General features: G+C 39.4%; 8 protein-coding genes and 1 long non-coding RNA gene across 12 annotated transcripts in view; 3 read left to right on the top strand and 6 right to left on the bottom strand.

Moving 5' to 3' along the window:
* Positions 1 to 23,664: 23,664 nt before the first annotated feature.
* Positions 23,665 to 37,326, bottom strand: LOC108882667 (Krueppel-like factor 15). Its single transcript, XM_018675326.2, has 3 exons — positions 37,084 to 37,326; positions 33,697 to 35,294; positions 23,665 to 26,723 (listed from the first exon to the last, which is right to left on the bottom strand). Exons 2-3 carry the CDS (start codon positions 35,214 to 35,216, stop codon positions 26,555 to 26,557), a joined length of 1,689 nt encoding a protein of 562 aa, XP_018530842.1. The 5' UTR covers positions 35,217 to 35,294; positions 37,084 to 37,326; the 3' UTR covers positions 23,665 to 26,554.
* Positions 37,327 to 49,819: 12,493 nt separating this feature from the next.
* LOC108882668 (copine-9) lies at positions 49,820 to 120,245 on the bottom strand. Of its 2 annotated transcripts, XM_051071045.1 has the most exons (20): positions 119,855 to 120,245; positions 117,299 to 117,339; positions 100,203 to 100,249; positions 96,231 to 96,334; positions 94,400 to 94,438; positions 92,838 to 92,918; positions 73,844 to 73,907; positions 72,361 to 72,464; positions 71,164 to 71,268; positions 68,598 to 68,639; positions 68,250 to 68,325; positions 67,128 to 67,181; positions 66,757 to 66,818; positions 66,248 to 66,294; positions 63,956 to 64,137; positions 63,108 to 63,235; positions 59,923 to 60,025; positions 58,905 to 58,962; positions 56,201 to 56,274; positions 49,820 to 52,576 (listed from the first exon to the last, which is right to left on the bottom strand). In XM_051071045.1, exons 1-20 carry the CDS (start codon positions 119,932 to 119,934, stop codon positions 52,394 to 52,396), a joined length of 1,674 nt encoding a protein of 557 aa, XP_050927002.1. In that variant the 5' UTR covers positions 119,935 to 120,245; the 3' UTR covers positions 49,820 to 52,393. The 2 variants fall into 2 exon arrangements, with proteins under 2 accessions (XP_050927002.1, XP_050927003.1); XM_051071046.1 differs by lacking the exons at positions 94,400 to 94,438; positions 96,231 to 96,334; positions 100,203 to 100,249; positions 117,299 to 117,339; positions 119,855 to 120,245 and adding an exon at positions 93,895 to 93,944 and having other exon boundaries at positions 92,838 to 92,914.
* An 11,331-nt stretch (positions 120,246 to 131,576) lies between these two features.
* Positions 131,577 to 161,852, top strand: lhfpl4a (LHFPL tetraspan subfamily member 4a). The gene is made up of 4 exons (XM_018675329.1): positions 131,577 to 132,938; positions 152,334 to 152,570; positions 155,067 to 155,083; positions 156,010 to 161,852. The coding sequence occupies exons 1-4, from the start codon at positions 132,530 to 132,532 to the stop codon at positions 156,061 to 156,063; spliced, it is 717 nt and encodes a 238-aa protein (XP_018530845.1). The 5' UTR covers positions 131,577 to 132,529; the 3' UTR covers positions 156,064 to 161,852.
* Positions 161,853 to 169,442: 7,590 nt separating this feature from the next.
* On the bottom strand, positions 169,443 to 177,382 carry si:ch211-220i18.4 (SRSF protein kinase 3). 3 transcript variants are annotated; one of them, XM_051071043.1, is made up of 13 exons: positions 177,053 to 177,381; positions 176,850 to 176,915; positions 175,822 to 175,925; positions 174,836 to 174,944; positions 174,505 to 174,595; positions 174,110 to 174,197; positions 173,759 to 173,865; positions 172,804 to 172,966; positions 172,351 to 172,427; positions 171,504 to 171,611; positions 170,530 to 170,599; positions 170,278 to 170,370; positions 169,443 to 170,152 (listed from the first exon to the last, which is right to left on the bottom strand). In XM_051071043.1, exons 2-13 carry the CDS (start codon positions 176,891 to 176,893, stop codon positions 169,968 to 169,970), a joined length of 1,239 nt encoding a protein of 412 aa, XP_050927000.1. In that variant the 5' UTR covers positions 176,894 to 176,915; positions 177,053 to 177,381; the 3' UTR covers positions 169,443 to 169,967. The 3 variants fall into 3 exon arrangements, with proteins under 3 accessions (XP_050927000.1, XP_018530846.1, XP_050927001.1); XM_018675330.2 differs by having other exon boundaries at positions 174,505 to 174,592; positions 177,053 to 177,379; XM_051071044.1 differs by having other exon boundaries at positions 176,850 to 177,382.
* Positions 177,383 to 180,644: 3,262 nt separating this feature from the next.
* On the bottom strand, positions 180,645 to 241,655 carry plxnb1a (plexin b1a). Its single transcript, XM_018675331.2, has 39 exons — positions 241,377 to 241,655; positions 212,906 to 213,000; positions 211,172 to 212,045; positions 210,740 to 210,982; positions 209,441 to 209,623; positions 206,743 to 206,871; positions 204,593 to 204,693; positions 204,321 to 204,453; positions 203,948 to 204,104; positions 203,625 to 203,733; positions 203,010 to 203,118; positions 201,841 to 202,602; positions 200,205 to 200,303; positions 199,751 to 199,873; positions 198,996 to 199,089; positions 198,663 to 198,832; positions 197,806 to 197,957; positions 197,610 to 197,715; positions 196,104 to 196,240; positions 195,822 to 195,995; positions 194,415 to 194,652; positions 194,081 to 194,323; positions 192,958 to 193,134; positions 192,586 to 192,734; positions 192,377 to 192,477; positions 192,051 to 192,268; positions 191,759 to 191,937; positions 191,590 to 191,656; positions 191,012 to 191,158; positions 190,543 to 190,717; positions 190,350 to 190,453; positions 190,145 to 190,229; positions 188,555 to 188,727; positions 187,252 to 187,412; positions 186,231 to 186,378; positions 185,741 to 185,805; positions 184,223 to 184,298; positions 183,938 to 184,012; positions 180,645 to 183,309 (listed from the first exon to the last, which is right to left on the bottom strand). Exons 3-39 carry the CDS (start codon positions 212,033 to 212,035, stop codon positions 183,205 to 183,207), a joined length of 6,531 nt encoding a protein of 2,176 aa, XP_018530847.1. The 5' UTR covers positions 212,036 to 212,045; positions 212,906 to 213,000; positions 241,377 to 241,655; the 3' UTR covers positions 180,645 to 183,204.
* Positions 241,656 to 243,929: 2,274 nt separating this feature from the next.
* zgc:171775 (STKc_p38 domain-containing protein) lies at positions 243,930 to 251,654 on the top strand. Its single transcript, XM_018675333.2, has 12 exons — positions 243,930 to 244,188; positions 245,454 to 245,583; positions 246,524 to 246,582; positions 246,805 to 246,916; positions 248,870 to 248,899; positions 249,711 to 249,758; positions 249,881 to 249,995; positions 250,129 to 250,200; positions 250,568 to 250,647; positions 250,868 to 250,946; positions 251,074 to 251,247; positions 251,480 to 251,654. The coding sequence occupies exons 1-12, from the start codon at positions 244,055 to 244,057 to the stop codon at positions 251,539 to 251,541; spliced, it is 1,095 nt and encodes a 364-aa protein (XP_018530849.1). The 5' UTR covers positions 243,930 to 244,054; the 3' UTR covers positions 251,542 to 251,654.
* Positions 251,655 to 255,269: 3,615 nt separating this feature from the next.
* LOC108882673 (intermediate filament protein ON3) lies at positions 255,270 to 260,787 on the bottom strand. Its single transcript, XM_051071041.1, has 9 exons — positions 260,145 to 260,787; positions 258,047 to 258,255; positions 257,868 to 257,928; positions 257,647 to 257,742; positions 257,289 to 257,453; positions 257,060 to 257,185; positions 256,664 to 256,884; positions 256,494 to 256,549; positions 255,270 to 256,311 (listed from the first exon to the last, which is right to left on the bottom strand). Exons 1-9 carry the CDS (start codon positions 260,655 to 260,657, stop codon positions 256,097 to 256,099), a joined length of 1,662 nt encoding a protein of 553 aa, XP_050926998.1. The 5' UTR covers positions 260,658 to 260,787; the 3' UTR covers positions 255,270 to 256,096.
* Positions 260,788 to 279,724: 18,937 nt separating this feature from the next.
* On the bottom strand, positions 279,725 to 285,308 carry LOC108882674 (keratin, type II cytoskeletal 8). The gene is made up of 8 exons (XM_018675335.2): positions 284,776 to 285,308; positions 282,702 to 282,910; positions 281,931 to 281,991; positions 281,702 to 281,797; positions 281,307 to 281,471; positions 281,066 to 281,191; positions 280,699 to 280,963; positions 279,725 to 280,574 (listed from the first exon to the last, which is right to left on the bottom strand). Exons 1-8 carry the CDS (start codon positions 285,172 to 285,174, stop codon positions 280,342 to 280,344), a joined length of 1,554 nt encoding a protein of 517 aa, XP_018530851.1. The 5' UTR covers positions 285,175 to 285,308; the 3' UTR covers positions 279,725 to 280,341.
* Positions 285,309 to 285,401: 93 nt separating this feature from the next.
* LOC108882676 (uncharacterized) overlaps positions 285,402 to 288,358 on the top strand; it is a 20,729-nt gene continuing 17,772 nt past the window's right edge. Inside the window, exon 1 of the long non-coding RNA XR_001960822.2 lies at positions 285,402 to 285,540. This is a non-coding gene — a long non-coding RNA (uncharacterized LOC108882676). The remainder of the gene's footprint in view (positions 285,541 to 288,358) is intronic.

The raw sequence follows: 288,358 nt of genomic DNA, 5'->3' as shown, positions 1-288,358 counted from the left end.
TCTGCAGTTCTAAACTCAAATGCGAGGATAGCATGTTCAGTCCATAATGTGTTAGGTGGAGACTTATTCACAGTCTAATATCTGATCCTGACAACAGTCAGTTCTTCAATAGTGTCTGTCTAGAGTAGCTACAGCAATGAAGTAGTACACCTTCAAATGTGTGTTCATGAATTTATGTGTGTGTATAATAACCCGTCTGTTAAACTGTAACAGATACTGGTAAGTGCTGAAATCAGCCAGACTGCCCTCATAATCTAAGACTTGCCAGAGGGAATCATCTGTTGGACTGTGATCTTGTTTCCCTGCTTCCTCTGGAACACAGTTTAGGGAAAATGACCTTAGTTGGGTATGTAATATGGTGAAGTTACATAACACACAAGATTATTCATTTGTGTGTGTAAATCAGTCTCATGTTTTTCTTTGTTTGCTTTACTTCTTATATTTGCTCTATGGCCTTGAAATACAGTATGCTTGTGCATTTGAGTGTGTGTGTGTTTAAGGCAGGGGCAACGCAGCATGGTTCAGCAGATGGAGACAGAAAATCTGAGAAATCCAATAATGAAAGTATCTTTTGTTCTCTGCTGAATTAAGTATCCACAGTTTCCTCTGCTTTTTCTTCTTCTCTGTGGTGGATGCCAACTGAGGATAGAGGCATTACAGTGTTGTCATTCTGCTTTTGCTCTCTCTCATACACACACACTCAACCAAACACACACACACACACACACACACACACACATACACTTCTATGTAGAGGTTTGAACAGAAACCATAGAAAGACACACACAAAGGCAGAAAAAGCTTGGCTGACAAGAACCACAATCACCATCTATTCCACACAACACAAATAGAAACCAGATGCTGAATGTATATGGTACAATAATGGCAGGATCTCTGTATGAAAAAGAGAAAAAAATGAGTGCAGCAATTATGGCAGCCATACAGGATGTAATTTACTGTTGCTTTATTTTAATGAGTGGAATAGCTGGGCTTGTGTGCTGCTGTAGTTGAGCCCAAACTGTGTTTAGAACAAGGAGGTGATGACTTTCTAATAAGTCCCAGTCAGCACTTCGACTCAAGTTGGATGTGTAGTTGTTGCCTGGATGTTTATATAGAGATTCAGTTCAATGTTCCGCAATGTTCCTAAGTTCCAACAATGTGGAACAAACAGCTTGTTGGCAATTTTTGCTAAAAATGTAGTTTTGTGGTCATGGGGTTTAAAAAATCAAAAGGATTAACAAATGTTTTGGCAATCTGCCTCCTAGATTACTTTAGTTTGAGGATGGCACAAGAGGAGAGCTCAAAAGTTGAGACAGGTCATGGTGAGAGGAGCGTGACTGCGCTCAGTGAGTTTCATGGCAGTCTCCCCACTTGATTTTGAAATTTCTTGTATGCAAGTGGGAATTTTGACTGGTGACAGCACTGGGGGAAATGTCAAGGGTGACCAGAAATTCCAGGATTGAGCAGCAACCCATGCTGACATCAAGCAAGCATTTTTGTATTTTAAAAAAAGGGCGACATTCTATAGTATAAAAATGACTGACATGAATGTCAGTGGTCTGAATTGGACTGTCTCTGTAATGGTGACTTTTTGGCTGACATATACATCGATACAGATATTTCTGCAATAAGCTAATATCATCTTAGCTTAGTGTGAAAGTTTTACCATTCTGCATAATGAGTACCTTTACCTTTGATTCTTTAGGTATTTGGATGCAGGACTTGTGGGTTTAGATTGTGGTACTGCTACTTTTATCTGTACGTGGTAAGAGATCTCAGTACGTTCACTACTGAAAAAATGTATGTAATCCAAAATGTAACTATAGCTTTGACAATGAGCAGTCCAGATGTTATTAATGCAAATTCAGTGGATGAAATAATAAAATTGAGGCAGTCAGTAAACTGTAATGAGCTGCATGTGGAAAAGCACCACCTAATGGCAACAATCACACCGTCAACCAAAAAACTGCACATCTGTCCTCAGGCCATCACATGTGTTATGGACATTTTAGCACCTTAGAGTACAGGGTGGAGCTGTTTGGCCAAATGTCAAATTCAGTCTAATAAATTCAACCTGGGAGGCCCTCTGCTGTAAACCAAAAAAGTCAACTATTAACCTGAAGCAGAGAACAGAGTCCAAATCCTGTTTGGGGATTTATGGGACACAGCCGGACACTGGCGACACACTCTACGAGAGGTGGACCTTTACATGGAGGCAAATGATACAGCCATATCCCTGTACGCACACACACACACACACACACACACACACACACACAGACACACACATACACAGAATGTCAGGACTGCTTGTGTGTTGCAAGGGTTTGGGTCCACTGTTGGAGGTGTACTGTGTATAGTGTGTAGTGTGTGTGTGTGCATAAAAATACAGCCAAATGACTACACCGCAGTGGAGTAGATTGTGGCGCCAACGTTGCTGGACAGCTTCCACTGTTTTCTATCCAGGCATGTTGATGCATAATGCTACGTTGAGCAAAAAAACTATGAATCAAGATAATGTGTGTCAGCTGCAAAGTACATATTTTATGTAAAAAAAAAAACATTTAAGTAGAATTTTAAACAATATAGTTCCCCAGAATTATTTTGACAAAATACTTTTGACCAGTGCTTGTCTTTACAGTGTACCACTTTCAAAAAAAAACCTTGACACTAATCATAAATGAGTGTGTCTCTGAGTTTTACAGTAGACCCTAGAATCTCCCCCAACTGTAATAAAAGCTATGATAATGGACCAAAAGCCACAGAGCCTTCGAGTAAAACGTTCCTTAGTGCTGCTGCCTATTTACAGTCTCATTCATCTTAACCTACTGTGCGATGTTCACATATTTAGCGCTCTCAGGGGCCCTCGTGCTGAGGCCATATCATCCTCAGAAGCATTCTTTCATGAGGATTCTACACTTTTGTGCACACACATTAGTTACCCAACTGTCTCAGTTAAATAATGTTCTTAAACTAGAACAGTAAATACAGTGAGGCTCACAGTTAGTCAGACCCTTATTTGAAGACTGCACACAGTAAATAGGGGTGGGACATTAACCCCACATACTAAAGAAGAATAATTACACACATATCCAAAATTCAGAGAGGCCAATAGTAATAACTCAGTTATATCCCAGGAAAACTATTTCCACAAGCTTGAGCCCCGGAAACATGTCCAAGTCCATTACAGTATGTGATTGTTGGGGTGGTCGTTTTGCCAGTAGGCTAGTTTGATTGAAAAAGTGTGCACAGCTACTTTGCACAGATCGGTTTATTCATCACTGCTATTCACTCTGTTGTAGTTCTTTAAGACCATGGCAGAAATGAAGCCTAATTAGTCCAAAATATTAGTTTATTAGCTGTTTGGCACTCACAAACATAAACAGTCACTGAACAGTGTGCTTCTGTTGTGCTGTGTTTTCTGTTTGGATGTGATGGACACAGTAATATGAATATATGGGTTCAGTCACCAGACAGTTGTTGCTGTGATGTGTAGTTGAATTTGCAAGGAGGTACATGTCAGGCTATGATTTAAGGTATGCGGCTACATTGTATCAGTGCTGTTGATTCCACTCAGAATCTGGCCTTAAAGCATGAGCCTTCTCCTTATTCCCAGAGGTGAAGAGTGATCATCAAGCTATGTGTGTGTGTGTGTGTGTGTGTGTGTGTGTGTGTGTGTGTGTGTGCGATCCAGGTATTGCTGATGTTATGGTGACCTAAATCTGTTTACAAGGTCAAATTATGTAGACTTGTGTTCCTTATGGGGACAAAAAGTGAGTCCCCATGACACAGCTTTGTGTGCGTGTGTGTATGTGTGTGTGAGTGTGTGTGTGTGTCAGCCAGGTGATGATGACCTGACAGAGTACTGGCCAAGATACTGGCAGTCATTTGATTAAACATGATCTGTTTGTATTCATGTGTATGTCTGTGAGAGAGAGAGCAAGAGAGTGTGCATGTGGATTGTGCACACACTTGTATCCTTGTACTACATGTGTTTATATATGTGTGTGTGTGTGTGTGTGTATGTGTGTGTGCATGCATGTGTGGTCCGGCTGGCAGGCTCAACAGTGTTTCCACCAGGTCAGTGACACTGTCATCCAGCCAGGAACAGAGCGGGACTTGGGCCAAACCAGGGGAGATAGAGCCAATTACTGAGGAAACAAAGAAAACTCATTCCCATTTCCATATAAAATGCCTGCCAATACACACAGTGAACATATTAATCATATTCAAATAGGGTACAGGAAATTTCACGTTGTATTAATGTGCATGTTCTTTCATCACTTTTAATACCACAGCCAGCCTTATCTCAGTTAATCTAATCTTGTCTTACTGTAGCTTTGAATACATTTATGTTTACATCACTTTATCTCACTTGATTTCATTGTATCTTAATTATTTCAATATATACCACACGCAAACCTGGTAAATCTCATAACATTTCCTCTCCCCTCAGCATTTCACTAAATTCAATTTAATTGTCACACTTCTGTTTGTTTGTTTGTTTTACCTTACTATATTTAACTGTCTGATAAAATATCATCTAACTTAAAACAGTGACATAGAAACCCCACCACCAAATAGCATTTTGGTGGTGTTACTGCAGAGCATTACTGAAGTTTAGACAGGGAAGTATGAACCAAGCTTTAAGCTCCATATTTTGGGCTGTTAATTAAAAATCAATAATTTCATGATCAAAATTTGATGGGGTACTTCACTTTATGGGCTTTTCAGTACCATCCCAAACACAAATCAAACTCATGTATACGCCAATACGGTTGCCGAATTGTAAACAAGTTTTTATTTATGGCTTTCTCATGAGAACAGAAATAATGTAAGACTGCACTGAAGCCAATAAATTCCAGTAGTGAGATTCATAAAAGCAGTTTTAAATCATCTGGTTTGTCCTTCAAAAACACCCTTTGACTGTGACATGTTTTCAACAACCATATGGTGTCGCCAAGTTGACCGCAGCTTACAGGATCACATCTACTAGAGAGAGGAAGGAATGTTGTGCTTCATTTATTGAGCTACTGAAGGCCGCTGATTCTGAAATATTTCAGTCTGTCACTTTCTGCCAGATCTAGCCTGCAATTAGCCTTGACACCAGACACTTTAGGAGTCTTCTGCTCTATTAGTTTAAAGGTGCATCTATTTTCTACCAACTTAATATCATTCAGTTCTGTTCTTTTTAACAGTGTACACTCTGTTGCTGATGGTCTTGCTATACATACAGTACATGTGGAAAAATGAAAGATACTATTCATTTGGAGTCATGATTTGAACTGTCCATATGGACTTGGATGATTTACAGCTGTAGTGTTGCAGTAAAGCATTTGTGATTAGGGTCAGTTCTTCCAAGCCTGAGTTCAACAGTCTCATGGAGAGGAGTCTCAAGGAATCTCAAGTTCAGATGTTGAGTTAGACTGACACATGGTGCAACTTTTTATTGGAGTATTGTAGTAAAGCATGAGATAAGCCTGAAAGTGAAGTTCTTGATTTACTACCCAGTCTGGGTTCCAGTTCTGAGCTATTATCATAAAATCTGGGTAGTGGAGGAAAGAATTAGATAGCATAGGGCCTTGCAATGCGATTGGGGCCTCATTTTAAGCGCATATGCAGCACAATCAGGTACAATCATGTGCACCATAGTGTCACCAGAAAGGCCCCCACGCTATCACTAGAGATGCCAGCATGTACCAAGTCAAATCAGCTGAGTGAGTTTGAGAGGAGAGGACAGGAGACATTGATTGACATCTGACCAATAACTGATTGGAGCAGGGCACTGCTGCAGGAGAAGAGATGTCGTCTAAGACTCATAAGGCTCGTAAGAAAGTTTTGTGTAGGGTCCGAATTCGACCAGGGGTGGTACTGACTATCCACCCATTCAACTAACCATCTTTAAACTTTGAATTATGTCCAAATCATGAAGGTAAGAGTCTAAAAAGGGTAGTCCAGGTATTCTTCTCCCTAGTTTAGTCCACCAGCTCCTCTTGGGGAATAAGATGTTGCCAGACCAGATGGGATATGCAATTTCTGTGCTCTGGGTCTGCCACAGGGCCTGGTCGTGCCCCGAAAAACCTGCAAAGGGAAGCATCCAGGTGTCATCCTTATCACCCAAACCACCTTGACTGACTCCGCTTGATGCAAAGCAGTGGTTCTACTCTGAGCTTCTCTTGGGAGATCACCCTATCTGAACAAAGGCCATTCATTTGGCTTCTTGTATCTGTGATCTCACTGTTTCAGTCACTAAGGGTTTGCTTATCCATGTGATCTAAGAATGCCTCATGACCCTGCTTGAACCTGCTGCCACAGCAATGTAGAGGCTGACAAATGCTCAAAAATAGACACATGGATGGCTGGATGGGCGGAAGTCCTGAACAAGAATACCCTGATCTTACACCAACTAATTGCTCAAGGAAATGTGGCTCTGAGTAATGTTAATGATTCCATTGGGGATGACAAGTACAAGGGTGGGGTGAGGGGTAGGAATTAAGTCAAGTCCCTTAGGTGACTGACTTCTCTGAAAACTCTTTGCCGCCCCATTATAATAGTAGTGTTTATTTACCTACCACAGTCACAGTGTGCTTTTGTGTGAGAGTGTATGGATGTGCATGACTTACACATATACTGTACCTCCTCCGTATATTTAGGTTACTACTGTATGTATATATGTTCAGCCAGAAAGTGGTTCCCTGATGGGAATATGAGAACTGACTGAATCTGATATCCAAATAATGATCTTGTAATTTCAAATAATTCTCCTCCATTTTGGTCCAAATGACTACCAATAAACATCTCAATTATAGCCTGTCCACCCATGGGGCACAGCCAACCGCAAGAGTCTCCAGGCAAATCTGTCTTTGGTTCTGTGGGTGTGGTCGAGCACTTAGCTTTGACAGACTGTCCAATTTTTTACTTGTATGAGAGGGTGGCATCCCAGGTGCAACTTATTTTGGAAAAACAAGTGTTGCATTTTTAGTGAAGTGTCTGCATAATCTCCATAAAAAAAAAAGATTAAATAAGGAATCATTTATTGTGGCTACAATTATTATTTCTATAGTGAGAATGGAACACATGACTCATTGCTCATCAGACCGCAAATATTTATCATCAGACTCTTCACTTCCCATCAGCTCTACAGCTCTTTACAGTGTCTCTCAGCTCACAACTTTACTGTTTTGATTCACTCTTTCCTTGCTCTCATCAGTGTTGGGTTGGGTTGCATCTGGCACAATGGAACATTTAGTAGCTAAAGAGTGAGATTCTCTCAGCACTTGGTGGAGACCAAAAATTGAGCTAAAAGGAAAGGAAATAGCATCAGGTAGCTGGCAATATGACTCTGTATGAACGCTAATGTTTCTTTGTATCAGGTGGATGTGTAAAATAGGCAAATGTTTGCTAACATCAGTTACTGCAGCTTTAATACTTTTCTTTTTTGACTAATTTAAGGAAGTGTGTTTCAGCCTATACCAAGGTGTTCTAAAACACCATCTGGTTGGTCTTTCCTGGTTTTGTCTCTGCAAAAATCAGCCGTTAGTGATATCCATCCAAGATCCACCTACAGAAACTCAAATTCAATCAACAGATGACATGTGAACATTAAGATTGACAAGTAATCTCAGGGATGTGCAGCAATGAGAATGTGAGAGATCAGAAACAATATGTGTTTAAAAAGCCAAGAAATGGAGCCTGTTCCAGAGGGGACAGCAAAGACAGATTGAAAAAAGATAACAGCACAAGCAATTTAAAGTATAAAAGAGGCTTTCAAAGATCCCATGTCTTTGATGTTGGTTTGATGAGAATGAGATGTTAGTGTGTGTTTGGTCAGAAGCAGCTTGTCACTGCTCATCAGTATGACTCGCTCATCACATGTTGTGGTTGCCTTGGGCTGTCTTATTTTTACAAAAAGTGAGCTAACTTTAATAAATATTAATTATGTGTGAGTGTGTATAATATCACATAAATCAATTTGTTTTTTTTTTTTCTGCTTTGGCAGCATACTCTGTATGTTTCCTCTGCCATGCTGGTTATGAATATTCTGACTCTTGAGCAAAAACAAATCTGAAATGTCAACTTAATCAGGAACTACAAAACATCAGCACTTGTTCTCAATCCACAGAGAGGCATGTAATCCCTCCTTTAAAGTTACAACATGAAAATCACCAGAACTGGTTTTCTAGTGTTTTCACTGAGAAAGAGGAAGAGAGAGTATCAGTGATGTAAGACAGTCCTCATTAAAATGTTCAATTATCCTCATGCTGTTACCCACAGGCATTATTTGGAGCCAGATCATTACATTACATTACATAGCAGCGAACCATTTAGCAGAGTTTCCATTTCTTTTATCTCACAGTGCTTTGCTGAATTTGGCATACTGCAAGGATTCACTGTAAGCAGCAGCTCCTATGTATTAAGTAATCCAGCAAAACTGGAGTCATATACTGTAGAATTAGCCAATAACATTTTTTGCTCTCATATCTTCTACACACACTGAGTGTTACAATGGCTGAGTAGTCTAAAGTCCCAGTTTTTCTGGCGTCTAAATAGAGACATGGGGGAAAGTCTCTTCTTGACATTTCTGACATCCTGGAGAACCACATTGTTCAGTAAACCTGGGCTAAATCTCAATGTAACTCCACTGGGTTAAAATAAATGACTGGAAGATAATTTGAGTAGCATAAAAAGTCAACCAGATGAGATTTATTAGGTAAGGTTCCTTTTACCCCCCACAAGCGTGAGTGTGTATAAATATACTGCATTCTGCCTACTGAGAATTTTACCCACCACCACACATGCATGAAGACACATCTCACTCTCTTTGTCCCACACACACACGCACACACATGCACACACAGGAAAAGTAAACTTCCCAAGGTGTTTTATGAAAGAGGCTTGTGTTTTGACTTTATTTTCCACCACACTCGGACTCTGAACGCAAGCCAGCACTCGACTTGGAAACAAGTACAGGGAAAATCAGCCCCAAAACCTGTTTTTGCAATACTTTATTAGTCCCTGTAGGATAATTATCTTCTCTCTTGTCCCCCTCCAGAAGGACATCAGAGGTCAGCCACAGAAGAGGAGCATTGGCACTGGTGGGGGTAAAGTGCCCTTTGGCGAGACTAACCACACCAATCTTCTAATCTGCATTAGGTCTCATGAAAGTAGAAGTTGAATAATCAACATTATACATCTTGGTGCAGCATCACTGCCAGTGTATAGGAAGTTTTCTCAGGGTAGATTTGTTTCAAGCTTGGGTTCATGTCATTCCACTGTAAACAAGTGAGAAACTGTAAAACTCATCCACTGACTGTGTGTCAGTAAAGTCAGTGTCTAATCTGCCATCAGGTCAGTCTGGTGGATCTAGTGGTAAAATGATTGATTGGGGGAGAAATCTGGTATTAAAATTCAGACTCAGGGTCTTCTACTCTTTTTTCTTTAATGTGAAGTGAATTACAACATTTTACAAGTCAGGTGAGGTGGAAAAATTATTGATGAAAAATGGCTTGGCAACAATTCAGTTTTTCAGTTACTGACTGGCTCATGAACTGTAAATACTTTTTTATACAGACTATGGTCTGGCCTCTGAAATGTGAGGATTTGTTGTTCTTTGGGATTTGGACAGACTGAAAAACCTGACAGGCTGGTATGAACTAAGATTAGTAAGAAGTAGAAAGTCCATTGACTTCACTGCGTAGTCAACCAAGTCTTATCAATCTGTGTACAAATAACTTTAAAAATTATGATTGTTAGATTAGATTAGATTATTAGAATAATTATCATTTGAATAAAGTCTCGTTAAGAATTCAAGATGTCAGAAGACTTATTTTGTCCTGAGGAGAAGACTGTACTCCCAGTGTGTGATACATGACTGACATTAGTTTGTGTTAGGACATGCTAGAAGGAACCAGATGATGAAAGCTATTATGGGTTTACTTAAATGATCTCCTGTTGAGTGTAAGTGCGTGTGCTTCTGCATATTTGTCTATTTGTGTGCACTGTGTTTTTGTGAGCTTAAAAATTATAAGTGCTTGTGTGTCTGTGTGTGTGTGAATTTGGTTCAAAAGCCTCCTGCCGGGTGCATGTGTATGTGTGTGATTGAATGTGTGTCACACATCTCACCATCTGCACAACAGCAGACGCAGAGCAAGCAAACATGCCTTTTTTCCCTCCACCCCTCGCTGTGAATTCCTTACATTCACAAGACCTGAGGGCAACTCGGAATGAGAGCGCTCGGCACAAGTGTGTTATGTTTCCCCTGCTCTCCTTTTTACAGCACTCTCCTGTGCTCTTCAGAGGCGTGTGTGTTTGTGTGCCTCTAATTCATGGCTTCTTTTCTTAAAGTGCTGTCAGAACGAGTGTAAGTAAGTATAATGTAGCTGCAGAGCTCCTATGCAGCTGTAAATAACATGTGGTAAAAGGTGGCAAGGGTGGGAGGGCGCTGAATGTATTACTTTTTAAATGGCTCCCATGTGCACATTTTTATGTAAGCCAAGCCACATGCAAGCACACACACACACACACACACACACACACATACGTACTGCACACATACCCTGTATACATATACATGATTACATAAGAGAGAGACAGTGTGTGTAAGTGTGTGTGTGAGAGGTTAGGGGTCCTTACTCTCACTGTGGCTTTTAGCTATTTGAGACTCTGCAGGTACATGCTGACAAAATTAACTCTCATGCTCCCCCCTAACAACTTTAGTTTCCAAATTTTCCTAAACACATCTTCCTCTGTCTCTTTTTCTTTTGAGCCCCTGGTGTCGTATTTTGTGATTTGATCCTTTATGGTTCCCTACATATGGTACCTACAGGTACCAAAAGTTTTTAATGTATTTTTTAGAGTATTTGCCCCAGGCAGAGGGAATATTCCCAAAGAGGGCTGCAACTAACAACTATTTTCATTATCAGTCAATCTATTTTCTTGAAGAACTGTTCCTAGTCCAACTTTCTAAACTGTAAGATGAGGAAAAGAAGCAAATCAAAACATCTGAGATCACGTCACCATTAGCTGTTTTGAACTTGCTGGAAAAATAACACACGTCATTAATTTCTTATCATAATGTCAGTGTCAACTGGCTAATCTATTGAGTAATTGTTGCAGCTCTAGTGTACATTCCAGAAAAGAAGAAGACCAGAGTGAAACAGCACGGTCTGTATAAATATTGGATTTAAACGTTGGTTTCTGACCTGTGCAAATGTTCTGTTGCTGTTCCTCTTGACTTCACAAAAAAGAACTTCAAAGATGCAACAAGCTGCTGGATAACAGTCAAATAAGGTTTTGACTTTTCCGCTTCAGTTTGTGTGGGGAACTTTACATGACCATAGACTTTCCAGTAAATACACAGTCACCATCAGACCTGCCAAGCAAAACTTCAGAATGCTTTACACAAATCACTTCATATGAAGTATCTTCCAAAGATGTGTGTTTATAGTCTGCTGTCATAGACAAGGGTGAGACCTGTCTATACATACAAAGGGAGAACATTTTCATGCATTCATGGTGGTGCCCTACATTGTTGATACAAAAGTGACAGAAGAAGTTGTGTGAAAAAACAAAATAAGAGCTTGAGAAGAAAGTTCTAATCTTACCTGCTTTGCTTTCACCTGGCTAATCGCTGCTTTGAGGGGTTATGCTTGTTTACATGAACTGATGGAGGCAGCAGACTGACACCTCACACAGTCAGGTTAGATTTTATTTATTTATTTTGACTGTGATTAAATCACAAAAACTGCCTCTTTCTTTGTGAAGAAATCCAAAGTGAAAGGCCTTTGATAACCTCTTGCAACAAGTCCGAACTTCAACTTACATTATTCTTCAGATTCCTTTACACGCGTCATTGCTTTAATCAGGCCTCCAATCTATGGCCCTCTGGTCAAACACAGCTCCAAAACATGCTTGTTTGTTCCTTTATGAGGATTTATGAGAATGATCAGGCTTTTGTCTTTTTATGACAGTTTTAAATTACATATCAGAGGATTTCCTAGAATCTTTTGATATCCATATGACAATGGCATGATCTAAGGTGTTCCATATTTTGTTTTGCAAATGCTTAACAAATTCTGTTGCTATTACTGTCATTCCCTCCACTTTGAAGATGATTATTGATTAGAGCTTCAGAATGGATTTTTTTTTTTTTAAAGAAAAGTAATTCTAACTTGAACCACACAGAAAGGACAGGTGTTTCTATTTTTTTCAGAATTTGTTTTGTTGTAATTTGTTGTAATGACATTTGTATTTTCCTGTGTGTGATCATAAAACAATGAGAATTAAACATTTTCAAATTTTACTTTTACATTGTGTCCACTTTCTCCGTCAATAATATGTGTGCATGACAACCATGGTATGGCAAATAAACTATGATTAAGGTGTGTTCCCTGTTAGGCAACTAAAACACAAGGTTACAGAGTAATTGTAGTTATGGTTGGTGAAAATATTCAGTGTTAATAGAACTGCAATTTGTCAAAAGTAGAGCTGATTGAATAAATAAATGTTGCAGGTTGATTAACATGCTTTACTGCACTTTTCCCTTTGAAACACATAGCATACTGTGCCCTACAGGGTGTACCCCACCTCTCGCCCAGTGTCAGCTGGGATAGGTTCCAGTCCCCCCCCCCGTATATATAGATAGTAGATGGATGTAAATTGTGAGATGTGTAATGTGTATATAGACTTAATTCCTAGGTATTAGGAATAGTAAGATTCACAGGTTTGCATTGGTGCATGGGCATAAAATTTCACAAAGCAATTACCTGGAGTGTGCACCAGATACAATTTGGAATGAACTTGGGATGCATCGTTTCTAATTTCATTAGAAATGTCACCAATAATTTGCAACCAATTATCTTATATTTTGATTGATTCATAGTTGTATCTTTGTATATCTAATGTATTGGAATACTGGCAATGCATCAAGATGTGTACTGCATTTGCAAACTCCAGAATAGTCAAACGTGAATGTTGACAGCATGATGATGATGATTATTATTATTATACTTATATAACTTATTATACTTCTTTTTCCCAAAATTTCCATTTGTCCTGCATTCCACATTGACCATGAAACATTTGGAACTGATCTTTTGTGAACCACTCTGCAAGATTTAATCATTCATTTTAAGGAGGCAGTGTATGAATAAGTGGAAAAGCAATAGAGGGAAACCGTAAATAACATGCTGGATCAGAAACACATTAAAAAGTGTCAGTGTTAAGCTGCCATTTGAGGCTTAATTACTGCAAACACATATGTAATGTTTTAAAAGGGGTTCAGACGGGAGGTGAGGATTTCTGCTCTGCTGGTGACAGTGGTGCTTTGTTTAATGTTATGCAAGAACTGATAATGCTATACGCACCAGCATGTCTGTGCATGCACACATATATACATTCATGGACATGTAAAGGCTTTTGCCGACCAAAATGCACACCTAGGCAGAATTAGTGTCTTTGCTGTTACGGATAGATTAGGGTCATCATAGCCTTCCCTCTGGGGACATGACTCACTAGATAAACACATGACGAAGGCAGCACTCACATTAACACTTTATATCACAGCCTGTTAAGTGTATGCCAGCACTCACAGCACAGTACTGTGCAGTGAAGACACAGAAATTATATCAGTACTTGTGACTACTGGTGCATGGTCTTCCATAAGTCTTTTAAATGGCTCATTTACTCCCTCAGTGAATCTGGTTCTGAAACCATGTAATAAAATGATAAGTTTACAGAGTAAAATGTACTTGTATAATCTTTCCAAACAAAAGCGTCTTCTAAGAATGAATTGAAATGAAGGGTTTTTTTTGTTTTTGTTTTTTACACTTTTACAGCACCGTCTTTTCCAGATCATAAGAAAAGCTATTAATCATTTTTGACAGATCACATTCAACCAGAGAGTCTAAGAAAAACAGCAGGCTTTGTGTAAATCTCCATGATATCTACTGTGAAGGAATGACTGACAGGGAGAATTATCTTGCCCAATGAAACTTGTTTACACTATGTACACTTTCTTGGTCATACCATTCACCTACACAACTTGTAATTGTACCTGTTGTGTTACAACATGTTGCTCCACAACGATTAAATAATTTTTTCAAGGTTCTTTGCCGCTATGTCATCTTTTACAATCACAGAAAACACACTTTAGAAGGTACAGTATTATTGTTTACTTGTTAGACCTGGGTGATGTATTTCAGTTGTGTAGTTGCTTGTTCAGGGATATCTCTACTGAAACGCAACGTTTCAAATATGAAACACTCACCCCCTGTAGGCTCAAAAGGTGGCCTTTTAAAGTTTGTAGCTTGCTACTTCACAGGGGACATAGTCATAGTCCCTGCTGCTAGCTTAACACGCAGCAGGGACTATGGATTCCAATGGTGGCTTCAAAAAGTGTCAAAATGTCAGTCTCCTCAACCCACTCTTGTAGCATAATAGGTCTTTTTCACCAAAGACATTTTGGCATGTCACAGTAGGGAAAAGTACAGTTGTAAATAGCAAAATGAATAATGGCTGAATTTCATTTAGTTGTTTTAGTTTCATGGTCCTAGTATTGTGCATGCAGTGCTCACTGTCACACTGCTATGGTTTACTGGGACACTTGAATAGAACAGAGATGTGACTGATGTTACTGGTAAAGTAACAACGTCTGCTGTGATGGGGACTACTCCCATCTGCTGTCTATGTCTAGCCTATATTTAACGTATTCCAAACAGCCATATTTTTGCCAATTGTCCATTTGATAGTGTTAGCTGCTTGAGTTTGTCACCCATGCAACAAACGTGAACAGCTAGCTGCTATTGATAAACAGAAGCTATTGAGACATATTTTGTTCTCATTCATTTGTATGATTTTACACAGATGTATCATGGAACATGTGTGTTAGGATGAACAATGTTATGCTTCTGGGGTAGTTTGATACGTCTCTATGGAAGTTAACCAAGTTAACTAGCTAGTTGCTGTCTTGATCAAAGGATAAATATACAATTTGTTTTCAACAATTTATTTAAAGCGGCAGAGATGGTCCCAGGGAAAGAATTAGGGTCAGGTGTGATGCAGGCCAAGTTGCAGGCAAGGGCATGGACTTAAGTGTGCTGATCCCTGGTAGGTAAGTGTGGGAATGCTCATGAGCCACTGGCTGAACTTTGGCATGTTGGAACTCTCCTTGGAGAAAAAAAGGGTTGACTCTGCAATTTTACTGGCAGAAAGGCTCTGAAACCTGGAGGTTGGTGATTTGGGGCCACAGACTCCCTGATCTTCACCTGTATGGTCTTTTGTTTGTATGCACTTTGAGGAACTCCTAAACCTGGCCAGCATATCCTCTGAGGAGGAGGCAGGGTTCGAAGACTTGAGGGAAGCCTAGCTCAGAGGTCTCTGGGGTAGTCAAAAAGCTTCTCGGGGCAAAGGGGCCAGGGTTGGATGAAATTTACCCTGATATACTGAAGGCTCTGGAAATTTTTGGGCTGTCTTGGTTAATATGCCAAGAGATTGGGGTATCACACAGCTCAGCCTCTCTGGAAAAGCTTATGCAAAGAAGCTGGAAAGTAGGCTTTTACCTTTCCAAGGTTACTGGAGAAGGCTTATGATTGTGTCCCTCTGGGATTCTTATGGGGGCTGCACTGCAGGACAATTCGATACCAGGGCCACTACTATGAGCCATCCAGTCCTTGTATAATCACAGAGTTGTATCTGTATTGACAACAGGAAGCAAATTACTTTTCCAGTTTTTGATTTTCATCAACAGTTGCTCAAAGCGCAGCTGCGAGGAGAAGCATCAGGGCATCTCAAAATTGCTTCTGTCATTTTTGCAGGCAATGTGGTTCTGATGACTTTGTCAGATTGTAACCTCCAGCATGCACTGGGGCAGTTTGTAGCTGAGTGTGAAGCGGCTGGGATGACAGACAGCACCTCTGAGTCTGAGGCCATGGTTCTTCACCCCTCACCTATGGTCTAGAGCTTTTGGTAGTGACTGATAGAATTAGATTGTGAACACAAGCAGCTGAAGTGAGTTTCATCCGTAAGGTGGCTAGGCTTACCCTTCCAGAGGTAGCTAGGACTAGAGCCACTGCTCCTTTGTGTCGAAAGGAGCCAGTTGGGGTGGTTTGGACATCTGATCATTATGCCTCCTGGACACCTTCCACTGGAGGTTTTCCAGGGACATCCATCTGGTAGGAGACCCTAGGGTGGACTCAGAACAGGCAGGAGGAACTATATATCTCATTTGGTATCGGGGTCTTCTAGAAGGAACTGGACGTCCTGGACTGCTTTGCTTAACTTGCTGCAATCGTGACCTGACTCTGGATAAGCAGCAGAAAATGGATGGATGGATTTTACATAATTTCACACTCACAGCTGCCAAGCAGGTAAGTAGCTTTGAGCTAGCTTTCACCAGTAAAACTAGTAAAACTACAATTTATGCTCCCCAGTGATACTACTGCAGTATGTCACACCAGTTAAAAATGCTTTGAAAGTCTTTAGCCTGGGTCTGGCGGTCACGCTCCAATCCCAACCTGATGAGCGCCTGGCCTCTCTGGCCCTCTGCCCACTCACTCTTAGACAGCCAGAGGTGATTTTAATGAAGCAGAACAAACTGGCAAAGAGAGAGAGAGAGAGAAAAAAAAATAGGAAAAGAAGGAAGGAAGAAAAATGATTGATTTCTCTTCTCCACTCTGCCTTCATCACTGCTCAATGCCTGAAATGTAAAACATGTGTTACTATGAACAGATATGAGAAGGAGGAAAGAAAAATATAAAAAAGCAAGACAGATAATGGTGACAGATGTTGTTGCTGAAAATGATTTGATATTGTGTAAAGGCAGTGAGTTTGCCATGTAGTAGGTATTCTTTTGTCTGTGTGTAAGGGCCCCCCATCCTTTAAGAGCTGATAAAAGATTTATTAGTCTTTATGGGTTTTCAGATTTGTGTGACATGATGGTCTAAATACTATTTTAGAGATTTTATGCAACAAAAGAAAGACCAGAGAAAGTGAGGTATGTGTGCTTGTCTGCACGGTGAGTCAAAGGCTCAGCATGTTGCTGTAGGGAGATGAATGCTTAAAGTGACAGCCCAGTACTTTGCATACCACACTGCTTTCCGACTCCTTTGACTTTGAACTCCAGGCTTCATTGACTCTACTTCTTTGCCAGTAGGTGTTTGTCAGTCATCTCAGAGACACATTATCACTATGCTCAACTACTTAATCTAGAGTTTATGTTGGATTAGTGAGTCAAAAACTGAATTTATCTCACCAAAAATACAGGCATAATGCATACTAGAGTAATGCATTATAGTAATATTTTATGGGCCTAATACTATTGACAATTCCAAAATGTTCATATTATATCCCAAATGCTGCTGCCTGGACTGAAGAGTTCCCTCCATTAATTTTATGCCACTGATGATAGGTAATCTATTTTACTGGCCTGTTTTTGATTGAGACTAATTTGTACATAAATAAACACATACTTTGTGATAAGATGTGACCAGTTAGATGTAGAATTGACTCACTTGGACACAGGTAATGAGGAGTGGCTAGTCTGTGTGTTACCTACAAAGTCAAACTTGTTTGCATTGCAGGTTTTCTTTGGTGCAGATGATCAACACTTTTTCTAGGTGCAGGTTACAGTTAGTAAATTTCCTTTGACATCTTTGACACATGGTAAGACTATTGTGTCAGGATGATCTTTGTAAATACCTATTTTAAAGAGTATGGTCTAGAAAAGTGCCTTGAGATGACTTTTGTTGTGATTCAGTGCTATATAAATAAAACTGAATTGAATTGAATTGAATTGAATTAAATACCAACACATGCCAAGCACATTTAAGCTGTTCCCCATGAAAAGGACTGTCATGAAAGTCAGTCATGAAAATACCAATGCAAGATCCCTGCCAGCTACAGTGGTTCCATCTTCAGGAAGGTACTTTGTGTCCACCCATTGCATAGTGTCCTTTGGGAATTATGTAAGACATGTGGGCTCTCAGAAGCACATGAATAGCCAAATTGCTGGAGAGTGGACTCCATCCCCTCCTGCTGTCATAAACTTGGCTCTCACTAGGCTGGTTAGCTTCCCATTGTTGACATACAGGAGAACTCCACACTCTTCCACATGAGTGAGCCTGTGTGTCTGTGTGTGTTAGCATGTACATATGTATACACTTACCACTTACTGCCCATTTATATGCCAGGTGTGCAAAGCGTGCAAGCTGATGAGAGTGTTTTCCACGTACACGTGTATAAGTTTCCTTGAGCTTGCACTGGTGTGTGTAAAAAATTGTTAACCAATCCCATTGTTACAGTCTAATGAAATGAACTGTGCTAGCATGTCTGTGGTCTCGAGAGACAGTACCCTGTATGGTTATGTGTGTGTGTGTGTATGTGTACCACCTCAGTTTGGACCATTAGTAAACTGCCTAGCCAAGCAGAGAGAAGGAACATTATGTACCTGAGATCCAAAACTTTTTCCTGCTTTGATTTTTTGAGATTAATCAGTTGAAATAGGCAAGTGTATAAATGTGTATAAATGTTACATTTTTTATTGCTGTAGACACTACTGTGTGTTTAATGTTGCATAGCTAAAACCATGCTGTTAAACACATTCCAAGGAACTAATAATAAGGGTGAGGAGAAATAATGGGACAATGGGACAGACACTGAGTAGAATCTGTGCCAGACTGAACAGCTGTAGTAGATATAATGTTCTACATCATCATCAAGAAGCACAAACACAAACACAATAGTTCACCATGATCAAAAAATAATGAAAAGAAAATGATATTGACGTTGGACAGAGCTTTTGGAAATTCAGTGCACACACACACACGTTCCTCTCTTATTTCACTGATGTTGCAACATACTTGTTACATGTGTTTTCTTCTTTTATTAACATTTTATTCTGTTTTTTTTTTTCTCCACTCTCTCTAACACACACACATACACCCACACACAAGTTTGTGCAGCTGTCCATGTTGGGACATTGCCCTCCTTTCAATGTGAACAGCCTAACCTAAACCCTAACCCTAACGTTAACTGGGACCTCAGAAATGACATTTTGCCTCATTAGGACCGGGTTTTGGTCCCCATGATGACTACTGGTCCCGACAAGGTCGGTGTTTATACTGGAAAAAAATGTGCACTTACACACATGCACACATGCATATACATATTAACACACACACACACATACACACAGGCAAGCATTCATACACACTAGGTCTGAACTTGGCTAAGGGTTGTAAGCTGTTGCATAACAGTTATCATCTGATCCCACATGTCAAATCACCATATGGGCTGTTGTAGTTTGCTGCAGGGTAACTTGTGTCTGACCTTCAGATTTGTGTACAGTGTCCTTCTCCCTCAAACACACTCTCAGTACTCACACTCAGCAGCTTTTTCCAACTGAAAAAAATTGCCTGTTTCTCTTTTTTTCTGTATTCTCACAATATAGGTTGAAAATAAATATTAATGCATTTTACACATTCAAAAATGTGTCTATTCATTGTTATGTTAACTCTCAATAATTATAAAAACACCATTTGCTTTGAACAACTCAGAGCAACTCATAGGTGCTCTGTCTTGGTCTCCACCACGTCGAGAGAAAAACACGAGTGTTTAACTGCTCATTACTCCACCTCCATCGCCTACTTGGTAGTCATGTCAGATGGGACAGGTAGCATAACCTGGGTTAACCCATGGTATCGAACTGACACAATGTTCCTGATCTACTGCTGCAGTTAACTAAACCTGCTATTGTTTACACTAGTTGTTTCTCCAAGGCTCAACAAGGATAGGATTTTTCACACACACACATACACATTTATTTAAAACAAATGTCATTTATTACAACTGACACACAAACAATAGGGTACGTTCTCTTCCTAGCAACATCAGCTATGAAGGCAACTTATAGTTGTGCGGGTCATCACTTATGAAGGTGCTGAATGGCGCAAACTGAAAATATGATGCAGGAAAAGAAAGAAAGGTCTGAGCACCTGGGCCAGTTTTTATTGTCTGGGGGGTAAAGTAGGAGAGCTGATGAGCTTCCACTCTCCCCCGTCTGCTCAGGTTAGTCCAGACAGAGATGTCACACCATTCATAAATCTGTTTAGAAATCACACAAAAATATGCTCCTTGGATCTTTCCTCATAAAATGCAGTTTTTCCTCAGTATCCAGCTGTTTGTACATCCATGGCTACAAAACAGACAAGAATTGCTAGTATCCAATGCAGCAGCAGCAATCCATGGTGCAGATTAACCAAAATGTAAACAACTTTAAGATAAAAACACAGGGCTCCAGTGTAGTCCACACTGAACTTACTGATTCTTGCATGACAGAAACTGTACATATTTATCTCTGTTCATCTTTTGATAACTTATGTCAGTTTGAAATGGGAGACAAAAAGTTGTTGTTTCCATAGAAATTGTTCTGGTGCATGTGTACTACTGACATAAATGACTACAACTAATACTGACAAGTACAATATATAACATGGCATTCTATTACATAAGCCTGTGACTGGAAGGAGCAAAATCAGTCTAGGGTTCAAAGGGTTAATCAGAGCTTGTTTACTGCCTATTGTGGCTGATGAAAATACTACAAGTTCACTTTATTGTTGCCTGCCAGGAATTCACCTCTGGCTTTGTAAACAAACATTGTGGGAAACTAGGAAAAGCCACTATTACACTTTCACATCTCTTCTAACTGTCTCAATTTCTAGTTCATTTTTTCCTTGTCTCAGTCTGGTTCTGTATTGATTTGTTGAAGATAAAAGTGACAATTTTTTGACTCTAGACAACAAATAACATGTCTAATGTTAACTCTACAGTGTTCCTGTCAATGTGTTTTTGAAGTTGAATTAAATCAACTTGTTTTATAGGCTGGAGAAGTCAAAATATCAGTGTTTTTTTTTTGTTTTTTTTGTTTTTTTTTGACACTTTTGTTTTAACTCATGGTTTTAATATAGTGTCCTAGCTGTCAGTGTGCATATGTTAAGCTACTGGTATGGTATTAGACTGTGATTTGATTGTGCCTTTGCATGTTCATACAAGCTCAGTATGGTATTTCCTAGCAACTACTGTTTGAGTATACCTGGGTATTAAGTGTCCAGAAATATAAGTGACTTGGATTTTTTTTTCTTCTTTCAGAAAAGCTTAGACCCCCAAACATCAACTGAGAACAGAGCCTCAATGCTGAACCTGAGACGAGCAGCCAATAGAGTGCAGTTCAGATCCAGATGTGTTGAATTAAATCCTCCTGTTGCATCCCAGAATGCCTCTGAGACTGCACTAGCTCATAAATCAACGTGATCTATATCCACAACAAACACTGCACAGACAGACGTAGCTTGTTTTTTGCTGTTAGCTGCTACCTCTTTCTTAGCCACCACATCTCTACTTTTACACAATGACTCAGCAAATATGCTCAGAGCCAGAAAACATCCAGAGCCATTTTTTAAAAATGTTGTGAAGAAGGGGGAGTAAGTGGTGGGCAGAAAAAAAGAGTCTGGATGGTGGAAGAGCAGAGAATGGGGGTATAATTTCCATGCAAATTTGCCATGTGGTACAAATCTTACATTGACATTCCTTGCGTTTCCAGCTTTATGTTCCTTATGCAACTTTACGGGAAACAGTGTTTTTTTTCTTTTTTTCTCCCTGAGCTACATGTGGATAAAAAGTACAAGGACAATCTATTTGAATGAGTTACTGTTAAAAAACACATTTGAAGCCTGTTGAACTGGCATGGCACTGTATGTTTGGACTGTTAAATAATTTTACTTTCTATATGAAATTTCATTTTGAATTTTAGAATATATCCTAGAAAACATAATGAAAAAAAAAACTTGCATTTGTAGCAATGTTTCTTGACTAAAGTGCTTATGGACTTTATGGCCGTTTAGGGGCAATGGAAAAAGCTGTAAACACAACATGGCCATCTAAAATTGATATGGCTAACCTCTTAGCAAAGACAAGTTAGCATACAGTTGACTACAAAAACAAAACAAAACAAAGCAATCGTTTCACATTTTTGGGATTACACTTAATGACATTTATTTGGAGTGCTGAATGAGACGATAAAATACAACTCTCATAGCTGTCCACTGAATATGAAGCAATAGTTTAGCTACCCTGACTTTTTCCAAAGGTAGCAAAATCCACCTGCTAGCACCCCTAAAGATAAGTAACTGATACATTGTTTCTGTAATTTGTCCAAAAAACCCAAGATGTTAAAAACTACAATTTGTGGTGTTACAGTGGGTTGTGTACTTGGTTCTTCCTATTTCTTCCGTTTCTTGTCATCAGCAGTTAATTGTGTGTGTATGTCAGGTAGCATACAATTTAGCAGTGTTTTTTTTTTTTTTTTTTTTTGCTAAGAACAGCTACTGTGTGTGGAAATAAAACTGTTGAGAGTGGTGAAAACCAAAAGAGTGAAGTTACAGGTTGGGATTAAGCAAAACTACAGCTGACAGATGCAGAGATGTTTTGTAGAGCTGAGGGAAATCAAACAGTCTAGCAATAAATATCTTTGAGGACACTATTAAGCAACCCTTTAATATCTGTATGCATCTGTGTGGTTGAGTGCCATGCAGGAACACTGGTAATAGATTATTTTCTACAGTCTGATAAAGTAGCGTATTAGAGTACTAGAGTATTTGTGAGCATGTCGCATTGTACCTTGTCTAAATGTATTACCCGCATATAAGACTATAGCTCTGAAATGAAGATAAACTTTAACATGAAACAGAAATGTTCCACCAGTGGGATTGACTCTCTCCAGTACTCTTATATGTTTCTGGTTAATATATGGCTGTCATATCAGTGGTGTAGAAATGCAATCTTGACATAATAATTTCTCCATTTGAAAGGACTCATTTAAAAGTCAGTGTTCACCATATAATTACATTTGATAAAAGAGTCAATTATGAGACGAGATCCAAAATGCATCTGTCTTGCATTTTGTGCATTATAAACAACAGTAAATCTAAACTCACCCTTTCTCACTTTCTTGGAATAAGTGGTTTGTGTTGATCAGTCTTCTAATTAGCTAGCTTACTGTATTGTGACTTTTTACATTACTCTTTGTTGCATCAACTATAGCCTATTCCATATATTAAAGCAAGTGTACACAACTTTTGAGAAGCACATTCTTTCTGTAACAAATTAAAAGTTTAATTCATAAGCTACAAAACACTCCCTTGCTCAATTCAATATACTTTTGCTACTATAGCCTTTCTTAGTTTGGCATGACCAATAGCTTATAGTGGCCAATTGTAGCTAATTTTGGCAAGATTTAAACAGATATTACTGGGTCAGTTTACTGACTTTGTGACCTCTCTACTTGTGCTACTGTTATATTACATGTTACTGTTCAGTGCTTCAATAAATCTGTTTTGGTGGTCTGCTGTACTTGTGGTTTGTATTGTAACAGCAGTAACAGCAGTTATATTTCATGTAATCTTTTCTCTCAAAATATAATTAACCCTCACTATTAGTAATTTTTATTGTTCCAGATTAATTTAACAAAAACTGAATCTGACTTGTTTACTGCACCAATTTAATCACAAAATTCTTTCAACGATTGCAATGTAAAGCAGGAAATGCTGGGTGCTTCAGTAATAAACTGAAACTGAATTATTATTGGTCTTTTGAACAATAATACAAAAAGACATCTTTTGTTTTGGAATTTTTATTGTAAATGTGTTTTATGTAGTAGAACAAAAGCAAAAATATAACATTTTTAGCAACTCTTTTTGTGAGTGCCTACAGAACACATTTGAAAATGACTCATCACATGTTACATAATAGCTACACTGCTATTGGACCTGTGCAAAACAAGAAACTGTTTTAAAATGCATATCCAAGTATGTTTGTGTGTATATATATATATATATCTCCTTGGATGTACCATGAAACATTTTGTGAGCCTTTTTGATAATGTGTTACGCAAACACCTGGCAAAAACAAGTTGCTACCTGTTTTCACTATATATTTGAATTATCATGTTATGTACACTTTCTTTACATATTTTTAAAAATCTTTCACAATCGCAGAAATCACTAGAAGAATATTTTAGTTCTCCTTTCTGATGCACATACAGTATTTACATACATTCATGGGCTCACATATGACACCCATTCAGAAAAATGTTTCTTCTGATTGTATGGAAGGAATGCCTGACAGAGTTAATACAATTCCTCCATGCAGCATCAGGTGCTGTGTCATTGTAATCAAATTAACAGATTACATCTTTCCTAAAACCCTTTCAGTGCTGAATGTTGTTAACTGATCCATGACCTTATGGCACTGGAAGCCATCTCTAAACTCTGGGCAGCAGGCATTTTGTGTCCCTCCCATGACTCATTTGGTTGCATTTGACTGAGATGCAGAGCGACACAGTAATCTATACATATAAATGTAATATGACAAAGAAAAGCATAACAGTCACTGTTCCCTTACAGTACAAGACAAAGGTGTCTCATTTTATGGCAAGAGATTTGATATGTTCCAAGACCAAGGACAATTTTCTATTGACCTTTGAAGAATATGCTGCAACAAGTCCTGTTAGGATAAGACCAAAGACAAAGAAAGGGAGAGTCCCTTTGACTTAATTTGGTACTGTACTGAGTCTCAATGAATGGGTAACAAGTACAAACAATTTCAGTTAAATTTGATGTGAATAGTTTAATTTCATTTTTTTCATCTTGAAAATTTAATCTGTGTAAAGAAGTGAAAGAAAACTTGACTATTGCAAGAGAGGAGACTTGAGTGGGAGCAAACTGAGCCATATTTCACTTGATTCCCTTGATTTAAAGCAGGTGTAAAATATACCAAATATTAAGGCGAGTCTATGTAAGATGACACGGCTAATTCATTCTCTTACAAATGAAAAGTTAAATTTATAACACACCCTTTCTAAATTCAGCACACTCAGGTGTTTTGCTGTTATAGCCTCACTTGATCTTGTATGACCAGTAGCTTTTGGTGGCAAATGTTTACTAATGGGAGCATATTTGCTAACTCTATGACTCTCCTCTACGTGTGCTATAGTCATGCTATGTTTTAACATTCATTATTATTCTTTTGAATGTCTTGCTTTAATGCGTTCATTTAAAGTGAAAGTTAAGTTAAAGTGTTATCAGATTTTTTTATGAGACACAATTCTGGTCTCAAGTAAGTAAAAAAAAAAAATCCAGTTAAATTCAATGAGTAAATCTTTTCATTTGATTTAATTTAATAATATATAAAATTCATCTGTATTGAAATAACTCTGTGTGAAGAAAAGGGGAAAAAGCAATCTGATTTGGCAAGAGAGAAGACAAGAAATCTGGTGTGTTCAAGGCCAGTGTCAACCAATGACTAATACCAGAATTTCTTTGTATCTCTTAACAATGCGAATTCACCATTTTGTATTATTTTATGTATTTTTCACAGTGGTGACATGGAGTAAATAAAGTGACATAAAGTAGTACATGATATGTCATCACGTGTCAGCATAAACTAGAAAACAAATGTTGTAATTTGAGTTGAAAACAAAAAAACAGACTTCTGCTTCTGTAAATGCTTGTTTTCAACCTTGGCTTGAAATATTTAGTAGATAATCACTGGATGTAGCTGAACCCCAATCTGTTTTGACCCAGAAAGGCCAAACAAATAACAACTGTTGTGATAAACAGTTTTTTTTAACCAAGACAAAAATGTCAGACCACAATAGAACTACAGAAAATACTTGTATGGGCAAAAACCAAACATCTCATGTGCACCAGTGCAAATTACACGTTATAATGATCTTAGTTTGGTGAGTAGTAATTCAACATGAACTTTGTTCTTGTGTTTGAGGTTACTACAGTGTTTTTTCCTGTAACGAGACTTAAATGCAACAAGCTAAAGGAATGTTAGTCATTTACTCTGCCGTCTATCGAGAGAATGAAACCACCCCATAGATCCCAATGCTTCCTAACACAATGTCCAGTAAGCTCTTGTTGCTGGGCAAACAAGTTAAACAAATTAAACAAATTAAATTGAAGCCAGTTAATAATGAGTTTTTACTATATTACTGTAAAAAAAAATTGGCTCCAGGAAGGGAAAAGAAAGCTGGGGGTTTTAAATAGTAGCACACCCCAGTGTTACAACCTTTATTGATATAAGGCTTTTGACTCAAAAATTAGCAATAACACACACCTCAGAGTGTAAAAATACTCTGAATAGCAAATCTTTCTTCAAATTAGATTAGCTAAAAGATTTGAGTGAGACAAATAAACATTGTAATATACAAGAAGCTTATTCCACCTGTGAGGGTGTTATGTCAAGTAACAGTTTTCTGTTTTAGTTTAGCTTTTACACTCTTTTCCTCGCCACCTAATAAATTATCACAGTACCATGAATGTACGTCACGCGTACATATTTGAACATAAACACATACAAGCATAAAGAGTCTTGCACAGACTCCTTTAAAGGGTGTTTGGACTTTCACCCCCCATCCTCTGTCTTTCCTCTCACACGCACACATACACATACCCCCCCCAGTTGCTTAACGTCAGTCTGTCAGAATGGGTCAGGGGGGTCAGTTTGCAGATCGTCCTGTCCTGCTGCTTCGTGGAAACCGATGGACTTTGAGGTGTTTCGACAGGTGATCACTGCGGGCAAACTTCTTCTCACACACGATGCACTGGTATGGTTTCACTCCAGAGTGGGAGCGACGGTGTCGGGACAACTCGTCAGACCGCGAGAACCTGTCAGAAGGAAACCCGGGATGTAATTTATTAAATCTTTCGAATTTTGTCGGCACATTTTCAACAATGTCATACATATTTCTTCCAGTTTTTGTATTTAATTCCCTAACTGCAGTTGTCCAGCAATAGTTATCAATGTAAAACAAATAAATCTCACAAAGGAAAATACAGTTTCTCTGTTAATTTGAAATGCTCCAACTTCTCACTTGTAATATAAAAGCCATGCCAGACTGTTTTATATGAGGGTAATCTGAGAGGTGTGATGCTATACAAGTGTTTTGCCCTGTGTCTTCTCTGTGAAGTTTAAGAGCCGTCCCATATTTAGTTCAACACATGAGCACTGCAAATCCCTACCCAGTCTATTCCTGTCCTGCTCTGCTCTGGTCTCTGGGCTGCGTCCAGCTTGGATATCATGACAGTGAAGGGTTAAGTGGATGACAGATGAGTACTTCTTATATATATGTGTGTGTGTGTGTGTCTGTTTTTGTATCTGTATATATTAGTAAAGCTTTTAAAATCAGATTAATCTGTAACACAGATTGATTTCCCGGCACATTTCCAGTAGCAGCAGCAGCAGCAGGCTGAAGGCATGAAGGTGATAATTCACAGAGATGTAAAGACGTCACTCACAGTTATTTCAAACCATTTCCACTCTAGACATGGATTACACAACTGGCCTATTCATCATTTTAATGGCCCAGTAATAAAAGTAAGATAACTGCTACTGTGTATATAGCTAAGCTGTGCATTTTGAAAAGCCAAGAACTTCAAAACAAACACTCAGACTTGAGGACTCATTCGGCTGATTGTTTGGTACTGAGATTTATTTAACCTGCATCTCTACAGTGAATGTTCACTCAGCTAATAGTTAGACAGCCAGAGAATACCCATTCTGATTCTAATGAGTATTACATCCTGATTGAAACCATATCTGATTTCAATGTGTTAATTCATTGAACTCCTTTTATTGTTCTTCACCTAAACCTTCAGCGTGGTTGAGAGGAAACTTTGTTCTTCAACCTACAAAACACAGGGAGCTTTCACTCTGGAAAAAGGCACGCTTTGAAGTCTGCTGATAAACTAATGATGTTTCTTTAGTAACTTGATATAATAAGTTGAGGTAACTATCAGTGGCACATTCATTCATCATTTCCAGCCAGAGGACCTTGGAATTCTGAATTAGACTACAACTTTTGAGATGAATTGACTTAAAATCAATTTTAAAAATATTTTCTATTATTTTTGTGCTAATAAGAACAGTTTAGTTGATTCCACTAAATCCCCAGTGTAATCCCATGTTGCTAGCATGGCTAAAAGTCTTCATTAACTCAATTACATGGAGTTTAGCTATACAGTCAGCTTTCGACAATTAGGCGCTTTTACGTCTTCAGGCTCTGTGCCTCAGCACATTCAATTTGAAATAAAATAATGGAAACAACATTGAAGTGCCAAGTCTCAGCTTCACCAATAATTGGACACTTGGCTACTAAATGTTACGTGGGAGGCTGTGTGTTGTTTCAATGTTATGCACAAAAGAGCTCACACGTGGTTCAGAAGATAATGAGACTAAAAGTATTAAATCAATTAGAGAGATTTCAAAGACACTTGGTTTGTCAAAATCAACAGTTAAAAGGAAAAATTAGAAAATGGCAAATGAGCAGGCAGACTGACAAGCACAAGTCTTGTGAACAAAAAAAAAATCATTTTCATGGTGGAAAAAAGTCTCTTTATGACTGCACAGTCCAGAATGCACTCTGGGATGTAGTTCTCCTGTGAACATAACTTCAGAGGATTCACCACACGGTGCAGACCCCTGGTAAACCTCAAAAAATAGAAGGGCTTAGTTGCATTTCACAAAAAAGAAAAAGAAACCAGTATAGCACTGAAACAAAGTTGTATTGTCTAATGAAATGGAAATCAACCTTCATCAAAATGATGGAAGGAGAAAAAGTGGGAAAAGTGTGGGGAAAAAAAAAGGAACAGCTCATGGCCCAAAGTCACCACCTCATCTGTCAAACATGGTGCTGGTTCTGTTATGGCCTGCGCATGTATGGCTGTCATGGAAGCAGCACACTGACATTTATTGTTGATTTCACTGCTGACAGAAGCAACAGTATGAATGCAGAGGTACACAGGAGCATCCTGCACTGAGATTCAGCAAACTGCATCAAATCTCAGTGGATGACAGAACAATTTTACACATACGTCCAAAAGAGCTTTTCAAGATCAAGAGGTGAAATATCGTGGATTAGCCAGGTCAATCACCTGATCTCAATCTGAATGAATTGCACTTCATATAGCAGAGAGATACCACAACAAGCAAGAGCTGAAGGTGGCAGCAGTGAAGGCCTGAGAGAGCATAAAATCTATGATGTCACTTAACCTTTTCTCCAGCAATAGAAACAAATATATGGATTGTATCTGATTGCTGTTCTTACACATGTGCTATTAGTTTGTTGAAGAAAACTATTTTGTTATCATTCTAAAAAAGATGAAGGAGTGAATCTTGGATCATATGATTAACTGTTGATATTAAAGTATTGATTAGTGCAGCTTTAATATTTGAGTAAATGCTCTCTTGAGGCAACACAGACTTGTGTTGACTTGTGTTGACTTGTGTTGATTGTCTGTTGTCTGTCTGTTTAATTTTTTACATTAAAGGGATTAGCAGGGTTTCATAATCTACAACGCCAAGAGGAATGTCATCATTAAAATCAAAATCGGAAACCACATCAGTCTCTTTATATTCTACTTTATGTGAATGTACATTTGTTTCTCATGGTAATTACACCCCAAAGCTGCACTATATCAGCTTCAAGCTGGGGCATGATACAAACCATGCACAGCTATTCTTCTGACTCAAACTGGGCCTGAGCCCAACTATAACATACTGTACCAGGGGAGGATCTTTCAACAGAACGTGCATTTAGGACTTACGCAAATAGACAGCCTGATTGTTCTTTAAATCCACATTTTCTGGATAAGGTCGATCATGTGCCAGTTCTCTCACAAAGCTTCACCATCTGTCTCCCCAAACTCATGCCCTCTCTTGCTATATAGCCTCGCTTTAATTTCTTTATTCCTCCCGCTTCTGATCAAACTTGTGTAGGTCTCTCTGCTCTATATGTTCCAGGGCTGGTGGGCGGAGTCACTAAGCTCATAACTCCAAGGGTGGAGGGCACTTTTGTTGATCACTTGTGTGTGTTTTTCACATGAGGACTGTGGGTTTTGCACCTTAAGTCCTCAGGGCAGTTTGGTGTGGCTACAACACGACACATAGTGTACATATTAGTGTGGGTGCTGTGGGAAACACATAGGCAGGTTTTGTTCTAGCTTGTCTCTGTAGCCAACAGAGCATACCCAAAACAGCCTGGAAGGTGGAGCAATCGGGTTGGTTACACACCTGGAAAATTACAGTAAGAGGAATTGGCAAGCACACATACTGTACAAACTTCTGTCATCTTTATTTTGCTTGTCTCTTTTTGTTTAGTTTTTCCTGTCAGCTCAAAGCTCTCTGTGTCTCCTATGACTGTGTTTATGAGTGGCTCAATTTCAACTGTGTGTATGTTCAAAGAAAAATCACATTAATGCATGACTACACTAATCAGAGACAGAGGTTTGTCTCATACATTCAAAGCTATATACAAGCAACCATAAAAACTCATTTGAAAGGTTTTCCAAAATGGATTTTGTTTTAAACCAAAGCAACCAGATTCAGTTCCCCATTTTGCTCTTTAGCAGGACACTGGATCTGTTCTAGCTCCACAGGGGCTGTTTTGTTGATGACTCTAACTTCTCTGACCACCCCGGAGAGGTCAGAAAATGGGAAGATAGTCATTTCCCAGGAGGATCAATAACACATCATAATTTCATCATAATTTTATCTGAGTGAACAATAGGTAAGTACTCCCTCTTACTCTCCCTTTCCCTCTCAATTGGGTTGTAAGTGTCAAAGTCTGAAGTTAAATCAAACCGTGACAGCTCCGTCACCACCCAGCAACACTGTTGTTGTTCTAACGATGAATTTATCAGCTGACAAGCACAACAAGCCACTGCCCTGATGACAGACATCAAGTAAACACAGTACAGTTCACTGTTTGGGTTTGATCCCAGCCATACAATACAAATCTCCATGCAGGTCTGAGCTGAAAATACTGCATGTGCGTGTGTGTGCTGCCTGCATGTGTTCCTTTAACTGTTTACATGTGACTTTGTCTTTGCACCCAGATCTGTACATAATCTGAACATTAACATAAACTACAGTCAGAGAGAGAGAAAAGGATCAAAGGATAAAAAGTTTTTTTAAAAAAGAAAGAAATACAGTGTGGCAAATGAAGAGATATAACTTTCACTGAGTTATAAGATGGAGTTCAGCCAATGAAATACACTCCTCTCTACTTCAGAAGAGCCAACACATGGATCTGTTCTAAGGTTACAGCGGGTAAGGGGTGTCTGACTGCTCAGCTCACCTCCATTTCCTGGCCCAGAGGGAGCAAGGAGAGGGCAACTGTATAATACAGTATATTGCCACTGTCATGTAGAAGACTGTAGAGGAGAAGTTTTAAGAGCACAAGGAGTATCATGTTTTAAGGTTCCTCAGTGTCTGCAGTTCATTAAAAAAAATAAATACAACTCTTTCAAAAATACAAAAATACACCATCACATTAGCTTTAAAACAAATGTTTCTTATTGAAATACTGGAAAGAAAGAAAGAAAGAAAGACACCATACCCACATGTCTGAGTTCTAATTTCCCAACAGTTATTATCCTTATGGTTGAGATATAGCAGAGATATAGGGTTATACTGATAGTGTTTAATCCATTTGTAGCTGATCTATGGACAAATCAGCAAGAGAGGGCATTCACTGCAAGAGACATGTACATGGCGCAAACAGGAGCTGCTGTTTAACTCTGAATGCATGTAAAGTGTCAATGATGTGGTGAAAATATAAGCACTGAATTAAAAAGATAGCCAGTGAAATAAACAACTAATCAAACAGTTTCTATCTCAATTCATGTATCCTCTCAGTGTAAAACTGGTGATCTTCTGACTTTGATGAAGACACATTAGCCTCAAAATATTTAGTCTATTTACACAATTACATGCTGCAAATCAGTCAGTGTGCCCCAGTCTTTTCTCCCTGATGACTGATGTCCCTGATCTGAGATGCAACTGATTTAGCTGCATATTGCTGGAGAACACCTTACTACTTTGCTACAGGATTTCTGTGTGTAAACATATATAAATGATCAAATTTTTAATGTTTTTTTTTCTTATCAGAACATCTTAACTTTGAGCCTCAGAGTGTGTAAAGTTGCCCAGTAAAGAAAACTTTCAAGATGCAAAAATCCCACTTAAATGTGCCTATTTGCTGTCTTGCTGAGAGTTAGATAAGAAAAGCCTTAAATCAATTAGCTTAGCTAACGGGGGGAAACAGCTAGCCTGGCTCTGTCCAGATTTTAAAAATCTGCCGACCAGTATATCTAAAGCTGAAGATGAAGACAAGGCATAGGAGTTGTATCAATTATAATACAACTTTTTTTTTTATTAATTCTTATTTGTATTATATTATTTCATAGAAGCAGCTGAACTATTCCTTGAAGTGTAAATTTATCAGGTGTATACCACAAATAAATGTAACACATTAGTTAAAAGTAAATTAACCAGTACAACCTCCTCACAGACTGTGATGTTTTCACAGAGAACACTGAACTACCTGAATTACTACCACCTGGACTAAACCTACTTCTAAATTTAAAGAGTCAGTCCTGACCATGATTAAACCTCAACCACACACACACACACACACACACACACATAGATATTAAAGATATTAAAGCACCCTTGGACAATAACTGTATGTATAGAAGTGGAATCCACTGACCTACAGGTTAAAGGGTGGCAGCTGTGCTTTGGACAGAGGAGTTTAAATAAGAATTTTCTCACTTGGATGAAAACATAGATTAAAGGAGAGAAAAACGTAAGACCATTTTGCCGAGGAGTCTTTAAAAATGTATGAAAATTGACTCTGGGTGCTATGAGAGCTTGTTCAAAGTGTTAACTTTCAAATTGATTCAACAATAATCCAGTATATCTCTGTTGCATGAATGTGTGTATGTGAAGTTGCTGCAGAAAGTGAGCAAACAAGTGGAATAACTAACAGGGGACAAAGTCTGAATGCAACTTCAAAAGGCACTCTATCTAATCTAGAACTTTACCATGGTACAAAAACACACAGATAGTGGAACACACAGCCAGCATGTAGGGCAGAACAAATTGTAACCATCTTGAATAGACTTGAACATATCTTCTCTGATGACAAACTGTTCCCTCCCATCCATAAACTATCGATATGAAGTCTCCTAAATCCTCTTATTGTACATTTAACATGTATTTCTGACCCCATAAAACCTTTCTACTGTTCTCGTGTAAAACAATATCTTGGTTCTTTTAAACAAAGTGGTGGCATCAAAGACACTGTGGGAGACTTTGCACCATTTGCTGTTTCTCTAAAAAGGAAGAAAACCTTCCCACATGTTTCATGCTATTGCACCTGATGGATTAAGATCTTTACTTTGCTAGAGTGCCACAGTCTCTTCTTATCTGTAATAGCCCCATAATAAAAAGCACGGTTCTTTACATGATAAACTAAGTATATGCACATCAGGGAAAGAGCTGTGTCTATATATGCATCCACAGAGGAAGTTGATAACCCTGATTACGCTCTGTAATCTCTGCAGTACAGATACATATAGAACAGTTCACACTGCAGGTTCCTGAAGTATAACTACACTAACTCCATCAACATATCCTTTCATCAACATCCACTCATCCAAAGCTCTGGAGGGAATGAGAGTGGTACAATATAGCTCTGATTTATCTTAATTTCTCCAGATAATGACTGATTTCCCTTTAGACTCATTACTTATTTGAATCATTTGATCTAATATAAAGGCACTTGGTTCTGCTCACCTCCATCCACAGCCGGGCCATGTGCAAGCGAAGGGCTTCTCCCCTGTGTGCCTCCTCAGATGGGCTTTGAGGTGGCTGCTCTTGGTGTACATCTTATTACAACCGGGAAAAGAGCACTTGTGCATTTTAATAAGGTCTGCCACAGCACTCTTCTGGTACCTTTGACCTCCAGTGAGGACCCCTGCAGCAGAACCTCCGCCCAACCCACCTTCCCCAAGCCCAATGGGTTTAGCAGCAATGGGCACTGGTGCAATCCGGACAAATTTGGATGAAGCAGCACTTCCAGTTTTACTTGAGCTACTAATGTTTGCTGGGGAAAGTAGCTGAGGCACTAAGGCAAAGGTCTGCCCCTGGATGTTGACCAGGAGCTGGGCAATTTTGATATCCGATTGGGCCTGGGTTGGCTGGGATTGGGTTTTCTGGGGTTGGGCTTGCTGGGCGATGCCATCTGATATGGCACTGGGGTTCGGCTCTTGTTTGATCTGTATGGGCTGGATTTGTAGGATGACAGGCACACTTGAGGTGGCACTGGTACCTTCTGATGAGGTCGGAGATGAGCCACAGTCCTCCTGTTTGATCCCATCAACTCTACTACTTGAAGAACTAGAACTAGTTATACAACTAGTATCCACTGTTGATGGTGAGCTGTCCATGTCAGATGCACATGGTGAATGTTTGGTCTCTGTGTAGGAGGAGAGTGGAGAATGAGCCACGGGAACAGTCTGATCTGAGTTCTGTGACACTGATACAAGTTCTCCTGCTAATGTCCTCGAACCTTCCGCCTCAGTGTCCTCAGATGTTGGTGACATCGCCTCATCACTTGCCTCCTCTTCTTTCTCCATTGCCACCACCATGTTCTCCTCAAGGAACTCCTCAATCTCTTCCAGGGTGGGCTGAAAGAGGAGTGCCGCAGGATCCTGCAGCTCATCAAGGAAGACGGGGAACTCGTAACAGTCCTCTTTGGTCTGCTGCTGGAGAAGACTCAACCGCTGCTCCCTCTTGGACTCCCAGGCCAGGCCCATGGGCAAAAGGGGGGCAGTGAGAGTCGAGGAGGAGGAGATGGGTGAAGAGGACAGGCATAGAGAGGAAGAAGGAGAACTACTAGCATTAGAGCTTAATGAGGTGGCAAAGGATGTCTGTGAGAGCAGGAGGTCCAGCAGGCTGTCTTGACTCTCTCCTCCTGATGAGGAGCCACTGCTCCCACTGCTCCTGCTGCTCCTGCTTTCGTAGCTGGAGCCAAAAACATGGCGCGAGGTTGGCGATGAGGACTCAGGGCTGGAACAGAGGGAGGAACGAGGGCTGGAGGAGTCACTGAGGTCATCCTCAGAGAGGCGAGGCGAGGAGGAGACTGTCACCCCTTGGTAAGGGTGGTGATGGTGGTGGAAAATGCATGCATCAGTTACCATGATGCCCGCCGACACGCCACCATTGGCGTGGCGACCTAGGCAGTTGTAGTCAGACCCCGGGGATCCGGTATAATACAGGAAGGTCTCCTCACCAAGCGGCAAGTGATCCACCATTCCTGTGCGGATGGATGGCAGCTGACTCTGGTCTGCTCTGAAGATCGGCTGAATGTTAATAAAAACTTATTCTTCTTTCTGCAAAAGAAAATTATTATGTTTAGCATTTATCACAATGAAGGAAATTTATCTTTAGAATTGACAGGTTTGTGTACTGGGATGATCTTCAGTTCCAAAAATCTTGCATGACAACACAGTGACACTGTAAGTGTGACTTAAACTGAGAGGTTAATGTTTTACACAACAATTTGTCAGGTTTTTATTAAGATAAGTCAACCACCATACTAACTGAAAATTTGTATTATTTGGTCTCTTTACACTACCTGCTACTTTTGCAAAAGATCTGCAGCTGATGAAACTTCAAAAGGAAAGTCAACCACGTGTGATGGAAGTGGAATTTGAAGACTGCATGTGTGAGTGTGTGCAGACGCTGCAGCTGCTAGTTCAGTCTTCAAGCTGACCATGTGGAATCAGAGGTTCCCATTTCTCACCACTTGTAATATTAAAGCCACATGCTTCTTCGTTTCTCTATTTATTTTTCCCTTGTTGTCTTTTAAACAGTTTAATCTAAATAATAAAAGATTTGCAATAGTACAGAACTTGTAGATACATACATAGTGATATACTCTCATATCAGAATGAAGGTACATCCTAAAAACTTCCTGCAGAGTACCAAGAGGCACAGTTACCACACAAATGATACAGTCAGTCAGAATAAGATCAACAGATTTCAGTGGGATGATGAGTTAGTGTCTATTTTTATCCGTCTTTCAACCCACAAACAATGCACCGCGTCTACGTTGACATGGATTAAAAATGCTAGACATAATCAAATGGCCTTAAATGCAGTGAATGGGTTATGGCGATTAAACATGACAATATAATCCGTTTTAAAAACCATAAAAGACCACATGTGTATTGCATGAATAAGAGAGAGAGACAGAGGGAGAGAGAGAGAGAAAGAGAGAGAGAGAGAGAGAGAGAGAGAGAGAAAAAAAAAACAAGATGTTTGTGCGCCCTCTTCTGTGAAGCTGAGAAGTAGCCCTTTCCTAAGTTAAGACCGGGGACATTCATAAATTCCAGGTGGTCTCGGGAAAACTAATTGCTTAATAAGATTATTTCATTACTGACTTTGAGTCAGATTATCACAATAAAGAACGTTAAAGACGGTTGTTCTTTAGGCCTAAATGTCGGGCCACTGTTGTTTCCCACCTCTGGGGCAGTTATGTAATTACCGATCTAAAGCCAAAATTCGACTCAGATACGGTTTCTTCTGTGATAACATCACATGACATCGTACGTCTGGGAGCTGCAGCTGCTGCATTTAGGCGATAGTCTACCTCATGGAAAGAAAAAAAAAAGTTTGGAAAGAGAGTTTGAGAACACCTTGGTTTGGCCAAGTCTTAAGTCATTTGCCCTCAAGTGCCCCTGCCGCTGTGAAACATCAAAAAGTCTTTGACAGTGTGATGCGCTCCTGGTCTTCACCACGCTGCATGAATAACCAGTTACTGAGCATTACCCGGGGTGTGAGGCATGTTAAATACTGCGGGGTGTGACAGCTACTCAAATCACTGAAAAATGATATGTCGCTGTAATAGTTTTACATGATACAGATATTCATATTCATAACTCAGCAGACATGATAATCCGCCACAGTGGGGATTTTATGTGGATTTTTTACTGAGAGAGGAAGCACCATGCATACAGTATACAGTGTCGCTATAAGCTCGCATGTGTATAGATATCAAATGTCTCCCCATTCACTCAACCGACCCATGCTTCCCACTGAGGCTCCACAATGATAAATTGAAAACACAACCAGACTACTATCAGATCACACCAGCATCCCTAGTTGATATGCACCTACTTGTTTATGTGAGGAATCCAAAATCCCGCTCCTCTGCGCTGAGAGCTCCTCTCTTCAAAGTAGCTGTCAGTGTGTAATAGTGCGTAATGGCAATATAACCCCCACGACACGGTCTTTGCATAGCCGTAAGCCTCCTCTCTCTCTCTCTCTCTCTCTCTCTCTCTCTCTCTCTCTCTCTCTCTCTCTCTCTCTAAACACACACACGCACACACACTATCACTCTCTCGCCAGCGGACTGGTAGTTCGTTTAACCGTCACATGATCGGAGTTGGGTATGTTAAGCCAGTCAAATGAGGGGGTCGGCTCTTGAAGGCTCGCCTGCTCGGCAAGCCACAATTGGCTCTCGGTGAAGGGAGGCCGGCCTCAGGGTCAAGCGTCAATAGAAAGAGGGAGTGTGTGTGAGGGAAGGAGGTAGTATGTGTACTACTGAGACCTGACAATTTGATCACTTTCATACCCCTACAATAACTATAGGGGACGTGTAGTTTTATTTATATGGTGGTGATACATTTTGCAACTTGTATAATATTTCTGTCGGGGCTTCCATTGAATGTGCTGATATTCATGGTGATGCCCTATTGTACAAACGTCTATAGAAATAAATAGTTTTCATATGATATTTCGACTTAAAATTAGTACATATGTAATTGATATAGATTCATATGGTATTCAAGTTGTTAAAATGTAATAGGGTGATATTCCTGAAGAAAAATAAATTAAGAGCACAAACATCAACACTTTGGCCCATGAGAGTCCTCTCTGATACCTAGAAAGCACACTTTCTTCAAGCTTTTTGCCTGATACAGATGACCATGGCTGAATAAGTGGCTGAGTGACTGAGTGAATGAGGGAGCTATTGAGAAGGTAAGTGAGTGTGTTTACATGCTGCCTAATGACATCAGTAATAGAAGTTTTGCTTTCACTCCAGCTGAGCAGACCTCATATAAACACCTCCGCTGGGCTGAAGTAACTTTACTGGCTGCAGCCTAATTTGATTTGCCTACGTAAGTTAGATTACCTTTCAGTGTGTTTGGATAAATGATCCACTTTCAGCCTGCTTGTAAACATCAGGAGTGTCTCAGTGTGTATACAGCACAGAGTCAGTGGCTATTATGCTGTGGATACACAATGTCACACTGAAGAGACAACAACATACTACTACCACTACTGCTTTTGTTGATGATACTACTATTAGCGATAGTATTACTGCTAATACTACTTATACTACTACTTCTACTACTGCTACTGCTGCTACTATTAGTAATGCTTATACTATTGTATAGGAATACTACTATATTCCTATGATTAGACAGCTAATACTTTATGCAGCCACTAGCAGGGCTCCTATACCACAGATGCTACTACTGCTATATGTTACAGAAACAAGCACCATGGATATTAGGTACTAGACATACTAATACTACAACCACATCTGGTAAAGCTACACCAGTTACTGCTATTGTCACCACTGCTACTACTGCTAGTGTTGTGACAACTACCACAACTATTAGGCTACAAATGTCTTACTATTAATACTACCACTACTCCTATGAATACACTGTTAACACTACTACTACTAGGCCAACTATTGATGCTACTACTACAGCTACTTCTGTTGCTGTTGCTGCTGCTAACACTGCTATTACTACAACCCTTGCTGCTGTTGCTGCCATAACAACTACCATGACTAACAGACTATTACTAATACTGGTACTGCCACAATTACTACTACTACAGCTGGTATTACTTGTACTACTAGTGCTGGTGCTACTGCCATTGCTGCTGCCCAAGCTCTTATTGCTACTGTTACTGCTATACTATTACTTGTAGTATAACTATTGGTAATGCTACTAAACTACTACTGCTGCTACTAAAATTATCAATTGTTCTGACATGCAAACACGCTAATATTACTGTGACAAGTAATATTGCTACTATTATTACTGCTACTAATACTATGACTATGGTGTAGTCAGTATTGCTATTGTTGTATGTGTTTCTGTTTCTCTGAACAGGCCTTTTGCACTAAAGGAAAAGTGTGGATATATATATAATAAAATTAATGATGGCTGAATTCCATCTAGGTGCTTCAGTTTCAGGGTCCTAGTATGGCTGGCTCACTGTCACATTGTCATGGCTTACTAGGGCATGTGAATAGAATGGAGCCATTGATTAATGTTATTATTAACACCTGTGCTTTTTCTGTCAAAACTGTCTACTGTGAAAAAGGCCCATACCTGTTTGATTCCTCCTGCTGCTGCTAGAGGACATAAATACTTAACATGATTTTGTCCAAGATAACATATTCAGTTTAAATGACCGTTTTATAAATGGTTTTGCTTTCCTCACAAATGAAATGGACCATGGCTCATTTAAAAAAATCTCAGCCTCCCTCAGTTGATACTGCCCTGAAATCAGACAGTTCCTGTAAGGTTGTTTGTACCAAAGTTGTTAAGAGTAGCAGCACTGCTGCTGTTCACTGTTTCCAGTCAACACTTCTCTGTTTTCCCACACAGATTAAATCTTTGCTCATATCAATAGTCAGCTTGTTTAATATATTAGGAAGTCCTGGTATCTTGTTAGGCTAGACTTTACTGGAGTTACCTCTGTGACCACGTTTAGGTCCCAAGATATATTTTTAAGTGTAATTTGATGTTGTATTTGAGGAAATGCAGGGCTCACAGTGATTACTCACTAGCAGAGCCTCATGAAGTCCACAGAGGTTCTTTTCTTTGCCCCACAAACTAATTGGTTTCGGCTGCTCTATTCAAACTCACAAACACCTACACATATGCATATTATGTAAGCCCCAGATGGACTTAATGGATCAAATTGATTTATGTCCTCTGGCAATGCTTGCAACTTGCCAAAAGTGAAATGGAGAAAATGTGTGCTTCTTGAGTGCATTTTTCAAGGTTGTAATGATCACAGATGATATCCTTAACAAAACTCTCTCTTCTCACCAAGAAGCACTGGAAGGGAGATGTGGATAAATACTTTCTAAGCAGTAGTTTCTTATACATTTTGGGCAATCTGGTTATCAAGGTTATCACTTGACCAAAAAAGAAATGGAAAAATATGCATATAATTGTAACATGTTTGAGATTTTGGTGACAGTGGCAGTTGGATTTTTGTTGTGATTGCTGAGCAAAGATTTTAGATTTAGGTATCTTGGGCAGAGTGTTCAAACTGTAACCAGCTTTAGCCTCACTAGCTGACACAGACCCCTGCAGCTTTAAACCCTGCCATGTAAACAGGAAGCTGAAGCAGTTCACTGGGTGATTGGAGCAAGTCTGTGACTGAATTTATGCTGTCACAGCTGATTATTTCCCCTCTGCTGGTATGATACTCACCTGACTCTGACAAATCCAGTATTGACACCAATAAATCAGATTCTGTGATTCTATGATGACTGGGATATGATCAGATCTTTGCCACAAAAATGGAAAACCGGACTGCGACCTGACATGTTTTTTTTTTCTCTGCTAAAAATACTCTTCCAAGAAAAGTGTTTTTTGGGGGGAGTAAATCTATTACAGGACACTTCACCCTTTGCCTGAAGTTGCTGTTTTTGTCAAGTATGCACACAAACACATACACATTTATTTTAAGACGCTCTCCTGAGACGCACATAGTACCAACAGCAATGTGAAATATTTGTAAAAAGCCAGCTTGTTGTTGGGAACAAAGATCCCCTCTGAGAATTATGCAATGAGTTTTTAATAAAGTTGCGAAGAACCCCAACCCCCCCTCACCTCATCCCCAACCAATCACTACCACTACCACCAACACAAACACTCATAAAAACACCCCTTCTGTGTCTAATGCACTTCTTAGACAGCTTAGTTGGCTTTTAGTTACACTGGCAAGTCTCATCCTATTTGATGGATTAAGCGTCTTTGCCTTTTGCCTACATATTCTGACTCACATTCAAGGGGATAGAATCATCTATACAGAGCTAGAGTGTACAATGCAGCAAATAACTTTTATAGATTCTGTATAGTTTTGTACTTTTGTACACTGACTCTGAATCACAATGTTCACCTTTGAGCTTAAACTTAAATCTGAGGCTGACTCTCAGGCCAATTTTAACTTGTTACAGATATAACAACACTGACATACAGTATATCCATCTATTTCCTACTTATCCAGGTCTGAGCTGCAGATGCAGCAAACTAAGAAAGGTTACCCAGACATCCCTCTTGACAGCCATATCCTCCAGCTCCTCCTGGGGAATCTCAAGGTGTTTTCAGGCCACACAGGATTTAAAATCCCACCAACGTTCTGCCCTGGGGTCTCCTCCAAATAAGATGTGCCTATACCTGCAGAGGGAGGCATCCAGAAGACATCCAAATTCTTGCAGGCTAAAATGACAAGTTGTCACCAGCAGATTTTACTGGATCTAACTAAAGCCTGGCACACACTAAAAGATTTTAAAAATCTTAACTGATTTATAAGTTGCGAGACCATACACACATTACAACAAATAATGACAGATTTCACAGTTTTGTTCTTATAGTGTGTGATCTATAATGAGATGACCAACACAGCACACCACACTGCAACAGATTCCATCCACCAACAACCAGAGTCTTGACTCTCAAAAAACAACATCTTGCATGGTCAAATGCGACTTTAGAGCAAACAAACATGGCGCACGACACTTCCATCCAATGTTCCCTCTAAGCTGCGCACCTGCACAATCGCGCACTGCTCCCGCTTTCTCGGCACACAGCAAAACTATGTAGAGCATAAAATTACAGTGTGCGACAGTGTGCACGTCTGATGTTGCTCAGAGTGGTCCAAGGAATTCTCAGGGAGTTTGTGTGTATGCTCAGACACATGAAAAATTAGGGGGAGCATTGCTTCCATCTACAGTGAGCTTGCTTCCTGATCGGCTATCGTTCTTTTCCACGTGACAACAACTGAGTGCATGCTTAGCTTTCCTCTGTGTTCCCCCGACACAACAATGATGAACTGATCATAAATACTGAACATGTTTAATATTTCTTTGGGCCGCCCTGATCGTCTTTCGAGCAGATCGGGGAAGGTAAAATCACTCTTAACACACCTCACACCACAGGAAAATCTGGCAAGGTCAGGAGCCAATCCTAACTGACACTGGGGCGAGAGGCAGAGTACACCCTGGACAGATCACTAGTCTACCACAGGGCTGACGTTTAGAGACAAACAACCATTCACACTCACCTGCACACCTTAAGGCAATTTAGAGTCACAAATTAACCTAACACGAATATCTGGATTGTGGGAGGAAGCTGGAGTACCTGGAGAGAACCTGGAGAAGGCTTGGGCCCCAGAAAAGCCCCAGGCAAACCAAGGTTTGAGTCTGGAATTTTCTTGCTGTGAGGCAACACTGCTAACCACTGCACTACCATGTCACCCAACCCTCTGCCAATAAATCATTATATGATTTTAATATTGGTATTAGCCTCAAAAACCCAGTGGCAGTTGTCCTCTGTTTTTTATCAGGATCTCATTTACTGAAAGTGGCAAATATGTGCATTATTATGAGTGAACGCTACGCTACAGTGCTAATTTGTGGTTCTTGGTGTGAGATGGCAGTGGAGGTAGAGTGAAGCAACTCATGACACTTTGGTCAGAAGTGAGTCCAGTTATGTTTCAAGGTTAGAGAGTGAGACAGGACAGGTTAATGAACCATGACTTCAGACACAATGACGCACATGATATGTAACAGAGTTCACTTTTCCACACCACATGTGTTTACAAAACTGTTTCATATTCTTAACTGTTTTTGTCACTGAAGCTGATCCGCTCTTTTACTAAGATGAATTTAAGGAAAAAAAGGGAAGAAAGAAGAGAGACTGACCTAAAGTAAACACTGTCCATATATCCTGGACTTGTTTGTTCTTCTCCCCCTTTAGATTTATGTAACCTATAAAAACAAGACCAGGTCAGAGCTCATCACCTTCCTTTTAAGGTCTAGATTCTGCTGTCAACAAACATTGGGGGGCCAAGCCATTATCGGCAAATACCTGCCTACGTATGCCTACCTTTTCTGAGATATTCTGCAATTTTCATTAAAAAAATAAAAATAAATAAAATAATATATATATATATATATATATATATATATATATATATATATACACACACACACACACACACACACACACACACACACATATATGAATCTTCAATTATCATTCATCATCTAAAGCAGAGCTCTCTTCCATCAATGATTTTTTTGGGTGAATAATTGACAATGTAAAGCCAACAGTGTCCTGTGTAAATAGGTTAGTCACTATTCAACCTGAAACCTGAAACGACTGTAGCAGTGCAATCTCTCTCTGTCAGTGGGTGTTTGATAAATACCTGATGCTAATGTAGATGAGAGACAGTTCACTCAGCTCCAAACACCACCGATGGCACAGAAATATGGAAAAATCCACATAATGCCTGCTGTGAGATTAATGTCGCTGCTTTGTTGTCTCTACTAATACATTCTGCTGGCTGGTGGCCAAGTGGATCAGGTGCATAAAAGATTACCTTGTTTTCCATTCATTTGACAACATTTCTCAGTCCAAGATCTGTTACCTGAAGTGGGAAGGTGTTATAAGGTGTTATAGGTAGCAAACAAGTAGTTTAGGCAGCTTCTTAGTTTAAATAAAATAATAGAGATGTTGCATTCAATGAAAAACTCATTTAAAATTTTTGATCAAATAACTGTATGTTAAGAGTATCACTAACAGTGACAAATTACAGGTAATTATCACCTGACTCTACTGTTGCCCTCAACTCTACACACCTTTATTGAATCTTTAAATAATCTGTCATTTTGGGAGATTATTCTCTTACAACATGCTAAGATATTGATGCTATACAGAAAAGCAATAGTTACCTTAAGTAATGTCTGAACCTTGGTTGGATATAATGAAAATCTTAAGAATTACATCATGACATGACCTTTTCCTGCTGTGACCTAACTGTAAAACCAAGGAATACAGTTAACACCACTATTGTTTTCCAAAACTACTCAGGTCCCAGATACTGCTCTTTTTCCAGGACAGAGGCAGCAGTGTTAAGCACTGCTGTCATGGATATATGCTCCACAGAGAATATTATGCCTCCAAGTCCTGGATCTGTAGACCTAATCCAAACCATTTACAGACACAGAGAACAAACCTTCGCCTTTATTCAAACTCCAAAACAGGGGTATTAAATATCCTCTTCCTCCTTTGTCTGCTCTGATCTAAAAATGGTTTGCATCAGTATATACAACATGGAGGCCAACTCATGATTTAATGGCTTTAAGTTATGTCTCTGTCTATTCACAGATTCCAGTGACGGCAGTAGACAGCGATCAGGAAGAGAAGTATTGTCAGGCACTTTTGGACAGCACTGCATGCTCATACTGAGATCATCAGGTTTGAGTGGATTTAAATGAATTGACTGAAATTAGGAAATACAACATGTACGATACAATGTCATCCAAGTATGCTGTTAACATAATTGTTGTTGCACTAGTGGCAGAGCATACTGTTCATTTAATGGATGATGCAAAATACCAGCTCACATTACAGTAACTGCATGTATTTTTAGCAGGAAAGGTACAGTGTCTGTCCTCCAGTGTCATACCACAAACTGTTAACCAATGTAACTTTTTTGTAGTTAAACAATTTATCAAATTGTCTTTAAAATGTAGATGATTAAAGTAATGGTTATACATTTTGGTAAAACACTTCCTGCTTTCTTGCTGAAGGTTGGATAAGAAGACTGACATCACTCACTAAATATGAAGTTAGAACCAGCAGTTGATTAGCTTAGCCTAGCATAAAGACTGGAAACAGGCAGGAACTGCTAATAAAATCCACTTACCAGCACCTCTAAATCTCACTGATTGATATGTTACATCTTGTTTGTTTAAACTTCAGTGAAACTGTGTGTGTCTTTGCTTTTCTTTCTTTTCTATATGAGTTAAACAAATCGCGATGAGATGATTGATGACACTACCGTATTTATGCTCAGCTAAGCTAACTCGCTGCTGACTGTAGCTTCATAGAACACAGACTTAAGAATGGTATTAGTCTTGTCATTTAATTCTTGGTACGAAAGTGAATAACTGCATTTCCCAAAATATCAAACCACTCCTTTTAAAGGCTTCAACTCAGCCCCTCAGTAGAGGCATCACATGGTTTTACAGAGCATATGATTGTGCCGACATGTTTCTCTTTGGTTATAACTCCGTTCGCAGTACCTCTCAGCTGTGACAGCATAACAACAATAAAAAAGCTGTTTTATAAAGCAGCTCAGTGGTGAGGTAACTGGAAAAACAGAAAGGCTACATTGTTGTTGTTGGTAACACTACTGGTACTTTTATTGAGTCTTTAAAATTTGACACGATTATGTTTCCTTGATTATTTTCTCAGCATTAATTTGCAGTGTGTACAGCGGAATTATCTGTCACTTTAAGCACAGTCATTCTATACACTCATAACTGATCATATGGCCTTGCTGAACTACACTTAAATGTAGTTCCAGTTAATGTTTGAGGAAACCACTTTGGAACAAGCACAAAACCTTCTGTGGCCTTTGTTTGAGACCAGTAGTTAAAGCAATTTTCTTGAAAAGTATTACGCACAATCTCACAGTAGTCTGTCCAACTCTAGTAGCCCTCAAGCAGCTTGCTGCAAACTTCAAGTGTGCCTCCTTTTTCTTCCTCTTTTCAGGCTTGAAGGCTTCATTTATATTTGCCCAAAGTTTCCCTGAGCTAAGCCTCTCTGACCTATTACCCAAAGTCCCACAAAACCGGGTTTGTTCAAGTCCCTTTAAAAAACACACGTTTTTGCCAGATGTTGTTCCTTGTTTCTTTCCACATACTCATAAAAAATTATGTTTCGAACGAAAGAAAAAAGGCACGTTGTAATGACATCAGCATCTGCTTGTTGTTGTCCAGAGACTGTGGTGCTAGTGGCTAAAAGAAAATGAAATCATCTTTGGTGTATGAAAGACTATCAGTGTTTGACAGATATTCCAATATGTATAACATTTCTACAGTACAGTCCTCCACTTTCAGAGCTGCTTCTCAGTCTCTCTGAATGCACCCTCCTCTTGTTGCTCCTTGACTCCTGCCTGCTTCAAAACACCTCCGTTAGTAACATGTTTACATCCAGACAGAGCTGCTCCTCTGGCTCTTAAAGTCATTACGTTTAATGGGGCGTCACAGCGTGTCCAGGACCAACTGTTCCTGTGTGCAACTGCAGTGATCTGTGTAGTCACTTTTTCTCCACTTTGCTAGTGTCTATGTAACAGCTTACTTATATAATGATAAACAACCTGTCAAATGAATCACTATGCATAGTTAGGCTGGGACTGGGAGAACTGTGTTTGATCATGTGGTTGTTGAACATGTTTTAGTCCATCAGCTACATATATTTTTACTTACTGCATTCCATTTTAATTAGTATCCACACACTATTGGAGATATTGCTATGAAATTTTGTGCCCACATTCAAGGGAATGAATAGTAGTAATTCTGACAGTTCCCAATTTTAATCTAGTGCTATCATCAGGTCTTCATTTTTAACTTTTAAGTTATACTCGCAAAACTGATTTCTGTCAGCCCTCTGGAAGTTGCTTCATGTCCTGCCAGATCATATTCTTCATCAGTGTTTATGATCTATAATGTCATTCAGATTTTTTCTGTACTCATTACGTCCCTTGCAGGTCTGTCAGTCCTGGGTGAGAGATTGCTCCTTCATGCTATTTTTTTACTAGTGTTTTTCTGGGAAGTTTTTCCGTGTCCAATTTGAGGGTCTAAGGACAGATGGTGTTGTAATGCTGTACAGATTGTTAAGCCCACTAAAGAAAATTTGTGATATGATGTGAGCAATATAAATACAATTTGATTTGTCTTGACTCTTTAATGTTGAGATATTCCATATAATTGTATGTATGACTACTTATATGTGAAAGATTTGGCTCAAAGTGACTAATCCACAGATTTATCCCTTGATAATGCAATTCTCCTCAGCTCTATGGAGAATTTCAGTGTCATTCAGCTGTGATGTGACAAAACGTATAATATTTCACACTATTAATGACCTCTTTTCACAGCAGACATACTAACTTGTCCTTGCAGGAAAAGCAGAGGTGAAACAAAGTTAGTCAGTGATGGCTCAGTTCCATCAAGTGTCCAATTGAGCCAGCATAATAATACCAGGACTCTGGAACTAACTCCCTTAAATGGAACGCATTCTTTTTAAAATGTTATCAATTACACCTGTGCTTTACCTGATTTGACAAGCCAGACTGTCTGTTGTGAAAAGGATCTGTGGTGTGCTTCTAACTTTGGGGAAGGCCCTTCCCTATCTCAACATGACAATATCCCTTTGCAATATAAAGACACGTTCGTTTTCTCACTTTGTTGTGTAGGACTAGTGCCAGGAGGTGTTATTTTGCTTTAGTATGTAATGGATAAAAAACTCTGCATGTATTTCAAGCACTGAGTTTTGCACACCTTTCAGACCACAAAACTGCAGGGCACACTAACATGGTATGTTGTATTTGTGTGGAAATAAAACAGTATGCTTCATTATCCTCCATGTCACAGGGATGCTCTGTAACCTCTAACTTAAGACACAATGCACAGTGCTTGCCCACCTCGGTCACTTTTGCAGTCCATCTAGCCGACAAGTGACTGGGTTGTTTGGTAATTAGGACAAATTAAGGCCTGACTCCTGTTAAATATAGTTGTGTCAGAGACACACAGACACACGAGAGCTTGAAGAAAGTTTTGAATGTTTTATTTTTGTGTCTCTCACCTCTCCTCTAGACTACACTTTGGTTTGGAGGAACTGCCAAACCAGTCCCAATCCTTTTATGGTCTAGATCTTGGGAATGTGCCAAATGTGGTATAGACAAGGGGTAGGCTGAGAGATGCTGTGAGAAAATATTGATTTTGGGCGGTGTGAGTTCATGTTTACTTTTATATGCTTACTTTAATATGTTTAGTGATGTTTTTCCACCGTTAACTTGTAATTATTATTTATTGAGTAATGGATAAATAACTGCTATAAGTTAATTGGTCTAATTGTTATTTCCTGGAGTAGGAGGAGCTACTGTCTATATAAACAGGAGTTTTATCAGTCCACATCAGCCTGAGCTGTGGCTGTCTACTGCCATGGGTTGAAAATAGAATTAGGCATAGCCCAGTGCAGAGTTGCTTTCTTCTTTGTTTGTAGGGGAGTTTGTAGTTTTTTTTTGTTTTTTGTTTTTTAATTTCAGTTTTGATTTTCTTTAGTTTGGCCAAGCTGATTTGTAGCAAATATGATATACTAATCCACTGCTATACAGAAAAAGGGGAAAATAAAGAACTTGTTGAACAGAATTAACCCCTTATTGACCCCTCTTTTTGCCCTCACCACTCACCTACAGTCCCAACATTTGAAGCTGTGAAGACGTGTTTTGTATTAATATTATGTAAAAATAAAATAACCTGGAGAAAAGAAAAGTATTTAAATCAAAATGCTAGCCCATTATTGACACTAACAGGCCTGAAAATGTCTAACTTGACCACACTGCAGCATCCAATCTGCCCTAAGTCTCCAGGCAGAAAGAATCAGGGGTAACAAGCACTGACTCTCTGTATGACTCTGGTACGTGAGTGAATCTGGCAAGCTCTGAAGCTCCCACACTGGTGTTCTTCAGCTACAGTTCAGTGTGTACAGGGAGTGTTGAGGGAAGCGACTATCTGCAAGAGCAGCAGCAGCAGAGATGAGTATGCAAGTTTGTAGTCCTGAACAGCAGTGAATGCATACAGCTATACTAAGCCCAGAGAGGAACTCCTGTCACTCAGTCACCACCTGCACAGCTTAAAACCAAACACACAGTACTGAAATGAGTTTATAACACTCTCAAAGATTGGAAATGCTTTCATTTATATGGCATATAGAAGCTTTTGTCAGCATTGGAATTTGGAGTGTGGGCAAGTTCAGTTCATATTGAACTTGCAAAAATACATACACAACATTTCCAGAACAGATTAATGCTAATGGTTATGGAATGAAATGCTCAACATTCACATATGGGTGTAACATTTGGATGATTTTTTGAAATCTTGTGTATTGTTCTGTATTTTATTTGCTCGTCCTTACCTGACTGGCTTCTTAGTCATTCATCCATGGAATATTTTCAGTAAAATACGCTGATTTGAGTTGAATGACCACCTATAAGAACAGAGGAACATTACAACAAAAGCCTTACGCATATCTATAACCTATTAACTTCAACATAAATATTTTTTTTCTGTGGTAAATTCACAGTAAACATAGCAGGAAGTGGTCTGAACGTGTTGGATATTTCCATTACTTTACTGATAAAGTCCTGACTGTCTCATGAAAACAAATTATATGAGAGCCACAAACGTTTTACACCAAGACAACTTCAGTCTTGGTATTAACATTCATATTTGTATCATAACTCTCTGCCAGTTACTATACTTATTTTCAATACAAGATGGGAACAGGTATAGCAAAGAATCCATAAGTGCTATAAATCAGTTATGAAGCAACCATGTCACCATTATGGATAGCTCTGCATGTTCAAGTGCTTTAATCTGTTTCCTGAATCAGGCAGTTATGGGAGGCAGCTCAGCACTGTGTTGCACTGTAGAATTAATCATCACCAGGAATACTGTAATAGCATCGACTCGCCACCGTGAATCATCTTTCTGTGAACAAACAACAACATACAATGATGAGCTTGTGTTGCTTTATGTTTGGTAATATTGTAATGCAGTTCATCAACTTCAGGAGATATGAGTAAACACAAACGTAATCAAACCTCATATCAAAACACAATACGATATTTGTCAAAACAGTTAAGGGTTTCTAGTTCAAACTTCTACATTCTTCTTAGCTGGACATTCATAAAAACATACAATATAGATTTATTATTAGAGACACAAATTTAAAAGGCTTTTATAACTCTACTGTAAGCAAGGTAAGGAAATCATGTACTGTACTGTATATACAAAGAAACTTTATCCATCTTCACTTTTTAAATATGATACTATGATCAGTGGGCTGATTATACACATGTTCATACAGCCATAAGACAAAGATAAGAGAGACAAAAATGCTCTTGTACAAAAATCACACAACAGGCTGGCGTGCCCTCGGAATACTTACTAATATGCAGGTGTCTTGCAGAGACCTTACATGTCTGGATTCTGTGACCTTGAGAAAAGGCCACGTCATTGCAAAATATCAAAAATACATGTCTCTCAATGGGGAAATTCTCAAGCTTCAGTTACTGAATATACCAGGCTTCTGCAAGACACAAGGGAGAGCTCTAAAATCAACAAATGAAAATGTACAGTGACACAAGAAAGATGCATATTACTTTGAGATATATTTCTATCTCTCTTTTTTTTCTTTTTTGGACAATCGGTTGCAATGACAACACCAACTTGAACACTGTAACACACTTATTCCCCAACATGCAAAATTTTGACAATTAAACTAATTATTGTACAAGTTTATTTTTAAAAAATTAATACACTTACACATCACATTAAACAGCATAAACACCCCTCTAAGCCACCACCGTCACACTGACATTAACAAAACGTCTCCAAAAAGTGACACATTTCACATCATAAGAACATAGATGTGTAGTTCCTTACGATCAACATGGTTCTCTCTGTTATTTGAACTGCTGGGATGCTTGAATTTACCATGTTGTATTATGATTGTTAGGTCAGTTGCATCACGTCATGCGTCTGTACTGTGTGGGTGAATATAAGAATGTACAGTAGTCATGCATAATTAAGATACCCTGCTCTACAAAAGCATGAACACTAGATGGCAGACTTTGCCCACTTTGTACACAGCTTCAGTCTGCCTAAGAATAAAATGTCAAGTCATGGCAGGGGAGAGGGAGGGACATGCATAGGGCAAACATTACACTGGGAATCAGGTATATTGCTTTTTGGAGAATGTGCGTTTATCCTTCATTGATATTTCTCTCCCTAAAAATATGCATACAAAGACTCATCAAACTAAACTGAAGATGGCGCTCGCCTGTTGTCTTCCTCTCTGTTGCTATCTCACACTCATTCTCATCTGCCACTGTCTATTTCTCCCATTTTCTTCCCCCTCTGGCATCAAACTAATCTGTAGGTGCTTTCCTCTTCCCTGTGACCTTGTCCATCTCTGTCTCTTTCCTCCACAGTCTTTCAGGCTTGACTTATTGTCTTTCCATTTCTCCCTCACTCTCTTACACCTTCGTCTCTCTTCCATACACTCCCACCTCCACCTTCTTCCCTCCTCCCTGTCTCTTCTTTCATTCCTTCCTTCCTTCCTTCCTCCTCCTCCACCTCTCTGCAGGGCAGCCGGAGAGACTGGCATTTCTCTAACAGCGGGGGGGTGGAATCTGCACCCAGCCTCAGCCCACGCTGGGCAAAGAGAGGGTGGGTGTGGCATGGCAGACAGAGGTGTCTGTGTGTGTGTGTGTGTGTGTGTGTGTGTGTGTGTGTGTGTGACTGGTAATAATGAACATGTGACCGGAACCTCCACACTAGACCTGCCAACACTCGTCTGCTACCCTCTGTATGACGTCCACATGAGAAACCCAAAGAGTCTCCCTGAATCCTCCTTTCTGTTTCATCGGTTAGGATTAAACTAATTGCTTGGCACTCTCTTTGTCATTTTCATGAGATTGGGCACAGCTTGATGAGAATGATGACAGGAGAGTATCATGATAATGGTGACCAATTACTCCAATGAATGTAGCCAAAAAACTTCCCCAAAGCACCTGATTCAAGCTCATCAAGGGCTCTGCTTTCATTTAGGGACTAGCCTCAGTTAAATATTGTCTCTTGCACTTCCTCGGACTTGTGCCAAATGAGAGTGAAGTGTTAACACTGCTGAGGACAAGAAAACAGGTAAAAACTTTTTTTGTGCAAGAAAAGTGAGGCTCTGAATGATAATCAGTGAGGAGGAAAGGGACGGTCACGGTTCAGTCTCACTGGCCTTTCATACAGTAAATGGGAGGTGATGCTATATAACATGGTGAGTTAGAGAGGAAAAGATGAGGAAACACAGTGGGTGAGTCAGGGCTGAGCGCCCACTGCGTCGGTCTTATGTGCCTGTTTAGCTTCATCAGTGATAAGAGAGGAAGAGGGCAAGTCACGGGTTGGTCCCCCTTCTCCTTTAAAGTCTCAAATAATTGTACGGGAAGTGAGTGTAGATAAGCAGAGGGGAGGGAAGAAAGAGAGAGAGTCGGGGTGGGAGCGTCAGAGATGAGTGGCCGCGGCTGTGTTGGGGCGTCAGATATGCTGGTGAAGCCCCGGCAATGGCGAGGAGGAAAGGGCCGGTCGCGGTTCAATTCCTCGGCCTTTCATAAAAGACAGCAGCTGGTCAGGGATCTCGGCAAGGACGTCTTTGGCCAGCCGGGCCATGCTGAGGACCTGGTTGCCAGATCTGTCGATGTAGTCTCTGAATGGAACAAACTGGAAGCAGAAGGGAAATAAGATTTTTGGTGATAAACTCTATCCAGATGTGTCTGTTGTCCCTGTTTGAATAAATGTCACTAGCATCTTGTAGGACACATAATAAACTGAGGATAAAGTGTTGTCAGTTCTCTCACAGACTGTATCAGTGAGGGATTTTAAAACTTATCTTGCTGCTGAAGCCTTACTTAATGACCAGTGTGACATTCACCCTCTTCTCATAGTCAATCCCCTCATAAATTTCATCTTTTATTAGATGGTGATTTCTGCTGTGTATCTTATAATGTCCCACGGTCCCACAGATGGTAAGTCGTGACTCTTGTGTTATTCCTATTTTCTCATATGCTTTGTGTTTATTTGTGAATATTCACAGTTTCATTTCGCAGCTAGAAATAGGGATAGTTGAAGCCATATTTCTTTGCATCTTCTGCCCTGCACCATGATAGAAAGGTTTAGGGTTTGAAAAAAAAAGACTTTTCAGACTGATTTGATGTGACAGGAAGAATCTCCTCAACAACTTAAACACTGTGGGATCTTGATAATTTCTTTCCTGTCACTGCTGCCTTGGATCACATACTGTATAAAAGTTAAACTGTATAAAAGTATAGAAATTCAATACCATAAGGTACAAGCAAGTGATATATTTTTAGTATATATAGTATATACTTTTTTGAATAACAGATGATAAGTAATAAATTCTAGGGTTGTAACTAACAATTATTTTATTTTCTTGATAAATCTATTAATCATTTTGATATATAACCAGCTCTGATAAATGTCAATCCTATTCCCTAGCTGACATATTCAAATTGCTTGTTCTGTCTGACATTTAAATATGCAGGTAAAATGTTCAATTTATCACTGTAGAAAATAAAGAGAACCAGGAAACAGACAAGAGACCGGAACCAGTACATTTTTGGTATTTTAGCACTCTATAGGTTTAATGTTGTGCTCAGTATTCAATACAATATCACACTGGACAATTCTTAAAAAAGGATCAAAATCAGTGCAGCACAACCAGACACATTGTTCTTTTTTTATTCTGTGTACTTTATTTCCCTGTCAAAGCCTGACACCTACATTACCTACAATTCAACTTGTGCATCAGCAGTTCATTTCTTCTTTCTGACTCCACACCCCCATATTTTCTTACTTTTCAAACTTGTAGTCTTCAGCCCCTGACTCTGGTGATGTTCTTTGAGGACATCTGTCAACTCCCTGAAGACTTTGTGCAACTTTTGTGACATACATATGCACTAGTACTCCTTTAAGAATTCTAACTTTAAAATTGGCTATTTTCACTTTGTTTCAAGGTTTATTATAGTTGTATGTTGTGCAAAACAGATGGTTAATGTAAACTACAGTGCACTTAAGGAGACTGACTTGAACCTTGTGCTCCTTTTGATCTGATGAAAGCTTTCAATTGCTGTGTTGGGAAGTGTTGTGAGAACTATGAGTACTATGTTTGACCTGGTACGATTGTTGTCATGACTTACATAAAACTGACTATGGCGCCTAATTACACATGACACCAACATGTAATTGCTATCACATTTGTGCAATGAGCTACATGTCTGAAAGAAGCAAGTATGCATCAGTAGCAAGCAATCCAGGCCTCCTACCTAGTACCAGCCAGATGGCTGAGAATAAATCAAGATTTATTTTAAGGCAACTGCCCATCAGTTTATGGTGTTTAAGTGTAAACTGAGCAATATGACTTTAATTCATCACAGGAAGAAAATGAAGGCAGTCATCATATTGAATCAATATCAACAAGACGGCATGAAAATGCACTGATTGAACTGTTGGTTTTTTTCTGCTACAAGTGTAAACATCCTGATTAAATTATTGTCATAATAAGGTTAAAGGCAATCAAAGGATTACCGTGTGCATGCAAATGTGATTACTGCTGTTAGTGAACCATACTGGAGAGACAGGACTGTGAAAACATGATAGAAATATCAGTATAACTTTAAAATGGAAACATAAATTATCCAGCTATTAACCTGGTATGGGGGGTCAACTACATACATAATATTTGATGGATTTGATTTATTGATGATTACCTTTACTTTAAGTCATATAATACGATATCAGTGTTGAAATTAGAACTACATGTTTCTGTATTTAAATAGCCACTGGCGCATTGTTAGAATTGTAATCTTCTTATACTCACAAGCCTCCTCTTGGTGTCTAGACACTGTACATTTATCATTGTAAGCATTCATTTATCATTGTTCCTAATGCTCTGCCAGATGACTAGCCAGTCTTCTCCACAACAATATAAAAATTCAATAGTGCATTCTTATCAGAGGCCAGTGTATTTGCTTCCTCATATCTCTAAATGGTTCTTTTAAATTACAGTTTACTGTTGCCACATCTGGTTTTATCAGTTCCTGATGGGGCTACACTTTTTTTTTTTAAATTAAACTCACTGCTAAACAATTTGAAGAAAGAGCTGCTGTCCTCTGTTGAATTTAAAAATCATAATGGAAAAAATGTCTTGTGTGGAGACAGTAGGAAATGATTTTGCTTTATTCAGCCACTTTTGAAAGAGTGGCTGATATAGCTTTTTAAAAATTTTATTTTACAGGATATACATTTACTTTATAAGAGATTATTAACACATTTTTGTCTGTAAATAATCACCAAACCCTGGCTTTACCTTTAAGCGAGGATGGGGGCAACAAAGACACACAACAGAATTATTACTGATCTAAAAATAATTATTGGTGGATATTCAAGGTGACGTCTTCTAATGTCTTGTTTTTCTGACCAACTGTCCAAAACCCAACTCCAATCAGCTGACTATCATAGAAAACATCAAGAGGCCTAAAAACATTTACATTTTAAAAGCTAGACCCAGAGAATTTTGCCACTTGTCAAATGCCTGTAAATGAATTACAGCTTATCAAAATAGTTGCAGATTAATTTTCTTTCGATCAATTAATTGTCGCAGCCCTATCCACAATGCCATGACACCACAAAGAATCTGTCCTCACCACAACAGTTTCTAACTTAATTTCCTCATGCTCTTTATCTTTGGTTGGTAAATTGGAATTATGGATAATGGCAGGGTAGTGTTCTTGTTGGATTTCCCATTTGTTGAAAAAAAAAGTCAGAGGTTGCTCTCACCAGAAAAACTACCACAAAGATCATTTATTAAAATGCTGGAAGTGACCTTTTTTTTTTTCCATTTTCTCAACAAGGGTCCTCTTACATGCAAATGATAATTTGCAGCATTACTGTAAAATTCTCTAAACAAGCTTCACTTTATATAACACAATGCGGTAATGGTGAATGATGGAAATCTGGATTCAAATGAGTTCAAATTAAAGTTTTGACTAGGCTAATTTTGTATTGGATAGGTCAACATTCAAACTGTGTGGAAAAGTAAGACCAACATCATAGAATGGTATTGTACCCTTGAGCAAGACACTGCCTCTTCAAAGGCCTACTATAGATAGGCATTGTATATTGTATGAGGCAGATCCCAGTGTGTGTTTGAGTGTGTGTTATGAGAGTAAGCTGTTGTCCTCAGGGTATAACTCCCCCATGCTGTTGCTGTTGACAGAAACGTGCTCTATTCTAACCTGCGAAGTTAAACAGAATTATGATGAGTACCTGAACAATGTCTCTCTCAGCAAGACGTCCTCTGGAGGATACTCTCACCTCATCCCCATCGAGCTCCTCCATAGCTAAAAGGACAGAAAGCGAGAGAGCGCGAGTATGACTCAATACTGAAACCACCAAGGGAGAATATAAAGAAGGTACAGGATGTTCTTTTGTATTTTCATAACGTAATTGCTGAAGTGGAACACAGCATGGTAGTAACAACAGGTATTCAGTAGAGAATGGTTGGAACATTTTATGCACCAAAAATGTCATTCCTCAAGCAAAAATGATGTACGGTTACACCACAGGTCAGAAAATGAAAATAATTCTGGCCGCTCATGGGGAACGCTCAATAGCTTAAGAGTGCACCTACAGGAGCGCTTTCAGACAGCCATTTCAACTATTGCCAAATATAGGAGGAGGTGCTTGCTCCTAAATTGCGCTCTGATGGAAATTTTATTCTGAGAGGTCTTCAAAAACAGCACCTGCACAACAATGTACATTCTGCATCTGTAGTCACTCTGGCAAACACACAAAACAGCCCGGGTGTGTGGTGCTACCATGGAGAGGTGGCCAAGCACAGCATGGGGCCAATGCAGCCAACAGACTCTGACAGAGTCACAAAATATTAGGACAAACACTAGGACTGACAGTATAATACTGACAGTGACATGTTAGTAGCTTTAAAACACTCAGAAACATGTTCAGAAATGGAGTGCACAGACTCAAGAAATAGTAAATAAGAAACAGAGGCCATTAGGCCTGGCAACACACACACACACACAAACTGCCAGGTACCCAGTTTGACCTTGTGACCTCCAAATCACGCCTGAGTGCTTTCACTACCAATCCCACCATTCAATTGCTTAAACGAGTCGAAAACGATGGACCATCAAACACAATGATGAGGTGTTATGTCGTCACACTTTGGTGAGCAGTAACAGAGTGCACACACACACACACACACACACACACTCTCACACACAAACAGTCCCCACTGAAAAGTCATTCATTGATCTGTGGGCTGTAAGATGCCTGCACACTTGATTCCATTGACTTTCTACAGCAACTCTCCCAGGAAGGGGAACACCATACTATTGTATATGAAGAACCAATTACGATACAGCAGCTATAGTGATTTCCTTTTCGCTCACTAGCCATTGCTGACTCCCATCAAGTCAGCTAAAACTCAAGGTGAAATGCTTCCTTTTATATATATGTATATATATATACATTTATGTATGTATATATGTGTGTGTGTGTGTCTGTGTGTGTGTAATGTTTTAAACATATATTTTTTGTCTTTGCCATGTCAAGGTTATTGAATTTAATTAACAGTTCACATTTCAAATGTATTGAGTGCACACTTCTTGTTGCCAATCAGAGTCTGCTCAGCCACACTACCTGCCCTACTGAAAGGTTCACTGTTGAGAATTTGACCACCAGTAGTGCTATAGAGCAAATATCTTTATGAGTAGGTCCTTATATTATTTATGGGGTAGGAAAGCCACTCAGCATATTTGTAAGAATACATGCAATGTGTTTTTGGTGAAGAATATTGAAGGGAGCTTTAACTAGATAAATGTTTATTTTGGAATAAGGACAATACACGCTGATTTAAAGCTGTTTATATTAATATTTTCTGTGTAGGGCAGCACAGTGGTGCAGGTGTTAGCACTGCTGCCTGACAACAAGTAAGTTCTGGGTTGGAACCCTGGTTCAACTGAGGCTTTTCTGTGTGTGTCTGTGTGTTTGCATGCTCTCCCTGTGCCTGCGTGGGTTCTCTCTGGGTGCTCAGGCTTCCTTCTACAGTACAAAGACATACAGGTTAGGTTAACTGGTGACTGTTGTCTGTAGGTTGTTTGTCTCTATGTATCAGCCCGGCAATAGACTTGGGTGTACCCCCATGTCAGCTGGCATAGGCTTCAGCCTCTCCTGGGACCCTTAAGAATAAGCAATATACTGTAAATATATTTACGGATGGACAATGTGTAGCTAATATGAAAGGAAATTTTTTGTATTTCTCCTCATGTTGAAGTGGTGTGTATAATGCAGCAATACCCAGAATTTAAAGACTGTGGAGGATATAATTGTAATTTTTTAGCCTTTCCAAAACTAAAAACACAGTGCAAAAATGTCAGGAATTTAACAGTATGTTTATCTGCTCTATTGTAAGCAGCAGTCTGGTACCCACAGTAGTAAACAACCGTTATCTCCAAGGACACTATTAAATTTATTCTACTTGTTTGTTGGGATACTAGAAAAAAGCCCTGTTTATGCTCAGCACATCCACCATGTAGTATTTCCCCACTGTGTGGAAGCCAGTTCTGGATCCTATCAGAGCTTAATTAAGCTAACATTAGCAGCGCTGTCCTACTTTTAACTGGATTTGGGATTGAGTTTCATGCACCACCAGCCAGCTTTACCAAGGTACTGGAGAATCTTAGGTAACAACCAAGTGCAACACTATAAACGTCTTCCTGAAGAAACTGAAAATGTGCAGTGTTATTAAAGGGACCTTTCCATGTATGAATGCAGACTAATATCTGATATGTGAGGAAATCTCCTGTTTTAGTGAGTCTAACAGTGACTGTAGTGAGTCAAAAGGTTTTGTCCTCTGTAAATAAAATGATTGACTTTCTTCCTCTTCTCTGTCATGTTTACTCACTTTGAAATGAAAAAAAAAAAAAAAATAGCAAAACAGAAAACTCACCATCAAACTCAGCAGGCCCAACACCTACGATGATTATGGACAGCGGGAGTGATGCTGCCTGTACAGGAAAAGCAATGTATTCATTAGATCCTTAGAATGCATTAAGACACCTATAGGCAGCAGAACTTTCAGTCAGTCAAATTGCTCTGGTGTGTGTTGGCATTTGTAAGTGTTGATTCAAACTTATAGATTTTTATCTTATTTTAACCTGACAGGTGAGGAGACTATTAATCTGATCCAATATCCTAAGCTTACAGCCAAAGGTTGATGCAAGATCGACATTACCCTTACTTCCCAAATCTTAATTCTCGCTCTTCTCCCTTGCAAAGAAAACGAGTATGAGAATGTAAGAGAGACATGTACAGTATTTAGGAGGGAAAGAATAACAAATAAAGTATTTTCAATATTCTGGACTGTCTACCGTGACAGAAATCACTCAGAACTGATCTAATTGGATCAGACCTCTCAAACATTCATTTGACAGGTTTCTGCAACAACTACTGACCGCTCCATAAAAGTGATATCAGTCCCAATGAAAGCAAAGATTTCTTTTCCTCCCCTTGACTTAAATCATGAAAAGAACATTTGAGTTGTTTTGTGTTATTTGTTTTTTCTGAGGTGCTGCTGATCACAGAATGTTGATTGCTGTGACAACCCAAGCTGTTTTTATCCAAAAATCAAAGAAAGCATTATTCTTGAGAAACATAAGTCACAAGAGGATGCTGAGCTGCACATCAGTAGCAGGAATAACTGAGGGAAAAACACTGCTATCCATCAGTCCTGTGTGCATTTATTTACATATGTGTGTGTGTGTGTGTGTGTGTGTGTGTGTGTGTGTGCATGAGCATGTGCGTGCATGTGTGTGTGTACTTGTACTTCTATCTTGTGAGTTTTAGACATCTTGGGAAGATGGGGACATTTTGGCAGGTCCTAACAACTTTAAAGACTTGGATTTAGGGTTCAACTCAGAATTAAGTAGTGTGTGTATGTGCATGTGTGGGTGTGTTTGTTTACTCACATTAACCACTGCCTCTTTGGTCTGGACCATGTCAGATATCACTCCATCTGTGATCATCAACAGGACAAAGTACTGAGAGCCATCTGTAATCTCTGCTGCACAGCTGGGAAACGTGCACACACACACACACAAACACACATACACACAACAACACGCACATTAATATTTCGGTAGGGCTGTGCCTGCACACCTGAGTAGCATACTACTAAGGAAAACATGAAGCACACCTGCCTTTTGGTTTCAAATAATGTTGTATTGTCTTGCTCTGTGACTCCATAACTAGATGCAAAGCTGATTCAATATTGTACTGACTCCTCCCCTGAACAACAACTGTGTAATCATAAGCAGGTCTATCAACCTTGCAGTTTCACCACATGCTGAAGTACTGTGCAAGAGGATCAACAAAGCACAATAATTATCAAAAAATACATTTTTGATTTTTTTCAGTTTAACAAAACAAGAGCATAAGAGATGAAGTGTAAGGCATGGATTAAAAAGTATGTGCCCTTGCCTTACTATAGGCTGCAAATGCATGGCTAACTAGTTTACTACGCACAGGACTAACGTAGTGTTACTTCCATAGTCAAGGCACATTAGAGCTAACAACATAATTTAGTGGGATTGCAGGTCACAGTAGTGCAACAAATATATATATATATATATATCCTATGCAAATATAGCAATATATTAAATACAATTCTCCACATGCAGAATGTAGTGTGAAACATTTCTTTTTTATGAACTGCATGTCTGTGTACTTCTAGTCAACCTCATGCCAACTCTACAGCAATGTTAGCTCACCTTCACCTCCATCTTGCAGTTAGCTCAATTATGTTGTTACAGTGTTGGTGAATATTTAAGTTACATTAACGTTATTCACCTCCCTAATTTAACATACAGCTGGACACATATTTACATTACTGTAGAGTCCAGCAAATCCAGCCAAACAGCATTACCTGAAATACAGATAATAATTTCCTTATAATATGCCATAATACAGCATTTTTTCCTGAAATTTTCCTGACAGTATATTGCTGTCCCATAGTACTAGGTTTAGCTAGGTAGCCCATTCACATTCAAAACTTCACATGTGATTTCAGTGCACATGAAACCACTGCACATGCTGCAATTTCTGATTCCCCATATGAAAAAAAAGAAAAAAAGAACATTTGAGAATGGTCTGTTTGATTTGAGATACAGTATGTTGGTTAATATCTAACAGTGGGATCTCTGGTATTAGAGGACTTTAACAGAAAAACTCCATTAAAATGGCTCTGATTCCCTACCACACACCATGGCAATCTCTTTGCTTCCACACCAGACCACTGAGTTGTTTACTACCCAAAGCTACAACCTTGAGCAACAGAGGGACTCTTCACAAATAACAAGTAGCAAAAAACACTGCATGAGGAAAAAATAATGTGACCCCGCTTTTTGTTTTTCCACTTCCTCTTCAATCCCTTTTCAACATGGAGGTTTACTGAGAAAAACAAATTTACATATCCAAATCCTTGAATATCAGCCCTGGCTTGATATGATGCCAGATGACTTAGGGATAGTGTTACAACATGTAGGTGTATGTGTGCCTTTTACCTGCTGTTTGTGTATTTATTGTCAGTCGACAGAATCTAATGCCATTGATTTAGCTGCTCTAACTGGCTGCACACAGTATTGATCTGTGAGTCTATGTCTGTATGTATGTGTATGTGCATGTGTATGGGATTTTAGCCTGACACTGTGTGTGTGTGTGTGTGTGTGTGTGTGTGTATGCTGACACCTCTATCTTCTTGTGTGTTTATTTTTCAGTGGATAATGTCTATGCCACCTCTATACCTCTTGCTGCTTGACACAGTGGTGTTAAATATAGAGTGGGATAAAATAAACTCAAAACTGAAACGGTAATTCAGTGCACTGATATGTAAGATAGAATGTCCAACAGTATTCTGGTCTAATAACCAGATTAATCCATGTTCCTCACAACAAATACATTTGACAGGGTGTGGGGGAGGAAAATAAGTACCGATTTTAAATGATCATTTTCTGCCAAATAATTTATTTCTGAGACACAATATATTCTCAGTAAGTTTCTCTTTATACCTGTAAATCCAAAGTCCTAAAGATCAAAAAAGCTCTCTGTATTTGCACCTGTTCTGTCTTTAATTTTTATGAAAAATTAAGAATATAAGGAACATTCAGCCAGTGAAGATTCATTTGTATGCAGATGATACCGCTCTCGGTACACTTGCCCCTTGTCTAAATTAAGCTATTAATGACCTTAAAACTTCCTTCCATGAACTGCCTTTATCATTTTACCAATTAAAATTAACTTGGAATGTACAAACGTTCTAATTTATAGCTTTATCCAGAAATCATCCCCATTCTGTTCAAATATTAGAACGTTACTCCTTAAACAATAGCTGGAAATGAATGGGAAAATGTTTTTTGTTTTTTTTTTAATACAGATATCTTGGAGTATGGCTGAATGACAAATTAAAAGTCTATACTCACAATGATGAAGAAACTTAATCTTCCCTGATGAGGCTTTCAATTTGGCATAAGGAGTGTTCATTTTGCAGCAAGAATTATCTTGTCAGTCTACATTTTTATCTGTTCTAGATTATGGTGACTCTACTTTAACCATTCTACATGATCGAGAAAGAGAGATAATGTATCTTATTATCTATGGAGTTTGTTTTGGTCAGTTTTTGAGGATAGTCTAATCTTACATTTCCAACATGTCATAGGTGCAGATAAACATTTACAAATCATACAATATATTGTCTAAGAAAAGTTTTAAGTTGTAAAAAATGTTATACAAAAAAGTACAGTGGAAAAATATCAATGCATCCATAATGCAATCTATTTGCATCTATTACTAGATTCTAAATTTGAAATAGCCACACTTGGAAGCAGAAACAAACTGATTATTAGCTGACAGGATGTTTAATCCTGCACATGCTGATTTGCCCCCCCCCCACTGTTACTGTTTCATAAATAAAACAATTTTGTGGTGAAAAAGCTTCTCATGAGTCATGTTACTTTGGGCTTTGATCAAGTCCTATTAATACAAAAAACTCCCTGGGCATAGATAGAAGAAAACAAAATAGAATCATTTTACCCTCAGTCTAAAAGGTATAATCCCATAATCTATCCTAACTCTAACCTACATAAACTCTAAAACTTACTTTGCCACTTTGTTGATAACGGGTGCAAAATTGGTGGGTCCATACAGCTGCACCGTCCTCAGGCTTTGGAAATAGGCCTCCAAAACTCCTTCTATCCCCACACAGTTTGGATTATCATTGTCACCACTCTGCAATAAACAGCAGACAGCACACTCATGAAATGGGGGAACAAGGAACAGGGTTCATTCACACATCTAGAAACTGGTTACTATTATTACCTGTTTATCGGCAATATGTTATTGCTATGTGACTAACTTTCACATACTTTTGGCAAGTTTAGACAAACACGGTACATAGTACAAAACATATACATGTAGAGGGACTTAGAAACAGAACAAGGAGGGACTAAAGACTCAGTTATCTATCACATAAATAGAATTCAAATGTGAAGTGGACATTTTAAAGGGGCACCCTACTGATACAATATTGGATTTCCATAAAGTTACGGGACTTTGTAATGTAAAAAAAACAAAAAACAAAAAAAAACTCTACAGGGCACCTTTAACTTGTCACATTATTACTATTTACTCCATATATATTTCTATCAACACTGTGTTTTCAGTAATCTAACACATATGATAGAATAATCATGATTTTGAAAATGCAGGTACAGACTTGGCGTCACTTCATCTTAGCATCCAGTGGTTTCTAACTGGTTGCCCTCATCCTTCAGGAGGATGCTGGGAGTGTCCTGCTGGCAGGCAGATGAGCCAACTTCTCAACTTGTGTGACCAGCTGTTGTCGCAGTGACAACTCCTGGTCCAAACCACACCCTGCTATGAGTGAACTGTGCATGTGTGAATTCATATGATTGTGTGTGTGTGTGTGTGTGTGTGTGTGTGTCTTACCAGTGGGAATGCATGGGAGATTTTGCCGTCAGGGGGCAGCTTAGCTCCGAAGCCATAGGCAGGAAAGAGCTTGTCGCTGTCGTAGTCCTGGATAATCTCACCCACTGCTTTCAGGGCCATGGCATATGCATTCATCTGGTAGGGACTCATATAGTGGAGTGAGGTGGGCTGAGACGGGTTACCTTAGAAGACACGCACACACACACACACACAGAGAGACCATGGTGAAGCAAATGATAATATGTCTCCCTTCTTCTCTCTGTCTGGTTTTCACCTGTGAAATACAAGGAACACTACATCACTGGTGGAAATAGAAGATGACTGATGCCAAGAAAATACTTTATGCTCCATCTCCTTTTTTCCCACATTTCCGAAAAGAAGCAGAGCATTTACATATTAATTATAGCAGAGACAGGATATGGATGTGATGAACTATGTGAAGAACTGCATGCTCTAAAATGTTATTGCAGGAAAGGAAACAAGATACTTTTTTGAAAATCAAAGAATCATGTAAACAGGATTATTGTGGGGGGTTATCAGTTTATACAATCATGTAAATGTCTTAGAGAGTTTCTTCATTACTTTTGCAGCTGCAGAAGTATTGCAACTAGGAGAACATAGTCAAGTGTTACTGTCCTCTCCCTTTGGGAAACACTCGTCTGGACTCTCCCTTCCATTATGAAACGAGTGCTCTGCTTTTAAAAGGGATGAAAGGGAGGGGGATGATTTGATTAACCACGATAGATGCCTGCACATCCTGGTAATGTATTCCCCCAATCCCATCTAGCTTCCAACTGTGCCCCAGGTGTGCTGCACGCCTCTCGCAACAAAATATACCAAATGCATTCACCATGCCCTGTGCACCTTGCACGGCTGACTGCACTTTCCACCGTGTGAAAATAAGAGCCTAAATGTAACAATCTATTCAAGACAGCAGTGTGCCCACGATCACAAGCATGAGTGTACCTGCCATGAAAAATGAAGAAAGGTCATGTTACTTTACAGAGGGGAAAAGGGACAAGTGCTTTACTCTTTCAAGTTATTTACTCTTTCAAGTTTTATCATTTTAATAGTTTCAGATTCAGAAAAATGTGGTTATGAGACTACAGTAAGTGATATTATTGAGGGGCACAATAATTAAAGTGGAGTAAAAGTGCATTACACACTATATGGCAGTCATGTCGGAGGTCCTCCATGTCTTAAGCAACAATAATCAGTTGGAGTTCTGAATGTATGACTCCAACCTGGGAAGAAAATATTCAGTGGAATTCCTTACCTCTGTGCCATTGCATTGAGCTGGCAACTAATAAATTCCTCTGCAAGAACCAATTGCATTACATGGTCAGCCAAGTATAAAAATAAGTAAGTAAGTATAAGTAAAAAAAATAATAAAATAAACTAATTTCAGCTCAAGTGTAATATTTTTAACTGAATTATCATTTTCAGCTTGTAGTGTATATCATATTCACCAACTTAGTTTAGCATGGTGCTAATGTGCCAACATTTTCCAATTAAAAGCAAACACAAAGCACAGCTGATGAAAACCATCCAATAATTGTTGAGACATGTCACACAAAACAACAAATTTCAACCTCATGGTGGTGCTAAAAGAAAAGGATCAACAGTCACAGGTTTATTTTCTGGGGACCATCGATGGCTACATCAATTTCTCTGCCAGCCTTAGCTATTGAGACATTAAATATTGATATAAATATTTCATCAAATAAATGAAATCTTTGACCTTGGCATGAACAGAAAAGTCAAAAGATCATTAGTCAGTAGGATTCATCCTGTAGGGATCGTGAATGGCTCTACAAGATGTCATGCCAATTTACCAAATAGTTATTGATATATTTCAGTCTAAACCAAAGTGGTGGACTGATCAAATGACAGATTACAAAATTACAAAATTGCTATCTCTAGAGCCATGCTGCCATGACAGTTTGTGGCTTTTACGAGGGGTTACCTGCTCAAGGACGTACAGGCACACCCACTTTGAATAACAAATAAGCATATTTCTCTAATTGTTGAACTATTCCTTTACTCTTGGTTATGTCAGAGAAATGATTAATCACTGGCAGTTCCCATGAGTGTTCTGCAAGCTGCAAGAGCCTTGTGTTATGTGATGTATACATCACATATACACAACTGGTCTATAGGTGTTTTAATTGGTGTTTTATTGGTGTTTTAATAGGCAGTGAAGAGTTACAGCGTAATACACACATGCACACCACAATAAATACAAATATTTGCAGGTGAACATCGTGTATCCGAAATGAACCAGTGACTTACCATTTGATGCTGTGAAGTCTATAGCCACTGTGAAGTTCAGCTGAGTTCTATCACAAATAAAGTGGGAATCAAAGAGGAAAACAACAAAGCATCACACACCTCACTACACTTCAAACACACAGTATCTCTAACATTCATGCACACCAGCAGAATGAACTTCAGTACAATCATTTTACTGGTTCACTGGCTAATTAGTATGATGGGACAACATTCCCTTCACCATCTTGAAGGTTTAATTAGGTAAAACAAATGGAACAAGTAATTAAAAATGAATGATCTGAATAAATTAGTTATTTTCAAGTGAGATTTACCAATTCAAACTTCCTTAAAACTTGGCCCTTTCAAAGCCAATAAGAATTCAGTATGATGCTTACAAAGGAGCTTTTGGGAAATTCAATCTAGTATCTTCAAGTTCACACACACACACAGACACTCACAAAGACGCAAACAACCAAAATGGTGGCTATTGACACTCACTGTGAGAGGAGGCTAATTATTATTCCACTCACCCTCCTCGGATGAAATCCACAAAGGTATACTCGGACTCCACTTTGAAGGACAGCAGAGTTACCTGAACACACGCACGCACACACACACACACACACACACACACACACACACACACACACACGCACACACACACACATAATGATACACACAGACAGAGTGATAAACAAAGAGGGAGGGTGGAAGAGGGACCAGGGCCAGGTATACATGAAGGCAAAATGACAAACAGGTGGCCAGACAGTAAAACAGTCAGTAAGAGAGAGGCAGATGTAGGAGGTGATGATACCTATGTAAATATACAAAAATAAAAAAATAACATGAATACCAATACAGAGGAATGAGAGGCAGATATGGGAGAGGTGGGTGTACTCACAGTTCCAGAATTAATGTATTTCTTCTTTTTGCCTTTCTTCTTGGGATTTAAAACCTGCCAGCGATGGAAAAAATAAGTTAATGATGGAGAGGGTACTTGTAAAACCACTTCACACCCTGGAATGATGTTTAATAATGAACATGAATAATTCAGCGGATTCCTGATAATAGTGGCAGCTCATGAATTGAAACTGATATTATGTTTAACTGTGTGTATACAGAGAGCAGAAAAGATAAAGATGGACTTCGGAAGGTGAAGAGATTAAATCATCCATCCATCCATCCATCTATTGTCATTAGAAATCTGATTAGTATACTCTCTCTTCTCTATTAAAACAGATGATTAGTGACTTAAATTATGTATGTATTCATTATGCTGCAATAGTATAATGATATATACAACAAATAAGAGGTTATTGTTTCCTTTTTTGTTCTATATTGTACACAAATGTACTAGCAAAAAAATTATCTGGACTGTGGATGTTCAAAAGCATTGTGAGTCATACTGAAAGTCTTACTGAAATAATAACAATAACAATAGATATTTAGATATAGATAGATAGGTTGTGTTGATTTTTACTCATTTAGTTAGAAACTGAAGTTTATTTTTCTGCAGCGCAGGTGCCCAGTGCATTGTCTTTCTCCAGAGGGCACCCTTTTAAAATATCTGATTCTCAGACAAAAAACCTAGCTTGTACTTTCTGTTGAAAAGTGAAAAGCTTCTTTGTCAGTGTGAACTACAGACTGATCAGCACAATACGTCCTTTAAATATTAAAATCGCTAGTGGTTGATAACAGCAGGAACATGTCCTCTGTTCTATTTGTTTGTGAAACCATTCATTCAGCTGATGGTTGCATAATTTTGGTGTCAGGGTAAAGAATTACAATTACAAAAAGTGTTCAGATTTTACTTTGAGAGCACTTCTTTCTATCATCTATTGTATTACCTACATTCCAACCCTTCAGTTTAGAAAAGGTTGTCTAAGCTTTTGCAATGGCTGTAGAGTTTTCCCACTTTTTGGAGAGTCAACCAGCTGAAGTTAAAATAGCAAAATCACCTAAATTGGGGTTGCAAGGTCTTCATATGACGAAACAATAAACCACCCCCATGATCGTGTCTCACCTCATAGACATTGAATTGGTTCTGCCCCCGAGACAGCTCTCTGTAGCTGGTGGTGAACTCGCCAATGAAGTCATGGCTGCAGACAAACAACACCCACACACACAGGCAAGCATGAACATAGATTTTATAATCTGAGATAAAATGTCATGTCTGTCCACCTCTCTGACTTCATCTTTGTGCCTGTCAATCTCCCAGTTGATCTGTCTGATCACTGCATATTAAGTTTTGTAGCACCCTTTGTCAAAACTCTCAATTTTTCACCTACACAATGTACACAAAGCATTTAATTTCCTTATTACACTGCCAGACATCATTGTGAGAGAGATGAGATTATAATGATGCTTTTACCTTCCATCTCGATCCCAGTCATACACGTCTACCTTCACAGTCCTGAAATAGACAGAGAATATTTTATTTCTGAAGATCTGCTCTTTACCAGATCACCTGCTGTCAATAAAATGAGAACTTGAAGTTCTATTTAATGAAAAAAAAAAAAAAAAACCTCCCTTCACACCATCACATTGGGAAGAGAGCACTTACACATTAACTGATTCAATAGTGTCATGCTGAAGAAGATTATTGGTACAGTGAGTACAGGTTGATATGTGAACTCTGAATTAAAAGGCCTATCTATGCTCAAACTAGTTTCCAGCCAGTAAACATCAATTTCACATTTATAGGAGAGAAAAGCAAATAAAAGCTTTTAAGTTTGCATGGTGCTATGAATGTATAATACCAGCCATACTGTATATGAAGAGACATGTATACAATATGTTGGGTTATATTATATACCATTTAATTAGAATGGCACAGGTTATTTAAAGTCATTAGTAGTTGCAGTCACACAAAACTCTTGCTGCGAGGACCCACAAAGTTTGCCCCTGTTTAATTTCTGAAGGACACAAATGATTTGCTTTGCAAGGCACTGTGGGATTCAAAATGCAAATGACAGCAAAATTCACCTGGAAACCTTTGCAGTGATTTGCCAAAAAACTTAATCTTTAACCTTTACCTGCTGTGGGTACATGTCTGTGGAGAAGAAAAAAATGTTAAAAAAATTCTAACTTCTGGGATTATATTTTTTGTATGTCCCTTACCTCCAAAGATGAAAAATGAAGTGCTACTCGCCGCAAAGTCACATAAATTGTCAGAGAAAGTAGTAGGCTGCTGATGTATGCTAATGAGAAACCTGCTCACTAGTGTGCAAGTGACCAGTGAGAAGTGGCAGAGGCAGTGTTGCATGAGTTCGCTCCCAGTGGGTCCTCACTGTAAAGGTGTGTTCAGACAGGAGGTGAAGTAAATTTGGGCCTTTTGTTATTTGCTTGATTTTGACAGCTGGGCAATTTGTACATCTTGTGTTTATTTGCCAGCATCGGCCAATGTGCTGACTGTCAACACACACATCAGTTGTAAGATAGTAAGCAACATATTCACTGACCGTGAATGTGCTTGTGTTAAGCTGTGTAACTTGTTCATAAAATTCCAGATTTTTCAAGTTTCAAGTTTCAAGTTGAAACATGTTCCACTCACACAGTTGTGTTTTTGCCTCAGTTCACACTGCACTGAACAGGTTTACATTTATCTACACCTCTCCCCTCAAGTTCATCTAATTTTTCTGTCTGAACACACCTTAATAATGATTCTTCTACTCATGCTACTACCTGCATTTCTACTGCTACTAATGCATAAACCATTATTTCTTTCCTCATTACTTCTTATGAGAATGTTTTCTCTCAAGCAACAGTAAGTTAAAGTACCACTACCTTAAAGAGCTGCTGACAATATTAAACATTTTTCTTAGACCAAAAGCAACAGTGACTGAATACTTCTAAATATTGTCTGAACATCCAAAGCCAAATACACAGTTGCTCACTCCTCTGTGCCATAGATTTCTATTATTGTCCAAAAGCTGTTAAAAACACATTAGTGAGCCACATGTTGTACATACATCAAATATTCACAAGTGTACCATCTGCAGCTAGAAGTTCCTCCCTGACGACAGGACTGCTTACTCCTGTTTGAGTAACATTTGTTAAATATTACAGTGCCCAGCTGCTGTAGGAAATTATTTAAAACTGTAATTTGTGATTCATTTTTAAAGATCTATGTCTTCAGTGGAAACATGTGAACTTGGGACTAGGAGCCACAGACAGGGTAGAAAAGTACTGAGAGAAAGTACTGAGATCCAGACTAACACACTATTGTTTTTGGTCTTTTCTACTTACAAGCCAGGTGAGCTCTTTCTTCCTGCTTCCAGTTTTCATGCTAAGCTATTGTTCTTAGTATATAAATCTCTGCAAGAAGGTCAATAAGCCTTTTTCCTGAAATGTGTTCCTTTAGGATATCTAACTATTAGGAAATAAGCAAAAGATTAGTCTTCATAAAAACCTACCAAAAATTACAAGGATAAGTAGAGGATAATAGTTCCTATTACCCATTACTACAGTAAGTAGTACTGTATGTAGCATGTACCTCGCAAGTGGCTGTCACAGCTGCTCAGCAATGCATGACTTTGAATGTGCAACACAGTGCTGTGTGAAAACTGAGTCAGTCTCAATAACACCAGTGCTGGTCCCTGGGACACCATGACCGACTGCTGGCATTATTCTGACCGCCCCAGCAACAAGTGATGTCATTCACATGAAGAGTCTGCCTGCGCCTTATTGGTTCTTAAGTCTTCCCCTGCTTCATCAAATCTGATAAATTTAGGTGTGTTTTTCCAGGACAAAGAAATTCATGTTGAGCAATAAACACCAATAAAAACAGCAGTAAAAACCAGGTGACCTATCAGCAACCATGCTATGTATACCATGTTTCACCTAGAGGCTTCTTCAGTGTCTAAATAGAAATTATATTCCTTAGGATGACATTTTATTCACTCTCCATCTGAATGCATAATCAAATGTTTTCTGACCTGTCATAGTCTCCATTGCAGAGAGCTCTAACAGGGATGGTGAAGGGCTGCCACACCGGGTTCAGTGTGTTCTTGATCACCTCTGTCTTATGGCAGATGGTGAACCTGCCAGCAAAATAACAGATGTAAGGCCATAAAGAGAAAGCGCATTCATATTGATCAGATTGTGCCTATGAAGATAATCCCACATCACTTATCTCCAGCTTCCTCTGTAACTCTACAAAATACTTTGCAGGTTGTTGTGTCTTTTTATATCTGCTCAAGTATATCTGCGGGACATGACAGAATTACAGATGGAGTTTTACTGCTACAAACATCTCCCCAAGGCAGAGCATTACAAGATGTAATAATCTTAAAAGAATGAGATAAACCACAAGTGTTGTTTTTCATTTAGAAAAAAGAAAAAGAAAATCACTCCCAAGAATTGATTTGTATGGGAAGCAAGTGAGATGAGAACCAGATGAGAAATTTTATATTATTTGAGTGGATATATGTAGTTTTCATCTCCAAAGTGCTCATTAAACACTTTTCTGAACCTTTCTTTCAATACAGTGTTTATACAGAGTTTTTGATTTGCAGCAGTGTCCTATTTTACACTCATAGGAACTGCAAGTAGGATCACATCTGCTGCAGTTGCTCTCTACTGTGCAACACAAGTGGATCTACCAAGGGTTCGGTGCTAATATCAGCATTACCTCACAGTAATGGTGGCATTCTGATGTCAGTTAAATTGTGTGCTTGTGAATTTAGGACATAAAGCCTTAAAAGATGTACAGTATATACAGTTGGACTGCTAAACTACTTCTGAAGATAGGAGGACACCATGCAGAGGTATTAGACAGAAATAAAATTTGATGCTCAACTTGCAACATTTCTACTAGACTGGTAAGTGAACAGTTGTTTGTCTTTGTAGTAATGGCAAAAACTTACATATAGCGCCTTTAAATAGCATACAAGCCAGTCTAAACTGTCTAAGCTGTTTAGCTATTACTGAATATGGAAATAGATCAGAAATAGGAAAGCAGGAAATTACAAAGCAGAGTTGCATTTGGCCATATTACTGAAGGTTGAGAATACAATGGAAAGCTGTCAACATGACAATAAAATTGGTACAAAGTATATCTGAAAAACTATTTTCAAAACATATGAAAAGCTCTTTTGGTGGTTTTGTTCAAAATGACCAATGCTCAGACTCACGTTCCATCTTCGTTACTGCGGTAGAAAACCAGGAAGGGGTCTGACTTGCCAAAAAAGTCTTTCTTATCCAACTTGTTGGCACATAACTGCATAGTGGCAATATCCTGAGAGAAAGACAAGTGATTTTAGTTGAACATCAATATAATTATTCTGATGCAATTTAATTTCTAAGTCGGCAACTTGCTTGCTTCAGGAACTAATTTCTTTGCGACAAAGGCACAGGGTTCTGGGAGTGCTCGGGTGCAAAAATTTGAGAAACTAGACTCCCTCTGAATACAAAGTAACTGGCAGTGTAAAAACTCATGCATAATGGTGATGCAAATGTGGATAAGGATCCCAAATACCAGCAGTCAGAACGGCTTGATAACAAATGCATAGATTACAGTGATTGCAATCCTGTGTTTCATTTAAATTACACACTTTATTAGTGGGAGAAACTGATTTTATTATGGAATGCCTGTAATATAGTCAGAGATGCAGAGGGAATTACTTCATAAATATGTATGAATGGTTACAGCAGTTAATGAGGAGCTGTGTTATTCCTGCTCATCTGTAGGACAGACAGACAGACAGACAGACAGATAGATAGATAGATAGATAGATAGATAGATAGATAGATAGATAGACAGATAGATAGATAGATAGATAGATGCCTTTCAGTCATTACCTCCAGTGGGAAGGCATCATGGGAAACCTAAGCTTGTCATTGACAGATAGAGTTTGTCAGCCCACATACACACACACACACACACACACACACACACACACATACTCACACACTCAAATATACACAACACACTTATCAAAATTTCTGAAGAGCATTTGGATCTTGTCAGGAGCAAAACCTCCCAGAGTAACGATGGTAAACACAACCAAGATAAGCCTGTTCACATAATGGTCTCTGGAGCACACACACACACACACACACCCCTACACACACACACACACACACACACACACACACACCTACACACAGGCACGCACATACACAAATACACAGAAAAAAAAATCTGTGATGAGCCAATTTATCAAAAGTAGATCATGAAATGTAACAAATGTGCAAGAGCTTAACCTGTAAATCACTTCATCTGGGCCCCCACCCTCAGGTTTTATTTTTCCAGTTTTCAGAACTGATAAACACTTGATGTTGTGTTACCAGACCTCTCCACAGTTCTCTAAATGTGTTTAAAATTAACTGTCAAGATGCGCTCCTGCTATGAACTAAGTGATTTTCTCTTCCAATTTTCCATTCACAATGAATATATTAATACCAACTAGGCAGTCAGATACCAACAGAATTTCCTCAGTCCGTGTATGTGTGTGTGTGTGTGTGTGTGTGTGTGGTGTGGTGGGGGGATTGCAAGATGTTACAGCAACAGCATCAGGGCAAATAGAAAATGCAGACAATATGATAATATTCTAGTTATGTGCATGTTTGTTTGAGTGTGTGTGTGTGTGTGTGTGTGTGTGTGTGTGTACTGACCCTGCAGTTACTGAGCTCCTCTGCAGTTAAGATAATGACTCCACACTTCTTCCCTGGAATCCCACTGAGAGAGAGTGAGAGACAGAGAGAAAGATGGAGAAAGAGGATAATTGTAGCATGACATAAATTATACAATTGCCAAGGAGATGTCATTCATAGTTATAAGCTGTTATTGTGATAGGTGACAGCACAGCACGCAGATTGTTATATTTCCGAGAAAAAGCTCACTGCTCTTAGTTTCCATTGTACACATCATTACTGAAAATGGAAGCTTTTCTCAGTTAGCATCCACTTTCCATCTTTTAAAATATTCTATCAAAAAACAAACAAACAAACAAACAAACAAACAACAACAAACAAACAAAAAAACACATTCATCTGACTCAAGCACCTAAATCTCAGGGCTTTTAAGCCCATTTAGGACACACCATGGCTCATGCAGTGTTTTGAAAGTGTATGTTTTTGAACTGCATAATTTTAATTTAATCAATCAAGTTATTTGATAAAATGCACTGAGGAGCTTCCATTGAGCTACTAAAGGTTAAGTGACTTAGTAAAGGCCACCTTGGTGTTGGCAACAATGGAGGGACATGATCTTTCAACTGCTTGTCCAGATATATCCTAACTAGTCCAGAATATTGAAGCAAACGCTTCGATGAGAAGAGTATACTGATTAAGTAATGTCAGTAATGTCTATCTACGATTTGTTAAATTGAGAAAAAAAAAAAACCCTGAATTGAAGTTTTTGTTTGTAAGATGAGGACTGTGTTATCTCTTTGATAAAAAGTTATGTAATCTTGCTTGAAATAAAAGGTTCTTTTGTAAACACAGTAATGTTTGCAATTGTTTCTCACCAAAATGCATCAAGTGAACATGTTTTGTGCATTTCTTTTGTCATAAACCCCTCACGAAAGCCATTTTCGCTATTTTAAATCTGAAATGTTTGCATCCATATATCTTCACTTTCTTTCCTGGCATATTCCTATGTATATTAGCCCATTACAATCACATACTGTCAATCTGTCGAACAGAACTTTATTATTTTTTCACATTTTGACATGTCACAGCAGAAAAAAACAAAAAAAAAAAAAAAAAACCATTCCACATTTCACTTTATTCCACTGAGCTACTTGAGTTTCAGGGTCCTAGTATTGTGCATATTTGTTCAGTGACCAAGTTTCCCTCCAAATGTATTGCAAATATTTGATGAATTTTGAGAAAATTGGCAAAAAAGAATGTGAATTAATGTGAGTTTTCATCCACTACTGATATGGGAATATTAGGACACATGGCACATGGAGGTAACCGCTTCAGTCCAGTGCCATTTAACCATTTCATAAAAAGAACTCTTCCAACTCAGTCAAGTGTGGACCAGTGAATTTCCAGAATATACATTTCAATTTCTTATGTGCAAATTGAAAATGTGCATAAAAAATAGGTGGATTTAAATGCATTCGCTGTCACACTGTCGTGGCTTACTGGGACACTCGACAGAATGGAGCCATTGTTAATGTTGTTGGTAACACATGCTTTTTTTGCTATGACAACTTAAAATGTCTGCTGTGAAAAGAACTACTGCAATAAGTAGTGCAATATTTCTCAGGAATGTTCCTCTGTTGCCTGCCTTCTCGTGTGTGTGCTCTCGTGCATGAGATACAAACAAAATGGGATGAGCTCATAAAACCCCCATAGCGCTACTAGGGATGCACTAGTTTTATTTCTGTTGGAGATTGAATGAAGAGGCTTGTTTTAATCAAAAACAAGTGGCTTTACTGAGCAAAATGTACTCTCAGGTAATAACACTGGTGATCTAATAAAGGAACATGTTAAAGTTTGGATTCATTTAAAAGTAGCAGTTGGTGTGAATTTTCTGAATTTAGAATAACTGCTTTTAATTTTATTAGACCTTATAAGCTGAATATGTTTAGCATTAAAGGAAATGTTCCAGCTCAGAGGAGTGACACACATGAGGACAAAAAATGTGCCCAGGTGTGCAAATGTATGCATCCACTCTATCTCACTCAATCTTTTCTTTTCCGCTATTTTCAAGGTTGAAGCTCGTAAAGGTTACTTTTTCTTTTGTTTCCTCCCATTTCAGCTCACATTAAATTTGAAGTCTTAAGAAAAAACTGACTGCTTTGCAAGAACAATTCTCTAAACCACCACCAAAGAGGGAGAAATCGAACAAAAAAAAAAAAAAAACACAAAACAAACAAACAAAAAAACAACAACCTGCTGATGTCTATAGAGGAGACTCAGAGAAAAGGTAAGGGGAACCAGATTAGGAGTGAGAGTGAGAGAGGAAAAATGAGGGGTAACATTGTGACTGTCTGGGACAAAAGGGCCAAGCCTGACTGACGTTTCATTATACTTTCCTGAATCACAAGAGGTGGTTAAAAAGGAGGAGAGAGAGGGTGAGGAAATGACACAAGGATGAAAAAACTGTGTTGGGAGAAAGATCAGAGAAGGGAAAAGGAGGGAAAACAGGTTTAGACATAAGTAATGTTTACATGTAGCCAACAGTCTGTATTCTATATGTCACAATGTAAAGGGGTTTCTATAAGATGGACTAGAATGAAATTAGAAACTTACATCACTTACATCAATGTACGTCACTCCATCATAAAAGAAATATGTATATGTAGAACCTACATGCCTTGGCCGAAGATGACTATACTATGCTCAGAGTTGCATCAGGTCTTGGAGATTGACTGTGATCATTGCCATAGTGAGAAAAAAATAAAATAAATAAGGAAAAAAAACAAGCTACAGGAGTCTGCTCTGTGTGTGTTTCTGACACTTGTGATGAGGTGCTTTCATGTGCTGCTGGGAAGGTCTGACATCTGAGATCTAAGCACTCTGAGACGAGATGCATCTTAGACAAGGGAGTGATAATTACAATCATAGAGAGAGCTTCACACCCACCACTATCAATTCGTCTTAAGATTTCTTTACAAAGAAATCACCACTTTCAACAGTCTTCTTATAATTCACACATTTGTAGTATTTGTGTGCAAGGGTGGACGGGGGATAAAAATGATCCTGGGACTTTTGACTCAGGCTGGTCTACCACTCTATAATGATAACAATTACAATAATACATTTGTTCAGTTGAGAATGTTCTAATTGTTATCTACACTGGGTCAGACCACATTCTATAGTGACTGTATAACTGTAGTTTGAATTCAAATTGGACAGTACAGCAATGATCCAAACCAGACCCCAAAATCAACTGAAAACCTCAAAAATGAACTACTTCAAGAAATGGCCTCACTTAAAATCTGCGGGTGGATCTAAAACATGCTGTGTGTGCAGGGAAGTTCAGATATGAAATATCTCAGAACTTGAAGTGATCTGCAAAGAAAAGTGGGTGAAAATTCTTAAATCAAGAAAAGAAAGACTTAGCAGACTACAAAACATTTTTATTTTTACGTTCCCAAAAAAGTAACAGTGAATCCCCATTTTTCTTGTTCCACATTACCCAGTGTTATTATTACTAAATAATATATATATTAATATTAATTAATATATATGATAAAAATGCTCAGCAATTCTAGAGACACTGTGTAGTTAATTTCTAAGTCAACATTAAACACAAAGTTTCAAGGCCTTTATTCCCACTAGCCTCTTATCCCCTGTAATTACATGGTTTACATACGTTTATCTTGGTATAGAGACTTAGCATTTTATTGATATGCAGTATGTAGTAATTAAACACACAGTGTCCAGAGTAATTCCCAAATGACCTGCCTGAATAGTCGAGCAAAGACCAATTCTGTCGTCTCATGAGGACAGTCGTTAGGATTCAGTTCTGGACAAATTTATTTCTGCATATAGACTAAAAGCAGCAATGTCTCTTTTGCCTTTCAGTAAAGTAATTGAATATGATAAGCTACTAGTTCATGTCACTGAACTCTTTTGCCTTCCATCAGCACTGGCTGCATTCAGTGGGTATAATGTCTGAAGTCAAACTTGAGCTTAAAGCTCAGAGAACACTAAAAAAATGGAACCATTTGTGCTTTTGAAAAGTAAACTGAGAGACATCCATTGTTTCCACAGCTGACAGCTCCAATGACAGCTACATCACATTGTATGGCACAGTCACAATGTGTTTGGACTTTGATATCTTTAAACCCTCTTCCTTCTTAAACACACACACACGTACACATTTTCATGAAACATAAATATCTGCTATGAGCTTACGTCAGCATTGCATATTGTATCATAATGATAATGGCACTGAAGATTCCATCTGAACTTTCACTCGTAATTCAGTTCAGCTCAATTTAAAAATGTCTTGGGTATGAAAGTAAGAATGAAGAAGTCCTTGGCTTCTGCAGTTTTCATTCTCAGTAATTATTCTCTTTTATAGCTGCCCTTTATGTACTTTTCTGGGGAGTGATTTGTTACATTTTCATCTGCCGCCTTGTGCCACTTTTGTGCCCAAAATCAACTGTTTGGAAAACAGGGGCCCTGAGGCTAAGCTAGGAGGCATAGCTGCTGTCCACTAACCCTGCATATTTCAGCTGTGTCCCAGTTCAGTGTCACGATAAAGCAGAATGAGGAATAACGGCCCCATCAAAGGACCACTGACACAGATTTATTTAGCTTTGATATTAAAGAAGAAGCAGAGGGTGCACGACAGCAGACAAGAGATGAGAGAGAAAGGAAAACAAAGTGACCATGTAAGGAAAATTGATTAAAGTGCACAGAGGAAAGAGGCAGAGAGAGAAGAAAGACTGATGAAAATAAAGTAAAGTCCAATGACAGTATATATGTTAGCTACTCTCGCTTTGTTTCGCACATCCACAGCCTTCCATGACGTAGTTTCAAAGTCGATGGATTCTCTCGCTCATGCTGCCTGCCAGCTGTAGCAGGCGGCTACAGGGAGAGAATTATTTATGAATTTATCTACACAGTGTGTCCAGCTGCACACCCGCCAGCTAGCCCACTGGATACAAGTACTGCCTAGACTCTGGAGTATCTGTCCGAGCCTTGACTGCTCACTGACTACAGAATATTAATGACATGCTGTTCCTCTGTTAGATATTACAAGTATTAAGCCTATTCTCTTTCTCATCATGAGATGCCTTTGAGGTCACAGAGACTTGTTAGAGCTCTGTTTTCAAGACATCAGTGCTTTGTTTATATCACTGTAAGCTTGAATTGTATGATAGCAAAGAAACAACCCCCAGTTTATGTGTGTGGATTTTGCATTTTTGCAAAATGTTCCTCAGTACCTACACAAAATACCACCAAAGTGAGACAGCTGTGAGCCATTTCTGCTGCCATCTGCTATTAATGAAATGACAAGTATAGTCTCATGACAGAACATTGGTTAACCTTGAGGTCAGAGCTGTCAGGCATGGGTGTATTGGCCAGGTTTTTTGTTCTTGTTTTTTTTTTTTTTCCTGTGGTTCAGGCCAGGCTCTCTAACTGAGGGATTATCAAACATGGAGTGTGCATCAGTGTGCAAATTTATCGTTGTGACCAAACAAGACAACTGATCAGTCACTGATTAGTTCTACCATCATCAGAGATTATTTTCTCAGCTCATTTGATGCAGGTATGGCAGCATCCTCCTCTATGCAGTGAGTCTGCTGAAAAAACACTGGATAATTGTCCATTTCATCACAAGCATTCTTTACACTGAAGCTTCACTTTACACAGATAAGTAACCTTTGTCATTAATCTACTACTGCTACATGTGATATGTATTGTTTCTTTAAATCAGATATGTCTTTATTATTTGTGCTTGTGGTTATAATAAAATGCATGGCTGCTCTTTTACTCATATTATATGAAATGGATGAATAGTTACATTTGTCAGTGTAATAATAATAAACTTTGTTTGAATAGAACTTTTCTTAACAAAGGGTACATTCACACTACATTCACATTTGTAAATTTGTAAATGCATTTTTTTCTCTCCGTTTCAGCGCTCTGTCCAGACTAAAATGGCATTTTTCCTTTCCAAAATGGTCTCCAGAGAGTGTAAAACTGAAAACGCCGACTTTGTGTTTCAGTGTCTACTGGGAAAAGTGAGCTTTTGTAAAGCAATGATGCAGGCTGCCCAGTGAGGGGCTGTTTGGCAGTAACGTTAAGAAGGACTTTCTGTGGCCTCTAATTTACTCTGTGATTTCTCATTTTAAATGTCACTAAAGCAAAACATTGTGCAGCTGTCTTCATAAACCTACAGTGTGTTGATCTTCTCAGACCATAAAATATTGATTTTATCAGCTGGAGAGTGACTGCTGGTTAACAGCTCGTAGTTATGAGTCACAATCAAGTGTACTTTACAGCAGAAATAGAAAAAAATGGGAACAACTATACAGTCAATTCAGAAATGTATCCCAACCTACCTATACTTTTTTTTTCCTTATAAAGGAATATTTTAGTAAAGGATTAAACATGCCTATCGCCTCTCAACAGGCAGAGTCTGTAGACTCTAAAGGGAGATCCATCCTCTCCTGGTCACATAAGGATGGATCAAATTATGGATTCATAGTTTGGAGCAAGACATTGAATGCTTCAAAATTAATCAGAAAAAGTTTCAAATCACTTGTGCAAATTGAATAGTACAGGGATGATGTGTTCATATCTCTTGGTGTAATAATGTGGGCAACCTCACCGGTTGGAGCCGGAGCAGGGAGCATTGACTGATAACAGAGTACAGCAAACAAAGTATATTGCAGTAGTCCAGGTGGGAAAAAATAAAAGAATCAACAAGAGACATGACTGACATAAATGTAGACATTTTTGAGCTGAAAAGAGGCATGACTAGAGAACAAATCTGCTTAAAAAACTGTGTCAGGATTACAAGCAGTCTGCTTAATATTTCTCCAAACACAGTGACTTCTGATTTGCCATGTAGGTTTGAGCTTTGAGACACCAGGCATTTAATGTTAAAGTAAATTAACTGAGCTAGTATGCCATCGCCTTAACAGTGAAAGAGATTGCAGAGTTGTATAACATGACTAGGACAAATCATGATTATGGTAATGAATCCCTTGTCACCATTAATTACAAATCTTGATACCCAAACCTATTTATGTATAAATGGCATATAATATCGCTTTTATCAGCCTTTATAGAATTAATTTAAAATATTTAAAAAATATATGATTCACATTTCACAGTCTCCAGATAGTTCCACAATATGTTTTTACATTTTATTATACAAGATTATGTTGCTCTTGTTCACTTCCTTTGCCATCAACCCCAACTGTCTACTACTGCTAATGTTGCTTCTTATTAATGTATTATTAATGTATTATTGTATCATTATTACTAGTACTGTTACTAGGATTAACACCACCTACCATGACTTTGGCCCAGACAAGTCACAAAAAATGTGTGGATTGATTAATTTATTCTTCACTAATGAAGCTGTGGAAAAACATCAACCAGGAAGGTCAGCTCACACTGAATCTCTTTTTGTTCTCCTTTTAATCAGTGTAGTCCACAGTCTTTCTGAGTTTATCCCCTAACCACTAAAGTCATTTCTTATGCATTTTATTCAGTCAGTGTGATGCCCTCTTTCTCTATAGTAACTCCAAAATCAGTTATCCTGTCTGTTGCCCTCGTTTTCCAAGGCCAGTCTTAAACCAATTATAAACTCCCTGTCAGAGAGTATGAAGACTATATCACATTGTTTTTAAATGTGCTGCAATGCCCCCCCTCCACCTCACCACCTTCCTGTATGACCCTCCTCATAAAACATTTGTGAAGATGATTTTCATCTATTTTTATCCGTTGCTGGTCTAATGGTCTGCTACCTCACAGACTTTGTTAGAACATAGCTACCTGTCTTTGCCCTTGACCTTCATTTTCAACAAGAATTAATTATTGAAATATCTGAAGCATCAAATTATCCTGTGTCATAAATAAACTAATCTGCTTAAACTACTCAAGTAAGCCTTACAACTGTTACTACTACTACTTCTAATAATAACTGTACCTAATTATGTCCAACACATTTGAAATAAATGTCATCAGATGTGCCCATGGAGCCTGCCATTCTAGGTGTCTAGGTAAACCTTCCACCAGTCACCACACATAGATTCAGCTCCTCTGTGTTATGTGTCTGGGCATGACCAAACATATGAGCTGGGATAAGCTGTGACAGAAAAGCCAAGGGAGGGAAACATCACCTTATGTTATATCCTTGTGTTATCTTCTGCATGTCACATTGGATATCTGCTGAGACATGCGTCAGAATTTAATTTGTTGAGTACATATCTGAGATTTGATGTTTTACATCCTAACAGAGGCTTTAAATGGGACTCACTTTGCACATTAAAAATTTTGGTAAGTTCTAGTCCAGTGACTGGACAGAACTGTGGACCACTTTGGACTGTCAAACCTGTATGAATTTAGATGATGTGAGACAAGAGACTGTGTGATGGACTATGTGGTCTCCCTGGCACTCACTCTCTTTTTCAGTTTGTGCAGCTGGCACAGACACACACATATACACAACTGTGTACGCAACACTTTGTGAGGGAAAGAGAAACGACCATGTCCGAGATAGTTCTAGTGTCAAATCACAGTCACAGCATTATGTTACCTGCCTACTAGCTTGTTAAACTGTCAGCCTCTGTGGCTTCTAGACAACAATGATAAAACTAATATTAGCTTTTGTGTTGTTGTTGCCTAGCTGTGTGTTCTCATTTGTTCACTTGAACACCAAGCATACATGACTTCCCATGACGTAACCATGAGCTCACAAGTTCCATTTGAAGGCAGCATAAAAGCTCTTCTGTAGCCCCCTAGCTCCATATCTCTCTTCAGCCCTGTATCCACTCACCCAGTGTTGCCTCTGGTCTGCAGAAGTACATACTTTGGTCTTGTGCCATCATTATAGGGTGTTGCTAGATAAGATGTGTGATAGATTTAGTCAACACAAAAAGTGGTTAATTAGCCAAGTGTAACTTGCCAGCTCGTATATCGAGATTTGGAGAAAAGAAATTCCTGACAGGGAATTGAATCATCGGTCAAGCTGCCAAGAATTACCAGTGTCACAGATGACGATGACCTCAGAATAAAATAAATAAATAAACCTTCTCTCTGAGCTTCATTTGTTAGTGTTGTTTTAAATCTTCCAGGAGGTGGTAGGTGAAGTTACAGTAATGATGATGAAGAGCAGGAGGACCCTTAAGGACAGCTAGAACTAGGACTAATGACATTTCAATAGTAAAAAATGTTTAAAAAGTAGTTCTTTAGTTCATTAAAATTGACATGATTTTTAGCCTTTACTGCTACTGTTTCTACCATTATTTTTAATGTGATTTTTGATTTGACTTTTATTTTGGTTTTTATGATTTAAGTGTAGAAAGAGAAAACAGGGCAATGTAAAGAGAATAATTTGGTATTAGGAAAATGACTGTCACCACAGTCATACCAAGAGTAACAATGAAAATTAACTGAATAATATGTGGTGTAGGAGTAATCCATAATAGTAATAAAAAAAAAAAAAAAAAAAAAAAAAAAGAAGAAAAAAGAATAAATATAATTCTGGATGAAACAGTCAAAAGTATCATCAACATGTTTTTTGTAGCTTTCTTCGTAAAAACCATCTCATCACCCAATGATGATCTTATCCAAAAACTGTATCTTCCTACTGCAAATCCTTTGTTGTTTCAACAAGTGGTGTTGCTCACAGATTAGAGGTGTTGTCTGTATCCATGACTGTAACAGAAAAACATTGTCACATTATTTGCCAAGATGCTCAAAGCTGGCAAGCATGAAACTAGCTCCAAGCTAATTTCTGCTCGCTCAAACAGAGCCGTTTGCAAACATATCTTTGTTTTACAAGATAAAGTAACAACTAATTCTTGCCAGGTGGAAGAGGGACTGTTGTAAATCTGTGTTGATTCATCTGCTGTGAGGCAGATTTTTTCAATGGTAAGTTGGAACTGATAAAAACAGAGAATAGTTTTCTTTTGCACACATTTTACTTCAACATTTACACAAACAGTAAGAATCACTGGTTCATGGTGGTATTCACTAAGTGAAAAAGGTGCCATGGAAGGTTAGTAATTTGGCATGGGCAAGTATAACTATACTTCTTTCATCATATTTGCAGCAGAAGTAAGATTAAATGTCACATATTAGATTTTTGTCCTGATAAGGTTTAACATTCCCTACAGAAGAGGAAGAACAGCAGCAGCAAAGTGTTTTGTCTTTGTGCCTGTCATAGCAGAGCAGGCCAGATAAGACCTGAACCGCCACACCAGATGGCAGGTGACTGTTCTGCAGGGCACAGACCACAGGGGACAGACATGACAGACAGACACAAAGACACTGATGTGCATGTCTGTGTGTGTGTCTGTCTGTGTATGTGTGTGTGTGTGTGTGAGGGAGAGAGAGAGAGAGCAAGAGATACACAATAAGAGAGAGAAAGGGAGAATGAACATGAGTTCAAATTGGAATTGTGGCTTGAAAAACTAGTAAAAAATAGTCATTGGTCAAATTTTATTGGGTGGAGTGAAAGCTCTTGTGTCGTTAGTCATGTATCTGACAAACCTAAGGGTAACTGATAACTGATATCAACGTATTTGCAACTTACAGAATATGCAAATAAACAATGTTTCCTCTTCAACAGAAAACATAATCAGGTCATGATTACATTTCTTTACATTAAGTTATAAAATGGGACCAGGATCAGAAAACTTGGTAATCAAGTGACCGGACATGAAAATTTAGCTGGCTAACTAACTAACCTAGATAATTTAGATCATGTTAGTTATTAGGAAGATTACCAGCCTTTACAATATACAATACACTTCTTCCAGTGGACCAGCTTTTTAGCCTCTCACAGATAATCAAAGAGTCCTAGGAATAAGCTAATTCACTTTCACATTAGGTATTCTGTAGGAAGTGCTGCAAGAGTGTGGAGTGCAGAGGTTGTTGATGAAAACAATCCACTCCCTGAACCCTAGGACAAATGTTCATGCTCTGTGCATTCAGATTTTTGAGAGGGGGAGTCCCTTGTCACCTCTCCTGTTTGTGATATTCATGGACACCTGGATACCAAGAGTAAACCAAGGACTGTGTTTGGTGTCACTGCTGAGTAATCTCTGCTATTTGCATGGGAAGCTGTAATTTTGGATTAATTTGATCATGATTGTGGCTGAAGGTCGGAGTAAACTCAAAATGGAAGTAAATCTCATGATATCTGTTATGAATGGCCAATTATTCATGAGGGTAAGGTGTGGAGGAAGAGGGTTAGACACTGCCACAAGCAGTTAGTCTGAGGCACACTGATAGTCACCCGACCATCTCTCTCCTTTATAAAAAAGAAAAGTGAAGGGAGAGAAGCTGCCCAAAGAAGAATTCAGTTGTTCATGAGTGATGGTAAAAGAACTGAGACTGACCACTAGCTGCAGGTATTCACTACAGTGGTTACGTTTTATATAAGACTGTGGCGGGAAAGGGCTGAACAATGGTGCAATGTTCTTAATTTACTGGTCAGTCTTAGTTCTATTCAATCAAAGTGTTGGTTAGCATCCAGAGGAATTACATTGCAGATACAAGCAGCCAAAATGGGGGTTTCTCAGAAATATGGCTTATCTCTCTATCCACACCTTGTGAGGAAACTGAATGAGACTTTTGGCTTCCTGGTATGTCAGAATGCATCCTGATTTAACCTTTGAGAGGTGATATGTGCAAGGGCAATTCCCTCAGTTTGAATATGTCTGTTTTAGGGGTGTATTCTTTCGTAGTATATTGCTTTTGGGACATTACATGGTGAGAAGTGGAAGTTTTCTAGAACAGTGAAAATTTTTGAAATATTTCACTGGATAGGTGAAAACTTTGACTTGACTGGTAGCACTGAAAAGGAATCACTAAAGTCTGTTGGGTTTTATCAGCACCATGAATGTGCCACATTTCATGCCAATCCATCCGGTAGTTGTTGTCTAGAGTCTGTGGTGGACCAGCCAACTGACAGTCTGACTTTGTCATTGATTTGCAACCTTGTCCACAGTTGACATCATACACAGTTGAAAGCTGACATAATGTACATCATTATACTGTCCAACCCCAGATAACCCTTTAATATAATAAACTGGACATTACTCTTCAATAAAGTCATTTTGGCTACTTAAGATAACCTGGAACCTTGGTCATGGATAAATAAATCAGAAGTCACTTTCTGACAATTTATTCCTACCTGTCTGTCCATATTATAGTGAGTTGCAGCAGAACAAGACAACATCTGCAAATGCCTCCTCCACCAGCAGCAGCTCAGTAACAGTATCATAATACTGCCTGCAATCTGCCACTGCAATCTTCTCACAGAGCAGAAAATAACTTATTTTGTTTGGCTGACAATTTATTTTTTGCCAGAGGTTTGTGGTACTTTATGTATGTGTTGGTCTTTGTCTGTATGACATCAGCCACAGAGCAGAAGGCATCCCACTAACTGCCCCCAATTACACACCCTGCCCTCTGACACACGGCACTGACAGACTGACCGATGTCTCGCAGCGAAATCCAGACAGTTATAATTTCAAAACACAGGCTGGTTTGCTGTCATAAATCCACCAACATATCCATCCCTGCGGATAGCTTATTTAGTCCACTATCCACCTCATCAATCTACATCTGGGCGAACTGGCAGTGTGTGGGATTGTTAATAGATCTGCTTCATTTTTTCACATTACATTTATAAATGAGTGATTTGTCTGTTTTTTGCTTGCTTGTCAACTGTAAGTGGTGATGATACGGTAGAGTTTCAAAGTTTTAGCTCATGCTCAGCACTGGTCTGCTTCCTGTATAGATTTATTCATACATTATACTGAGTATATGAATGTACCATACTTCATGGTAATCCGTGTGTGTGTATTTGTTTAAAAATACCTCTGGTACATGGTTGTACTGTATGGGTGTATATAATACATCCTGCTGAGCTCCCATTTATTTTTTCAAAAGGATGTATTTTGGATCATTGTTATACTTTTACCGCCTCGGCTAATAGCCCTCCTCGGTTACCATAGCAACAAACAGGTAAGTGGAAAGGAGTGCTTAGTTCGCCACACAGCATGAAGCCCGTTTCTAAAACTGTTGACCTATAAAAATGTACACCCACCAACACGAGGAGGCTACCAAAACCATATAGGTTCTGGACTCTGTGTGTGTGTGTGTGTGTGTGTGTGTGCATGCGTGCGTGCGTGTGTGCTTGTGTGTGTTTGATGACAGGAAATGCAGAAGAAAAATCAATAAACCATGTACACTTAGAAGTTTTTTATATAGAGGGTCTATGTTGTCTTTATCCAAGATTTCTTTTTGTGTGTGTGTATCTGTGTGTGTGCATGTGCGCATGTAGTCTCTCATAGTTTGCTCCACAAGTGCAGTCTTCTAAATGACAGCACATACAGAGAGGATGCTGCAGTTTGGAAAGTAAACACAGATCTGTCTCTCCCTGTTTCTCACAAAAAACCTTCCTATCACACCTAATCCTCCATCTTCTCTTCTCTTCTGTCTTTTGCACCTTTTCTCCTTCATATATTTTCTTTGTTTCCTTCTTTTAGTGAATTACATTCCCTGTCTTCCTCTCCCCCCTCCATCTCTCCTTGGTCTGCTGAGCTGTCTGTCACCTTTCACATACCTCCCTTCCACTTTCTATCTCCCCTTTACCTCCTTTTCTCCCTTCATCCTCCCTTGTTTCTCCCCCTGGGATTTGCTGTGTCTGATCTATCAGGAGCTCCAGACAGCTGTCTATTCCCTGCAGGCAGCCATCAGAGACACTGACCATATGGGAGGAATAGTGATTGCGTTGTGTTGGTCTCTTATTGTCCCATTCTCCTTTTCATTTTCACCCTTATTCAAAAACACTTCCTGTTCCTTTTTGGTTCCTTTCAATTTGCTTCTCGATAAACCCTTTAGGCCATCAAGAGCCAAACTGCTCGGCTTGTGGTGGAGAGGGGAGGGAGTGTAGGTATTTTTGTGACAAAGCCACGGACACAAGGTGTATGGAGAGATCATTAGGGAATAATGTGACAGTTACGTTTCTCTGCTGTATTGCTTCACTTGTAAGGGCTGTTTTTTAAATTCAAAACATTTGTCCTTAAAGGGAATTGAGGCCACCAGGTATTTTTGTCTCAGGTATTTTAGGACTTTTGTATGCATGTTAATGAATAATTGAAATACAAAGTTATTGGTGGGATTATGGGAAATCTTCAAAGCTTCACTTGGATATTTGTCATGACAACAACAAAATGTGCCTCAGTGGATGAATATTTCTTTCTTTCTGTGCAGTTACACCTTTAAAGCTGCACTAATCAATATCTTTTAAAATAATTAAGAATCAAGTGACTATTTTTAATGTGACTCTGACACTCACAGTGATGAATTCACAAAGAATCATTACCCAACTCGACCTACATCTTCCCTCAGCTCTAGAGAGTGTTTCAACATCTTCCTGCTCACTGCTTTGGTTTAGGTTTAACTGTTTTTTAGTCTTACAGTTCTCATTAACCTTGTTTTGAGCAGGAACATAATGGAATATTTAGCAGCTCAGGAGCTGGTGGAGATCAAAAAAGAGCTACAATGAGAGTGGATTCTGAAATTACATGTGTCAGGTGGGCAGAAACACAACTATAAATGGATGCTTTTAAGTGCTTGCAAATGCCAAACAACTTTATAATAAAATATGTAATGTTGTATTTACAGCTTATTCTGCAGCTGTGTTCATTGATGTTGCACTAATGTTGCAATGCATGATGGAGTTCCAATATTTTTTTACAGTGAGTTATTTTTTTCTGTTTGGTACTGCCCAACATGTTGAATTTTCATTGAATCAGACTGGGAAAATAATGGGCTCTGCTACACAGCAATATTTGCACAAATGTGTCCCCATTTTGTTTGTTTGTTTGTATGTATGTTTGTTCTTGTGCACATGTACAATGATGCACATACATTCCTGCCAGCTGTGAAGGAACACTGCAAAGCAAGTTTAATCTTTTTTGTAACGGAAATGCATTTCACATGTTTGTTAGGCATCATACATAAAATGCATTTTGTGTAGAATATAAACAGAAATTTTGTTCCATCTCCATGAGGCTTTAATGACTCACACCTCTTGATTTCTACTCTCCTTGTGATGAGGAGGAGGTTTGAAATGATATATGACAAAGTGTGCATTGTTTGTTTGTTCATGGAGTCTGGTGCTCCGAGAAAAAAAAAATTACTTCTAGCTCTCCATATCCAACTTTGGTATCTGCTGGCAAATATTTGAATATAATAAAAAAAAATCTGTTGCCAAGAAATATAAAGAACACTGTAACACCATAAAGTTATGATTTAGCTTAGTGGCTAATATCTGATCAAAGCAACACCACTTTCCTCTATCCTTTCTGCCACAGATCTGCAAATCATTTCTGCAACAACCACTAAATATGCCTCAAATATAAGAGCAGCAGACTTTAGTGACATGCAAGACTTTCAGGGTGAAACAGCTGATTTTCCAATCACATACTTGTTGACTTCAAAGAAGATATTCAAGAGAAAAGGCAGATATGATTGAAGAAATTTGTGAATCCTGTCTGAATTAAATTTTAGGGAATTTAAATTCCAACATGCTGCAAGTGGTTTTCTACAGTCACACCTTCATTTGATGGATAGATCAGGCTGTTATCTGTACAGTGTTAGAGAATTCCCCTTGTCAGTGTCTTTAAGCTCCATTGTCCCCCATTAATCACAAAAGGAGTCATTATGAAAATCCTTCAGACAGGGGTCTTGCATGTAACCTTTCACTTATGTCACTTTTCTCATTTCTTTCCTCAAGGTGGATTCCATTAAGGGATACAGTGAAAAGATAATTAATCACATGGAACTTATGGCAGGTTTGTGATGAGTGTGAGTAATTGTCCCTGTCTTTAAAAGTCCATTTAATAATAATAATAAAAAAAAGGGGGGGGGGGGCATAAATCCATTCATCTCTTTTATGTTGCCAACATTTGTGTGTATGATAGTTTTCTTTTGAAACCTTTAGTATTAACCCTGCACACTCTAAGTTGTCACCTTTAATGGCTAGTTTTGTATTTGTGTGTGTTTTCAGATGCTGGCGTCACATTCACTTTACATTCCAATGATACCAAAATGTTAAACTCATCGTTGTATTCCCTCTCTCCACTCCCTTTTTGCTTTTCTCTTCACCCGTCGCTCACCCACCACTGTGGCATTTAGGCTGAAAGCAGACCATAGCCGGCTGATTGTTTGGTCTGTCTGAGTACGATAAGCTTTCTAAAACATGTCAATAGTGCTGCTGGCAGGGGACAGCTGCAGGGGCCGTAAACTGGCCCCTAGTTGACTGAACTCTTTGCCAAGTCCAGGGGAAGTCAGTGGCAGTGACTCATATACTGTACTACTGTTCCAGAGTGAAAGGGAGAGAGAGAGAGAGAAACACTACAAACCCAGTTAGACAAACTGCTAATGACAGGCTGGTGTATTAATTATACAAGTAAGTAAAGCTGTTGCTGCTGGTTAAGTTAAGCCTCCATGACAATGCTTAAGATGTTTTCGTTGTGCAAATTAGCTAACTAGAAAACTTGAACAGCAACTTGAAATTTTGGTGAAAATATGAATAGAATATTAAATGCAATTGGTAAAATGCTAAATGTTTTGGCATGCTGTGGTACGGCTCCAGGGCAGGCAATGTCCCCCACTTTAGTCCAAGCTGTAATATTTGAACAATAATTGGATGGATTCCCATATAAAATAAATTGTCTCAAAACTGCGTACAGTTCAACATTGGTGTGTTTGAGTGCAATGTTTCAACATGCTAAACTAAGATGGTGAACACAGTGAACATTATGCTGCTTAATATGAGCATCTTAACATTGTCATCATGAGTATGCTAGCAGGCTGATGCTAGCAGTTAGCTTAAAGCATTGCTATGCCAAGGTACAGCCTCAAAAAGCAGGTAACATGTCTGTAGTCTCCTGGTCCACGTGTTGTCAGACAGTGAACCTGGTAACATCAGGATGTAGTGTTGCTGTGACAGCACTCAGCTACCTCCAATCCTACCGTCCAGTACAACACAGGCTGCTGTGACTTTTAAGCTGATGTTGCACTCAGTACCTGTGAAATCAGCTCGCATCACCATAGTTTCTTTGCCATGGTCACATGGTGAGCAGTGGCAGCAAGTTGAAAAAGCTGAACCATAATTAACTCTGATGGCGCACAGTCACAAGAGGCCACCCAGATATTTAGACCAGCCTACACTGAAAACAATGGAGGCTGCAGCAACAACTGCTCACCTTTAGAATTCTGCAATATTTTGATTCAACTGTGATCATGACACAAGATTCAGAGCTTTCCTTGCTTTCCCTAAGATATAAGATAGAGCATCTGGTGCTAAGATGCTAACATAAATGATTTTAATAACTTTTATTTGTTTGAAGAGAGCAGAGCTGAAACAGTTAGTTGGTTAATCAATTAGCCAAAAAATGATTGGCCAGAAAATTATTGTAATTATTGATTTCTCGCTTTGAGTCACTTTTCGGGAAAGAATGTCAAACATCTGCTAGCAGAAACCAAAATGTGTTTACTTTCTGGTTGTCTCTGTTTTATGTCTTTGCAAATTGAATGTCTTTGGGTTTTGAACTGTTGGTTAGAAAAATAAACACCTTTGAGGACATCACTTTGTATTCTGGGAAACTGATGAACCCAATTTTCTGACATTTTAACAACAAAACAATTGAGAAAATAACCAGCAAAATGAATTAATATGACAATAGATGCAGCCCTAGAAGCCAGCACAATGTATCCTAACTCATAGATGGAAAAGGTCTATCTTTACCTTGTGAGCTATTTCTAGCTCAGACCAGCGTACTTGTTTAGTTACCTTGACAGATTCGGCTTTAGTTCTCCTCAGAAGTGGCACAGGTGGTGGTGACCACCTGGCGGCGCACATTTCACCACCACCTGGGACACTTCAGAGGAAGGCAGAGATACAGCTCAAACTGTCAAGGCAAACAGGCAGGTTCTCTAGCCTGTCAGTAAGAAACAGCTCAAAAACAAAATATCATCTACTTCCTCATGTTCCCCTTGCTATAAGTTCCACTGTACTTTGACTCTATTCAAAATTCTAAATCAAATTTGGTTTCTTGTTACTGGAGCACCAGTACACGATACTCATTAAAATTGTATTCCTTCCAAAAATAAGGGATCAGGAATCACTGTAAAGAGGAAGAGCACAACACAAATCATCTCTCTTTTTTCTTGTGAAAAAGTGCTGCTGTGCTGCAGTTAACACTTGTTCAGCTGATCTATACAGCTTTTGATTCATATGTTCTTCTACAATGAGTGTTACTGTGAGGACTTCAGGAGTGAAGAATTGTCTCCCTGCATGCTGTATGATGAGCTCCTTGGTGTATAGACATATAAAGGCCATACCTTGTCCTTGCAATAAAATGGGTTATCTGGCTTGTAACCTCTCTGACCTCACATCTCACTCTGTCTCCCAGCATTCCTTTCACTCCTCAGAACAGTGTGTTATCTAACACAGCACCAGTGCAATAAAAATAGGGGTTTCTGCTTATAAAGATTGTACTATATTCTCCCCTTTTTATGCAAAAATAGCATTAATTTCTGCAGTTTTCATATCACAAACCAGAAAATATACTAACACAGGCATCAGCCCCTTTTGTCTAACATAATAAAAACTCTTTAGCAACAAGAGCTCAGCATGCAGTGATGCAACAGCCTGATGTGGCCCCTCATACCCTGATCAAACAATGTAATAGATGAGGCTATTTAAACTGGGTGAGTCTATACACACTGCAGTGAGATGGCTCATATAGTGGTGTTTCCCACACAAGCCATCAATAAACATGGAACAAGAGACATAGAGGAGGACTAATTTCACTCTGCTCATCAGTAGAAATTATTTATGTGCACAATATCTCGAAAATGATTCACTGAACAAAAAATGCAGTGATTTCTCACTAATACAATAGACAGGATGTTAGGATTTTGGCAAGCTTACGAGAGGGTCCTCTCCAGCCGTCCTCCTGTGGAGCCGATGATTTCTCCAAGGGTACAGAAGGTCTGGCCCAGAAAATCCTTAGGGGGGGAAAAGATAGAAAAGAGAGAATTAATTGCATGACAGGGCCAAGAGAGAGTCCTGGTTTCAAAAGGCTCTAACAAACAGAAAAAGACTATAAATACAACCTGCAGATTCAATAATAATGCACTGCTTGATGCAGGCATTGTGCCGTTCATATTTTTTTTACACATCTCCAAGACACCACCATGTGTTCAGTGCTGACAGATTCCCATTTATTGAGGAGCCCTGATACTTTTTCCACAAGACTTAATAAGTTAGCACTGGGAGCCAACCCATTAAAATATATGAACACTAAACTAATTGCTCTACACATTTCTGGACCTCCTGTGCTTTAATAAACAGAGTTAACACTTAAGATATTAGCCTCAATAGCAATTATGAAAGACTATAAAATCAATAGGGGTACTAGTAGAGTTATTAAAGTGATTAAAGTTCCATTAAAGTTTAATCTCATTTTATTGAAGTGTCATTTTAAATTAAACATTAAATTTAAGGTTTAATTTCACACACATTAGCATGTATTGACCCAACTAGGTCAAGCTAGAAATCCTAGTGGGCCATATTACCCAGGTTCTTGTTGACCGATTGATTATTCTTAAAAGGGACATGTTGTGGGTAAGGCAAAGCTCCTCATAGAAGAAAAGAAAGAGTTTTTTCCTTCAATCAGCCTTTTCAATGAACAACAGATTTTGGATTTTACAACCAGCCCACACACTACAAACAAAAACATATGGTAACTTAAACAAGCAAGGAGATGACACGACACAATAAAACTCCTGCACAGCAACACAGGGCAGAGCGCTGTGTGCTGATGCTTGTCATGTGTGGGCGAGAACAGGTGTAGGTGTGAGTCCCACAAACCAAGTGTGTCTGTTGCTCCTGTAAATGTCCTGACATGCACAATCTGCTGTAGTATACTGTCTCAAACAGTAACAGCTGCTTTTGCTTTGAAGGCGAGTTCTGAAAGTTGCTTTACCTGAACGAATGATAAAATCCAGAACAACAACAACACTATGGTGAAAGGGTTCCAGGAGGGAGCTGTTTGTGTTTGTCCTTGATGAAACAAGATGAAAGAATGGGAGAAAAATACAATGAAAGTAAAGTGACTGAAACACAAAAACCCACAAGACTCTGTGAACACTGAAATATGCTGGAAACTAAAATGTGAAATGAATGAAGAATAATACTGGGATTCATGATGAATCTCCACATAAACTACTCACCTTCTGCTCTCCCATGTGATTTATTTTGTTAGGAAAACAACAACAAAAAGGCTTTGTCACAAGATGGATATACAGAATACTAAATACTCACTGTAATTGTTATTCATGTTGAATCATCATCAGCTGCTGCACTCATTCACTGTAAATTAGCTTTAACAGTAGGGCTATGAGTAATTCAATGTGATAGACTTGAGGCTTGATGTTAGTTGTCAGCCCTGAGTCAAAACTGTCATCTGAGTTTGACATACTGTACTTACATGTTTGGAAATGTTACAGCTTCTGGAGTCCACATTGTACCTGCCAGAAAACAAAGGGTTTTTTATTGTTTAACTGAGCAACATATTACAGTATAGTGTTTTTTCTGGTGACAAGTAATGTAAGAAATTTGAAATGTATTAATCCTAGTAATGCTATGTTACTTTGACATTTTGGGGGAATGACAATTTTACTTGATATAAACTTTGTCTTTGTGTGTATATGTTAACTTTACTCAGGGGCTGGTGGTTGGAGGAAGTAACTAATTCTCTTTTTTTATTTAGATGTTGTTACATAGCTAGCTAGCCATGATCCAGGCGACATTGTTCAGACTTTGAGGAACATGTTCACAGAATCACTGGTAGCTCTGGACTTCTACACCCCATTCTACACCTGGTATTAAAATGCAATCTGTATCCAGATACATTATCCAGGTAATAAATGATCTGATCTTGCCTTTGTGTTCATACTTGATATCATTAATGTGTTCTCTCTCCTAAGAGCAAAACCTGCAAATGGATAATTCAAGGTGCTGGCAAATCAGCTATACGCATCAAGATGTCTATTATCTATTTCTGTAGGAACTGTCCCATTTGCTTAGACAGCACTGTCACCCCCAAAAAGCCAATGAGCATCTTATTTCCTGATGCCTGCAAGTACATGAATTTTCATGTCACTATAACCGTAGCCTTACAAAGACTGGGGGTCAGTTGGGTCAGAGGTCAGAGCAGGACTGACAACGTCATGTTGGTACAGATGCTGGCACATTGTATGGGTTGTGTTTACATCTGCCTAAGACAATGCAAGCAAAACTACTTCCAGAGGTGGTCAGGCAGATCCAATGACAAAATGTTTACATCTTAAATTGCATTTTTCCTTATCCGGATAAGGTGATACAGACTGTGTTTTAATGCCACATGTAAAGGGGGTCCTAGAGTGCTATGTGGCAATGTGCAGTTATACTGTGTTTCTGTATATTGTTGACGGTTTCTATAGCCGTGACATCATAATGACAGTATTAAGAGGTGGGTTAATTCAGGTGGGACGCCAGTGAAGGTCTAGGTGTGAAATGCACGGCCCATCACTGCCTTTTCTTATTTTATTTTATTTTATTTAACAAACTGACTAAAAAGACCCAAAAATGACAGTATGTTATCTTGATGTTAGTGTAACACTGTGATAAATACAACCTCTTGCTACTGTGGTATCTGGGTTGCTTCTAATTTGGGGGTTGGTTGTAGAAAATGATCTTGCATAGCAAGAGGGATGCTCTGAAGCTGGAAATATGTACAACAGCAACATAACAGCATCATCACAATGTTCCTGTTCCATTTGCATGTTGAAAAAAAATCTTACTCACTGTATATAAGTGACTGCAGACCTTCAGACCCCACTGAACAATGAAAGTGTATTTCTGTGTCTTGATTAAACCCACAGAGGCATAAAAGTGATCTTTACCTGCTATTGATTAAGGATAACAGCTAGGTGAACTGTACAAAATAGCCAAGTGGGTATACAGATGCTAATTTAAGTCAGTGGGGCTAACAAGGGGTTGAGAGGTAAGAGGCCTTTTTAAAAAAATCTCCTTCTATGATTGGACATCTAATTTTAGTAAAGATTGGTTTGTTCATTTATTCTAATGTGGAAAAATTAGCTTTTCACCAAGCTGGAGACCTGTAGAGGGGAAATTATTCAAATGTAATCAAAGGCATGGTTCAGGCAGGTTCTCTACTTAGAATCCACATTTGAGTATGTACATAGCAGGATGTATTCAAATTTCAAATTAAATGAATTTAGATTTATTCAGAAAAAGTGAATGTGTCAGTCTACTTACACATCAAACCTCAGGTTTTGTTTCTCTTCAAAGAAGAAATCCAGGACAAACTTCCTGACGAAATCTGGATTCCGAGTGTTATCGATTACCTCTGTCCTGCCAAACTATAGACATACATAAATAAGAGAGTGATTATTGGTGGTAATAGTATCATTGATTTAAGAGTCAATATATGTTATTAAGCTTGCATTCAGAAAATACACCAGAGAGAGAAGTGAATAAAATTCATGAGATTCAGCCACTACCCTATTACCATTGTAGCATTTCACACAGAATTTGAATCCACAAATTCAAAACCCCTTGTAAAAACATCAACACATTGTATCACACAGAGCTTCTTTGTGCTTTGTGTTAAATCTTGTGTCCCCAGAGAAATCAGTCTCCCACATTAGTGCAACATTAGACCCAGCACTCCAACCTGCGAGCTCACAAGGTCCCAGTCCCAGCCTCCCTCCTGGGCCAGGCCGTCTCTCCATCTCCCTGACAATCACACCAGTAATCCCCCCGGTGGACTGCCAGCCTCGGCTCTGCGGCCTGGCCCGACAGCACCGTGTAATGAGCTATTGATCTTGGCACTGCCTCACCGCAGCCTCAATACCTCGACTCATGTCTTTAGTGCCCAGCGCACATAATCCACGCTATCAGCTGTGTCCCTAGCCTATCCATTACCAAGGCCTCTCAGGGGAGTGTATTGGACCTCAGAACCTACCTGCTGTATCGACCAGCAGGGAAAATCCCATGATATTTCCTTGTAGTGTTTCTATTTTCAGAGCTAGAGACCTTTGGTTTATAATCTCACTCGGGAGTGATTGGTTAATAGGTGCTGGGGCATTGTGGGTGAAGGGCAGGGTATTGCTTTGTTACTGGGGAAGATGTTTTTGGTTGTCCTAGGATAAGTAAAGTGATTGGAAGGACAGTTATTGGTTTCAACAGACTGTATATTTGTATAGGACTATAAAATGGGTCTATTACAAATGCCATGCATTTCTTCCAACTATCTTTCAAACTACCACTTTGAGAGAGAGGGGACATTTATTAGAATCAGAAATACACTGGTTGATAGTGGAACCCACTCAAGGCCAAAATTAAATAAATAAATAATAAAAACAGTGGTGCTTAAAAGAAGGATTGTGTTTAAAGTTTTTTGGGTTTTTTTCCGACGCAGTTGTTGTGTGTTGATTTGTAAGAGATTGTGTTTGGGTAAATGGAGTTTATACAGAATACGGTAGAATAGTTGCATTAATAGAAAGCCTTTGTGAAACCAGTTTATTGTAGAGTTGTTAACAGAGATTTGTCGCTTAGGAAATCTGCAGGTCTCAAGGTGACGACTGATTGTGTCTTATAGCTTACTTAATGGGCATTACAGTAAAAATACAGTAGTGAAGCCCAATGGTGGGTTGTCAGGGCCAGCAAGGCCTTCTCTGCTGGCCTAAACACTGTCACAATCACTGAATTATATTTTTATATGTTTTTTCCCCATTAATACTATATGTATTAAACTGTTCCCAATAGTCTGTTCTCCTCATCTCATAGCTTTCCTCTTCACTGTGCTGCTTCCAATACAGTCTGCTTATGTTAGAGCTTTCATCCAATCAGAGCCCTGTGTTGCCAAAGAAATCTGCCTTGAGGCCTTAAGAATCAACAGTGCAGGCCCCTGTAAATTAAAATAAATGGTGATGAAACTGTTGCTCCATAAATCCTAACCCATCAGATTTTGAGTTTGAACACACCAGGGAAGGCCTAGGTGTGAAATGCACTGCCTGCCACTGGTAGAGGCCCACCACAACATTTACCATGTATGGTAGTAATAGCAGTAGTATTAGTAGTACTTTGATAGCGTTCGTCAGCCTTTTTATCGTGTCAGTTTCATGTGTGTGGGTAGGTTAACTATGTTTATCTTGACATGCAGGCTGGAGTGAACTGACCCTGAACATACTTTATGTTCTACAGCATGACCAGGGGTTTAAGTGGGATTTGATGGCCAGGGGAAACCTATGACCCGTTCAGTCGATGAGGGTTGAAACGCGATTGTATACGCTAGTGAGTCCAGTCCTGTAACACCCATTCAGAATGCTGTCATGTGCACCCCGAATGACAGGTACACAGAGAGAGCCAGAAAGAACTTTATTGATTTTCTGATGGTCCACCGTCAACCGTTAATGCTACTACGGTTGGGCAATATGTTACCATTTACCAGCCACTGTCAGTCCAACAGCTGGCAGTTACATATTCGCTCAGATGTGTGTACTGTGCACTAAATAAAATGGCAAATATTTAGTAGCTAAAATATTTGTCTAATTGCCCAACCCTACGTGCTAGCCAGCCACAACATACTAACACTAGTCAGCTACAATAGCTCCCTGAACTAACTTTTTTCCTGCTCTTCTGTTTCCTTGCTCTGGCATTTTGTTCTGAGGACTGTAAATGCTTTAACTCAATAAAGAGTTTTACTGAAGAGGGAAAAATCCACAGAGGTCTCATCTGGTTATTTCCAGGTCAGTAACGTTTTACGGTCAATGCCACAAATTTGTGTGGCAGAGTTCACCTAAGTCCAACAAATTCCATTAAACTAAACTGATTTCACCACAAAATTTCACAGTTGAAAATGCTGGTGTTATTTGGTGTTTATTCTGGTTTCTGAGCAAGTAACCACATACATAGAGCAGTCCATCTGCAGTCTTCCATCAGCCACCACAGATGATTTGTGGGAGACTGTAAGTGGAGGATTATATCCATTGGCTGGGAGAGATGAAACCATTTGTGATCAGAAAACTATTTAGCGCACTGCCTGATAAAGCTGTATAGTAAATGGGCAGAAAAGAAGCACACAATAACAATAGCCTTACACAGACAACAAAAAACAGAAAAACTCAGAACAGAGGGCGGAATATGGACTAGCTGGGGACACCATATTGAACCTTCAGGATATAGTGATGTATTTAAAAAAAACACTTTTCGCCAAAAGTGATTCAAATGAACTATTCCTCCCCATGGTACAAAACTGAACTTACAAATTATACACTGAGTTCTGTCATAATGAAAAATATGATGTCAAAAGCAAACAAAGGATTTGTAAGGTTTCCATTCAAGCACAATTATCTGTTCATGGTGTCAATATGTGTACGACTGGCAGCGAGATGTTTACTCTGCTGATTGCAGCGCAATTCATGCCGTGTTTTTGATTAAGCCCTGTCACGTGGCATAAAAAGGTGTGAGGTGTCTTGAAGTGAGGGGATCAGCAGTGGCAAAGCCCTCGGTGACACATCAGTGTTGACTTTGAATTTGCAAATGTAAATACACCAGCTGAAGACAGGGTGCCACAGGCAAATTAGATAAAGGAGAATAGGTCTAAGAGATGACATGGAAATGTGTCTGTGTGCCAGAAGAGACGTAGTGAAAAAAAAAAAAGATAAAGGGAAAATCAAAGAGGCAGTAAAGAATGGAAGGCCACATGACCCTGCTTTTAAAAAAGAGTGACAGAGGGTGAGACAGCAAGAAGTCAGGGGGAACAGATGGTGCATATTTAACGGAAACCGAAAAGGAATCTCCCTCCTTCTTCTCCTAGCCCAGAGTCATGCTGTGAATTCCTTTTGTCTAACATCAGAAACCTGATATAATGAGATCCTTTTTATTTATTCATTCTTTAACCTCTATTGTTAATTCATCAGCTGGGGTCAGTTACATGGTTATATATATATCTCCTACCTTCAATTTCAGACAGTGGTTACACTTGTATGAGCGAGTGAAGGGGCTGGCACTTTCAATTTTCTAGAACAATGTTCTCAGGGGTTTGCAGTGAGTTGCCTGTGGACTTCATTCTAATACCCCCTCTCTTAGTCCTGACTGAAAGTCACTAGCATCAAGGAAGTATCTTAAAGTTAATACACATTGTTAAAAAAGACACACATATACTGACAGGTAGAGAGAAAAAATGGATATTGATGTTAGAGAACAAAAAGTTTCTTAACTCACCTCCCTCCACTCTTTGGTTCCCACAGCCTGCAAATATAGGACAACCACTGAAAGGGAAAGAGATGGAGAAGAAGTCCAAGGGGAAATATGAAGAAAAAAAGAATAGCAATTAGCTTGATGGTTTTTACATGTCGACACCTACATCACCTGACAAATATTAAAAGACTAAGGCAAGAAAATCAATATGACCAACATTCTTTTTCATTAGATCTGGTGTAGCTAGAAGCAAAGTCAGTGATTCCTTAATACAAACCATTACAACACAAAGGATTTAAGGTATATTTAATAATAATGAATACGACAGTAAGCAGATTCATGCCCAAATATGGCAAAACAGAAGTGTAGGTGAACTTTAGGACAATGAAAATATAGTGATGCAATACATCATTTTGACTTTTTCACTACTGAACCAACCCCCACTGAAATATCGCAACAAATGTTGCTTGCCATGACATTTTGTACAAACATTCGTTCCCGAGAGGATGAATCCTACTGAACCAAATTAAAGTTTCAACAACTACTGGATGAACTAACTTTCCATTAGTGCCATCAGCAGTATCAAGTGAAATATCTGTACATCTCCAAAATGAACTGAAAAAAAAAAAGAATCCTAATAACCTTAGTGCATACAAGTGCATAAAAAAACTAAGAACTGTGTTTAAAAATCTGTATATCCTTCTTATTCAAGAGCAGAAGCACATGACCTGATTAATTTATATTGCCAACAAAGCATTTGCATTTATTTGCACATTATTAGTGTTTGACCTTTTCTTTATTATTCTGACACCATCCTCTGGCAAATTGTTACAATTACTTTACAACGGCTGCTTAAGAACTTTTATCTGTCTAGAAGTTTTCTTTTTTCTTTACAATGAGCATTACAACCTTTTCAAAGCTGTTAGCATGGCTTCTGCCACAGTATTCTTAAAATAAAGTAGCTTTGGTGAGTAAGCCTAAGTTACACTCTGTCCCCTAACTAGTCATTATTCATGGTTTTCTGTTTACAAGGTCCTACTGTGGTTTGTTCACCAAACAACGCATTTGTCTTCTGAGAAGAAATTTTGCTTTGAGGACAACTGCATAAATATACAATAGAACAGAGGCAGCCCAATTATAACCTGCAAAGTTATCATGTTGTAATGTTAGGATCAAACACATACAATATGTGAATGCACAAGCAAACAAACAACACTCACTAAAAGCTCTTATGGGATGTATTAATAATTGGCCAAATGTTGCTGTTTGTGTCTAGACGGGCACATCAGCCTTTGTGTGCCTCAGTGAAGTTTGGACATTAGCTCTAATGAACTTCAGACTGTCTCGACTGGCAGACGATTAAAACCACATTTTCCCTCCTAATGAACAATTAACAGAGGGGAGATAACAGAGAAAGGGCAGCAGGCAGAGAACCTTTTGGCCATCGTGTCTTCAAACAAAAAAATTTTTTTCTTTGTCAGATTGTTAATCATACAGAAAGTATACAGCACTGCTTAAAAGGTTTTTGGAAATCTGAGTATTACAAGTTATTACAAGTCGGTTTGTGAGCAACATGTTTACCTCCAATTACATTACAGAAAAGAAAACATGGTAAATGCCCGGCAGAGATTTAATCTGTTTGTATCAAAGTCATATCTCAATGCTCTCTCTGCCCCAACAACTGAAATAATGATGTTCAAGAGTCAGAGAGTCTTTTTATCTGGATCAAAGTCATAGGGCCTTTTTCTCCAAGGTTGCAGAGTAACATTGCATCAGCCAAACAGTGGACTCAGACTAATCTGTGTTGAGGTTACATCAGTGTCGGCCATGTCCGATGACCCGGACTGATTGCCTGCTTTATGGAAAGTGACTGAGAGAGGAAAGAGCCCATCTGGTTACCCACAGAGCCACCAAATCACAAGGCAATTCGTTGTCACTCCAAGCCCTACTCCAAACTACAACTCCTGACAACAATCTGGCTACAGGGTGGGTACCCAGGTGACTTTGAACATGAATGAATTCGAATTGAGCACAAATCACATTATGTTGTCACGTGGATCCCCAACTTAGCAGTGTACAGTAAATAGAGTGCTGCAGAGGGCAGAGGAAAAAGACTGCTTTCCAGGAAACAGGGATGTACACAGACACTTTCATGGTGCAATTGCTGAATAAAAAAAGGCAGCCCTACACCACGGTATTTGGTCCCATGTTTTAATATTCGCACAGTGTATAAAAATGCTTCACACACAAATACACATTTATAAACCAGTGCTGGGTGTACTGTCTGAGCCGAAGCCCCCGAGCGATCTCCTCTGTATTCTGTATTCTCTTCTGTATCATGTGTCAAGGGCAGCAAGTATGTACGAGAGCTTGTATCAGCAGCAGTTGAGTCAAGACGAGTCAAGAAAGGTAAGCCCTAAGGAGAAAATGTGACTCAGTCACCACATGCACTGCTTACTGCTACTCGGTATTGGCCCTCAGAGTTTAAGCATATGGCATGTATACAGTATACTACAGTATGTCTGTGCCAAATGAAGCATTTATTTCCCGGAAGCAGTAAGTACCAGTGTGGACCTGGTACAAATCAAACTTCCAAATACATCAGTGAAAAGACTGTGCGGTGCATGAATCTGTACGCAAGGACACACAAGGAGATACCACCTCCATTAATATAGCAATCGCTTTTCTCTCACTTTGGCTTTAAGGAAGTCATGGGAGTTTACTGGCAGAAACACAACAAAACGCAACATGTCGATGATCTGCAGTAGAAATACAGAAAACATGCAAAAGTGGGCAGGTATAATCATTAGCTTCTCTATGACATTTTAGCAACTGCAGTTTAACAAAAAATTTCCACTTCATACACACACACACACACACACACACAGCAGGGTGCATTCAGCAGGTAGCCCACACGACTGATGTTACTGTCTTAACAATGGCATTTTATTTGGTGTAATAGTGATGATTTGGTGTAATTATCATCAGACCAAAGGCAGCACCAGAGGCAACAACTGCTGTGTAATTAATAATTGCAATAATCTGACAATATATAGTTCTGAATTTTGTTCAGAGGGACACTTTAGTCAAAGTAGGTAAAGGGGCAGCAGCTCAAACCATGTGCAGATCCCTATCAGCAAATATTTCACTGCCTTGAACTCCTTCATGTGATTTATCATTCTGACAGATTGATATGAGATGTAAAGAACACGCAATCTCCAGTATGTATGTACATGCAAGCACACTAAGAGACATCTCAATCCTTTCATTGCTGAAATTTCTGTCCCATCAGTGTGTTGAGTGTAATTGAAAAAGGCAGAGTGTATGTTTGGACTCATCCGGCTAATGCCAAGTGAGCTGACAGCAACAGTCACCTGTGTAAAGGGTTTTTTGACTGGGGATTTCTTGTTGCCCACCTCCTGGATTTGCACTGTAGGAGAATATAATCAGAGAGTAAGCAGACATACACAGGATGCCACAGGCTTACTTACAGGCTGAGGGCGCAAGCTGTTCGCTGTTCGCTGTGAGATGGTTGGGTGGTGGGAGTGTGGGATGAGTGTGTGTGTGTGTGTGTGTGGGGGGGGGGGGGGGGGGTGCTGGAGAGAGAGGACCGAGGAGCTTTAAAGAGGATGAGGGATGTAGGTAGGTGGGTGAAGAATAATAGAGAAAAGGGAAATAGATGAAGACACGGGGGCACGGCAGAAGAGGAGATGAGGGAGATGAGATGAATAGACAATTGTTTGAAAAAGAGGTGCAGAGTGGAAATCTGAGTCTAACACACTCAGGCGGTGGCAGACTTCAGCTGGGGAAGAAGGGCTAGGTCTTAAGGGCTTGACTGTCAGAAATCCCTTTCAGATACACCTCTCACACAGCAATTTCGGTGAGACACGGTGGGCACACATCCCTGATAATCTATTGATCTGCTGCCAAGAGACGGATAAGGCAAGAGAGCCCAGAACCTTTGGAGACCAATTCTTGAACCTCAGTGGAGCAGCCATGACAAAGCTGCCCAGCTGGGAGCCAACAGAGGGAGATACTCAGCACCTGACAGGGGGTTTCTGTGTCCAGCCTTCTTTGTGAGTTATGCTGCAATAGCAAAGAACACCCCATCACACTGAACTGAGATGGCACAGATTACCCTTGATTCTTATTTATGTCTAATAGAGCGGATATGTCATTAGAAATAGTGCTCATTTGCACATTAAGCAGACACAGAACAAAAACATTACCATTCATTTGGAGGCATGCCTCTGGCTGCCTGATGAATATACAACCATACACACTCCTTTTTGCCCTATTTTGTTCTCCACCAATTACTGAGAAAAATGTCTCTCTTTTGCTGACATGCCCCATTATGTATCTTCACCAGCTAGTTGAAGAGAGCCATATGTTCTTTTTTCACAGTGTCTTTGATTAACCTCACCATTGGTATTATTTGTTCACAGATTTTATTCACACTGTTTTTTTTTCTAAATACAATTCTGTTCTACACATGCACAAACTCTAATTTGTCATGCAGATGTTTAATTCATGACAAACCTTGGAGTCATTTGAGAACATCATTTAACAAGCTCAACAACAATCTTGTTGGCCCTTATTTGAGCCAATAGAGCCAAGCTAACTGGTTCTCTCTGCTTCCAGTCCTTGTGGTAAGCTAAGCTAACTGCCTTCCCAGCTCCATCTTCACACTGAAACCATTATTATGCAACTATTTTATCTTATAATAGCTCAAAATCATTTTGATCTTACAATAACTTGTAATAGGGAGAGTGGTACCTCTTTCATTCCCTCTTTGCACCCTGAACACCTGTTCTTGCTCTATGTATCTTGGGTTGAGCGGGTACAATCTCCTGTGAGAAGTGCAGCTGCATTTAGTGTTTAATGCATTGCTGCTCTATGTTACATACAGAAGCTGGCTCTGTAAGTCATTTATCAACCCCACTGATGAATTTTGTGTTTGTTAGCTGAGAGATAGGGTTTGTTTCTGGGAGTTGAATTTAATGCACATTTAATGCAACATCCCCTGCTCAGCAGTTACATACAGCTGCTTTAATGCACAGGCCTGGTATAGTGATTAACCACACAACAGTGGTTGATTTTGTTTCATACATCCAATTCATTAATTGACTTATCATTATGTGGTTGGCTTCAAAACCTACATTCCACAGCATCTGTAGCATGTTATTTTCATGTGGATATCCTCTGACCTAAAAATGATCTATTTTTTGACAAATTGCTTTTTTAAGTTGATGTATTAATGTCTTAAATCCTGTGGGTGTGGGATGGACGACCATGAAAATCAACAGTGGCTGCTCAGTCTTTCCTCAGATCTCATTAGGAGACATTGGCGGTGATTAGAGACCAGTGACCTTTATTAGATGGTATGACTCAGGCCTTACCTTTAGATGTTGAATTATAACTGACCTGCCTATAGAAGTGGAACCTCTACACCTTGCCACCATTAAAATGAATTCTTCTGTGCTGAAATACTTACAGCTGCAACCCCCCACAGAGACAAACCTGCAACAGTTCTAGAAAAATAAAAATAACTTGATTCGGAATTATGTAACAACAGCCTTAATCATATAGTTTGTATAAGTGTGTAATCATCCAGATGAGTAATTTTAAAACCACAGCAGACAGGACAACAGATTTTTAGAACAGGACAAGGAACAAACTCTCAAAACCACACCTGCTGTGCCATAACTAAACATTAACTCCTACCTGCTGATGAGTCAGAATCCACAAGCAGATACAACAAAATGAATGTACAGGAATTATCACATAGTGTGTAACATTTAATAAATGTGACTCACCAACTTCGCAAATCAGAGACTGCAAAGAATTATCATAATTGATTCAATACACATAATTGTATTTACTTTTAAATACTCCTGGACTGGTGGGGGTGGGGAGGCCGGCTTTCCCACAGATTGCAATGGAGTGTAACACCCTTGCACGAGGATGAAAACTGTCAGCACTCCACCGGCAAATGATGTTACATAAGAGAAGTGGGATGTTTCATATGGGAGCCTGATAGCAGTTTAGATGGTGGATAGAAATAAAAGAGCCAGATAAATCTTGTGTGTAGTTTCAGGAGCTGCAAAATGAGAACATGAAGCAGCTAAAAGATTACAAAGATTATGAAGTTTCAATGATACAATGTCATTGGTGATTTCTTAGTACTTAAGACTAAAATCATATCAATTTAATAGCAAATTTGAATACCATTTGGAGCTGGAAATGACACTTTTTGAAGTGCAAAAAGGGTCACTTCAGTGATAGAAAAGCTGTGCCAAAAACAGAGCAAAATACACTCGCTACTGGGAATGAGAGGAAAAATATCTCATGAATTCCATTATTTTTATCTTGAGCCAAAAGGACGTATCATACAGATGCATTCATCTCTCTGACCAAATGACAGAAGTTTTTTTTTTTTTTTTTCCAGCCCATAATCTCAAGGATTTTGATTCTTCTTAGCTGCTGCAGGAATTTCACTTGCTCGGGAAATGCATGAGCGTCGCTTGCATCTCTCCAAGGGTAACATCAGCCTGGTTAAGGTCATACATGCCTGGAATATGTTAAAATCCAATCAAGACTGGACTAAATGAGACTGTGCAAAGGGGTCACCATGAGCATGAGCAACAGCAATGCAGAAGCATCATGTTTGACAGGATCTTTGTTTCAAAATAAAACATCCATCATTTAAAAAAGTGACACCTACTCCAAAACACTGACTGACAGCATAAATTGGTACACAGCATGCATGAAGACTCTCCTAAAGGGCTTACATAACTTCAGTCCTTGGGGAACAAAATATCAGTGTAAAATCAACTGTGATTGATTGATTGATTTGATTATTGTACTACATGTTGATGACACAGCTGTTGTTAGTCAAGTCTAAGTCCAAGCAGTCTTAAGATTCAGTCAAGACTGAGACTGAGCAGATACAGGCTTTTCAACAGATGATTTTCCACTGAATATTCTACATGTGGTTGTCTAAACTTTTCTCTCTGTAAACTTTGTTTTTTTTTATCAACTCAATCACTCAGTGTAATTCTTTGGATTTAGAAAAGTTTGAATTGTGACAGGAACAGGATATAAAAACCTAAATATTGCATTATTTGCTAAAATTGTCATTGCAACTGTAAAATCATCTTGGTGCAATACAATGTTCTGTAGGGAAACCTTTGGTCCTGGCATCCATCTGGATGTACCACCCACCTAAACAATGAGCCCAACCCAACAAGGAGATGTTAACTCCCCAGATCCCAATCTGATTGAGCATCTGTGTGATAGGCCAGAACAAGCCAGATCCATGGAGACCCCACCCTACAAAACAACAGGACCCAAAGAATATCCTGCCAATGTCCCAATGCCAGACACACAGGACGCCCCCAGAGGTCCCCCGTCCATGCCCCAATGGGTCAGAGCTCTTTGGTCAACACAAGGGGGACCTACATAATATTATGCAGGTGGTTTTACTGTAATGTTGTGGATGATCAGTGTATAACTACAGTCTACAATTTGAAAACTGAGAGGGATGTCTCCCCCAGTCTCCAGTGGAAATGACACCAGTGCCTCCTGTGACAGGAAACTGATGAGAACAGTGTACTAAAACACTAAAGCTTCAGGCTGTAAAACTAAAAAAAATGGACTGAAAGAAACTCTGCACAGAACTGAGGGGAGCTGCAGAGTCAGTACTGGACTCAGTCAAGATCACATTCTGCTATAGGTGAGTTTGGTGGCCGAGAAAAAGACAAGTCTGAGACCAGCAACAGATTTGAATGCTGCAACCCCGAATACTGCATGCCTGGAAATCATTGAATTAAAAATAAAAAGACACTAACTGTCAGTGTCAACAGTAAGGGAAAAAATGACTTACAATATAGCCCATATAGCTTTGTATAAAAGCAAAAGTAGCGCGAATAAGAAAAAGTGAAAAAGACTTGAAGCTTTCTTTCATGAGATGAGGAAGAGCACTGAACTGGAAATATGTTGTCTCTTACATCTCTGCCTACTGCTCTCAGTGCTTCTATTTATTTGTGTCTATCTAAAACATCAATAACCAAATCTGTATTTGCAAGCCAGCTTCCGAGTTCTTCACTTTAGACAGAAACACACATTGATTTCAAAGTTATACATCCTCCATGTGTGGGCAGATAGAGAGGCATCAGGTAATTTGATGGCCAAGTAAGAGAAACTCAAATTAAATTTACACAATGACCAGGCAACGTGATACAACATCCCCAAGGACAAACTCTGAGTCATCAATAAATTAGATGAGAACAAGTGCATCAGAGTCTTGCTTTGGTATCCTGGCACATTCTTGTACAAAACTGCAACACACAAACGCAAGACATACACACACTTTTGGCTCAGAGCTGTTGGCAAAGGTTGATGACTAAAACTCTAAAGAGGGGAGCACAGGAGGAATGCAAAGAATTTACATCATTTCCCCCACTGTATTCTTAGAGAAAAATCAAATCAGGGCCAAGGCTCTGACTGCCTCAGGTGCAACAAAGCAGTGATTCAATACTGAACTGAGATAAGAAAGAATATAACTAACTGGATGTCTGAGTATCATATAGTATCATCTGAGATGAAGTGTAGAAGCTTTTGGGATCTGTGTCTAATTTGCTCTCTCTCTATTTTTGTATGTGTCCCAAATGTGCAGTCATGTGCTTCCATGTTCCATGGCTGTGCGGTTCTCTCTTGTGGCCCCTGTGCTGTAGATGTGTCATTGATCACTGGCTTTGATCCCTGAGAACCACACATAATAATATGCACTCTCATCATTACAGTCTCTCACAGGCTTTCTTCGCTTGCAGTATACTTCTCAGCAGCTCAAATTCTCTCTCTGCCTCTAGATATCAAACCTACAGACACAGTATTTAAAAAAAAGCTCATATTAAGAATGCAAGTTCACTCTTGACTTAGGGAACAGACGTTGCTGACATTTAGTCTTGTTTTATCTGTTGCAATGATTTAAGAATCTATTATTTTATTTTTTATTATTATTAATCAATTAATGTCAGAAAAAAGTGAAAAATAGCCATCAGATTTCCAAGAGTCCAGTGTGACATTTTCAAATGACAGTCAAAAAGCCCACTAGTATTGGATTTACAATGATATAAAACATAGATAAACAGTTGTAGTGCTGCCATGTTACATTAAAGGCAGTAAATGTCAAACTTTAGAGGGAGAAATGCACACAGCCCATATTCAGAAACTCAGCTACGCTCCCAGCACGGCTCACCCAGACCAATCAGCCAAACCTTTTTTGTCTGTCGTCTTAACTTTGTCAACACCAAAAACAAAACCATCATTCCATCAGGAAGTCAATATATTACTGCCCAGCCTTCCCAAAGATAGTCATATTAGTCCAGTAAACTTTATTTTTCTGAAACACGCGATTTAGTCTGAATTTGCATCAGCTCATTTGAGCGCTGACTGCTAAACATCTTCCTCAGTGGAGGCCATCACCATTGGCATTACCTGTGGGTGGCCTGGCTGTGTGTCACTCAGAACAGTCATCCAATCAGGAAAGGCCCATAAAATTCTCTATTCTTGGGACCTTTAATTAAACAGAGAACTGTTTGTTTATTTGTTTGCTTTTATCAATTATTAATGTCAGACAATGACAAATATCTATTATTTCTCACAGCAGGTGACATTTTCCACAACAGGGGATGATGAAGAAGAGGTGTCTAGGCAAAAAAGCGATGTTTACTTGAATGCAAGAATGTGAATTTAAGAGTGACAAAAATTCATCTTGGGAAGTTCACTCCTATTAACGCATGCTGAAACATCAAGAAAAACAACAAAAGTCTGCCACTGGCACTGAATCACCATGCCCATGCTTGGGCATGGAAGTGGTTCTCGCTCGTGGGTGGGGCAAGAGGTGGGAGACCATATAGTCAGCCTCCTGTGCCTCATATGTCAGCCTCAGCCTCTCCTGATTTAGTGCCTTCAAAGATACAATGGCATGATGCCATGTTAGAGTTGACTCGTAGACTAATGTTAACAAACATCTATAGAACAAATCTAAATCTAACAATCATATAATATCTTTCAAGTGAGTTTAAAAATGTCATGGAGAGGTGACAGATCAAAGAAATAATTGTTAATAATAATAATAATAATAATAATGACACATTAATAATGAAGGCAGTTGAAAGTATTTACATTTATGATAAAACACTGATGTATGAAACTTGGAAAAATAAACAGTGTAGCTGTTTTGACTTTAATGTGTCTTACTAATAGTCACGGTCATGAAGAGCTGGAGGAGTGTTGTTTGGTGCTGAAAGAACAGTAGCGACGCACCCACACAGTTGCTCCCCGCACTGCAAGTCTGGCTGATGCTCACCACCTCCATCATCTGGCCCAAGTGCCTCTTCCACAGGCTCAAACATGTCTCCATCTCTGAGGCAGAAGTTGTGTAAAATGGCACAGCGAGCAGTGACCTTCACTGCAATGCTTTGAAAAATATGGATTGCCACCAAAGGCCTATCTATCACACAAACAATCTATCACACATCAGGCCTCTGTGTGGTGCTTGTTGAACCTAGCAACAACTGCACTTAACACTTTCTCACTGTATGGTCCTATTACTGTTATGGGCTGTGACATATGGGGCTATATCTACCATCCTCTAGAACACAGAAGGCTTCATGTGGGCACAGTCCCTGAGCATGCAGAGGGCTATTTTTAAGAACTCTGGCATCGTGGACTAAACTGGGGCACCCAACAAATATGTCCAGAAACTGACACTGGTAGTGACACAGTCCGCACATTTAAATAGAGTGAAATGATTTCCTGTCAAGGTAAGACTGAGCATCTGCTCTTGAGAGCCTGAGTCAAACATGACAACCATCAGTGCTGCTTACAATCTCATAGAATGCCACAGATCTACCTCGATGTTCAGAGACCTCTGAACAACAACATGGTTAGAGGTTCAACTTGCCAGTCAAAACAAGAGCACAGGAGCCTCCAGATCATGACGCCAACCATTATCAAATGATGAGATGGGCTACTGTCTGTCTGAAGAGGTTCAAGTCTAGCCACATGAAGGAAGAATGAATAGGGAACTGGGAACTCTGAAAATATTTCTGCTGGTGTAGCAGAAGCAATATGTCTCTGTTGCATCTGGCAGTTATTCTATTTTTCTCCTGAGCAAAAAAATATTTAAAATGATGGCAAGGAGTTACATGGAGAAATTGAGATTGAGAGGCATCTTCTCTTCTCTTCTCCTCTTCTCTTCTTTTCTCTGCTCTCTTCTTCTCCTCTTCTCTTCTCTGGCTTTGTGTCAGTACTTTGCCTGTTTGCACAAGGCAGGTTAAATACATGGATGCATGCTGTTGACACAAAATTCTGACCCTACCATCTGTCTGTCCCAGCGGAAATCGAGAGTCATCAGAACAGTTTTTCTATTTTTCTGGTCTTCAACTGTCCAGTTTTGGTGATCCTGTGCCTGCTGCAGCCTCAGATTCCTGTTCTTGACAGGAGTGGTACCCAGTCTTCTGCTGCTGCAGCCCGTCCACCTCAAGGTTTAATGTGTTGTACATTCTGCGATGCTTTTCTGCTCACCACAGTTACCTACATTACCGTAGACTTTCTGTCAACTCCAACCAGTCTGGCCATTTGATCTCATTTGACCTTCTCCTTGACCTGTCTGCTGCTCACTGGCTTTGTTTTGTTGTGTTTCACACCATTCTGAGCAAACTCTAGAAAATCCCTTGAGATCAGCAGAATAGTCAAACCAGCTCATCTGGTACCAACAATCACATTGTTTGATGCAAACACTAACTGCATGAATATGCAAGTGCACAGGTGTTCCTAATAAATTGCTCTGTGAGTGCCGTCCTCTACATATGATTCCCTGGGAGTAGGATGTTGGACACACTGATAGTGATCAAATAATAAAAATTTGTCATCCATACTTGTTGAACCAGAAATTTAGGCATTTGAATTGCTTTGGTTGTGGTGAACACCTGCTAAATTTTAGAAACATGATATCTTCCTGCTGGATCACCTTGTTATGAAACCAGTACTCCTCACATGCCTCTGTAATACAGCCGACCCACTTACTGATTGCCACGTATTAGTTCAGACTGATATTAGAGTGATTAACTAACTAACTCTTCTTGACTTGATTGTATACTGTGTATTTTTGCTCCCTGTACTGTTTATATTTAGCATTTACACAATGAGCAGTCCTGCCATACATGTAGCTCTGATTAAGCATGTAATTAGATCATTATCAATTAGATCATTACATGAGTGGTGGAAACAGAATGTTTGACTAATTGAGTGGGTCAATCTCCTCTCTCCTGTATGGCACCCACACTGTTACTAATTACTTCCTTCCAGTCATAAACCGCAGTCACATTTACTGCCATGGCATTTGGTCCCATGTAAATGTGCTGCCAGATATCCAGCAGCTGAGACTGGACCGTCGTAAAGGCTGGACGCACACAGCAGGGAGCAGCTGCGAGCAAAAACACATCAGTTAACAGAAGATTTAAGGGGATGTGGTCCAACTTACGAAAACACCTGTGGACTAGTGTATTGAGATGCTTGTCCAAATAACACTTAAGTGGATACAACAACAGCTCTCAACATTTTATTATTATGATGCACAGTTGTTTTGTTATACTATGAGGAAGGGTTTGACAACTAATTAATTATGCCAACAGTCATTCTATCTTCTCTCTTGATGATCGTGAAGTTAACTATAAAAGTGCAACACAAAATAATCTACCAGGGATATGCACTTGCTGTATTTCATTGTCCAACACAATGTGTTGGATGACGGGGGTGCCTGACGTTGCTGAAAACAGCATTTAAAGTTAAGTATTTAGTTCATGCTGGAGAGGGTGTCTGGATCCTGACCAAACCTTGCCACCCAATAGAAAGCTCAAACCAAACACTATGTGATACTATACAAAATATCATAAGAAACTATCAGGAGAGCATGCACTGGCCATAATTGAATTTTAAAAAAGGTATGGTGGGTGACAAGGACTAAGAGAGATGGTGTGTAACCTGACGGGAAAAAAATCTCATAACAGTATAAATATAGCCTACCTCAGAACACCTGTAGGGACAGGGAGCACAGTAGCAGTCCTGGATGTTTTGGTGTCATAGGCGAACTTTACCTTCTATTAAAAACTTTTTTTTAAGGTCTAGTAATTAATGGATGTGTTACATTTGCAACAGCCTCAGTTTGGATGTTATCATGTGCTTGTTAGAGCCAAAGGTCAGATGGCCGCAGTTCACAAGGCAATGAATGACCAAAGCATAAACTGTCAGGACCCCAAGAAAGTTTAATACAGGTTTGGACACAGATTTTTATTGGCCAGACTAATTTATTGTTCTCACTCTTCTTTTAAAATTACATTTCCAACCAACAGTATCTACTGCACATCAAATACCATACTCCTGTTGCACTCCTGAGATACAGATTTATGCTAATGTTTCACCTCAAACTCAATTGCAAATCTGTATTACTGCTGCACATCAAACTTTTACTGTGTCATTTTCAGTAATTCAACTCTGATTCCTTCTTTTATCTGTTTCTGTTTTCCTGTTCTAACTTTTTTTAAAAGGTGCAGCAGATAGGACAGAAACATGAGAATTTCATTGTACTAAAACAAAAAGCTTTACATCTTGAATCTTTCCTCTTGCCTGTGTTCTCTGTGGTATTTAAGTTACAATTGTTGATGGTGTCTCTCCTAATTACATCTTCCAGCTGTGGTGCACATAGCAACAGGCAGCAAAAACTACTGTTCATCACATCTGTTAATGTTGCCCAGGCTGATGGAGATGCTCATGCACCACTTCTCCTTGTCTCTACTGGTTGGAGCCCAGTAGCTCCTCAGGCTGCCCTCACATCTGTGGCCAGTCACAGACATTATCACCAAGACCTCAAGGCCAGCCTGGGTGAGGAATTAGACAGCTGTGCTCTCCAGCTGTGATTTGTGTAACTCATTTAAAGCCCAACAATCTGGCTGATTTGGGGTATCATTTGTCTGAGAGAGCTTCTCCTTATAAGCTTTTCAAAGTACTACAGTGCTTTTCTGTTCAGAAGCTGTTGAACTTGTTTTTAAAGGTAGAAAAGCTTTTTTTGTCACAAGGACAAAAGGGATAAACACCTAAACCTTGTAATAGAGCAGTTTGGATTGCCAGGTGCACGAAAGATCACTTAAATCTTTCCAGCAATTTTCTCTAGACAGCTCTTTAGATTCGTGCAGTCTTTTCAGAGGGACAAATGCTTTCAGTCTTCTTGTCACCACGTTTCTAACTAAAACACTTCCTTGGCATTTTTGTGTAGCCTTGTCTGCCACACTTTTTGCTCTGATGACTGTGACAGCATCTCTAAACATCAGTGAACCTAAAAATGATTTATTATGGATTAAACATAGCTGGAGCTGGAAGTTTTCTTCCTTATAAAAAATTGTGAAAAGTGTGTCAGTTGATTCCTTGTAGCAGGCAGTTAAGTTTGATTAATAGTGTTTTACAGTTACATCAAATGAAAGAAACACCACACTAACATCCTCTGTCCCATTTTCATTTTCTAACTAACAATAGCCTGCTCCATGCTGCCTTTGTGTTTATTCTCTGTCATTCTCAAGATAGTTCAGTTCCAGTTCCACAACCAGACTTCTTCCAGCAGAGAGATGTTTGGCTGTCCACAATATCAGTCTGCTATTCAAAAATAAATACATAAATAAGTAAACTGGTGGTTCTCCATTTATTACCTTAATTTATAGACAGGTTTACAAATTCAGGAAAGGAAACCATAACCATAATGTCATGACAGCTTAATTATGGATACCTTCAGTACTTCAGAAATGAAGCACGTTGCTTGGAAACCAGTCAAAATACAGTTAAAAGACTGTATTACATTTTCAAACCTTTCTACCACATGCCTATCTTAGTCCTAGCCAGTTGGCTCTAACTAGCAAACATGGCACCCTGGATTCCACAGAAACAGCAGCTGGTGGTAATGATAATGCTAACTGTATACACAAAGTTAGCCTGATATTATATTAATAATGACATTGGTATTATATTGATAATGTCAGCATGTATGACAACCCTACTGTTTCCTGAAAATAGATCAGACAAAAGAATATATGCCATGTATGCAAAAACGCGTACCTGATAACTGCAGTGGAACAAACTGTGTCACTACAGGATTTAATAATGACTGCTACTCACGATCATGAAGGAAGGTGCAGCACATCTGTGAGATTTTTGTCCCCTTTAAAAATTGTAATAATTTGATGTGTTTTCCATCCAAAGCTGTCATAAAGTCCTGAAACTCCAAACACACATCAAACTGACCTCCAAAGTATTGACCATAGAGTCTGACAAACCTTTGCACAATTCATTTAAAGACAATAAACGCACAGTAACAGTCTAAACTGTCTTGCCTTAAAATTGTCTCCTCAGCTCCTGTACAGAAATATCTACCACCTTCCAGTACACTCCACCATAAAAAATCCAGGTTCTTACAAAATCACTGGAGCTAATAACTAATTCTGCACTCTCAGCTAACCTGCAGGTATTCTTCAGATATTCATCTGATAGTGAACATTTTCCACCCATGACTTCTGTGATTTGTGCAGCTCAAAGTACAAAAATAACTTTTCATGTTACTCTAGCCATCTACCCAAGCTCTCAGTCATTTCATGTTTATGCTTTCTGCTCCCACTGTGCATCTTACCAAAGACATTGCTGGGAACCTGTCTACACCATGGCCACTGTAAAATCTTGATTTCTGATTTGTCTGGTAGTTGTGCATTAACATCTAGTAGCCAGACAGTATAAGTAATGAAAGTAGTAATGAAATACAATAAACAGCCTTTCATTACAGACCAAGCAAATTTCACTTCAAATGTGTTTAATATGTGAGTGAATCTGAACATCTACATCAACTGATGGAACAGAGACTTAAATTTCAGTGAAGCTGTGGCCTGTGGGTCTGAGGGAGAGCTACAGGGTAGAGAGTGGGGAGACTGGGACCAAAACCACACAGAAAATAATGAGATGTGGAGAAGTCACACACAACATTGTGAGAGGGAAAGAAAAACGAGAGAGGAAGACAGTTTTAATAATATCGTGTGGGGTAACGCAGCTCTATTGTCTGTTGTTGTAGGCTGAATATGTTAAAGGCTTAAAGCAATCAGAGGAATCTTGTCAGGATTTTAAAATTCCTGGCTCAGCCTTGTGAAACGTAGTCTGTCCTCTTTAGCTGGATGAACACAAGTAGAAGGAATTGTGAGGGCTAAGGAATATGTTTCATCATGTTTAAATCGAGAATTGAATCTTTAAGTACATGAACAAGTGGTATTATTAATTCAATCACAGATTTAATTTTGTTGGCAAGTGGCCATGATATAAGCAGGATAATAACCTGATTGTGGTCTTAATTTATTTCCTGGGTTTTAGGTTGCAGAATTTTATTCCTTCCCTAAATACATAAAAAAAAGTTCAACCACCCTTGTGTCTTCACTGAGACAGTTAACGAGGAATAAAAGACCACAGGATGGTGGAATGGCTATACACAGTTTCAAGCTTTTTAACCCCTGCATTGTCTTCCAGCGCTGACATCCTCCTTTACTTAATTTCTTCCTTCCTACTGTCATTTTCTGCGCAACACACTGAACCTTACATCCTGACCTTTCTACAACCTTCACTTTTCAGTCCCTGCTTAGTTTTGCCCTTGTTCTTTACTGTCCCTTCCCACTCTTGTATTTTATCAGCAGTGTTGTCACCCATTGATAGCTCTGACCTTCTTCAAGTTATTTACCAGTACCAGAGGAGAGTAGAACACCATTCATTATGTCTTACTGCTTTTCTTACTGTAAGGAAGCACATCTAATACTGGTGTACAAAAATGTACAAATAAATTAAAATTAAAACAGAATATATTTCCCAGTTTTTAAAAAATGCAATAAACAAATGTAGAATTGATCTACAGTTCAATATCGAAATTGACTAGAGAATGATTTATTCTCTACAGGAATAATAATAACAACTGACAACACAATGTTCAATTACTTCCAGTATTTCAGTGCATATTCAGAGACAGGAGAGTTCATACATACCAGGATCTGACTTGGAGAATGTGTCCACATCCAGAAGACTCCTGTGGAAACAGTGCAGGTAAAAATGAATTATTTAAGCCATTTTTTTTTTCAATTGTATTGAGACAATTTATTCATTCATTAACATTTTATCTCTTTTGTTCTTTACTCTCCTGAGTGTTTCTAAAAGTGTCTGCTAACTCCAAAAAGTTAGGTCATGGGCAGATTTAAATTGTTCCTCAAATTACTGTGTGAACCATTTCAAAATATTGTGCTGCTCACCTTTCCCTAAAATGTAACCAATGGTAAGCCAACTAAAATACCAGTTACCAGTTACAGGCTGATGAAGATCTCATTTGCATTGGTGTTTCTGAATGAACTGTCATACCGTGAGATATATAATGTGTACACAACTATGTTATCGACATGAGTGTGAACAGACTTGCACTGTTAGACAGTGCAAGTCTAAGTCTAATAAACCCTTAAAACCTCATTATGAAATATCCAATAGGTGATCAGTAAGTATGTTTTAACAAAAATGTTTACATGTTTATGTGATAGCATTTGAACTCAAATACACTGCCCAATGAATGCCCCTATGCAGTACGTTGAAGTGTCCAGATTTGGTTACAAAAGCAGAGACTTTATTCATGATATCATTTATGATAATATCTATGTTAAGACACCACATTATCAAAACTTCAACTAAAACGCATTTAATCTGTATAAAAATTTCTCTAATACTTTTTTTATTCCATACTAAGAAAACTAAGCAAAATTTGAAAAAAAACTAAGAAAAATTGGACAAAATTTTAAATGGGTGGAGCCTAAACAGATATTAAGTAATTTTCTATATAGGAAAAAAGTTTAAAGATCAAGGTTTTTGACCAAAATGTGAAAATGGTTGCCATGGATCAGTCAAGTTGGGCTTTGTTGCCAGAGTTAGTTAGAGAGACTTTGTACTGTAAGTGAGGAATGGTAGATGAGGTAGATGAGAAGATTGATTGTGTATAGGGTTTAAATATAAAGCTACAAACAGTGACCAGTTAGCTTAGCTTAGCATTAGAAAACAGGGGGAAACAGTTAGCCTGGCTCTGTCAAAAGATAAAAAGAAATGAATGATCTGCCTACCAGCGCATTACAGAGAGTTATGTAGAGAGTTATGTATCTGTTATTAGATAATTTAATTTCACATGTAATCCCCTGTAAAACCACAATTTATCATTTCTTCTTTTCAGTTTCTGTGCAGATTAAACAAAAAAAGATAGCACATGTTAATTAGCTAGCTGTAAAGGTGGATTTTGATACCTTTGGACAGAGTAGACCTGCTTCCTTCTGCTTCAAGTCTATAATAAGCTAAGATAAGCAACTGTCGGCTGTAACATTTGTTATTATGTAACCAAGGATCTTAAAAAACTCAATAATTCAAGACACAAAAGGGATGAGAAAAAAACAACACACTGTTGTGCAAAAACTAGGATGTGAACTTGATAAATACTTAAGCTGTCTGAAATGTAATTTTAGCTGTTTTTAATATTTGGGTGGAAAACACAAAGAAATTCATCATCTATCCTCTTAGCTGGGCTCAGCCTCCCAGGTTCGGGCTGTCTAACCCAGGTGTCTGGCCACTTCAAGTCTGGCTAATCTCAGGAGGGACTGTACAGGAGCAACAGCCATTCATTATTCAGGAGCGGATCAGAAAGACAGTCAGCACACCGCCAGGCAGGCAAGCAGGCAGGCAGGCTGACAGTCTGCAAAAACCCTGACTGACGAGTTGTACTGCTCAGTCAGACAGTCAGACAGTCAGTAACCAGAGCAGAAAACCATTCAGCCAAGGCAGCCTGCCGCCAAACATCAAATTCAGCCACATGTACATGTATGTGCTGTTTTGTTTCAGGGTTATAAACTCAATTTAAATAATGTATTTCTGAGTATTTTTACTGCCTTCACTGGAAGCATTTCTACATCTTGTATAAAACATGAAACGCTTCATGCAATAGGTCAGCTGCAGCACAACCTGATGTGCCACACAAACAATTCACAACCATGCATGCCTGTGTGTATCAGCGGTAGTCTACTGGGCCACTGGCTTTTAAGGGCTTTAATGCATACTGGGGGCAGGTGATGGGATTAACCGTTTACCTGAGAGCAAAGGGCATCAGAGAGTAAAAGGTCAGACATGGGAGAGAAAGCAGGAGTCTGCTAACAGCACCTGCACCTAGAGCACCTGTTTGTGTGTGTCAGATAGATAGATAGATAAATAGATAGATAGATAGATAGATAGATAGATAGATGTTTTTGATGTCTTGATTTACACAAGTTCCTTGAACAGCTACCTTAAAAGCTGGTGGTTGTTCTTAGATGTTATGGAATAACCTCAGTAGAAGGTATTAGTGTTACATCACAAGCAGCAAAAATAACTCTCAATATTCACATTCACCACACGTCCAGTTCATTTGTACGACTTTGATGGTGCTTCCTTATAAATCTGAATTTCTCATCAGTGACATTTTACGTGATACAGGTGAAATGAAAGACTTCTAATGTATCTACATGAATATGAGAGTTGGATCTTACCTGCACGACACGGTAACTTCTATTTTAGTTGCAGGGACTCTGGTGTTGAGAGGGTCGAATTCCCCTATTGATGCCATCATCTCGACTCAAGACGCTAACGAGCATCCACAAAGAAGGAAAGAGCAAAGAACTGATCATTCACAATGGGATCGTGATTGCAGTAAATCCATTGTCGAGGTCTTCCTCCGGTTTTTCCCGCTTCTGAGAGCAGAGAGCAGCGGGGGAGAGGAAGAGACAGAGGAAGAGACGGACGGCAAGGGAGAGAAAGAGAGAGTGAGAGGCGGTGAAAGTTGTGAGGCAGATTTAAAGTTCATCCATCCTTCATGCGTTCACGGTGCGCTCCCCGTGTCTGTCCGGTGCCGAGGAGGAGGAGGAGGAGAGCGCAGCCAACAGGAGGCACCGGCAACAACACGGTTCTCTCTCTCTCGCTCGCTCGCTCCCTTTAGTGTGTGTGTGTGTGTGTGTGTGTGTGTTAGTGAGTGTGTCATATATTCGCATATGTGGTTACCTGTTCCTTGGGATATTAACGATATTGGTGGTGGAATATTTCTCTCGGCTTATAAATGCAACAATTATTAAAAGTCGGTCATTCCTAACGCCGAAAAGCTTTTATTGTAGGATTAACCTAGTGGTTTGCACCATTGAAGTATCATCTCTCTCAAACTAGCAAATATTCACATCCCATAAGCTGGTGGAGGTGAATATTTGATATGTCTGCTTGAAAATAACTATCAATCATAATTTTTGCCCTTTTTACTTAATCAGTCACCACATTTTATTTATTCTTTTTCACATTTCAGATCTAGAGCACTGGTTGGTTTCTGGGTGCTTGGGGAAATAAAGAAACTACCACAGTGTGGGTCAGTAGGTGCCCGACAACAAAGCTTTTTTCCCCACGGGGCACATGCTGTGCCACTATAAGCTGGTCTATTTATTACTGTGTCACTGAATGTTTGAGTTAATTGAACTGTGTCTCCAAAGTTCACTGAAAATGAAATGAAAAGCAGATGCTGTGACACTTTATAATAAGGGCATAATGTAGGATGTATACATCCTATATACAGTACATTCATGATGTATGATGAATTTACTCACCAGTGTTAAATCATCAAGTCACTGTGATTTTATGTGATTAACAAGATCATTACTTAATAGATGCTCATTTACAGTTACTTCATACATAATTGACAATTGGCATACTTTTTAAATTTTTATTTCATTTTAATTAATGTAATTATGTTGGCTTCTTGTTCTGTTTCGTATCTCCATAAAACTGGTGGCCAGATGCATATATCTCCATGTTGCTGCATGACCCCAAGGTATATTATTATTAGTATTCATTAGAGTAGTGCGGACAAGAATAATACATGAAGAGTGGGCAGATAAGCTCTAATCATCCAAAAAAACAAATGTAAACAAGGCACATGATGTGACACATGAAATAAGCAGGTTAAAATTATAACAACAAAATTAAAAAGATTTCCTAGAACTCATGCTCCACCACCAACATAGGCTATATATGTCACATACAGACCTCTGGGTAATGCAGCATGTAGGTGTTATTTTCATGGTCAGTTGTTCATGGTGAGCAACATATTTTCATCTATTGAATCATGATGAGTCATTTATTACATAAGGATTAGTTAAGTATATGGTCTGTACCTTTATTGTAATGTGCACAGGCAATGTGAGCCAGTCTTTGAATGAAGTTGATTTTGAGTGAGTAATATGAAAGAATAAGTCTCAGATAAGGTGAACACCAAGTTACCTTTTCTGGGGCTATTTCTTTTTTTTTTATTACTGCAAAGCTGCAGTAACTCACTGAAAAAAATATTAGACATGAAAAGAGGCTTGAGTGATACTGGGAATAGAAACGTCTGGGTAATAAGCTTCAGAGCTCAGTGCAAAGTCACGCTTTTACTCTGTGAGCATTATGATCACATAATGGCACATACAGTTCTTATCTTTCTTTATAACATACAATATAAAGATATATATTTAAAGTATATTTTTCAAGTACATTTGTAAGTATTCACTTTGTGCAAGAGGGCATGGTAACACAAGAAATGCATATACTGAAAATGTATGTATAGTATAGGCTATACAGTTTATTTTTCATGTCACAAAGCAAAAAATATTGTAAACTGTCTCTATTACACTGTATGTGTGTAAAATAAGGTGATTTAGTATTGCAGGTTTTTCACATGAATTTCTCTCAGACCTCACGTGACTGTTTTAACTCGTCATGAGCTTAGCGGTGAGAGAAAAGAAGCTACTCTTATGCTTTGATTCACAGCTCTTGGCTAAGATTAGGGAATGATTGTGGTCTTCATCAAATATTGAAAAAGTCAAAACCCGAGACAGGATGTGTGTACTTTGTGAATATTAAACAGACAACAACCTTAATCTTTCCATAACCTTAACCAAAGTCTAACCACATGTGGGCAAGATAAATCTGAAGTATAAGCCATGAGTTAATATTTCTATTAATTATTTTACATTCCCTCAGGAAATTTCCCTAAAGACGTGATGCTTTTCTATTTCCGTGACAAATTGGTATGACTACTCTGTGTCCATGATGCACTTTGAGTGACATTTTCTTTCACTTTCAGAAAAGGTCATTTGGTTTCCAGAGCTGCACACCAACTTTTACTGGATTTTTGGGGTTCATTAACACAAAAGTTGCATTATGTGATGCACTACACTGATTGGCTGGTAGTACTACATTTTTTATTTTCTTCATAAAATGTTCTTCATATCTGATGACTTTGAATATGTGGGCATCTGGTGAGTTTGCACCTCACAATTAACTTTGAATGCCAATATTTTTCCAGCTTAGGTATAGTGATTGGCCTCTGGACATGCAATGATGCTGCCATGTAGAGTGTTATCTGGACTCTGCACTGTACCTAATGGGAATTTGGAAGTACATATGGAATAAATAAAAAGCAGCCGATGGTAGTCAGGGGGGTGAATTGAGCCCCAGTAACAATCTGTCAGCAGCAAATTCACCTGTGGAAACCCTGAGCAGGAAACACCATCCCATCTTAATTTACACTTCCCCTCTTCTCCTCTCGAACATTCAACCCTCTACTGTACTTATTGCTCACCTTGTCAAAGCGAGAGGGACAGTTACATCATATACTGCACATATTCACTGGAGCAGGTAATCAAACAGTCAGGCTGGCACACCCATGGTAAATTAGCCCAACAGAAGGAACAAGCTGTCATCTCCTAATGAGATGTCTGCGCTTCTAAATCTGGAAGGACTACTCGGTAATTTTCTATAAATCAGCTCTCCTGAGAGCATCATGACACACTCTTTAAAGCCTCCCACTGAGACCTCGTCACCCGAATTACATTTCTAAGCTTGTGCAAAAAATAGATGTGTTTTGATATACTGTATTTTTGGAAAACAAGCTACAAAGGTCTTTGAGAATCAGACAAAAGTAAAGAGGAGTGGGTAAATGTGTGGCAAGGACAAGAGGATAAGTGGTAAAAACAAAGGACATGTTTATGTTTAGTCAGAGATTAAAAGGTGATGAAGGGGTGCAACATAAGGCTTTGAGGGGAACACACCAAAGAGACCATGGCAGCTCGATCTCCTGTAAAACATACACGTTGAATCATTATGTGTCCAAAATAGACCCATCTATGGATTGGTTCAGAGGTAATGGACAGTGAGTGTGACTGCATCAGTCCTCCTTTGGCCTTGTCACACAACAGTAATGACAAATAGATGTTACTACTAGCTATGGGTGAGTGTGTGCATGCCCGCAGATCCACTCAATTTTGCAGCTGATCAGGCAGAAATTGAAATTTTTCACGGGTAGCAAGAGAAATTGGGAGTGAGGCTGAAATGGAAGCAGAGGCGGATAGAGGGAGAATGGGAGCTAGATGAAGAAAATGTGAGACAGACAAAAAAGAACTAAATGAAAGAGGGGAGTGAGAGACGAAGAGAAAGTCTAGTTATTTACCCAATTTCCACTCTCCAGTCTCTGGATGATCTATAAGAGTATGTGTGATCGGATGATTAAGTGGACAGAGGCTTGGAGTGTGTGTTAGTGTGTATGTGTGTTGAGTGGTGGCTAATTATCCAAAGAGGAGAAATCCTGTTTAGTTTCCATTTCACTGCAGAGCACAGCAGGTGTCTGACAAACAGTGAAAGCCCCCAGCATTAATGTAAACAGGTATTTTTGGTCTTTCTGCCTGCTTCTTTTTGCATTCCTCATTGGTTTGGCTGACCCATCTGAGGTCACTGTGCTCCTCCTAAATAATGAGTATGGATAATGAAAAATAGTTTGGATCTTATTTATTAGTCTAGCAAAAGCAAAAATATCATTCATTGAGAAAAACAATGATGACAGGTTTGCTTGAGATTTTTGTTTTCCCCATCCAGTGAGGTAGATCGATTGGTTTTGGAGCATGGTGCGTACAATTCCTTCATTCATTTCATTCAGCCGCTTTTATTTAACATTCTTAATTAATAGTGCTTTTTTGTCTTTACTTTTTTTTCTGACTATTTTGCTAATACTTAATAAGTACTGTGTGTGCTAACATAACATAAAAGTTAAGTAATGCTGAAGTCACTGCAAGTTGATACTGCAAGAACAGATAAATCAACAACATCTCATAATAATCTAATGTTCCTTCAGAACGTTCCACAAATGTACTTGCTGTTGCAGTAAATATAAACAGAATTTCTAAGAACAGAGTTGCTAGTATGCTGTAGACTCAGTCTTGTCTGACATGTTGTGTAGCATCACTCTACCTTGTCTTATGTCAACACAAACTAACAGCCTGAAGTTCATGTCACACATGCACATGGGCTGCCACAATACATGCTTCATTTGGTCATCTGTTTTCAGTGCATGCCTTTACTGTTTGCGGTTAGTGTCACATATCACTCAATAATAGAAGGATAAATTGTAATGCCTGCAAGATCTAACAAAGCAAATTCATGAAACTTATTATGTACCATGTTATTAGTATCTTCTACCTCAGACAATCTAATATCCATCATTCAAGTAATATTACTTATACTAATACCAATATCAATTAAATATCAGCTTTCCTGTGGGAAAAGATGTCCATCACTGTAACTAGGTCAAGACCTAGTATATAGCTGAACCATGTCAATGCGCAATATGTGTTGTGGAAATGCTATAAACAACTACTTTCAATTGTATTTTAATACAGCTGATTTCCCAATAAAGCTGTTCTCATTTATATGTTTGTCTGTTTCTGTTGTCAGGCAATGGGACAAACATGAAACTGTGAAATGCAGCCCATTAGGACCTTGTTAACAAACAGTCAGTGTGGTACAGCCAAAAAGAGTATTCTGCAAAGTTAACATATTCCTTTAATGTTGCTAGTAAAAATGTTCATATTTTGTTATTTTTGTTATAGTGGATTTCATGTGCTTCACACATGGTTTTGTGCAATGATATGATCATTCAGACTAGATAGATAGATAGATAGATAGATAGATAGATAGATAGATAGATAGATAGATGTACTTTATTGATCCCGTGAGGGAAATTCTTGTGTATATATAGACCTGCATATAGGACTCCTGTAAATAACAGCTTGTCTCATTCCTGCTGCATTCACAACTCTCTCTGATTAGGATATGATGACAGTCTGAGTGTGGTAAATGATATGCTTCATGGTTCAAAATTACATGTACACCCACAGGTACACACAAGCACACGCTGATTATAGCAAGGCAAGCAATAAAACAAACTATATGACTGTATGACTCAGTGTAGAAAAGAGCTGAAGAGGTGATCTATATAGCTGTAAAACATGAAGAGCAATGAAAGTGCATATCTAGGAAACATGAAAGGAATCCCTCAAATGAACCATCGCAGTGCTCCTTATTTCAAAAATGTTTTTTTTATGAAAGAGTAGATGAATGAACTGGCCTCTGCTTTTGTGGTGTGTTTCTGTGTGTATGTAGCCTTGCAGAGTATGACCATTTCCAATTCTCAGCTCAAATCACAGTTTGATATGCCTTTGATGATGTGACAGCATATTTGATTTGCACGGCTTGTGTCCGAATGCCCCAAACTCAGCACAAGCGCTGCCAACATGCAGCCTGTGATGAACTGGAGCAACACTCTGCAGAAGAGACAACTGGAACAACAGATCACAACACTGGAGGTTCATTAAACCATCTGAAGCAGAGAAAGAGAAATAATGAAGCTGAGAGATAACCATCTCAGTCCAGCCACAAAGGAGGTAATGTACTCATGACTGATTCTCGCTTACTGTTTCAGGGTCACAGGTCAGGGTGTGATGTGAATTCTTATGATCTTACAACACAATTTACTTTACATGTCACTGCTCCTCAATGAAAACATGAAGCAGGAATCAAAACACCCACACAACAAATCTCTGTCACAAAGTTATGTAGTGTTTATTGGAAAATGTTCTTTGGAGCTGGATTTTCAAATGTCAAGGTTTTTCCTTTTGTTTTCAAGGACCGAGCTGTAAAAATAACATAATGTCATAGTAAAAAAAAGTAGAAAAGATCCACTGAAATAAGGAGTAGTCTGTTCCAGAACAGGTTTGATGAAATGCTCTCATCTAGTGTTCAATTCATAGCATTGCAGCTCAACTATTTTGTACAGGAATTTAAAATACACCATACATATTCATATTCATGTGCATCTTCTCATATTGGAGTATCTTATATTTGACTTTTTAAATTAATTGCTATGTTCTTGAAGAGATAGGGGGAATAACTTGTAGATGCATTCACAGTATTTATGAGGCTTAAAGCATAAATATAGCAAAGCAATCATTTATACTCAATCAGAGCAGTGAGCATGTGTAGTATTGTTCAGTCTCAAAAAATGAAAATCTAAAATGAAGTTTTTTTAACTCACATGTCTCTGCTTTTCAAGTTACTATTGTAATGAGAAGAACTTGCTTCTTTCCTATCTGCAGAGGTTTAAGAGGTAAAACATAATGATTGGGGAATTATCAGTAGGAGTCACCACAGACTACATGTTTCTGTTGACTAACTTATCATTTAGACTCTACCTTTGTCATGACCATTGAAGATCTACATGAACAAGAAGTGATGAACCATGATAAGACCAAACACTAACACAAATAAATGAAAACACATTAACAGTCCTGCAAAGACTGGGGACAATCACTTTCACTTCAGTAAAATCAAATTGTTGATTTATGTCACATTCATACACACATTTACACATGTGTTTACTGACATCTTCTTATTCCATTGTCTCAGCTGTGTAAATCTGTCATTGCCCAGACAACAGTGATGTGCAGCATTGCATGTTGATGGGGAGTTATTTGTTCCTATGGCATTGTCATTAAATTTTCATTTTACATCATTTGATAGTTTTAAAAAAGATGTGTTTGTCTATACCTTTTATATTAATCTCTTGTTTCTATTTACATATTTTTCCATTTTCATTTCAGTGATAGATAGTTAGATATACATTATTGACTGTGATAAATATCAAACATGCTGATCAAAGCTGCTCTACACCCCTCTAGGCTGTTAACATACTTTGATAAGTGCAATTTAAAGGATCTGTGCCCAACATGAGGCTTAAACCCACAACCCTGAGACTAAGAGTCTCATGCTCTACTGACTGAGCTAGCCAGGCTTTGTACCAGCTTAATTTGGTGGAATAAATGAAGGCAGTAAAGTAGCCTTTAAATTAGCTGTGTGCACTGCGCTTAATGAGAACTGGAGGTAACAGGTCAAAGACACAATAAAGAGAAGTGTGAGGTGGGGATGGGCAGTCACTAGGGGGCCAACAACCAGTTTTGCCCCAATGCTCTCTAAAGGTTATATCCACCCTTGGCCATTTCCACAGGTCTTACAAAATAAAGTTAATGTGATGACTGAATGGAATGTGGAATAGATGATGGTGCACACATTCAGGAAGCTCATAAAAACCACTATTTGATCTGAGGTTTTGTTTTTCATCATGGCAAAATCAAGCGGAAGCAAGCAGCAACAAAATCAATCAGTGTACACTAAGCTGATTTTCATGAAGAGCTGTGTGGGGCGGCTGTGGCTCAGGAGGAGTCACCCAACAATCAGAAGATTGGTGGTTTGATCCCTAGCTCCTCTAGGCTGTGTGCTGAAGTATCCCTGGGCAATATAGTGAATCCCAAAATTTCCACAGATGTGTCACTGGTGTGTGAGTGTATGTGTTAGATAGCTCTTTTTTGTAGAACAAGTGTTGTGCAAAGGGTGAATGTGACCTGTAATGTGAAGCAGTGGTTAATAGAAAAGCACTATCTATCCATGTTGATTCTATATTGTTTTGTTTGTTTCATTTTTTATTTTGTAGTCAGGGAAGTTTTATAACATGGTTCACAGACAAGTAGATTTGCCAAGTTCCTTAAATTTAAAAATAGATTTATTTTTCAGTGCTGTGGTGATATTTTATGTTTTTCTTATTGCCAACAAAATGCATGGAAAATTAAAACCATGAGTGAATCAACGTTCCTAACAAGTATTGTCTATGTAGCTAGTCTGATATATCATATTCTGTGGTGCCATAGAGCTGTATCATTGTTCTGAAACTATATTTTAAAAATATGCATCAGTGAGCTTTGCTGTTGAACATGACATATTCCCTCATTACAATGAACCTGGGCAGTGTAGTGTATTTTGACTCAGTCCCACTTACACTGCTCTGGTGCTCTAAATACTGACTAGGGGCTGAAAATAGTCCCCAGTAAATTTCTCTATTTACTCCTGTTGTAATGTTTGCTAAAAACTACACTGGCCAGCTGATTTAAGAAATTGTATGACACATGTACATATTGCCAGCCTTATCCTTGACCACAACTGTGTGCACTGACTGAAATTTTAGAGCGTGTAGGCTCTTATTTTCTAAGATGGAACACTACTGGGAAACAACTAGGGGGAAATTACACCCCCCACTTGCAGTTTACTCTTATCCCAACAGATGGCAACCTTGGACAAGATCATGTGAACAACTGTGAGCTGAGATGGAAACAGGACTGGAAATACTGTGTTAAACACACATGCTGCAAAATCTAAATGTATAATATAATGTATAATGTATAATCTAATTAACATATTGATAATAAGGGACAAATAGATGTCATACATGAAGACCATGAAGACACATACACATTAACACTTCTAACTCTCTTGGGGTGTTTCACAGCTGCGTGAGACTGACATCACATCCTGAAATCAGCACCGCCTGCCTCTGGCTATTTTAAACACATACACACATGCATGCAGACATTCACACACAAAATTCTCAAACCCTCTGTTTCCCTTTCTCTCCCTCTCTCTTTCTCTCTCAAAACACCTCATTCCTCAAGAGGCGTACCCTCGCTGTATACAAGTCTATTTTCTTCCACTGACATGTCCTCACTTCAGCAGCTACACTGCACCTTCTGCTCTCACTCTGCCAATTTTAGCACACACACGTACACACTCACACATGACACTGGCACACATAAATCCCCACACGCTCACTCATGTGCACATACGAAATGCACATACACAGAACACACACACACACACACAGATACGCAGCTTGTCAACACCCCTGCTGCTGCCTACAGATGACAGGAGGCCTCAGGATGAAGAAAGATAGTCTGAGTGCTGTGGAGGCAGAGGGCAAAAATACATGTTTGTTTAGACAGCATCCAGATGTGCTACGCATGTTCTGTGCATATAGTGTAGCCAGAAGATATGACAGAAAGACTGGACCAAGTGCATTATTAATCAGATTCTATGTGAATTGTCAAGCATGTGGAAATATCAAGGAATGTGCTTTTATTCCTCTTCGACCACTGCTGCTTGTTTATTTGTTCAAACTCACATATAACCTGCTTGAAGACTGAATTTGAGTCATATAATGATCATCAGATGCAACAGTCTTTGTCTGTTCCACCTCTACAACATAGACTCGCTCACAGACCACTGTCTTGACCTAGTTTTCCATGAATATGCTAGCTTGAGGGCAGATGCGCTTCTCCCCAGAGTGAGTAACAGAGCTTTTAATGGACAGAAAATGAAAGCTTCAATAGTTAAGGAAACATCTAGCCCTGAAGAAAACATACCTCTTGAATAGAGAACACACAGGAGGTGAGCGCTGTAATGCACTCTGCTGTTGAGCAGTAATTTTATGCTTTTTCCTGTTTACATCCTGTAGTGGTCACCCACTACTTGTTGTGTAATAATCATTAGAGTCTGCATGATCAACAAAGCTAAAAGGAACAGTGAGTTTTTTTCCATGTCAACAGCATGTTAGTGTCAGTTGGTTTGTTAGTTGGTCCATCACTTTGGTCCAGACAGAAAAATCCCAACGACTGTTTTATGCAGCAGTCATGTTCCCCAGAGGATGAATCCAAATGACTGGTGATTCCTAGACTTTTCCTCTGGCACCACGAGCAAACCACAGTTTTCACTGCATTGGCTGTTGCCAGGAATGGCAAATGTTGTTCTGCTTTAAGCAAGTATTTTAAACTAAAATAACAGCGTTAAAATCATTCTGATGGTGCACTTGGAATAGGGAGAGTGATGCCTTTCTCATGACCTCTCTGCGCTCTGAATGCCTGTTCTTGCACTATAACTTGGGTTGAGCAGGTATGATTTCCCATGAGAAGTGCCAGTGTGCTGTAGTTACCATGAGTGAACGCATACTCTGCTGTAGCGTTGCTTTAACATCAGCACGTTAACCTTTTTATTATGAGCTTGTTAGCATGCTGATGCTAACATTTCTCAGGACTCTTGCTCCTGGTTACTTAATTGCAATTTTACAAATCTTCATTGGTCATGATGGAGGACAACGTTTATCACACATGGAACACCATTTTATATGTAAAAAAAAACCCATTACAAATAAACTGGTTATTATTATAGTCATTATTTTACATGTGATTAATTAAAAAGGAAAAAGTGAGGCTGTATGCCCTCTGAAATTTCCAATCTCCCAGCATTTTAATAGTGCAGCGTTCCAGTGTGTGGACAACCTTTTCTTTTCCTTTTCCTGTTGCTGTTTTTTTGTCCTGCACCTGTACAGCTAGGAACTGGCATTGGATGTCAACATTATTCACCTCTTCAGCACATGTGATAAGTTTTACCTTACCTGACTACTACTACAGTTCTCCATTCATCTGACATATACAGTACTGTACGGACACAAGTTTCTTTACAAATGTGTGTGTGTTTTTACTTACAAAACATAGGACCGAAAAAATGATATGATTGATATGATATGAAAAATATTATTTTGTCAGTGAAAACATTAATTTCACATAGTTTTGGGGAAGAATTTAAAGGAGTCCCTCAGTTTTCATCATTGCAATATAAAAGGGCTGGAGTATTCTGATCACTGTACATGTTTGTCTATCTGCTCTTTCCATCTCAAATTGAAGTATCTTCTCACATTGGCTTCCCTGGGTCTCAGCGTTCACTAAGCAGGGGCGAGTGGACTAATGTTGGTCTGTTTGATAAGTCCTCATCATGAAAACGCTCATCGTTCATCCACACGTGAAGGAATAACTGTTGATCTAATTTCAAATTCAACGTGAACAGAGGCGGAGACGCGCTTTGATGCAAGTTTCCCCTCCGCTGTCGCTGCTGCTGCTGCTGCTGTGCTCGCGTACGTGAACGCGCTCCATCGCTGTCATCAGTACAACATCAGCATCTTCCGGGGAGCGCGCAGAGAAACGGGAGGAGGAGGACGGAGAGAGAGAGAGAGAGGGGGGGGAGAGAGGGAGAGAGAGAGAGAGAGAGAAAGAGAGGAGACATTCTGGATAAAGGCTACGAGAAAAACCATGATGATAATGGAGTCGAGGCGGAGGGGAATGTCGGATTTACGAGAAAGGACTGTTGAAATTTGACAGGGGGCTCGTGTTGAAACCTTTTCTCTATTTTTTTTCCTTTTTTAATTTCATTGTGTTTGATTTCCACATGCTGCGTGGACACTGAAGGCGAGCAGAGGAAGGGGAGCACCCCACGGATGCCTCGGAAGGTAAAAACGGGGTCCACCGCTGGCGCTACAGGCAACAAAACGCATCTCAACTCACGGATGATAATAAAGGACATCCTGAAGATAGCTCTGTACTGATGGATGAAGGATGAACAACAGCTTTAACCCCCTCCAACCGACGACTGTGAAATAAAGAAAATCCTATTTTGATGGATTGTTTTTAATCATTCATGGTGTAGCCCCGCGGAAACGAGCCTTAGACAGCAATGTTGAATCACTGGTCTTGGTAAATTATTCATTAGTGGTATAGGTAGGCTATGATTTTGTATTGCTTCAATGTAGCATTCCCCGCCATTCATTTTTACAATGTTTAGCCTTGCGAGATCACATACATATTTGCATCTTACATTTTCATCGTGTGCTTATGTAGGCCCATTTAATAGCCTTTAACAGCCACATAAGAAACAGCCAAAGCGGGGAGAATATTGGCGCAGGAAAGCTTTGACATAGAGAAGGGGAAAAAAAACAAAATCTGGATAGTGAGGGGTGTCGAGCTGTCCGGGATTTTTTTTTTTTTTTTTTTTTTTTTTTTAAGATTTACATTTACATTTCTTATAAGAGTCTAAAGGGGAGGAGGACGGGGGTGGAAAGAAAGCTATAAGGAAAGAGAGAGAGAGGAAAAGAAAAACCATCAAACATGTTGCCTTCTCAAGAAGCCTCCAAGATCTACCATGACAATTATATGCGCAACTCCCGGGCCATCGGGGTGCTGTGGGCCATCTTCACCATCTGCTTCGCCATCGTCAACGTGGTGGTGTTCATCCAGCCCTACTGGATCGGCGACAGCGTCAACACGCCGCAGGCCGGCTACTTCGGCCTCTTCCACTACTGCGTGGGCACCGGGCCGTCGCCCAGCCGGGAGCTCACCTGCGTGGGCAGCTTCTCCGACTTCAGCTCTATCCCGTCCGGAGCCTTCAAGGCGGCCTCGGTGTTCGTGCTGCTGTCCATGGTGCTGATCCTCAGCTGCATCGCCTGCATGGCGCTCTTCTTCTTCTGCAACACCTCCACCGTTTACAAAACCTGCGCCTGGATGCAGCTGCTGTGTGGTAGGCACTCTTGAAATGACATGTCATGTATAGCACCGAATATGTGTGTATATATGGGTGTATGTATATATGTATGTTTTTCTTTCCAACCTTATTGTTGTAAAGAACAAGGCCCTGGAATTAGGTAAAACCCACCCAAAACTCAACTGACCCCTCGGGTTTGTTTGCACGAATAGCCCGAATGGCCAGCTTGCAGTACCTAGGCAGGTTGGACAGAATCATATAGATCTTTAACAGAAAATCACATGTTAATGAATGCATTCTGTTTTTGATCAGTCATACAGTTTATCCACCTTTACATTTAACTGCATTGCCAGCCACAAGCATTTCGTCTTCGCCACCTAAATCCCCCCAAAATATGGTGGTCTCTGTTGTGCACATAGAATGCACTGTGGGAAAAGACAATAAACTGTTTTGATATTACACTTTGAAACGCCTGAAAAATGATAAAAGATGACACACTGTCCATGTAAAACTGTGCTTTTGAAAATTCCCACGTGCATTGTCGTGACACCATCATACATCATTACGGACTTCTGAGGTCAGTATACTGAGATACCACTGGCTCGCGCGCCTATAGAAATATCATAGGTATATCATGTGGCTTCTGGCCTGGGTAGAAATGAGGTGGAAAGTGTGCGTGTGCAGCAGTTTCATTGTCTGTTAGTCCACTGAAATCAATATGCTGTAGTGTAAAGGGTGTATAGGCCACGTCTTGTTACAGCTAATTAGGAGTGTTGTACAGATTTAGCCATTTTTGCAACAACAGCTCGGAGACAGTAGCAATACATTTTAGCCATTATCCACGCACTGAGAGCAGAAACGAACCATGTTGCCATTTACATTCTGATGATACACCACTGCATTTGTAAAGGAAGCAGCGGCTTTATGCTGATGAAATGCAAATGTCATTCATTCATCCATTTCAGCTCATCGTATACGTGCGGTGTGATCTACGGTGCAACGGACATAATATGAGCTTCTGCATGCGACTCAAGCTCCTATATCAGGCCTATTGCTATTTTGAGGGATGATTCCAGGTCGATTGGATTACTGTTTTTCAGGAAGGTGGTGTTTTGTCTCCTGCTCGTGTGGGTTGATTACAGTTTGTAGAAATGATTGGGAATAAATTGTGGCCTCCCAACACACGCAGGGCATACTGAGTCGTGCTACCCTCACGGACAACCGAATGGCTTCAGTACTGACGAAAACGGGGTCTGTACCATTTACACACAGACACTTAAATGGGTCTGTGTAGATTTGTGCAGGTACCAAAGATAAGACCCTTTTGGAGATGATGGTGTATTAAAACCGTGGAGACACTTCCGTGGCATCAAGTATGATATTATAGGGATGGTTTGCAATTAATAGCATCAGAAATTAAATAAATCTAAATTCAGGCTTCATTTGACTACTAAATGTCCATTTCAAATGTTATGTTCTCCTGCAGTGGGGTGAAACTAGCATTAATTTATATTATCAACTACCAGAGTAATCATCTGGGAAAACCCAAAGATATTCAGTTTACTATCACAGAGGACAAAGACAACCAGCACACATTCACTTTTGAAAAGTTGGAATCAGCTCTGTAGCTGCAGATTATTGTCTGTCATCAATTCATTGATCAGTAGTTTTAATAGTTTTATTCTACTTTCAGAATAAAGAGAGTGATTCACATATATTTAAAAATTCAACACTGCTGTAAGAGGAAAAGGGTAAAATATTGTTTAATCTATGGTGATTACATGTCACAAAGCCAAGCGAGTAAAATGAACATGTCAGCAAGATTTAACCTTTGAGTAGCGAGAGCACCATGGAGTGTATCTCAGAAGGTGCAAAAAATCATGATCTCTCACATGCGCACATTTCTAGCGAGCCTCCTGTGTATATCCGACTCCTTTATAAGCTGATCAATGTGATAAATAGGCCAGGCAGAATAGCGTGGGAGTCAGTTTTCTGTACAGAAACAGTCAGCATACTGAATGAGAGGGAGGGAGAGAGGAAGAGAGATACAGAAAGGGGGGGGAGAGAGAGAGAGAGAGAGAGAGAGAGAGAGAGAGATCAGCACTTTTTTTTCCTTCAGTATTGTTCTTTTCCTCATCCTCATCTGCCCACTCTGTCCTCTGTTCTGCCGAGTGTGTTGAAAGGGTTTGGTGCTCCACAATCAGCAGGAATCAGACAGAATAGCAGAGGTACAGATTTTACACTCTTTATCTAAATTTTCATGACTTAAGAGGAATTGAACCAGGCCTACAAACCATTAATCAAGTAAAATACTGGAAAAATGGTGGTGGAAAGACTATTCAGATCCTAAAAGTATTAATACTGCAGTGTAAAGAGTCTCAGTTACAAGTAAAAGTCCTGCATTTAAAACCTATTAGAGAGGTCTGTAACATTTACAAATGGTCCCTTTGATGGTTCAGTCTAGATTTGTGCTGGTGCTGAAAATAAAACCCTTTTGGAGCTGACACTGTATTAGCAATATGGAATTAGCTTTCAAAGTTAGCACTTTGAAAGCAACCAGGATGGCACAGAAGGGGATGATGTACTGTATAATTCAAGTTAAATTCAGGCTTCATGTAATCACTAGATTGGACCTTCAAGACCTTCAAATGTTATGCTTTCCTATAGAGATGAAACTAACATACTAAGAAATTAACAAACAAACTAATTGTTGGTCCATCACCAGCTCCCAGAGCCCAAGGTAAAGTTTTAAACTGACTTGCCCACAGTCCAAAACCCAAATATGTTTAGTTTCCTTCCATAGAGGACAAAGGAAACCAAAGAATATGAACCTCCATCCTATTATAAGTACAGAAGCATTATCAACAAATGGTATTTAAAAAGTTCTCATTCTCCAGAATGTGACTCCTGTGACTTAAATATTATTAACAAACTGTTAATACTGATGCATCATTGCACATGTGGCACATGTGCTGCTCGATTCTATACACAGTTAGATAGTTTAGTCAAGAGGTTCTCCAAGCTAGGGGTCAGGTCCTTCTAAAGGGTCACAAGATAAATCTGTGGTGTACTTAGCTACTCTGCAACTCTGGTGAAAAAAGGAGTATAAACTTAGAACAACTCACTGTTTCAAACCCCACTGATGAGTATGAGGATAAAAATATACACTGTGATAATAAGGATGAACCATGCGTGATGATGAATATTGCATTGATCCATAAAATCACTGTGAATGTGATGACTCTGTTGAATCACATCAAGCCCCTTTTAGCTATCAATACCCCAATGTTTCCACCATCCATCACGGTCAAAGGTTGGAGGTTGGCGTCTGCACGGCAGGGAAGCGAATGCTTGCATGGCAGATATTTTATTCATAATTCATTTTAGCTATGGATCATATAGTCTTTATTTAAATTTGATTTTATTTTAAATCAGATTATCACACTTCGATTTCCTTCACTTTCTAGATGTTTAGTTGCCTTTTGATGACATATAATTTAGTCTTACTGTCAAGGTGAGTCACAAAAAACATCTTGCATTGTTAGCCTCACAACTATGTAAGTTTATCTCATTCTCAATATGTCTTAAATAAGCTGGTTTTGTGTCGGCTCAGAGATGTAGATTTTAACAATACCAATGTTACTTCTTCATGAGTAAAGAACTAGCATATCTTCTTGAGTTAGATATTTTTGATCTGCCACACAAGTTCAGTGCTGACTATAATAAAAATCTATCAATACTTTTTATTTCTAAACTTAGTATACAAGTCCCTCCAATTTGTGAGTACATGTCAGAGTTTGTGAAACTTAAGAAGGTTTCACTGTCCTTCCAGTGGATGCATATGATGTGTGGTCGAGGTAAGTTGTCTAATAGGCTTGGCACACAGCCTAATGGTGTTCACCACCTTGGAGATGATCGTTTAATCATCCACTCTGCCCTGCTGGGTATAGCAGCGGGTCTCCTGGCACTGCACAGTGACAGAGTGTACCACAGCACATACAGTAAGGGCCAATTTGAACTGGCGGTGGCCTAGATTTAGGCCAAATGGACCAAAAGTGTCAATTAGGGAGCAGTTTGGTTCCTGATCACTGTGGTCAACTAGTGTGTGCTACAGGAACAGGAAAGTAAAACAGAAATGTGCACCCAATGAAAATTCTGTCATTATCTACTCACCCTCATTTCAGCTCAAACCACAGTAAAGTCTGAACATCCACACAGGACAGTAATTTTGTGTGAAAAGTGTAGCTTCATGTCACACTCTGGGTGAGTGGTTCTTCTAGTTAGGGTGTGCAATGATCACACCGAAAACTAATTACTGCTGTGATCTAATGCCATTTATTGGTTTAGTAAAGGTTTAATAAAAGATGAGAGGAAAATGGTACCTAGGCCAAAACAGTGGGATGCAGGCCTCTTGGCAGAGCAGAGCAGCACAGTGTGTCTTGGCATCTATAAGCTGAAAATGGGCCAAAGCTGGCCTCTTTGTATACTGAACTGACCAAATGTGAATAACGTTAATGCACTTGAAAAGGACTGTAAGATGCCACTCATAATTCCTGGCAATAAACAGTGATTGTATTTACCAACAGGCCAAAATGTAGCAGTATTGACCTGGATAAAGGTTTACCACTGATTGTAGAACTACTGGCAAAGCTGTGGGACAATAGGGAAGCAAACCCAAGCCAACAAATACGGTAGTCTGTAAAAGGAACCACCAGCAAAAATACCTCAGGATTTTACATGCATGCTGCACTGCTCCTGCATTGTTGTTTGAAATCCAAGAGGAATTGATTACAACAATCCTGCAGTGCTAAAGCAGGGGCCTGTATCATGAAGCAAGATTAGAGTGGATGGTTATCTGGTTGTCTTTGGGCTTGACTCAGATATTCCAGTATTCCTGGTTAACTTTTAATTGTCACCTTGGTAGATTAGGAGGGTTAAAGGATAGGTTCACCTTTTTCAAGTCTGTCCTAAAACAATAGCTGTACTATGTATGTTGATATTGGTCACTGTCATCATTCCTCCTCTGCATATTGGCTGTGAGGAGATTCCCTCCTAACACAATTACTTTAATATTTGGATATTATTCCTACATCACCTCTAAGATGTAGTGGTATAATTGTTTACTGTATATTTCACTTTTCTAAAAATTACATTTTGCTGTTGCAGTTTCCTGGTAGCTATCACTGTTTCATGTCATATAATGTTAAGTTCTCCACTTGATAACATTTATTTTGATTCTATCTATCTCCAGCATTAGGCCTTGTGAAGCCAGATAACTCAAAGAGAGCAAGACAAAACTGAACTTGAACATGAACCATTGAGCAGCATCAGTTTACCATAAGTGGGTTTACAAGCTGATTAATGATTGTTAAATAATGATTTAGGAAACTTAGAGACAATAAAGAGGTCAGCAGGGTAAGGTACAAAACAAAAACAGCTAAAAGTGGGTTAGGTTAGGGCCATTAGCGAATCAACAGCTGCCTGCTAATAGGCGACTTTCCTCCTTTTGTCCCCCAGTTATGTCACACTTCAATGGGAAAGTGAATAATGGGGTCATTTTACACTAAGCAGCATTTTCCCTCATAAAAAGAATGAGAGGAGGGGCTAGATTTCCCAAAAGCACCACAGGTCTGTGAGGAGCTTCAGCTGTTTGCACCTTTGCTTGGATTTAGATTCATTCAGTAGGAAATGCTCCTGGGAAAACTGGTGGAGATTTAGTTTTAATTCACCTTTTGTGAACATAGATGATTTTAGTGAGAGGACCTCTGAGGAAATCCAGGCAGGGTTTGAGTTTTCACCTTCCTACAAGAGGCTGAAAGGGTCGTTTTGTTTCTTTACGTTGCTTCCTTTTCCTCCTTACCCATCTTCCACTACTGTGTTTCTTCTCCCCCCTCCTCTCCTATCTCTCTCCAGTTCTTATCATTCTCTTCACCTCCAGCAGAATGATACACAGAAGCTCAGTAGCCATTAGCATTTCAGCTTGATGACTCCCTCTCTCCCTCCTTTTCCTTCCATCAGCTCATGCCTCCATCCCTCCTTCACGTCTGACCCTGTCTGTTGCAATATTAAACAGAACTAAGCAGGACATGGGCCGTGGCACAGGGGATGAGCTGTCCTGGGAGAGATGGCCTGTCAGTGACTGTTTGGGCTTGATGTGGGTGCGTGTGTTTAAATGAGTGTAAAAGTGAGAAGAGGAAAAAAAAATGGAAATTGTGTCTAAGTTGGAAGAATAGAGAATGTGAATGAAAAACAAGTCAAGAGATAGAATGAGATGGAGTGCAGGTATCCCTGAGGCTTGCTAGTGTGTGAGTCAACCATAGCGATGTCGTCCAGCAGCTAGTACTAACACTAAGTCTCAGTGTGTGAAGAGTAGTAGACAAGAGGTGAAATCATGTGTTGACTGACAGCCATCAGCTCCAAACCCTGACTTTGGCCTTTTGTGATTGGTTAGAAGGATGAGACTCACTCCAGAACTTTAGAGAGGACTATCTCTGCACTGCTGACAGGCTGTCCCATGAACCCCCTGACAAAATCCTTTGACAGCATCTCTCTCATCTATGGAATGGCAATGGCAATGGACATATACATATTACATATATTACATATTGCATTTTTCTCTTTGCTAAACCTGCACTAAAAGAATGTGACACCCCTTTAGACACACCCCTGCTTCTGGGGTACATTGGCTCTTTAGATGCTAAATGCTCCACTACATGCTAGGCAGGTAGTGTAAGCAAACTTTTGGGCCAGAAAATCTAAACAATGAACTAAAGGGAGCTGAAAGAGTCTGTAGAGCTTAGGTGAACTGTTGGTAGTAATTCTGTGTGGGTTTGTCAGTACAAGCAACACTTTTCATGTTGTACATGGCAATTGCAGAACTATTAATACTATAAAAAATATGGATCAGTGCAGGTTTAAGGCAGCGTTGACCAGTGGCTAAGAGTATTTTAGACAGTTTGGTTAGCTGTTACTTACATACCCAAATGGACTGTTGGATAAAGAAGTCATGAATGTAATTTTGTTCTGTTTTATAATTCCTTGTAAACCATGTACCTTCTCTATTTTTCAATTAATGGTATTTTAGAAAATCTAGAACATTTTAAAATCATACAACACTGCATGATACCAGAATTGTTCAGTATTCTACCATACTGGGCTTTTCCTCCACTTTCACAGGTCAGTTTGGTTAAAATCTTCACGATCCTTAGAAGTTATCATGGAGTGGGTAATGAACACATCAGGACCTGACTGCTAATTAATGAATCACTACTAAACAGTTTCTGAAGTATGAATCATGTGAATCAAGGATTATAGTAGAAAAAGATAAGTATTGACATATATGACATATATATATATATATATATATAGGAATCAGCACATCAACACTTTCCTGAATGTTAGTGATTTAATCACCTGCTAAATGCGTCATACTGAGCTGTTACTAGGGCCACATCATTACCTCATGATTACTTAACATTACTCACCATTTTGTGTCCACTCAAGTAGATCATCCTCCTGCCCAACTGAAGAGTAGCTGCAGTTTTACCTGGGAATCCACAATCAGTTCATGAATGACACAAGGACAAAGACAGCAGAAATAATTATCATATTCAGAGCACATTTACATTAATATTCACACCCATATGTCAGCTTATGAGCTAACATAGCCACACTACATGCTAGATGCTCAAAGAGCAGTTCCAAAGAAGAAATGCTTGCAGAGCTAAAGTGTTTATGTTGCACCCTGGATTCTTGCTTAAGCAAGTAAAATTTGGTTGAGGTTTGGATTCTGGGAGGTATGCTTACCTGATATATTGCACATGTGTACACCAATAACAATATAGCCTTAGACCCAGTTTTCACATCTCTTACTGAGTACAGTATTGGCAATGAGCATACATCAAGATGAGTTTATGGCAATTTAATCTGTCTTTAATAAGTGAAAAAATGCAAATGTTTTAAAAACTCGAATTTTCTGATTTTGCACTCATCCCCAATCCCCAACCTCCACATCCTTTTAATCTTGCTACACTGTATTGCCACTAACCATTAGCATTGTATGTAAATCATGACATGTCGGTTCATCCAATATAGATGCAAGTCTAAACTTTAGAGGATATTGGATTAGAGGATGTGGGCTTTGCAAATAATGTCCCTGTTTGACTGCTGCATGAATGACCAATGCAGTAATTTTCTGGTGAGGTTAGCCCATTTTTTTTTCTCCCTCAGTATTTTTGTAGCTCCCTTACTCTTCCCCACATGCATGCACAGAGAGAAGTGGTGCTTTTCCTTGTTGTTCATTTTTGTTCTTACAAGTAGTGTTAATGTCATAATGTAGCAACGAGGAGAGGAACAGAAAGTAACAGTGAGTGTGTTTTTGTGAAGGAGGGAGAGACAGGAGGGAGAGAGTGAAACACAGTGACTGAATGAGTTTGGGTGTGTATGCGTAGGATATGCTCCTGCTTTATGTGTGTGTGTGTGTGTGTGTGTGTGTGTGGGGCCACACATGCGTCTGTTCACGTGAGCATGTAAGACAGTGGGTAAATGTGTATATGATGGTGTGAGAGTTACATTATTAATGAGAGCGTTTTCTCTCTCTTCTCTGGAGCCAGTGTGGTGTTTTTTATTTTTTTTATTTGCTGCACTAGTAAATGTATAATGGCCATGTGCATGTGTTCGTGTATGTGCATGTGTATAGCTTCATTTGTATGGTAGTGCTAGTGTACGTATGTAGATAAATCCGCCCACGTGCATGCGTTTCCAGCAGGAGCTAAATTGACGCTGCAGTGGTCGAGTTAAATATAGAAGTACAGAGGAAGAGAGAGAGAGAGAGAAGAGTTTCCCTGGGGGATATCCCTGCCTCTCTCTCTCTGTCTGTCTCTCTCTCTCTCTCTCTCTCTCTCGCTCTTTCTCTCTATTGCTCTTTCTCTCCTTCTATCTCTCTGAGATTTCTGGCCGGCTTTCCCCAACCAAATGTACATGTTTTAATTATTAGGCGCTTAATAAATAATTCCAAAGTCACCAGGGTGTTTCTAAAAATATCCTGACAGCTGAATAATGGATTCCTTTGACCCCTCTCAGCATTGTCACTCTGTATGTGAAAGAGAAAGTCCCTGAAGCTTGTTGATAAGATGTGTAGTGTGAGGAAAATATGTCTCTACTACATCTTCCGTGCATCTCATCATTGTGTAATATAATTTACATTTATACCTCCTTTTGTTCATTCTCTTTCAGAACATATATTAGGCTTTTTAGACTGTTAGCTATATTGTTTTAATGATGCCTGATTTTATATTTTAGGTATTTTAATGACTGAGCCTACCAACAACTCTTGCCATGGTGAAACACAGAATACAGCTGGAGGTGGACACGCAGATATTAGAAACACCATTCAGTATTATGTAGCCCAGGACAACACCATCACTATAACCTCAAAGCTAAAACATAACTGAATATATATATATATATATATATATATATATATATATATATATATATATATATATATATATATATTATGGGCATAATAAAAGTAATTTTATACTACATACTGGATTATGCCAAATCTAATGCCAACAATATAAAATGTTTACTTTTTATGGTTAGATCATGGTTACAGTTGTAAAAAAGTAGAGAATAAATAAATATTTTTTTGATTTCCCACAGAAAAAACTAAATCTTCTGTCTCTTAGTACAAACCCAGAGTGACTCCATGATGCTGAGATAAGGGCTCTGTGTAGTTCAGGTTCACTTTCTCACGCTGCAAAATGACCATCAGACACCTTTCTGATGGTGTTGCATGGTGGGTAAGAATCTAAAATATTTGCCTAAAACTTTTTATATATACAGAAGCATATATAGGAGGGGCTATAATCCAACTTGTGTACACAGCAGTACACAAGACTTATGAAAAAAAATCATCCTACTGAGAAAAAAAACACATCTTATCACACAACAATAAAACTGTGTAGAATGAATATTTGACTGTGATAAAGAGTTGAAAAACCACATTAAAATCCACCATGGTAAAGTTTAGCAAAGTGTGTTTTCAGTATCAGTGCCTGGTACAGTGAGATACTCTTCCTCTAATTATGAATTAGATGGACTGCCAAGGGGGACCACTCACTGATCCCTCTGTATATCACAAAACTGTTTCACGTTGCTCAATGAAAAATGATGCTTGGACTTGTGCGATGATACATTATATGGTTATGTGCGAGCCTCTGTATGCATGCCAATCCTCTTTCCAGATTTAGGACTCATGCCAGCAACTTCCTCCACAGCTGGTGAAGGACACAGGGATGAGTGAGGAAAAGATAAAAGAAGGGGAAAAAAGAGATGAGGAAAATGGGAGGTTGGATGTGAAATCGCCAGAAAATAAGTTACGTAAAGGTATCACATTTAACATTTATGGCAAGTTCAGCAGTTTGGTAGAATGAAATAACAATAAAATAGCACAGAGAATTTACAGTAGGCTAGTCAGAGTCAAATTGTGTAAAGACAGGATGAAACAGGGGGAAAAAAAGAGGGAACGCTCCATGCCAAGTGGGCCAGTGAACCCTGGCGGCAACAACATCTTGTAAAGTGCCCCCTCAGCAATACACACACTCGCTTACATACAACAGGCTTGATCCCAACTCCAATAAGAGCTCTGTATATGAGCGAGGTGGCCGTCCATTAGATAGATGGAGGACGGCAGGCCAAGGTCTGGACACAGCAGGAGAGGGAAGGGCAGACCTGAGACAGCTTTATTAAATTATAGACTGGGCACGGTGATTTCTTAATGCAATCATGTTCACACCTTTCGACTCCGCTGCTCTGTGTTGGACCCTCAAACTGCAGGAACTCTGCTTCCATACAGAGGCCAATGGATTGAACTATCTACAACAGGTTACAGTTTGATTATAAATACAGACTTGTTGTTAGCTTTTAGACTTCCAGGATGACTTCACAAGTTGTTGCTTTTCAAAAGGGTTGGGGAACTTTCTCAAACTATAGAGAATGGTCTCTACTCTCTACTGGAAGTTATATCATGGCCACACCAAATAATCATTTCAAACTGGCTTCTGAAATCATGTAACAGGACATGTCAAACATGTAACAACAACAATTTCATTAATGTTTTAAATGACTGGATAAGGTAGGTGCAGGTACCTATAGTAATGACACCAACATCTTGATGCTACATTAGTGAGTACTCCAAATTATTGGTGAGACTTGCCTAAACATGGTTTAAAGCATGTCAAAGCAAAATCTTATTTATCTTATGTAAATAGCACATTCTTCCTCTTACAAATGAATAATTGATTTCATAAGCAATGAAATGCTCCATTGTTCAGTTCAGTACATTCAGGGGTTTTGCTGCGACAGCCTTACTTGCTCTGATATGACCAGTTGTTTGTGGTGTCTAAGATTAGCCCATGTTAGCCAACTTTGAAGTCCTCCAAACAACACAGAGAGGGATTTGCTGACCTGGCACTTCTATCAGCAACAAAAAATAATTTCTCAGTGCCTTAATTCTAAAACCATTATGAACCACTGTAAAAAAAAAAAAAAAAAAAACATTTAAAAAAAGTGTGTCCAGTGTCCAAAATCAGTCCCTTGTCCATTTATATTATATTCCCAACATAACAAACACTCAATAGGTTAATGGACTGGCACAAATGGGTCATTATCATTTTGTTTAATCACCAACAGGGGTAGTTTCAGATCTTTAGTTTTCACATCTCACAGTCACAACAGAAAGGCAAAAAGATCACACAGTCCAATTGGCAGCTTATGAAAAAATGCAATGGTGATGTCATCACCACTTTATTCTAGCCTCAGCTAACATTAGTTTTTTACACTGGCATGAGGAGAGGATCTGCTGTTGGATCCCCTCTTGTTTTTGCTGCAGCAGCAGCAGCAGCAGCAGCATTGGGACAGCAACATGGATGTGTGTCTATCTTGATTGAAGTGGGCCATTCAGACGTGCTCTGTGTATTTGCACCAATCTGCATTTAAGAGCAAGCAATGTTTCTGTGTATTAATTTTGCATGAACACTTACTACAAAATCTCAAGCATTGACTATACTATCATGAGGTAACCCAGTCAGAGCACAAGACAGTGTTGGATGGTGTCAAGCTTCTCAGGAGGAACACTGTGGAGCCTAGAGCTGCTCCCATCAAAAATACTTCACACACACTTATATATAGCACACTGATGGTATTTTTAGAGCTCTTATATAATCATTTTTGGCTGTTTGTCTAGAATGAAAAAAAGGATATGTGTGGACATGTAGATAAGAAATTCTGACAAAATTGTTATGCAATAAGTTTATAAATATCTTTAAGGTACTATAAATAAAGTGGTTCACAGTAAATTTAACTAGTTGGATCTCAAACGTGTCTTGGCAATGTATTTCCAAGTGTTTTCATTAGTTTGATATGCTTTGATGCCCTGTTTCTAACAGCTGACAGGCCATGAATGCTGCGATGAAAAGAAATGACAAGAAGTGATGAACTGAGATGAGAAAAATGACATAATAGAGTGGAGCAGCAGTAGCCATCCTGCTCTCTCTCTCCCTCTTCATTGGAGTCGTTTTTCCCTTTCCATTCCTCAGCTCTCTCCATCTCTCTTCTCTCCCTCCCATCCTCCCTCTGTGTTCGATCCCTCTGCTTGCCGCCTTTGAAGTTCCTCCCCTCTAAGTTCAGAATGCAGTGTCTTGAGACAGTGGAGGGGAGGAAGGAAGAGGGAAAAACCCCAACAACTTCAAAGGGCCTTTCGTGGGTTGTGGGAAGGTGGGGGTTATTTTTAGTCCACTGGTGAACACTTAAACACTAGAGTTTAAAATGAAGGGCTGATAGGGGAGAGATGATGTCACAGGGCCATTACTGTCATGCTGCCATGCAGAACACAAAGACATGTTTTTCCCCCCAGTATGGTACATATCCTTTTCAGAATGAATGTTTTGTTGAATTGCTCTTCTTTTAATCTCAGAGATAAAACTGTAGATCTCAATATGACTCATATGGCTGAAAATGACAGTTCTGTGAAGATAGACTTATCTGGGGATCTATGTAGAGAGGGGTGGTATGGGTAATCATAGGGCTCACATAGAAGCTGACTGGAGGTATTCAGTACATGTACAAATGTATCTTTAAAACCAAACATTCAAACTGAGGTAGCTACAATGAATCAGTAGCTTTTAGTGGTAGAGCTCCATTCACTGATGACTGTGTTTTCAGCTCAGCAGTGATTATTTTCAGGTTAAACGATTTCTAAAAGTATGATGTGAGAATTCTGTTACAAATAGTTTGCTGCTGAGCTATTGACCTAATAAACAGTGCTTGTATAAGCTTTGTTTTGTACTGTACTGAACTAAACATAACCAGTTGAACCTACTAATGAACTGAAGACAGTCTGAATCCATTAATAACATCATAGTGTTGATGCACGCACTCACTGGTATATGTCCTGCAGTGCATTTTAATGATGACCTGTCTACTTACTGATGTATATACTGAAGTATATTTGAACAAAAATCATTCATTCAGATTAGGGAAAAAGTGAACAAATTACATAGTCAGTGACAAATCTTAGAATTGAGCTGAACAAAATGATTAAAGTGATTCATGCACAACTCCCAAATATCCACAACTTAACGGTGACTTGTGGATCTAACCTCCTGTCAGGAGGTGGGTTCATAACAAAAAAGATAAAGAAACATCTCCGAAATGCCACGTAATGACTCTGGAATTGTAGTTAGGACATGATGCAGAGACAGGGGTGGTGGCTAAACATAGGGCTTGCATAGAAACCAACACACATACCTCCCAAATTGCATGAATTGCTTATTGTGATCCTGGATGGCAAACAGGCTAACTGGCTGATCTATCCTCCTGTTATAAGGCAGGTTTGCCATGAAAAAAAATATGTACATGTTCTAAAAGAGCATGAAAAACATGTCTGAATGACACTCATGCATGTTTACTTACATACAGATGGAAAAAGCATTTTATAGCCTTGAATGAAAACTACTATTGAAGCACTTGGCAACAGTGGAGAGCAAAAACCTCCTTTTAACGGGGCAAACCCACAGATAATACCTCATAGTAAGATTTAATTCCATGCTAAGAGATGGTTTAATTGACAAAATACACCATAGTAGTACCTTATGTATTTTGGGAAAGCAAACAAAATTGATGTCAGCTCCACTACACAGGATCCTTCGAGTAGCCCTATATCCACATTTTCAAAAAGCCCACACTTAATAACTCTGAATGAGTTTCATGTCAGATGGGGAAACATTCATCAAAAATCCATAAAACATGTTACCTGACACTCATTACTCAGTTAATGATTTTATCATCTCTCTTCTATGTTAATATGTTGTATAAAGGTCATAAAAGAAGCTAATAACATGATGATTTCCCACGATGATTACTTCCATGGTTTCTCTATTCTCTCATTACTTACTGTATTATTGTCATTATATTCTTTCTCATTACATTCTCTCATTATGCCTGCAATTATTTTGTCAGAGGAACGGTCATATTTTCAAATGATGAACATCTCCGCTTGAAATAAGACTCCTCATATTTGCATGGGTTCCTGCTTTACACAGAGAGGTGGTGACTAATCTCATATCCTCCCTCATCTGTTGCCATGAGTTCACCACCTACCATTTTCTCATTATGGATGGCTAGTGGGTGAAACACAGGGTCTTTGGAGGGAATCACTAATGTGACAAGGTTCAACCATATGACTAATGGACTTCACTTCAATACACTCACATACAATGCGGCATAGAGATCTGTTCTGTAAGGTCCTGTTAATATTACTATTCGTATTACCTTATTGGAAAATAAAACAAAAAGACTGGGGTGCCTAGTAAAATAATGGTTATGATGCATACCATATGACTCTAACATCCCCTAGCTAGCTACACAACACGAAGCAAGTCAGACATTTGAACCACATAAGCTATTTTAGCTATTGTTCCCTTCTTTTTAAATGTGGGCACATGTCTTTGCCTGCAATTTTGGTAAGAGAATAACACAATTGATAGTAACAGATCTGCACTGGTATATACTGCTCCCAGGCAATTCTCACAGCTTCACAGGATGACACTTAAAAAAGTTCTCACCTTCTTCTACCCACTCAACTTTTACATGTTAGTAAACTAACTGCCAACAATCGAAACCGAGTTGATCTAAAACAGAGTTCCAAACTAACTTGAGTGCCATGTACAAAAGTTTAGCTTTAAGCAGCGCAGGTGGTGACTGATACATGTTTTTCCTTGGGGCTTACCGTAGCTGTATGTGCTGCATGATGAGACTGTTCAGCCCTACAAACCCCCATGCTTGATTTGACACAAGGGTAATGAGGCAAAAACGGCTTTATTTCCACTCAGTAACAGGTCATCCTGTCAGTCCTAGTACTCTTGCAGCTTAAAATGTGAACAATACCTAATACAAGAAAACCTGAAAAATGTAAAAGTTCAAATTATTGGTGGTCCAGCCCCTCGACACTTCCCTACACTGTACTATTCCTGCAGCTCGACTTGCTGATCAAATTACAAAACAAATACCTGCTAACATCAGTTTGCAGGCCAGATAGCTATTTAGCTAATTAGCACACTAAACCACATAAAAACATGTCGGTGAATGTCGGACAGAATGTTGTTTGTCTTCAGGTTGTAAGCTCCCATTACCAGAGAGTTTGTTTATATTGTGTCTCGATGCGCCTGAAAGCTCAGCTGTCATTCAAACACAGACACAGGCCTGCCCACTCAGAGGCTTAGAGGCAAAATGGGCATTTCTGATATATTTCCCAAGATCCTTTGTCATTAATGAATGCATCAGCTAATGAAAATCTGTTTTTCTTTTCTTTTTTTTATCTCTGTATGGACACCAGTAGGTGTGATGTATCTATCAGTAGTTTGTCTAACCTCACTGTTGACTTTTGAGGCTTTGATGCTTACAAAAAAGGATTCTGCGTCATGCGTTCAGCAGATCAGCAGAATTTACTGAAAGCCCAATGCTATTGTTCTCTGCGTTACTGTACACCTCATTCCACACAGTAGCTACTATGTTTGAATGCTGCCCTGCATCCTTCACTACATACACAGCACACACAGCTCTTAAAATATTCACCATTGCACACCAATCGAGTTCTAGACATTGAATCTTTTAAACGTTTATTGGACTGAAGCATAATAATCACAGACTTAACCAAATCTATCTGACTTTTCATGTTCATCACAAGTGATGTTGCCTGTGGAAAAGACATGTCTGGTCTGGAATGAAGATTCAGTGTGATGTCTGCCATGTATGTTCCCCATCTCCCAGTGGAGCCCACTGCTTTACTTACAGCCCCTCAGGCACAGGCTGACTGCTATTTAAACAGTGCTGGTGAGCAAGAAATATGGCACAATCAGCTCCCCAGTGATGCTCACTTTGATAAACGAGCAGAGGTGTAAAGTATAGATTACCACTTTTGTTGTAGTGTCGAAATTGCATGTATGGATTTCCCCAGAGGGCTTTGTGCTATGTGTGTGTGTTGCATACAATCACTTTTGTTTGACTGTGAGCAGGTTTGTGTATGATCTGTATGTTTTAAATTCTGACCCTCACACAATTGTCTCAAGGTGAATAATGTATACAGGGTATGTTATTACATCGTTCTGTCTTACTATTAAGCCCTCTACATACAGGTGTCTAAATTCTGTTCACATCAGCAGTGTTTAAAGCTGCAGGAGACAAAGTTTTTAAAGTAAAAATACAATGATCTTATTAGCACTAATGACTAAATGAGAGTCTATAAAACCACATTATTTACATAAATTTGAGTGCTGAGTGTGGACACTGCTCTGTGCATAAAAACTGAAAGACAGAAAGTACTGAAATACAAAGTTGGACTCACTGACACTGTTTCAAAGATCCTTATCTTCTCTTGTTTGCTTGTTTTCCAGACATAATTTTCTCTGGCTTGCTGACGTTACCTCACCATTGCTTTCTATTGAGTCAAGCAGAAATTTTCCAGTATTAGCTTCCCAATACCATTTGGACATGCCATGTGAGAAGTATAGCTAGTGGCTACTTAGCCTGATAATTGTGTTTCATTTCATGGGTGGTAGGGGTGGGGGTTTGCCCTAAGCAGTGAGTAGTGAGTGATTGATCTATCTTGTCCAGTTGATGCAGAAGCTGTGGCAGTGATTACTAAGAGCAGTTAACTTGAATTTTGAAACATTTACATTTTTTAAAAGGTTACTCAAGGGTTCTTAAAAGTCACCAAATCTAATGAGAAAGTTGCTAAGTTGGCAAGTCTGTAGCTAGCTATGGAATTTTGGAAGAGGAAAAGTGCAACAATTAGAATCAGATAAAAAGAACTTTCTAAAATGGTAAAATAAATAAATAGATAAAAATAAAAACCAAGAGAATGACCATGTGCATTACAAGTAAAAAAAAAGTGTAAAATGTTTTTAGAGACAAATTCAGACTGCAAGCCCTGAGAAAGCACACTTATAAAAATGAGTCTACGAGAGGAATTTAAAAGAGGATAAGGAGCTCACCAGTCTGATCTCCTCAGTAAAGTTGTTCCAAAGAACAGGAAAACAACAGACACAACAAAATAGTCACCCTTGGTTCTCAGTCATGACTGTAGAATGACTAGCAGTGCCTTGGCTGAAGAACTCAGGTTACAACTAGGTACATATATCAGTAGATCTGAGATGTTCTTAAGGTGGTCCAGAGCAGGCCTTAAAAGTCACCAAAAAATCTTAAAATCAATTCTAAATTGAATCATAAACCAATGAAGAGAAGCTAAAATGAGGTAATGTGGTCTCTTTTGTTCATTCTGGTAAGATGTCTGGCAGCTGCATTTTGGACTAGTTGTAATTCATCTAAACTATGTTGGTTCAAACGTGTAGAGAGAGTACCAGTGGTCTAAATGAGAGATTACGGCATGTATGACAGTCTCTAGGTATCGTCTGGATAAAATTGAACTGATCTTAATAAAGCCTCCTGAGCTGATGAAAATTAGACTAGGACAAAGAGCCAGATGCTTTGAGGTTTAAGCCATAACTATGCCAGGGCCAACAGCAATAACAATAACCCCAGACTTATGTCTGTGGATGATATGCCCCAGGGGTGATATGTATAAAGAGAACAATAGAAGTCCAAGGATAGACTCTTGATGTACCCCACAGGTCATTTTCACAGATAACGATTGTGAATTACCAATGGCTACACTAAAAAAATATTTCATCCACTCAGACCAACATCATGAAACTTGTCCCACCTACTAAACTCTGATTGGTCAATGAGCACAATACCAGACCTAAATAAATCAAAGATGTGGGTGGTGATTATCATGAAGTGATTAAATAGTATAAAAATTATTTCATCTTTTGGTGCATAAACTTGTGGCAAAATGACATTAAAATGTGACTTATATGATATTGATAGTATACGGATGAAATGAAGGGTTAGAATCAGCATAGAGACAAACATTGACATAGTTTGTCTTTTTTCTTTTTTGTTACCTTAACGGATGACCTATTTGCTCTTACAGTGTGGTGTCTTGGGATTAGCATGTCTCTATTGTTGACAATAGTGAAGAAAAGATTCACATGCACACTGAGCATATATACATAAAGTATGTATGCACTCACAGAAATGCACAGTATGACCGATTAAACAGCGGGATTAAACACACACACACTCTACCACAGAATCACAGATGCAAAGAATCAGTGCTAAAGGTAGAATTCACCTTAAAATGCTTGAGTATTGTTAAGATAACTAGATGTACTTTGTATTTCTGATCCAGTTTATTGTTTACTGATCTTGCAGAAATGAGTTTCCATTAAAATCTATTGTGAAAGGGCCACAGATACTAATTTCTTCAGTAACAGTGTAGAAACACGGTGCGTTTTAGTAAAGGACACAGATCTCACATATATACACTAAAAAATAACTCCCTTATCACTATCAAAGGACATGAAGAAAAAGCTGAACTCAGGATCTTAAGCCTCTCTGCTTGGTTTTGGTATCCTTTGGTATAAAGCAGGCCGACCAACTTTGTAAACATTCACTTGCTCTTTGCAGATTACTGGTGTCATCTTACAGGACTACTGGGTCTCGAAGTTAAAATTCTTTAAAGAGTTTTCCTTTTGCTGTAATTTAAGGCCATCGGTGGGTACATGCAAGATACATTTTATTGCTGTTAGTTCATGAAAATCCAGAAAAAAAATTCTTCCCAGTCACTTCTATTTTTTTCACACCTCAACTTCTCATCATCTGTTCTTTGGAAACTCACTTGTGCTCTGTCCTCATCTTTCTTCCTCACATCTCCTTCCTCTTCCTCTCCTTGTTTCCCTCCTCTTCTAATCTCTGTATTTATACCCCACTTATCTCACCTCTCACCTTCTCTTTGTCCTGTTACAGGAGTGTGCCTGGTGCTGGGTTGCATGATCTTCCCTGATGGATGGGATGCTGAGGTGATCCGGGACATGTGCGGAGAGCATACAGGGAAATACTCCCTGGGTGATTGCTCTGTACGCTGGGCCTATATGCTGGCCATCATGGGCATCCTGGACGCCCTCATCCTCTCCTTCCTGGCCTTCGTCCTGGGTAACCGGCAGACAGACTTCTATCTTGATGATCTGCAGACAGACAACAAAGGTAAGTAAAGGGATATTGAAACACAATGCTTAAAAATTAGTCATGTCAGCAGCAAATTGATTAGCACTCAATCCTATCAACCTGCACAACACAGGCTGCTGCTGTTCACTGTCCAACTGATATAATCTCATCATGCATTTTAACAGAGTGGACTGTAGCTTAAAAAAACAATAGCAATAATTATCACAATATAATTTTATAATGCAAAATAAAATGATGATATCATTTTCCTCAAGAGAACATTTGGAATAATACATGGTTGATAAATGTTTGATTCAATTAATTTCCATGCTCAAACAGCATGCACAGAAATGAATCATGAACTGCCAGTCATGTTGTAGAAACAGAGGTGTGCATTGTGCGAGTTAGGTGCTAGATTAGTTTGGTTAGATTTTTATCAGTATAACTTTTCTACCTTGGATTTGTGTTTGTCATGTTCTGACTATAAAGAAAAAATTAAAACCACAATTAACCATTGGGTTTCTTCAACATTCACTCAAGAGCAAAAATCAGCCCTTCTCAGCCAGCACTATTAGCAATATTACTTGAATAATATAACAGGTTTTGCTAACTACTATCACAAACATTATTTATTGCCTCAGACCAGATAGTCAGACTTTCAAAGTTGAAGTTGCTCCAGTACCATTTCTCCTCATTGATCTGTCTATCCTTTGCTGATGAAGTGTGTCATTCAGTGAACTTAGATACCTTTTGAATCAGCTCCTGTATCATTTACCTGTTGTCGCTGTAGTTTCTGTGGTTGTCATGGTCACACAGCGAGCCACGGCAGCAAATTGAAAAAGTTGAACCATCATAAACTCTAAAACAAGTGCAGCGGCAGAGAGAGGAGCCCTGTGTGTTCACAAGAGCAGCAGCTGCCCTCCCTTTACCACTGCTGCTGCATTTACATTCAAAACAATGGATGCAGCAATGGCAACCGCCTCCTCCCTTCTGAAGGCACCTTTACTCTTACTATAGCCTCGTGCTTACTACTTGACAGAACACTTGCACTGGCTAAGCTATGATTAGACATCATTGTTCAGGGGTTTAATTAACCTGGATGGTGCTTTTTTCTTTGCTTGTTTGAATGGATATATGATGAAATTGAAAGCATTGGCCAAATCTGATCAATCAAAACATAATGATGTCTTGTACTATTACACAACTATTGGATGCTTTTATCCAGTCTAAATCTTTAATCTTTAATGCAACATTAGAATAAACCTGAATAAAAATATCAGGGAGGGGAAAAATCTGAGTATGGTGTATAATACAGCAATGCAGTGCCTCTAAGGTGGATTAGCCAGTCAGTTTTCCTCCAACTCTCATTTTGTAGGCCTCAACTGTGAGGCCATTAACATGAACAAGATTATCCCAGTTGAAAAATGACTACACTCCAACCTGACCTCAGTAACTCCAGCCAAATTGCTTTCAGTGCTGTATTCAAGAGTGGGAGAGTGTCCTCCGGAGGGTTTCTGACAGTTTGCATGATGTTGCATCAGGACAGTTGAATCGCATTGTTTCAGCTGTATGAAAGGAGAGGAAGAGGAGGAAAGGAATGGTAGAAAAAGGCAGAGGAGGGGCCAGGGTAATAGATACAATGAAAAACAATAAAAAGTCTCCTTCCATAAGGCTTATGTGTATGATTTGACTCCATAAACCCAATGTGCAGCAACACAGAGAGAAACAGAGAGCAAGGGTAAAAGATAGGCAGAAAGAAAAACAGAAAGATGGAGCTCTATGACATAAAGCATAGTAGACTGAGAGTGTGAGAGATATACAGACAGATAGAAAGCAAAATAGAGTAAAGGAGAGAGGAGGAGTGAGAGGAGGAGACCAAGAGATAAAGAGAGAGAATAGTGACATAAGATGTCTCGGCTCTCCGACGGTCTATCTCCATGATGGTTTCCATGGTAACTGGAGATATTCCAGAGTGTGGGCGTGTCTTTCTGTTCTTATCTGATTGACCTCACTGACAGTCTCAGTGATTTTACACATTTAATGCATCTAATGCTTCATCAGCTGTGTGAAGTTTCTTTTTTACGCACATTTCTGTTACAGATCTAAATGTCTCTTTAGGTTCTTTATATAAACTGATAGAACAAACTGTCTGACAACCCTATGGACAGTGAATAAGATCAGCTGTTCTACCTTTAAGTGATGAAGGAGAAAAAGTTTATATAGATTTTATATGGGGAAAGACTACATCAGTATTAGGCCAGTGATAAGAAAAATAATGGGGTATTATAACATATTAAGAATTTACTGCACTAGAACATTTAAGTGGAATTATTCTGTATTAACAAAAATAATTAAATAAAAATTAGACATAAGCTGGACCTAGGCTGCAAATAAATGTTTTCACCAGTGAGAGACAACCTAAATGCTCAACTCTTACTTACATAAGCATATTCATATTTTGCTCAAATATGCACTTTTTTTGGTCTTGCTTCACTGTGTATATGCCGACACTTTTGTTCTTTTCTGTCCTTGCAGATTTTGCTGTGTCAAGGGTAAGTTGACTTTTGCTTTATACATTTCATGTGCATTATGCTTGAGGAATACATAACACACGCCTGTGGAAAGCCTTGTCAGCTTTTGCATATTGTACAGCTGAAAGACAACAATACCGTCAAACACTAACAGATGTATGGTGACTAATTTTTAAAGGACAGTAATGCCTGTACCCTAAAAGACTCCACTAGTACAGTGGTTCTTAAACGTTTAGAAATCATGCCACACTTTTTAATGGCATCCATCCATTTAGAGATGAATATTGAACTAAATTATGACTAAAGTACATTAAGTGGTGAATTAAATTTTTTACTCTATCTTATATTTTAGTTATTTAAGAACAAAAAACAAACACCCCCAGATGACATTTATTCCGCATTAATCTGTTTCTCATATACGTTGCTTTCAGTATTTATTGTGTCTTTGTTACCCAAAAATAGACATTTTCTCTCCTGATGTCTCTGAAACTCTCTGTCCATATTTGTTGTAGTTTTATTTTGTAGCTTGTCCTTGGCATGGCACAGCTAGCTTACCATATCCATGAAAACATCACATTAGCAGTAATAGTTTTAAGTTTGCATTCTGATCTTAGTTCTTGACTTGCTTAAGTTCGGCTACCTCAGAATGTGGTGAGGGCAGAAATGTATGGTCATTTCTTTGAGCTCTACTTACACTTATAAATCTTTGTCATTATATCTTCCTTTTTGAAAATGTGATATGAAAAGATAACTGATTTAAGAAAAAAAGACTGAAGCAAATCTTACGACAAACATGGCCCCCACGGTGCTGTGGTGCCACTTTGGAAACCACTGTTCTATCAATGTTCTTACTTATAACCACATAAGTGTTCATTCATTGAGTTTGATGTCTATGATCGAAGTGTCTGAATAAATAAAATAAAAATCCTCTGTCTTATTTTCTTCAGATTGAGGTTCGGGACAGAAGAGAGCCACGATATGGAGTGCAGCGTCTTCACTGAGGGCACTGATGACAGTGGACAACTTCTCTTTTCTTCTCTTCTCTTCTCTTCTCTTCTCTTCTCCCTCATCCATTTCTTTTCCTCTCTTCTGTCCTCCTCTCCTACTGTCGTCCTTTCTTGTCTCCAATGATCAGGATATCACCCAATCTCAATGCAGATACCAAGTGTACAGGATTCTGTAAGATAAAAAAACAAAAACAAAAAAAAACAGAACAAAACAAAACAAAACTCACTGGGATAAACTATATTTTGAAAAAAAATTATACAAGGTTGTACAGTGCATTTAACACTAGACTTTCTCAACAAATACCTTTATGATGAAAGAAAAAAAAAAGATTTACTCTATTTAAAGTCTTGATTTGTGTGAGAAATTCAATCCTTACGATGAAGAACCATAATGTCCATCTATGATTTCACAATGATTTATTTAAAATCTTGCTATCTAATGACTTTGAGTTTGTGTGTTGTGTACATTCATAGCTTCAGAGAGCAGATTATTGATATTCCTCATACAGTGATAGAGTCAAGACTCGCAATACAGCAGCAAGTCCATTATTAAACAACATTCAAAACACTTCAGCCGGGACTTGTATGGCTCTTCATCTAAGGACTTTCAAATATGAGGAATTTAAAGGAGTACCCCATTGCAGCTTTACAGAACCTAACATCTCTGGGAGATTCTCTACTGTACATACTGAACAATGTAAATAGCATTACTGCTGACAAAAACAGCCGACAACAAAACCTCATCTGACTCTAATGCATTCGAGTATAGTACTTCTACCCTTGGTTTCAGTGTTCCTTGTGCTGGAAGAGCATCGGAGTATGTGCAAATCCATTGTGTTTATCTGACTCCTCACTACTGATTTGGTGGGATTAGACAGATGGGAATAAAATGGATATCTTCGCTGGATATTAAACAGAAAAGCAGAGCACCATAAATCAAAGTGATCATGTGTGATCACAGTTTTTTTGACAAAGAAAAAAGACGCTTCCCCTGCATCAACATGGCCTCAAATCAAGCCCCTTACTGTAGTATTTCACCCTGCAGTATACAGTAAAAATTTAAATTGCTGAACTGAATTGCAGCTGTCCAAGTCAGACTTAGAAGTCTGCGTTCCCTACTTTGTAATACCCTTTCTCCAGTGTGCAGTTTACTCCAGTTTATGGTTCCAGCATATAGTGATCAGTTTACTCTACAAATGTCTTAAGACTGTGTGAATACGGCTGTATGAGTCGGCCTTCTCTCAGAGGGAAGCCCCAAGTGCTGCATTGTCTTAAGGTGATGTCACTAATATGCCTCTTAGCTGCTTGCAGTAGTCATAGGAGTTATAAGTTCGACAAAATCACATCAAATAACCCCCCAAAATGAGGACAAAATCCTTAAAGTGCACTCACTCACTTCAAAATGTTGCAGATGTAATGTGTATTAGTCAGCAGAATATACTGTGACTTGGTGTCCTACCATATAATTCTTCAAGTCATGTTAGATACATTTTTTATGTCATTACGAGACAGGGATGTGGTCAAGTCCTCCCAAGGCACCGTCTGTGAGCCCAGTGTAAAGTGGCCAGATTTAAATATATTGGGCCTCATGCAAGAACTTTTTAAAATTGTACTTTTTCTGTAAAGTTTGAGCATAAGAGTGTTCAATATCAGATTCAGAAAAATTGTTGTAAATTACTTGTTTCATAATGATTACCTTCTCATGAGGCAGCTTGTGTTCACGAAATGTTATCATTAATATAATCAGCATCCTTTAAAATGCTACATAAGGCTACCTGTTCTGCTCCATTTGTGGGCAGGTTTCATTCATTGAAATGTGACTTAATAGTAAAAAATACAAATTTCACCTCAGAGATTCATTTTCTGTTGTTGGAAATCTGCAAACAAAAACATGATAAATTTAGCAGTTTTAGTTGTTTTATATTTTTATGATAATCATCACCAGAGCAGTGCCACACTGTGACAAAAATAAAGGAGATGTGTTGTGACATGAAATAAGATGCTAGAAAAAATCTTGCTCCTGAGGCAGCTGACAGAGTGAGCAGCTAGTTGCCATGCAAAAATTTACCAAAAGAATCATGAATCCAAAAGAAGAAGAAACTAAAGTTGTCCAGCCTCCCAGTAAATTGGCAAGCCATGATTATACATTGACAGAATATTCATCTTCATTTTAATTCATTTTGGCAACATATTTAAACTTTTTAATCTAACTAAATCAATTTCAATTGAGAAATGCAGATTAGCTTCTAGTATCTGTTCATGACTGCTATGACAGGTCTGAACCACTTGTGAACTTTAGAAGTACCTTCTAAACGAATTTAGAATTTAAAAACCAATTTTTTTCATGCTGTACTTACGATTCTTGCACGAGGCCCTTTGAGTGTAATAATCCTGGAATCAGCCTATAAAATCCCATGAGCTACAGTGATTTGTTTTCAGTGGTAGAATGGAACTCCCCAGGCTGATAAAAACCTCCAAATTCCCAGAGGAAATGCGAAGGACGTGATCTCAGTGTCCTCAGCCATAGCTACTATCCTGGTCATGGGCTCACATGTGAAAAAAAGTATTATTTCTGTAGCATTGTTATTGTGACATGCCACCAAAAACCCAGATTACTGTTGTTCCGACAACAATGTACCTTGATGTAGCACTTGAGACAACACCACTAGTGTCATTGGTTGTTATCAAAACACCTATGACATGAATTACTGCTGACATATTTATGACAATGATCATTGCTACACCAGCAACATAAATTGTTAAAAACTACAGGATGTTTCCAGCATGACAATGCAAGTTATTGGCTTGACAAACCTGGTTGGTTGCTTTGACGACTCGTGTGACAACCAGGGAGATACTGTAAATTGTGTTTCCTCTTTTTAATCATATGAACATGTGCTACTTTGAACCTAAAATTGGTACCTGCTCTGTAAATTTGAAATCTTTTTCAAATCATCTTTTACTCGGGTTGATGATGCTGCCAGTATGAGGCCTGTGACTCACCACTGTACCCATGAGCACAGTTATAACTTCTACAGGCTATAGCCACTTGATATGTCTGCATCAGTGACACTGATTGTCATGATATCAGTGACATTGCTCTAGGTATGATTCAAACATGTGACAAGTTGCAGTTGCACAGTATGATAGAGCAGGCTGCTGTAATTTAGAGCACCATGGGGCTCTTATCCCTCTCAGAGCAGCACTTCAGGCTGGCATACTGTAACTGAGCTTCCTAAAGCACCAAACCTGGGTTGAGTCTCCATGGGAATAAAATCAGCTGTGTAATAAAAGCACACAGTTAATTGTTTCATATGAGAAATTGGCATGCTTTGCCCATTTGGGGGGGAAGGCACGATCATACAGTAAACCCTGAGAAGTAATTGAATCCATTTCACTGAGCAATTCAACCACACTAGGTGATCTGCGTTCTGTGAGACAGCTGCAGACAGCAGTTTATTTAACAGGCAACATCACAAAGAATATGCAGTCCACTGAGGGACTGCTTATACTGCATTATGTTTGACTGTAATCCATGTTACACTGTGGTAGGGATGCACTGTTAACACGTTCATTATGGGCAAATCAAAGCACTAATCTTAAAATATCAAGCACCACAATTTACATTTACACCTACAAAAGATCTGAAGTATAAAGAAAATCAAGAATTAGATTTGGACGTAGGTAATGGCTCATTTCTGCCAGATATTGACTCAGAAGGTTGTCCTGGATGGGTTGATCGATGCATCCCTACACTATATACATATAATGAGCAGATAGCTAGATGTGCAGTGTGTTTTTTAGAATGGTAGCTAGCTAACTCTCAGGAAGCTGTGTACACAGTACTGTATTAAAGGCTCATTATGGAAATGATCAACAAACACACACAAGTCAGACGATGCTCTCGTGATGTGGTCATCGACAAAATGACTCATTACTCTACAGCGTACCTTGTTAGTAAAGTTTCAGTTTTGGATAAAATAGCACTACTACTACTGGTTTTCCAAGCTGGGCCTTTAAGACAATATGAAAACAGCCCTTATGCTGAATCTAATGATGCTGTCCATGCAAGCTCTGCACAGACCTTGGCCTACATCTATCAACTGTCTTAGGGTAGGAGTGCTGGGCCCTCATTCAAGAAAAGTTTGTTTCACTTAAACCTTGAAGTAACTGTGCAAGCATTTGAAAAAAAAATATGATAGAAACAACTGAAACAGTATTTACAGACCTCATCCATTTGGTATTGCAAGAAATATGTTTTTGCTTTTGATATGTACATGATCATTTGAAAAAAATCAGTGCACTTGCTGAGACATCAGCATGGTGATTTTTTATATGTAAAGTTTGCATAAAGCAGGCGGTAATGTCTCTCATACGGTATATATTGTGATTTAGACATCTCCTATAGTGTGCATCTCTCATTTGGGAATACTTTTTTGGGCCCAGGACATATTTTACAACAAATCTACGAAAAGAAACTAACAAAGGAAAAAGCCCTGAGGCCTAAGTGGCCGTGTCAGGCTACCAAGCATCATTACCTGTGTGATCATTGGTCTGGTCTCCTCTCCGGGTACTCTGTTCCTGAGGACTTGACGATGAACTGAAAAATACCTTAACAAGGAACTGACAATACCTTAACCCTGATGAGCACATATTTGTACCACTCCAGGTGCCTCTAAGAACTCTTGATTTAATTCAGATGTGGTGCAGAACCAGCAAAACAAGTAGTGACACTGTAGTTTTTTCTACTAAAGACTACATACTCTGACTGAGCTCTGAAGCTAGATGGATTTTACTGCAGGTTTGAGGTCAATTCAGTTTCAACTCAAACAACTGAAACTAAATTAACTGAGAACAGTTTCCCTCATCTATTTAACTTGATTTGGGGAAACATTTTGATATTTAGAACTGGAAAAAAACTGAGTTAATTTTCTTTTATTTTCAGTTTGTGATTGGACTCCAAATCTGAATTCACCTCAGTCTTGAATCACAGAATCATCAAAAGTTGTGAAAAAGAATGAAAAGCTAATAAAAGGACACAGAGTCAATGAGAAGTCATTTCCGGTCTTGCGCAGCAAACAAGATGTTTGTTGACAATGTAAATGTCATTGATCTGTCAATGATTTCATCATAGTTTTTATCATGCAATATCATGTATAAATACATAATGTTGGGGGTGGGACGGGTTTGGGGCAAAGATGAATAATGTCCAGTGACTTATGTTATGATAACAGTTGACTTTCTGTTAACTCCTGAAATGCAGATGTTGCCAAAATACCATCAACTATCATGTGTTAACATGAAAAAAAGAGAAATAATCAGTTTTTGTTTTGTATAACAAAAGAATGATATACTGATATTTGTCAAGTACTTCTGATGAGATCTTTGTTTTATGTGTTAACTACAGAATCTTTCCTTTCTGTTATGAATTACTTTCTATGTATTTTGGTATGATGTATGATGATTGTTGTTCTGTCACATCAGACTTAACATCTCAGAATCAATTTTGACTCACTTATGGATGACTGCTTGTTGAAATCTCAACACCCAAAAATGTATACGAGTCTATTTATAAAGTTGCTTGATCGTGGACAAGTGGACAGAGTCTGAAAGAGGCTTGTTGCTTTTCATGGATTATAATGACATGCTGATTTTGATTTGAAAATTATAATGTCTAATTAATTCCTATTTGTGAATAGTATTCCAACTCACCATGATGACAATTTCTGTTATTGAAACACATTTTGAGAAGGTCGAATAAAGATATTTTACATTCAAAAACATTCTTGACTGTGTCAGTGAATCAGTTAAAGATGTGGATTTAAAGCAAGGCAATGAATAAACACTGTTGTGGTTTATACAGTTCATACACAGTATATTATTATTTTTCTACCACAGAAGGGTCTTGATGCCTGTATCCATCATTATTCATAAAGTTGTGGTTTGAAACTGGACTATTTATGTAATTAACAGCAAAGCCAGAGCATCCATCTCTGCTGTAGCGATGAGGGTGAGTCACACCACCAAAAATATCACACAGGGCCACTGCACACAGATGCGCACTAAGAGGGTGGCATAGCCTGAGACCGCCTGTGACTTGGAATCCACAGCTTGTCACAGTAAGTACCTGTAATTCATCAGTGGGTTCATCCTCTGTGTGGTCTGCTTTTAGCAGCTACCACACTGGTCACCCAGCAGTGTTATTTATTGGGCTTTATGTTGTATCCATTTGTGAAACAGGATGAGATTTTGGACACCACAAGGCTCTACTACAGTACAATTAAAGTACTACTTTTAGAAACCTCAGAAGTTTCACTACCATTTAGGTTTGGAACTGAAATTTAAGCAAGTAAATTCTCCAACTGGGGCCCAAAACAGTCACAATCAAAGCCCTACATGCCATAGAAATATAATGCTGATCAAACCAGAACATCACTTTATAAAACTGCAGCTGATTCCAAATTGTGCAGTGTATTATTTCAGCGCTGACATCACAATGTACACACACTGTAAAGGTTGAATTGGAATAAGTTAGGTACAGAGAGTATGCCATTAGCTCCACCATGCACAACCATAACTGCTACTACTGCTAAATACTTTAGCCTGATTTGATGACATTTTGATTATTGGTTTCACATGTATGCACTGCCTGCACAGTATATTGTGCTGTATAGCCCAGGAATACAGAGAACAGAGAGTCAGGCTGGCAGCATTGTGAGGCAGTACTTTGAGTGAAAAGCTAGCATCAACAAATTAACATGCTCACAGTGACAATGCTAACATGCTGTTGCTTGGCAGGTATAAGGTTTACCCTGCTCACCATCTTAGTTTAGAATGTTAGCATGCTAACATTTGCTAACTAGCATTAAACACAAAGCACTGCTGAGGCAGATGGGAATGTGATTATATGATTATTAGGTATCTGGTTGTGTTGGACAGGTGCAATTCATCATGAGGGGGACATAATTATGTGCACAAAATTTCATGGCAAAGACAAACCAATAGAAACCATGCAACATTTGCTGATATTTCAGTCTGGACCATTGGTGTCAGAGGTACACAAGAGTGATGTGGAATGACATGCAACAAAGGTCCCCAGCCAGACACAAACAGAGGACGGAGCAGTTCTTTGAGTTGATGCTTTAGCAGCGAGGCCACCAGGGTGCCCTGTTCTATAACTTGTGAATGATGTTGGGTCCTGTTGTTCTCAGAGAGGATCATCCGAGTCCTTGACAAAAGCTAAATGGATCTATTTTTCCACAGTTTGCGGTTTCATTTTAAATGTGATATGACATTATGCGTAAAGTAAGCCTGGACTGATGAGTCTGGGTACTTCTTCCCACAGTCCAAAGACATGCAGGTTAGGTAACTGCCTGGGAGTGTGAATGATTTTGACCTCTTACACACACACACACTCCACAGTAGCATGCAGGTTTCTTCAGGTTAGAGAAGGTACTGTAAGTATGAATAGAGGCTAATAGAAAAGCTTTTGTGGATCCTTGTGGATTCACATCTTGTCAAAATGCTGTGATCATCAGTGGTCTGAATGTCTGTGTGGTCCTTTTCTGGACCTACACACTGTTACACTCCAGAAGCAGAACATATCAAAAGCAAAAACATATTTCCAACCTACCACAGTCATACAGAGTCTGCTGACTTCGACCTACCACACTGTGTGTCAGCCATTTATCAAGATATTTAACTTGTAAGTCCACTCAGTAAATAAGCTGTAAGATTTTCTGTACAAATCCTCCTGGATGTGAACCAAAGATGCTGGGGTTTCAGAGCAAAGTCAAATTACAGGATGTCTGGTGGTGAACACCACATGTGCATCTGCAACACCAAGTGGTCATGTGAAATGGGAACAAAAACTATTTATTTCCCTCATTATTGTATTTACCGAGCCAATAGGTTAATCTGATATTAAACTTATACAGTAAGACAAGAACAGTACAGTTAAGCTGTTGCAGCATGTGACTGTTATATGCATGCTGTATACTGTATGTAGGCTTCTCATGATATGTTGCATGGTTGGAAAATGTAAATATTTCGTCAATTTTATTTCATGAGAACAGAAGAGTAGATCTAATTTATCAGTAACAGGTAAACACTGATTTAATAACACACATTTTCTAAAATGGCTTCAAGTCGTGCTTATTGCTGCTGTAAACTATATAAAACCAAATGTGTATGTGAAACCAAATGTTTTATCGTACAATATGTTTCTTTACAAATCTTTGAGGATCAGGACTAGCTAGTTGGTTTGGCAAGTGTATCTCTGGTTAACTTTCCCACATCTGATATAAAACCAAGCACATCTGTCTCCTCAATCCTTTCAATGGAAAGCACCCAGAACTGTTTCCCAAACCACAGAGGAGACAGTCCCATATGGGGCCAAGGTCCTTGGTGTTGATTTATTTGTGAAAACACTGCTTGTAAGGATTAAAGCATTTTTTGCCTGTTCAAAACGAACAAACAGTGGCATCTGTTTTCTATACCTATTTATGCTGTGTCAGACCACAGAGGTCTGAAGCTTCCCCAGCACTCTGTCGCCAGACAAGATGATTGAGACTGGACAATTCTGCAACACCCAGATTTTGTCCAATACCAGCATGTTGTTATACTCTCCCTTTCTACAATATTTTCGCATGACACAGAATGGTTATGGTAACAGAAAGTTTGAGGTGATGGCAAATACACTATAATTAAGGTATGGTTAGGGTTAGGAACAAAAACACTTGGTCAAGACCAGGGGAAAGATTGTGGTTAAAATTAATGAAAAGGCCTGCGACAGGACACAAATAGTTTTGGTTCAAAATGAACAAACTAATCTTTTTACTAGTGTTTTTGTGAGTTTGAAACAATTTAAGTTTACACAGGCATGTGCTACCTTTAGGAAATAGCCATATCCTCGTTGTCTGACACTGACAAAAGTTCTCATACAGACTTGCTGCCCTCTGCACTTTCTGACATGTCAAACTGTATGCTGTCTGTATGCTGAAGAATGCTGTGGACACTCTCAGAGACTTCAGGCTCACTGGATTTGTTCATGTACCAGAGTCAGACAGTAGACAAGTGTGGTAGGCTGTTAGCTTGAGAATGTTACTCTGATTTCTGCTGCTGGACTTTGAGAGCTTGCTGCTGTGTCTGGTTAAGTTACACAACTTTTAATGCTTGTTAGTGTTATAATTGTTTTCTATTATGATTTGTATTATTACAGAGGTAAAAAAATACTTGAAGATCACTAGATGCACACCTCTTTTCTGCATGGAAGCTACATGCTAATCAACGACATCACCTGCATCCTTACTTCAGTGTTTTACTGCATGTGCACATTGGACATAATCATGTGTTATAGCATCTTCCATATGAGTGTAATTCTTAGGATGCTGGTCACAGTTAGGTTTTTGAATCTCCATTTTATACTTAATACTGTATGTGTTCCCTGCTGAAGAAAACCAGACCACCTAGAAAACTGATATCAACACACAGAACATACAAACCCCACACAGAAAAGTGTCCAGCGGCACTGGTGAAGTTCAAATCACAGGAGTTTCTTGCTGTGTGAGCCACCACTAACCACTGAGCTGCTGAACACCCTCAAAGTGTTCCTGTGTGACTAAAGGGTTGACATGGAGGCCATGGTGGTTTCTAGCTGGAGCCCCTCAGCCACCACAAGTTCCTTCCAGTCCCTTGATGTCCAGTTTGTTTTCTCTTTTGTCAGAGCATGGTGCGTTGACTGGTTACTGGCCAGAGGCTGTCAGGAAGGAAGAGACTGACCACAAACTGTCCTGCGGTCAGTCACACAGCTAGTGCCTGTGTTTGTGTGTGACAGAGACATAGAGAGGTAAAACAGACTTCTTTAGGTCTTTAGTTCTGACATTACACTGGCGACACATGTATGCACTCACAACTGGAAACTTCTTGACTTTGCCTTCAAATATCTGAGGATTTTTTCCATATGTAAAACTAAATGTGCAGCTTTATATACAGCTGTATATACAGCTTTAAAATATGTGACATACTTCCTTTCCAATATTGTGGTCTTTACTTCAGGCTCTGTGTTCTGCAGTATATGCAAACAGCTATGGGCCATGATACTCTCGTCATTTCTGTGCTCTGACTGAATATAATTTGCAAAAGTCAAATGTTGGGAAGGAGACTGACACTGTGCTTCTACAACATCCTTGTACCTCCAAAGGTTAAATTCCTCACAATAATAGAAAATAGATTTGTATGTTTATATTTTTTTGATGTTATAGATTTTGCTGGTTTGTAATCATTTGTCTTGAACCAATTTCCTTCACACAAGGGACAATGTCAGCAAGTTATATTTTGACAGTGTCAGCAGTCATAACAGTAGCTTTAGCTCTAATAGTCAGCATCTGTGTATATCAGGAGGTGGTGGTAGGGAGTGACAGAAAAAGGAGAAAGGGAAAATATTAAAGAGAAATGAAATAAAATAAAATGAGGGTTGCTGGTAAACCGGCAGTCTAAAGATACAGAATCCTGAAATCCAGCTGGTTAGAGGCCAACACTGAACCAATCAGCCGTCCTTTTAGTGCACCCACGCAGCCTTTACGCAGCAAGCAAGGCCCAAAGGTAATATTTAGGGATGCATGGGTACACAGCCAAACTCTAAACACACCTCACTCCGAAACAAAAGTTGGACGCTGGGAAGTAACCAGGGAACTAAACATGTGGACATGCTTTTTTTCTCTCTCTGCCCAGTAAAGATGTGAGACTATAAATATTAGCCACTGTCTACTGAGCAGTCACAAAGGCTTTACTGGATTTGACTGGATAGTCACATAAGATCTAAAGAAGGAAAAACACTGAATTTTTAAATTGAGAGTCAGTTTTTAAGAGACAGAAACAGTTTGGAGTCAAGAGTTAGTCACTCTTTCGTATATATATGTTTTCACAATGTTACATTCAGTAAGTAACATTCATAGATGGTCTCTGTCGCTGGTGTTTGGTTTCTGCTTGTCCCTCATCCTTCTATTGAGCAACAGATGCTCAGAAGCCTCTGTATACCACATAAAAGGTAAGAATTATTTCTGTTTCTCTGCAGAATTATTATTCAAAATCATGTTTGTACGCCCCAGCCAAGCCCCTGGGTTGCTAATTCTACCCTGGGAGCATAAATCAGCACTTGCATTGTGACTTATGGTACCTTTAGCCATTAAACCAACCCCAACTGGCTGAACGCAGACTTTGTCCTCTATACCCTGACCTTGCTTTCAGCCCCGTGGGGCTCTCACAGCAGATCAGTGTGTTCCTATTGATCCCCTTCTCAAGGTGACAGACATACCCCATGAGGATAGCTCCCGCAGCCTGCAGGAATGGGAGGAGAACTCACTGTGGACGCTAGATTTAGCCATTAATGTGCCTGACCTCTTGCAGAAGGTCTTTATGTATTCTGCTGGAAGGACAGACATTTATAACCTCTGCAAAGTTTTGATGTAACCTCCTGTAAAAATGTGCATTTTTGTATGTTGAACTGGAGAGGAAAGCTTGGAAATGAGATACTGTATGTCATTGTGGTGCTCATTTCTTCCACAGGCATCTGTTCATACAAAGACAAGTACTACAAACCAGGAGATTCTTTCCGCAGAGGCTGTGACAAGTGCTTCTGTCATGACTCTGGTTTCTACTGCTCTGCGTGAGTAGATTATTCACCTCAGGTCATATTCATTGATATAAAGCATTGCTTATGGCCATTCTGTCATTATGCCTGGTTCTAATAGCTCCATGAAAACTTTTTTTTCTTTCTTTTCTTTTCCCTGTCCTCTCCAGGCCAATGAAGCCCACCTCATGGCCTAAGAAGTGTCGTCGGGTTAGGACAGAGTGCGGTTATATGGTTGTTTACAAAGAAAACCCACTGGTGGAGTGCCGAGCCTACAGCTGGATAGGATGACATACTGAGAGATCATTTTAACATGTGGATAATGTAGGATACATGGGTTACATAGGTTTTGGATAGTGTAACCTTAACAATATTACTGCAATAAGGTTAATTGAGGACAAGTCAAATCATTATTTGATGCTTATAGTTTTAACTGGAAACAATGGAAATGAAAGAGAGGTGTTATTGTCAGCTAAACATTGAGGTGCCAGAATTTGTAGATTTTTTAGTCTGTTGCACTTGGCAATGTTTTATTCAGTTTTTTCTTCTAAGTGGTGTTTTTGTCAATAATTCAAAGGTTGACACAGTACAGTGTATCATGACAAAATATACTGGTCACAGTTCACTGGTCACTTTTTAGGTTCAATATGAATTTAGTCTGATGATGATCATTTTTATCTGATCTGAAATTCATACCCTAAAGACTTTGCTTCAGAAGAGATTAAATATATAACAACAGCATAGTTACAATTAATTTACAGAACACATACAGAATCAAAACATTTCTCATACAGAACTGCATGGTCCATGAAAGTGGAATGCAGGTGAACTCTATGAGTATTAAAGGAGTTCATGTTACCCATAGTCTGAATTCTGATGTATGATTGTTAACATTACCTGTTAGAATAGGCTAATAGGACAAAATGGATGAGAAAGCCATTATAACATGAAGTATTTAGAGGAAGCTGAACTACAATAACTTAACTACAATTAAGCCATGAAACTAAACAAGACAACAGCAGCCAAACTGAAGTTTGAGTTGGACTGAATCAAACAGCAAAATTGTCAATATACATATATATTCCTAGGTCGCTGGAACTGCAGGTTTGAGTGAAAATTCTCTGTGAGATTGTAACTACATATGACCTCTTTTACAGTACACACAGTCAGTTGATTGACTGCTTACATTAAAACTTTTGATTAATGCAGCTTTATATATTTGAAACAAACTGTAATAATTCTTCCTTGATTATATGAGCAAGAAAAACATTAGATAAAGGTTCTTTGCCTGAGAGAGTAAGAAGAGCCCAAAACAGATCAGAAAATCACTTTTACTGTTCAGTGCCATAAAATGAAAACAGAGAAATGTGCTGGGCTAGAGGACCCTCATTAGCTTCAGTCAGGTTTCATGTTTGAGCAGGAGTGTTGCTTTTACAAGCGCTGGAGGCTCTATGATAGGACAAATTTGGACCATTCTGCTTTTGTGTAATGTAAAGTGATGCTTTATTTTCTTTAAAATGAAAAAAAGAGACAATGCATATCCTATGACACCAGTTTATGGTCGGAGAGTTGTTGTTTTTTATATGTATATCTTCTTTTCTTTTTTTTCTTGTGGAAACAGACTCTAAGAATAGAGTTTGTTATATGTTGTACAGATTTCATATCCCTCCAAGGAAAATGTTTAAATATTTTTGATCTGGGTTTGTATTAATAAAATAAATTTACAACAGTCATACACTTGCACTGATATTAATTTTGCTTTATTACTGTTCATTGCCCTGTATAAAACATAAACTAAAAGGAGAGCATTTTAAAAGTACATTCACTGTGAAAGATATCAGATGTTACATTTGTGATATTGGTGATATTCAGTTCGACTGAATGATATAGTAGCTGCGCTCAAGTTTTGCTTCAAATTGATAAGTTCACACTGGCTAGCAGTGTAATTGTCATAATAGCTGCTACTTAGAGGACTCAATGGTCTGAAAATCACACTTAGCTATACTAAAAAAAACATCTGTGTAAATAGAATAAAAAACACCTTAGGAGCATAAAGTGCACAATGGGGCTTCACTGGAGAAGAGCAGCTTATTCTCTGTCTGATGCTGAATAAAGACAACACCACATTTCACAGAATTCATACTCTTTGGATTCCCTTTGTATAAAAATTCAAAGATGCCCTGAAATGATTAAGCTCTAGCTGCTTAAAGCATCTGGATGTGAGGACTACAGATGGGGATGAAGCCTACAGGGCCTTTAGAGGGCCTTATCATGACGTCAGCCAGGGGTGGCAGAGGCACTTTGCAGCAGTGGCCCTCCTCTCCGGATGATAATCCAACATGCGAAGAAGGAAGTCTGAAAATCCAGAGGCCTCCTCTAAAAGGAAATGATATTTCTCCACCAGAACATCATAAAGGTTCCAGAGCCTGACCGGACCAACACGACGCAGGTCACCTGAACACAATGAATACAATGTTTCACAAGGACGCTTGCAAGTGGCAATTGTGAAATTATTTCCAGGGGAAGAAACTAAACAAGCCAGACATTCAATCAATTAAAAGTCAAAGTTGCAGTCTTACCTCTGCGGCTAAAGTACTCTGCAGAGTATTTACCCGACAAGGCAACAGCTGGTGGGATTTTACCAAGCAGTTCCATGATCTGGGCTATGTGGTCTGAGGAGGATGGAGATAACAAATGCACTCATGGCAGCATGAGACACAAATTTACAGTACACACCAACAATTACAATGCAGCCACAGTGTAATCTCATTTAATCCTGTGTCAGTACTTGTCACGCCTCTGTTAGTGTCAGCACACTGTACGAAATGTACCTTCCTCCAGGGAAATGAATTCGCGGGCTTTGGGTTCAAACAGGGAGTCTCCAGTGACCAATTCAAAGGCCTGAGAAAATGCAAGAAAAAATCAAAGGGTGAGATGTTTGGCCAGGTAAGCGAGGACCAATACCAACCACACTGATTGGTGACTCCACCTTTTGTATAATAATGACACAAACTCTACAGCCTGTAATGATAAATGTCAACCTATAGGTTTTTAATGTCAGTCAATTATCAGTTCCACCACTTTGCTCCACACTGAAATATCACAACATGAGATGGATGGACTGGAATGGACTTTGGTATCCATGGTGACCATAGGATGAATTGTCTCTGTCTAAGGACAGAGAGTGTCCTCTCCTGTACTGAGGAAAATGTGTGATTAGTGATTGGACTGTATAAATAAAATTGACTTGACTCTGTGTTCATGATTCTCAGAGGATAAATTGTAATTAAGATGTTGAGCTGTTAAATGTTTATACCATCCTCAAATAAATAAAGATTGTAACCACTGTCACACACATATCATTACACTTCAATGCAACTTCAACATGATAATTCCAGTCATTACATTTTCCTCATCTGGACTGCTAATGATCAAAAACAAATGTGAGTGAGTGTGTAAGATTAACTGTGGGGTTCCTCAAGGCTCACTGTTAGGCCCATTATTGTTTAACTTATACATTAATATATATATTGTAGGTCATATATAATATATTACTTATGTTATTTGCAGAAGATACATATTCATTTAGTTCTGGTGAGAATCTGACACAAGAGAAATAAAACTAAAAACTAAATAGATAAAAAAAACTACATATAAATCATGTAAAGCAAGCAATACTGTATAATATTAAGGACGTCTTAAATCAAGCTTCATTATACATCATAGTGCAGCCATGAAAACATGGAGTCTTGGGTTTGAATATTAAGAACAGTGTAAACATCATACTGTACGTTTTTCTCCTCACCATGCAGGCGACACTCCAAATGTCAGCAGGTGGGCCGTACTCAGATCCCAGTAAAACCTCTAGTGAGCGATACTGTCGGGTCTGGATCTCCTCACAGAAATGTTTGTACTGGGTCAAGAAAGAGAGACAGACAAAGCAGACAGAAAAGTTTAATTTTAGTCTTTCAGTGTTAGTGCTCCAAATTTGGGTTACTATTTTTTAGAGAGTGACTATTCGTGTAGCCTAAATAAATAGCATATTCTAAAAATGTTGATAAATGCTTTTAATATGACTGAAAAATCAAGTTGCTGTGGAATCAAGTGGCATTACCTCAATCCTCAATCAACAGGCTTTTTTATGTCCTTCAGCTTCGTACTATGAGCAAAGAGCTCCTATGTGAACACAAAAACCTTCAGGCAAAGGTTCGCCAGCTTTGAATATTTCAAGAATATTTCAAGATGTCTGTGCTTCTCTCATTGGTTTTAAGTTGGTGCGGCTCAGTTGGGAAACTGAGAACACTGTCAGTCAAATCAATTTGTGAGGCAGACTGAGTTTTTAACTGTTGCTGTTGTTTGACAATAACTCTGATTATTTTTGTCCTCTTGGGGGCAGGGGAAACACGTTACGAATACAACACTGATGTATTATCACCTTTTAACTTAACATGTTGTTTCTTATATTGAAGGTTATAGAGACAAGTCTTCAGGGATTTCAAGATACACGGTATGAGACTAAATACCTTGTAAAGATGGATCCTTCTTAGGTCCACAAATAAAAAAAATCTAACAAATTCAGCAACAGGCTAATTTGAAATGTCAAAGTTAGAGCTTTAAAATGGCTTTATGTAAAGTATAGACAGAATACTGACCACCCAACAGGAGCTGCCCAGATCAGCAATCTTCACTGTAATTTCCTTTAAACTGTACGGGTTCACCTGCTCCTTCTCTGGAAGAATCAACAATAAATCATGTGTTAAACCATCTTATTCATTTCAAGAAGTAATGATTTGTGAAACATTCAAACACTGGATAATTAGTTTTCTCCATCTCTGATAGATTATTATTATGAATACATTTTTCTCTATTTTTTCAGTTTAGGTATCAGTACAACAAAGGTATTGAGCCCGAACATTTACAATATATTGATTTCCTCAGTTGTGTTTAGAACAGAGATTGTATATTAAAAGCCTGACATTAGCAGTACATTTGCTTTGTACACACATTTGATGAACCCTCATGCAACTCAGCTTTGAACTGTCCAGCTCTGAGACTTTGCTCTTATACAATCTCCAGCATTTGTAGCAATAACAAAGCAACTGTGCCTGTGGACTTGGCCTCCTTCCCAGTCAGCACAGAGGAGGAGCCGCTGCCCCCTGCTGGTACTCTGTGGGACTGCTCCTCCAAGCAGAGAAGGACATTCTCTGGTTTGATGTCTGTGTGGATGATTTTACACTGAGTGTGAAGGTAGTCCAGGCCTTGCAGGACCTAGAGAAAACACAGAACAGTAATGCACTAATACAACCAGTACTAAACTGTTCCCTTACCCCCCTACTTCAGCAGGAAAGACTGGTGACTCAAAGAGTTTAGAACGACAGCTCTAACTACATATTTATAAGCTGTCTCTGGTTTCCAGTTGCCTAAAATCTACCCATGGAGTTAGATGAAAACTGAAACCATTCTCATGTCCATACATTTAGTATGAAGCCAGAGCCCCCACCTGCTTGTTTAGCATAGCATAAGGAGTGGAAACAGGAGGAAACAGCTGGCATGGTTCTGTCCAAAGTTTTAAAAGAAAAAATGCCACCAGCATCTCTTAAGCTCACTAATTATATTTCGAAAATAGAAAATGTTCACCCCTGTTTCCAGTCTTTATGCTAAGATCAGCTAACTGCCTGCTGGCTGTAGTGTCATATTTAGCATACAGGTAAGAGAGTGGTATCAATCTTTTTATTTAAGTCTTGGCAAGAATGCAAATAAATATATTTTACATAATGTAGAACTATTCATTTAATTTATTTATGGAATTTGGACTTCCAAGATAATTAAATATTTCATTACACAATTATAGCTAAACTGGGGATACAGGGTTCTTCTGCAATTTTGAATATTAATCTGAATTTCCATCTAGAGTGCATTGTACCAAACAGACTGAGTTATTTTATTGAAATGCAGCAACCTCTAGGAGTGAGTAATTCAATTAATTTCCTGCAGGTAATTAGTGGATGAGTTCATTGAGATACATTTGTTTTTGTTGTTTACTAATTTTTTGTGTTTTACCTGAGTAAGAATTTGTTTGACCCACAGCCGTGGTAGTCCTGGTTTCCCAAAACATAGCTGCCAGCTTCTCAGGTCAGGCCCCAGCAGCTCCAGCACCAGGCACATGTCTAACCACCAGGCATTAAGGTCAGATTTACAGACCAAACCACTGTATGATATAATGTAATAGTGTATAAGGTGAGCCAACATACTGGATGCAATCTGCAGAAATATATGTTCTTCTAAGATTTATTTTATACTCAGACTACACACACATACACAAGCACACACCTCCACACATGATAGCTCCTCAGCGTTTGGTGTCAGGTTCAGAGTGGGTGCCCAAGAAATGACAGTCTGTAAAAAGGATACGGACCCCGTTGACCCCGGCCAGTTTGAACTCATCTAACAGCTGAACAATCCTTTGGCTGGAAGGATGACGGCTTGTAGGACCACTGGCCTGATGAAAGAGAGAAAAGGAGGTGGGTGATGAGAGTAAGAAGAGGAGGAGGGCAGACAACGAAGATGGACAGAAAAAAAAATGTATAGAGGGAAAGGTGGGAGGAAAATTAGAAGGAGGGAGTGAGTTACTGGCATGTGCAGAGAGAAAGGCAGAAGAGTGGTTGAGAAGGGCAGATGGGGTTAAATGGGGGTTAATAAGGACAGAGAAAGACAAGAAACTGCAAAGAAAAAAAACAAAAGAATTGGCATTGAGAAAAAGAGTGAGACGTGTTAGAGAGGAGAAACACAAACAAAAGTTCACTAACACATCGTAGGAGAGACAGTTCATCCTGTCCTGCCTGGGTGAAGCCAGCTCCACTCTTCAGCACTTTCACAGCAACGTGCTGACCTAGCCTGCTAACACAGACACCAGATCAGTGCAGTACAGTAATAGTCTGCTCTCTGCTGTATTAAAAACAGAGCCCAACATTTCAAGTTCAACTCTTTCTTTGTATCTTCAAATTATTAGAGGGGGATGTGTGATCAGGGGTGGGTTCTTTCTTTTTAATAAAAGGAACTTGAATTTTAAAACAAAATATTAGACTCAACCTCCCTCCCCACATCAGTCATTTTTGTTCAGTCCCTAATTAACCCTACCTGAGGTCCAGACACAGCCAGACAGTGGAGAAATAGCCCCAGCCGAGCTTAGACACCACCTGGTATCTTCTGTTGAAGGTGTCTCCGATCTGGACAGGGTGGTACCCACCTAATGAGAGTTTTTAAAAAAGGAGAAATCACTGGTTAAATCTATTATTTAATTAATGTGATTGAATTTACTTGAAGCCTCAATGACAGGGTTTTTCTCAACTGAAATATGGAACCTTTTCAGAGTTTAGTGAGAGAGCACGAAAATGTGGCGCTAAAGCTATTTCGGGCATTACAACTTCCTCCAAGCTGTAACATGTCTGCAATGAGTAATACATTCAAATCTGCCAGTGGGACACAGAAAAATGATGATGCATAAGCCTGTATCAGTTCTTTTTCAGCCAGCATGACATTCAGTTCTTGGACATTGTCAGAGATCTTGAAATTGAATCTCTATTTCTATTCAAATTGAGCATGATATAAGCTGCTGTACGATTTATTACTGTGTCAGGCATCTGTGGTATCACATACGCAGCGGCTTATCTTCTTTTAAGAGGTACATGCAGAGACCTGCACAGCTGGCAGGGAAGTCAGGAAAAACAGGGACCAAGGTCAAAGTGGTAAATTGGCAAAGCAGATACTGCCAGCTTAAGTGATACAAACTGGGAAAGGTGCAAAGACTGAGTGTGGGCCACATGGGTAGTGAGAGGCATTTCTTGCATTTACAGGTCACAAGCAAGATATACTGAGAATCTGAACTGTAGTTAGATTCTATAGCTGACTGTTAACAGACTGTTGTGATTTGATTTTTAGCCATGCTACAACTTGATAGGTAAAAAGAGAAACCACTAGATAGTCCGCATTTTTGGTGAAATAATCATATTTGCAACCTAGCAATGGAAGGGATGGCGAGGCCTAGTTTAAAAGAGGAGTAACACTGGCAGCAGTAAATGAATACATCTGCAGATGATGGAGTGAGTTGAGAGACTCTGCCGTACCATAACAGTATTCTCTGGGGTCCTCAGAGTCCTGGCTGTCCTTGGGATCCAGCTGCTCGTGGCATCCAAGGGCTTCAAAACTATTAGACGACCCAGCTTCACTCCTACACATACACGCAGGCGTGTCACATGAAAACATGGTTCTATAGTCTCCAGCATTACTGCCTGTACAGCATGTACAGCATGTGTGTGTGTGTGTGTGTGTGTGTGTGTGTCAGTGTTGAGTTGCTGGGGGCAGCTGGGAGAGTTGCACTACTTTTAGAGTTTCCCATAGACTCAACCTGCCATGGAAACTTGTCCCACTGCCTGGATAAGAGCGGACAAGCAGCATCGGAAGTTGCACTATTTCTGACTCAGCTGTAAATCATTTTGCAGTATGTTCAGGCAACCTGATAACTCTGCATCCCAGCTGCTTGGATGTCTACTGTAGAGATGGCTGGGAGAGTTTGGGTCACGTCATGTCTGAAAATACTGAACACAGGTCTGACTTCTGTGTTGTTGGACTCCTTTGTTTTTAGATTGACTGAACATAGTAGTATGTGCTGGTTTTGAAAATGCTCAAATATATAGACAATGTTTCCTTGAAATTTGTGAAGACTTATCGAGGTTTGACACTGCAATATTCTGTCTGACACTGTAACCATTTAGGTCACCTCCATGATGCCAAAAATAATGTCGGTGTGCTTTATTTGTGGACTGCTTTGCTAAATTTAACTGTACTAAACTGCATCGCTGTGGTCATGGAAAAAAAGTTTATGAGCTAAGCTGCATTTTGGTGAGTTCAAGCAAGAATGCAGGGTTGCATAAAAACAGAAATAAGATGCGAGACATGATGGTTCATTCAAAACTTTTTCCATCTGAACTGAAACTCATTTAAAGTCTTGTTCAAAGCTAGTAAAAAAAAGTTCAGTTTGATGTGTAGATTTAAAACACAGTCTCTCCATGGTTAAATTACCCTGTTGCTTCCAGTGTTTCAAGAAAAGTGAGAAGGTATTTCAACCTATAAATAAAGGAAGTCCTTTACTCACGTGTGCTGCTGAGCTTTATAAGCTGAGCGGGGACTCCTCTGCATTGTGTGGTTCAGCAGATGCAGCCTGCAGAGACAGCAATCAAACAGCTGGTATCTTGAATTAAAATGTGGTGGATGTCTGCTGTCTGCAGAGGTCAAATATTCATCATAAAGTAAGGAGAGACACAGATACAGTAGCAATAGTAAATGAAGCTCCAGCACCTTTAATGTTGAACCACTAGAAAACAGTTGAGCAGCTGAGAGGTAGGAGGGAGGGGTCTGGTCGATATCTCAGAAGACTGGGAACGGCAGCAGCAGTAGTCAGCAGGGTCTAAACGTGGAAACCCCCAGCAGCTTCCTAACTCACTGCCTGTCAGGCCTTTACCTGATTTATATCCTTCACTCACTCCTGGTCTGAGTAGCTGACTGTTTCTCTCTCCCTCTCTCTCTCTCCTACTGTGGGAAAGCCATAACAGAGAGCACAGGGGCTAAAAGATGAGAGGAGTGTCGTGTGAGGCAAAACAGATTGAGGGAGGTGAGGGAGGGACAGCTGCTGATTCCCCCACACACACCTCCCCACCCCCAGCCTCACAGGGAGTTTGACCTTTGGGCCACGGGGATCACAGATTGCTAAACATGGCTTGAGAATGGGATCCCCAACCTCCAACACAATATAAAGTATCACATTAAAGTCATGAGAATGAAGGTCAAATGAGGAGGGTTTGTTTTTCATGGGCATATTAGCCATTATGTTACCCATGAGAGTTCAGCAGGTGTGAATGTGTGTGTTTAGTACATTCTGAAACACTTAGCTGCTAAATAACAGCATAGATACTGTACTCACAGTATCTATCTGAAGTGTCATTCTGTGTGAAAACATGTGGTGCTATCTTGCCAAATATAGCATATATATTTATATGTTTTAACCCTCATCCCTCTTGTGTGATGTGATGTGTGTATGTGCGTGTGGGAGAAAACCGGGGTGCCCACTGTACTTGGGGGATCTGACAGGTTTGTGGTCTCCACAAGTTTAAATACTGTGTTTGAGGGTTAAGACTTGGTTTGAGGATTACAGTTAGAATTATGTTTAGGTTTAGGGTTAGGTATTCAGGTGTGATGGTTAAGGACAGGGTAAGAGGCTGGGGAATGCATTATGTTAATGATGGGTCCTCATAAACGCAAGTGTCCAAAGTGTGTGTGTGTGTGTGTGTGTGTGTGTGTGTGTGTGAGAGAGAGAGAGAGAGAGAGAGAGAGAGAGAGAGAGAGAGAGAGAGAAGAGAATGAAACAAAAAACTGATGGTGTTGGGGGAGAGTAATGACAGGTGAAAGGTATGTTTTATGTGTGTGTGCATGCGTGCGCGTTGTGGAGCCGTAAGATATCAGGGACCACTTGACCTCACGTGAATAACTGTTCTTACTCAGATGACATGTTATCACAGGGGCTTATCTGGGCCCTGTATTCTGTCCATACAGCACACTATGGCTGAGGCATATTTGAAGACACACGTTAAGACTAATAAAAGAAAGATGGTTTGAATTTCAAGCAAATTACATTTACAAACTATATAACTTTAAAAGTCACAAATGTTTATTTATGTATATAAGCAATTCCAAAGTGGACAAACATAAAACCAAAAAAATAAAAATAAAAAATAAAGTTAAAAAGCAATAAAGCACACTACATTCCCAACACCAAACAGCAAAGACACAGTTAGCAACTAGACGGTGAACATTTAGCAGTTAAACACCTTTTTCCTGCCAGGAGCCCGTACAACAAAACAAGTTCACTTAGTCTGGCTCTCTTGGGGTTATCTGGTTTCACTGAGTCCAACATTGCTGTCCTGGATGATCACTATCAGAAAGTCTGTTTTTTAAAAGCCAGATGAGGTCTGTTTGATAAAAATGTTGCATTTATAATCATAGAAATGGGGATTGTGGATTATTTTTCTAATAAAGGACCTCAAACCACATAGTTTTTACATCCATACTATCATCAAAATGTCTCCTCATGTTCTGGGCTCCATTTGTTAGAAGCTCTGTTTTAAAAGCAGAGTGGACGAAGAGAAAGCCTGGAACAGCAAAACTGTTCAACTGATCAATAAAAATATTGCTTTAATGCTTTCAACTATACATACATCCTGGAGGATGTGGTTAGTGGTGCTGTTGAACTGCATTGCATTACACGGAGATGTGTATCTGTTATTTAGCCCACTCTCATTGATATGAAACGCTTGGAGACAGCTTTGTTGCACTGCCCCCAAGTGTCATCTGTGACAATGCAGCTTGTGACAGGTCACATTCCAGTGAGTATGTTTTTCATAAAATTATAGGAATATTTTACATATACATACATACATATGCAATCAACAGATGCTACAACTGTGTTCAAAAAACTGACCAACGTCTCAAACAAAGCCGAACACTGAACACACTGTACAGTGTAAAGTACTTGCAAGGCTGTTGTATCGTATTGCATTGGCGTGTGCAGGTGTTCATTCTTTTTTTTTTTCATACCATCCTCATGTGTCCTGCTATTACTGTCTAATGTTGGTCCAGTCTTAAGCTGAAAAGCCTTTGCTGGCTGTTGCTATTTTCCATTTTCAGCAAGCTTTAGTAATAAGACACTTCCCACGGGAGCAGTAAACATTTGTGTGTGTGTGTGTATGTGTGTGTTGTGGAGAGTCATCAAAACAGCACCCGCGTGGATCTAGATCACTGGGTTAGTAGGGGATAAATATATACCTGTACATGGATACTCATAGACCATACATGCTAACACACGCACCCTCACCCCTGCAGACCACAGACTGAAACGTGGCCTGCGTTCACTTCCTATGATGCTTGCTGCTAATTTAAGAATCACGCTGATCCTGCTTGTCCTTGGTTTAGCACTTGAACATACATAATGCATATAAAATACCTTCAGGGGTGGCTCCAGCCAAAACAAACACACAGCTGTCACCTGATACACGCACAGTAGACGGCAGATGAATGTTTAGCTATTCCTCAATTTTATGCTGAGAGAGGATGTCTAGATATGTTTCTCTAACCTGGCTCACTGATGACAGGAAGTAGTTAATGTGTTGGCTGATACTGAGCTAGTGCACCCATTAGTGTCAACAAACGGGGCTAGCCTGGAATTAGTTATGATTTACTATAACAACACCAAGTGCAGGTCACTTTACTTTATGAAGTGTTCTGTAGTAACAGTTCTTTGTAATGGGCATTTTGAGACATTTTGAAATGTCCTTAGAGGAAAAGCACAGATATTACTGTTAATGTCAGTAATTCAGTATCACGGCATCAGCTCTGGGGTCCTGGTATTGTGCACGCTGGCATGGCTTACTAAGACATACTGACTTGTCAAATATAGGTGTAAATAATGAAATTAATGACTAGATTCCATTCAGGTGTATCATTTCAGGGGTCTTGATATTGTGCGTGCTGGTTCACATAGCTTGCATAGCTAACTAACAGACCTAATTGTGCTTCGTCCATGAGTACAAATACGCGTTTGTACCAAATTTTATTAATGATATCATGTAACAGTAAACTTGCAATGCATTCTCTAGGATGTGATTTCTTTTAGTCAGTAACAAATCTCAAGATAGATTCTGTTTATCAACTTGTAAAAAAACAGGTGTAACTAATAGCATAAATAAAACACTGAATTAAATTTATTTCAAGGTTTAGATATTGTATATCCTGGCTCACTGGTATATCTTACTGACAAAACTGAATGAACAAGCTAACCAAAAGGACAAGGTAAAGTATAATCAACACAGTGTAGTAGCAAAGTAATTTCAGAGATTCATTAACATTGGGACCACTTTATTGCATCACATTAAGTTGTTGTTAGGTTCATCCTATCAATTAGTTAGAGAACACTAAAGTCAGGATTACTTAAGAACAGTTTGTATCTACAGCACAGGAAACTGGTAAAACAGAACTGAGCTTTGCATACACAAATAAGCCACAAGCAACACTAATGTGCATGGCAAAGAATGGTAATAATGACTTTTCAATGTACAAGGCAATTGCTTGCAATGTTACAAATTAATTATTTTTCTCTATTGCCTCTGAAATGGATGCAACACATAAAATGAGAGACTGGAAGTGTATCAGAGTTGAATGTGAATTTGATATTGACTTATATATCCTCACACTTATCTTAAAAAAAGACTCTTGCTTTCCTTTAAAAAAAAAAAAAAAACGTGACAGCAGATTGGGAGGGACATAACCATAATCATTTTATGAGTCCAAAAATAATAATCAACAACATACACAATAAAATAAATAAACAATAAATTAAATTGAAAAAAAAAAAAAAAACTAGCAAAAGACTTTCATGTGTGGCATTACAGAGGAACAGGGAACACACTTTGTTTAGTAGCCATATTGACTGATTTAAGTCTTGAGAGAAAAGGAGTCATTTCTACACGATAAAGAGTGCAGCTTTACACTGCTGTAACACTGCTAAAATCTGGCATCCACTTTGACGCCAAAAACATGAATAGAAATCAAAGCATAAAATCAGGGCACAGCTGTTTTGACAACCATCCAGCAGTTTCCTCAATTTCCTTCACCCTGACAAAGGCCATTATAGTGAAGGGTCTTAGAAACTAAAGTCACAGGTGGAGCTGAATCAACTGCAAAATGTGACTCAGATGTAGTCAAGTGACCATGGGAAAGAGAGAATTCATGTGAGTAGTTGCTGCATGAAAAAAACCTGTGTTCTATAAAGCCAAAAACAGAATATGTATATGTATATAGACAGTTGCCAAAACATCTTAGAAATATGGAAGATCAAACCTAACTTAAATTGTAACTATGAATTTGGACAAATCAATTGAAATAAAACTATAAAATGCACATACATAAGACATAATTGTATCAATACTGTATGTAGTTTAATTCCACATATTTCTTTTCATTGTAACCTCAGGATTTACAATCCATCAAACAGAATTGTTTTTCTATGCTTGACAATTTTCATATGTAGACAAACAAATCGCACCCCCAAAAAATCTTGTGGAAGGAAAATATATTATGCAAATACAAAAGAAACCCTGCTGAAGGAAAAATAAATCCTGAAGTGGCAGTGAAAGAATGAAATAAATCAGATAATTATAGACATATTCCTCATTTCGGTTGTGTATTATTTTAGATTTGTGCATTTTTTTCCAAATAAGTTAGGCTTGGTCTTTCATGAGTGATAAGATCATCTGGATTGCTGGATTGGTAAAGGTTACTAGTGCTGTTGTTGATTTTGTCAACAATGTTAAACTTGTAGTAGATTTTACTTTCATAATTTTCTTGAGGACGGATCAGTTTACGCATAAAACTCTGCCATGCTGTCTTGGGTAAAAGATAAAAAAATTGTATCAACATTTGGGAAACATTACCTAGGAAAAAACAGTAAGTCACTATGGAAAGAGAGCAAGTTAAGAGTGTGCATGTATTAGGTCCTCAACAAAATAAAATCAACCCTAACAAAACACTGGGTTTCAGTTCAAACTACATGAGGCAGGATCTATAAATTACAGTAAAAGGTCAACTGGTGATGTGAAACCTGAAAATGAAAAAGGAAACAACTAACTGTCCAATAACTGAACTCACACGGAGTAAGACTTGGTAGAATGATTTAAGGAAGCTAAAAGCAGATTGAAAAAATGTTCTTCGGGCCTCCACAGCACTTCAGCAGTGTCATTATTTGTTTGTCCTTTATGTAAGACTTTGACATAATGTGGTAAAAATTCCACAGCTGTCGACGATAAAGTTCAAGTCCTCCTTTTCCCTTTTCGTCCTCGTTCATGCTCTCAACATCCAGCCCACCTACAGCATCCATTCCTCAGCAGCTCAGCAGAAGACTAATAAGCGTAGTTGTAAGATGTAAACTTGCAGGAATGTTCTATGCAGTTGGTCAAGAAAGTCTGACAAGATACACTGAGTTCAAGGGAAAACAAAAAAAATGACCTCTTTTCATGTCTCCCTTTAGTTTGAATTCAGTGTGGGAAATCCTTATGAGAGGTGTCATGGTTCAGAGGAAGTTGTTTTGTTTTGATGTGCTTCATTTCACATTTTCTCCCTTTTCCCTCAGAACAGTGTCATTTTACTCCCAGTGTTAGGACCTGTGGAAATTCCAAGGGAGTATTACTGTACCACCAGCACACAGGACAGGAAACATGGCCAGTGTCAGTGACCCTCTCAAGATAATTTCTCCCTTCACTAAAAAGAAGTCTGTCAAAATGACAGCCAAATCATGGTATGCACCACAATGTTCCTTTGTCCTCCTTTGCTTTTTTCCTCCAGGAGACAACCTTTTTTTCACCACCGTCCTCTTTCAAGGTTAAAAGAAGAATCCGTCCTTAGGGTCATAGGTCTGTGACTTTGTTTTCTACAGCAGCAGCAATCTGTTGGAGCCTGTAACCAAGCTGCATCTTCTGAGCTGTGGAGTCCTCTTCCAGGGCTGTGATGATCTGACAGGATGGGGGGAAAGGTGGATGAAAATCAAAACATTTTTTACTTTTTTAAATTTGCAAGGAATAATGCATAGTTATGTCAAAAGGGGTTTTCTTTTTACACTGTGAGAGTGAACAGCTGAGAGTATATGAAGAACATTTATGCAACTGTTCGCTAACCACTCCCCTGAACAATGAATGTTCAATCATAGCTAGGCAACTCTAAGATTGCTTTACATTTGCCAAACTCATCACCTAGTTCTCGTCGTCAAAGACTTTTCTCTTGTAATGTTAAAAGTAAAAAAAACAATACAGAAACAAAACTGTTAGAACTATAGGAAATTAGGTATACAAGTTTAAGTGACAGCTGTCACATCAACCTCTGTGTGAAATAAAAGACCTACTGTTGAGAAGCTAATTAGCATTTCAAATGGTAAATCTGCTATTGTTATCATTACAAATTGCATTATATACCTTGAGAAAATGGAGAGTTTTAAAAACATAGCAAAAGTAACTAATGGTGGCAGGGCCTAACACTATGTATCTACTGTGAAACCTAAGTGTTAGCATTTACTCTGATTAAATAAATGATTTGTGCATTTGTGCAGATAAACAGCCCAGCAGTCATGTTTTTTGTGGTACTCACTTGATCATAGTATTTGTTGATGTACTTATACAGCTCATGTAAAGCCACAAGGCAGTTGACCTCAGCAGCATAGTTCTGTTTCGGGGGAGTAAAAATAGAGAGGTTAAGAAACGTCGGTGGGTGGAGGCTGTTAAAATCTGCATCCTTTGCCATTTATATTTTATTTCAAACTCCTCATCTAGCTTGTTAGGCACCCATCCAGATGGAAACTTCCACGTCCTGAAATGATTTATGTGTTCAAAAAGTTATTTTTACAGAATGGGAAAACAAGAGCGAGTAACATACACGGGAGAGTTCTGCTAAAGCTGAGTTCATTTCCTGGTCACTGGCAGAGATGGTCTGACGGATGTCTGCATAATACCTGGAGAGAGACAAGGAAAGAGAGAAGGAAAGAACGACATGTAATTATTGGTGAAATCAAAGCAACATGGTGTCAGGCACTCCTTTTTTCTACTGTTTCATTGACGCCAATTGATGCCTTGAGTGTCTTGAATCCCTTCATAGTAATTTCTTAGCAGCTGTTATACCTCATCCTAACAGCAGACTACATGGAGAACATGTATACTATGTACAAACTAACAAACTGATGTGAAACTGTCAGAATGCAAACAGAATAATGGGAATGAGCAGAGCTATTTACCTCACAGCAGAGGAAGTGTTCATGAGGAGACACACTCACATATGGCACATATTTAATTTATACTTTTAATGTTGGCGGAGTGCTCACATTACATTCTCAACCCTACAAAACCCAGTTCGCTTCAACCTTCCCAATATTGTAATGATTTTTTTAACCTATTTCTTTTTCTTCTTTGTCTCTCTTTTCTTTGCCATAACTTATTAATCCCCCTCTCCCAAATATGCATATACACATACATAAATACTTCCAACCACGCACTACACTTCACATACATGCCACTATAAGATAGTGTACAGTTTCTTGATCGGAGCTTTTTTATGCTAAAAATACTTGTCTGCGTGGAAACACTGATGAGAGCCGTGAGACTGAACCAAATATTAAGGTTAGAGGAACTGCAGAGCAGGGCGACAACACTATCAACAATTACATTACACATAAGCATTGTTTCCATTGTCAATATAAAACATTAATTACAGCAGCTTTAAATATGAGGTAGACCAGCAGTTTTACGGAGTTGTTCTTACAGATGAGGTGTTGAGGCTGATGATAATAAAATATTTAATTGTATTGAGGTTAATATTTTACTTTTAAAGCTGCTCTGGACACACTTGGCAATGATAGAATTTCAGCAATACAAATCTGAAAAGTGTTATCACTCTGACACCCACCAGTGACGTCTGACCACACTTACAGTTGTTCTTTATTAAGACAGCAACCACCAGCTAGTAATATCAATAATCATGTTTACCATCCCTAAAAGATGCATGCTGTCTCTGCCATTTAATTTCATATGGGAAAATAGGATGAACATAGAGCCTATCAGCGGGCAATAATATGTGGAGAAAGAGTAATGGACAGTTTTCTGCAGCCCTTATTCTTTTTAATTTTACTAATAAGGCTTAGAAAATGAGATCTCATCTAGTGAAGCCTTAATACATCACCAGTGTAATCTGCAGGGTTTAATGTGCAGCAGACAGTAGTAAGTGTGGCAGTCTGCTCTCAGACCATCCATGCATGGAAGCCTCGCAGGCTTAGTCTACCCTCTGTCTGGCATGGACAGATTGTCCTGGGCCTCACTCTCTCCTTCCTTCTCCCCTTCCTCTCTCTCCCAGAGTGTTTTTCATGCTTGAGGTCAGTGGGGCGACTGGCTGCCATACTCTTACCTCTCCACCATCTGTTTGTAGCGCGGGATATCTCTGGCATACAGCAACTTGTTGATGGGAGAGTCCTGTGCAAGGAAGGCAAATGGAGAAATGTGTCCTGAACGTCACATAAAACAGGTAATATAAAGCTCTGTTTAACTATGCATCAGATGCAGGACAGCTCATTACAGCTGTCGACATCATATGAGATGATATTATTTGATTTCACATATTTACAAATCCCAATTTGTAGTGTCTTAAAATATTCATTGCTAGATGTTCTTTGCATTGTGATTAACTATCCCTTCACTTCCCTTATCCACCCATTTAAAGAGATTGGCATGAAGGTACTGTATATGTTCACATTAATGTACAACTGTATGGTGCAGTAATATAATTTCACCGTATAGTGTAAGCATAGTCATTTTGGACTTGTTTAAAAAAAAGCAGAGCCTCAGTGGTGTAGCTTAACACAGTTCTATAATATTGTGGCTTGATGTGGTCAACTCACCCGTCCCAGTTTGTGGTCAGCGATGGTGCAAGAATCCATAAAGGTCTGGGCAATGACAGACAGCACAGCATCCACATGATCTGAGGTCTGCACGTCAAAGATGAACTGTGGATTTTTAAGGATATTTATCCAGAACCGCAGTGGTAAACTGTTTGGAAAAACAGGAAACAGGACGCACGTATATATAGTGACCCACTGATTTCAATGTATATTAAGACAATGTATTTATATAGCATATGCAAAGACATGTTTCAGTGACACTTTAGTTCAGATTACAACCATAGGGGAACATCAGGAGGTTCTTCAAAGTAACAGTCTGAAATTTTTTGAAATATGCTTTTTGTTTTCCTGGAGACAGAAGAGTGATATCACTCCCATGTCTGTGCAGTAAGGAGCTAGCTTCAATCAATTATCTTAACTGGAAGCAGGGGGAGGCAGCAAGCCTGGCTCAGTCCAAAGAAAAAAAAAACCTCCTTCCACCACCTCTAAAGCTCACTAAGGTCATATCTTGTTTGTTTAATCTGGATGAAAAGTGTTGGCAATTGGCCATGCCTTGCTTTGCTAAGATAACTGTCTCATGGCTCTGGTGCCATATTTAATCTACAGATGTGAAAGTGGTGTCAATTTTCTCATCTAACTAAGAGCAAGAAAGCAAATCAGTGTTGTATTTGCAAAAAAAATCAGACTAGTGTTTTAAATAATTATTTGATAAAGAGTTAATATCCAGGAATCCCTGAAACTGGTCGACAAAGAAAGACTGGTATTTCAATTGCTGATTTTATGAAACACACATCAAGATATATAAAAACCATGTGATCAGCTGCTGTCCATATGTTCTGTGAGGGTTGGCTTTACTGGCACAAGATGTTTTTAAACCTTTGGCTAAAATTCCCCATGATTTGTGTTTATAACTTTTTTCATATGGCTGCCCACCAGAAGTTGGCCTGTGACCCATTTCTGGCCTCCAACTCTGTCTCATACCATCCAATCTTTTTGTAAGCGGCTGCTGCTTGCCAGTTACCTGTTGGTTTTCCAGATGTGGATGGTCTCGGGGTCCGTGATGTTGTGCTGCAGAGCCTGCTCATCCAGCAAGTCGAAAAAGTATTTGACAGCCAGAGGTACAGGACGACTGGTGCTGAGGATCGCAGTGAATAAATCATCCACAAACTTCTGCAGCGTGCCCTGAGACACAGCAGAGAAAGCGAAAGAGATAAATAAACCATGAAACATAGATAAGATGTTTTTATTAAAGGGCCACTCCAACAATTTTATGCATGAAGATCAGTTTATGTGCCATGAGAACTGTGCTGTGAAAACAGTTGTATAATATCTTGTGAGACTCTGGAGATTATATAAAAGTGAAGTATAACGCAAAGCTTATGTTACAAACCGGTGGTGTGGGATTGAAAGACATGTACATTTTACCAGGCAGGGTCTAACAAAAGACACTATCACACTGCATTATGGGAAATGGAGGATCCAGTGTTGCTGCAGCTTAACCCATACCACAGACTGAGGTCAGGATATGTCTCTGCTGTACATTTTTTTTTTTTTTGCCTCTTAAAGTCCCCAAACATTATGGAAGAGCAGTAGTACTTTGTACAGTAGCCATTTAACCCTTCTGCAACTAGGCAGTGGAGCCACATGGGAAATTCATACTCCAATATGTGAAGTTTGTTATCAAATATACTGTACATATAACTAGCCCATAGCCCACTGCAATTTTTACACAATGCAAATAAAAAATCATTACAAATGTCCTTTTTGTGCTTTCAAACAGAAAAGGTGTCTATGCAACGTGTTAGGTCAACACATGTATTAAAGATGAATATTTAATAGGTTCTAAATAATGCAGACTCACACTGGATCAAGAATGACACTCGTTTCTTTGTGAAAATACGAGCTCAAAATAGCACAAAACCAACATGTTCACACCCATTCAACCTGTGATGATAAGTGTCAGGATTCCAGAGCCTCCTCAACTGTAACTCATCTTGGTATCTGTGACATCATTGTGTACCACACCTTGAAAAGACTTTTACTTTGAAACATATTCTCATTTGTGCTGCTCAGTCCCTTCATACTGTGTTTATCTGCTATGGAGAATCTACAGCAGAATTAAACATGTTAATCCCACATGTCTACTTTGCTGTTAGGAGGAAAAACATAATTAGAATTTTGTTTCTTTGTTCACTTTTTTGGATCATTTCATAAAAACAATGTGGTCATCTACCATGTGTGCTATGTTTAAGTCTGCAAAACCTTTTAAAATATGAGAGAGTGGCATTGTTAGTCATGGACACCATTCACATAATCTCTGTTACCTTCATGGAGAGTAGTCGTGTGAGGTAGATCTCGGGGATAGCCTTGGCTCTCTCCCCGCCTCTCTCCCTCAAACTACCTCTCCTGTGCTTGGGAAGCTCAGACTCCTCGCTGGCTTTCACCAGATGCCAAAGCCTCACTCCTCCCTCCTCCCCATCATCCAGCATAGGGGTCTCTGACAGGAGGGGACAAACAGTCGAGTGAGTATATTTTTGTTGGTTTGGTCAAGTATGGTTGCAAGCTGAGAGAAATTAAACAAGGCATTTCTAAAAACTGAGGTGTTCTGAAACAATGTGAAACTACAGTTGTTTGTTTTGACTACAAACTCTCAGTTTTATAATCATTATAATAATTAGAACCTAAATAGTCCAAAGAATACAGTTACATTCAGAGGGGATGCTTATTTTTGTGCCATCTTACAGCTGCTTTTCTCTGTCACAAGCTTCACAATTCATCCCATCCAGTGTAACATATGTATACACAGTCAAACAGCGACCTCCCCTGGTTATCAAGACTCTGTTCAGCTATTCACCTAATGCATGACTGAAAGAGGATCATGTGTTAATCGACATTCACTCATGCAATAGTAACACCTGGATACAGCTGCTTATGCACGCATGAAAAAAATGTGGAGTTGTTAAAAACATCTACACTGACACATTTTGTGTGTACTAGTTGTTTCTACTGCCATTTATAGTCCTCATACATACTGTATTTGACTAAGCGTGGCTTTAATAATATTTTAACCATGTACCTATATCAAACAATAAAGCCTGAATTGTATTTGAACCCTACCTTCATAAAAGAAAAAAAGAAAAGAAAAAGAAAAATTGTAAGTCTGAATGGACTCCAAATAAAAGCTGTGTAACTGTCAACTGTGAATATGAATAGTGAAAGAAGCTGTGAGGTTTTAACACTGAGAAAATACAAGTTAGAATTGCACTAGGCCATATTGCAGCTGGAAGTTGCTTATATAAATATAGGAGGCCTGGATGAATGTAATGTTGGCCCATACATTATCTATACTGCTTATCCGTTAAGGGTCGTGGGGGGGCTGGAGCCTATCCCAGCTGACATTGGGTGAGAGGTGGGGTACACCCTGTACGGATCACCAGTCCATCACAGGGCCAACACATACAGACAAACAACCATTAACACTCACATTCACACCTACAGGCAATGTAGAGTCACCAGTTAACCTAAGCTGCATGTCTTTGGACTGTGGGAGGAAGCTGGAGTACCCAGAGAGAAACCAGGCAGGCAGAGAACATGGGAGAACATGCAAACTCCACACAGAAAAGCTCAGGGTGAACCGGAACCTTCTTGCTGTGAGGCAACAATGCTAAGTGTCTGATAAGATCTGGCATTTTATGTCTTCACCAACCAACAAAGTTGCAGGAAATATGGTCAGAATCTCATTATTTTATCATATTCAACATTTGTGTAATGTTTAGTCACAATTATCTTATGAATTCTTAAGTTATGACCAAAAACATTTTTGTGAGATCACAGTGACCTTTGACAACTGACCACCAAAATCTAATCAGTTCATCCTTGAGTCACAGTGAATGTTGACAGTGAATGAGACTTACTTTCTCCAGGCATGTAGTCATGACTGTCATGGAGGTGATGTTTGGCGTTCCTGGGGACGAGGGCGACGGTTGCTCCATCAGGGACCTGCATTACACAGTTGTACATTTCATGAGTCAAGATTCATTCAACAAACAATTTTAACAACTTTACTGTGCACATGCAATGAATGAAGTATGTGTGTGTGTGTGCTTGTGTGACTTGCACCTTGTAGTGTTGTAATGTATTAAGGCGTTTCCACAAGCCTTGTACTACTGATGTCAGGTCCTCATCTGATAAGATTAGGTGACCCGCAACACCTGCACGCCACTCTGGAAGGAAAAATGTTTATGTACCATCAAGTTCTCCACTTCCGAAGTAGGATTTGTGCAGAATAAATGTTTGATGTATGTGACCTTACCAAGATGTAATGAGTCAATGTGTGGCCTCTGGGAAAAAGAGGTTCCCTTCCAGGTTTGTTCCAGGAGTTTCTCCTTCACTTGGGTGATGGTGTCACAGTCCAGGACTTTGGCAGGTACCGTCTGGGTAGTAGTGCCTCCACTGGCTGCTGCAGCTGGCATCACAACGTTTAATGTCTGGACAGATGCATAGAAAGTTACTGAAATGTTTTGCTATAATTCTGTTGTACTGTTGTTATCTGGCACATAATGATATATTTTACATTTCTCTTTTGTTAGGGATAAACAAAAGACCTAGTAGCATTAATAATAAAACAAGGGCGTTAATTACACAAACTAACCGAAAAGAAGAATTAAAACGTGGAGAAATGTCAGGTTTTATAGTAAAGGCTATAAATCAGTATGTAGTAAGCCAGGAGACACGGACTCCTCCCCCCAAAACTGACGATGTTGTCATATGTGTGTCCTAACCAGTGTGCGGTATTCCACGTCCTCTCGTAGCAGCCGGTTGTCGTTCAGTGTGTACTTGGCTTTTCCTGTCACAGCGTCCACAGGTCCCTTGTCCACCTGGTGCTTTATTGCTCTGAACAGCATGTAGAACGACTCCCCTGCTGATTCCTGGTCGAGCAGAAAGATGGAAGGTCAACAATGTCCTAACCCGACAAAATTTTATTTAAGCAATGAGAGTCCAACCAGTCGGTCTCTCTCTTAACTTCTGAGAAGCCAGGACTGGCTGCTCTGAAAGGGGAGGACGCCACAATGATGAGCTGAATTTCATTTGTGTGGCATGTTTTTAAATATATATAGTATGTGTATCAGTATAGTATCAAATATTAACATAATACAGCTTTAAATCTTGTTAACTAGAGTAGTGGTATAGTGTTTATTCTTTCTTGAGAAACTTGAGAAACCTTTTTTAGGGCCCCTGATAATCCTTCATGAAACCATCTGAAAAGGAAAAATCTCTAGTTGTGCAGTTCTTATCCACACCAAGGCCATGACCTGTGTTGTGGGACCTCTGGTTAAGTGTGATATACCCTCAGACATACCCTCAGAAAGGTAAAAAGACAAATGGACATCCAGTTCGTCAGTAGCTTCTCAACCACAGATTCAGTTCTGGAAGAGGAAAAGAACATATATAAACAAATCATTTATGGATGAGTTCAGTTAATTACAGATGATAACGTGACAAATGGACAAACTGATTTTCTTCCTCACCTCCTGAGCATCAGTTTGGGGTTCTTGGCCACATACTGTTCCACTAGATCATTAAGCAATGTCTTCAGGATGTCTGTGAAGTACTCGAGTTTACCATGCAGGGCTACAGTCAGCAGAGAGGCTACGTAAGCTCGATCCCTGGGGGAAAATGTCCGCTGGACCTCCAGGGTGTGAATAAACTGGAGAGACAACAGGAATAAGAGCATGAGAGAAAAAAGGTGCCATGTCTGTCTGTAAGTTTCACACTTCAAATACTCCCTGTATCTAATAAAATAGAACCCTATCCGCTGACCTTGGTCAGAAAGAGTTTACTGTTGAGCAGATTGGACAGCTGAACCAGCCCTTGCTCCACAGTCTGCCTTCGACTCTCGGGAACGTCCAGATCTCGCCTCAGTGGCGACTCCTGGTGGCCCGGGAAGAAAATGCGCTCTGCATATGCCCGGTAATCCAGGAAGGGAATCCCTGAGCCCACCAAATCACTGGACATGTCCATCATCTCTGTCATCAGGTCTGAGGGAGGGGAAGGGAATGAAGGTAGTGTGTCAAAATGCCTGGGTTTTTGTATTTTCCTTATGTTAATTGATTTTCTAAAAGTTAGTAAGAGAGTTTGGATAATACCTGTGAACTCTTTCTTACAGCGGTCTCTCACACTGGTCTCCAGGTTCTCCAGTTGTATCTGTACCTTCTTATAGTCCCTCATGGCCTGTTTGCTCTTTCTCCTGACAAACAACAACGATGCACAGACAACGTTTAGGTGAAGAAATAAGAGGAAAAATTGAAATTTAGGACAATATAGAAAAGGCAGAGGAATTAACATAAGTGTTTACCTGTATATGAGCACTATGATGAGCACAATGAGAGCCACTATGGAGGCGCCAACTCCGACTCCCACCTGGGCTTCCAGAGGAAATGTGGACTGGGCCTGGCTGTCGTACTGCACTCTGCCCAGGGAGAAGTTCAGGTTCCCCATCTTCACCTGGAAAGCACAGAGACAGGACTCAGTAAAAGAGTTTAAAACAAGAAAATTGTTCATGAAAATTAGTTGAGATAGTCTAGTACACAAACACATACTGTTGTTCCACTGTACGGCTATCCCTTTTTATCCATCCACTCTTATTAACCAGGGTTCCAGGCTGCAGTACGGTCATACAGAAAATAAATGTGAACTGAATTTGAATTTCTCAGTGACATTTACTCACAGTGAACTCAGGCAGACTGTCCATGCCATCCTGTTTCTTGCTGGCTGTCACTGATGGCTGCTGGGCTGGTGGTTCGCAGTACAAGTGGTTGTGAGTCAGGGTCTTAACTGAACACACCCCCTCCCCTATCCGAGCCTCCACCTCATGCTTGTAGATGGCTAGATCCAGGTTCTCTCCCTGGAAGAAAGAGATCCAAAATGACTCAGAGGTGTGGACAACATTCTCAACATTCAGGATGTAATTGTTTTTTTATCTGATGTCATGACAAACCTCTTACATTAGCTATAATTAATTAACCTTAATAGTTTAAGTTGCTAAAAGGGCCCAACTGAAACTTCTGGCTGTTATCTGGTTAATATGTGCTCTGCCAGCTGGTGTCTGTATTCAGCCAAAGATCAATTTTCAGGTAAAAGAAACATCACTCTGTAAAATCACTCTAATACTGTGGTGTGAACGACGTGTTTTTTTTAGTTCAAAAACCACAAAAAGTGTGGGAAGATTTAGCTGCTTCATATCAGTTTGAGTTGTAAGAATCTCTCAGTTAAACTTTCATTTATATTCAAGAAGACCGAGCAGCTTGTGAGAGATAAGGTGTAGGCTGTGTATATTATTTCAGTGTCAGATACATATTCAGTCAGATTTTAATCTCCTCTGTTGTCATCTCATTTTTAGTTTGTATGTATGAGCTGTAATCGAATATTACATCGGCACTCATTACTACAATGTTCCTGCAGTTTTGGGGGAAAATAAAGTGTAGATCCTAATTAAATCTATAAGTCCTATTTACATTTAACTGAGGTTACAAATATTGAGGGCTTAAGACAAAATGGACTAAAGAAAGATTTTTAAAAAATTAAATACAAAAAACTGTTTAAGACTTGAAACGAGACTTTTTGACTTGGGACCTGACTCTGGACTTCAGGTCGTCTCCACTATTTATTGTGTGTTAAGGACATTTCAGTGTTGATAACTGCAACAATGATATTGTAATTGTGTTTTTTTTTTTTTAAAGCTGTCCTTAAGAATGGAGACTGGTTCATAGACTGGAACATTTTTACACATATATGGAAGTAAAAGGAAGAAAGTCTAAGCTGTGGATATATAAATGGGTACTGGCACCCACCTCGACAGAGATGATGCTGCCAGGTTTGTGGTGGTATGGTTTGCTGGGGTCATTCTGGTTCAGTGGGTAGAGCTTCGGGTTGGACTCATAGCTGAAGGCTTCATTCCCCACAGTGCTGAAGTCAAAATGGAGGCTGTCTAGCAGGAAATGAACTTTGACCCTGGCTCTCCTGGCCTCTGCACCCACCGCCGGAGTCGGACACAAGATGAGAGAGGAGCTGTTCACTGTGCAACGAGACTCGTACTGGAAGAGAGTACAGCAACAATTAAAATGATAAAAACATGTAATAAGGTGGTGAGTGCATTTATCTGTGAGTGTAATTATATATCCACACCTGTTTGACATGACAGAGTGCTCCCTCAGGGCAGTCTGTGTCTGGGACGATCCTCCTCCATCTCTTCAGTGGCCCCTGGTGATCGTGTCCTCTGTTCAGGCTTCCTGCTTCCTTCCTCCTATTGATGCTCCTTCTCCTCCTGGGAGGGAGAGTATCAGGAGGACTGAGGGTGACCCTCATTTTTGGCTCTTGGACCACATCCAGGTTCTGACCAGAAACTCTGATGATTCTTCCTCCACTACAGGGCAAAATGATGGAAAGTTTCATGTTAAGTTAAAGGCTTAAAAATAATGTATAAGACTAACTCTACTCACTATAACACACAGTGTACGCTCAAGTGTTAATATGGCACAACGCAGCTTACAAAAGACACTGTGGGTATATTAAGGATTGACTGACACCATATATATATATATTTCATTGTGACCACACAACAACAGTAACTTCATTCATTATTTAAATTGTGTGATGTGACATTGTGACACTTAAAGAGTCTTCTTGAACTAAATGTTTTTCTGCACAGCCAATAAGTTCCAAGTTTATACAGTGAAATCAAAAGCTCAGGATGAGTCCAGCACCATCAAAGCTGTCTTTACAGTTTTACTTTTAGCAATCCAAGTCCAAATGTGGTTTCCTCTGCAAAGTCACAACATTTTTAGTAGTGCATCAAGTAGATTATTACAGAGAATTTACAGTTTTGCTGTTTAAATGCAATGCAATAGTATGTGAAGTTGCATTTGCAGTACTGCAGTTTTCCATATCTAATTACTTATGTCAATTAAAAAAATAAGGTGACAGATAGTGGAAAACCATAAATTCAATGCCAATAAATAAAGAAATAAATAGTCTGCCACCACCAGTGTATTTGGGTGCAGGCCTATATATTTTGGCTATTATATTATTGTTTGGGACTTCAGAGTGTTTCACAGAGGCTTTTTTCTCTCAATTTCAATTAGCGGGTTAATGAACCAGTTAATGAATTAAATATCACTAATGTTTAGCATCTGGCCATTTCAGTAGTTAGATTCAGCTTGAGATATCTGTTTCTGAAATTTCTCCACTACAATGGAGGTGGGTGGAATTTAGATAGTTTAGTTAAGTTCAGTATTAAAAACATGATATTTAGAAAATTCAGTGGCAACATTTCCATTGTCACTCTGGACACTTGACATCCACAGAACACAAGTCTACAGTTGGACAGTAATGTTTTACAGTCACTGGAACTACCTCAGAAATAGTCCTTTTAAAAACTGTTGACCATGCAGGTATGTGGAAACCACCCACTGAGTATTTCCCTCTGTAAAGTAGTGAACTAAGAATAAAGAAGCACAAAGTGGAAGAACTTTGGCAAGAACTTAAATAAAATACAAATACTTTACTTGAGAAAGTTATATTCCATCACCACACCTGAGAAAACTTTTGGATGGAGCTGCCGTTGTGATGTTGGGGTTGGGGGTGTAATGATACACCAAACCCTGCAGGTGGCGCTCTGCTCCCCCAAACCGCACAGTGATTCCATGTTCTCCTGTTCTGTTGCTGCCTTTGGTCAGACAGCTGATCTGATCCTCCTGGATGTTCAGCCTGAGGGAGACATTTTACATTTTTATTCAATTTCTGGACTTTTTAGCCCACAAACTATCAAAAAACTACATATTTTTTACAAATTCATGGTTAATTAGAGGCACTTACACCATACATGGGACTCCTCCAATTAGGACGCTGACTTCACTTGGGTGTCCAGTCCTCAGTCTCCGCCCTCTGATGGTAAGAGATGAGCCCCCCGCCTTGGGCCCTCTTTGGGGGAAGATGCTGCTTAGTACAGGATCCTGATGATGGAGAGACACACAAGAGACAGAAAAAAAAGTATAATCAATAATCTGATACTAAGCGGGTGATTTATTGGCAAGATAAATAAGACACCAGGGCATTCTGGGAAACACTAGAGGGCTGCCTCACAGCCAGCTAGTATAACAATTAATCTGCTTGTCACTTGGGGCAATTAATTAAGGTTGCTATCAAACCTACAGTCCTTTCACTGTAATGTAAATAATGAGATGAGTTGTTGCTCTACTGCATCACAGTGGTTCACTCACATTTCACAAGGCACGATTTCAAGTGAAGCCTAATTAACAAAAGCCATGTTGGAGCTGTCATTTCCTTGAGCCCTCTTTTTTTTGCTTGGACAAACAAACATGGACAATAAACAGCTACATTTAAGGATTGTGAAAACCATTCATTCTCAATGCTTCTTGAAGTTTTATGTGATCGCTGACAAATCACATTTGTATCAAATTCTCCCAATGCGGCCTTTCAGAATTAGTTTTGAAAAATACCCCAATGGACTCCCATCTGAGCAAGGTCTTGGTCTGTCTGTTTTGGTCCACGCCCAAGAGCAATTACAGTGTACAGTATGTATCTGACTAACCAAACTCAGAGGAAAACAGGCCAGGAATCAAAACAAACTGCTGCCTGTGAACTGGGTGTAAAAATACCCTGGAGATGTCTTTGTTTTTAAAACACTTGTTTAATTGCTTCTGCATTGTTATACAATCCTGCAGGATCAAGACTGGCTTGCTGATAGGGGTAGTTTTTGTAAATAATCACTGAATTAAATACAGTTAAGTAACAGGTTGCAGTCGGCGTCACTGATGTAACCTGATTTCACATCACATACACAAAAAACACATTCTTCATAATTGTGGTAGGGAAGTAGAGAGACCTGATTTCCCCTGCTGGATTTCAGACATGACAGAGTCTGAGTCAAGAGTCTGACCAAAAGTGAAACTGATGCACAGCTGCCTCTGGGAGTCTACATAAGTCAGTCCAGTTTAACATTTAATTGTTATCATATTGAAACTGTAAGGAAAAGTGTTTTCACTACACAGACTGTCTGATTGCATTATCAGGCCCTCTGTGAAAGACAGACACAAAGACAAATAAATGAACAAATATTAGGAGCAGCATACTGTATCTAACTATAACTATGGTATATATTTGCAAAATAGGGTTGGTAGAGCAGAGCTGTGGAGCAGATAATTGACCTATTGCACGTATAAGTAGATTTACAGTAACCAGGTTACTACAGTGCATGTAAAGGTAAGGTGTGATTTCCAGTGCAACCTGATTTCTCTGAGTAACCTAGTTTCCCCAAGTGTCAGTGTAAACACACTGACAGACTGACTGTATTGCCTTTACCTGGAAGCTGAAGGTCTGAGCCGACAGTCCCAGTCCTCCTCCCCTCACCCTGACGGAGGCATGGCCACTCTTCTCTCTTCCACTGCTTGTAGTCTCACACACTATCCTATAAGATAAAGATATGAGATTGTCACATTTAAAAAAGATGGGGAAACATTTTACAAGCAGTCTATGTTCAGGTGTACCGTTGACTTGCCTTGAGGAGACTTCATATCTGCTGTGGATGACGCTGCAGGGGACCCCAGCTACTGTGACTGAGTTCTGAATGTCTTCTGCTCTCTGGCCAAGGTTAGAGCCTGAAATAGTCACTACTGTCCCTCCCTCCACAGGACCAGATACTGGGTCCAACTGAAACACAAGAGGAGCTAAAGTGTGATATATATCCTGCATTGTGCACTTCAGTTATTGCATTTGTGAGATCATAGTCTACATGTGATCAGTCAGACTGCACCAAGGTGACATAATACCTCAGGTAGTGTGACATGAGGATGGGAGTCTAGTAGGGATGTGATGATACAGTCATGGGGTTTATGCTTAGATGCAGTCACAGTATTAAGAATCCGATTGACCTCATCTATTTGCCACTAACTCTCTCTCTCTCTCTATATATGTATATATATATATATATATATATATATATATACACACACACGTGTGTGTGTGTAACAGTATATACAGTAAAAAAAAAAATTCAAAATGGGAAAAATTTCTCTAAGTTCACTTCGAATCAGAGTTTGACACAGACCTAGTAGCAAGATTTTGTTTATTAGTGTTAGTGGCAGCGTTATTGCTATTAATGTTTCACTGCTCTGTCAATATTATTTTATTTATATTATTTCTATTTTATCTTCTAGCTATTATCATTATTATTACTACTAACATTTTGACGTAGACTGTGTATTTGCAATGTTGTCTTTCTCTTACCCCACCCCCCCACCCCCCTCTCTCTGTCCAAACCCAACACAGATCAATACACAGAAATAAATTGTTGTGTTGTGTGTCTCTCATTCCTCCAACTTTTTCTCTGTTCAGAACTGGGTAAGAAAATCTTACAAAGTGAATGACAGGTGCAGGGCAGGTGTGTTTGATCTCATCAGTGCAGGAGTCCTGATACACACAGCGAGAGCTAGCAGCGCCACCACACCAAACACAGCCATACTTGGGGTGAGCAGTGCGACATCGGCTGCAGTCTGACCGCCCCACTGAACAATTGAACAAAGTCACTGAAACGAGGAAGAGACAGGGCAGTCTGTCAGAATATTACATTACTTTTACATCAAATACATACACAATATGTACCCATTACAGCGTGTAAACACATGAATGTGATTTCTCACACACAGGGACACACACAAGAAAGATATACACACTATAAACAGTCCCCACCATACAGATCCTCAGCGCTGTCGATGAGGAAGTTGTTTTTTCTCCTCACGTTGATGGTGGCTGGGTATTCCTCCATCAAGACAGAATAGGCATACTGAAACACAGCCATACACAGTATAAGCACTGTATGTGATATAGTATATGAGTTGATGTTATGCACAGCCATGTGTAAGGCAGTTAAAGTATCTGTCAAATTACCATTACCAATAATGAAACACACTCATGCACACACAAACATATATAATCAAGAGACAACAGTTCACTGATTTTTGTTAACATAGCCAGCCTCTGGTTCATTGGTGTAATATGGGATTGGATGTGACATGTCGCTTTGTTGATCTGTAGTGATTTACAGTCATTATGAATGCTACCAGTAGGATAGCGGTCAGATTAGCTGCCTTTCAGTTTATGAAAGTATATTCTTGTATTGCTGCTGGACAGTGTTGACTCAAACTATGTACAGACTCATGAAAAATGGTCCATTTGCCAGCACAATGGGAGTAATGAATTTAAAATAAATGGAAGACAATCTGGGTAGCTGGCATGGAACTAATCGCCACAGTGGTTAAAAAGACAAAGAAAGGAGTGCCATTACCCACTGAAAATCAGAGAACAATGATGGTGAACTACTGGGCACACCACTTTGAAATTGCAATTTAAAAATGTGCATATATGGAAAAACTAAACACACTATTCATACTATTCACTCATTATTTCCACTTGAGGAGTTAAATCACATTCATTCATTTTCTGACCTGGTACGGTTGGCAGGTGATAAAGAAGACTGATGGCTTTTTGGGATCCGACTCCACAGAGGCCTGTACCACCACTGACTGATTCTCAATTGCCAAGACACACTCGTAGTCCAAATTCTCATCCTGGATGTACATAATCACATAGAGACCTTTACTTAGGATACTTAGGATAAACAGAAAGCCCTGTGGTCTTCATCATTTACTCTAAGCTAACAGAAAACATAGCTATAACCAAGGACAATCACTTAAATGTCCTGCATGTTTCTAAATCTTATCTCATACTTGCTGCTGGTAAAGACACGTGCCTCAATAACGTGCCTTTTAACTGTAACATATAAAATGGTTATGGGGCTCAAATTCAAAAATCTGATTAATAGCCTGCATGAACACAACTTAAATACAGTTTTACTCTAGGACGGGAAGAGGCTATTGAGCCTGTGGATGGTTACATTACCTGAAACAGGTTTAGATGTTGTCCCACCAGAGTGATTTTCCTCTCCACGTTGACAGGGAGGAGAGGGGAATCCTGAACTTTCTCCACACACGGACATTCCTGATGATACATTATTAACCATTATAGTAAGAAATAGCTATACTTAGGAGGAGAAAGTGCAAACATATTTTACAGACCTACATCTGGATTTGTTCTATTCTAAATGGCCAACATTATGTAGACACCTGCTCTGAGAACATCTCATTTAACAATCATGGGTATTTATAGGCTGCTGAGACAGAGCTCTCTTGTCTGAGATAGCTATCCACTTGGTGTTAAATATCTGTCTGTAACTGGAATTAGAGTTATGTGCTGCTCTTATACTATTAAGGCTGGCTCACATTCCAGTTCAAACCAAAGATGTTTGATGTCAAGGCTCTGTGCAGGTCACTCAGGCTCTTAAAAAAATGTTTTTTTGCAAGTTTCAATGAACTGAGGGAACCATGAATATCAGCCTCAGATAATTACTTCTCCAAACCAAAAGATAACAGTTTGTACCAGGTACATGGGCAGACGGCATTCTCCTCTATTCCACCAAACCTGCCTGTCAGACTGTCTTCACAAAAACTGAATAAACTGGGATGGTCCACATAATGTTGGTCATATCGTATGCAGGAAATGACTGAACTAAAATCATCTTTGATTTCGATGCTATAAAGAAAAGAGAATTTGCTCTATGAAAACAAAAGACTGCAAAAAAAAACTTCAAGAGGGCCAAAAACTGGGCAAGTACCGACACAAAAACACACCACAACACCGGGCATGCAAGTAAAACAAAAGAAGAGAGTTGACCTTATAAACAAATGGATGGCAGTTTAGCTAGCTTTTAGCTTGTTGGACGAAATGTATAGTATGTTTTGGGTTTGTGTAACATTATTATTTGCAGTTAGCATTGAATGAGGTGAAGAGAAATGATATGGATAGGGTAGACAAGTCAATAACTGACAGATGAGTGCCTTGAATCTCAGGTCCTCACATCTGAAATTACATTGATTTTGAGTCAGCCATTTGCCCTTTTGTTGACAGGACAGCTAATAAAGATAACTGTTTAGTATTCTACACTGTCAGCAACAGATTGTGGGCCATGTAGTTACACTGACTCTATTAATTATATTTAGATTTATCTAGTATCTAGTCAGGTATAGTTTAAAATTTGGGGGGAATTAACTTTCACATTTGTTTTGTAAAAAGTTAGATGAGAAGACTGATACCATTTTCACATCTGTTTGTCAAATATAAAGCAAGAGCCAGGAGATGGTTAGCATACCTCAGAATAAAGACTGGAAGCAGGGAAACAGCTAGCATGGGCCTCCAAACAATATATATCATGGGTTAATTATGGAGCTTTAGAAGTGTTAGGAGGTGGAATTTGTTACCTTTGCACAGACCAGCTGTTTTTCCTCCTGCTTATAGTCTTAATGCTAGGCTAAGCTACCCACCTGTGGCTTCATATTTAATGGACACAAGTGAGAGTGGTGTGAAGCTTCTGCTCTAACTTTCAGCAAGAAAACAACAAAACAAAATAAGCATCTTTTCAAAATTGTCTATGAACTCAAGCAGTTTCTACACGGGCTGCACACGCGGCTACTGCACTCACCAGAAAATAAGAGTCAGTCGAAGAATCAGATTGGTAGTTTGTTGCAGATTCAGAGTCGGGGTCAGCAACTGTTTTAGGTGATTGTGTATAGATGACTATGTTTTCGCTGGCACCTGCAACAGTGGAACTCGTTGCAGAGTCCACCTCAGTCTCTCCCTCCGGCTTCTCCCACTCATTCAACCACAGAGGTGAGTCAGTCTCCTTAGAGTCTTTACTGTCACTCAAAGGAAGATCTGTTAAAAGGGCCACTTCGCTGGAAGTAGTTGAGCTTACATCAGAGGAAGAGCCCACCACTTCCCCAGACAGTTCTAAAAACCTCAGGTCAGAGTCTACTTGGCCACTAGTACTGCTGCGAAATGTAGTGTGGAGAGTTTCATCAGTGATATTTAAGGTGTCAGTGTCCTCATCCTCTGAAAAACCTCTTGTAGTGGCACCATTTTCCTCTGTTGTTCTCTCCACATCAGAAAGGGACTCGCCTATGGTGATGACATCAGCGTGGATGGTGGTGGCCTGGGTCCTGACAGAGCGGGAAGTTGTGTGCAGGGCAAGGGGTGCTGTAGTTTCAGCATTAGGGGTGGTGGGTGGTGTGGCTGTGGTGGGAGTTGAGGGGGCAGCTGCTGTGGTTAGGGAAGGTTTCTCTGTGGGTGGTGGCTGTGTTGTTGTGGTTGTTGTTGTTGTTGTTGTAGGAGCAGCCCAGACAGTGGGGGGTAAAGGGGTCAGTTTTCTGGTGGGTGGTGGGATGGTGGGTGTTGGTGGTTTGAACTTGATGATGGAGTAACACAGTTGAACAAGTGAGAAAAGGAAAGGACAAGAAAAAAAGCAGGGGAGGGGACAAAATTAGGATAAAACAGAGGGGGTTTGCAAATACATTAAGAAGCAACTTATGAGTGACATTAAGAAAGAAACTCATGATAAAAAACCTACTAAAACAGCTAAAACACAACAAACAGAACACCAAACACAGCAAACATACAGCACAGGCACAGACTAATATATACACCATGGTGCATAATGCAAGATGATAAACGGTTCATAAAACAAACCTAATGCTTTGAAGTGTAACATTGCACACTGTTTTTTTTTCTTAAATTTACAATATATACAACCCTGAAATCCTGTTAAAACAACTTCTACATACAATCAAAAGACCTTTTCAGACTTAAACTCACATTTTGGTTGTAGATAGTGATTCCTTGGCTGCAGGTGTGTTTGTGTGTGCAGACATGCTGGTGGATACACCAGTTACACCCCCAGCGACTGCTAACACACCCTTGGCATCTTGAAAAGCACACAGCAGAAGTACAGGAAGAACAAAACAGATCACGATACAAATTAATGTCAGTAAACATGTTAGTCCTTACAACAACTCCTACTACATTCATAGATAATTAAATTAGCAGAGATTGTATTATCTGTACTTTGCTGTTCCTTTCACTTGCACCTCCTGGCACATCACTTGATAAAACAGTACTTTCCACTTGATATTTATACAGGCAGCCCTATAACTGAAAGGGATAATCTGCAATAGTATCTTTACAATTAAAATCCATATAACACATATTTGGCAGTCCTGAATTTGTCAAAGCAACAATGCAGAGCTTTAGGTATAAAAGAAATTTAACCACTCACTCAGAAATATAATGTGTAAACAGGCATTCTTTTAAAGTTTACAAACACAAAACAACTTAGCAGACCAGCTAACACATAACATATTTTGATAGACTGTTGAGCGATGTGATATGTGGTGTGTGTGTGTGTGTGTGTGTGTGTGTGTGTGTACTCACGGCCTACGTCCAGAGAGCTGCTGAACCAAGCTGCAGTTGTAGAAAGTGAATTCTGTCTCTGCCACAGTCACATTTGTGAGACGTAGTGACAGAGTCACCATCACAAATTCTGCAATGAAACCAATCAGTGGTCACTATATGACAACTTCATAATAGCTGACCAACTTTTCTGTAGTTCATATGAGCATTATAATGCTGCTTTGATATGTTTTTTTTTTTTTTTACAGTTTTTAACTTGTTGCACACAGCCTTTATATGTTTTGCATATACTGAAGAAAGCTGACCCATGAGGTACAACTGCTGAACAAATAAAGGATACTCACCATCTCCATGGCTAATGGGGGGTAGACTGCTGGCATCAGGGGTGGAGCATGTTACACCGTTATTAGTGGTTGAGGCAGGAGTTTCTGTGTCCTGGAAGAAGCAAGAGTAGAACTCTCCTTCTCCTAGCCTGGGAAGACCCTCTACTGACACTGCAATCTGTGGGAGGGGGACAGAAGGGGAAAGAGGCATCAAGAAAAATAAGAAAAAGGTGGGAAAATAAATAAATCAATTCTACTCCCCACTGGACAGAAAAAGTTCAAATAGTTAAAATATTTTTGTATAAATGAAACTCAAGAAAGACTACAACAGGCATACAGTAGAATATAACAGCACATTACTCCCATCTGTTCCCCACTCTTTCCCCAGCATTACATCAGTTTTCTCCCCACGGCTGATGTTGTAGAGGCTTAGGTGCTGAATACTGAGGCACTTCTGCGTCTGGTTGAAACTCCACAACCACTGGCCCTGCAGAGACCCTCGCTGGCACTCCCACTGCTGGCCACACCTGAAATACCACAGAGAAGTAAGAGAGACGAGTGCAGAGAAAGTAGCAGAGTGGATGCATGAGAGCCTTTGCAGAAGCCCCACCGTTCCTTTTTTTTTTTTTTTTTTTCTTTTCGCCTTGCATATGCACCCTGACTCACCTTCCCTCCAAGACACACCAGCCACAGTAGGGATCTCTGGCAGACAGACAGGACTGACAGTCCAGGTGATCTCCACATTCTGCTACCGGGCGCTTCTCTACCTGAAAATGACAGATGAGTGGGGGTGAGTATTCATTCATTCATATTTCTTTGGTGGATCTGGAGGATACAGTTGGGATGTTCCTTTTTTTTATGTCTCTGGTTTCCACTGTGTAATAGACCGCTAAAACAGAGGGGGGTTGCAAATGTTTTTTTTTTCTTTTAATAATAAATCATGAGGAGGCTGCTGCATAAAATGATAATATATTTTTCATTTTGCAAAAGTTGCTGAATTTGTACTTTTTTTTTAAGAACAAAACAATGATTGTTCAGCTCACTAGTTCAGTATTTCATTCTTGTCCTTTGTTGAGCTTTTATAAACTCACATCAGAGTGCCTTGGATTTCTTTGACTGCCAACCACAGTGTTACAGACTTACACACTGACTGAGTAATATGAATGAGTACTGAAGAGCACGTGATTGTTTTAAGACTGTTGTCCACATTTTATGTGCCACTCACATTTTTTTTATTTATATTGTTTGCATATTGTTAGCTTTCTAGCTAGATAGTTAATTTGTACTTAGCTTCTCTGAACTTCAAATCTAATAATGTATCTTTCTTCAGTTGGGTTACTAATGACAGTGTTAAGGTCCATAATATCAACTCTTTATGTTACTTCTTTTATCTCTTGCCTCGCCTGAGCTTAACTAACTTCAAGTTAGTGCTCCTCTAGCATGGTCTATCTTGTTAGTCATTTAATATTAGCTAGGCTAGCTTATAATGTCCACTTTCCTCTTTCAAATCAGCCGTAACATTCCTAGCTAGGTCACACTTCCCACTGATGATGTTTTAGCTTAAAAATTAGCTTAACAATCACATGTGAGGGTTTTGGACAGAAATCCTCAAACTCCACTTACTGTCTGATTCCCAAAGTTATCTATTCCTAATTTGACAGTGTTACATGGTTTTCTTTTCCAATTAGTAATCACTGTGATACACCTGATTTTATAGTTTTATGTCTCATTATCTTATGTGCATTCACTCAGCATTATTTAAGCATTATCTAGCTTAGTTCTCTGGCTTTGCCAATACATGAGCAAAGCCATAGATATTGCAGTATTTAGATTAGAGAGTTTATTTGCCATTTGCACACGTACATGTAAGTACAAGCACATTAGAATTCTTGTGCGTTTGTCCGAGTCGCAAAAATTCTTAAAAATACAATATGATACAATATAACACAATAAGAAAACATAACATAGACATAAAAAAATAAAAACAAACAAAAATGCAAAAATGCATGCAGTGTCGCACACTAGGGAGTGCCATCTTGAATGACTTGATATTTCTGTAGTATTTTGTAGTATTTCTGGAGTCAGAAATACTACAATATTTCTGACTCCCAGAAACTAAATTTCAGCCTGCCAGTAGTTTTATGACAGGTGTAATGTTTGTAATCATATTCATACTGTTTTACAATGCTCAGTGTAACTTGAGGCTGGTCTGCATTTGGATGAAGGTATTCTGTGGTCCAGAGGTGACGCAAGCAATTCAATGTATAGACTAGCACTTTCCCAAATCCATTTATCAGCATGTACAGCTACCCACACAGAGACACTCTATAGGGAGTGTGCCAACACAATGGAGGCCACTTTCTCTGATCAATACCATTGTTATGTCTGACCCTACATCTCCTGCTGACTGTTGTACCCATCACAGTGGGGTTAGTGATCTTTGACCTTTGCAGCCAGCTGGCCTCTCTGTTTTCTTTTATGCTTTTTGCCTCTTATTCTGTTATCCTCTTTTTCAGTGAGAGAGACGCAGCTTGAGGAAGTATCAAAGCCTGAAAACCTCTGACAAACAACATTGTCTGACGATGAATGATAAGCCATGTTCAGTCTCGTGTATGGGGACATCTGGGTGAGTGGTTGAATAGGCAGACTCAACAAAAAGGCTATGGCCATTTATACATCTGTTTGGTAGTTTAAGTATAAAACACACAAAACCTGATTACTTGCTAAGACTGCTGGATTCTACATGCTGCATTTCTTTTACTTTACAGAAACTGTGCAAACCTACAACTGTGCAAAATTGTGCGACTGAGACTTACAGTATTTCTGGTCATGACATAGATGTGCGCTCCAGTCTGATCCAATAAAAGATCACTGTTAATTGGTGAGTTGGGATGGATTGTTGTGTTCGCATATACCTCCACCATGCCATCTTGACCAAGATATACCTGGGGAAGTAAACCAGAAAAACAGAAGATGATTCAGAAATTCTGGTATATATGATATATAACTAATATCATTAGCAATGGATTTATATCTATGGACAGGCAATTTTAGACAAAACTGGTACCTTCCCCACTGCAGGACTAAAACGAAGGCCTGACAAAAAAGAAAATACCACAAAAGGAATATCTTCTTCAGCTTACAACTCAAAAGCAAATCAAATCACACTTGTGCAGGATCGCAGCAGAAGTGGCCATGAATGTGATTACCACACAGTCAAATCTAATATGAACCACAGGAAGACACCTCTGGCTTAAGTGATTCCCAGGCCCTCAAACTCTCATGTTACCTCATGTTAATGAGATTAGCAGAGTTTTTCATGCCTCTTTCCATAAAGCTCTCACTTGATCACTGTGAACAGAATGGAGAATCAGTTGTCCCATTAAGAGGATGCACTCAACACGTAATGGCATGGAAAGATGCTTTGTTATGCGTGATGACTTAGAGACATTAGCGCAATTTGTTGTTTTGCATGTTATATTCTGTGGAGAATATGATGGTGCACTGAAATACAGCTTTGCATTTTTTTTAAGTTTTACTTTAACTATGAACATTGAAACTAGCCACTGTAAACATTCTTCCTCTCCATACTGGTTTTGACGTGATCCTCTCAAGAAGCAATTTCGATGTAACAGATGGGGAACAGAATTCATACACTTTTCTCTGTGCAAAAATGCATTCTACTGTTTAACTAAAGTTAAGAGAAGTTACAGAAGTTACAGTTACATTACAGTGAGCCGTAGTATGTGTATTTCTCACACCCAGCACACCCATTACCTACTGTGTTTCTGTGAACTCAGTGGTCCTCCTGTCATTTGAAGTGGATCTTTTCTTTTCAGATGAACAGCTCAGTTTTTTTTTTAAATCAGCTCAGCCTGAAATTTGACTTTTGTGTGAAAATAGATGAAAACAAATCATTTTGCTGATCCAACACAGGAAACATGTTAAGATCAACATACAGGCCAAATTAGTAATCATTATGATGAAAGAAGGAATTAAAACCATCAGGACTGCAGAGCTCATCAAGTGTGCTGTACAGGTATTCTTATTTGAGCCCTGTTTTTTTTAGCCCAGGTTTGTTTACATGTTGGCAAATAGTGTCCTTTGAATGTTCCTTTTGCAATGCCCCCATGAATATACAGACAGTTATCACTGGATTAGTTTGATACTCAGGCAAGTTCTGACACGTCTTTTTTCTTTAGTAGACTCTGAAGTCTCTGCTGGTTGCTTCACAGTGACAACAACACGCCAGGTAGTCACTGCTCATCATAACACTTTTTTTGTGCACAAAAACCTAAACAAAACAAAAAAAGTGTGAAACACTCGCATGTGAATATACAGGTGATAAAGCTACACCCTGGCTGTTTTTTGTGATTGATTGATTTGGCTGATGCCTTTATTCATGGTGTGAAAGCTCAGAAATTTTTTTGCATTTTTGCCTTGTAATACAAAAAACAAAAACAACTGTTTGAAAAATCATACAAAAAATTTCCTCCAGTGTGTAAAGACCTTTCGACCGACAATCCCAAATACACACATGCACATACACAGTCCTGTATCTGGACGCTGTGGAATTTAACCTGCTGTGATACGATAATCCTGTTACAATGGCTTACTTCAGATGGCTACATTCAGTGCTGCTTTGATCTGCTACCTAAAATTACTGTGTCTGGCTCTATGTCACACTCTTTGTCTTTCATGCATACATCAAACACACACATACACACACACAGCACAGCACAAACAAAACCAACTCCTCGAATACCTCACAGCAGAGTTATGTCTCCATAACTCTTATCTCAATCTCTACGTATAACTATCAGATCTATACAGATATAGTGTTTTTGGACAATACCGCGAAAAGCAGTACTCAGGCCTTAACAAACAAGGTGCAAATCCCAAATCTATTTTGGGCAACACATTCCAGCAGTCCTCCAAAAAAATCTGACAGCATTAGCTAAAAAATGCATCAAGTTCAAGTCTCCAATAATCACATACTGCAGTCCACAGAACAAAAAGCAAATGTATTAACCATGGGATCATGTTGGTATGCTGGTCTGTGTATGTTGGAACGCTGGGAAAGTCAGAATGACTGGAATCTTCCAGGCTGTAGTCACAGAGTGATGCACAAGTATATGGGAACCAGCATAGACTTGGACAAGAAACGTCCACGTTTTATGTGGTGTGAGGTGTGTTTGCTTTCCTGGGAAATGATTCATAGATATTCTTAAAAGGAGCAGATGGTAACAGCCTCAAGGGCAGGACTGACAGTATTAGGTAAGCCCCAACACTTGGGTGTTGCAGAAAATGTGAAATTAGGAAACTACCTTTATAAGAGACTGTCTAATGGTCTAAATATTTCCATGATACACAGATCTTTGTCATCCCCGAAATGCATTGTTGATTTGTCCAGGGCGTCTCCCTGCCTGGCACCTAAGTCATGCTTGGGCAGGCTAAAGGGCCTAAAGAAACTGGCACAACAATAAATACAGGACAGCAAATGGGATTAGCTACCTTATGTAGGGTCCCTTTGGAGTCTCCCAGGAAAGCGATGCTGTGTTTGTCTCTGACACTGACGGCCACAGCAGTAAGACGGGCGGCTGAGGTGTGCCACACAGCTTTAGCTTCCAGCGGTGCCCGGCTCGCCATTGGACTAGGGGTGTGGTCAGAGCCGCATGGATATGCCTTCAGGGTATTCTACAAAATTTGAAAGAGTTTTGTTAGCTGGTTTGTCCTTCCATTTATCTCCCATTCTTTCCTGTTATTGCCTCAGAGCTTCTGAATCCTCTTAATTCATCATAAGAGGATTGCACCATAGGTTAAAGTAGACTCATTCAGAGACAGCCAACTCACTCCTTTGGTTTGGCAAACCAAGCCTTCTAAATCCTGCTTTCCAGTAAGTCTTGGAGCTCTGGCTATAGATAATTGGCCATGAAGGAGGAAGTAGAATGGGACATCTTGTTTTAGTCTACTTATGGTTTGTTTATTAAAAAAAAAAGATGGGTGGGGGACTTTGATCTAATACATCTTTCCTGTCCTCTCTTCCTTCAATCATCTCTCAGTTTTTTTCAGCATATTCTTTCTCTAGGTTCTTTCCCTCTGTTACTCTCTGTGCTACAATCTTTCTATTCCCATGTCTTTATGTCTCCCTCCTTCCTCTCTCACTCTCTGTCCTCTTATGTCAGTGGTTTTCAAAAGAACTCCAATCCTTCCTTGTCAGTGCTCATTAAGCAGCAGCACAGCTGATTCAGGGTTAGTTTGGTTTATTGATCCCTAACGATCCCATTAAATAGTTCTGAGGGCTGACAGGACCTGAGTGGCTGCATCAGGGTGGGGGGGTGGTTGGGGTGGGGGGTCACTGGAGGGCTGCAGCTGGGCAAAACTACTCCTGGGGGCATCTGTAAGCACTGGGCTTTTCAACAAAGGCCTCATTACAAGACTTCCAACCATCCATTATCTATAGCCACTATTTCTTCCTGTTTCTTGGCTTAATTTTGCCAGTGAAGTCAACCTTTGTTACATGGTTGTATATTCTCTCTGTTTTGTCTTTCTCGGAACACTGAAGCTGACTGAGTCAATAAGTTCAAGGTACAGGAAGACAGCAGGAAATAATTCATAATGATGTATAGCCCTAATGTGTGTACCATAAGGCAATTATGCATAATGTAACAAGCACACAAAGCAGAAAACACTGTAGCATGCAATTCTAAGAGGACCAGAGAGAAACAGCAATTTGAGAGTCTTGTATGAGCATGTTATTGACAGAGATGACTGTTTAAAAATCCCCAAACCCTTCCTCTCTTGTGTCTTTACCGGGGGCAGGTTGGCACAGCTTGACTTGACCTCATACTCTATGTAGGCCACCTCTCCTTTTCCCTCCACTCTTCCATCCTGGGTGTAGCAGAGGTCACGGGTGGAGTCAATGTGCCTGTCAAGCTCGTCCAGAGGGTAAACGCACAGAGCTGAGGCATCCAAGGGATTGCTGTTTGTGGAGCTGATGTGGGTGGAGAAGACACCCAGCAGATCCTTGCCTTCCCGGCCTGCACCTTGTCCCACCTGTTGCAACAAAAGCATGGGAAAAACTTGGGAAAGCTAAACAAAGCCAGTATCAGTGGAACATTGATGTAAATCCATTTCTGACAGCAAGACTTGAAAGTAAAGCTCTCTCACGACAAAGAAATTCAACTATCCAACTATTTTGAGTTGTTTTTACCTACATGATAAACACGTATAAACCCACAGTACCTGGGCTGCCTGGAGCAGGTTGTATGTCCTTGAAGGAGAAGTGGGAGATCGGCAGACAAGAGGAACTTCCACGTAGGAATAGTAGGAGGTGTCATCCAGGCACACTCGTGCGGCATAGGTTCGGTACTCTCTCGATGCCGACTTGATGTCACGGCGGTAAAACAAGAAGTACACATACGTGCGGCGTGTGAACGCTGTCACAAAATGGTGGTCGTACTCCGACAGACGCCCAGCTACAGCCAGCTTAGCTGTCTCCTCGTAGGAAAAGATGGGTTCTGATGAAAGGTGGCGGGTAGAGATGGGTGGGTGGCTGGCGGTATAGCCCCTACCCACATACATTACTGTCCTCTCCCCACCACGAGGCCCCACCACCAGTCCCACAGTTGACACTGATGGATCATTGGCTGCAACATACTGTGTATCCACAGGCCTCTCGGTGGAGAAGAGAATATTTTTAATCGATGACAGGTTGCGTTTCTGGCAGGTGCCCTGGTGGACACTGCCACAAGTGATCAACTCCAGCGCCTTTGGATCTACCAGCAGTAATTTGTTGTGATTACTGGTTTTCCTGGCCTGGGGACAGTTGAGCTCCGTGACCGGGGGAAGGCAGTCTTTGCTATCGCTAACTGGACCTGTCCTCTCCTCTTGTTCCAGTCGGAGTCCATCTAATCCGTCCAGCTGGAAGAGGTGGTCCCTGGCACCCACGTACACCGTCCCCACTGAGGGGTCCGGGTGGAGCACCAGGTGCTGGAATTCAGTGTCATTACGGGAAAAACAGGGGTAAGAGCGACTATGGGCAGAAGCAAAGATGATGGGGATGAGGAGCAAGAGCAGGGTGGAGTTCAGAGCCTTCCCATGTAGCATGGCAAATATTCTGAAGGGAAAAACAGGGCAGGGTTACAGGCCTGCACTGACAGATGTTGGAGGTTAAACATCAACATTTAATAAGGCTAAAACCCGCTTCCATGTAGCTGAGTATAGTGCAAGTTAAAGAGTTTTAAAAAGCTTAGGTTTAGGCTGAGAAAAATGTTAAGATGTAGCAAGAAGCTCTTAAGAATTAAAGCTAGCAGGAAAACTCTTTTCCTTGCTAGCTCTTACTACTGTGTTGAACTGAGCACACACCCACACACACACACATGATTGACATTCAGTTCAACCTTGACAGAATATATTTAAGGATAATTCTTGATATTCTTGACTTTTCTTATGTCAACAAATCCCATGAAAATACCAAAACCATCAATGAATACTAGCAAGTACTACATGTGTAGCCAAAGCCTGATATGCCTTATTCCTCTGTGCTACAGAGCTCCATTGTTGTCTAAAAACCATTAAAACACTTTAATGAGCCATGCTGCTGTATTGGGCGACATTTTGAGTAAATCCCTCGTACACAGTCCTAAAGCTATGCTAGCAAATACATTATCAACAAATGCAATTTATTCTTATTTGCATGTCTACTCAAAACTACACTGCCTATATGTTTTAGAAAACTATGTACTTTTTTTTTTAATACAGGTGTATATTCGAGACTTATTTTCCACAACCCTTTGTCCATTGAGGGAACCAATGGGTTTGGGTCTGAGCGTTTAGGAAATTGGAAAGTACTGAGAGACAGACTAACACACTGTTGATTGAACTTTTAATGGGATTTATTGACAAAAACAGTATGTCTGCCTTATCTTTAAATACAGTTTTCAAGGTCCAAATAAACTTCTGGGGATAGCATCTTACCATCTATGTCCTTTGTTAAGCTGAAGACTTCCCCCTCCTTATCACCTGGAATCATACCCCATTCCTTTCGTCTGCGTCTGTGAATGATTATTAATCTGTGAACAAAACAGAGACAAAAATACAGACTGAGACATGACTCAGAGTCAGACAGAAGCAAGATTCATGGTGACCCTCTTCTCACATTATTCATCAAAATGTCACAACATCAAGTATATGATTACACACACGCACACACTAGCATGTTTTCATTGGATTAAAAACACCAGCAGCCACAGTATCTGTTACAGCTGCAGCATTCAAAACAACAACTCTCATTTCCCATTTCCATCGCCTTCACTCAACACCTCTGAGGAGAGTGGTTTGTGGACACTGAGAGCCTTCACATTAGAGATAAAACCTCTTAAATTATTGAAGAGGTTCCTCAGACCTTTCACTGACCTCACTGGCAAAGGTCACATAAAAATAAATAAGTAACTCCTACCATAGTGTCTCGGAGCAAGTTTAAACTGGGGATATGCAAGAGCTCTACACAGAATGAAATACATATTATTTTTACTGAAATTGAGCCCTAGTGAGTTTATTAATGCCCCTAAGCCCTGCAGAGAAAGAAAATGTTTAAGAGTGTGATATTTAGTGGAAAAAATACAATATTGTGCACTATTACTTTGCAGTGTGAATAGATTGCTAATACATTAGACATTCAGTGCCATCTCACCTAACTGTCTACCCCCTGGTGTTGCAATCAGGACAAAGACAAGCGGGGACTTGAAAGGGAGGAGACCGGGAATCTGTGTGTGTGTGTGTGGGTGTGAATGTGCATGTGTGTGAACATAACCAGGGGCCATCCAGGAGCAGGTGCATGTGTCTTAGTATGTGTCTGGTAAGTGGGTGAGTGTGTCTCAGGCCTCCTCTTTACTTATTCATGAGCAGAATAAGAAGTATAATAAGTAATAACCTCCACGCCCACTGTCAGAGGGTTTGTCGAGTGTGTGTCTGGCTGTGTGTGTGTGAACAGGAGGAGGGCTGGCCATTACACAGTCTGTTAAACAGGGCTGAAAATTCACTCAGTCCTTTGAGACAGGGGAGAAATAGTCTTTATGAAATATATATATAAAACAAACCAATTCTTTGTGCCTCATGTTTTATTGAGTCAAATCTGCTCAAGCTCTCAGATACAAGTTCTTTTAAGCTGCGTTAGCAGCATGGGTCTTGAGGGATGGTTGCTCAGTTGATCTGTCTGGTCCACCCTTTGGTCCACAGCCACATATTTCAACAACTATTTGTTGGTTTGCCATGAAATTTTGCACAGACATCCATTGTCTCCAGTCTCCATTTACAGGTTGCCAACTTCATTGCATTAAGTGCAATAAAAGCTTTCCAATAAGTGTTGTTCCTCTAAAACATGGCCAAACTAAAACATTTTTTAAACACACACTGTGAGGATGCTACCAGCTCTGCCACTAATGGCAGGGAATCAAGTCCTCGCCAGAGCACTATTAGCTCTCCTGCTAGTTTATTAAGAAACTGTCCAATTTTCATAAACAACTGACCTCCAATGACATATTATATGGCAGCTGAGTAGCCTGAGTCCTCTTTGTGGTTAGGTTTAGGCAACAACAGTGCCTTAGTTAACCATTTGGTGGCGCTGCATGTTCCATGTTGTTATGTAAAAATCCTGTTGGTGCTGTGCTAAATGGTGATGTGGTCTTGAAATGAGGCCAAATTCAGAAACAGAAGTAATTCATTGTTTTGTTTATCTTCCAGTTCAGGCAGTGGTCAGTGATTGGTTTTGCCCACAAAGGTTAGGAGCTCAGGTCAAAGCTCATCAAACATGTACTTTTGGCACACTCCTGCTCAATAAGCGCACCATCAACATCCACACAGAGCCGTTGCAAATGCACCACATACACAATAAAGGTGAAGCGAATGCAAAAGCTGTTTTCCACAATAATGTGAATATGGCTTTAGTCTTATCTGTCATAGAGCAGGCTAAATATAGAATATTGCACAAGTAGAGAAGAATCCAAAAGTCAGCAAAGTGATGGTATAATGTCTGCTAACAATAGCTTGACAACTTGCAAACATTAGCTAACATTAACCACCATAAGTTACTGGTCATACCAAAGCGAGTAAGCCTGTAGCAGTAAAAGCCTGAGTGTGTTACAATGAGGAAGGATGTGTTTTATATCACAAATGATACCACTGACAACAACTACTCTGAGACTAGAGGGGGTTTATTTTTGTTTTACAGCTAGATGTAATGACATAATTTCACACTTTGTAAAGCAAATCTACTTTCATTCCAGTAGATTCAATACAACTAAAAACAATTACTGGGTCAAGCAGTGAAGCTAATAACTTGTAAAGCTGGATATAGCCCTGCCTCTGTAAACGGGAGCCTGGGAACAATTCTAGACAAATTCTCACTGCTTCTCTGAGCTGGCGTCCTCACCTGCTCTTTGACCGGCCACCATGCTGCGGTCAACATATTTATAGCCCTCAGTGACCCCATCACCATGGGAACTTCCTCTTACCAACCAGCAATGATGGCTTCCTGAGAGCTACCATGAGATCAGACTGGATGACTGTGGTATGGAACAAAGTGGAGATGGAGGGGGAGGAACACAGACACGAGAAATACAGCTGTGGTTGATGTAAAAGAAGAGGGGAAGTTCAATCTGGAATATTTCTCTTGACATCTAAGACCTTTAAAGGCTATGAAACATTTTCACTTCATCAATCAACTAAACAACCACTCTTTAACTTAGATTGCTCTTTAATAGTGAGGGAGTCTTGAAGAAAATTTGCTGATTTTCAGTAGCATAGATCAGCAAGCTTACTTGAACTGAAGAAGAGCAAAATCATTCACTTTCTTATTAAAGTCTGGATCCTAGAGGTTCATCTTTATTCACTACATCTGACTGAAAACAACAACATCTACTTCTCCTCTTAATGTGGAAGCATTTGGTAGTAAAACAAACACCACTGCCACGCTTTACAGGAGCAGAGGGGTGGTTTCTCCCATGCTATTCACCAACAATCTCCACAGTTCATCAGTTGTGTCTGGTATGCAGCATGTTCGGCCATGGGGTGCAGTCCAACAAACTATAAATAACCTCTAGCAGCCCATTAGACTGTCAGCTGAACTGGAGAGGGCAGATGATGGTCACAAAGCAACTATGGACTAAATATTCACATATTCACATAAACACAGGAGTGATTTCCTCAGAATTTCAATCCTGTCGGGGTGGAAAAGCCTCTAAAACAGGAGTATGACTACACGTTTGCATTTAAACCCAGTATTATAACTGTCATTTAGCTGCTGAAGGCAGGGGGACTTACCCATCCCCATCACCAGTGTCTCTAGGCCACCAAGTGTATTTATTAACTTCTATAAACTACTCAGAATGTGGTCCCATCAATGAACTTTTGCCCTAACCATTCCTATCTGTCTCACGTTCTCTCTCTGTCCATGTTAATTAATCACTGGGAAAGTCTGCTGTGCAAGTTCATTTCTAAAGCTCCTAATGAGCCATGACAGCCCACTGAACGCCTAAGACCTCATAAAATATGTGGGGTCAGCAGCACAGGGACAGTGGGGGACATTGGGCCTGGAGCCACGGAGCGCTGTCTTGCATTGTTATGTTCTGGTGGGTCGGTTGGCGCCTCGCCCTGAGGCCCCACACTCTGCAACACTAAGCATCTGTGGATCACATCCAGAGAGTACAGTAGCGAGAGCAGCACAGGGTCTGTTTGAGATCACAGAGGCCTTCAATGACAACACACAGGATACCATTGAAGAGATAAAGAACAGACACATGCATTTGCCAGGAAACACTTGTAACTGATTTAAAAGTAGTGAGTGGAAAGAGTTGGGACAAGTGTTTGTTTGGGTTGAGTTACGTTGCGAACAATGTCATTGAAACCTGAAATCCAATTCTTGTGCTCAGCAGGAAAGTGCAGTGTTTGTTGTGCAAGCAAAGACAGCTCCACTGCAAACCTTCTGCCCACCACAATCACCACTCTCTGTTACAATGAATAAAATAATGTAAACATGGCAATGGTATGGCAGAATTCTCCTGTTCAAAAACAGAAGTTACCTAAATGTAACTCCAGTTCTATAAATACGTGCATATCCCACCATCGCCCTACATCACAAAGTAAATGAAATAATGTAAATACACCATTACTGATCACATAGGATACATCTGTCTAGTCCAATAATGCTGCGGTGCCATCAGTGTGTGAATTTTGTAGCTCAACTATAAATCAAAATCTATGCTGTAGATATCTAAGGACTGGACTTCTGTTATTGGCTTTCACCAAGCATAAATCCAGCTTTGGTGTCAGCTTCTGGGTCCTGCATTGATTGTGCTGAGTTTTGAAAATTAATTACACAAAAGGAAGCTGGTTGCTGAAAGGTTAGTACTGTCTAGACTGATTACATGTGGTCAGTGGCATAGCTTGTTTAAGTTAAAAGCAATAAGAGAATTTACTTCAACTCCAGATCACTGTGATTCATCTGAAATAAACTGATTAGGCTCCATAATTTGCTGTAAAAACGTCTGTTCTCAACAAGCCCTAAAGGATGAGGAACAGAAAGCACAACAAAATGAAGTCTGCACTAATGCTAATGTTGAGCTACTTTTCATGTGGTGCGAAAACCAGAGAAGAGAACAGACAAGTCCATCATACTCAGCTATGAGGACAGGTGAACAAAACTCCAATAAAAAAAAAAAAAAAAGATACTGTGCGTGTGAACCTAACTGTCACTGTCGGTTTGAACTTAAGACACACAAATGTGTTACCAAGTTCACTTCAAACTGGGGGTGTGATCACACTCTTCATGTCCCTTACAATCCACATTTACATCCAGTAAGTACATCAACATATAGTGTAGTTGCTGGTTGTATGTTCATGCTTAGATCAGTAGATCAGTGAAAGTGCTAATATTATGAGAGGCAGATGTACACATGCTTGGCCCCTCTCCATTTCCGTCGCCTTCTTTAGGGTCAATGGCCGTCTCTCTCCCCTCAGTTCACATGCAGACACAGAGGGTCTCTCTCTCGGTCCCTCCGGTGTGCTGAAGGGGCTCTCTGTCTGCTGCTGGAGGGAATAGTGTCCCTTTCACAGCTCGCCGACCAAGTGGCTGCACTGAACGGACACAGGATAAAAGCCACTTCCCTTGGAAAAAGAGTCTACACACATATCTACATGAGTGCTGAGACACAACACACTTTTTCATGTGCACCCACCCACACACACTCACTTAGCCCGTTTTATGACAGGATCCTTTCACCCTGGAGACAGTAACGCTCTCCCTGGGAAAAGCAGGTGTTAGCCTAGCTGCTTGGTACAAAATGACACGCACGACCCAATGGGCTGCTGTAATCTGCTGTTCCTGATGATGCTTCATGATCTCTAATCTATATATGACCATCATTCAACAAACCAGCTCGTTTTTACAAAATGCATCACCACTTAAGATCATTAAATAATAATAATAAAAAAATCAGTGGAGACATTTTGACATGTCATGAAGGGAAAGGTATGGGTATAAATAATAAAATGAATGATGGCTGAATTCCATTTATCTGCTTCTGTATTTACCTGTATTGTTCATGCTGGCTCACTTTCACACTAATAATAATTAGAAATAAATACAGCCCTACACACATATCTACATGAGTGCTAAGCAGACTGATAAATTGTGACACAATCTAAGAAATTATCAAAATTCAACTTGCTACTATGAAATGTTAATTAATGATTTTACTGGGGTTCTTTTTTTTTTTAAATCATAGATGCTTATATTTCAAAATACCTTGTTTCAACAGTTATTTCATTGTGGAATTGACACCCAATGACACCCCCACACCTTGTAGCCAATCATATGTCCTTTCCTTCTTTTAGCAAGCTTAGCTACTGTTAGCAAATTTAGCCACCTAGATCCTGTTAGCTAGAGCAACAACAAGGTCTAAGTAAAAAAGCTATCAAGCTTAGGTAAACAAATGCTATTTGTAGGGTCTATTTATTGGGTCTTTTATGTATTTTGCTCTGTTTCATATGACTATATTAATTCCATAATACTATATTTCTATATTTTTTAAAATGTGGCACATATATATAAATTCTGAATTCATATTGCACTATAATATAGATGTGTAATATATATATATATATATATATATCAGAATTTTTAACTTATTTTTAGTATGGATGGCAGTCTACAAGGAGAGCAGACTGTGAATTTCATTATAAGGTGCAACTGGTTTCTCCAAGCATATGACCACATAGCCTTTGACCTTCTGACCTTGACGGGGTGGGAGAAAGGAGAGACTGGTGCTGTCATGGAAATATGACAGACTGGAACTGATGGTGCTGTAATTCTTCAGTTCAACATTCAACAGGCAGAAGGATCAAAGAGCTGTCAGGAGGAAGCAGAAGCAGGGGGTAGATGGGCTTAATGAGATGGAGAGAGAGAGAGAGAGAGCAAATGAGAGAGGGAGGGGAAGAGAGAGAGAGAGAGAGAGATAGAATGAGAGAGAATGATTGACAATAGCAGCTGAGGCTTAATTTAACATTTTAACCAGGGACAGGCAAACGGCTATGGGACCCAAGTGGCTCTGCAGTGCACTAAAATATGGCCACTTAAAAAGCATGTCTGTTATAAATCTAAAAGTGCATGTTTGAATATAGTTTGTTGGGAATAAATGGTCGTCACAACCCAACCTACCTCAAATAGTACATTGTGAACCAAAACTAAAATAAGACCATATAGTTAAATTAAGATGCAGAAATGCATGTGCTTTTGTGAGCGGGTGCTGGTTGTGTGCTTTCATTATCTTGTGTGTGTGTGTGTTAAGTGGCCGGTGGTCAGATCCTTAGAAAGAGCCTCTGCTGACAGGGTTGGACCACAACAGGTCGGACAGCAGCCAACAAATCCTGCCACAATTACAGACCTCAGCTCAATGGCCTCCCACAGGAGAGCCAGCCAGTAGGCCACACCGAGAATGACAACGTGAGAAAAAACAAGGATGAATGACAAAGCAAAAAATAATGCAACTATAAAGAATGTATTCTTACAAAATACCTGAAAGCACAGTAGCCTGTGCTTCCTACAGTACCAGCTTGTACTAAAGGCATGTACAGATGTTAGAGTGATATAGATCTTCTCATCTAACTGTCATCTAATTCTCAAACAGCAAATATGCACATAGTATTTACTTTAACTGTTGAATAACTTCTGTAAACATGAGCACACCTGAAATGAATATCAACTAATCGGAAACTGACCAAAGCAATGTACAAAAATCATGCTAAAGTGTGAAGTATACCAGAACCACCACTGAGGTGAACAGTTACTTACTTCTAATGTAAAAGAAACTAATTTTAATTCCACTCATAGGTCGGACAGTATTTGGACAGTTTAAAGTCACTATCAACTACAGTGAATCTATCCTGATCATTTTCAGAACTACCACAGGAAAGAGGAAAAATTACCAGTAAAATGAACGGACCAAGGCATTTGTATTCTATTTACAAAAAGACAAAGCAGGCTTAAATAGGCTTGTCTGTGGCTAGTTTGCAGATTGAATTGCAGACTGGCCATATGCTCGAATGAAGCATCACGTCATCGAGGACGCGCTGGTATGGTCATTGTGTGGCAGAATGCTAAGGAGGTGGTGGTGGGACGTGCATGCGTATTCATTTGTTTGTGGATGGTCTGCATACATTACCACCTACGGCTTGTACAACCACATATCCAGTCCAAGTCTCCCTCTCTCTCTCTCTCTCACACACACACACACACACACACACACACACACACACACGGCTGCCTGCTCTTTCACAGCACTCAATAGCCTGAGAAAGCCCTTTGTCGTCCTCCGTTGTCGTGACGACGTGCCTGGTCTGAGTGAATAGAGAGTGGAGGTCCAGCTCTCCCAGTCTGCGGGCATTTTAATCAGCTTGTCACACTGTCTGTGGTCTAACAACACTTGTGCTCGTCTCTGTCCCCCTCTGAGGCCAGAGATGCTTCTCAGCTTTTTTTTTTTTTTTTTGAATAAGAACATGTTCAGCAAAATCACTTCAGTCTCATTTTATGATTCAGAGAGCTCTGGGAAGCATCAAGCCTGATTTTCTGCTGTATTATTGAATTACAGTGTTGACCATGAAAAAAGTGCCATATCCAGACCAATGATAGTGAACCAGAGTATTATTACTAATAAGCCTGGACTGAGGGTGGAAAATCTGGTCTGCTGTCTCCCCATCCTCCAGTTTAATAAGTTTTATGGTTATGAAACATGCAGTGTGTCTTCTCAAAAGCACAGAATAAGCCTAAAGAAACCCCCATCTATTCCCAAAGGAACTTATTGCTAGATATATGTGAGTTTGGCAGGATCTGAGAACATTTGTTTTATTCATGACTGAGTTTGCTGCTCATGACCCTTGGCGAACCTTTGACTCATAACATGCTAAGTGGAGCTGGCTCTGCGTCCCCTTTTGTCTCACCCTTCTCAACAAATCCTATCGCCTGTCTCTCCCCCTCTCTCTCCAGCAGGCCTGGTATCTCAGGCGCCTATCTGGATTCCACGCATTTTCTAAATGTTTAGTCAGGGATTCTTTGCGGCTGTTGTCCCTGTCACAATTGCTGGCGATAGACACTGCACCATTATGTCATTACATCATTCCTCAATTAGGAAAATATACTCTAGAGGTTAGACCAGATGATGTATCTCTTTAAAAGTCATGCTGGAATTGTTATTGTGCATAAACAGCTATTGTGCATAAAACAAGTCAGGGAAATATTTGTAGAAACACTATGAGGCTTCAAGCCTCTGGGTGGGTAGGTCTATTTCCCATGACAGCAGCTGACTGACATTTGAGAATCAGCACTGCTAGGAGATGCACTATCAAATACTAAAGCGCTCTACTGGATCATACAGTCATGACGTCACATTCAGGCTACCTCTGTTCCATAGCTGCTGTAACTGTATATCTAATTCAGCACTTCTTTCGTCTGTCTTTCTCAACAACTTTTAATTTGTGGTCACAGAAAGAAACTACAGCTTCCATGAAAACCACACAAGTACAGCAGCACAGGTATTTACATTACCATAGCTCGATTTTGTCCATATCCCTAAAACTCTCCAACCCTCTCCTCTGAATTCATTTTTCAACTTTCTCCCTGCTGTGTAAAACAAACGACAGTGCTCAGTCCTCTCTGTCCTGCTGTTGTTGCGGACATTTCTGAGCCAGCCGCAGCCCCTCAACTCTCGCAATGACTTGTCTTTTCTGTCACACTAACCTTAAGCTCCCAAATATACCACATGTGAAATGGTGTTCACTAAAGAAAACAACAAATGTAAATAAACAATGATATCACTTTCAAAAAAAAATAAATAAATAAATACTGTCCTTATCTAACATATGAATTGAGCCACAGAACATACTGTTGAGAAGCTCTTTAGTTATTACTATCGTAGTTACAAGTGTGACAGGATTTTTAATGCTTTTTTCTTAGCTTCTGGAACAGAACCTGGAAGTCCTGGTTTTACATTCACTCTCTATGAACACTGAAGACCTTTTTACTGTACAGTTAGTAATGATTTAAGATGTCTGTCCCTTTACAAAATAAAAATAAAAAATCTAATCTAATAATGGTGTAAGAAGTAAGAAGCTAAGCTAACCCTTCCATGCAGAGAGTGAGTTGTTAACTCTGCTTGTTAACATCAACTTCCTATAACATCAGCACTCCACACATTACACCATGAGCAACTGTTTCATTATCAACAAAAGATTTTGGTTTACTGAAACATTAGAAGATGCAGTATGTAGGTAAATGACCTTTAGCTGTTGTAACTTTAATATACTCTAAGGGGAACTGAGATAAAAGTTAATTTACTCATTAGATTTATGTATTTTAAAGCATTACCAATATGAGCTTGCAGTCAGCAGAGCTGGGAGTGGTGACCTGAACTTGCTACCCTATTGGCAGCCTGATGAAAGAGCTGTTGTAGGGTCAGTTCTACAAACACACTGACTGCTCTGTCTGTCTGGTGAAAAATCAAATATCAGTGTGGGAGTCTGCAACCTTTCGGGTGTTTGTGAGTGTGTGTTTGTGTCAGACCTGATAAAGATGAAAATTTTAGATAGGGTGAATGTAAAACATAATGGTGATCCTTTCAGAATCAGTATTCTGCTGCCGATTTTATACCTCTGAGTGGTAGAAAGATATTTCTAAAAGGGCCTCCTGTTTTTGTCCAGCATTTTGCTTCTGCTTCTTGGTTGCTTGCTACCTGACTGTTAAACCACATCAAAAACAAAACAACAAAGCTTTAAGGCCTTAATACCTCACTGGCATGGCTGGTCACCTTGGTGCGCATGCATGCAAAGACCGCCTACTTTCATCCCAGACGTGCTTTATCTGCAGCCAGGGCAGCCATGCAGACATAATCTCACTGAGTCACTAAAAAGGGACCAGTGACAGGCGTTCCTAATTCACATTTCATTCTGAATCACACTCTACAGTGCAGGAGACCTGGAGGATTTTTGCTCATTGGGTGTGTGCTCATGGGTACTTCCTTGTCCCAGTGTGCTCGTAGAAAAGGCTGGTTAAACAGCTTTAAAACCATGATGCTTTCATGAACATTAACAAGGCCCAGCTGAGAACAGCCATCTAAGCAGAAATGCATCTGTATTTAATTGATTGAGCTATGTTTATCACAAAATGTTGATCATAGGGTGCATTTACTTATAAGGAGTGGAACCATTATGTCATGTAACACTGACACCAGACACCTTGAGTCAACCGATGCTATACACAGTCCAAAAAGAGCTGTAACAATTAGTTGACTACTCAATTAGTCGAAAATTAATCAGCAACTATCTCTGATCATCAATTATAATCACTAGTCATTTTTCAAAAATACCAAACATTCACTAGATCTAAGCTGAGAGAATTTGCTCATTTTCTTGGTCTTGCATTTTAGTAAATTGAATATTTCTGGGTTTGGGGGTTTTGGTAGGACAACACAAGACATTTAATCACCTTGAACTCAAGGCTGTTGTGGTGGGTATTGTTCACGATTTTTTATATTTAATCAAAAATTTCAAATTCAATGATGATAATAATCATGAGTTGCAGTCCTATTAAGAATACTGTATTACTGCACTACTCAGACCTTTATATCAATGAAAAAAAAAAATCACTATTAGCTATTAAATGTGATTGTAACCTACCAGAGAAATCAAAGTTTTCAGACAAAGCCCTTAAACTTGCAGACATCAGACTGAACAACCAATCTAGCTCTGACTATAATATGGAAACTAAAGATTTTGGTAAATATTAGTGGAAACCAGTGGTGATTTTGTTTGTTTCTGGAAAACAATGGAAATGCAGCAAATCATGTCACATGGCCTTCTCTCGTTTAGTTTTTTGGGTCAAACTGCATGTCCCCCATTCCCCCACGTGACACATTCAGCAACTATAAAAACTACAACTACAGTGGTGGAAAACAGTTTTCAGACACCCTATGCATTTGTGAAAAGAATCACTCTTCAAGTGCAATTTCTTTTAGTACAGTCACAGCCAAAATACTGAACAAATCCTAAAAAAGTAATTAAAGACTTAAAATGGATTGTATTGAGTCATTTTGGTACTGGTGATCCACTAATGAAGGTCATGCTTTTAATTAAAAGACAATTTTTGTTGCCATGCTTCATGTCTATATAAAGCCAGCACATTTGAAAGTTCTTCAGAGACAAAAATGGCTAAAACAAGGAACCTAATGCAGGAAACAGGCCTGAAGATACAGATTCTCAGCCAGGAAGGGTACAGCTGCTGCCAGATATCCAGGAAGTGCAGATGCAGTCCTTCAGCAGGTGGGTACACTCTGCATAAATATAGACGAACCAAGAGCTTGAAAGACAAACCAAGATCTGGGCATCCAAGGGTTTCTTCAGCAAGAAATGACCACATCCTGATCCGCATGTGCAGGGAAAACCACTGAATGACATCACAGGAGCTTCAGCAGCAGTGATCAAACCAAACTGGCCCACTTTTAGATCATGTCTTAAGGTCCTACAAGGCTGTCAAGAAGCCCCTGATCAATGAGAGACAGAGGTTAGCCTGGCATCGTTGGGCCCAAGCACACAAGAACTGGACAGCCAGGAACTGGAAAAAGATTCTGTGGTCAGATGAGTCCAGGCAAAGCATTATCTACACAGTACCTACTGTCAAGCATGGTGGAGGCAGTATCATGGTTTGGGGATACATGAGTGTTACTGGTGTTTGTTGACTTTGATACCGACAATGTTGAGAACTGATGTATTGAAACTGTCAAGAATTTAGTTTTGTTGTAAACAATAAACAAAAAATATCATTTGTATTTGTTTGTGTCTGTCTAATGCAGCCACACCTTTTGAAACACAAAAAAGTACTTCATGATAATATCTGAGATTGTGTAAAATTTTAAGGGTGTCTGAAAACTTTTTTCCACCACTGTATTACCATAATAGTAACAGTCTTCATCTCCTGTATCCTCCAGTCATGGAGCTTTTAGCAGGATTTAGCTGTGGAAAACCAGTACATGCACTGCCAGTGCTAAATGAAGATTGCCTTCAAAGTGCCTCAATCATAATATTTTGATCCCACCTATTTCCTCTTTCCCTTTTATATTCAAAATGACTTCGGCTCATTTGACTCCCAAACTGGTGGTTTTGGAGCGGAGGCAGGTGGGAGTGATATCCTGGCCTTCTGTCAACAAGCCGTGTGACAGACAGCTCCATTAGAGAGAAAATGGACGTCTTTCCCCCCGACCCGAGACACGCCTTTGTCCCCCCCAGCCTCAGCTTCCTGGGACTGGGAGAAAGGGCAATCTGAGCAGGTCTTTTAGAGTGGGAGGTCTTCAATTGTCAAATGCTTAATAGACTGTGCTCTCTCCATCTTGCTCAGGAACAGGCAGACCTACACACAATAAACACGCACACACACACACACACACACAGAGTATCCACACTTCCAGGCATTACCCCACTATCTGAATCTCTGGCAGAAAATCAAAGATGATTGATGAGTGGAGCCTGGCTGTGTTGAAGGTCTGAGGTGTGTGATTGTGATGTGGGGACAAAGAATTCATTGACAAAGGTTAAGCATACGATAAAACCCTCAGGAAGGCATGGAGAGGATTCGAGATGTCATTAATCACACGGACTAGCTCTTTTCGTTCTGTTGTCATCTTTTTCAATCAATGACCAACAGTGTCAGTGGCATATTGTGGGAATCAGCTGTAGTAATATTCACTGTGATACAATCCACCTGAAAGTCCAATTTAGAGAGTTGAACCACTCCATTTGGGTCGACTGAATCGACTGCTTTCTTTAGCACGTGTAAAGGCATAATTAAATCTGACGGGAGCGCCTCAGACAATGTGCTACATTATAAGACAGCCATGCTGCCACCGCTGACTGCGTCTCCAAGAGGGTGTGTGGCTACAAATCAGCAGATCTAGACAAATGCCAACCAAACTGCTCCAGGAAGCATTGAGAGGTCTTTGTTCGAGAAGGGGCACGGGCATGGACCCAACACTAATATGGCTAATGGCTTAGGGAACCCCACTGCTTCTTTAATTGAAGCTGGCTCTCCGACATCCAGTTGAGAGAGAGAGGAGAGAGTAAGATAAGAAACAGCAAAAGAGAGAGAGAGAGATTGGGGAGAGGGTAAGGAGTAAGATTTGACTCTGATCTTGAAAAGCAAGAAGGGGGTGTGAAGGGGGATGCAGGAGGGGTGTGTGAGAGAAAGAGAGTGTGTGTGTGTGTGTGTGTGTTGGTGGTGGTGGTGGGGTATACATAAGGACTAGGTAGCCAATCAGGATTTCCCCTGAGGTCTCAGGACACCTGGGATCATCAATGATTGATCAAACTAGAGGGTTTAACCAAGGGAGAGGTGGGTAAAAAAAAAGGGACTGAAGGGCAAGAAATACAAAGGACTGTGTGTGTGTGTGTGTGTGTGTGTGTGTGTGTGTGTGTGTGTGTGTGCGTGATAATGAGAAAGAAAGACAGAGTTGGGGGGAAGCAAATTCTAACAAGAAAAAGAACAGGAGCGAACAGAGAAAACAGAAAATTTGACCAAAACAAAGCAAAAACTGCTGAGAACAAAAGACTGCATAAAAACGGTCAGATTCAGTTCACTGTATCTAAACCTAAGAGAGGCCACTGTGGAAGCAAACATCCTCATCAAAGCCCAACCGCTGCAGCTCCACAGAGACCCTGCTGCCTGTCCACATGGTTTTGGCTGTGCTCAGACCAGCGAAAGACAAACAGAACCTCAAACCCATCCGCACAGACCAGAACACAATGCTGGGGCACAAACACACTCACACACACACCAGTGCCCTTTAAATACTGTGTATGTTGTCATCTTAAAGGGAGATGTAATTTTTTTCATCACATTTGTTTGACATCCGCTGAAGAGCAGCATCAGACAAGTTAAAGCAGAGAATGTTAACTGTGATCTTTAGGGGGGGTCTGACCCTTTGAGCCAATTTTCAGCAGGAACACTATTACTTCTAATACTTTCCATTACTTAAAGTACATTTCGCTGATAGTATTTATGTACTTTTACCTGAGACAGATTTTGAATGCGTGAGTTTTTGCTTGTTAACTTGTAATTTCCTACATTGTCGTATTTTTTTTACTTGGGACCAGAGCACTTCTTCCGCTACAGAAGGTCCCTACTTCAAAGCTTCTTAGGGCATTTTCATATTAGAGGTGACTGCCTCATATCGCACTGGAGTACAAATTGTAAAACATTTAACTAATGGGTAATGATATAGATCATGATCATAAATATTTCAGAGGTTAACTTTACCTTTCATTATAAGGTAGAAAAAAACCTTGACACCTTGACACTCATTGGATTTTGGTTTGTTATGCTTTTATATGACGACGTATTATGGACTGAGTTGGATTTAACTCTAAATATAATTTTATTGCCATAAAACCCCTTCTCCTTATTGTTTCAAAAGACATGGCTGAGCAGTGAAACATGTTTTCCTTGGTGTCTGGCTCTCCAGTATAAAGCAGATTGGCTCCGAGGGTTGCCTGGCATTGTTGCTGAATCTCTGAATAAAGACCTGAATCCACTCCCTATGTCAGGGCTGCTGCTTCGAAATGCATTATTAATGAGTATAGTCTGACTGATGCTTGGGATTAATTACAGTAGCATTGAAAATGCCCCCCACCCCCTTTTTTTTTTCTTTTACACTCAACACAACCACAGCAGCAATATAATTTTTTTTTTCTTTTCATTCAAGATCAGAAATAAACCATGCAACGGGTTTGGAAAAGTCTTGATAGCAAAGACACTCTAACAAACATGACTGTCTGGGTAAGTAATTTATTCTCCACACTCTGTAAAGCCTGTTCGGAGCTTTTTTCCCCCACATTTGGTACAGCAACAGTTGCACCGTGTTGTTGTCACCTGTTTGGTCACAGAGAGAAAAGCTTGAGGCTGAGAGCTTCTTTGTTGTCTACTTGCATCCTCTTTTGTCACTAGGCTCACTGATGAGTGCAGCTGGCTGATGTATCACAGGAACACAACTAATGGTGTTAGTCCTTTTAGTGAAAGAGTTTTCTTTTATGATCTATTCAAGTGTTTCACATATTTCTGAGTAATAAAGCATATCAAGTCAATTAAGGGACTAAATTCTGCATGATGCTATAAACAATGTGGTCATGGGAATTTAAGGTTCCTCTTCAGACTGTATCATGATTTATAGTTACTGAGGTTCAGTTTACTGTTACTTTTATATGCTGCAACATTTTTATCTGTCATTCTACATGTACTGTTTGATTCACACCTGAAAAATAGACATTAACAGACAAATCAACAAACAGGACAAAACTCATCAATTACATTTATCATCTACACAAAACTTAAAAGAGATTAACACCTGTCATACCAAATGACCATCATTATAATAAAGTTAAAAAAACAAAGTCTAAATTGTTTTTTTTTTTCAAAACCAACAATGAACTGATCTTATTAACAAATATTGTAAAGTGTCTTAATTGTGATATGTTTCCCCTGTGCCACAGAGCTCCATTGTTGTCCAAAAAGCTGTCCATACTGTTACACTGACTGTTATCTTCCTTCATTATGAAGAACACATACACGGTTGTTTCTTGTGTTAGACCTACTATTCTATACTGTTCTGCTGCTATAAACACTCACTAGTGTGTTTTAATCTGTAGCTAAAACTAGTCCCCAGTAACTCCACAACTTACTCCTGTTTGAGTAACAGTGCTGCACTGTTTGAAGACTTTTTTTATTAATAAAACTATATAATTGTGAGCTGGTTTTAAATATTTACATGACTCAGTAGGAATGACAAAATGTCACAGAGTAGGTTAGTCAGAAAGCTTGAAAGATGTAATAACACATTGTTGGTTTTGTTGGGATTTGTTGCGAGGAAAAAAAAAAAGAATACCAGCCTTATCCTATAATTGAGATGCTATTACTATTTTTTCCTTCCATAACTCTCAACCCACATTCATTTTGCTGTCATATGGATGACATAATTGCGGTACAATTTTTCTCGCTAATCTTGCAAAAACGAATGTCTCAACAATAGCTGACGAATGGACGATCACCATGTGAATGTGGCAGGTCCTCCATCCTCCTCATTCATCATCCCAACACACACATGCACGCAAAAAAGCTCATTCTCTCTCACCATGGGTTGTTGTTGGTTTCAATTAGTGGACCCAACATCTGACACCGGGCCACAGGAGTCTCTATTGATTGGCTGAAGCCATAGAAATGCATGTGTCAAGGACAACTGGGGTCAAACTGTGCACCCCGGAAAAAGAAAAGATGCAAAGAATGACAAGAGGGAGGGACAGAGGGAGGAGAAAGAGGCAGACGGACATGGCCTATCTAGACATGCCTCTGTAAGTAGAGGGGGAGAGGAAGATCCATTTAGATTTGACATAAAGCCAGACGGCCACGGTGTGTGTGTGTGTGTGTGTGTGTGTGTGTGTGTGTCGAGAGGGAATAAGAGAACCTACATTGTGAAAACCAATTACACATTCACAGTAAGGACATTTTTGTGAAACAATTCTCTATCCTGAAGAAAAGAGGTTTTATCTAGACTTGAAGTCAGGTTAGCCAAGGGTTAAAGTTAAAGTTTGTTTAGGACTGGGAATGACTGTAGCCACTGCAAGAGTGTGTGTATCTATGTGTGTGTGTGTGTGTGAGCTTGGTAGGGGGTGTTTCAGCAGCTGGACAAACAGACTTGATCCGACTACTGTTCAACTAATGGAGACCACTGACACACACACATACACACACCCAATAACAATAACTTCTGGTCTGTTTCTCATATTGCCATCACCCACTTTCATGTGAAAGCATGATATTACAATAATAAGCACGGTGCATAGCTTGTGGGCTGAGCTTGGTGGGAGGTATCATTTGTGTAAACCCAGAGCAACAGAAGGGGGGAGGACCCCACCTGGAGACAGACGCACAGTGAGCAGCAACCATCTGTCTTCAACCAAGGGCACTGTGTAGTCAAGTTCAGTAAATGAAATGTCTCTATGGCAGTGACCTTGGGGGAAAACAGTAAGCCTGGCTTTGTCCAAAGGTAACAAAATTCACCCACCAGAACCTCCAAAACTCACTAATGAACATGTCATATCTTGTTTGTTGAATCTGTACAGACAGGGAGAGTAATATAATGTGTTAGTTAATGAGCTTCATCAAGAAAGCAAATAAGCGTATTTCCCAAAATGTCACATTATTTGTTTTAAGAGAAACTGACACATAACCTGACTTTCTCCACAGGGAGGAACACGCTTACTATTGTGCTGTAATCTGAATACATCTGGAGTTTAAATATATTAGCAACTACGATAAACTCAATTCAGAATTTATATTGCGTACCCATAGAGGGGGGAGAGGTTTGTTCTGCAAATTGTTTTGCAAGATTTTATGATTTTACTCGTATTTTGGCATTGCAAATTAAATCTTACATTTCAGTCATTTCTAGGAAAACTCTCTCACTCTGGCAGCTGCATCGGGGTTTTTAAGCAGGTCACTGTCCCAGGAAACGTGACCTGTTGCATCCCGGAACCAGCTACTAGATAATATTATCTCCTCCATTTCAGTGAATCTCATACCCCCTTGACCATCTCCATCATTAAACCATACACTCCTCATATCTGTTGCAGTACAGTGCTCTGATGACACATTGTCTTTACATGAGAAAGTTATCTATTCTGATCTTAGCTGCTGCTTAATATGAAACTTATTTTCTAAAAAAAAGTGAATCTAACAATAGAGTTTCACTTGCTTTTAGTGGAACTGGAAAAGTTCCTGAAATCTGTTTCATTTCCTTCATACCAGTGTAATAATCTATATTATTCCAATTTTCTTAGCAGCGCATTGAAACACAGTACGCTGCAACACAAAAGCATGTCATAGGATTATAGTTGAATTACTTCCCCGTTTCAAATATACAAAGCAGTTGACTGAATGTGGGACTGAATGAAGATCCAGTATTGTAGTAGTTGTTGTCCAACCACTGACTCTGCTGTGAAAATGAGCAGTGACAGAGCATGAAATTTGGAATCACAGAGGAGAGACAGACAGACATGTCAAGCTGTCGCACGCTCAGGTGTGTATGAAGATCTGGTTACTGTGTTTGTGTCAGTTCCTCTTGTTTTCTCTCTGTGGTCAGCAGTGCTGTAACCACTGTGAAAATCTATACTCCCCCTCTACACCCAGACACACTGTGCTCTGTTTGGTTGTGGAGCACTCTTACATCTGAAAAATCTAAATAAAGCACTGAGCATAAATGTTTTCATTTCTCTATGCATGAAAAAGATTTCATGCTGTCTTGTAGAAAAGAAAATGAACCTCATGAATATTTCATTAGAACGTGAAGGAGTTGCTGATCACTGATCAGTATCAATGAATTAACCATTACTCAACTCCCTGCTGAGATTTGTGAAGTGATTAATGAAACCCCATTACAGCTTCGCAGCACTGGCCAATGTACCAAATGACAGTGATAAAAATAAATCTGAAACATGCTGTTCATCTGTTCAGTGCTATGCTATACATGTGGATAAACATAGTAACATACTGAAGAATTTGAAAATTTTAATTATGGCTTAAAGGCCTGTCTCCAGATCAGATTTGTCTTGGCTGAGCTTTTGCTTGTGCTGCTGACAGTCACCCACTGTCCTGCTTCATATGGCTGCTCATTTTGTGTGTGGGATACGGTATATTTACAGCACCTATAATCAATGTGTTCACAGTAACAATGTATCAAATGACAATGTGAAAACAATGTCACAGTGTGAAAGGAGTCACTCATGATGATGAACCAACAGAGAATTATGACCTGACTCAGCAGTATCCTCAAAACTCTGTGGAGTGTTTTAGCATCTTTGGGCCTGATACCATGTGGTTCACTGTCACCGCTCTCAGCAGTGTTTCCAGATGCAGCAGGCAGCTGTTTTTCCAACAATGACAGGCATTCTGTGCGATTTTTTGACATGTCATAGATTAAACGATTACTGAATTAAATGAAAAACAAAATAATCAGCACTTTGATCAATAGTGACAATAATTGTTAGTTGCTGTGCTACCCTCTATTTCCACTCACCAGTACAGATAATATAAAGCCATAGATCATTAAATGCCACTTTCAAAGCAAAAAGTGAGTAAAAACATGACTCAACTTAATAATTCTTTTGTGAGACATCCTGTTTCAATAAATGCTATCTACATATATCATTAAGATACGATTTGAACAGCATATAACTATGGCACTGACCTAGACATGAACATACACAAATCCAGCATAAAAACAATTTCCATAGGGATTCTAGGCTCCTTATGTCAACAATCTTGGCTTCATGTTAATAAGCAGGCATGTTTTTATTGTGGCTCACTGCCAACTGGATCACAGAAATGAAGCAGACTTTTCGACTGCCGTGGTCAAACCGGTCAAACAAACCATCTAAATGATTTCCTCCTCTTTCTCCTGCAGCTGCTCCATTTGGAGCAAACACACACAAACTCATGGTTTTCTCTGCTACATTCTGCCCACGGGCCAAGGTCCTTTACTAAATTATACCGATCAGCAAAGAACAGGATCCCTCTCCACTCCTCTCCTCATCTAATAAACACTAAGTGAGCAGCAGCTCACAAGGGCTTGGAATAGTTTGGCGGAAAAGCATCTATCTGTCAGTTCCTGTGAGCCAGAGAACAGAGTAATTTAAAGCCACTTTTCAGGTTCAATACCAACCTTCCGGAGAAATCTCACAAAGAGTGAGATCAGCATTTCCCATTGAGCCACTGTTTAACAGTAAGTGGAATGCCAACATCTGTGACACAACTCAACAAAATGAGACAGTGAGGTCTATTATATTTACACTGTTTTAAATGCTTACACCATAACAGGGATTTTGTTTCATAAAAGGAAATCTAGATAATTGACAGATATTTTTACTGTGTTACTTAAATATTGTTTTCTGTGTTTACTCGCTAGAACTATGAAATTTACAAGAAAATGGCACAACTATGTATAAAAAATAGAGCATTCACAAACTGCGCCAGAAATGAAAGTGTTGTTGACAGTGAAACAAAATATGATATGAAGATTTTTTTATAAATGCAAATGCAAACTTGACTGTTTTTGCATTGATTAGCTGTGATTAACTCTCAATAGTCAAAACCATTGCTGCTCATGAAATACACTGAATCCTCAGAAAAAAACAAAACAAAAAAATAAAATTGGCAATCATATTAAGCATGTAGGACACAGATCTTTCTATTCATTAAAAAATATTTCAATTATTTCCAGTAGACTTTACCAAGCAAAAGTGTATGTCTCCCACGGCAGTGTGTGTTGCAAGCATTTGAATATTTAACTCAAAGTGGTGCAGTGTCACAGGAAATAAATGCATGTTGACAAGAAGTCAATTACTATTGAGGTCAATATCTGCCAGCCAATCATGTAACAAAAAACAACTCTGGGTCACAATCTAATCTATAACTATGGTAAAGGCATGGACACATCCGGATTTAAAACTACAAGCTTTTGCACAAAAATCAATTCATTTCAATGGAAGACACAATTAGCAGATTCACTTGCAGAGGCAAAGTAAACCTGCAAAGATTTCACATCAAACTAAATTTTAGTGAGCAGCTCAATTGTAGCTCGTCACACCATCCAATTTAATTTAATCTCTTGGAGTAGAAAGTAATGTGGAGTGTAAACACAGATGGGCTATGACGAGCAGTTAGCAAGCTTTTCACAAGTTCTTTAGCTGACAACTACCACCACCCCACCCCCACCCCATTAAATATAACTTCTTATTGAGAAAATTGGAGAACAATCCTGAGAACAAAATGCCACAGGAAACACAACAGCTCAGTAAACAGAAAACAGTAAGAAGTTTGGTGAGGTTTAGTGACCAACTTGCACTAATCCAGCTGGCTAGTGTGTTAGCATTTAGCTCATCAGTTACCTGCTATGCCACCAGGCTTCTAAAACCAAACCCATCGAGAGGACGTGTGGGTGAATTTCACTGTGCCACTATCTGGTATGACCAGGCCTTAAAAGGTTGTTTGAAATGCTTAACTATGGGTTTAGCACTACAGTACTTCTTTGGAACTCTACTGATGGCCTTACATGTTTGTTCACTGAGATATTTGGTAACAATTAACAACAGTTTTTTTAAACATCCTATGGTTTCATAGTGGATGAATGCAGATAACAGTATCCCCCAAAAACTCTGCCGTAACATAACGTACCTAACACACAGGTTTTGACATGCTTTTGAGTGAACCAGCAGCCAGCTTTATCTGCCCGAGACAGTGAGTGGACTTCATACTGGGTGGGCAGCAGACTCACCCCCAGAGGTATTATGGTTTAATCTTCAACCTTATTACTTTCCCTCAGCTTTTCATTAATCAGCAGGGGACTTAAGAGGATTTTACTTTCACAAACAACATCACAACATAAAATTTGCAGTACAGAGTGAGCTGATTCTACAGTATAAAAACAATGAGAATCTGTTTAAAATAGAACTGCATGAAGAGAAATTTCTAAGAAGAAAGAAGAAGAACAAGTTAATCCAAAGCAAGATGTACGATAGGATAAAAGTAATGTCCTACATTGGAAGAAATTGAGGTAAACACTGAGTTGATATTTTTGTATTTTTAAAAAAGGGCCCAAAACTTGATTTATTTAAAATAAATTATATATAATTTAGTCCTGCCAAGAACATAGTCATGGCACAAATAACCCTTAATATCAACGACTGTTAACACAGATGAAGTAAAAGCCAACAACATGGTTTGCAGATAATCAATGAGCTAATCAAGAGACAGGACAGATGTGGCCCCTAAGGAAAAGATTCTTCTCATTTCATCTCTTTCTCTTGAGTAGCCTAAGGGGATTTAACCCATCCACTATCTATCAGGATCTACACTGACACTCTGAAAATCCCTTTCACTGCTGATAAACCTGAGGATCACATGAACACCCGTATAAGAGTGAGCCCCTGCAGACAATGAGGAAAGCAAAGCTGACTTAGCAGTAGCCTCTGGACCTGCTCTCTGTGTGTACAAACAAGTAATCCTAAATCCATTAGCTGGATTGACAGCAGAGTAAAGCAGTTGATTCAGGTTTGTTTGATCAATCACTTCCCAGAATGTTATCTTGACAATTGTGCAAATGATATTGATCATTTATTGATCACTGGGATTCTCAGTCCTTGTTAGCAGGAGTTATTAATTCAAGCCTCATCTTGAAAAGTAACAATGAATCAAATCAAATGTTGATAGTGTCAGTGGGGGTTGTGCTGTGATTATATTTCAGGACATTAATGACAGTTGCCAGTACCACCAAAGCCACAGCTCATATCAGAAATCTCACTGGCAAATGCAGAGGCATTTCTTCAAGAATGGGAATGCTCCACCTGTGCATCAGTCAGATCGCTAGCATAGCTGTACTGGGTCCAAAGGCAACTGTCCAGGGGCCTGTGGGTGGGTGTCAGGGGCAACAGCTTACGGGTAAGAGAGTTTATGCTTCTGGCTACAAGCAACTGTGCCCACATATGTGACTGTCCGTAAGTCTAGGCAGCAAGGGCTAAAATATAGACAGAAGTGAAACAGACAGGATGGGAACTGTTATTTAAATTAATTAATGGTTTCTCATTGGGTTAGTACTACCGGTTCAGAGATCAATCAGATCAATCAGCAATCCCTGATTGCTATCAGACAATGCAAGGTCATGACACAACCAGAAAATGGAAAAAAAATGCACTACCTTTTTAAGGGAAATGTATTCAAAGTCGTAAGTGTCATAAAAATGATCCATTACATTGTGTACAAAAAATCTGCAGTCTGAATTGGTTGTAATATGGCAAATGTTGGTGAAATAGTTTGAGCTCCCACTGCAACGACATCAGTTCACTGGGCTGCAGAATCTGCATGGAACATCACATATGAAACACTGCAGCCTCAAGATCAAGATTTTGTGTCATTTATTTTGGGTGTAGCAATACATTACCCTGATCACAGAAAAGGAACATCTATGTTCTCTAATTCTACAGTGGATAGGGCGGATTGGTGCCTGAGGCAGCAATACAGAAAAGGGCAGCTGGGGGTTTAAGGTTTTGTGTAGAGGCTGAGCTGAGGCTCTCCAGGGAGCTGGGTAAGGGGACAGGGGCTGTGGCTGAGGCCAAGCGTTGGTGGCATGGCACATGCACAACTGTCCCATGGCTGAGAGCTGCTTCAGAACAATAACAGCCACACCCTCTGGATTTAATGGCATGCCCTCTTCTCGTCTAATGTAAGAAGATTACATTTTCAGAAAGGATTGCATTAGTGAGGGTTAATCTTGACCATACTGTTGTATTAGCTACTTACTTTTAGCATCCAATCAGCAAGTTATCTTGCTGATGAGATTAAATGGATTCTGTGTAACTTGGGATGTGGCTACAATTAAGCTTCCATAGTGGGCCATTATGCTAAGGTGGGCAACTGCCTGTGGGCCTAAATGACTAACTTTAATATCACTTCCCCAAAAAAATTTAAATACCACACTGCTGTCAAAGTACTTAATGGCGAGTTGTCAACCTGTCTCCTCTGCTGCTCTTCCGCTCCTGTGTGCAGACACTTAAGCGGAGATGCACGTGAAACAGGAAGTGGGGAGAAAAACACGAACGTAAATAAATTTAAATTTTTTTCTTTTTTTTTTCTTTGCTTTTCTTGGGAGGGAGGTGGGTCTCATTGACGTGGCAGACTGCCCTGCCAAGACAATGGTAGGGAAAACAATGGGGGATAGGTCAAGGAAATGGAAGAGCTGATAGAGAATCTTGTAAAAGTTTGAACGTTAACGGTAGTGTCTAGTACAAAGTAGTAAGAGTAGAACCCTCTTCAGGTACACTTTCTTGTTAGTCTAGTTTTGTGGCCCTACCATTTGTGACTCCAAAAATATGACTATTTATGCCACGTGACCAAAGTGTACCTTTAAACATAGCAAGCAAAGCATAGAAAAATCTGTCTCCAGCCATTTCTCAAACCCTTTTCCTACATTTTAATATAGATGCAACCAAAGTCCTCTCTTCTGCTCCAGGTAAGCTAACTCCCACAAGGTTGTGGACAAAAAGAGACACAGTGCAGACAGACCAAACAATAAGTCACTCAAAAATCCCTCAACAACTTCCCTTAACTACCTTAACTGACATTAGTCACTGTACCATTAGTTCAGGCTGAATTCATACAAATATGTACTGTTAACTGTCAGGTACTAGTCAAAGAAAGGTCTCATGAGGAACCTTATGCAAGTATCATTATAGGTCTGCAATGATGTACTTTTTATGACAAAAGTCTACTCATCGTGTACCTTTGTTTTAGAATGTCTATGGTCAACAGGATGAGAGGATGAAGGGGATTTCCATTTAAGTACAGTGGATAGAAGCTGCTGCTAATGAAAAGAAGTATTTATTAGGCTGCCAATCTGACCGTCAGCCAAACTCCCCCGAGGGCTTATTGAGGCCTGGGATCCAATCTACCCAGCAGACAGCATGCATATCTGAACCAGGGTCAACCGTTTGTGAAGCATTTTGACTACGCTCATAAAAATGATTAAAAAAAAGAAGTGTCTTGACATTGTTGATTTGCACAATGCTGTTCATTTTCCTTATCTTCTATGGGATGCCTGTGGCCACAGTGGTGCCCAAGCAAATGTTCTCTGCTGAATCTCCTCTCCCACACTCCAGTGCAACACAAACATAGACATAGACACACTACACACACACACACAAGAATGCACCATGAGGGCCCACCTGCTGTTGCAGTGACCGATATGGGGAACGCCTGAAAATACTTCTATCATCAAAATCTGACATGCACATTCTCTCTCTTTCATATACTTACCCACCTAAAATCAACATGTTCTGGCACTTTACACTCTGTGGTTTCTTTCAGGCAGTTATAGGGGTTAAGTAAACAATTTTAATGAAATCATACTAGACTCATCCAACAAGTCACTAAAAGTCATTTACTAACAAGACAAGAGCTCACCTAGACTCAGCATTTGATCATATCCTTTCATGATTACACACCCCACTGATGCCTGTAGGACAAAAGTGCTAAAAATATATCTCACAGCCTACTACAGTATGTGACACCTGAGATGAACAGATGAGAACGCCTGCTGAGGAAGGTTCACTTGGCGTCTCATTTCAAAAGCATTAACACTCATCTCTTTTTATTGTTCCCACTCATTTCCAGTTCTCACACTGCTGAAAGGCAAACTACTTAAACCTACAGTATGCCCGACACTTGACACCTATAAATCATAACACCCCGTCCTTCCTGTGCACAGGCCCAGCAATCTCACTTTTATGATTCAAAGAAGGGGGATAGAAAGGGCTGGAAAATGGTCGTTTCAGCTGCGGAGCATTGCTTTTCAATGACCAGCTGCAGCTGAAGTGGCCTTCGACCCATTCCTCTGTGTGTGTCTGAGAGGTTTGAGGTCTGGATGGTAACCTAACCACTTCCTGTATGCCACCTAATGAGTATAATCGCCCTACAGTTTGATTTCAAAAGCTCTGTATGCAAAAAATGGCAACACTCCTGTAATATTGTTTTGGTTATGTGGAGACTCAAAACAAAAAAAATGTTTTTAAAAAAAGATTTATTAGACAAGAAAAATGTAACTGAATACAAATAAGGATAAGGAGATTTAACTGAAAACAAATATAAAACTTTTCACTTTTCTTAACCTCAAACCAGTTGGTAAAAAAGTAAAAATGCTGGTAATTTTTCCCTTTGATAAAATAAATTTAAAAAACTAACTTATTTCACTTTTCTTTTTATCTTCCACTAGCTAATTTTATTTCTCACCTCCCTACTTTTCCTACTTTTAGTTGTGGCACACAATAATTTTGTGTGTGTGTGTGTGTGTAGGTGTGTCTAATGTTAATCATGCATACACTACTGTATATTTCATTCTTCACAAACTCGTTGTAACAGTGGCTAAAGTATTTTAGTCCACATGCTAACATGATACTGCCAACCATGATAGCTAAATTAACTTTTTTTGTTTAAATAAGACAGAGGACTTAAAATGACATACATTTACAAAACATCATGGATAACATAATTAAGTAAAGACTTTTTCATACTGTTCCTTGATAAAGACAAGAAACACACCTTTGAATACATGAAGACAGAAGCTATGTCTGTAAACTTCCAAGTATCATTAGCTAGCTAAACTGGTTAACCTAAGCTTGCCAGCTAAAATATTTCACCTCCTTTTACACATTGATGTAAACACTATGGTCTCTGATAATGCCATAACCATGCTCACTTTCATTCATTCATGGTTAAGTGTGGGTAATGTGATATCAAGCTTCTTGAACAGGCCCTTTGCAAGCAGATGGCCAGCTATTCAAAAACGTCTGGATGCTGGGACCCCGAGAAAAACCAGAGAGAAGAGGAAACTGAGGTTCAAGGCTGGGCTATACAACCACAAGAATCTTTTCAGTTTATGTGTGAAATGTGCTATCAATACATTTAATCATCTTAAAATATATTTGAGGAAAAAAAGTTTGTTTCCATAGCACAGACTGTTTCTCAATGAGACCAGGAAAATACTTGAATATTTGGAGAGAAATTATATTTGGAGAGGCTTTGATCAATTTCTAAGCCGTTTCTCATGTTGCAAGATACAATCTGACAGCTGTTACCGAAGAGGGGAACCAGCTGCTGAACAAAACTCCATCTTCCTTTTTTAGCCATTTCAACAAATCATGAACACAGCACACACCAAGGAGCCTTAGGACTCCTCATCACACTTGGCACATCAGGTGCAAAACAGAGACTGAGGGGGGTGGGGGGTGGGGATCCTCTGAAAGTCAAGCCTCACCTAGTGTCTGAACTGCTGAAATCACTGGCACATGACTGTCTCTCAAAACATACTCCCACTATGACGGAAGCATTTCAACTATTCTCTGCTAAGTCTATGAAGAGTTTTAACTGGTGCCTTTTAATCTATAGCAAATTAAGGGAAAGGGACAGCTTCATTATTTTCTGAGGGGTGATAAAGCTGTTTCCTCCCTCCTTATATTACAACACAGGCAGTATAAGCAAACATTGGCCATTATCATCACCCATCAGTGAGAGAAAGTACAGAAAATAACCGCACATCTAAAGGCCACTGAACTCGGCTTGTCAAGTTCAGTGACCATGGTCAAAGCAAATCATTTCTGTTTTCTAAATAAGGCAATAAATAGGCAGCTGTTTATGTCCAGCTGAATGCTAGCAGGTGAACAAGGCATTTGACATTTGGCTCACACAGCTCACACACATTCCTATATCAGCTGACAAAAGAGTGTGTGCATGGGGTGTGTGTGTGTGTGGCCTGAATCCCAGTGCTCAACATGGGCCAAAGCTACTGTATGCATTGTAGTGAGTAGTCTAGCCTGAGTGTGTGTTTATGTCTGTCTGTTTGTGTGTGTGTGTGTGTGTGTGTGTGTGTGTGTGTATTTTGAATGAACTGTCTTTCAGTGGTAAATTCTGACTGTGCTGTGTTCAAAAAGGTTATAAAAACTACTGACGACCACTGATCCTGTTTGTATTTTTTTTTTTTATTTATTTTTTTTAAAAACCTTGAAAAAGTGTTTGGAGATTTTATGCACCCATCTAAAAGCAGCACTTAACCCTCATTTCAGACTGAAATGCTGCGATGTGAAAATGAATGGAATAACATGCATCGTACTGGCAACTGTCGAGCTGATGTGGAAAATATTTAAGTTAAAACTGATGCTTTTAAGTGAAAATTAGTGTTTTTCCCCATGAGCACCGACTGTGAATCACAAAGTCCGCTTTTTGATTTTTTTTTTCCATTTTAATAAATGATAGCTTTGAACTTACCTGTTAGGTCTGTGAAGTTGGTGAATCAGCCGTCCATGATGTTAAGTGGAGCGGAGCCTCACATCCACGCCAACAAGCAGAAAGTCTACCTGATCCTTCACGATACTGTTACTTTTTGCGATTTTGGGAGAGTAACTTCTCTAAAAGTAGCAACAAAAGTCCGACCTCTGAAAGTGTGTGAGTCTGTGTGTTCCCCTCCAAGCTAAAGGCGGTCTCCGTTGTTTGGCCGCGCCGAGCACACTGGACCGGTGGGTCTTTACATCTAAGAGTGTTACGACCGCCAGCGCAGCGCAGACCGCTGAGGCGAGAAACACGGAGTCAGACAGGAAATGCCACGGTGTCGCCTTCAAAATAAAGTCTCCTGAAATTATATGACTAGACAGAAGACAGACAGCAAAGCAGCCTCATTCCACAGAGGAACTGTACCTTGACATATTGACATACTGCAAATATTATTTTAACATATATATTTTCTCTGTTAACTGTTTATTTTATATGAGGTTAATTGGGGAAATGCAGGTAAGTTGTATTTCACCATATTGAAGTCAATATCTTACTTTTATTTGACTGCATTACTTGTTAATATCCAGATCTGTCAACAACCTTATCGGCAAATAATCATCATATCGTTCGAAACGACAACGTTAGGGTTTTATTTTGAAAATGCTATTCGTTTCTCTGTTTCTGCTTGCTTGACACTGGGCTGTAACTTCAATGTATTAAATAGTTTCCAAACATACAACACGCAGTGTTTGTGTATACTGACAGCTCAACGGTGTTTTTGAAAGAAAGTATTTTAGAATATTAAATTACATGCCCTGATTAAACAGAAAGTTTTACCCACCCAGTATGTGTGGTTTATGTTTGACAGTGAAATCATTACTTTTAGTTTTTATTACCAAAATAAAGATTCTTTTTTTAAATACGCTATGGTTCACATGTTTTATGACATGTACTGTCTTTGTCATTTTGTTCTGCTGTGGTAAACAGCAACATTTCCTATTAATCACTTACTCCAGCTTTGAAATCATTCAGGATCGAGAGGAACAGTGATCAAAGACATGGGTCTGTAGGCTCACTTGCTCATGTGATAAGTTATATAAGAATGTACTGTATACTGTTCAGCTAGATGTGCTGCAATGTTTATATAAGATCAAAGAATTTAGATCATTTAAATACAGAACCGTAAGAGAGTCACAGTCTGGTGTTACTTTAGGCTACTTTATACACTTGTGCCTCCTGTATTAAGTAGGCCATGCCATAAAATATTGAGGCTGATAATAAATGTACTGAGTATGTATGAGTTTGTTATAAGTTAATATTAACATGTATTGTTAGCATGAAATCATGTTTTACACACACACACACACACAACACAATATATATATATATATATAATATTGCAGCACTTGATACATCAGACTGTCTCACAGCTGTCTGATAATGCATCAGTATATGCTTGCATAGTATTTTATTATGTATTGTATGTTTTAGTGATGAGTTAATAGTTTAATGGTGTTGTTGTTGCAGCCCACCAATGCTGGAGGAAAAAAGAAAAACAAACAGCTCTCAATATAATGAAGTCCATTACAGCACCACCCTTAACTGTAGAGTCAGTGGTAAACATTCAAATTAATTTACACACTTTGAACAAAACTGATACATTACTAGAAATATATTTTTTACAGTCCATATAATGGCTGCATAAGTGTGACATTTATCTGTCTGTCTGTCTGTCTATCTATCACTATAACTCTAAAGATCATCTAATGTCAGGCGAATCCTTGAGTCCTTTGACCTTAAAGCACTTCAGTGTGTTTGTCCAGCTTTTTGACACTAGGTGTCTGCCTGTGTCAGACAAAGTAAAATGGTGGGCCATTTTCAAAATACTGTTTGACTAAAGTCATATCTACACAGTATACCTTGGTTTAGTAACCTTAGTTTGACAGGGCCTCTGTTTGGGTTCTCAGAGCCCTTGGCTGGTGGTATGGTTAATTCAACAGATTTTTACATACTCTACATCTGTGCTGACTGTACTTTTACCGTAATGCAGCTCTACTCCTCAATCCTAAATGAGGTTATTTGGATTTCTGATTTGGATTTGTAAGAGTTTGTTGATTAACCTCCTGTTAGTCCTCCCTAGGGTCTAAATGACCCCAAAAAGAGATAATGCCACTATACAGGATAACACGCTGCACACTGTGAATTACTCTCTGGGGAACAAAAGGAATATGTACTTGTGATGTATATTTCTTTTTAACAGTGATTAATGCAGATGCCCATGTCTTATCATCTTCATCAGATGTGCTGCAAAATAAAGTGTTATCGCCACTTTAGTGCTTTTCTATATATTAGGTTTTGTGGTCAGAAGAATAGAAAACAGATTAGATTGGTTACAGACAGATATTATCATGTTTAAACCTGCAGCAGTGGCATCTGCACAACTGTTTGTCTGGAATTCTTTATGTAGCCATATGGTGTTACATGTATTGATATTATTATCATTGTAGAGGATATTGACAGCTGACTGGGGGTGGTAGGCAGTGGAGAAACAGGGGCGTTTCTTTACACTGGTCTAAGCGTCGCTGCCAGAGCTTACCTGTCAGGTTGAAACTCCAAGGCTGTAAAGACCGTTTTATGACAGTAAACCTGACTTCAAGCGGAGACACAACAGCGTCATGGAGTCTCCAGTGAAGGATTCCCCCGTCAGAGCGGGTTTTCACAGACTTGAGGTCCAGAAAACGACGTGGGACATCCCGGAGAGATACACGACGCTGCGGTCGATCGGCTCCGGAGCTTACGGGACAGTTTGGTGAGTTTACCCGGGGAGGGAGCCCAGGACTTCAGATCCTGACAATGAAAGTACCGCAGAGTTTGTGTCAGTCCTTCCGTGTTTTCTAAAGCAAACTGCAGTGTCTTTGGTTCTTTTTTCTATAATAATCCTTCAATAAATTCTAATGCTTTAGTCTTAGGTGTATACCTTACAACTGTCTAAAAATATAGACATGAAACTATATTTGTTCTGCCTTATACTGACAATTAACTTCACCCTAGGGTTAAACCTAACATGTTCAAGTGTATAAAGGCAATTAATCTTACCCACTTCCAACACACACATTGTATATAACAGTAGGGATACTGGTAAACATTATCAAATACGTGGATGTTTTACAATATAATGATTTTTTTCATACCGTTTTCTAATTGGTCAAATAGATTACCTTTATTGTTCACTATCAATAATATTCAAATGTTTTGCATGGCAAATGATTTTCTATAGGCTGTCTAGATTTATGTAGGTTTTAAGTCTGCATTCCACTCACAGCAGTCCAAGAGGCCTAGATTACTTTGACATCTGCTAACAGAAGCACTATTGTCTCCCTGAGGCAAGCCAGCAAGTCAATGCAGGTCCTCTGATACGACAAGAATCTCCTCCACTAACATACAACGACCCAGCCTACAGGAATCTCAGACACAGCTCTATATACTGATAAGCCACATACAGACAAGATCTTATTACTGCTATTATCTTACTTGGTCAGAAGGGACATTAGCCCCAAGTAAATGTTTTATATCAGATCTGCATACACAGCAGTTTCAAGCATGTTTGTTTTGTTTTTTTTTCTATAAGAAAACCAAGAACTTTATTCAACAGAGCTAATTCTACATACTACAATACCTCTCAGATGTGTTTTTTTTCACCTCATAAACTCCAAAAACTATTCTCAATATACTGTAAAGTCTTGATGGGAAGCAAATTGAGAGGAAACTAACTTGCACACAATTACAGTAGAGCTGTCAGAGAAATATTTGGCCAAATTTTTTATAATCAATCAATCACATAATTTATCAAGAAAATTGCCAAACAATTCAAAAGGTCACCTTGGGCTTTGGGAAATTGTGATGAGTATTTTACACTGTTTTCTGGCATTTAATAGATGGAAGAATTAAATCACCAGTGTTCTATATATTGACTAATAATAATAGTAACCATTATTTACAACAGTAGATTACAGCAACCATATGAGTCAATCAGCCTGCTGTATGTCTCCTCAATACTGTGTTGTTCCTACTCAGCTCCGCTATTGATCAAAAGACCAAGGAGAAAGTGGCCATCAAGAAGCTGTATCGGCCTTTCCAGTCCCTCATCCATGCCAAACGGGCCTACAGGGAGCTCAGGCTGCTCCGCTATATACAGCATGAAAATGTAAGAAACAAAGTGGGCTTGAATGGAATATAGAGTGAGCAGTTCGTTTTTAGTTTGGAGGGACGACACAATAACATGAAAAACTATATTAATATGATATAATAACCAGTGCAATAGGTCAATCTCAAGCATGCCAGAAGAATCTTCATCTCTAATTGGTCTGAGCTGAATGTATTATAAATAACAATATATTGTGACTCTATATTATGAAGACATCATGTTTTATTTAAGAGATGCAGACTAGCAGCTGAATAGTTTTATTCCAAGTGTATACAATTTCCCCCCATTTTTCTTCTCTCTTTCAAAAAAAGTTCCATTTTGATGATAAGCAAACTCTGTTAACCATTCAATGAAAAGCTCATAATCATGTCAATGCTCCCTGGCAAGTTTGGAGTGTTATGTAATGTTGGAACCCTCATGGTTCAGTATTTTCACTGAAAACCTTTGAGGAATTACCAGTATAACCACTGTTATACTGGGCTAGTCTTTGTAGGCCTCCAAATTCAAGTTTTAACATTATTAAAATCTTTTGTTTCTTTGTCTTGTGGAGACATCTCAGGAAATGATAATGATAAATTTGATAAATTTTATATCTTGTTTTGTCACATTCTTTTAATAGAACTGACTTTTTTTTTTTAGCACAAAGTCAAACCTGAAGAGAATTTGAGCAGAAAATCCAAGTACAACGATGTCAGCACTAAATGCATGAATCCTTTAGAAGGGATCTGTGGGAAATGTGGAGCAGAAATATCACAGCAATGTCTGTGCAGTTTAAAGACAGAGGCTGTGATACCAGAGAAATTGACATTTAGGCATTAATACCAGACCGGGGATGTGCAGTGTTACTAACTCAGTACTGCATGTGATCTCTAGAGCTCTAGAAATATATGGAATAGTTTCATAGATCTGTGTATTAACACACATATCCTTTTCCTTAAAGGTGATCTGCCTTCTTGACGTCTTCACACCTGACTCCACACTGGAAAAATTCCAAACCTTGTAAGTTGAGAGTCAAAAGCTACATTCTTCTGCAAGTTGTCGCAGCTTGCTGACACCCTGTGTGCGTGTGTGTGCATGTGTAAAAAGTTCAAGCAAGGCTGTGTGAGAGCAGGCTTATGCATGTTTGTTTTGGTTGGTTTTGTGCGGTTGTATTTCCTCACGGTAGCAATGAGCTCTTGTCATATACAGTGTTTACAGCCCTTACACTTCTTCTCTCTCTAGTTATATGGTAATGCCATTTGTAGCCCAGGATCTCGGCCACATTATGAAGAAGAGGAGATTAAGTGATCGCATCATCACATACCTGTTCTACCAGCTTCTAAGAGGACTCAAGGCAAGTGTTAATGTATTTATTTGCCTGATTGTTATAGTACAGGATTTTATACTCAATGCCCATAGTGAAATTATACACTTATTGTAAATAGTAAGATACATTTTAAAATCATATAATGCATGTAAATGTATGCATGGTATGTAAATGCAGTATAATGCATGTAATAAAACTAGAAATGGTAATATTTTCTGAAAGAAGACATTACAGTTTAAGTATTAAACTGAATGGAGTTGAAGTGAAATTGCTGAAAAGGTCTAAAGATTCAAAGAAACTGAAATAAACTGAACCAGAAATGTCAGCTGAAGTGTAATCAAGCAGCTGAAATTAAAGGCTCAGTTTAATTACTGCGCCTTCAGCAATTAATATGTTACAGAAGTTTTAAATTTATCTATCTATCCACCCACTCAACTGTCCGTTTTTTTTTTGTTTTTTGTTTTTTTTTTATTGATCTGGCTTCATTGCAGAGTGCACCAGACTAAGCAGAGCAGCGCACACAATGCTTTTCCTCTGCTCACATTCTCTAGCACATCCTGAAGAATCCACAGACACTCATAGGTCAGACAGGTGATACTGTCGCCCCATGCCCTGAGAGGTGACAGGGAGGCATTGTGGTGATCATTATGTCTGAAACACATACCTGGCTATTTGCAGTGTAAAGGAGTAGCAGCTCTACTTGAAGCTCGCTTTTCACTCTATTCCATAAGTAGAGACGAAGCAGCCTAGGTAGTGAGCATGGGTTCCCCTGTTTGAAGTATAAGCGCAGAACCTGGAGCCTGGCCTTCCAGCTCCCCTCTTCACCCGGGCAGTCCAGTACAACATCCATATTATGAACGCCACACAATAAACAAAAAGGAAAAAATACTTAGAAGCCTTTAGTCAAGACAGCAACTCTCTCAACCTGAAAGACCCAAATCACCGTCTTAAGCAGGGTCTGGGTCTCAGACTTAACATAATACTGCAAACCACCACAGATGGACTTCACCATCTGCAAAGAGCAGAGGTACAGTCCTGGGGCCCCTCCACACCTATACAACTGGATAAAGGTACATAGGTATACAGTGTCTGCATGTACAATACAAAATATATTGCTAATTATTTCCAACCATCTACTCACATACTGTCCATATATGAGTGTATGTACACTATAACACCTGCCACACTGAATTAAACAAACAATGCACTGAGAAGGTACTCTTAATAGAAATGTTTTAAAATTATACTGTCTAAATGTGAAGTGAATGAACTGATGGAATAGCATGGAATTATACTTAATAACACTGAGGAAAACCTCTAATTGTTCTGGTGACAAACTGCAGAAGGCAGTAGATGATATTCATTTATTATCAAATAAAGTAAAAGGAAGCAGTTTGGTAGAGCAATGTGGTGAGCTCTCATCCTTGACTTCATTGTGCTTTCCCTTGATGTCTCCCCAAGTATAATGCTTTCAATTTAGGGCCTGTTGATGCCATTCACAGACCGAACATGAAGTGAATGTTTGACTGCTTTACCCTTATTTATGCTTCTCTATTCAGCCCCAGTCAATGTTTAACCAAGAGTGCTCAGTGGAAACAAATGAAAAAGCACACTAATGTGAAAAATTATGACTAACTTCTTAAATATGGCTGTTTGTCCTTGAATTTAGCTACAAACCTCTTTGATTCTGGATGTTTCCCTCTTCTTATCAGTATATGTGTGCTTTAAGCACTCCTCTGTGCTGTGAGAGAAGTCCGAATTTGCTCTGAGGGCTGGAAAATGCATAAAACACAACCCTCACAATCAGCTAAGGGTGGAGACTTTGTGGTTTGTTTTTTTTAACCCACAATTCCACACCATGCCATTTAGAGAAGTTTAAGCCATAAGCCTGTAGGTCTGCCTGCTCTGTTAATAAACATTACAGTGTATGTACAATTCAGTATGTGTTTGTTCTATAATCAGTCTTCTCCTTCTTTTCAGTATATTCATTCTGCAGGGATCATTCATCGGGTTGGTATTTAGGCCTTTTTATAATACACCACTTACTGTAGCCTTTGTATCCTTACCATACATTTTGCTTTTAAAGGAATAGTTCAACATTTTGGAAAATAAAGCTAACAGCCACTTAGCTTAGCATGAAGACTGGAAATATATAGTGACTTCCTGAGGTATCACTATCCCACACAAAACCCTGGTAAAACCACAGCTTGATGTTTTAGTACTTTGGTTTTTATATGGATTAATCAATGACCAGTGCTGCGCAGTAATGCGTGTAACACAAATGTGATTAATATTTTCAGTTACTGGTAGCGCAAGAGTTTACACTTTAAAATTGTGTAATTGTTTTGTTGTTTCAAGGCAGCTTTGCTGGACTTGAGCCAAGTAAAAAAAGTAACATAATAAGTAATGTAACTTATTGCTTTTACTGACAAGTAAATAGTAATACAAAGAAAGGTAACTACTTTGTCAGTTAATAATGTGTAATGAGTAATTCATTACATTTTTCAATAACTTGCCCAACATTGCAAACTGAAAACAACATGTTTATTTGTGAGTGTAACAGTAGCTTGTTGGCCTGAAGACAGAGTCAGGCTAGCTGCTTCTCTGTTTGCAATCTTCATGCTAAGTGAAGCTAACTGGCTGCTGACTGTAGCCTCATAACATACAAGCAGTGGTTTCAGTCCCCTCAACTCTCACCATGGGAACAAATGAGGATATTTTCAAAAATGTCAAACTATTGCTTCAACCATTTTGTGGTGTATTTACTACAACTCATAAACATGCTTTGTACAGTTAAGAGACTTCATGTCATTTGTTTTAGGATCTGAAGCCTGGTAATCTTGCTGTGAATGAGAACTGTGAGTTAAAGGTAAAAAAAAAAAAAAAATCAAAACAAACAGAACAGTCAAGATGATGATGAGTTTCTGCTTTTACATATTAAAACATATCAGTAAATCAGTTTTTGTAATTGCTAACTTTACATATTCTCAGATTCTAGATTTTGGCTTGGCAAGACAGACAGAGAGTGAGATGACTGGTTATGTTGTGACACGCTGGTACAGAGCACCAGAGGTCATATTCAACTGGATGCACTACAGTCAGACAGGTAACAATATAATCTTGCTTTGATACAAATAATCTTTTCATTTTTGTACAATATTACAGAAAATTGCAGCACACCGTGACAAAATATTACATTTTGATTATTAAGATTGTCTCTCTGCTGCTCTCCCTTACAGTGGATGTCTGGTCAGCTGCCTGTATCCTGGCAGAGATGATTACTGGCCAAGTACTCTTCCCAGGGCATGACAATATCCTCACACATTCTGCTCACTGTGTTGTACTGTTGTAAACAGTGCATGCTCAACTACAGCAGCCAGAACTAGGGACCAAATGTTATGATATGTCAACCTCTGCAGCTTCAATTCTGACCATTCTTTTTAAAGAATCTGTCTCTTGTGAATTCCCCAGCTTTGTGCAATACAAAATCACTATAATGTTCCTTTAATTAGATCTTTAATTGGAATGAGCAACTCAGGCTGTCCCCAAAAAACAAGATTTTCCCTGTATCTGCTGTCTTCAGAATATTTAGACTTGCATGAATTTCAGCTGTGGCTTCAATGCAGTGGACTGGTCTGACTCTGTGCATTCAGAGGCTTCCTTAACCAGCCTGTTCAGGTATTGATCAGCTGAAAAAGATCCTCCGCCTTACAGGAACACCAGACTCCTCCCTGGTTCAGAAGATGCAGAGTAAAGATGTGAGTTTTGTCTTGTTTACATGCATTATTTTTCTAGCTAACATCAGCAGTTTGCAGTTTTCATATTTTGTATTTAAGCCAACCCATAAATGCAGTGTATTTCCAAATACCAGCGGGATATTACACCTCTTTTATTTTGCTTATCTTTGCAATTTGCAAATTTCTTTATTATAAGCTCTTGGTTTGGAATAAAATATAACCATCATTAACTGTTTTCCAGGCGCAGTCATATGTGCAAGGTCTCCCTCCGCAAAAGAAGAAAAACTTCAAGGAAGTGTTTCCATCCATGGATGAAAATGGTGCAATTAACAGTTTCTACTTGTTAGCTTCAGATGAAATATATGTTTCCACTGGAAAAAGACTTCAATATCTTATCCTATAATAAACATTAAAAAGTGTTCTGCTTTTCTGTCCTGATGCTTCCAGCTATAAACCTATTGGAGGGGATGTTGCTGCTGGATCCAGAGATGAGGCTGACGGCTGAGCAGGGACTGTCCCAGCCCTTCCTGGCTGAATATCATGACCCAGAGAGTGAGCCAGATTCTGAGCCTTATGATGACTCCTTTGAGAGCCTGGAGCTTGCTGTTGGCGAGTGGAAGAGTAAGTACAGCTGCATAGGAGAGGCTGGGGGTGACTGGGACATTGAGGTTGTGACTTTTCTAAAGCACATATGAAAGTTAAACCAGAACACAGATCATATTATCTTAATAAATCTAATATTCAAACATTTTAAAAATGATCAGTACTTGGTGTGAAAGCACTAGAATTGACTCTATGATATCTGCTCTTAAAATAAATCTACACTTTCCTTTTTTTTTTTTTATCCAATCAGGTCTTATCCACATGGAGATCATGACCTTCGACCCTGACAGCCCCAGTAAGACAGCCATGTAGGCTGTGATGTGCTGAGAGCTCCCGGTCTTTATCTTTAATCCCTGCACATGCTGTAAAGATCAACAACACCATCAAACTCAGAGAAACACAAAAATAAAAATATCTTGAGAGTCCTCTTTTTGTGCATCTTACATGTATTGCAGTCAAAAGGGCAGCTTTATTTGCTATGGTGGTCCTGCATAGGACAATAGAGAACAGACAGTCTAATAGGTTGTGCTGGCAATAATGGTTTTATTCTGTAATAGACACCAATCTGAACAGGTCATTTAGGGGCAGTTGATCTGCACCTTAGATTTTATCAAAAATACTGAACCACATCTTCTCAAGGCCCACTTACTACCTTTTTTCTGAGACTTTCAACTCCATCTCATGATTTTCAGCAGCAGAACATCTCACTGTTCTTTCAGTGAAATGTTCCATGTTTGTCTGGTAAGATAAGGTCAAAGGCTATGGCAAAAAAAGTGAGTGGGCCCTCAACTAAGATTATTTTGTCACATTTCTATTTCTAAGGTCAAGAATAACTTTCATGCCTATGAAATATTTATTTTATTTGTATGGCAGAATAGATAGTAAAAGAAATGTGAAAATATCAGCTGATAAGTGACAAATTAATTACTATAAGTTTGGCTAAGACAGACAAAGACATAGACTCATACTCAACTGTGTGTGTGTTTCCTGACTTACTTATATAGTTTATACAAGTCCATAGTGAAAAGATAATCTTAGCTTATAATAAGAAATATCAACAGTTACATTTTATTTTTTTTTATCTTACTTGGACAGTAATTGTATAGTCTCATTTTTTGTGTAACATATTCATAATATGTAAAGGGCATATAGTGCAATTTTACTTTAGGACTCATTTGAATATAATGGGAATTTATTTTTGATTAACATTGTTTTTACTGTTGGAACTCAACTGTTTTCAAATAAAACATTGTAAAAAAAAAAACATGCTGTTGTTCATTAAACGATGTTAGAATGATCAAGCCATTGAATTGACTCAATAGTAAATAAAGAGTAAGTAAATAAAAAGCAGGCACAAAGTGTCATTGAAGCATCAACACTAGAGGGCAGCATTAGATCATAGTATGACTTTCCAAAGGTAGGAGGTGGGTTGATAGTGTCCTTGTTAGTCTGCACGTATTTTAAACAAAAGTACAGAGAAGGTATACAGGATAAAAGTACTGTAGGATTCCAAGATGATTCAGAAATGAACTTAATGTCATTTTCTCTTCAGTATATTGGTGTGTAATTTTTCCATCAGACATGTTAGATACATTTCTCATCCATGGCTTTTCAGTTTGCAACAAATTTAGAGATGGCCTCATGGTGGTCTATATCGTAGAATGACTGAAGTATCTCCAGTTCACTAGTTTTTTATAGTGTCAAAGTCACTGTTCACGTTCAGCAGTGTTCTGCTGCTGCAGTTAACATGTATTTTACATGCTAGCAGCATCACTCTGTCTGTCAGCAGGTCAGCCCACTGCATCTTGACAGCTATTCGATGGATTGTCATGAAATGTGATTCAGAGAGTCATCTTCTCAGGAGGAACTGTACTATCCCTTCAATTTTCACTTTTAATTCTTCCAGTGCATTGGTGTATGATTGGTTTATTTAAACAGAAATGCTAAGTAAACCGAGTATGAACTTTCAGATGAACTGAGTTCTACCTTATCTTATATCTAATCCTCTATCTTCATCCTTCAGTGAGTCTGTATCCTGCAGACAGAAGTGCCTCCCATGCCACACCCAATCACCACTCCACCACCTTCCTGTGAGCTCTATTATTTCATGTGTTTGCATGGGCATGTTGCATTCACCTCTCCTTGCTTTCATTTTTGGCAGACTTTTAAGATACACCTCAACAATTTGCAGCACCGTTTTGCTTATTAGTCATAGGTGTGGCATATCTATAATATCCAGAACATTTCCCAAGGTTTGCTGCATTGCCATAACCAGCTGCAGCAGCCAAGTTCACTTTCTATCTTTAATGTCAGTTTTTATTCAATTTACATGCATCCACATGTTAGTATCTCTGCCTCCAGTTGAGTCATTTTGCAGAACATTTTGTCCAAGTGCTGAATGATGATGGGCGATTTTCATGTCAGAGGATTTTATCTGTCAAGCTGTGAGACAAGATGTTAGTTTAAATTTGATCTTTCCCAGGCTTGTGTTTAGATAAATGTGGCACATATCTTCCTTTAAAATTATGTAACCTCTCAATGAAAACAAGAATTGCCCCGTGCTAAATAAGGCCGCATTATTGTTTCTGTTGTCAGGGTAGGTTCCAGAAGATGTTTTATGTTTTTGTTATCTCCTATTGTAAAGAACCGAATGTGTGCATACCAACTGTGTCAGTTGGATGCAAAGTAAAAATAAAAAATGTAGTGATGAGATTTTTTTTTTTTAAAAAGGAAAGTGATAAAATGACCAGCAGCTGAAGCCTCTTTAGAAACCCTCTAACTTGCAAATCTGAAATTTAAAAATTAAAGACAAAAGAAAATAAAAGACAAACATGTTTCAAGACATAAAACTTTGATACTGATGTAATACTTTGAATAATTTTTTTGTCTGATATGCAGAATCCCTTCAGCAGTAAAAACATCCTAATAGTGTAATCATGCACAGTGAAACCATCAAACATCCAAATGAAGTACCAATAACCAGAGCTACTTTAAAGGAGCTATATGTGAGTTTCTTATCTATTGCTATAGCCAATGTTAGCATGAACAGCTGTTTACTCACCAGCTGAGAGGAAATGCTGTGAGAGCAGAAAGCCATGTTAGCCAATGTTAACTCTCATTTTGCTTGTTTCTATCACTTCTTTTTGTCCACTGAATTTAGCATTCTTACTAGCTAGCTGTGGCCTGTCTCATCTCTTAATATCACTTTTCAATAGTGGGTCACTGTTGTGTTCAGTCTGTCCTTGGCCCACCATGAGAGGATGAAGGAGCAGTGCTGCACAAAGAGCATACTCTAACCTGTAAAGTCAGTGATGGTTGAAGCACTTGGTGAGGAAACAGACGTTAATGCTAATGTTGGCTGTAGCTATAGAGGATGGAAAAAACTACTTTTTTTTCTTGAGGGTGATCGTTCAACTTCTGTTGAACATTCTGTTTACAGGACTTAAGATTTTTGCTTCCTAGGAAGGTTGGGGTGTTTTTTGAGTATTACCGTATTTATTTGTTGGTATTTTGCATTGTAACACTGTATTTAGGGCCAGTTAATCACTCACTACAATCATTTTCAAATTTCTATTTGTGGAGACTTCAAAGAATACAACTGCTCGATCACTGAGCCTTCAATTTTACTCCTGCTGAAAGAGTATGCATTTGACTTGTAAGAGTAGTCTGTACTTTCTATTTCAGGCATTTTGATTGTGGTGTGTTTTTTTGGCCTTTGCAAAGCCAAAAACAAAAGTGTAAGGAGTTCTGTCCTGCTTTGTTTGGATTTACACTCTAGTCATTCCAACTTACCACTGGATCAGATTCATCACTTATATCTCATCCCCAATATCCCTTTCTCTTGTAGAAGTGAAGCACTGTTGTTCAGCCAGTAGTGTAGTAAGTATACAAACCATACAGTTATGTTAGAATGTATAAGATTTGATTAGTACATTTTTTATCTGTAACACTGCATCATAATAAGATTTAGCAGACTGTCCATCATAACATTTTCAAAAAAATATGCTACACCAAAAAAAGAACACACAGCTCTTCCAACATGAGTATGAATGCAGATTTATTCCAGACATGTTGGTGGTACAAATTCACAATAAATCTGGTTGTCCCAGTCAGCCTTAACCATGTTTTTATTCAGAGTGAAAATGGAAGTAAAGGAATGAACACCATTTATATACTGAGGTGGAGAGCTCATTTTCTCTCAAAACAGGAGAAGAAAAAGAGGATCCCAAAAATCTAATGTGACAGTGTTATATGTGGCTGGTTTTGATGATGTCAAAATGCACAACAAGATGACAGGTGTGTGACAACAGAGGAGACGTTTGAGAGAGGTGTGACCCCATACGGTTGCCTGCCATGTATGCTTTATAATCTGAAGACAAAGCACAACATCCACACCTCCTTGTGCTAATCTTAGATCTGCTGTTGTCATTTTGTGTGCAATAATTGTTGCTTTGTAAGGATTCTCTGTTGTGACACTACAAGTATCCTCTTGTCTACACAACAGCACATCCAGCAACCAAAAGACAGCCTGGCTGACTGAACAAGAGAGAGGACTGACTCATATCTCTGCTGCTCTTTGTTTTTCCAGTCTAATAATCTCTCTGCTTCTACTTGTACTTGGACATAATCTCTGACTCTCTGTGGGTGGTGCCAAAGAGCAGCAACAAAGGGACTAAAAGCCAAAGAGAGCTGTACCATTACATAGATCTGCTAGCTGTAAATAGTCAAATGGAGCATCTTTCTGAGGCTGCTCTGTGTCTGCAGGAAGAGAGGTGGTAGGGGTTTGTAGAAACTTTTATGAGTGGGGCAAGAGGAGGAGAACAAAATGAGGGAGGAGGAAGAATGGAAGTAAAGACAACTGCTGTTTTTAGAAACGGCGGCTGTTTCTTATGCTCATGCTGCTGGAGCTGTAGCCGCCAGAGCTGTAGCCGCCAGAACTGTAGCCACCGCCACTGCCGTAGCCACCTCCACTGGACATGGACAAGGACATACCAGATCCGCCGCCAATGGCCATTCCGCCGCCAATGCCCATGCCACCACCGTAGCCAGCAGCACTACCCATGCCACCTCCTCCACCAGCACCTGTTGATGAGAAAAAAATGTTTTCAGAAGACATGGCAGAAATTTAAATCTTCTGTTATATGCTCTTATCAAATTATCAACCAGACTGATGGCTTACTCGTTTTTAGTAGTTAGATTTATATAAATACCAAAGAACTGGCCTAGAAATGATTTGAACTGTAAAGTCATAAGTCGATACATACCGAAGCTGCTGCTTGTGCTCTGTACATGGATGGTTGCAGTTCCACCAGAGGCAATTCTGCAGAGAGGTAAATACATGAGCAATTTGAGATGCTGATGTTGCTGCCTGCACAATGTGATGCAGTACACACTCTCATTGTTTCAAGACAAACATCTTTTGAGAAGAGTTTACCTGGATTCCTCTCCTTCCAGAAGCTTCTTGTAGGTGGCAATCTCAATGTCTAGAGCAAGCTTGACGTTCATGAGCTCCTGGTATTCACGGACTTGACGGGCCATGTCCTGTTTGGCTCTCTGCAGGGCCTCTTCCAGGTCCTTGATGCGGGCCTTGGCATCCTTCACAGCCAGCTCACCGCGCTCCTCAGCTTCAGCGATCTGGGCCTCCAGGTTGGCACGCTGAGAGGTTGGAAAATTAGCAGAAGCTTCACATTATATTTCATTTCCAAAATATCTTATACATGTTCAGCATCTGGTTTTTAACATCGTTTAAAATATTTTATGCGTACCTAACTCTATAAGTGAATTGAACTCAAGGTAATTCAGGTAATCACAGCTGTAACTGTAAGCTTACCTGTCCCTTGACTGCCTCGATCTCATTCTGGAGGCGGCTAATCATACGGTTGAGCTCAGCAATCTCAGTCTTAGTGTTGCGAAGGTCATCTCCGGCCTGGCCTGCGCTGGTCTGCATCTCCTGGTACTGAAGGAATAAGAATTTAAAAAAACTGTTATTACAGATTCCACAGATCTCATTACAGGATGTGATAGACTTGTTGGTGGGATTGCTTTCTCTCTCTGCCTACCTTCTGCTGATACCATGACTCAGCTTCAGCACGGGTGTTGTTGGCAATTGCCTCATACTGAGCCTTGACTTCAGCCACAATTGCATCCATGTCCAGGTTGCGGCTGTTGTCCATCTCCACAATGACTGAGGTGTCCTTGATCTGTCCCTGGAGTTCGCGCAGTTCCTGTAGAGGGGATATATGTCACTTAAAAAAATTAAAAAATTAAAAGAGTCAAAAGTGTAAAGGCAGTAAAATACCCGTTTATGTTGTTAATCTGTGTCTGTAGGTGGCATTTAGTGGTGTCTAGGATTTTTAAGTAAATTAATAAATGTTGAGCAAAGAAACAGGCCTAATAGGTGTGGTTCAGTTTTCTCACCGCCTCATAGACACTTCTGAGGAAGTTAATCTCATCCTGAAGGGCGTCAACCTTGGCCTCCAGCTCAACTTTGTTCATGTAGGCGCCATCTACATCCTGTAAGTGGAGAAGAAGGATGTAATCTGCATTGGTGATGGGTCAGAGGAAAAGCAATAATTCATTCAACTAATGTTAACAACATGGTTAAGTGACAGGTTTTATAATTGCAAGTCTACTCTCACCTTCTTGAGGAGCACAAACTCATTCTCCACAGCAGCGCGCTTGTTGATTTCATCTTCATATCTATCACAAACAAAAGTGGAGGAAAATTTAGCTGGTGGAAAGTGACTATGAGCATCAACTACTGTAGATTTATTAGAGGACGTGACACACTTGATTTCCTTCTCTAGTATGAACTCACTTGTTCTTGAAGTCCTCCACCAGGCCCTGCATGTTCTTCAGCTCTCCCTCCAGCTTGATCTTCTCATTGCCAAGCCCATCCAGCTGTCTGCGCAGGTTGGCGATGTAGGCCTCGAACATGGCGTCAATGTTGGAGCGGGTGGTGGTCTGGTCCTGCAGCAGGCTCCACTTGGTCTCTAGCATTTTGTTCTGCTGCTCCAGGAAGCGAACCTGAAAGGTACAATCATTTGCCAAGTTTAGGTCAACTGTCATTTGGGGAAAGGTATCTCTTTGAATATGACTGCAAAACCATATTAATGAGATCATGGAATCTTGCCTCAATAGAACCATGCAGTAGACTGAAAATGATCCATATCTATAGATTTACGTGCTTGGCAGTGTCTGTTTTTACTTGATCATTTTCAGCAAGCTACAGCCTCTAAATGGATTATTTACTGTTCACTGTGAGGTAGCAAAGATGTTTGTCTTCTTTGTTTTACTTTCCTCAGTTGTTCAACAAAGCCACACCTGTGTGTGACTTTCCCATGCAAAAAGCACTTCTGTGCACCAGTACTGACAGCCGTTGTATTAACATGCCCTTCAGGGATGCTCCAGGCAGAATCTGGTGTGGAGCCTGTCTGCACAGTATAGTTGGACTGCTCTTGCTCTAATGATATCATCATTACAGAACATTGGACAGAATCCTGAGTTTCAACTCCTGTTTCTGGAGAACAGAATATGTATGCAAGGCTCAACCTGGGTTTCAAGCCCACAGAGGGTAGAGCCCGTCCCTGCATTTTGGTTGTGTATGTGTGTCCTTTTTTTTTTCCTCCTTGGTCGGGCGAGATGCACAGTGCCACACCTCAGCCTAGCCCCACCCCTTAAACATCTGACATTACCGATCCCTCGCTTCCAGGAAGCATACTTTCACTGAATGAACTTGTCTGCCTCAGCCCTCAGTATCTAATGCTACATGCCTGAAGCTATTAACTATCACATCAAGTGAGTGAGGATGCTTTAAAAATAATACAATTTCTGTAATAACGGTAGATCATAATGATATTACATGAAACTGTTAATTAAACACTTGATCATTACTATCCTACTACTGCTTGTTACAGTCTGAATGCTTACTTGTACAATATTTAATTTTGAATAATTTCATTCAGATAAGAGATCAGATCAGCTGTGTGAGGACAGATGAGGTGTGGTATGCACACATCGAAAAAAAAAAGCTAACTGAGCATTTTCTCATGCAAGGTGTGGTTAACTTGTCTTTCATCTCTACCTGAGAGAAAAGGTCCCTCGCCTTCTTTACAAGGCCTTCAATTATACATGAAAATGTAGATGGATGAATTAAAAAACTTCATATGGGATAAACACATTGCATAATACATATACTTTACAGTCAAGGTTCGAGCTAGTCTCTGAAAAGTCTGAATGTAAATTTTTGCATTGCAAGATGTTAAGGTGGACTTAAGATGGAAGCTTGTGATTCTTTGCTGCCATGGGAATAGGTGATAACCTGATCCTTTCTTCCCCTCACATACTGAGAGCCACCAGTCACTGGATACGACCACTCTAGTATTTCCTGCCTCTCACTCCACGGAGACAGCTGGCAAGGGGCCAATTACAGCCAAAAAGAAGTTAAAGGAGCAGTGGTCTGAAGCTAACTGATGCACAGTGCTGCTTTGAGAACACTGTGCTGAGATGAAACTGACTGAATCATATTTTTACTATTATTATTGTGCATGGCAGTATTAGTTTTCAGAGTTAGCTGTAGCCAGGCTCTGTGCACATTATTCAGGTTTGGATCAGTTGCTGTGTAATATTTAATGAGCCCAGGTGGGCCTCTAGAGACAGCATGTTGCTGCTATACACACTTGCACAAACCAATTAACTCTACTGTGTGCAGTGCCCCCACTGCTAATATTTCATTTTCCTCAGTTCATTCATATCAATCTCTATTATTCAACCACATGATTTCACAGCTAAAACATAAAAACATAATGAATTTTAAGTATGTGATATGTCAGGGTCAATTTAAAATCAGTTTTCCACATTCTTTTGACATGGTGTGGGACATAGGCTTAGGACATAAGGTGAAAAGGGACACTCACCTTGTCGATGAAGCTGGCGAAGCGGTTGTTTAGTGTCTTGATCTGCTCTTTCTCTTGGGTACGGACAGTCTGGATGGTGGGGTCGATCTCAAGGTTCAGGGGGGCCAGCAGGCTCTGGTTGACTTGGACGTTTGTGATCGTAGGAATAACACCACCCATACCACCAAAAGCGCCACCGGCACCACCACCAAAAGCGCCACCGGCACCACCACCAAAAGCGCCACCGGCACCACCACCACCAAAACCACCACCAAAACCGCCGCTGGTACCACTACCAAAACCATAACCTAAACCACTGCCATAAGCACTACCACCAATGCCTGACCTCATGGAAGAGCTGGCTGTTGAAATTGCAGTCCTGCCAAAAGAGGGAGCAGAAGATCTTGAGGTAAATGATCCCTGTCTTATTGTTCCTCCTCCACCTCCAACTGATACACGGCTTCCACTAAAACCACCACCACCTCCACTAGAGCTAAAGGAGGTTTTCGAAGATCTCATTGTCATGGTACTCATGGCTGGTTTTGTTTCTTCTGAAAGGGAAGGATTCCCAGAGAAAAAGGAGAACAGAGAGAGAGAGAATTGGCAGAGCAGTGGAGCACACTAAGAGGAGAGTCAAGTCCCTCAAAGTATCTTCTCCCTGTCCGTGATGGCTTTTTATCTGCCTCCAACGGTGGAGGAGGTCCCAGTGAGCTCCACCTCCTCTGCACCTCCTCCTCAACCCTCCTCCAATTACCTGAATCTTAGAAGGTGCACTTGCAGGTAGATTGGCGTGGAGCAGCTCAGCCTGTCGGACAGGTAACAGTGCCACCCCTGTAAGGTGATCGGGTCTCGACACACCCAGGTGCACACAGAGGAATGGCATCAGGGCCCGGGGTGAGAGTGGAGGAGAGACATGTTGGAAAAGACATCTTTACTCCATTAGCTTGGGGCTCTCTTGGCAGGTGTGTGTGGTTGGAGGACTAAAAGGGTCGGGTGGAGACTTATATAGTCACTAATACATCATCTTCATCTTATCTTCTTGCAAGATACATAAAATATGAATACTTTAGAGTTTCAGTTGGTAAAATCTCACTGGTTTTGCAAAACACATTCTGACCAAGTGTTTTGAAGTTGATGCTGCATATATGTAAATATCTGCATGGAAATACATTGATGAATCCGCTTGTGCTTCATGTGAAGACCAACTGAGTTTATTTTTGAATGCACTGTCACTTTGTGATCATCAGGGATGCAATCCTGCTTTTTTTTTTTTTTAAACTAAATTCACATCCACCTGACCCTGGTAGAGGTATTTTTGGAGGGGAGATTCATATACTCTGCATAGTCTTTTGGGACCATTTTGAATCTCCAATCCTTTTTTGGATTGTACAATCACAGAATTCACCAAAAATAAACAACTCAATAAAATAAATCATATTAGTGGCCAACCACATAATCATGACTGATGGCTTGATATCTGGTATTTAAAATAAACATTGCTGTTGAAATTTTGATTAATTTTCATTGCTCTCTATGAGAACTTCTATTGATTTGGGATAGAGGGAGAATGCCATTTCAAGGAAAACATAAATTCATTGTTAAATTCTAAATTTAAATTATATTAGTTTGAGGCAAAAACCACTACAGAAAAAGAGTCATTTTTTTAAAGCAGCGAGGAGAAAGGGGGCAAAAAACAAAATGATCAAAGGACAAATAGCTAAGAGCTGATGCTAAGAATGAGTCTCAAATTCCAGAGTTATTTATTTAATTCTACCACCCTGTCATTTATGTGTTCAGGCCTGCAGCTTGTGGGTGCTTGAGGGCACTCTACATACTATCTCCAATAGTTTGCTATGATTACCAAGGTTCAGCTAGTGTCACTACTTTTTAAAGTTTTGCTGCATATCATGAATAGTCATTGTACATTTTAGATTAACTCAACTTTAGAAAGATAGTTTACAACTTTAATCTCTGCAGAATCAATGTCAACTAAAAGCTCAGCTAAAAGAACATCAGGAGTTAAAAGTTGTGCACATTTCTTGTTCTGACAGAATTGGAACTGTTGATACCTGTTGAAACCCATCTTAACAACTCTGGCATAGGTGTTGGCTTCCCAGTCTCTGTACTGTAGTAGAATCTAAATGAGCTGTAGGGCACAAATGAGTCACACCCCAAAAGAAAATACCAGTACTTCACTCTCATTGCCAGACTCTCTAGTCTACAAACTGCACTCATGTGTAACATGCTGTATATTCATGCATCTTTGGGGGAACCACATATCAGAAAATACTATCTGTAAATACTATCTGCAAAAACATTTAACATTGTTTGAAGTTACATCTGCAGTTGTCAGACATTATACACACTACATTACCTTATACACCATTTGCACAGTTTATGGTGAAAGCAGGGAAACTACATTTAGTTGATTATGGTTGAGGAAAGATTGCTATCATGTATTCATTGAGATCTGTTTGTCCTCAGTGATCAGTGAGACCAACAAGATGAACCAGTCCCAGGCCATAGTGCTGCAGGCACAATCATCAGCATTACACTTACAGGCCACTTTGTAGCAAAAAATATTCACCCACGGAAAAGTTGTACACCAAGCACAATGAAGAGTCATCACTTTCCACCATCACAGTGATGAGTAGGACGGTTGTGGCAGGCAGCATGTGTTTGATGGTGCTCAGTACACAGAGGGTGCTTTTAGACCTGACAGACTGGGATTGGTTCCGTATATTTGGGTGGGGAGGCTATCCATCCATCCATCCATTAGCTATACCACTTAACCCTGGATAGGTTGCCAGTATTACCACCCCAACTGCAGGGCTCTGTTGTTCGAATGTAAACAAGTGATGTTTTGGGGCACTTGCTGAGAAGAAACTGATGTTTGAGAGAATTCTTAACAGTGTAGGCTTTCATTAAGGAACATTTTAAGCATGCTTTCAAACCTAAACTCAATAAAGTACATTTATCTTGTCTTTTCTTAAGGGGAAGGGGGAACTAGGCCTATAATGATACATGAAAGTGATCTGTAATCTAAAATTTTAAACATTTAGTGTACATCTCAGGGAATTGCACTGTAGCTTGCAAGATGTGACCTACTGGCCACTGCCCTGAGGTGAACTAGACAAGTTTGACAGCAGCTTTCACACCTTACCAAATATAGTGAACACCTAAGGTCCAGAAAATGGATATAAGTGATCTCCTGGTTACATTCTACATGAAAGCCTTGAACAACTGTAACATTAGACTGTACTGCAAGACTTCTGCACTGCAACACTAAAGATTAATGCATCAACAACAACAAAGTATTTAATGTAGACATGTAAATAATGTGATTTGCTGAATAAAAAAGCCACAACTATTGAACTGTGTAAATGTATGAAACGTTCATATGCACGTTTATGCATATACAGTTACTAAATGAGAAGCACAATTATGTTTCAAAAATAAGGGCCTCATGCTGTTACATTTTTAACCTTTTCAGAAAAAGTCATCACAAATTATCATTGCCTCCAAATTATGTAATGAAAGCTTTTCACCTTTCCTTAAAGGCAGTGGCACCCACAAATCTAGTACAGGACTGTATTTGATCTCACATGATATGACAGGTGACATTTCAGGCTTTCTAGTCAGCACATGTAGTGGAATGTTCACAAGCTCATTTTCTCTGTGAGAACCAACCTCGAGATGGGAGTTAACTGTACTGAAACTTGGCAAGTGGAACCACTGAGAGAAGAGTGTAATTAAATAAGGATGACTTGATTCTGACGAGCAATACCTGCTGTTTTCTAGAGCCAATTAGGACAACGTCAGATTGCACTTGACAGTAACATCCAGTATAATGCTATGCTTAACAACAACAACAACAAAATCTAATTATTTTGTTGTTTGCCTTGGCCAGGGCGAGGGTATCTATTTAATCATGCACTGTGAGCCACACCTAAGTGGTCAAATGAGGCGAGTCGAGCCCAGGCTGAAAAACAAAGTAGCATCACTTAAACACACATAATCACTGCATTTTTTTAGGATGTATTGCACTAATATTCCATTGGAAAAACCTCCCCTTGCATCTCTGTTTTTTATTTATTAATGTTAACACTCTTCACTTAGAAGTGCACTGGGAAATGTTAAGTAAGCCAAAGCTCATTGTGTGGAACAAAGCTGAGTATCTTCAAGTAACTACATACTGCCAAAACAGAGGAATGGGAGGTGGATTAATGTGGGTCCATGACAATAAAACTCCACCTCAGTGGAAAAGCATCATTACTCTACTGCTGAGATGGTTGAATTCGTAAGGAGATGGGACACATTAATAATCAGTTTAAATTCACGTCACATAGTCACATGGAGTGACAGGAATTAGATCTTATAGATAATCTGATGCCTAAATCATCTGGAGATTAATAGACATCAGCAATGTGGTTATTCTTTTTGTTGAAAAAAAATGTAATAGTCATTATGTATAATTGTAGTTTGTATCTGTTGATTGTGCGTTGCAAGACTTATTTGATGTGCACTGATGATGTAATCATGTGGGTGTGACCAGGTTTGACTCACAACTGATAGATCAGCTGACTGTGAATGGTTGAATAAACAGAACCTATATAAGCTTTGTGTGAGGGTGCAGAAAGCCCAATGGAGCCGACTTGGCTGATGAAACATTACTCAGATTAAACCACATCCAATTGGTCTCCAGTCAGTGTAAGAACAGTAGTTTCAAGCGAGTCATTTTAAACACAAACCATTTTTTAATACAAAATATATTTTATTTAAGTCAAATAGCCAAACCAAAACTTTGCAAAGTGAACAAGACTGAGTTTATCAGTCTGTAGAACTATTTGAATCAATAGCTTCAGTAAAGCTAAATAAACACAAACTCCACAAATAATGAACGACCTGATTCCTGGTGTTTTAAACCATCAATGGCCAGCAGTCACACTACTACTCCTCTTACTAATGTTAGGAAGTATGAAGTGCTGAGTGTTTGCCAGCACAATTTGAGACAGTGGATATATGCCAGAGGTCTACTGCAAAAACTCAGCAGCATGCAATGTATTATTCTAGGCAACATTTTAGCCAAATAACTTTATAGGCAAAGCTTATTACATGTTATTACAGAAGCATGACAAGAGACATGTTACTACACTGACTGCAGTACATTTGTGATTTTTTTCTGAATTATTTAAATAAGCCAGTCTACCACTTATATCAAGACTGAGTTAGCAGCTGTTACCAATTTTGCAGTTTAGCAAAGCATTATTTATAGAGTCTTTTCCATTTCTTGTTAAACAAGCCCTGAACATACAGTGAACACAGCATGCCTTAAATGGGACAGCAAGCTCTGTGAAAACCATCCACAGATAAAACTCCAGGCTCTGACAGGGTTGGTAGATGCAAGTATGCTAATCTTGTATTAGAGGGAATGTTACACTATTGGGATAGTGAACATTTCCCACCTAGCGTGTGCATGATACCCCCAGGCCTCCGGGCCCCGGTGACTTTAACCAGCTTCCCTGTCCTCCACTCTCCCCACTTCACTCAATATGTGAAATGCAACACCAGGGACAACAAGACATTGAACTTGATGTATGCAAACATCAAGGATACATACATGTGATACAGCTCTTCACCCCTCCCCCCGCTGGGCCGATCTGACCACGACCTAGGTGCATTTGCTCCCTGCCTACATACCCTTGGTAAACAAACAACCACCTACCAAAAGGTATGTGAGGAGATAGACTGAGGAGGCCAGTATGGTTCTGAGGGATTGTTTTGACACCATGGTTTGGGAGGTGTTGTTTGGTCCACATGGGGAGGACACTGACAATTTGACAACCTGCATCATGGACTACATAAACTTCTGCATGGAGAACACTGTACCTACAAAGAAGGTGCTGTGTTTCTCCAACAACAAACCCTGGGTGACCCAGAATTAAAAACCCTGCTGAATAAGAAGAAGCAGGTTTTTAAAACTGGGAATAAGGAGGAAAGGGTGCAGAAGGAGCTGAGGAGGGAGATAAGGAGGGGCAAGGACAGCTACAGGAGGAAGCTGGAGGAGCGTCTTCAGGGGAACAACACCAGAGAAGTCTGGAGAGGCCTAAAAACCATCTTTGGACACAGCAAAGACAGTGGATGAGGCCCAGAATCTGGCGACAGAGAATGGGCAAACGAAATGAACTTGTTTTTTAACAGATTCAACTGTGTCCCTGTCCCTGTCTCCTCCCCCACCCATGCGACCCCAGACCTGATGGCACCTCTAATTCACACTCCCCCTCCTTCGTCACCCCACTGTGAGGGTCACATTTTTTGATTTCTCCAGTGCTTTCAATACTATCCAACCATCACTGCTCAGGGTGAAGCTGGTCATCATCAACTTCGTCGACTGGTGAGGTAAGAACCATCTGCACATCAACCTGCAGCAAGACGAAAGAAGTGGTGATCGACTTCAGCCCGAAGTCACCTCACACTCCCCCAGTAAACATCCATGGTGTGGACATTGAGATCATGGAGTACAAATTCCTGGGTGTTTACCTCAACAATAAACTGGACTGGTCTCATAGCACCAATGCCCTGTACAAGAAGGGCCAGAGTCGTCTCCACCTGCTGAGAGGACGGAGGTCCTTCGGAGTGTGCAGGTCACTGCTAAGGACTTTCTATGACTCTGTGGTGGCCTCTGCCATCTTGTATGCAGTGGTCTGCTGGAGCAGTGGATACTCAGGGAGGGTCAGGAAGAGACTATGGGTGAGAGGAGGATGTTGGCCAAACTGACATCCATCATGGACAAACCCTCCCAGCCCCTGCATGAGACTGTGGGTGACCTGAGTGGCTCCTTCAGTAACAGACTGCTGCATCCATGGTGCAAGAAGGAGCGCTACCACAGGTCATTTATTCCGACAGCCATCAGAATGTACAACACCAGACTGACCCAACAACAAATCCTGCACTCTGGACTCCACTTTCTGGTCACTTTATTTGCACATACATTTTCATCTGCCTCACTGATTATCACCATTTTCCTGTATTACAAACTGCACATTTCTGTTTATTACAGAGACTTTTAATGCTGATTGCTGCACTTTAATTTTTTTTTTATCTTTCTGTGCCTTTTTATATTATATTATATTTCTATATTTTCTTTTTCTATTTTTGTCACTCTTGTTTCTCGCTGCTGTAACATGTAAATTTCCCACAAGTGGGATAAATAAAGTCTATCTTATCTTAATCATGGAACAATGTCTCCTCACAGTCTGGATACAATACTATCAATAGATAAGTGATTTTATAAACATGTTGGTGCAGTGATTAGCACTGTCACCTCACAGCAAAAAAGTTCTCAAAAACATAAAATTGCTGCTTTAGACAATAAGTTCAATAACACATAAGGACATAAACAAATTACACATGACTGAAAAGAGCCATGTTTATTAGATCTAATTTTGCACTTTTGTGCCTGGAGAGTGCCCTGATTCTTGGACTTTAATGGATTGTGTGCTTTACAGACTTTTTAATGAACACAAAAGAAGAGGTGAATATGAATCAAGACTGCAGTTTTCACTGGATTTACCTCATTAGAAACAAATGTCTATACACAAGGAGCTGCTGGCAATCAGATTCATTTTTTCTTATGCTGCTATAACAATTATATGTGTTTTAAATTGACTTGGTGTATTTAATTGGTACCATCTGAGTTCAGATTAAACATCCAAATAACTGACTTGGTTGGTCTTGTCAATTTATTCCTGTTGGGATATGTTAGCTTACAAAGATCAGTTTGTTTATCTGTTTAAGTTTCTTTTAGGCAAAATGCTAAGTGAGTAGAAAGAATATTGCACGCCACAACATGGATGCACAAAATGTGGACCCACAGGATTGGTTTTGTTTCATGTGAAAGGGAAATTTGCAACAACTACATCGAATTAGACACCAGTTAAATTCATCTAAATTCTCTGTCTCTCTTTGTTTCAATGTGGCCAAACTGTAGTAAACATTAAACATTTTGAAAATTCACTGATGTGAAGTCTTTATACTGAGCTCCTGATAGTTAAAGATACAGTAAATCGGACTTGATGTGTGGTGTTTTCTGTTTTCTACATCTGCACAAAGACCTGCACCTCCCTCTTTTCTCTCCTGCATACACACAAGCTAAATTACCTTGTTTTACAAAAGCCACTACAAGGGAGTGTTAGTGGACTGAGTCCATTAAGCCAGAGGGGAATTCTACTGGTATGAATAAAGGGAAGATTATGATGGTTGCCACGCCTTCAGATGCACTGGGGAGATTTGGTACCAAGTTAACTACCATCTATGCAATGTTCCATCCATGCAGGACACATAGCCCTTTTTATTCAATTTGAAGACAATAGTAGTGATCAGAGACCTAAGCATACAACCCAAGTTGGCAAGCTTCTTAGATGGGCATGTCCACATCTGTCATCTAAATGCAACCCAACAGAACATGCATTTCACTTGCTGAAGATAGAGTTATCTGCAGTGCAGGTCTGGTAGACAACATAACCAGGATAGAGACCAGAGGCGGTCCTGGCTAGATTTGCGCCCCGGACGAACCATCAAGTACAAAAACGTAACTAGAACAAAGAAAAAACAAGATCAATAAATAAAATACAGTATATAAATTGCACATGCTTGAGAAATCCCTGAAGAAAGCAAAAAAAAAAAAAAAAAAAAAATCATCATAACATGACCTTTCACATTACCTTTTGCCAACACCATCCGTTCACCCGTCAATCAACCGGAGTCCGGAGTCACGTGACGTAAGCAAATTTACGTAGATGATTTTTTTTTTTTACATTTTTCACATAACCCAATCAATTACGTGTAGGCATATGGGTCTATGTTAATTATGAAATACAATTTATTTGGAAGCAGTTTGTGTTGTGTGGCCTGGCATCAATCTATCCCTCGCCCCCCTCCCCCTTGCTTCTTCGGACACACACAACCTGTATGACTCTCAGCAGCAAGTTGATGTGACAATGAGGGTGCCCAGCACCCACTCCACTAACTTGACATGGAAATGAGCGGTAGTCTTTAAAACTGGCGAGTTTTGTTTTGAGTTTAGTTTTTGTTTTGTTTTGTTTTTTTGAGGGCGTGCGCCCTCACATAGATTGCACCCTGGGCGGTCGCCCACATTGCCCATAGCAAAAACTGGTAGAGACCAAGGGTCTGCTTATGTTTATGGGTTGTATACCTTTGTTATGGACCTCACAGGATTTTTAATCTAAAAATATATGACTCCTGTGAGGTTGATATAAATACTCAATCTCACAGGTATTTATTTTATTCTGATGTACAGTGCTGACAAAAATGTTCCACTGTCCAGCTACTTATACTGCAGATAACCCTTGGCCTTACTGCTTCCTCTGCAAGCTATGAATGTGGCACAAGTAGCATCTTTCAGCACACTGAAAATGTGCCATTTGCTGAGTTACACCTTTCTACAATTCTAATTCTTTGAAACCACACCCAGTACTACAATGGCCAAAGGGCAAACTGGCGCAGTAGAGGCAAAGCTGAACTTGAATGTGTCAGTGCAGAAAAAGGACCTCATATAATTATTTACTGCCTTCAATGACAAGCAGAAATTGGGTTGATCTGTGTGTGTGTGTGTGTGTGTGTGTGTGTGTATGTGTTTGCATATTTGCACAGACACAGTTTTTATTTTAATTATATCCAATGTTTTCTGCCCAGTCACAGTGTGTGCATGTGTGGTGTGTGTGTGCATGTCTACCTGTATGTGTGTAATGCATGATACCAACATCAAAGCAGTGACTGTTAATGAGATGTGGGAAAGACAGACCACACCCTAGCAACAATACCTGCATCCTGAATGTACAAGGGTAGACTAAATACTGAGAGTACTTCATCAAAAAAAAGGTTGTTTTGAAGAAACAAGGTCTGCAATCTGCAAGCACTGCCACAGCCACACCCCTTTATCTCCTCTATTTCCTATCATACCCATATTGGCTTGTGTCAGATTCTGACTGTTGTTTCTCTTGATCTTGTCTGTGTTTACCATATGTTGTCATGATTCAAAAAATGTTTCACCCTCACATATGAAATTATTTAGTTGTGTTGAGCGATGTGTCTGTAGTTTGTGCACAGATATTGGCTGTCTTTCGAGCTCTATGAGTTAACTCATGTTGTTATGGCAGCTTACATGAGAGCAAACCAGCTGATCTCTTTTGGATTTAGCTGCAAGCCACTGTGGTAACTGGTATTAAACATAATATCTATTAGTGTGATGAATGCATTCTCTTGTTCTAACAAAACTGACATGCATATGTGTACGGACGTGCAGTGTGTGTAACAAAATTGCACAAATGAGGAGAACAATGCACTCTTTTTGGCAGTATTCCTATTGAAGGCGTTCATGGTGTTGCACTCAGTTGTACAGACAAAAAAAAAAAGTTTCAGATCCAGTGGTTACAGTGCACCATTACCATTCATTTTCAGTGGGATTACTGGCCAACTGGCAATTGTAAGTACAATATTCAATCTTTTAGCTCAGCTTTTGGTCCCTACCAACTCCTGTGAGAAAAATCCATCGACAGGTAGTGTACAATGGGTTATTTTCAGAAGTTTTTTTTTTCTTTTCTTTTCTACTGGAAACACCCACCAATTCTATTTGAACCATAAGAGTGTAGCAAAACCGTAGTTGTGTGTTGTGGGCTGGACCACTAAATAACAACCTGATACTCAATGTAAAGCTGAGGGGAGCTGCAGATTTGGCTGATAACTCTCTGTAGGTTCATCTCTACTGGTGACTCCCTTCACATTGTCACACTGTTTTAACATTGCCGTTTGATATTTTGTTGTCACGATCAATTATAACTGCTTTAAGAACATTTGAAGCAGATTTAATGAAGGTAATAGTCATTGAATTTCCACAATACTTGCTGGATCACACCAAAATGTACAGGCTTATATAACTAAGGCATTCTGATAGCTATGTTCAGTATCATAAATCATATTACATATGTCCTGACACTGCCTGAAACTGCACACACAAAGTATTCATTTTGAGTGTGCAGTGCATGTATGAGTGAAACGGAGAGGGAGTCTATATACCTGCCATCTCTCAGAGCATCAGGCAACTTGCCAGAGTTCATCTGTTATATAATACAATTCTTGTCACTAGCAGCTGCATATTTAAACTGCAGTGCATGCCTATAGAGCAGGCTGCCCTGCGGCTGTGCTTCACCCATGAGAGTGGATGTACATTTACTGCGAAAGTCCACATACTGCGATACCTGGGGCAGATTATTATTTCAGATGGTGTTTTTCTGTATCACTTAGTAGCAGTTTGAGTTTTTTCTGATATGCTTGGGTACATTTTATCAACACACCAGTGTTTTTTATGATTTCCATTCCAAGCTGTCACAATGTCATTCCTTGAAATGACTCAGGGTGCGTGAGGTGACATCTTCAAAGGTACAGTATGTACACACACAATGGTAGCTTCTGTAAGTCTGTAGGTTCTGAGTTCATAGTCCAGTTTGGATGAATGTGGTTGGATGAGCCTGGTGATATAATTTTGTTTCATTAAGGCACTTGAGATGTGCATTCTCCACTGCCAATCACAGGAAAACAATGCTGATTTATGTGCAACTTTCGTTGTTGTTGTTTATGAGATCACACTGGCTTTATTGTTATGCTCTAGAGCTGTTACTCACAAGTAAAAAAACTGCTACTGTAGAGTTAATTATCCAAGAACCTACAAGCCAAATTGTGGAATAAGCAAAAACAAACTGTGCAAAGTACAAATAACTAATACATTTGTGCTTGCTGTTAACATCAGTTTATTTGAGCTACTTACAGCAAATAATAGATACTTTGACTGGTAGTGTGGTTGATTTCCTTTAGACAGAGGTAGGATCACAACCACTTAGTAGTTCAACTTAGAAAAAACAAATGCAAATACAAACCAAAAAGTACCCAAGGACTAAGAGAAGGAGACAAGAGCTGAAATCATCTCTTTATATATATGTAAACTGGGTTTGAGGTCATTTTGCCCACAAAACACCAATGACAAATTGATTTTTATACAGTGAAATGACCCACTCATCGTGTGTCTTTGTCATAATTTATGCTCTCACATTTTGATATCTGTTTGGGTCTCACAAATCCAGTATCAGTCGTGCTATAATTTCAGGTTGTATCACCTAGCACTAATGAACTGCTATCATATTATACATGTATAAAGTAGACACTTGAAGTTGCAGGTGGAATTTCTGTATCATGCTCTGCACATACAGTGCTCTCTCGGTGACCTATTTTTGCAGGTTGCGTAAAACACAACTGCACAAACATAGTAGTCAGTAGAAGTCTGCTTTCATAGAGTGATCTCACTAGTTGTTCATAGAGTTGATTCATAGTGACGCATTGTTTATGTGTCTCTTCATCCTTCTGTTTGTTGATGTTGGCAAATGGTTCAGTTGAGTATAGAAAGCTGAAATAAATAGCTGGAACTCACCCTGCAGTCTGCACCTAAGGTGCTTTATAGAGATGCTTTTCCCATGGTTAAATCAAGTGTGAATTACCCTGGTGAACAAGCTTTCCCAGTTAAATCTGAATCAAGGACATGGCCCTGTATTCAGCTTCAGCAGATATAGTGACCCCACTGTGTGACCACACATTCATTGGTGACTTGCATGGTGATGACGTTCCCCAGAGAAAAGTGAGAGCACAAGGACTGCATTTTCTTGCAAATGCATTTATTTACTCTTTGCATTCTCAAACCTGTTGCACACTTGACTGATCATAAATAGGGAAAATGTAAACTGTGTTTCTCAAACATTTTAGGGCAAATATCCGAGTTTAGCCTGAGCAGATACAATATACATAAGACAATGTCAAGCAATCTTGAGCATCTGCTCTTTGCTTGTGTAAGAGTCACATCTAAAGATAATTTAAAGTACACTGGCATCTGATACTACCACAAGACCTAATAATAAGTCAAAATATTATTTAACATCATTATTGGGCCTCTATAGGAATACTTATCCAACTTTTAGTAAACTGTTTTAGGACATAATTAGATATTATCACAAAGGCCCAAGCTGTGCAGTTTCATGATTTTGCACAAAGAATTAAAATATGTTTTTTTAATTATATCCAAATAATAGCAGAGTAATAATATAGTTTCAAAAATAGGTATAGTTTATGCTGCATAATCTGTTCTAAGCAATGCAAATAGTCAGTGTTGTTATTTCAGCCCATCATCTTTCACTTTTTGTTATTTACCTTGGCATTTGCCTTCTTAAAGTGGTGATTGACTGATTTATGGTCAATTTTGATTTCTGCTCTCTCCATGCCACATATAGGCTAAGGCTTGGTTTCCTTGGGCAACTAATAGGCCAGCTTTGTCAGAAAAGAATGACAACCACCTCAAGCTAAAGCCACACCTCTTAGCACTTCTGAAATGAGTACAGTGGAATTTTCGTTCTCTGTTTCTTCTCCATAACTTGTTCCGCTTATTCCACCTCTCAAACATTCTGAAAAGGTCAGCGAGATTTACCTACAGGTGGAGAGCAATAAACTGCATTGCTGTGGAGTCACTTTCGCTGACTGAGCAGCCCTTTTCTGACAGCTTGTACTTCCATTTAAAATGTCAAACCTGACACTAATTATTAGGTTTATATTGAATGAAATATTTAAACTCAATATTTTTGTATGGCATCGTTGCATTACATGGAATATTCCACTGTAAACTGTATTGTTCATATTTCATACAATTTTATGGAATCTGGAAACTTTGAAAGACTTTGAAAGTCTGAGGTTGGCAATGCATTACAGAAGAAATGGTATCACCTGTTTCAATGACTGCAGGCCTTAACTTCAGTCAGCATGACAGACTGCAACCCAGGACTGACACCCCAGGATTGTCTTCCCTAATCCTTATTATATCTCTCAAATGACTCTGGATCACATTCAAACACTGTTATGCTGTGTAAATATGCAGATTAGACCACAGTGGTGGGTTTAACAACCAGTGATGATGAACTGAACTACAGTGGGGACATTTGATACTAAACATCTAGACTGACTATTGATTCTTTTTAAATATGCAGAGCAAGTCTCCTCCTTCTTGTTTTTCCAATCCGTCTCATGGGAACTAAACACCACTAATACCTTAACGTCAACAAAGCTCATGAGCCACTTATTTCTTTGGCAGCTTGTAAAGTCTGGTGTTAGTCATGAGGCTGTGATTTTCTTCCTGCAGAACGGTGATTTTAAGTGTAAAAAAGCAACCAGTTACTCTCATGAAGCATCTACAGTTGACTCCCATCATGTGGGAAATGTATGATGCATCACTTCACAGACTGTACCTTTCCTGAAAATTTCAAGCACTTTAACAAGGAGTCTCTTTTAAAGCATCCCATTGTATCACTAGTCTTTCTTATCTCTGATGCACTCTTTGTAAAGAGGAATCTTACCTCAGTCTGAAAAGGTAACTGCCTAAAGGAAAAACACCCTTAATGGTGTTATATCAGCTGAAAGCTAAGTGTGAGAAATGTGAACAAAAAGCTTTTGCACCTCAGTGGATGTTTGAGGTGTCCACTGTGATAGTGAAGCAGAGATGCTTTCAGCATTTTGAGTGGAGTCCCTTGTGACAATCTTTTATTATTTATGTCTCCACGCCCTGTCACACCCATACACACACCTACAAACAAGCACCAACACCACATGCCCATACCACTCTGTATTATGTTTTTTTACCTCTTTGATTAGAAAAGCAGCTCTGTAAACACAATGGAAATTGGCTGAAGATGGATGTGTGTGTTGTATTATTCACTGCTATTAACTGCTATTCACTGATTAATTTTTTTTAAAAATCAGTCTTTGATCATTTTTTGGCTTTCGTACCACTCCCTACTGCACCAAGAGCGTTTCCATAAAGACAGGCTCCGACAAGAACTAAATCTACCTGTAACCCCTTTAAAGGCCACTTTCATTTTTTTAAAGGGAGTCAAACCTGACTTGTTTCAAACTTAGTGAGTTATGCTTCTACTTTGCCTGAACCTGCTTTCTGTTGGCAGTGGTAAAAACAAGCCTTGCCTACAGGCACCAATCTGAAAAGAGCACAAGCTGTAATAACTGTGTTGGGTGAGTCTGATTAAAACATGACAGTGAAAGTACTGAGGTGGTTATTGTTCTGTGCCCTCACACACTATAGAAGCCCTTCAGTTCTTTTAACACTTGTCATTGTTTGTGATTCATAGATTAATCCATCTTTCCATCAGTATAGTTCTATGCACTTATTTGGACTCAGGGGTAACAGGGGGGCTGGTGCCTAACCAGGCATGGGTGGGGGGCAGTGGGTGTGGGGGCAACAAAATACCCCTGGAGAGATTGTTATGTAACACACCTCATAAATAATTTCAGCTGCTCATACTGAAACTGATGAGGATTCAAGTTTAGTTTAGTATCTTAAAGCTACTTTTTAAAGACCAGCAGGGGCTACTGGGACCACTGAGGCCCAGTTGATGATTCAACCGTGTCCAAAAATGCACAGTAGTTAGATTACCTCAGCCTCAAGGACTACAGTCTTAAAATTTAGCTTACTTAGAATGCATGCATGCAGGAATTTTACTTCTAATTGAGTATTTTTACACTGTGGTAATAAGGATCATTTATTCTACTACCACTGTTGTGAGCCAAACCAAACAAAAAAATAAATATAATAAATGCTGCACAAATCTCACAATGAGTGCAAATTGAAGAGCTGTTGGACTGTTGTTGGAACAGCAAGCCAATGTATAAATCATGTCATCTTCTATCGTAACAGTATGTGAATATATAATACAACTTGCTTTTTTTCATCTATTTGCTTTTCACACGTTTGTTGGAAGCTGATCGGGTGCTCATATTCCGTTCATGAAGCCAACACACCCACTGGTGCATCCAGATGAACGGTCCAGTCACACCTATTTGGACTGCCCCAGGCTGACAGATAGCTCTGAAATCTGAACAATGAAGATGTATGCAACAATTATATCACTTATGTTAGTTCTTACACAACAACTACACTGTGCACTAAAACCAGGAATCCCAAAGGCCTTACCTTAACTAACATTCAACGTGATACCTTCCCCTGTGAACTGTTATAGCAGTGGTTATAAAAATAAGAGGAGGTGTCTGATTTGTTTGTCAATTTTATGATATTAACTTATCCAAAGATATAAGCTAATGATAAATTCATATTGCTGCAAATACTGTCGACCTACTTGTTGTGGTTCAAGGCTTTTCACTGACAAAACAAGTGCTATCTGAAGAGAGCTTGACCACAGTACTCCAATAACCCATTTGAAGGTGCATAACCATCTTTATGTGAGGTTTGCAGACATGCCAACATGCACACCTCCAAAATCTCAACTTCACATCATGCATTTCTCTTGTGCATCAAACTAAAGCTGGCTGGTGATAAGGTCCTCTAGTGCCCTTCTTAAAGCATTGTGCTTTTTGGCAGAGTTAATATCTGCATATCTGTACAAGTCCAAAGACCAGCAGACAGTGCATGATTCAGGATTTGGACATGAAAGAAAAAGAAAAGACAAACACTTTCTCCTCCCTTTTCATACCTCGCCCACTGTATGCCCGTAAATGATTATGAATCAGACTTTTATGGCATCAGAGGATGACACTTTGGGTGGAACTCTATCTGATGACACACACAATGAATGGTACTCCCTGCAAAATGTTGCAGCTTAATGTGGTGTAGCTTTGATCAACAGACTTTTAGGTTTTTAGGAGACTGTCTTTTAATTATTTTAATCAATTTCTGATGCACATCTTGAAACTGCAGTGGAAAGCTATACACTAAAAGTTACTAAAAACCCCATTAATCAAACTTCTTTATTTGTACTAAAATAAACCAAATCACACACCAAAATGTAAAAGTGTCTCTAGTACATGTTGTCCAGGGTGCTGGTGAGCTTAACAATACAATAGTGCCTCCTTGTGAAAAAGCATAAAATGTTTGCCCGCTCAGGTTGCTACATGCTGCAGTGCTGAATATTACAGCTCCACCCTCTTCCAGCATTCTTCACTAAAGGGCGATTTTTTTTTTTTGAAAAACCCATTAAATTTGTAGACTATTTGACTACTGATGTGAGACATAGTTTCCTTTGTTCATTTGTAAACTGGCACAACTGTGGATAAGGACTTACTTTCTGAGAAGCTGCAGGGGGACTCTGTGAGACAATACGTGTACCAGTATGCCAGAACCAGTATGCCAAGTAAGCAAACACACAATGGCACGCATACACACAAACACTTTGAACTCATGATGTGGCATTTCTAAAAGAGCTGTTTAAGGCTAATGCAAGGGCTTCAACAGTTTAGAATCTCTCTTGCATCCCCTGTGGTGTATTTACTCTTTGCAGTGAACTTGTTATGTGTTCTCTGATGCTAGTCTCACTGATTACTCCTCAAGTTATGAACTTTTTTTGCTGCACGTTTGCAAAATTGATCCTGTTTTTCCACAATGTTAGCACATGTTTTTTGGCTGGCTTTATTTGAGACAAACATGCTTGTCATCATCCTCAGTGGCTCCTTTTCAAAACAAAATGCTAATGACAACTTTTCAGTCTAGAAAACCATGCAAGCTTTGTATAGACTTTGGACTAACAGCTGAGTTTGTGTTACTGTTGTCCTGCTGAACACACCAGAAAAATACCCTGTTCCAGCTGTGGATCTCTCTCTCTCTCTCTCACACACACACTCACACACAAATTTGCACAGATATCCTTGTCAGGACATTGCATTGGCTTCCTTACCTGACCTAAACTTAATTTAACCTTAGTTCACACCCTACCTCTGCCTTACCACACACACAGAGGATGTGGTCAGCATCAGCTCTCAGTGCTCCTGTGAAAGAACTCATCCTGGCTTCCAAGGTGGCATACTCAGTTTAAGTGGTGAGATATTGCCCCCTAGTGGTACACAATTGATAAAAAGGTGGGGAAAAGTCTAACATTTGTTCCATTCACTCTTGCCTGTGTCTGTGATGTGTGTTTGTCTTAACTCTTATTCAAGAAGTTCTTATGAAATCCCAGCCATAACCCCAGAGCATTGATAACTTATCTGTTGGAGTGTGATAGAGTTGTGTATAAATAACCAAGAAATTTGTTAAGATGTCTTCCTCTCAAAACAAATTTTTCTGTAAGTACCTATAACACATTTTAGGGAGAAATGACCTCTTGTGGGAAATTTGTATCATTCCAGAGGTTGGAATGATGGGCCAACATTTCAAGCTGTCTGGTTATATTTTATGGGTGATAAAATATTAAAGATACAGGCCCTTTAATTCAGAGTTTTGTCTTTTCTTACTACACATACTGTATGTGACTTTGTTCCATTTAGTTATGCAAAAATGAGTCAAGTTAAAAATCAGCCAGAGATAATTCTGACTTTTCCTGTTGAAATCCAGATGCCAGGGTGTGAGGGGCGTTTCCATTATCTGTGACTAATTTCAAAATAATACCATAGAAATAATACAGATGACCTCAAAGAGCCATAAAATAATTCAGTGAGGTTAAGGTTACCATGGCAATACAAACATGGGACGCCACATAACAATAATAGTGGAAACTGTGCAACGTCAAGAGAGAGCCAGATATTTTTGGAAAATCAGCATTTGCTGAGCTCCTCAGAATACCATTCTGTGTGTACAGTCTTGTTAAGCAGCTCAGTTTGTTCTGTAACCAGTTTTGGTTTAAATCTATGCTGCATATACAAACACATATTTTGTTCATCACTGGATTTATTGTGTGGTAAAAAAAATTGCCCAAATTTCTCCTGTAGTAAATCAGCTAAAGAGAAATGCAGACAAAGCTTTGCATTGTGCTTACTGGCTGAATGCCATGGCTTACTTGGACAACTAAACAGAACACAGCTGTTGTTAATGGTATTTGTTTCACCTGAGACAAGTCGAACTGTCAGAGGTGGAAAAGGTCTATGTAGTTGTTGCATGTTTAACACTGCAGAGGTCGACCAGTCAGCTCTCTTTCAGCTCTTGACAAGTTAATTAGGCCAATGATCTGTCAATCACATATCTAAGGCAATGCTCAGAGTATAAAGTTGTGTTCTATATTTGGACTTGTTTTTATTCTCTGCAGGATGATACACATTTTAAACCCGGTGTCTCGAACCATAAATATTGCTATATTGATAATATAGAAAGACAGCCTACTAACCATTTAACCATTAATGCCATTTCTTACCTGACTGTGTGACCACCAACACAGTAGGTGTACTCTCTTATTTATTTTAATCTATCTAATTATTTTACACTTTTTGTGTACATCATCACACAAGAAACCACATTTAACAGATGTTTCTCATGGTTTCATGACCAATCATCACTATCTCAGCCACAATCAAATATGTAATGAGACTTGAAATGAAATCTAGTGTTTATTTTTTGACTTTCACATACCTGCATGTTAAACATATAAAGATTAGACTAAACACATTTTATTGTAACCCTTTTTCACACTTTTCGACACTTCCCAGATTATAGCTCTCTCTCTTCTCTTCTTTGAATAACAATTTCAAATTAAAACTAAGACATCTTTTTTTTCAGTAAACACATTTTTATTTGGTTTGGTAGCAAAAACAGCACCTCAGGACAACAGTATGATATGGGCAGCCTCCTAAGGGGTTGAACAGTCTCAGTTACAGGATACTGCACAGGGAAGACATGCACTACCTACTGTAGCAGGCAATTTTAAGACATTAGTTGACCAACAACACTGAAGCACTGTTTCAGTACATTCACATTCCTTTGACAACACCACTGTCCATTTGATGCAACATAGTTTTGACGGTAACAGCTCGTCATCTATGAAATAGCTGTTGCATAGATTTTGCGGAAATGTTTCTTGCAATTTGCCCGTTTTTTTTTTTTTTTTAAATCTTACTTTCTTAGACAAAACTTCTTTTTTTAAGTACAGACAGTAAGGCATCAGGCATCAGATCAGAAATTCTTTGGTCCCTTTCAGATCTTTGGTAGTGTTCATTTACTTCTTCATAAAAATATTTAGGCTCTACTGGAGAGTGGCTGGCAAACATTTTACTTCAGACTTGTTTATGACAATAGTTTGGGTGGAGGGTGAACTGTGAGTATAAAACTACCATAGAGGCAGAGGAGATCATAGCAGACAGGTAGCTACACCTCTAACTAGACAGCTCAATCCTCAATGACCTCAGAGGACTCAGACACCACTCTGCCGTCTTTGGTCTCAATCATTTTGATAACAACATTCTTCTTGCTCTGGGTGGTGCCGTAGCCGCCGGCACTGCTGCCACTGAAGCCACCAACGCCACTGCCATATCCGCTACCATATCCGCTGCTGTAACCACTGGAGTAGCTGCTGGAGTAGCTGCTCTTCATGGAGTCCACGGGGAAACTGCTGTAGCTTGCTGTTGAGAGAAGGAAGGGAGGACAAAGCGGTTAACTTTAAAAACTGTGGAATCCATTAAAACTGAAAGAATTGCTGAAAACAGAATCCAAATAGTTGAGGCCATTTCAGTAAAGGTTACGTACTACTTTGTTGGGAGATGTTGATAGCTTTGATGCCGTTTGCCAGCCTGTCCTCTTCTCCCTCCAGCAGTTTCCTGTAAGTTGCGATCTCAATGTCCAGAGCAAGCTTGACGTTCATCAGGTCCTGGTATTCTCTGATCTGGCGGGCCATGTCCTGTTTGGCTCTCTGCAGGGCGTCTTCAAGGTCCTTGATGCGGGCCTTGGCGTCCCTCACTGCCATTTCACCACGCTCCTCAGCCTCAGCGATCTGGGCCTCCAAGTTGGCACGCTGGGAAAAGATTTTTTTAAATGAGACGCTGTCTATTCTCCTGATTGTTGAATGGCAATATAAACTATAATAGGATGGCTCAATATGTCACTTTTTTCATACCTGTCCCTTGACAGCATCAATTTCTGATGTCAGTCTCTGGATCATGCGGTTGAGGTCTGCGATCTCTGACCTGGTTGCCCTCAGGTCATCTCCATATCTGTTGGCGGACGTCTGCATCTCCTCAAACTAAATGAACATCAGTAAAATAATATGTTACAAACTTGAAAGCCTCTTGATGAGCATATTATATATACTGACTGATGAACCAATGAATGAAAAATTCATAAGAGTCACCAATCACCTTGGTCTTGTACCATGTCTCTGCTTCGGAGCGGGTGCGGTTGGCGATGTCCTCGTACTGAGCCTTGACTTCAGCCACAATGGCGTCCATGTCCAGGTTGCGGCTGTTGTCCATCTCCACAATGACTGAGGTGTCCTTGATCTGGCTCTGGAGCTCACGCAGTTCCTAAGGAAGTTAAAAGAAAAAGACAGAAAAAGAGAGAGATTGGTTAACCCCACCTCACTGAGGAAAGCCGTCCAGCTAATGTACTTCTAAGGATGGCGCAAGAGTTGAGACAACAGATGTTTAGAAAAACCATGAATGCAGGAGAGGAGAGACCTACAAACATCATAAGCATGTTGTGACTGGATTGATAAAGAGACAAACAACACCACCCAGCTGATTTTGTGCCGTACCTCCTCATAGATCGACCTGAGGAAGTTGATCTCATCTGTCAGACTCTCAAGCTTGGCCTCCAGCTCAACCTTATTCATGTAGGCCTCATCGACATCCTGGGACCAAGAAAAGCTTTTATTAGAACAAAGAACTGATTTACATTTACATTTACAAAGAAAAATATGAAAATGCTGAAAGAAAATGTGGTTAGTGTATCAGATTTGTAGTTGAGTAAATCATGATGCTGACCTTCTTGATGAGGACGAAGTCATTCTCACACTCTGTGCGCTTGTTGATCTCATCTTCATACCTGAGAGGAAGAGAAACAGAGTTTGTGATCAGTTTTTGAATATTCAGTAAAATATCATGTCATGCTCCTATTCAGTTCTGAGAGTGTATACACTGATGTAACACTAGGAGGCACAAGCAGTCCATTCCTGACTCATGAACTCCTTTGGGACATTTGCCTCACACTGTGTCTGTTGACTCAGGGCCAAGTCTGAGAGGTGTTGCTGACACCCCCCCCTCGGGGGCTCCTCGGCTAATATGCTCCATTTGTCTGTGAACAACTAACAAATATGTGTGTAGCATGCACACGTTCGTGTTCTAGTCCTCTTATGTAAAGCTATCGACAGCTTGGCTGATAACCAAACACTGCAAAATGAGTTTTATTATTTGTCATATGTAATGTAATGGGTGTTTGAAACATGCTTCCTCTGTGTTGTAATTCCCTCAAGTTTATATGACGCAAGACAATGGACAGATGTAGGGAGTAGTCCACAAAAAGATAAACTCAGTCTTGTGCTCTGTCTTGAAGCACAAATCTGACTTAAACAGCTGTACATTGATAAAAATGTACAAAAAAATCTAATTACATTTAATGTATGACATAAATTTGTGGATTCTAAATGAAAAAAAAAAATATCTTAGATGAACCATTGGCCTCTTTATGGGACAGAAAAGGATTGATGCTAGATAAAACATCTCATTTTTAGCCCCCATTGCCCCCTCTGTACTCACTTGTTCTTGAAGTCCTCCACCAGGCCCTGCATGTTGTGGAGGTCAGCCTCCAGCTTCATCTTGTCATTGCCCAGGCTGTCCAGCTGTCTGCGTAGGTTGGCGATGTAGGCCTCGAACATGGCGTCAATGTTGGAGCGGGTGGTGGTCTGTCCCTGCAGCAGGTTCCACTTGGTCTCCAGCATTTTGTTCTGCTGCTCCAGGAAGCGAACCTGATGGCCAGAGTAAAATGAAGAGAGGGAAAAAAAATAAGGTTATAAAATCAAGTGAATACAGGAAATGTGTGAATAAATGGAGGGCTTGAATCTCAATCAATCACTAAGTAAGCAATCGGGCAAAAAGCCTTTACAGAGAATCAAAGCCTTACATAGTTGGTTACTGTAACACCTGTGAAGACTCATGTAGCTGCAGTCTGCTCTGCCCTGATACAACATGGCCTCTGAGTTAACATCCTAATAATCAATCACCAGCATCAAGCTCGCCATGCCTCTTATTTATTCACCGTCTACAGTCTTTGTTGTTCTTATCTATCTTTGGTGATCTGTAAGCTGCTGTTGACTGTTTTTCCAGACTGCTCGTGCTTTTCCAAAGGAAGGCCTGCATGACGTACATGCATCCTGACAGGGGGGTAGAGGGGAGGGAGAACAAGACAAGGTTGGAAAAAGCCAGTGATGGAGGAATAGAGCTAGTTAACCCCTCTCCTTCCATGTCTTCCTGTTTTTGCAGAGTGAGGTTCGCGGCCAGAGAAGACAAACACAGAGAGAGGGAGAGAAAGGAGCTGAGGCCAAGTTGCGTCCACAGGCAAATGGAGAAAAGTAAATATTTAACGTTTACAGGTGTGATGAGGGAAGAGACGAGAGTAGAAAGTGAGGGGGCGGTGAAGTGAAGACCATTTAGAAGCTGAAAAGAGGAGGAGGGAAGATGTGAAGGTAGAGGATGGACAGATGGGGACTTTGCATATTTGTGAACTGTAAAAGTGAGATAGTGAAAGCAGATAATGTGACACAACAGACCTTGACACATTACACTCTACAGGTGACATCTAACCAAGAACCTCTTATGGTCTTCATTGAACTGGAGTTAATACATATAATAAAGCGCCTCAAAATTTACTGCCACCATGCGATAACAGGTGATAGGGTTTATCTTTTTGTGTTGAAGTATGCAAAATCAACACATCAACTTCTTTTAATCATTGCGCCGGCAGAGGGAGAGGTGATATGTGGCCAGTCAGCTAGCATTGACCAGAACATGAAACCAGCTGGCCTATTTAAATATTAACCTGCTGCTGAGGCCTTAGAGGACAGAAACACTCCTGAGTGTTACACAAATGCTGGACTTTAATGCCAGTTTGAATGATTAAAAGTCGGTCTATTCATACACCCAATGGACACTCCTTATAAAATGTATCACTGTGAAAGAAGATATTATTATTAAGGCAACAATAGCACTCAGCTCTGTGTGTGTGTGTGTGTGTGTGTGTGTGTGTATTTGGGAGGGGTGGGGGCCACCAGGGCTGTAGAAAGAGCCACACCCCATGTAAGGGAGGGACCAGTCCCAAGGTAACTCGTATCACAAGCCCTGAGCTCTGCCCTGACACACCCTTAGCTTTCTGCCCTCCCACCCCCCCCTTTGTCTTTCTCAGTTTCTCCTTTCTGCACGTCTGTTTTTCATCACTATAAAAGGGCAACTAGAGCCAAAAGATAAAGAGCATAACCCTAAAGTTGGGACACATTCATTCTTTTCTGCCATGACTGCATTTGTGGTAGGTGACGAAAGCAGAGAGGGGAATAAATCAACTTTCTCTGCACAGCAAAAGTGAGGAAATCAGCATTACAGAACATGTGGCAAACATATGGACCGCTATTTCAAATATTGCATAACAATGTCACAGCCCTGACACATTTTTTGACTATGCTGTGACTGAGCTTTCCACCCGACTAAAGCAATTTCTGTATCACTGAAGAGATGAATAAAGCAAAGACTAGTGCCTGGGTAACCAGACTTTTTTTGACACACACACACACACACACACGTACACACACACACACCCACATATGTATCTGCCCTCTGTTACCTTGTCAATGAAGGAAGCGAAGCGGTTGTTGAGACTCTTGATCTGCTCCTTCTCCTGGGTGCGGACGGCCTGGATGGTGGGGTCAATCTCGAGGTTCAGGGGGGCCAGCAGACTCTTGTTCACAGTTACAGCAGTGATGGGGGCCTGAGCAACCATGCCACCACCCATACCCATACCCATACCCATTCCTACACCACCCATGCTTGAGCCCAGGCCATAGGCAGAGCTACTGGTGATGCCAGCTCCTCCATAGCCCCTGCTGACTCCATAGGAAGTCTTGACATTGTAGCTCTTGCGGGAGGTGATACCGCCTGGTCCAGCATAAGAGCTGCTGCTGAAGCTCCGTGGGCCAGAAGAGCTCCTCAAACTGTAAGAAGTGGTCTTAATGCTGGAGGTCATTCTGAAATCTGGAGTAGATTTTTTTTTTCTTTTGGATGAAATGAGCCTGGGAAGGTCAGACCGAATGACTCGGTTGGCAAGGCAGGCAGGCAGAGGGGAGAGACCAGAGTGGATAGGAAAGAAAGAAACTACTGAGGAGTTTTAAAGCCTGATGATGTGGGAGGGGCCTGGGCTGAGCTGCGATTGGCTGCAGGGCTGGGTGAGAGAGGGAGGCAGGGCTGTAACATTACACTTGTATGACACATTGTCCAGTCACTCAAAACCATTACCTGGTCTTTCTACAGGCTCCTCTGTGTTGCTAGAGAAAACCTTGGGCTTTGAGAGGACTGTCAGCAGTTCTAATCTCCTCTCCGTGTGTGTCTCCAGGTAAAATCATTCAAACACACTGCAACCGACTCAACACGTACGATCTGTGGGTCTGATCAAATTTTTAGAATAATCATTTAAATTCAGTAGCAGCTATGGCTCAAAAAAGTGCAGTGTGTGTGTGTGTGAGCGGGGGTGGGTTGGTTGGTGAGTGGTTGATAAGAAGTTCACTTGTTATTACACATTAACGCTGGTTTACATCTGTCAATTAAGGTGTGTTTATAATTCAGTGGTAAGGTTTGTGTGTGTGTAAGAAGGGAGGTCCTGCTCATTTCCTTATGGAACACTCAACAAAGAACATGGAATGTAGAGTGCGATGCAGTGCTGTTTAACTGATTATAGTAAATTTGGTCACTTTGGTAACTTTATCTATTCTGACATCATTTTCTTCTCCTTCACCGTTCTCTCTATTAGTTTGACAAGAGTTTCTTTTGTGGCATGTTTGCTCAGAAAAGTTTGATTATTTTCACCTTCACTAAATCCATGTACACTTCTGCTAGTTCTCACTTGATCATTCACCTCCATAATACAGTGTAGCACCACAACCCTCCCTCAGCTGTTTTACATATTGAAATACACACCAGGACAGGTTTGACTACAAGTTTCCCTGGATGCAGTTGAAAACTCTTCCCAACAAACAGAGTAAGCTTCCAGGAATGCAGTTTGCCCTTGTCTTCTTAAAGGAATAGTTCAGCATTTTGGGGAATGCACTCTTTCTCTGTCTTGCCAAGAATTAGATGATAAGTTTGATCCCACTCTAATGACTAGCTTGTCTTGGTCTGAAGGCAAGGCTTAATTTACCGGTCCTGATTAGACACCACAATTTTTATTATTGTGAATGTCTGAGAAACAACCTCTCACCCCTTAATTCATCATGATTTCAGAGGTAAGAATGCAGCTGACTGACAGCAATGGGGCAGTAACTTTGGATATATGGATAGATGGTTACCTCAAAATCAGATGTTGATGGGTTTGATTTAAAAATAATTGAGGGTAAGGGGCCAGTTCTGGCACCATCCTTTGCAGCACGAGTTTGGGTGCACATTTACAAAATTTGATCAGCGCAGGACCAGACAGGTAATAATGGAGCCTTTTACTTTTATGTTAGCATACACCATCAAACTCAGAAAGGGACATCAGACAAGACAAACTTGTCTTGTTTGGTTTTCTAAAAACAACAACAACAAAGCAAAAAAAACATTTAAATAGCATATGATGCTGAGCAGAAACTGGGAAATCCAACTGTGATCATGCCCATATTTTAATATTCAAGCAACAGGACTGCACTAGCTACCACAGCTGTATACCTGTATCTGCAAACTAGTTGAACTGCACTAACCAGCTGGCTTTCATTATTGTCCAACAAGAGGAATTTTATGTCAACGCCAATGAGCCTGCGGCTTTAAAAAACAATGAATGCTAGTGTCAAAGTTTTTTGTTATGCGTATGCATATTTACAACTGCTCATGACTGTCTACATGGCATGAACCTTTTTCAGGTACCAAAGTTGTGATGTATTGTTAATCTCTATAAAGACCTTTCCATAATTCACAACTCACTGTGTAAACCTTAGTAAAGAATTCTTACACCACACAGAAAACATCGTCTGTACTATAACTCCACCATGTTTCTCACCATGCTGTACAGTGAAACTATGGCAGCTTAACCTTCAACAGTCTCTTCACCAATCCCCCCCCCCCCCCGCGTTCCTCTCCTCCCTCATTCATTTCCTCCTCCACGATGAGTCATGAGTCTTGGCATTACCAATCCAACCCTCTCCACCATACCCTCTCTCCTCCGTCTTCTCTAACCTTCGTCTTTTCCCGCCAGTGGCTCTTGGCCTCATTATCGTCATGGAAACGTACCGAAATAAAATACACTCCCATCTTCCTTCAGCCAAAATGGATGCCAGCTCAAGAGCAGGACATTTGCAAGGGCCATGTACAGAGTCGCAAAGCACAGAGGGACTGACTCAGTCTTCCTAAAAAAAGAACATGTGGCAATATTGACACGATCTCATGGATGTGAGTCTGAGCTTTCGCCACATAAGAAAAATCCGGTATGTTATGAAAATAAATAGTGCCAAAGGGGAATTCCTGCCTTGCTTTGTGAAATTCATATGACTGCAGTGAAATCATAGAGATCATATACTGTACAATCACCAGGTTTTGAATCATGTGGGATGTTGATTTGAACCCTTATAAACAGGCACAGATCTTTCTCAGAGCGCTGGAAAGTTAATTGAATTTCAGCAATTCCACCATGAATTATGAAGCATGTTTTGAATGATCGTATGACTCTCATTACTCTGGCCAAGCTAAATGACTCTTACCAGTCTGTTGATATTTTGTAGTGTGAACCACCTTTTGTCTGGGCCTGTTTTTATAGCATTGCTTAAAAATAAAATCTTGGAAATGGTATCCTTAGCCTATTATTTGCATTTGATTTAAACATTGGATAGGATGTGAAAACCACTCTTGTATTCATCAGGAGTGTAAACAACAAGTTAAAGCTTATATTGACTTAGGGTTTTTATGCCTCTTCATAGTCTGCACTCAGTAATGTTTTACTGTCTATTACTGTGTCTAACAGCATTCACTCCTGCTCTAGTTTATTTTCATCTATATATAATATATTATTTATAATGTCAGGATTTTTTCAAAGAATGAACAGCACAGCAGATGTAGGGTTACAGCAGAATTATACATACAAACATCTGTGCAGATCTATGCAGAGCGATATGGGTAACTGCAGGTCACACAGGAACAGACATGCACACCTCTCAGATGTCAACAACTTGTTGTTTGGACCTGCTCGT

The sequence above is a fragment of the Lates calcarifer genome, linkage group LG6, assembly GCF_001640805.2.
Source record: "Lates calcarifer isolate ASB-BC8 linkage group LG6, TLL_Latcal_v3, whole genome shotgun sequence".
NCBI classification, from domain to species: domain Eukaryota; kingdom Metazoa; phylum Chordata; class Actinopteri; family Centropomidae; genus Lates; species Lates calcarifer.
This window is presented reverse-complemented; position numbering and strand designations above follow the sequence as displayed.

Coding starts and splice junctions, on each gene's coding strand:
- LOC108882667 (XM_018675326.2), bottom strand. CDS start 35,216: ATGGTGGATCACTTGCCGCTTGGTGAGGAGACCTTCCTGTATTATACC. Junction 26,724..33,696: donor TGGCCCGGCTGTGGATGGAG/GTGAGCAGAACC, acceptor TCCTTCTGACAG/GTTCTCGCGGTCTGACGAGT.
- LOC108882668 (XM_051071045.1), bottom strand. CDS start 119,934: ATGATGGCATCAATAGGGGAATTCGACCCTCTCAACACCAGAGTCCCT. Junction 73,908..92,837: donor CGGCTGGAGAGGACCCTCTC/GTAAGCTTGCCA, acceptor ACTCTCTCTCAG/TGGGATTCCAGGGAAGAAGT. Junction 58,963..59,922: donor CCAAAGAGGCAGTGGTTAAT/GTGAGTAAACAA, acceptor TTTCCTGTACAG/GCAGCATCACTCCCGCTGTC.
- lhfpl4a (XM_018675329.1), top strand. CDS start 132,530: ATGTTGCCTTCTCAAGAAGCCTCCAAGATCTACCATGACAATTATATG. Junction 132,939..152,333: donor CTGGATGCAGCTGCTGTGTG/GTAGGCACTCTT, acceptor GTCCTGTTACAG/GAGTGTGCCTGGTGCTGGGT.
- si:ch211-220i18.4 (XM_051071044.1), bottom strand. CDS start 176,893: ATGCAGAGGAGTCCCCGCTCAGCTTATAAAGCTCAGCAGCACAC. Junction 174,198..174,504: donor AACTGTCTCTCCTACGATGT/GTTAGTGAACTT, acceptor CTCTTTCATCAG/GCCAGTGGTCCTACAAGCCG. Junction 170,153..170,277: donor AGAGTACTTTAGCCGCAGAG/GTAAGACTGCAA, acceptor CATTGTGTTCAG/GTGACCTGCGTCGTGTTGGT.
- plxnb1a (XM_018675331.2), bottom strand. CDS start 212,035: ATGCTACATGGGAAGGCTCTGAACTCCACCCTGCTCTTGCTCCTCATC. Junction 210,983..211,171: donor ACCTGCTCCAGGCAGCCCAG/GTACTGTGGGTT, acceptor TTGTTGCAACAG/GTGGGACAAGGTGCAGGCCG. Junction 190,454..190,542: donor CATTGACTCATTACATCTTG/GTAAGGTCACAT, acceptor TTTTCCTTCCAG/AGTGGCGTGCAGGTGTTGCG.
- zgc:171775 (XM_018675333.2), top strand. CDS start 244,055: ATGGAGTCTCCAGTGAAGGATTCCCCCGTCAGAGCGGGTTTTCACAGA. Junction 249,759..249,880: donor ATGAGAACTGTGAGTTAAAG/GTAAAAAAAAAA, acceptor ACATATTCTCAG/ATTCTAGATTTTGGCTTGGC. Junction 251,248..251,479: donor TGCTGTTGGCGAGTGGAAGA/GTAAGTACAGCT, acceptor TTATCCAATCAG/GTCTTATCCACATGGAGATC.
- LOC108882673 (XM_051071041.1), bottom strand. CDS start 260,657: ATGAGTACCATGACAATGAGATCTTCGAAAACCTCCTTTAGCTCTAGT. Junction 257,186..257,288: donor AGTCATGGTATCAGCAGAAG/GTAGGCAGAGAG, acceptor TTATTCCTTCAG/TACCAGGAGATGCAGACCAG. Junction 256,885..257,059: donor TCGAGGCAGTCAAGGGACAG/GTAAGCTTACAG, acceptor CCAACCTCTCAG/CGTGCCAACCTGGAGGCCCA.
- LOC108882674 (XM_018675335.2), bottom strand. CDS start 285,174: ATGACCTCCAGCATTAAGACCACTTCTTACAGTTTGAGGAGCTCTTCT. Junction 281,472..281,701: donor TCAGGTCGATCTATGAGGAG/GTACGGCACAAA, acceptor TAACTTCCTTAG/GAACTGCGTGAGCTCCAGAG. Junction 280,964..281,065: donor TTGATGCTGTCAAGGGACAG/GTATGAAAAAAG, acceptor ATCTTTTCCCAG/CGTGCCAACTTGGAGGCCCA.